Source organism: Ornithorhynchus anatinus, chromosome 14, assembly GCF_004115215.2.
Source record: "Ornithorhynchus anatinus isolate Pmale09 chromosome 14, mOrnAna1.pri.v4, whole genome shotgun sequence".
Taxonomy (NCBI): domain Eukaryota; kingdom Metazoa; phylum Chordata; class Mammalia; order Monotremata; family Ornithorhynchidae; genus Ornithorhynchus; species Ornithorhynchus anatinus.
In genome coordinates, this window is record NC_041741.1 from 50,353,086 (window position 1) to 50,614,699 (window position 261,614).

The following is a 261,614-nucleotide window of genomic DNA, read 5'->3' on the forward strand; positions in this document are numbered from 1 at the left end:
GAATGAATGAATGAATGAATGAATGAATGAATGAATGAACGAACGAATGAACGAACAAACGAACAAATGAACCAATGTCCAACAGAAAGCAAGTCTTCCAAACCCACAGAATAAGAAGCTCAGTGTTGCCGACTTGTACATTCCAAGCGCTTAGTACAGTGCTCTGCACATAGTAAGTGCTCAATAAATATTATTGAATGAATGAATGAATGAATGAATGGAAAGAGACCAGGCTTGGCAGTCAGAGGTCATGGGTTCTAATCCCGGCTCTGCCACTTGTCAGCTGTGTGACCTTGGGCAAGTCACTTCACTTCTCTGGGCCTCAGTTCCCTCATCTATAAAATGGGGATGAAGACTGGGAGCCCCACAAGGGACAACCTGATTAGCTTGTATCTACCACAGCGCTTAGAACGGTGCCTGGCACATAGTAAACAGTTAACAAATACCAACATTATTATAAAGCCGACAGCGTGTTTTCCGCAGAGTAACAAAGATGGGTCGGAACGCGTTCCTCACGCATCCCAGCCCGGATCTGCTGAAATGAGCTCCGATCAGCCTGGCCTTCCGGGAGGCCCAGAACCCTCGGGAAAAATAGCAGTCTTAATCACCGGCAAGGTGCGCGGTGTCATTTCCAGCCATTTCCAACACCTCTGGAGCTAAGGCAGAGCTGCCAGTATCATCGCACGCTCATTAATTGGTGTCATTAACAGGTTTTTGGGTTTGTTTTTTTTTCAATTTTCTTGTAGGACAAGCAGAAGCACTTCCTTGCAAGTGAATTCTTGCAAGCAAGATGAGTCTGAAGTAGGGAAAAAGAATCTCTGGTGCCCTTCGAAAGATTAGGTACTGGCCAACCGATGCGCGTTTCTCGCCCTCGGGCTGACCGCAAAGTCCAATTAGGGCAAGGATTGCATTTTACACATCTTCTGAGGGTTCCCAAGTCCTCGGAACTAACTGTGCTCTGTGATGGCTGAACACTCGTGACAATCCGAAAGGCGGGGATCTTGTCTACGTATTCTTTCTTTTCAGGGTACCCGTGAAGCACTTACCAGGCGTCGAGCACTGTTCTAAGCACTGGGGTAAACACAAGGCTCTCAGTTTGGACACCGTCCCTGTCTCACGTCGGGCTCGTCATTGTCTAAGTTGGAGGGAGGAGGATTTAATCCCCATTTTACCGATGAGATAACCAGGGCCCGGAGAAGTGACTTGCCCACGGTCACATGGTAAGCAAGCAGCAGGGTCGGGATTAGAACCCAGGACCGTGCTCTTTCCAGTAGGCCATGCTGATCCTTCTACCGTACAACACCGTGGTTAGTACAGAGCTCTGCACCCACTAAGTGCTCAAAAATTTTCATCAGCTGATTGGTGGATGATTTGTCTGCTTATCACCCTGGGCAACTCACTTCACTTCTCTGTGCCTCACTAACCTCATCTGTAAAACTCATTCAATCAGACTTACTGAGGGCTAACTGGGTGCAGAGCACTGTACTAAGCACAGAGAGGCAGCTTGGCTCAGTGGAAAGAGCATAGATTTAGGAGCCAGAGGTCATGGGTTCTAATCCCAGCTCCACCACCTGTCAGCTGTGTGACTTTGGGCAAATCACTTCACTTCTCGGTGCCTCAGTTACCTCATCTGTAAAACGGGGTTTAAGACTGTGAGCCTCACGTGGGACAACCCGATTACCCTGTATCTACCCCAGCGCCTAGAACAGTGCTCGGCACACAGTAAGCGCTTAACAAATACCAACATTATTATTATTACTTGGAAGAGTGCGATTCATGCTGTGGGCAGGGAATGTGTCTGTTAATGTCTTAGTACAGTGCTTTGCACACAGTAAGTGCTCAATAAATACGACAATGAATGAACATGCCAAGCACTGAGCTAAATGTTGCAGTAGATACAAGACGACCAGAGAGAACTTTTTTTTTTTAATGGTATTTTTTAGGTGCTTACTCTGTGCCTGGCACTGTACTAAGCACACTGTGGTAGGTACAAGCTACTCAGGTTGGACACAGTCCCTGTCCCACACTGGACTCACGGTCAATCCCTATTTTCCCGATGAGGTAACCGAGGCCCAGAGAAGTGGACCGACTTGCCCAAAGTCACACGGCGAATGCGTGGCGGAGCCGGGAATAGAACCCAGGACGTTCTGACTCCCGGGTCGGGGCTCTAGCCACTAGGCCATGCTGCTTCTCGGGGACTCGGTCGCTGTCTCGCACTGGGGCTCCCGACCTGAGCCAGGCGACGGGTCTCAACTCCATCTTGGAGCTGAGGGAAAAGCCTCCCGTTACCTTGTTTCTCGGAGCGGAGTCCTCAGCGGAGAGTGTCCACTTCTGGGCTGATCCTGTCGATCCTTCCCCTGGGTCAACAATGAAACAGCGGCTGGCCGACCGGCGGACGGCTTAAGAAAACCACGCGACTGCACCGTTTGCACTGTCCGTTTTATTTCACGGTTTCGAAGTTAAACACAAGCTCATAAGCTCTGCTGTAAGAAATTAGATCAGTAAAGAGGAGTTCCCAAACCCATATTAGTTATGCGACAAAGAGGCGTAGCCCCCATTCAGGCTCCAAATTCCCCGTCAGCTTCTTTACACATTTAATTACACTTTTAATCCCTTCGAATCAAATAACGGAGGCCTGGTATTCCCTATATTGGTTTTCTCGTTGGGATCGACGACGCGCGATTTTGATCGGACTGCTTTTCGGACCCAGATATTCGCATTTCAGAACCCGATGTCGACTACGTTTCTTCAGGGACGTCTTAAAAGTCCCGTCCCCGGGGAAGATATGTATAAGGGCCATTGTCTGGAGAGAAAGGGGCAATTTCTATTTAAAGCCAACAGTTTGGTTGGGACGGAAAGGCACCTGAGCCACAAAAACATATTTCCTTTAGAAACTTTTAACTCCCTTGGGTTAAATCAAGGCGTTATAGACTAGTGGAGACGAAGCCACATGTTAACTGGTCTTCAAATTCAAACCACACCGTCTCCAAAGGAAGCGGAGAGCGGTCCTCGAGGGGACGCTGCCTAGCACTACTGACGTACGATATTTTCCTCGTTCGTAGAAAAACGATACGGACTACGTGCGCGCCTCTCCCCGGCGGAAGGTATGCCGTAGAAGACTGGAATTTGGAGCACTCGGTGGGAAGCACGGTCACGGCCTAAGGCGTTTAAAAAAGACGACTCCGTCGCCGCAACTGCAACTTCACGTTCACGGCACCTGACATCCGCGCGTTTCTTCGAGCCGCCTCCTCGTGTGACCTGGAACTCCCGGATCACTTTCTTCATAAAAAAGTTCACTATAAAAAAAGTCACCTTGGCTGCTCTGAGTCTTTTGCTTTCACGTAGAGGGAATCTTTGTTCTTAAAGCCAAGATCTGTCGACAGATGCTCTGGGGGTGACAGCTTCGGTAATAAGAGCCGGTTTCCGTGCATCTGTCAGTCACGGCGTGACATTCCTTGTAAACAGAGAGATCATTTCCGTATTATATTATCATTACCGGACAGAAGACGAATGAGATCGTGGAGACCGGGCCAGGATTTTGAAGTGACTGCGGATTCTCCCTCTTGCGGCCACAAACACTCCGGCCTCTCCGGTCCCCGGACTTCCGACCCGAATATCGATCCCTGTCGTCGGCCCAGACGAGGAGATGAAATGCGGTTAGGCTGCGGGTGGTGTTTCCCGTCTGTTTTGCGGGACGTGTTCAGAGTTGTCTTTTGGGGGATGGATCATGACGTCTTAGGGACGGAGAATGGCGTATCTCATTCTCCCCGCCGCCGGAGTCTTGTCCGGACATTGGGAGACTCCAAAAGAGAGGAGAGAAGGAAGACCCGCAAAATGCAGCTAGTCGAAGCTCAGGACGGAGAGACCGCGGTGGGGCCATCCCTCCGACAGCATCGCGGAAGTGACCCCCACGACACCCCGGGAAAATCTGCCCTAAAGAGATGGCCCCCTTAAACCGTAGAGGGCCGGTTCTTCCAGCATCCCTCGGGGCCAAGCTAAGGTATTAAGCCAAGAGCCCAGGTACGTGCGTCGGCTCCGAGAATAGATAGCGCAGAGTCGAATAAGAGGGAGGGAGATCATGATTCTTTGCAAGACTTTGATTTCTAGCTTGGCTTAGATTTTTTTAAAAAGAGGTGGGGGTGGGGGGCACCTAAGTGGGTTCCGCCCCCGGTCCGGGAAGCCCGGTGGAATACGCAGTAATCTGTGGCCTTTCTGAGAAAGCAATTCTGTCACAGAGTCCTTCGGGAAGAGGCTGTGGAAGTCACGTAGTAGGCTTCTCCTCCAACACCAGAGAGCAGACCGGGACCTTGCTGGCCATCGTCGGGCGGGGAGGGGGGTCTCGGTTCCTTCTCCCAACCGCTGGAAATGGAAAAACGGGGCCACGGCAGGGAAGGATGGAGTCGGGACTTGAACCGTGAGGCCCCTGAGAGACAGCACGTTCGCCCAGCCACTTGGATGAATTCTATCCCCCCGACCGTTACACCGTCTTCTACGAAGGAAAGCTTCGCGCCTCTCGTTTTGAGGCACCTCCCACAGGGTGGCCAAGGCAGCCCCGGCTATTTATCATGGGAGCCTAGAGCTTCTTTTCAGCCGTCGATCTGATTCTCAGCCCCATTGGAGAAGCAGACTTCCCAGGTTGGGAACGGGGAACAAAAACCGGTTCTGAAGAGCCGGGGTCCCGTCCCGCCTCCCTCCCTCGGCTGGCCGTGACGCCGCTGCCCTTAGAGAGCGTTTTCTTCCCGGACGAAGGATTGAAGGACCCCGTCGGCTCTCGGGGGGGGGGGGGGGGGGAAGGTTTGGCCCCGGAGTCGTCACCCCGCGCAGAGAAACAGGCTCTCCCCCCGGCCCCGGGTGTGGAAGACGAGGAAGGCGAGACTTTGCTCTTAAGTTAAAGGCGAACTGTGGAGTCCCTGCCGGCTGCCCGGAGCCCGTCCGGCTTCCTCGGAGGGCCCCCCAAGGGACAGGCCTGAGGGGATTTTTGGTAGGGGCCGAGAGGTGGGGGCTCCCGACGGCGGGCGAAGACGGAGACTCCGGGGCCGAGGAGGTCCGACCGGAGCTCCGGAGCCTCCGACGGCGTCACTTCTTATAGTGATTGGGCGCGTCGGCGAAAGCGAACTTGAGTTTGTAGGCTTCGGCGAGGAGGAGGCTCACGTCTTCGTTCCCCCAGGACATTGTGGGCAGGTTCTGGAGAAAGATCAGCAGCTCCTGGAAAACAAGAGGGTCGCACTTTGAAGAAGGGCCTGACTGATGATCGGTTCCAAACTGGGCCGGGTGCAGCTGTTCCAAGACGCACGCGTCCGTTCGTTCACTCATTCATTCAGTCGTACTTACTGAGCGCTTACTGTGTGCAGAACACTGTACTAAGAGCTTGGAAATACAATACAGCAAATACACATCTCATTAGGACGTTGAGAAGCAGCGGGGCCTAATGGCTAGAGCCCGGGCCCGAGAGCCAGAAGATCTGGGTTCTAATCCCGGCTCCACCACTAGCCTGCTGTGTGACCTTGGGCGGGCCACTTCACTTCTTTGGGAATCAGTTCCCTCATCTGCAGAATGGGGATTCAAAACCTATTCTCCCCCCTAGTCTGCAAGTCCCATGTGGGATCTGATGATCTTTCACCTACCCCGGCGCCCTGTACAGTGCTCGATAATTCAATACCTGTTCTCCCCAGCTTATTTAATGGTATTAGTTAAGCGCTTACTTCGTGCCGGGCACTTTACTAAACGCTGGGGTAGATAGGCGATAATCAGGCTGGACACGGTCCATGTCCCACAAGGGGCTCAGGGTTTTCATCCCCATTTTACAGATGAGGAAACTGAGGCATAGAGCAGCAAAGTGACCTGCCCAGGGTCCAACAGAAGGCAAGCGGTAGAGCCGAAATTAGAACCCAAGTCCTCCTGACTCCCAGGCCGAGCAACGGTGGGGCTTTGGGGATGAGACGGGGGACGGGGAGCCTGACAAGCTGAGTTTACTACATGACCCTCCGTATCCCCATCTATCACGCCAACGACTCCAAAAGGGACAACCCGCCACGGGGAACTTGAAATCACGGCGCCGAATAGCATCGTTCCGTTCGCTTTTCCCTTCTGAATATTCTCAAGTCACTCCTAAATCCCCGGGACTCACAAAGCTTTGGCTTTGGATGTCAGAGTATCAACATCTGCTAATCAATATTTAACAGATAACTCGATAGGTCTATTTAAAAGCTACTAAAATTAGTTTACAAATTGCAAAAGAGCCAGGACGAATAAATTAATACTGACAGAGATAAAAGACTCATTTGCCTGCTATTATTATTCTCTTCCCTTAATAGGAAAGGGATGAAACAAGGACCGGGGAGTCTGAGCATGAATAAGGGAACCAGGTTAATTAGTTTAATTTACTTCGCCGTCCACAGTCAGACTTTTAATTTGGGCGGTTTGGCTAGAAAACCGAATGAGGCCCATCACTCATCGAGGAATACCCTCCATCTGCCTTTATGAAGAGTGCTTTGGTGCTAAATTGCTAAGGGATGCATCTTGAACTGGTTGCGGGAGGCTCAAGGAGGATGATCTTTCCACTAGGTAGAAATAATGAATTTACAGGGAAGCAACACCGCGTGGTGGACAGAGCCCGGGCCTGGGAGTCAGAAAGTCCTGGGTTCTAATCCCACCTCAGCCACTGGTCTGTTGTGTGACCTTGGGCATGTCCCTTCACTATTCCGGGGCCTCAGCGACCTCATCTGGAAAATGGGGATCGGGACTGTGAGCCCCACGTGGGACCGAAACTGTCCAACCTGATTTGCTTCTATAATGATGTTGGTATTTGTTAAGCGCTTACTATGTGCAGAGCACTGTTCTAAGCGCTGGGGGAGATACAGGGTAAGCAGGTCGTCCCACGTGAGGCTCACAGTTAATCCCCATTTTACAGATGAGGGAACTGAGGCACAGAGAAGTGAAGTGACTCGCCCACAGTCACACAGCTGACAAGTGGCAGAGCCGGGAGTCAAACTCATGACCTCTGACTCCGAAGCCCAGGCTCTTTCCACTGAGCCACGCTGCTTCCCAATCCATCCCAGCTCTTAGTATGCTGCCTGGCACATAGTAAATGCTTAACGGATACCATAATTATTATTATCATTATTACTGTTATTTATTCTGGACCATTTCTGGATCATGTAGGAGCAGCATGGCTTAGTGGAAAGAGCCCGGAAGGAGTCACAGGTCGTTGGTTCTAATCCCAGCTCCGCCACTTAATAATAATAATCATGATAATAACGATGATGTTGGTATGTGCAGAGCACTGCTCTAAGCGCTGGCGTAGATAGAGGGTAATTCGGTTGTCCCACGTGAGGCTCACAGTCTTTCACAGTCTTTTACATCCCCATTTTACAGATGAGGTAACTGAGGCACAGAGAAGTGAAGTGACTTGCCCACAGTCGCACAGTTGACAAGTGGCAGATCCGGGATTCGAACCCATGACCTCTGTCTTAACAGCTGTTTGACTCTGGGCAAGTCACTTAACTTCTCTGCACCTCAGTTTCCTCATCTGGAAAATGTGGATTAAGACTGTGAGCCCACGTGGGACAACCTGATTACCCTTGTATCTACCCCTGCGTTGAGAACAGTGCTTGGCACGTAGTAAGCGCTTAACAAACACCATCATCATCCTCATTTCGAGATTTCAGCAGGTTCCCGAGGAGGGGCTTACACACAGGAAGAGCTCGATAACTGCGACTGAATGAAGTAGACGGGGGAAATGAAATCCCGGCTGAGATTCAATTACTGCAAAAATAGATTTGATGTACTCTGCTGGCAGGCCATCCAGGGCTAGGGGATGGATGATGATCTGTTTCTAATAGGGAGACTGTAGTAAAACAACCATCTCGAGTACTTATGCTTTCTCAGAAAGGTCAGAAACTACTGTAGCGGAACGCAATCGTCTCGCGGATACTTCCGGAATAATGAGCGAATCTGCCGTCTTTAAAGGCCTCCGGCGGGGAAACTCATCCCTTTGAAGTCTTTGCTTTCCAAAACGGAAGATGAAGCTCTTCTCGGCGTCCCCCGTTAGCAGTGGAACGTTCTCCCTGTAGCTCCTAGAAGCCCCGACCTTCCGCTGAATGGCCCTCCTCCTCCCTCCCTCCCTTGGAAGTCTTTGATCCGCCATTTAAAGACAGCTGGATCCCGTGGGACTGTTGGAGTCCGCCGGTCCCGGATTTCCCTGGACCACCCAGCAGCATTTCTGGAGAGGAAGCTTGGGAGTCAGAAGGATCTGGCTCCGCCACCTGTCTGCTGGGTGACCTCGGACAAGTCGCTTTACTTCTCTGTGCCTCAGTTACCTCATCTGTAAAATGGGGATTCTGACCGAGCCCCCAGTGGGACAACCTGATTACCTTGTACCGGCGCTCAGAACGGTGCTTGGCGCACAATAAGCGCTTAACAAATATCACAATTATTATTATAACGACAGTTACGGTATCTGTTAAACGCTGACAATGTGCCAGGCTCCGTACTAAGCGCTGACGACAATCAGGTCGGTCACAGTCCCTGTTCCTCACAGGGCTCCCGGTCAAGGTATTAGAGGCGGGGAAGCTGAGTGACAATTAAAAGAAATAAAAGAGGAAGACACGTTTCTGGAGAGGGCGTCCCCCCAGGGGCGGGTGACGGGGTTCGAGGCGGCGGTGGACGAGATCGACTTTTAGCCTATCTCGAGTCCGGAAAATGAGCCTCCCCTCAAGCTCTGACAGTTCTAGTGGGCGTGAGGCATGACCTTTCCCGTCCGTAGTCAGTCTCATCCCTTCTGTGGATCCGCTGCAGTCTCGGGTCTCTTGCTCCTCTGGCTGAAAGGTCACAAGGTGTGATAGAAAGGTTAAAAAGAAGATAAATAAGAGTGAACTTTTCACGGGCCATTTTCTGGCTGGGATCTCCGTAACTCCGTCCGAGGCTCCAGAGCCGAGGACGACCTGGGTAGATTTGGCCCGGACGAGGGGGGTGCCAGAAAATCAAGCCGATGGCGGTGGAAGGGGAGAGGGGGAGAACTCTGGTGGGGTAGATATGAAGATACAAACAGTGGATCTCAGAACACAGTGCTCAGCACCTAAAAAGCACCGAACAAATATTAATAATAAATAATTGTGGTATTTGTTAAGCACTTACTATCTGCCAGGCACCGTATTAAGCGCTGGTGTGGATGCAAGCAGATCGGGTTGGACACGGTCCCTGACCCGCATGGGGCTCACAGTCTCAATTCCCATTTTACAGATCAGGTAACTGAGGCCCAGAGAAGTGAAGTGACTTGCCCAAAGCCACAGAGCAGAAAAGTGGCGGCTCCTGGGAGACTGATCAATCCATCCATCGCATTTAAGGAGCGCTTCCTGTATGCAGAGCACTGTACTGAGGGGTTCAGGAGAGGATGTCATAACAGAGTTGGTAGACAAGTTCTCTGCCCACAAGGAGCTTCCTGTCTAGAAGAGAGCAGGATGCAAGGAAAAGAAAGGGAAAGTCCCTGCCCAGTGAAGCTCACGGATTCCCGCATCCGAGACCCAGAAAGGTCTCCGAGAGTTCACGCGGTCCATCCCCTTGTCTGCGGGCAGGCCATCACCGAAGACATCAAGATTCCCTTCCGAGTTCCACACCTTTCAAATGAACCGGATTCCTAATCAAGTCCTGTTTGGTGACCCCCGAATGAACACTGGACTCAGACTTCTTAGTAGATGCCTCTCGGCAGAAAAAGAGTAGTAATAATAATAATAGCATTTGTGAAGCACTTACTATGCGTCAAGGTCTGTTCTAAGCACTGGGGTAGATACAAGATGATCAGGATGGGCACAATCCCTGTCCCACATGGGGCTCGCGCTCTTCATCCCCATTTTCCAGATGAGGTGACTGAGGCCCAAAGAAGCGAAGCGACTTGCCCGAGGTCACCCAGCCGACGAGTGGCGGGGCCCGGATTAGAACCCAGGTCCTTCAGACCCCCAGGCCCGGGCTCTGGACGACTTCCAATCTCAGGTCCAGAACCTGGCCGGGAAAAGGATGACTTGGGCCAGTAGGAGAAATAGAGAGAGGAGGAGCTCACAGCCTACGAGGTCAATTTGTTTCGTTCAGCCCCGGAGGGGGTGGTCTTTAAGAACACTCTGTGGATGGGTTTGCGGCTCCTGTTTTCCTGAGAACTAATGGCTGGCATCCATCATCGTTAAACACGCTCATTAAGGGCCGGCATGGGGGGGTGACCCCGGGTCGGTGCGCCTAAAAGACCGGTCTCCGAATGGCCACCTGTTGAAAGCGGGAGACTGAGGAGACTGGCTTCTAATCCCAACTGGACTAGTGGCCCGCTGGGTGACCTTGGGCGAGTCACTCACCTTCTCTGGGCCCCAGTTTGCTCACCTGTAAAAGGGAGATTAAGTCTCCCGACCCCTCAGATGGTGAACGCCGGTGGGACAGGGACTGTGTCTGACCTCTGCTGATTTTATTCCTTTCCCCAACATGGTCCTTGACAGGAACTAAGAAGTTTGTCCCTCTCGCCGTCGACCCCTTTCTCATGTCCTCCCCCTAGCAGGGAACTCCCTCCCCCTCCACATAAGCTCCGAGAAGCACCGTGGCTTAGTTGGATAAAGCCTGGGCCCGGGAGTCAGAAGGTCAGGGGTTCTAATCCCGACTCCGTCACTTGTCTACTGTGTGGCCTTGGGCAAGACACTTCACTTCTCTGGGCCTCAGTTATCTCATCTGGAAAATGGGAATGAAGACTGTGAGCACTATGCGGGCTAGGGGCTGTGTCCAACCCGATTCACTTGTATTCACCCCAGTGCTTAGTACAGTGCCTGATGATGATGATGATGTTGGTATTTGTTGAGCGCTTACTATGTGCAGAGCACTGTTCTAAGCGCTGGGGTAAACATAGGGGAATCAGGTTGTCCCACGTGGGGCTCACAGTCTTAATCCCCATTTTACAGATGAGGGAACTGAGGCACAGAGAAGTTAAGTGACTCGCCCACAGTCACACAGCTGACAAGTGGCAGAGCTGGGATTCGAACTCATGAGCCCTGACTCCAAAGCCCGTGCTCTTTCCACTGCGCCACGCTGCTTCTCGTTCTCTGCCTGGAACATAGTAAGTGCTTAAAAAGTACTATTATTATTATTATATGCCGGACTACCACTCTCACCACCTTCAAAACAATACTAAGGTCACAGCTCCTCCAAGAGACTTCCCCGATGAAGTCCTCTTTTCCCCGGCTCCCTCTCCCTTCTGCGTCGTCTATGTAATTCGACCTGTGACCTTTGGAATTTTGATATTCACCCCACCCCCATCCCCTCAGCACTCAAATATCATGTAACTTTATTTTTCAGGATTAGAACCCAGGGCCTCTGTCATCCAAGCCCAGGCTCTTTCCACTAAGCCACGCTGCTTCTATTCCATCTTTCTATCTACAGCTTTCCACCTACAACTCGCCGTCTACAATCCGTTCCGGACGGCTTGTTCATAAATTCAACCAAATCCCTCTTGGACGCAATTCCTTCAGCCCGCGCAGCTTCCTGGGAGAATCGATTGCATCTGCTCCCGATATCTGTGGAATCATTTTTGTCTGTCTGACTTCCCCGGAGAGCGTAAGCTCCTTGGAGGTGGAGAACATGCGCCTTGCGTCTGGTGACCTCTCCCCTCAGTGGGGACGAGGGGACATCCACTAAAGCGTGGGAGTGATGGGTTCGACAACTCCAAAATGAAATGCTCGGGAGCCATATGGAATGGGAATCCCATGGGAAGTTCTGCAGGTTGAAAATATCCAAAGGTTGAAAGAGGGGTTCGGATACATTCGTGGATGACGGGTGGGTAGGGTTTTTTTTGGCTTTGTTTTTTAATCTGTTATGGGTTAGTACTATACTTAGCACTTCTTAGACGCTCAATTAAGTACCACGATTACTGACAGATTACTCTCCCCGCCTTCAAAGCCTCACTGAAGGCATATCTCCTCCAAGAAGCCTTCCCTAAGCCCTCCTTCCCTCTCCTCCCACTCCCATCACCCTGACTCACTCCCTTTATTTATCCCCCCTCCTAGCCCCACAGCATTCATTCATTTATTCAATCGTATTTATTGAGTGCTTATTGCGTGCACAGCACTGTACTAAGCGCTTGAGAAGTACAATTCAGAAGCAAATAGAGACAATCCCTGCCCACAACGGGTTCACAGTCTAGAAGATGGGCTCACACACTTATGTCCATCTCTATCACATTTATTCACGTCTGCCTCCCCTTCTAGAATATAAACTCACTGTGGGAAGGGAACCTGTCTGTGCTATTGTTATAGTGTACTCTCCAAAGCGCTTAGTACAGTGCTCTACACTGTAAGCGCTCAATAAATACGACTGACTACCACCAAATGATGGGCAACACAGCCGAGACAGGGAGGGTGAAATGGCCGAGAACATTTTTGTCCTGGCATACGGGACTGACTGAAGTTATGGGCCCTCTCAGGGTGGCACCTGGAGTTTCAAGTCCTCTATTCATTCATTCAATAGTATTTACTGAGCGCTTACTATGTTCAGAGCACTGTACTAAGCGCTTGGAATATACAAATAGGCAACAGATAGAGACAGCCCCTGCCCAGTGACGGGCTTATAGTCTAATCGGGGGAGACAGACGGACAAAAACAATACTAATAGTATTAACATGTGTGGAGCTAATGATAATAATAGTGTTAGCAGCTAATGATGATAATAATAATAATAATAATAATAAAGTCCTCTACCAGTCTCGACTATGGGAGGGAGAGAGAAGCAGAGGCCTACGGGCTACCATTCCATTCCTAGCCTGGCCAGCGGCTAGCGAGCGGCAGGCCATCTGCTACAAGTCAAAACTCACCCGTGCTGGGCAACAGCGGCACGGGAGAGAGTCGAGGGCGGAGACTCGACTTTACTGCGCGGAAGGCGGCGATGGTAAATCACTTCCGGATTTTTACCAAGAAAACTGTATGGATCCACTACCAGAACGATTGCGGATGGAGAACGGGGCCTTCTGGGAGAGATGGGTCCGTGGTGTCGCTCTGGGTCGGAAACGACTCACGGCAGAGGACAAGACAAGAAGTTATTGGATGGGGGTCGGGGGAGCGAGGAAGAGAGTTTGGAAAGGGGAGGATTGAGGAGGAGTGGAGGAAGGGGCGGAGGAGGAAGGTGGAATAAGAGGCCTCTTGGGAAACAGAAAAGGATTCAGTAGCCGAGTAATTAAGAAGTTAACTTAAAACAATTATGGGCTCTCTGCGTCTGAAATATGAACAGGGTTATTATAAATTCGGAATACAGGGGAAAATAAGTAACATGAGTCATGCACGCGAGAAGGAGCGGTGACTACTAGGAAACCGGAGCCGGGATTTGGGAACCACCGTGAAAAGATATGGCACTTAGGACAAAATTGTGTTTTTGGAAATGAATTGCTGCAGGCAATACCCTCTGTATTCTATGGCTCAGAAACAACGTTCATGGGGCAGAATAGACGTAATGGTCTCTCGACAAATCCCAGACTCCATATTTATCTAATTGTGAGCTCGACGAAGACGGGCTTGTGGGAGCTCCCCAAGCCTGTGCCTGTATCCAATCCCAGTTTTGCCACTTGTCTGTTGTGTGGCCTTGGGAAAGTCACTTCACTTCTCTATTTGTGTGGCTGTCACGTTAGGGGACTTTCAGAAACCCTGGCCGACAACATTTTAAAATTCCCCAGCCAATAATGATAATCGGAGAAGCAGTGGCCGAATGGATAGAGCCCGGGCCTGGGAGTCAGAAGGTCCTGGGTAATAACCCCGGCTCCGCCACTTGTCTGCTGGGTGACCTGGGGCAAGTTATTTCAATTCTCTGTGCCAGAGTTCCCTCATCTGCAAAATGGGGATGAAGACCGTGAGCCCCATTTGGGACAGGGACTGTGTCCAACCTGATTAGCTTGGATCTTCCCCAGTGCTTACTACAGTGTCTGGCATGCAGGAAGCACTTAACAAATTCCATAAAAGAAATTATAACACGTCTTGAGAGCTCATTCTGGGCTTAGAGCTGGGGCTGGCTAGGAGGCAGTCTGAGAGAAATGAAAGAGGCCCCTCCTGCCCCCTGGCACCCTACCCTCCAGTAAATTAAATGATGAGTGGTCTATCATTTGAGGTAATCTTCTATTTACTAATTAGTTTGGTATGGTATTTGTTAAGCGCCTACCATTTGCCACATATTTTTCAAAACGCTGGGGAGATATAAGCTAAATCAGTTGGACACAGTCCCTGTCCCGCAAAGGGCTCATTGTCTTAACTCCCATTTTACAGATGAGGGAACTGAGGCCCAGAAAACTGAAGTGACCAGCTCAAGGTCACAGAGCAGACAAGTGGTGGAACCCGGATTAGAACCCAGGTCCCCCGACTCCCAGACCCGGACTCTTTCCACTAGGCCGCGCGGCTTCGTCCCCTGGGGTCAACCATCCGAACGGACTAGGTGCCCGTGAAGACGGGGGGTGGATTTTCTACATAAACAAGTAAACTCTCTCCCGCCGGGCAGCCCGGCCCCCTCTGTAATTAGCCTGTCTCTCCCAGCTCCGGGCCTCCAAATGAGATTTTTTCAAGACTCCGGCTGGTCCCCCGTGGAAGCCAGAGGGAATCAATCAAAGCTGACGGGCCCCAGAAGGGAGGCGCTGGAGCTGAACCATTGGTGGTGCCATGAAATTGAAACTCCAAATGAAACTTTAATGGCTGCGAAATTGGGTGAATCTCCCCCAAGGTTCCCCGAGGCCGCAGCTGCTTCTCCGCCCTCCTGCCGGCGACGAGCCCTGGGATGTCTCTGCCCGCTTTCTGGCAGATTCCCGAGTATCCCTCCTCTCTACCCCTTTGCCCAAAGTGGTCATGATTCTCGCAATCGCCATTTGCTCACCCCCGCAGCCTACCGGGCTCGACTCAGCCCTCCTTCCCTCTCCTCCCACTCCCTTCTGCGTCACCCCGACTGGCTTCCCTCATTCATCCCCTCTCCCCACCCCACCCCACTTATGTCCATATCCGCACTTTATTTCTATTCATTTCTGTCCCCCGCACCCCACCTCCTAGACCGTAAGCTCACTGTGAGCAGGGAATGTTTCCATTGCATTGTTCTACTGTACTCGAAAAGAAATCTGCAGGTAAGTCGCTGAAGAGTAGTTGGAAAGAAGGTGCTCAAACTTGTACTCTCCTCTGTACTTTCACAGAATACGTGGACTTTCACAGAGTAAATGGAAATGGGCAAGAACAACAATTTTTTAGTTTTAAGACCAGAAAAATGCTGGCTGGATCTGCACATTTATTCATTCGATCATATTTATTGAGCGCTTATTGTGTGCAGAGCACTGTTCTAAGCTCTTGGGAGAGTATAACAATTTACAGACACATTCCCTGCCCACAGCAAGTCTAAATAAAGGGGAGGATAGGGTAATTTTACATACCAACATTTTAGACTGTAAGCTTGTGGGTAGGGAATGAGTGTGTTAGGATGTTATATTGTACTCTCCCAAGTGCTTAATACAGTGCTCTGCGCACAATAAGCGTTCAATAAATACAATGGATTGACTGCTATGCACACAGTAAGCCCTCAGTAAATAAGACTGACTGACAGAGAAAGCCGCTCTCAGGAGTTTGGCAAATTTCGTCTAACAGCCGCAGAGTCACCTTTCTCCCAGCCCCTTTGTGTCCCCCTCGGAAAGGGGGGAGGGAGGGTCGCAAAAGGTCACCTAGCCAGGCCCTGACCCAAATGCTAACGAGCAACCATTAAATGATAGAAAAAGGAGTTGTGGATGAATGCTACTCCGAGGTGCGGAGGTGAGGTGTGGGACTGAACACTGATGACTACTTATAAACCACTTCGGATGATGAAATGCACCCAGCCTGTCAACCAATCGCTCTGATTGCCTCTCCCTCTTTCACCTGGGCCTTTCCTTCAGTCTTTTCCTCCACGGCTCCTCTCTTTTTCTGTTTTTTTAATAACGGTATCTGTTCAGCGCTTCACACGTGCCAGGCCCCGTACTAAGCGCTGGTGTAGATACAAACTGATCGGGTTGGACACAGCCCCTGTCCCACCGGGGCTCCCGGTCTTAATCTCCATTTTGTGTCTGGTATATTGTCAGAGTGTAATTTCCCAAGTGCTCAGTACCCAGTAAGTGCTCAATAAAAATGACTGACCGATCGATCTGATCAGCACATAGTTCTTTCGCTCCAATTCCTTTTAGCAACAAGGCCTCTCCTAATCGGATGAGCAGCCAGTCCTCTCCTGAGGACAATCAGGAGAGGATCCTAGGTGTGAGACGGTCACCCGGTCTTTTGATATCCAACATATCCAGCAGAGAAGCAGCTTGGCCTTGGGAATAGAGCATGGGCCCGGGAGCCAAAATGACCTGGGTTCTAATAATACCAGCACCTCCACTTGTCTTCTGTGTGACCTTGGGCCAATCACTTCACTTCTCTGGGCCTCAGGTCCTTCATCTGAAAAATGGGGATTAAGACGGTGAGCCCCATGTGGGACAGGGATTAGGTGCTACCTGACTAGCTTGCGTCTACCCTGTGCTTAATTCGGTGCCTGGCCCATAGTAAGCGCTTAACAAATACCATAACATAAAAGGACACTAGAGTTAGGAGACCAATCCCTGCCCTCAAGAAACAGTCTACCGTGTGCAGAGCTCAGTACTGAGCGCTTGGGAGACTGCAATAGAGTGTATAGGCATGATTTACAGTCTACTTTATGGAGAGTTCTGAACTGAGCGCTTGGGAGAGTACAATGGCTCAGTGGAAAGAGCCTGGGCTTGGGAGTCAGAGGTCAGGGGTTCGACTCCCGGCTCTGCCACTTGTCAGCTGTGTGATTGTGGGCGAGTCACTTCACTTCTCTGTGCCTCAGTTACCTCATCTGTAAAATGGGGATTAACTGTGAGCCTCACGTGGGACGACCTGATTACCCTGTATCTACCCCAGCGCTTAGAACAGTGCTCTGCACATAGTAAGCGCTTAACAAATACCAACATTATTATTATTATTATTACAATATAACATCGTAACCAACTCATTCTGTTCGGGAGCTCTCAAACTTGGGAGAGGAAAGTAGAGTTATTAGACACGATCCCCTCCTCAAAGGAATTCAGATTCTACAGTGTGCAAAGTCCTGCATTGAGAGTGTAGGAGAGGACAATAGAATTAGTACACAAAATTCCTTCTCGCAATGAGCTTACGGTCTACTGTGTACAGAGCTGTGTACTGAGCTCCTGGGAGACTGCACTGTACTAAGACATGACCCCTGCCTTCAAGGAGCTTACATTCCAGCCGGACAGATGGACAGATTTTAAGACAGCGGATAAAAAGAAAACAACGGAAGGATCCGTAGGGGAAGACCATCACAGAGCAGGGACGACGACTGTGTTTGGCCTGAACGATCTGCATCTCACCAGAAGAAAACTTACAGGGTGGCGGGGAGGGGCCTTCCTGCCCACCCCCGTCACCTGAGGTCTTTCTTCTGTTTCTTACAGCTGTCCTGGGCATTGACAACAGCCAATCTGCCCCACTGGCATTCCGGGAAGAGGTTTTAGAAACCGATTTGTGCATGACCAAATGAGAAAACAATGAACGGTCTAATTCTGTTTTGTTTTTACTGTCTGGCTGGTGCAGTGACAACTGGGTTGTGAGAAAATGAAATCTATACTCCGTGGCATTTACTGAACCATCAGGGGCGTCCGTGTGTCGCGATGGCGGGGAGTGGGGAGGAGAAGAAAGAGAAAACGAATCTCCCTCCATCCTCCCGCCTCCAGGAGTGGCGGGTGTCAATCCGGCCCATTATGTGTCTTATTTTCAAAGAGGTTTTGTTTTCCATCCGTTCTCCTGTCAGCGGCTCCGATTCATTCAGTCTTACTGTGTGCAAAGCACTGTACTAAGCGCTTGGGAGAATACGATATGACAACTGACACATTCCTTCCCACAATAAGCTCACAGTCTAGAGGGGGAGATGGACATTAATAGAAATAAATAGATATATACACAGATATGCTGTGGGGATGGGAGGGAGGATGAATGAAAGAGCAAGAGCGGTGCAGAAGGGACTGGGAGAAAAGGAGAGGAGGGCTCAGTCAGGGAAGGCTCCTTGGAGGAGATGTGCCTTCTGATGGAATTTGGTAGACGAGCGAGGGGGCTCAGTGATTTGCCCCTTCCCTGGGCCAATAATTGGCACCATTATTGGGTGTTTTGGGCCGCAGAAACTGAGGGAGGGAGGAAGCAGTTCTCTCTGGCTAGTTGGGCCTCAGGTGAAAGCTGTGAATTACCGGCACCGACCAAGCCTGCTGCTCCATTTGGCTGGGCCAACCGCTTCTATTACTCAGGAAACTAAGCTTTATTCTTTTCTTTTTTTTTCTCACCACCTCCCTTGGGCTTCTGTTAAACTTCCCCAACTGGTTAGTACTGAGCCCTGTAACCAGTGAATGCTCAATACATAGCATCAATGCTAAAACTTGAGCAGTCCAAACATTCCATTATCATAATAGAGCCTATACCATCTCTCTCCCACTCCGAGGGTACCTGGCTGATTTCCTACTACAATCCAGCACGTTCACTTTGTTCCTCTAATGCCGACCTACTCACTGTACCTCCATTTCGTCTATCTCACCGCCGACCTCTCGCCCCATGTCCCGCCTCTGGCCTGGAACTCCCTCCCCCTTCATATCCGACTGACCATCGCTTTTCCCACCTTCGAAACCTTATTAAAATCCCATCTCCTCCAAGAGGCCTTCCCCGATTAAACCCTCTCTGCCCCCACTCCCTCTCCCTTCCGCGTCACTCATGAACTTGGATCTGTCCCCTTTAAGCACTTCATATTCACCCCACCCTCAGCCCCACAGCATTTATTTACATATCTGACCACAATTTATTTTAAAGTCTGTCTCCCCTTCTAGTCTGTAAGCTTTCTCCGGGCAGAGAACAGGTCTACCAACTCTCCTAAGTGCTTAGTATAGTGTTCTGCACACAGTGAGCGCTCAATAAATACCACTGGTTGATTGATTGACTGGTTAAAAGCTTTGAACAGTAGATTTGAGGCCAGGGAACATATCTTGAATTACTGTGGTACTTTCTCAAGAGGTCTGCACTGCGTGTATCGTATTCACGGGGAGTATAATACATACCGTTGCTATAACGACAGCTACAAACACTTGCAGAGGGAAACTAAATCAATCAATAAACCAATCAATGGTATTTTTGAACGCTTACTATGTGCTTTACTAAGAGCTTGGGAGAGTACAACAGAATTAGCAGACCTGTTCCATAAATACCCATAACAAGCTTACAGTCTAGAGGGGAAGATAATTACAGGCAACCTGCTCCATCTCAACTGTGCTGCAGTCAATAATAATAATATTATGCTAGATTATATCATATATATAATATATAACAGAATAGGATTGACCTCAGCACAAGAGCCACAAGGAGGACCTTATTTCTCAAGCCATGCCTAATAATAATAATGGCATTTTCTAAATGGTGCTTTCTAAATCCTAAACACTAGGGTAGGAAAAGGGTTATGAGATTGGATGCAGTTCCTACCCACAAAGGGCTCGCACTCATTGTTATTCCCCTTTAAAGATGAGGAAACAGGCCTAGAGAGGTTAAGTGACTTGGCCAAAGTCACACGGTAGGGATGCAAACTCGGGTCTTCTGGCTCCTTGCAACGTGAAGTGACTTGTCCAAGTTCACAAAGCAGACACGTGGCAGAGTTGGGATTAGAACTCAGGTCCTTCAGACTCTATCCACCAAGCCAAGCTGCTTCTCTTCTTCCTAATCGTGAGTGGTGACCAATCCAAGTCACAGTGGGCTTTCATTATGCCCCGTTCCAGGCTCTTTTCACTAGGCCACATTGTCGCCCCAAAATATTTAAGACCATGAGCCCCACATGGAACACAGATGATGTCCAACTTGATTATCCTGTATCTACTCCAGGACAGTGTCTGGCACATATTAAGCGCTTAACAAATACTATAAAAACACTAAACAAACAAACCACCTCTTCCTCCCCAAGGATCCCAACACAACTGGATTTTCCATTATGGGCCTCGTGGTTTAATCTCCATAACTTCGCCTTCCGGAAGCAATTAACTTGAGAGCGGCGAAGAGTCCTCGGCATTGATCCACTTCCCCCCTCAAAGAAAGCTGTGGCATTTGTTCCGGAGAGCACCTCGTTAGGCTTTGACAAATCAGACCGATTGCTAGCTCGAAGGTTGCCGCAGAGGACGTGGGATTTTCGATTCAGACCTTGAAAACCAGCACCGCTTTCCAATCTGAAGACACTGGGCCAGAGTCCTGAGGAAAGAGACTTTGGGGGTGTCTGCCAATTTTGAGGGAATCTTCCCTCCTCTGGGGCCTTTCAGAGGCCTCATTTAGACCGAGCCACTGCTGTTCTGTGAGGAGATTTGGCCCGACACCGGAAATTTCCCAGAGGCGGCTGCCGCGGCGGATCTTCAGCTCAAGCCCCGGCGGCATTTAACGTGGTCGACGACAGTGGGGAGTGAAAAGCCTCCGGGGATTTGGAATGGCCACCACTCACGATCAGGAGGAAGAAGAGCAGCGTGGCCTAGTGAATAGAGCCCGGGCCTGGGAGTCAGAAGGACCTGAGTTCTAATCTCGGCTCCGCCACGAGTCTGCTGAGAGACCTTGGACGAGTCACTTCACTTCTTTGCACCTAAGTTACCTCATCTGTAGAATGGGGATTGAGACTGTGAGCCCCACGTTCAAAGTGGACTGAGCCCAACCTGATTATCTCGTATCTACCTTTAGTACTGTACCTGGAACTTAGTAAGCACTTACTAAATACCATAAAAAAAATAAAAGAAGGATGTGACAAGAGGGTGTACGAGGTGGCAAAGGTGGAGCAGTGAGGCAGGGACTCAGACAAGATGGCAGGTGGGGGACATGGGGACAGACAGGATGGCTCGGTAGGTCAAACTCTTTTTTTTGTTTTGTTTTGTTTTAAATGATATCTGTGAAGTGTTTCCTAAGTGCCAGCCACTGTACTAAGCAGTCGATCAGGTTGGACACAGTCTGTGTCCCTCTCGAAGCTCACAGTTTTAATCCCCAGTTTACAGATGAGGGAACTGAGGCACAGAGAATGACTTGCCCAAGGTCACACTGCAGACAAGTGGCAGAGCTGGGATTAGAACCCAGATCCTCTGCCTCTGAGGCCTGGGCTCAATCCACTAGGCCACGTGCTTCTCATATTTGTGGCATACTTTCTGGGTGTGGGAGGGGAGGAAGGAGTGGCAGAGAGGAGAGTGAAGGACAGAGAGAGAGGTTCTACATTGCTCTTGCTCCCTTTAATCGCCCCTCCCTCAGCCATCAGCACTTACGTCCATATCCGTCATTTATTTATATTAATATCTGCCTCTCCCTCTAGACTGTAAGCTCATTGTAGGCAGGGAACTCTATTATACTGCTCTATTGTACTCTCCCAAGCATTTAGTACAGTGCTCTGCACACAGTAAGCTCTCAATAGATTGATTGAGAGAGAGAGAGAGAGAGAGAGAGAGAGAGAGAAAGAGAGAGATGGTTAGAAATTTTTACTGGCCAAAGCCCCAACTCCTCTCGAATGACTGACGTTCTTTGCAACACCACTGCTTTTGTCCCACAGCCTGCTTTTCATACCCCGCCTCCATCAGAGAATAACCCCGGGCCTCAACCGTCACCTGAGAGAGAGAGCCGGGGCCCTTTCTGAAAAAGCGGAGTTCCCAAAATAATAATAATAATAATAATAACAATAGTGATGGTATTTGTTAAGCGCTTACTATGTGCCGAGCACTGTTCTAAGCACTAGGGGAGATACAAGGTTGCCTGGATCCACTCCAGCGCTTAGTACAGTGCCCGGCACACGGTAAGCACTTAACACATAGCACAGTTGTTATTATTTAGCAGCGGGGATCAGCAAGTGGTCGGCTTTCTCGGCTGCTTCTCCACTGTCGCCGGAGCGGGGAAGAGTGAATGAGACGGGATTAAATTTGGAGGCCTTTCAGTTTTTCAGTTCTGTTTTCCTTCTTCTCTGGGTTTAGAAAGTAGCCGGGCTTTCCCGCCGCCGTCTTGTGCTTAAGAGCTGCCGTGCCCCTGCCCGCTTCATTCATTCGATCGTATTTATTGAGTGCTGACCGCGTGCAGAGCACTGTACTAAGCGCTTGGGAGAGGACAATAGAAGAATAAGCAGGCACATTCATACGCACGATAAGTGCTCAATTAATAGGACCGCATGAATTCATTCATTCATTCATTCAATAGTATTTATTGAGCGCTTACTATGTGCAGAGCACTGTACTAAGCGCTTGGAATGTACAAATCAGTAACAGAAAGAGACAGTCCCTGCCCTCTGAATGAATGTAGCTTGGATCTACCCCAGTTTTTAGTTCAGTGCCTGGGCACATAAATAAACGCTTAACAAATACCATAAAAAAAAGAAATCACTCACACCGAAAATAAATTTAGGCTCATCAAAGGTCTCCCACTTCTGCCTAGGCGTGCTATTCAAGTTTCAGTAGCCTTTTAATTTATCCACCTATTCGGCTATCACCAAACTGAACATGTAGGGTTACTGAATTCCAGTCAGAGGCCAGAGTGAATACCTAGGGAATATTTCCCTGATTATAACCCAGAAACAAGGACCTCACGTACCAATCCCACACTTTTGTTATTGAAATGATGTTCTTTAGGCGCATTGAAGACTATGCAAATACCATTCAACTACTTCTTCCTAACCGAAGGGGTCGGACAATTGCATTTTAGAGTGGCATTTAAAATGCAAACTTCTTACAGGAGCCTATTCAGAACAGATTATCTATGCTCGCATTCTGTTTGCTGGCTGACGCCACTAAAACCTAGCTTGTAAATTCTTTATTGATAGGGCATTTTTTTGTTCTTGAACTGAGAGTTGGAGGCCACTGCGAAACACTTTGGACTTTAAATTTATGGCCTCCGTTAAGAAAGGAGTTTTATTCTTTCAGGTGTGAATCACCTGAAAGGGAAGGGATGTGGGCCGTGGGGAAAGAGCTCAGGCCTGGGAATCAGGAGGACCTGGGTTCTAATCCCGACCCCGCCACTTATCTGCTGGGCGACCTGGGGCAAGTCATTTGACTTCCCCGGGCCTCAGTGACCTCATCTGTAAAATGGGGATTAAGACTGTGAGCCCCACGTGGGACGGGCTTTCATCTCCTCCAGCACTTAGTACGGAGCCTGGCACATAGTAAGTGCTTAAACAACATCATTTTTTCCAAAAAAGCACAAACCCAGGTTCTCATCCTGGCTCTGCCAGTCACCTGCCCCGTGACCTTGGTCAAGTCACTTCTCTGGGTCTCAGTTGCCTCACCTGATCTCCATGCCTGTTCTCTTTCCTACTTAGACTGAAGGCAGGGGGCCAATCTGATCCGACGATCTCTTATCTACTGCAGCGTTTAGTACAGTGCCTGGACAGATTAAGTGCTTAACCAACATCGCAATTATCATTATTATTATTAGGTTAAAGTTACCCACCAATCACAAAACTCCTTAGGGTAGGGGGAACTAGGAAGGACAGTTATTCAAGGGCACAGCCTCTAGGTCCAACCAGATCATCTTCTATCGACTGCATGCTTAGTACAGTGTTCGGCACAGAGTATGCTTAACAAATACCTGAATTATCAACATTATTATTATTAGGCTAATTACACTCATAATTATTATCATTAGACAAAGAGAAGCAGCACGGCGTAGTGGACAGATCTCGGGCTTGGAAGGTCTTGGGTTCTAATCCCGGCTCTGCCACTTGTCTGATGTGTGGCCTTGGGCAAGTCACTTCACTTCTCTGGGCCTCAATTCCCTCATCTGTAAAATGGGGATTGAGACTGTGAGCCTCGCTTGGGACAGGGGTTGTGTCCAACCAGATTTGGTTGTATCCACCCTAAGGCTTAGTACTGTGCCTGGCACACAGTAAGTGCTTTAACGAGAAGCAGTGTGGCTCAGTGGAAAGAGCATGGGCTTTGAAGTCAGGGCTCATGAGTTCGAATCCCAGCTCTGCCACTTGTCGGCTGTGTGACTGTGGGCAAGTCACTTAACTTCTCTGTGCCTCAGTTCCCTCATCTGTAAAATGGGGATTAAGACTGTGAGCCCCACGTGGGACAACCTGATTCCCCTATGTCTACCCCAGCGCTTAGAACAGTGCTCGGCACATAGTAAGCGCTTAACAAATACCAACATTATTAACATTATTATTAACAAAAACTGCGATTATCATTATTATTATTATTACTGTTATAATAATAATAATGGCATTTGTCAAGCGCTTACTATGTGCAGAGCACTGTTCTAAGCGCTGGGGTGGATGCAGGGTAATCAAGTTGTCCCATGTGAGGCTCACAGTCTTAATCCCCATTTTACAGATGAGGGAATAATAATAATGTTGGCATTTGTTAAGCGCTTACTTTGTGCAGAGCACTGTTTTAAGCGCTGGGGAGATACAGGGGAATCAGGTTGTCCCACGTGGGGCTCCCAGTCTTAATCCCCATTTTACAGATGAGGGAACTGAGGCACAGAGAGGTGAAGTGACTTGCCCACAGTCACACAGTTGACAAGTGGCAGATCCCGAATTCGAACCCATGACCTCTGACTTCCAAGCCGGGACTCTTTCCACAGAGCCACGCTAATACGTTTCCCTACCAATCACAAAACTCCCTAGGGTTGGGGGGAGTTAGGGAGAGGAACCATCGAAGGGCACTACCTTCAGCCTTTCTCGTGGAAGCCCGCTTGGACACGATCCCAACCGGACCCAGAGTCCTCTGAGGTCGACGTCTGCCCCTAGGCCGCGGTAGCGGTTTTCGACTCAGCTGGAACCGGTCCGGACAGGTGATGGCGGGGCACCTTGGGGAAATAAAAAACCCAAGGGCCAGGAAAAGGCCATTCCACTCCGCTGAGGCAATTAGAAGAAAGGCGTAGATGGAGTCGGGAGGGGCTGGGGAAGGCCCAGGCAGCAAGAATATGTCATTGGCCCCCCGTCTGTCGGCGGAGAAACCAGAAAGAGGACCCTTGAGGTTCACGCTCAAAGCCACAGGCCGGACTAATGGGGTCGATGTAATCGCATTGGCCACGGGCTGTTGGGGAATACGCGTGGAGCCGCATAAAGCACTGAGCCCGACGACCCGGGGAGCGGTGGGGGTTAACGGGCATTGCTTTTTGTTTTTTTATTTACAGGATTAAAAATGGGGTTGGACTTCGACTGCGGTAAATAATAATAATGATGACGATGATGATGGTATCTGTGAAGGCCTTACTATGTGCCAGGCACAGTACTGAGCTCTGGAGTGGATGCAAGCAAATCGAGTTAGACGCAGTTCCTGTCCCACGTGGGGCTCACAGTCTCAATCCCCATTTTCCAGATGAGGTTACTGAGGCCCAGAGAAGTGAAGGTCACACAGCAGACAAGTGGCAGAGCCGGGATCAGAACGCAGGTCATTCACTCAATCTTATTTATTGAGCGCTTACTGTGTGCAGAGCACTGTATTGAGCACTTGGGAGAGTACAATACAGCAACGAAAAGTCATTCTGACTCCCAGGTCCGGGCTCTTTCCACTAGACTACACTGCTTCCCCATCCAACCCTGCCTTGTACTGCATACTAACAGAAGCATTTTCAAAAAAACTATGATAGTAATAATAGTAATAATAATAATGGCATTTGCTAAACACTTACTATGTACCAAGAACTGCACTAAGTGCTAGGAGAGATACAAGATCATCAGGTTCCACTTGGGGCTCACAGTCTAAGTAGGATGGAGATGGGTACTGAGCCCCCATTTTGCAGAGGAGAGAACTGAGGCCCAGAGAAATGAAGTGACTCACCTGAGGTCACACAGCAGATAAATGGCGGGGGCAGCATTAGAACCCAGGTCCTCTGACTCCCAAAGGCCTGGGCTCTTTCCGCTAGGCCCCGCTGAATCCCTGGATGGGGGGGATGATTAGAAAAATTGAGGGATCAGGAGAGGCACCCGCAAAAATATTCTGAAGCTCCCTGACCCTTCCCAGAGACAGCCCAAGGATCCCGGGATCTCATGGCTTTGATCGTAACAACTGAGTGCCTCAGTCAGTCGATCGTATTTCTTGAGCGCTGAGTACAGAGCACTGTACTAAGCACTTGGTGGGTATGATATGACCATAGAAAAGACGTACTCCCTGCCCACAATATAACAATAGAAGAGATGTATTTCATGCCCTCGACAAGCTTACAGGCTAGAGGGGGAGACAGACATTAAAATAAATAACTCAGCCGGATAAACATCAAAAGGGTAGGACCAACACCGGATGACTATTTCCGAGGTTACCGAGGCCCATTAAAGAACAAATCGAGTATTCGATCCTCCTTTCTGTTCACTAGACGTCTCAGCAAGAAGTGAACATTTAATGGAGAAGCAGCGTGATCTAGTGGATAGAGCACAGGCCTGGGAGTCCTGGGAAGGCCACAGGTTCTAATCCCGGATCCGCCACTTCTCCGCTGTGTGGCCTTGGCCAAGTCACTTTACTTCTCCGGGCCTCAGCTACCTCATCTGGAAAATGGGGATTAAGACTGAGCGCCCCACATGGGACAGGGATTGGGTCCAACGCCATTTGCTTGTGTCCTCCCCAGGGCTTAGAACGGTTCCTGGCACAAAGTAAGAGCTTAACAGATACCATAATAATATTATTACGCAAGCAAACCGACACCAGACAGCAGCCGGGCCTATTGAATCAGTCCAGGGCATTTACTGAGCGCTTACTGTGTGCAGAGTGCTGTACTAAGCGTGGCTCAGTGGAAAGAGCCCGGGCTTGGGAGTCAGAGGTCTATGGGTTTGAATCCCTGCTCTGCCACTTGTCAGCTGTGGGACTGTGGGCAAGTCACTTCACTTCTCTGTGCCTCAGTTCCCTCATCTGTAAAATGGGGATTAACTGCGAGCCTCACATGGGACAACCTGATTTCCCTGTGTCTATCCCAGCGCTTAGAACAGTGCTCTGCGCATAGTAAGCGCTTAACAAATACCAACATTATTATTACTAAGCGCTTGGGAGAGTACAATACAAAAGAGTTGGCAGACACATTCCCTGGTCTCAATGAGGTTAGGGTCTAGAGGGATAGAGGCTCTAGAGAGAGTTGTTTCATCTCCCTGGAACTCAGTCAACTCATCTGTGAAATGGAGAGAAGATACGTATTCTTCCCCTCCCTCTTAGCTTATGAGCCCCCGAGAGGGACGGCAACCGGCCAGTCCAATCACCCGGCACCTATCCCAGTGCTTAGCAGAGTGCTCTGCAGAGAGTAAGCGTTTAATCGGTACGACCGTTTCTCCGGAGAGAGGCAGAGACGAAAACTCCGGGTCACCCACCCACGCGGAATTCGATACCCTCTCCATGGGGAAGGAGGAGGAAGAGGGCAGCGTTCTGCCTATTACTCAATATAACACGGAGCCCAGAATTCGAGAAACTTTCACTGTGACTGCTTCGAGAGCCGCCAAGGTGATTATTTCTAAAAGTGTGTTTGTAAATCTGAGGAGAAACGCAATTACCGGGAAATGCTCACTGTAAACACCACAGAAGATGGTCGTCTTCTATTGCATAACTATTTCTGGGATGACCGGTTTCTATTAGATGTCTTTTTCATTCTCGGATTATTTTTTAATGGGAAAAAAAAACCCAAATCCTTAGGAAATATGAGCCTTAGGACCTACAAGGACATATCGAATTACCTTTAAGCCTATTAAGCCAGACACAATCCCTGTACGTATTACCACCTGGAAATACTGTCAAATCTAATCTGAAATTATCCCCGCTCTAGTAGTGAAACGCTTTAAAGAATACAGGGACATTTTCAGCTCCAGGAAATTAAAGGCGGCTTGTTTACCAGCTAGTATTACACACAGAGCTAATTTTCCTTAAAACCTCGAACCAATGAATTTAGCACAGAGCTTCAAGGTCAGTCCCTGAGGCTAATGGGTAATTTGGATTTCCACACCAGATCTGTTTTCGCTCTCTCTCGAAGAGGAGATGGTTGAAAGTGACTTGACAGTGAGACATTTTAATGAGACTCAAGAGTTAATTACATCTCTTCTGAGGACGGTTAGGCTCACTTCGAGAAGTTTATCCACCTGAGCTATCAGATGCTATTAATGGGATGGTAATGGTCTATCAATTAATGATTTCGAAGGGCCTAGTACATCTTTCATTCGTGGCAATTTTAATTCATGGAAAATAAACGGATGCAGTGGGAGAAAAACGCTCCTCAAAGAGAAAAAAAAAAAACCATCCAAATCCCCACTCTATTTGTGCTTAACGTTATGTGTGTTAACTCCCAGAACGGCTCTGACCAAACACTTTTAACAATTGTAGCAAAGAGAAAAACGTGTGTTTGCCTACTAGGAGGAAACCGGAGAAGAGTACTTTAAGGCAATTGACATTTTTCCTCACATCAAAACTTCATCTTCATGCTGGTAGAGAGGCAAGGCGAAATCTAATGCAATTTTCAACCGAAGGCATTTTCTTTTAAGGTGAAGAAGCAATCAAGAAATGAAATTCTGCATAAAGACTTAATTCAGTTCTCTTGGGCCCAGGTGTATAGGAGATAAGTTCAGCTTTTCTTCTTGCCATCAGATAAATGAATATCGATATATCGGCAGTCACAAAAATGAAATTATCCCATTTGAAGCATGATTCCCAGGCATCAGGATTACAATGAGCACGCTAGGCCGTGGTCTTAAAATTCATTATTCCCTTATCTTGGTTTCCTAGAACCTTTTGTATTTTATTTTTCAACTTTAAGAGACATATGGGAGTTCGGTCAAAATAGTTTTAGATAATGCATTTTCTTACAGAATAAAAGGGTCCTCATCTCCTAACCCGTAGCCAAAATGTATATTCAACAAAAGAACAATAAGTGTTCTTTTTTCTGAGTGTTTACTGTGTGCCCAGCACTGTGTTAAGCACTTGGGAAATCACAGTATATTAGAGTGGGAAGACAGAAGCTTAAAGTCAACAGAACAATTCTTAACAGTCCCTGTCCCACGCGGGGCTCTCAGTCTCAATCCCCAGTTTAAAAGAGAGGGAACTGTGGCACAGAGAAGTGAAGTGACTTGCCCAAGGTCACTTAACTCACGTGACTCTCAAGGGGAGCAGTATCGTTTAGTGGAAAGTGCACTAGTTCTAAGTCAGGAGGACAACCCCCACCCCCAGTTTCTAGTCCCAGCTCTGCCACTGTCCGGCCCGGTTTTCCGCATCTGTAAAATGGGCAGAACACTACCTGCCTCTTCCTCAAAAGGATGTTCTGATGTTTTCCTGTCCTCACCCCAGCACTCAGTTCAGTGCCCTACACACATTAAGCGCTCACTAAATACGCCGGATTGCTCGACTGATGATCCCATGAGAAAACTGCCGCGAAAGGGCTTTGGAAAAATCAAAAATGCTCAACAAATTCAATCTGTCACTATTGACTCTCTTCATCGCCTGTGTGTCTCTCTGCCTCATCAAACATCTCTAACCTAGAGTCGCCCCGAATCTACATAAACACGAATCAATCGATGAATCTTTTTTTAATGGTATTTGTTAAGTGCTTACTATGTGTCAAACACTGTTCTAAGCGCTGGGGTAAGTACGAGTTAATTAAGTTGGCCACCACCCCTGTCCTGCATGGGGCTCCCAGTTGAAGCAGGAGGGAGAACTGAGACCCAGAGAGGTTAAATGACCTGCCCAAGGTCACGCAGCAAGCCCCTGGAGGAGGCCGGATTAGAACCTGGGTCCTCTGCCTTCCGAGCCCGGGCTCTCTTGATTCTCTTGACTGAACGCTTACTGTGTGCAGAGCACTGTACTAAGCGCTCGGGAGAGAACCACACAACAATACAACAGACTCCTTCCCTTCCCACCTCTAGCTTACTCATTCAGGAAAGAGGGGAGGAAAGCAAAGAGACGACAGAACGATGAGGGTGCCTTACAGAAACAGAACACAGACGACAAACTCGCAGACGGGAAGGGAGAGGTGAACGGAAATTTAAATTCTTCTCCACCCAGAAACAACGGATTCACAACCCTGAGTTCAAGATTCCTACAGGCAGCGTCGACTCTGACTGAAAGGCAACTGATCCGTTCGCATTCCCGTTAATAAGCGTGTGATAATGAAGTGCTTTCACAGATGCTTCTGAATTAATTTTCCCCATCGCTGGAAACCTAGGTGAGTCGATGGCCGACATGGAGGGTGTGTGCCCGACCCAATTAACAACCACTCCCCTCCGCTCTAATTCCTTCTACTGTTCAGCGCCGGAGCTCACGGGGCCCCGTTTTACAACTCTTCTCTAGAGAGGAATGAGCAGCCGTGTATGATCCAGCGCTTACTAACATGCCAAGTCCGGGGGTAGAAAGGAGATCACGTCCTGCCTCTGGCCTGGAACGCCCTCCCTCCTCAAATCTGACAGACAGTGACTCTCCCCCAGATCGAAACCTTATTGAAGGCCCATCTCCTCCAAGAGGCCTTCCCTGACTTAGCCCTCCTCTCCTCTTCTCCCTCTTTCTTCGGCGTTGTCCGGACTGGCTCCCTTTATTCATCCCCCTCTCCCAGCCCCACAACACTTATGTCCATTATCTATTTATTTATTTCTATTAATGTCCGTCTCCCCCACCCTCCCCACCCTCTAGACTGTGTGACTGTGAGCAAGTCACTTAACTTCTCTGTGCCTCAGTTCCCTCATCTGTAAAATGGGGGTTAAGACTGTGAGCCCCACGTGGGACAACCTGATTCCCCTGTGTCTACCCCAGCGCTTAGAACGGTGCTCTGCACATAGCAAGCGCTTAACAAATACCAACATTATTATTATTATTAGATTGTAAGCTCTAGAGGGCAGGGTATGATGATGGCATTTCTTAAGCCCTTACTATATGCCAAGCACTGTTCTAAGCTTTGGGGTAGATACAAGATCATCAGGTTGTCCCACGTGGGGCTCACAGTCTTCATCCCCCTTTTCCAGATGAGGTCACTGAGGCACAGAGAAGTTAAGTGACTCGCCCAAAGTCACACAGCTGATAAGTGGCGGAGCTGGGATTAGAACCCACGACCTGTGACTCCCAAACCCATGCTCTTTCCACTAAGCCATGCTGCTCCCCTACGGTCCTCTCCCAAGCGCTTAGTACAGGGCTCTGCATACAGTAAGCGCTCAATAAATACGACTGAAGGAATGAACGAGATCGTCAGGTCAGACCCTGACCCTGTCCCGCATGGGGCTCACGCCCAAGGTAGGAAGGAGAACAGGTACTGAGTCCCCGCTTGACAGATAAGGGGACTGCGGGGCAGAGAAGTTAAATGACTTGCCCGAGGTGACACAGCAGTTAAGTGGCAGAGGCGGGATTAGAACCCAGATCCTCCGCCTCCCAGGCCCTGGCTCTTCCCGCTAGGCAACGCTAAGCGATTCCTGCTCGGTCCTCCAGGGCCCTGCACATTCTGGGAACCCCAGCTCTGTGCCGTTTCGGCCTCGTAGCCGATCTCCCCTCTCGGGGCCAACGGATTTTCGGCGGAGCGGAGACTGTGCGGATATCATCCGTCAAACGGCCCCAGAGCGGAGCGGAGACCGAGATTGGATTTTCGGGGCAATAGAGGTCTTTGTATCCCTTCTGATTACACAGCTCTCAGAATAAACAAATGAAAGAAGGGAATTTATCTTAACCGCATTATTGCTGCGGCAGAAACTGCAGAGAGAAGTAATATTTTCTTGGGGACCACAAAGCACTGTCATGCCGAATGAGGTAATCTTGGATTTACCGCCTTGGTCTGCACCCCTAGAAGGCCCCCTCGGTCACCTCAAAGTGGCTCCATTTATTCCGTCCCTGTCTCGGGAAACTTTGCGGCCTGGCAAAATTAAGGGCGACGCACAGAAATGACGACGACGTTAATAATAATGACACTGGTATTCGTAAGGCGCTTACTGTGAGCCAGGCACCGTACTAAGCACCGGGGTGGAGACGAGCAAATCGGGTTGGACACGGTCCCTGTCCCACATGGGGCTCGCGCTCTTCATCCCCATTTTACAGATGAGGTAACTGAGGCGCAGAGAAGTGACCTACCCATGGTCACCCAGCGGACGCAGAATTAGAACCCGTGACCTTCTGACTCCCGGGCCCGGGCTGTGCCTCAGTTCCTTCAACTGTAAAATGGGGATTAACTGTGAGCCTCACAGGGGACAAGCCGATTACCCTGTATCTACCCCCGTGCTTAGTACAGTGCTCTGCACATAGTAAGTGCTTAACGAATACCAACATTATTATTATTATTATTATTAACCAGTAAGGAGAACCCGATGATCTTTAACGTAGAACGTTTTAGGTTCAAATCCTTGGGGTCCAAACTCTTCCGCTGCCCCTTGGCATCCGAACGGACTGATCCGTCTCGGGTTCTGGGTCTTGGTGTGTGGGGCATATCTGCAGGGAGGGATTATTTTCATTTTCAAAGAGGACGCGTCCGCTGCTGATGGCGCGGTCCTGCGCAGGCCTCCTCGGCTGACTCTCCAGCCTGACGATCGCTGCCTACGCTGATTTCTCCATTTGTGACAACACCGATCCGCAATCGACAGAACTGGCTGCCCTTTGGGTGTAGAACTTACAGTCTGTGGCCTAGTGAGAAGCAGGGTGGCTCAGTGGAAAGAGCCCGGGCTCGGGAGTCAGGGGTCATGGGTTCGAATCCCGGCTCCGCCGCCTGTCAGCTGTGTGACTGTGGGCAAGTCACTTCACTGGGCCTCAGTTACCTCAGCTGTAAAAATGGGGATTAAAAAATGCGAGCCCCACTTGGGACAATCTGATTACCCTGTATCTATCCCAGCACTTAGAACAGTGCTCGGCACATAGCAAGCGCTTAACAAACGCCATAATTTTATAAAAGTGCACCGCGATCCAGAGGCGGGAGGCCTGGTGCTCGAATCTATCATTTGAAGGTATTGAGCGCTGGCTGTGCGCAGAGCATTGGGCTAAGCGCTTAGGAAAGGCCGATATAACAGGGTTAGTAGGCACATTCCCTACCCACAGAGAGTTAATTCATTCATTCAATTCATTCAATAGTATTTATTGAGCGTTTACTATGTGCAGAGCACTGTACTAAGCGCTTGGAATGGCCAAATCGGTAACAGATAGAGACGGTCCCTGCCCTTTGACGGGCTTACGGTCTAATCGGGGGAGACGGACAGATAAGAACGATAGCAATAAATAGAATAAATAGAATAGAATAAATAGAATCAAGTTTAGAGTCTACGGGGGGGAATCTGCAGTGATCCTCCCCGTAGCCATTTTCTAGTTCTGCTCTCGGAACAGACCTCTCCAACCCACAATCCAAGCCTTTCCCAGAAGCCCGAGAAGGAAATTGCAGAAGGCCAATCCACGATTCCCTCAAGGGCCCAGAACGATACTTCAGACGCCCTTTAGCTGTTCTTCCTCTGAAGGGATTGACAGCACTGGTGTTTTGCTAAATTGCTAAACGGCTCAAGACAGTTAGAATCCAGGCAAGGGCAAACACATTGGGTTGAACATTTTTTGACCACAATCGACCTCCCAAATCAAAGAGGATTACCTCGGAAGTCCCCGAGAGCGTGAACTTTCCCGGCAGGCACAGCGGGAGAGAAGGATGCGCAGAAGCAGCGTGGCCCAGTGGACCGAACCCGGCCCTGGGAGGCTGAAGGTTGTGGGTTCTAATCCCGGCTCCACCGCTTGTCCGCTGGGAGACCTGAGGCCAGTCAACTTCTCCGGGTTTAAGTTAGCTCATCCATAAAATGGGAATGAGACTGTGAGCCCCAGGTGGGACGGGGACTGGTTCCAACCTGATTAGCTTGTAGCTACCCCAGTGCTTAGTACAGTGCCTGGCACATAGTAAGCGCTTAACGAATACCATTTAAAAAAAAAAACGGGAGCCTTAAGAGGAACAGAGAAAGGGACCGATAATTGTCTAATACAGAGAAGCAGCGTGGCTTAGTGGAAAGAGCCCGGGCTTGGGAGTCAGAGGTCGTGGGTTCTAATCCCAGCTCTGCCACTTGTCAGCTGTGTGACTTTGGGCAAGTCACTTCACTTCCCCGTGCCTCAGTTAAAACGGGGATTAAGACTGTGAGACCCATTTGGGACAACCTGATAAACTTGTATCTACCCCAGCGCTTAGATCAGTCCTTGGCACATAGTAAGCACTTAGCAAATACCATCATCATCATTATTATTACTATAATTATTATTATTCATACACCCCAAAGCCACCCAGAAAATGCACTGGTTGCATTTAGCACTTAGGACAGTGCTCTGCACACAATAAGCACTCAATAAATACGATTAAATGAATTAGTAAACACGATTCCTGCCCTCAAGGAGCTCCAGTCGACTGTGAGCAGAGCACTGTACTGAACACTTGAGAGAGTACAATAATAATGATGATGATGGTATTTGTTAAGCACTTACTATGTGCCAAGCAGTGGGGTAGACACAATACAAAAGTTAGTAGACATGATCCCTGTCCTCAAGGAGCTTATGGTCTTCTGTGAGCAGAGAACTGTACTGAGTGTTTGGGAGAATACAATACAATAGAGTTAGTAGAGCTGATCCCTCCCTTAGGGAGCTAGCAGTCTGCTGTGTGAAAGCACTTTTTTTTTGGTTAAGCGCTTATTATGTGACCAGCACTGTAATAAGCGCTGGGGTAGATACAAGGTAATCATGTTGGACACAGTCTATGTCTCACATGGGGCTCACAATCTTAAGCCCCATTTTGCAGATGAGGCAACTGAGGCCCAGAGAAGTGAAGTGACTTGCCTAAGAGCACACAGTAGACAAGAGGCAAAGCAAGGGATTAGAACCCAGGGCCATCTGACTCCCGGTCCAGGTTCTAGCCCCAAGGCCGCGCTGCTTGTATATTTGAGAGACTACAATATTGCAGATAGGATATTGCCCTGAAGAAGCACAGAACAAGGTAAGCAGGGCTCAAAATAATTATGGAAGCAAAGCATTTGTGGCGGAAAGAGTTCTAGTGTCCTAAATTGGTCACCCAATTCCATAAGGAGAAACAAAATCCCCCAATCCCCCTATTCTCCTAAAGGTAGGCACAGAAAGTTAATGGCTGAGAAATTCATGAAAGGAACACAAAAGGAAAAGAAAGGAAAGGAAAAGAAAGGAAGGGATGGGAAAGGGAAAGGGAAAGGGAAAGGGAAGGGAAGGGGAAAGGAAAAGGGAAGGGAAGGGAAAAGGGAAAGGGAAAGGAAAAGGGAAAAGGAAAAGGAAAAGGAAGGGAAGGAGTTAAGGTTCTTTGGAGATGTTCTGATAGCAGTCAACAGAGACACCGCACACACCTTTTCCTGAGACTATAAATATGTTTCATAACTATATCACTTACTTGCATGAATTAGCAAGTGCTTCAGCAGTACAGGATACAAAAGAAATGTTCGCCATTTTCAACTGACATCCAAGAAGGCAATTTTCCCCATCCCGATAGCGAGGGTGGGCTCGGACAGGAAGCTCCGATAGGATCGGGGCTGAGGCGGGTTCGGACTGAATCTCTTTCAGCTTCTAACTAACTGTATTCATTTGCTATTTACTGAGTGCTTACTGTGTGCAGAGCAACTGTAAGTGCCTGGGAAAGCAGCAGCCTGGTGTAGTGGCAAAAGCATGGGCCTGGGAGTCAAAGGACGTGGGTTCTGATCCTACAACTCCGCCGTTTGTCTCTGTGGGGCCTTGGGTAAATCACTTCTCCGTGCCTCGGTTGCCTCATCTGTAAAATGGGGATTAAGACCGTGAGCCCTATGTTGGGTATGGGCTGTTTCCAACCTGATGATCTTGTATTTATCCCAGGATTTAGTTCAGTGCCTGGCACGTGCTAAGTGCTTAACAAATACCTTAATAACAATAATAATAATAATTATTATGTCACTCCACTTCTCCGGGCCTCAGTTTTCTCAACTGTAAACTGGAGATTCAATCCCTGTTCTCCCTCCTACTTAGATGGTGAGCCCCATGTAGGACAGGGTCTGTGTCCGACCTAATTAACATGTACCCATCCCAGTGCACAGCGCAATATTTGACCCACAGTAAGCGCTTCTTCATGTCTGTCTCCCCCTCTAGACTTTCAGCTCGTTACGGGCAGGGAACGGATCTGCCAATTCTATTGTACTGCACTCACCCAAGCTCTTAGTACAGTGCTCCGCACACAGTGAGCGCTCAATAAATACGACTGAATGAATGCATACACGAACTATATTAAGACTTCCAAAAGAGAAGGAAATGCAAGGCCAGAAACATGCGACATTAGGAAAATGCAAGGAAAGTCTCCCAGTCTTGGAGGGGAATCTCATCCAATCTCACCGGAACACGAATCAATCGGGGGACTTGGGTGAGACTCCATTTTACCCTCCGAACGAAGTCATTTCCTTGCCTTTTTCACAGTAGTAGCTTGAGACAGATGGTTAGTAGGGCATGCAGAGGGGCACCAATAACTAGTCTCCCAGAAGGAGCTGAGGATGTGGGACAGTTCTCCGGTTGGCTTTTCCACTCCCGTAGGTTCATTCCCACCACCCGGAGAGACTGCGAGTGCAGCCGTTAATGACGGACAGCTAATTAACCCAGCGAGGCGGAAAGCACAACTCCCTCCGTAAAATGTACTGTGCGGCCTCTCCCAAATACGGGAACCTAGAACGGACCCTTCGACCCTCTCCAGAAAGGAATCCTTCGAGCCGGAGCATTGTAATAATAATAACTGATCATTAATAATAATAAATAATAATAATAATGGCATTTGGTAAGCGCTTACTATGTGCCAAGCACTGTTCTAAGAACTAGGGTAGATACAAGGTAATGAGGTTGTCCCATGTGGGGCTCACAGTCTTCATCCTCATTTTATATATATACATATATATATATATGGCGGTATTTGTTAAGCGCTTACTATGTGCAGAGCACTGTTCTAAGCGCTGGGGGGATACAGGATGATCAGGTTGTCCCACGTGAGGCTCACAGTTTTAATCCCCATTTTACAGATGAGGGAACTGAGGCCCAGAGAAGTGAAGTGACTTGCCCAAAGTCACCCAGCTGACAAGTGGCGGAGATGGGATTAGAACCCACAACCTCTGACTCCCAAGCCGGGCTCTTTCCACTAAGCCACGCTGCTTCTTATTTCAATCTTACTATGTGTCAAGCATTGCTCTGAGCGCTGAGGTAAATACGCGGTAATCAGGTTGGACACAGTCCCCGTCTCCATGGGGCTCACACTCTTAATCCCCATTTTCCAGATGAGGGAACTGAGGTCCAGGGAAGTGAAATGACTTGCTCAAGGTCACACAGCAGACAGGTGGCGGAGCCGGAACTTGGGGAACGCAGGTCGTCGGGCCCCAAGTGTGGGCGCGGCACGAACCCGGAGGACGGAGTACGGCGCTCGGACCTGGGGGAGCTGTGCTGGAAACACGCATCATGATTTTGCCGACACGCTCTGTCCGCCCAAATCCCCAATCTCCCGATCCCCCAAACCGGTGGCAAGATGCCTGTTTGGAGAATCGGGAGGTCCCGGTTCGGCCTGTTTTTAAATAGCATCAGTTAAGCGCTTACTATGCTCCAGGCACTGTACTGAGCGCTGGAGTAGATCTAAGCTGATCAGATTGGACACAGTCTACGTGCCGCATGTGGCTCACACTCTTAATTCCCATTTTACAGCTGACGTAACTGAGACATATAAAATAAAGTGACCTGCCAAAGTTCGCACAATAGAGAAGTGCTTAGCATAGTGCTCTGCACACAGTAAGCGATCAATAAATACGACCGAATGAATGAAAGTGGTGGAGCCGGAATTAGAACCCAAGTCTTCTGACTCGCAGGCCCGGGCTCTTTCCACCAGGCCACGCTGCTTCTCACGAGGTTACCGGCAAATGTGGCCAACCTGATTATCTTGTACCCAGCGCTGAGGGTACAGGTCCAAAAAAATTAAAAAGTTGAGTCCCAGAGAAGTGAACTGACCCACCCAAGGTCACACAGTGGACGAGCGGCAGAGGAGGGATTAGAAGTCGGGTCGTCTGCCTCCCGAACCCGGGCTCTATCCACTAGGCCACGCTGCTTCCAGAGTCACGTCCTCCGTGTCTGCTCTCCGCCCTGAAGGCTTGGGACGAGGGACCCTCCCTGCTACGCCTGGTGTGGACCCCACTAACTGGTCGGGATTTGGGGTGCAGGGTTGAAAAGCGATTTTCCATTCAGAGCAGTGCAGGACGGACCTGGGGGCTGGCTCATCTCCCAGACTGGAAGCTCCCTGTGGGCAGGGAATGTGTTCGTTTATTGCTGCATTAGTGCTCAGTACAGTGCTCTGCCCTCAATAAATCACTCGATAAATACAACTGAATGAATGGCTGATCAGACTGATAGTTGGTCTACCAACTCCACTGAATTATCTTCTCTCAAGCGCTCAGCACAGCGCTCCGCACGCAGGAAGCGCACGGTATACACCATCGGGTGATGCTTTTTGCCCCTCATCCCCTTCCCTGAAGTTGGGAGAGGTTGGAGGCGGGAGGAAGAGTGGAGGGGAGAGAGGGAGAGAGCAGAGAGAATCGGGGGGAAAGGGGAAGAAATGCAGTCAGTCCTTCTAAGGATGCAGAAATACTCAGATTCGGCTGATTTCCTTCTCTGCACGTGACAGAAAGAAATGGGAAATAAATGCGTTTCGAGGGGAGAAGAAAAGATTTTGGGATCTAATTATGCCGCGAAATATCCTGCCTCAGCATTTTCTGCTACATTTGGTCTCTGAACAGCAAATCTCCTTTCAAATGGAAGTGTGATCATTCCCAAATCTTATAGGCGTTGTACCTTAAGTCTCATGTTGAGATGAAGGTACCGGTTCCTTTTCCTTGATTAGAGAAGCAATGTGGTCTAGTGGATAGAGCCCAGGCCTGGCAGGCGGGGGAACTAGGTGCTAACTCCAGCTCTATCACTTGCCCGGCAACAAACTTCCAGTTTAGAGAAGCCGACAGTCTAGAGCGCAGAGCACTGGACTGAACGCTGGCAAGAGTAAAATACGGCACAGAAGACCCACCCGATTCTTGTCCACAAATCAATCAATCAATTGTACTCACTGAGTACTTTACTTTAGAGAACACTGTACTAACCGTTTGGGAGAGTACTATACGACCAGAGTTGTTAAACACGTTCCCTGCCCACAGTGAGATTGCAGTCTAAGCTCGGAGGAAGACATTTTCCGAAGTGAGAGTTACGCGTTACGAGGAGGACTTCCTATCGGTTAATTATCGGTTAATCAATTACGCCTGCCAAAGCGAGACCGATTGCTTTCCCTCCTCTTTCCGATCTCTTTCACTTATCGTGATGTAAAACCGGGGTGACCGCTTTGCTTTCCCGTGGCGACGCTTTATCCCGAGGCTCAAAAGAAAAAAATGATTCTGTTCCTATGGAAATAGCATTCGGCGAGAAATTATTTCCCCGGGGGCAAATTCCGATGGCGTGGGCTTTTACAGCTATTTTTCTCTAACCTCCTCTCGGTGAAAACTTGGGTTTCCGCCTGACTTTATTTTACTTGACTTCCACTGACTCTGAATCGCTCTCCTACAGATATCACAATTGCAAATGTAATTCTCCGACGTTCGGTTCAACGCCTTGCGCCCCTTATTTAATTTCTGTTTTCTCCTTTGATTTCCTTTCCCATTTAGTACAATTTTGCACTGCACATTTCTGGTGTTCATAACATGATTTCTAACCAACCCACATAGTATCGAAGCACTAATTGCATTCTGTAGCTTGAGGGGGGAGGACACGAAGAAAATCAATACTATTATTTCACCGTTCCTCCCCTTTTCATTTGCTCATTTCATGCGGTATTCCCCAGCTATGTCTCCTTCTTATCTTGTTTTCCCTCTTATTAGCCACGTCTCCTGTTCCGTCCTTTATCTTTAGTTTAGCTAAGGCGACTCTGTGCTAGGTTTGGCTTGTATCTCTAATAGACCGAACAGAGGAGACCCTTTAATTAAAACACCGCTGCCTCTCCATCAAAACGGGGACTACCTTGGCTTTCCTCGTGAAGAGTCATTGTTAAAAAGCCATGTCACCGAAGAGCTGACTTCTTTTCACTCGTGTCCCCCCGCTGTCCCCCACCAATCCCCCGTAAAGTCGGTGTGCTACGGTTGAGAAGCAGCATAACGTAGTGGCTAGAGCCCGGGCCTGGGAGTCAGAAGGCCCTGGGTTCTAATCCCGGCTCTGCCCCTCGATGGCTCTGCGACCTCTGACTCCCAAGCCCGTGCTCTTTCCACTAAGCCACGCTGTTATTAAAAGCACTGCGGTGACCGTTTCAAACAGTGGGAGATCATCAAAAATCAATCAACGGTACTTGAGACGAGAGCTTACAGTGCGCAGAGCATCGTACTAAGCGTTTGGGAGAGGACAGCATAACAGACGCATTCCCTGCCGTGATAAGCTTCCACTCTGCGGCTGATCACGGGCCACCTCGCTTCCCGAACTCGACCTCGGTCCCCGCCCGTCCGGAGACATCCAATCTCCCCCTTCCCCCAGAGACGCCGTCGCTTACCTGGAAATCTCTCTCTTCCAGGATCTTTTCCCTCCACCTCATGAGGAAAGCTGCACAGACGTACAAGTGGAAATGCGAAAACCCCTCTGGTTCAGACTGAAGAAAACCAAAAGAAAAGAAGGGGAAGAGAAGCGGTTAAATTCACCCGAGTTACGAGTTTCAACTCAAAGACCACCCCCCCCCCGGTATCTCTTGGGCATTCAATCAATCCATCGAAATGAAGCTCCAACTCTGTGCCAAACACCGGACTAAGGAGGCGGGAGAGAGCCCCGGAAACAAATGTCCCTGCCCTCGAGGAGTTTCCGATCCGACGGAGAAGACGTGCACGAGGATATTTAGCGAAAGGGCGAGCTGGGAGGAGAGAGCTAACCCGGGAAGACGCGGGAGTCTGGAAGATGAAATAGATGAATAAATAAGCGAAAGTATGTTTACCCATTGGGAACTTAAACACCGGAGATAAATGTGCCTGTCCGCGCTTTATTCACCTTAAGTCGCTGTTTAAATGTCTCAATGAAGTGTCTTCCGATAAATACCACTTCCCTTTGGAATTCCCTCCTTATTTACCTCAATCCCGGCCTTTAAGAACCGATCGTGGAGAAGCTTGGATAGGAGGTTTCTGGTGTGAACTTGGGGAAATTTGGGGAATCCTGAGAGAGGGCGGAACGGGCACGGGATTGTGGGTTGCCCTACCTAGGTACCGGCCGAGTCCTTCGGTTTCCAGAGGGAAAACTCCGGACTAAGGCACTTCTGCAGATGACTTCTTCAACCCAAATGTTCAACCCATTCCGTGCCAGGAAAATCCTCAATCTGGTCCCGCCCCGGACTCCTATTCGATTTGGCGGCTGCTTGAGAATCTTGGTGATAAACAGCGCCAAACCCCCAGATACCGGGATTGATGTTTTCCTGTAATGGATCGATCGATCGATCGTCCTGTGTGAAGAGAGCACCGGACTAAGACCTTGGGAGCGTACAATGTAAGAATATAACACACGTTCCTTGCCCACAGTGGGCTTAGACTCTAGAGGGGGAGGCCGACGTGAGGAGAAATAAATCCATTACGGAGATGTAAGTAAGCACTGTGGGGTTGAGGGAGCGGTGATTAAAGGGAGCCGATCAGGGTGACGCAGAAAGGAGGGGGAGAAGAGGAAATGAGGGCTTAGTCGGGGAAGGCTTCTTGGAGGAGATGGGCCTTCGATAAGGCTTTGAAGGCGGGCAGAGTGACTGTCTCTCCATCTGCCCTTCCCCTGGCAGCACTGTGGCCTAGTGGATAGAGCCCAGACCTAGGAGTCAGGAGGCCTGGGTTACAAATCCCGGTTCCGCTACTTACTTAACGACAATATGGTAACAGTGGTGTTGGTATCTATTGGGTGCTTACTACGTGCCGAGCACCGTAGTAAGTGCTAGGATAAATACAAGACAATCAGGTCCCATGTGGGGCTCACAGTCTAAGTAGGAGGGAGAACAGGTATTGAATTCCCATTCTGCAGCTGAGGAAACTGACGCCCAGAGAAGTTAAGTGACTTGCCCAAGGTCGCACAGGAAGTCCTCTGACTCCGGGGCCCGGGCTCTTCTGTTAAGCGCTTACTATGTGCCAAGCACTGTTCTAAGCGCTGGGGTAGAAACAAGGTCATCAGGTTGCCTCACGTGAGGCTCACGGTCTTAAATCCCCATCTTCCAGGTGAGGTAACTGAGGCACACCTCACAGCTTCTCACTAGGCTACGCTGCTTAACACATACTTGCTCTGTTACCTGTGACCTTGGGCAAATCACTTCAGTTTTCTGTGCTTCAGTTTCCTCCTCTACAAATGGGGATTAAATACCTGTTGTCCCAACCTAACAGGGATTAATGGTCAAATACGGGGCGAGTTCTATCAAGAAAGTTTATCTTAATGGGAATCACGTGTCTGGACATTTAAGGAAGCAGCAGGGCCTAGTGGATGGAGTATGGGCCCGGGAGTCAGAGGACGTGGGTTCTAATCTGGGATCCCCATTTGCCTCCTGCCTGACCTTGGGCGAGTCACTTTGCTTTTCTGTGACTCGGTTCCCTCGCCTTCAAAATGCGGATTCAATACCTGCACTCTCCCAAGCACCTGGGGACAGTGTTTTGCACACAGGAAGCGCTCAATAAATACAACTGAATGAATGAATACTTCAGACTACGAGCCCCACGTGGGGCCTGATGATCAGGTATCTACCGCAGCATTGAGTACAGTCCTCGGCACACAGCAAGTGCTCGACGGATACCATCATAACAGACACAACGGCTCGGGCCTGGGAGTCAGGAGGCCATGGGTTCTACTACCGGCTCTGCCGCTTATCTGCGGTATGGCCTTGGCCAAGTCATTTCACTTATCTGGGTCTCATTTACCTCATCTGTAAAATGGGGATTAAAACTGTGAGCCTTATGGGGGACGGGGACTGTGTCCAACCCAATTTGCTTGCATCCACCCCAACCCTTAGACCAATGCCTGGCACGTAGTAAGCGCTTCACTGATATGATCGTTATTATTATTATTATGGATCTCACACACACCCCCCCCTCCATTTAATGTATTTCTTGCATGCTTTGGGAATTATGAAGCAATGCTTTAGTTGTAGAAAATCTAGCCATCAGCACAAGCCTCCCCATCACCCGCCTTTCGCTTCTGCAATCTCCGCCTCCTCCCCGCTTCCCACGTCGCTCAGCTACAACAAACCGAGTCACTGCCTTTCGCCAAACCCACTCGGTTTTGACCTGGGAGACGGCGTTTCCATGGAAACCCAGGACGACTCAACAGAACCCACGACCGTCGGCAACGCCTGGACCGGGTCGTGTCTTTGGCCCACCCAGCCTCCGGCAAGGGGCACCTGGATGTCCTCATACCAATCAATAGATGGCATTTATTACCACTTGAATCTCTCGATGGTATTTACTGAGCACTTACTGTGTGCAGACCTTACTAATTCATTCACTCGATCATACTCATTGAACGTTTATTGTGTGCAAAGCCCTGTACTAAGCGCTGGGGAGAGTACAACAACAAACCGACACGTCTGCTCTCCATAACGAGCTTCCAGTCTAGCCACAGAAAGAAACAATATGATTATAGTCCTCCAGACTGTAAACTAGAGTCAGCTAAGCCTCAGACTTAGACTTGGGGCTTAGACTCAGCTAAACCCTCTTTTCCCCCCGTTTCCTTCTGCTCCTCCCCCTCTCCCTTCCCCTCCCTTCCCTTTCCCTCCCCTAACCACCTCAGCCCCTCAGCACCTCAGCACTGTGCTCGTCCGCTCAACTGTATATATTTTCATTATCCTATTTATTTTGCTAATGAGATGTACATCGCCTTGATTCTATTTATTTGCTATTGTTTTAATGAGATGTTCATCCCCTCGATTCTATTTATCGCCACTGTTCTCGTCTGTCCGTCTCCCCCGATTAGACCGTAAGCCCGTCAGAGGGCAGGGACTGTATCTGTTACCGATTTGTACGTTCCAAGTGCTTAGTACAGTGCTCTGCACATAGTAAGCGCTCAATAAATACTATTGAATGAATGAATTAATAAGCTTGTTGTGGGCAGGGAAAGTGTCTGTTTACTGTTATATGGTACTCCCCCAAGCACTTAGCACAGTGCTCTGCACACAGTAAGGGCCCGATAAATACCACTGAATATCCCTGAAGGGCTTAAGATGGCGGTAGCTGGCATGACAAGAGAAAAGGAGTGAACAGTTTAGCTAACTTTACTTTAGACCACTTCAGTATTAACTTGTCTTCCCGGGTAATTACGAAAGCAGAGCGGCTTGGACTGACTCCCTGACCATAGCTTTATCAGGACCGGGCCCTACTGAGAAATACATTACCCAATTGCTTCAGGGATCATTCCGTGAATTCCACTGCATTACCGGAGGTGGACCATTAAGTCAGAGGAAATTCCCCCGGGCTGGGCCAAGACTGGACCGTCCATTATTTTTACAAATGTTCCCGACTAAATCAGATCACGGTCGAGCGGAGCCCAGGCTGGGAGTCGGAAGGATCTAGGTTCTAATCCCAGTAAACGGACACATTCTGATGAGCTAATGGGCAGGGATCGTATCTACTAACTCCGTGACATTGAACTCTCCCCCGAGCTTAGTACGGTGCTCTCCTCTCTCAAGCGCTTAGTACAGTGCTCTGCACCCAGTAAGCGCTCAATAAAAACGATCGAGTGACTGCTCTGCACGCAGTAAGTGCTCAATAAATACCATCGATCAATTGACGAATTAAAGCAATGAGAGTAAATAATGAGGCAGTGTGGCCGGCTGACCAAAGCACGGACCCGGCGGTCGAGGGACCCGCTTGATAATCCCGACTCTGCTTCTGCTGGGTGAAACCAAGCCCATCAGTCAACATCTCTGGGCCTCGGTTTTTTCATCTATAAAGTGGGGTTAAGCTAGCTCCTTTACCTTCCTCTAAACTGCGAGCCCTGTGGGTTGGCAAGCACGATTCCCACCCTGAAGGAGCATACATTCTAGTGGGGGGAGACAGACATTCAAATAAATGATAAGAATAATAATTCTGGTATTTGTTGAGTGCTTACTATGTGCCAGGCACTGTATGAAGAGCTGGCACTGTACTAAGCGCTAAATCACAGATATGGGAAGCGGCAGAGTCCAAGGTAGTGAGGTTGAGGGTGGGGTGAATATACTCCCAATTTCCCCATTTCCTCCTGCCCTCCCCAAGTCCCCGAACCTCCAAGGACGATCCTTGGGGTTTAACGGCAGAGGGGACGAAAGAGTCGACTTCACAAGCATCCCTCCGAGCTGCGGATTCTATCTGCTCCAATTCCCGGTGGTTTTTTTGTGTGGTTTTTTTTTAATGGTCAAACAAGACTGCAGCATCTATCTCCCGGGGTGGAAACAGGAGGATGGGGAGGGAGCATCATGGACCCATCCGACTTCCCCGGAATAACAGGGAACCTTTCCCGAGCCCGCAGTGAGACCGAGTAACCCCCTTTCACCCGGGGAAATATTCGTTTTCAGATGTCCCATCCGGGCCGCCGTCCCGCACAGCGTGGCTCAGTGGAAAGAGCACGGGCTTTGGAGTCGGGGCTCGTGAGTTCGAATCCCAGCTCTGCCACTTGTCGGCTGTGTGACTGTGGGCAAGTCACTTAACTTCTCCGTGCCTCAGTTCCCTCATCTGTAAAATGGGGATTAAGACTGTGAGCCCCACGTGGGACAACCCGATTCCCCTACGTCTACCCCAGCGCTTAGAACAGTGCTCGGCACATAGTAAGCGCTTAACAAATACCAACATTATTATTATTATTATTATTAAGTGACACGAAATCGCATGTCCCCTTTGTCACCCAAACTACACCCGCATCCAGAGATGGACGGCCCCCATAGTCGACTCGGACCGAGCTCCATGGGACCGTCCTAGCGGCTCTGGAAGCGGAGCTGAGCGGGCAGACCCGTCTAAGCTTTCCACCCGGCAGTGCTCGGCATCCCAACCGGTGTCCCCGTGAACAGGGAGAGAAAGCACGGGAGCCGAGAGCTGGCTAAAATCACGTCCGGACGGTCACCTTCACGTAAGGGCTTCCGACGACCTTGCCGGGGATAAGTTCGGCTCCGGGTCTCGGAATCTCGGGGCGGTCTGTCAGCATCAATAAAAATCACGCCGCTAGTGAACGTCGCCAACTTGACCTTCCTCTTCTCCCCCCACCCCTCTGACGACATCTCCTCCCTTACGGCAAGAGGCAGAGACGTCCTCGGTCCTGGCCACGGCTCCAATGCCGGAGATTCTCCCATCGGAGCATGAGCCTTGGCAGGACCCATCCCACCGGCTGCGAAAGGATGGGGATGGGCCACGACCGTGCATCCTCTAAAGCGATCTCTCATTTTTGCCTCAGGGTCGGTATGGCTTGGGAGAGGGTTTATTATGACTTTTTTTCTTGCGGTAGGTAAGCGCTTACTAGAAGCTGGGCTCCCCCTCAGAGTTGCACCTAGATAATTTCCAGTCCTCTACCAGTCTCGACTACGGGAGGGAGAGTCAAGCAGAGGCCTGTCCATTCCACTCCTAGCTTGGCCAGTGGCTAGCGAGCGGAAGGCCATCCGCTACAAGTCAAAATTCACCCTTGCTGGGCAGCAGAGGCACAGGAGAGGGTCGAGGGCGGAGACTCGAGTTTACTGCACGGAAAGCGGCGATGGTAAACCACTTCTGGATTTTTACCAAGAAAACTCTCTGGATCCACTACCAGAACGATGGCAGATGGAGAGCGGGGCCTTCTGGAAGAGATGTCTCCATGGTGTCGCTACGGGTCGGAAACGACTCGAAGGCGTACGACAAGACAAGAGGCTGGGCACTGTACCAATCAATCAATCAAACGTATTTACTCAGCGCTTACTACTAATAATACTAATAGTATTGGTATTTGTTAAGCACTTACTATGTGCAGAGCACTGTTCTAAGCACTGGGGTAGATACAAGGTTATCAGGTTGTCCCACTTGGGGCTCACAGTTAATCCCCATTTTACAGATGAGGTCACTGAGGCTCAGAGAAGTTGTGACTTGCCCACAGTCACACAGCTGACAAGTGGTAATTGTGGTATTTGTTGCGTGCTTACCATGAGCCAGGCACTGTACTAAGCGCTAAGGTGGATACAGGCTAACCGGGTTGGACACAGTCCCTGTCCCATGTGGGGCTCACAGTCCAAATCCCCATTTTACAGCTGAGGGAACAGAGGCCCAGAGAAGTGAAGGGACTTGCCCAAGATTCATTCATTCATTCAATCAATCGTATTTATTAAGCACCTACTGTGTGCAGAGCACTGTACTAAGCGCTTGGGAAAGTATAATACAACAAGAAACAGTGACATTCCCTGCTAACAGTGAGCTCACAGTCTGTGGGGAGTGGATGGGGATCACACAGCAGACAAGTAACAAAGCTGGGATTAGAACTCAGGTCCTTCTGACTCCCTGGCCTTGGCTCTTCAATAATTTGTGTTTTTTGTTAGGTGCTTAATATGAGCCAGTCACGGGTCTAATTGCTGGGGTAGATGCAAGCACATCAAGTTGGACACAGTCCCTGTCCCATGTGGGGCTCACAATCGCACTCCCCATTTTCAAGCTGAGGTGATTGAGGCCCAGAGAAGTGAAATGACTTGCCCAGGCTCACTCAGCAGACAAACGGTGGAGCCGGGATTAGAACCATGACCTTCTGACTCCCAAGCCCGTGCTCTATCCACTACACCATGCTGCTTTTCTCTCTATCCACTAGGCCACACTGCTTACTGGGCGCAGAGTACTATATTGAACACCTGAAAGAGTACGACATGACAATATAACAGACGCGCTCCCTGCCCACGTCGAACTTACGGGCTAGAGGAGGCACTGGGGTCGATCCAAGCTAATCAGGTTGGACACAGTCCCCGTCCCACGTGGGGCTCACGGTCTGCATCCCCATTTTACAGATCGGGGTCAGAAAATGAAGTGACTTGTCCAAGGTCGCCCAGCGGACACGTGGCGGAGCCGGGACTATTTTAAGCCGCCCGGACCAGTGGACTTCATGGCATTTCAGCTCAGTCGAGGAAGTTCCCAGCCAATTAACAAGAAACACATACGGCTGTGGGCCTGACTTTGCTTTTCTTCCCGGCGAGAAATGACATCAGCCCAATTAAATTAAAACCTCAATCCTTTATACCGACCACAAGAACCAGATGGGTTAGAAAGCCAAGGGATAGGAAGGGCGGGGGAAATTTCTTATAAAAGAGAGGTGATTTTCCACCAATGGGATTCATAGGGTTTTCTGCAGCATTTTCTTGCTCCGCTGTCAGCGACTCATCGGTAAAGATGGTGACTCTATTTGTACTCTCTTTTCTGTACTCTCTCCGGTGCTCAGTACAGTGCTCTGCCCATAGGAAACTGTGAGTTCTTCAAGGGTAGGGATCGTGTCTACTGACTCTATCGTACTCTTCCCAAGTGCTTCCCTAGTGCTTAGTACAGTGCCTGGCACATAGTAAGCACTTAACAAATACCATTTAAAAAAAAAAGTGCTCAGCTCACAGTAGCCTGGAAGCTCCCTGAATACAGTAATTGTGTCTACTAAATCTATTGGACTCTCCAAAGTGCTTAGTGCAGTGCTCTGCACACAGCAGAATGCAAGCTCCTTGAGGGAAAGAAGTGTACCTACTATCTCTATTGTGTTTTCCTACGCATTTCTTACGTTTTTCCCCCCAAAAGTGCTCAATAAATACTACTGATTGATCTACATTGTATCTATTTATTTCCAATATTTCCCCTACCCATCAACTACGAAATTGGCCGTGTCCCCATCGTGCACTTCAATCCTCACCTCTGCCTCACAATACTAATAACGATATTTGTTAAGCCCTCATTGAGTGCCAACCACTGCAACAAGCACCGGGGTGGATAAGAGCAAATCGGGTTGGATGTGGTCCCTGTCCCACATGGGGCTCACAGTCTCAATCCCCACTTTCCAGATGAGATAACTGAGGTACAGAGAAGTAAAGCGACTTGCCCAAGGTCACAAAGCGGACAAGTGGTGGAGCCGGGATTAGAACCCATGACTTTCTGATTCCCAGACCCAGACTGTTTCCACTACGCCATGCTGCTTCTCCATACGTATGAAATACAGTACAGTGCTCTGCACACAGTAAGCGCTCAATAAATACGATTGAATGAATGAAAACAGTCATAATACTCTACTATTTCCCCACATCTGTAATCTATTCTAATATCTGTCCCCCCCTCCTCCTGCAGACTGTAGGCTCCTGGCAGGCAGGGATCACATTTACTAACTCTGTTGCATTGTACTCTCCTAAGAACTGAATATAGCGCTCTGTCCACCAGTAAGTACTCAATAAATACCACCGATTGATTGGTTTATTGAATCCCAAAATAACATGAACTGTGCTCATCGAACTACTGCAACTAAAGGTCCTCGTTCTGCTTTTCAGGGAAAGAAAAAAATCAATCGATCAACCCGCCGCTCTTTCGTCTCCACCCAAACTGCTCCCACATTAATCCAAGAATTTATCCTATGCCGCCTGGATTAATAATGTCGGTATTTGTTAAGCACTTACTATGTGCAGAGCACTGTTCTAAGCACTGGGGGAGATACGGGGTAATCAGGTTGTCCCACGTGAGGCTCACAGTCTTAATTCTCATTTTACAGATGAGGTACCTGAGGCACAGAGAAGTTAAATGACCTGCCCACAGTCACAAAACTGACAGGTGGCAGAGCCGGGATTCGAATCCATGACCTCTGGCTTCCAAGCCCGGGCTCCTTCCACTGAACCACGCTGCTTCTCTAATGCATCAGCCTCCTGGTTGACCTCCCAGTCTCCCGTCTCTCCCCACTCCAGTCCATACTTCACTCTGCTGCCCGGATCATTTTTCCACCAAAACGTTCAGGCCAGGTTTTCCCACTCCTCGTGAACCTCCATCCACTTCCGCATAGAACAGAAACCGCTTACTCTCGGCTTTAGAGCCGTCCATCGCCTTGCCCCCTCCTACCTCACCTCGCCACTCTCTTCCTACATCCCAGCCCACACGTTTCACACCTCTAATGCCAACCTACTCACTGTACTTCCATCTTGTCTATCTCACCGCCAACCTCTCGACCAAGCCCTGCCTCCGCCCTCCCTCTTCATAACCGACAGACAAATACTCTCCCCCGCTTCAAAGCCTTACTGAAGGCGCATCTACTCCAAGGAGCCTCACCCGACTATAACCTCTTTTCCTTTTCTCCCACTCCCTTCCGCGTCGTCCTGACTTCCTCCCTTTATTCACTCTCGCCGCCCCCCGCGGCTCTTATGTCCGAATCTGTCATTTATTTGTTTCTATTAATCCCTCTAGACTGTCAGCTCGATGTGGGCAAGGAATGTGTCTGTAATATTGTTGCGTTGTCCTCTCCCAAGCACTTAATACTGCGCTCCGCACACAGTAAGCGCTCAGTAATTATGGCCGACTGATTGATAGCTCCTAATTAAAACCCCAGATTCAGATCTGCCCCTCCCCAAAGAGGAGGCTGAGACTCAGTCTGAGGATCTACTGGACCCCCGGGACATCAAATATTTAAAAAGTTCATTCACTCCAGAAGCTTAAAAACCTCCCACCCTTGAGGTTCTTCAATATTTAATAGAAACGCCACCTTCGTAGACTAGTTTCTGAGTGCGATGTGCTCCTTAAAAATTCCTCTTTCGAGAGCCGGGGGCGGTATTCCAAACTTATTTCAGGGACGCCCAGGATTTTAGATTTTCATCTGCTTATTAGCGGTGAAGAGCATTAACCACGGAGCCGCCCGCTGGGGACCGCGTTAGGAATGTCCCTCAGTCGCTTTCCCCGGAACGATTTACAGTCCGTCATTTTTACGGGAACGGTGAACCGGAGGTGCGACCGGGGAGTGACGGGATGTCTCGTCGTGGCAGCTTGGGGGAAGGGAAGGTAGCAGGCTGGGCCCGCATCCCCCACCCGGTGTCGGCCCCGGAGGGTCCGTCGCTTCGGCCTAAGAATCCCCTTCTGCCCCCTGCGCGGTGACCGATTCTCCCTTCTTTACTTTATGGTACTGTAAAGCGCTTGCTGTGTGCCGGGCGCTGTACTGAACGCTGGGGGAGAGCCAAGCTAATCAGGTTGGACAGAATCCCTGTCCCGAATGGGGCTCACGGACCTCACCCCCATTTTACTGATGAAATCTGCATATTTCAGATGACATCCCCATATAAATACCTGTTCTCCTTCCTGTTTAGACCGCGAGCCCCTGCGGGACAGGGTGTGGGTCCGACCGAATTACCCGGTACCCACTCCGGCGGTCAGAACAGTGTTTGCCGCATAGTGAGTGCTTCACCGATACCATAAAAAAAGTGACGGAAGGAGTAGAAAAGAAAGGCAGGGAAAAGGCCCCCTTACGTATTGCCACTCGTCCACACTGCGGCATCGACAACCTCATCATAAATACACTGATGATTACAATAATCATAGCAAGTGCGACGCTCGTTACGTGCTTATTATGTGATAAGCTCTATGCTAAACACTGGGATGAAGCCAAGATCATCAGGTTGAACCTGACTCCCTGTCCCACATAGGGCTCACAATTATTATTCCCTTGCCAAGTCCACGTAGCGCAACCCGGTGGACAGAGCCCCAGCCTGGGAGGCAGGACCTGGGTTCTAATCCCAGCCTCTCCCCCTTGTCGGCTGTGTGACCTCGAACAAGTCACTTCACCTCTCTGTGCCTCAGTCACCTCATCTGTAAAACGGGGACTGACACTGTGAGCCCCACTGGGGACAAGGGACTGTGTCCAACTGAATTTGCGTGTACCCACCCCAGCCCTTAATACAGTGCTTGGCACAAAGTAAGCGCTTAACAAATACCATCATCATAATTATTATTAACTGCTTAACAAATACCATTAAAGAAAAAGAGTCCACGGAGCAGTCGCCCAGCAAATCACGACGCACGAGAGTTGGAACGTGCGTTTTGACACCGTGTTCGAAGTTGTGGACCAACCACACCCGGGCTACGCGCTCTGGACTCCAGCGGCTCGTAAACCAGCCAAACGCGGGTGGACCAACATCATTGCCACGACGCCAGATGATAAACACGGAGACCCATCGTTGATCTCGGCTTCGAGCGGGAAGAGATGGATGGAGGAATCGTATTTACTTTCTGGCTAAGGCATTTAAATAAGAAAGAGACTTATTTATTGTCCGCCCACCTGCTTTATGACTTTTTTTCCTCCGTTTCCCTAGAACCTCGACCGAGATGAGTTATAGGAGATTGTTAAGGGCTACCGGATTGTTCAAGTATCTCCAAGACTGATGGGAAGCATTTGGTTTGGGTGAATGACAACGGGAAACTCCCCTCTGCTTTATCTGCTGTATCGTCTGTAAAAGGGGGATGACGACGGGGAGCCCAACGTGGGGCAACCTGGTAACTCTGTATCTACCCCAGCGCTTAGAACAGTGCTCGGCACAGAGTAAGCACTTAACAGATACCATTATTATTATTATTACTTAACCCCTGACTCCCTACTCAGATTTTTCTCATTCTCATTTGCCTGGAAATTGGAATATTATCTCCGGGAGATAGAGAGAAGCTGGTGTGGAGCGGAAGGGGTTTGGTTTGGAGGTACAGTTAGGACAGCGGGGTGGATAATACGTGGGCTGAAGGAGCCCTAATCTTGGAAGGACTGAGTCCTTCAAGGAAATTCAGATTTTTCCATTATAATCGGGATTATATGTGTTAAACACTTACTGTGTGCCAAATCCTTTTCTAAGCGCCGGAGTAGATACAAGTTAATCAGGCTGGACCCAAACCCTGTCCCACCTGGGGCTCGCAGTCCAAGTAGGAGGGAAAACAGGTATTGAATCTCCATTGTACACTTGAGGAAACTGAGGCTCGGAGAAGTGAAGTGACTTTCCCAAGGTCACACAGCAAGCAATCGGCAGAGCCGGGATTGGAACCCGGGTCCTCTGACTCCCAAGCCCGCGCTCTGTCCACTGAGCCACGAGCCTCATGTGGGACAAGGAACTGTTCCCAACCTGCTTAGCTTGTATCTACTCCAGCATTTAGAACAGTAGACACATAGTAAGCACTTAACAAATACCAACATTATTACGATTATTACTTCCCCCGGGGATCGAGTTCCCAGATCCTGGAGAATCACCAAGGGCAAAACATGGCCATTGTTTTCCTTAGGGTATTGGTTAAGCCAAGAAATCCGCCGAAGACTGATGTTCGGAAGACTTGCTACGAAGAGCCTGGAAAAAGTCATGAAATGTGCTGACGTTACTACGGCCACAAAAATACAAACTGTCAACTCTACGGTGTTTCCAGTGACAACGTATGGATCCGAAAGCTGGACGGTGAAAAACCAGGCTAGAAAGAACATCGATTCTTTTGAAATGTGGTGTCGGAGACGGCTTTTGTGAATACCGTGGACGGCCCGAAAGACAAACAAATGGATTTTTGAGCAAATGAAACCAGAGTGGTCTTTGGAAGGCTAAATGACTCGACTTCGATTAGCATACTTTGGACACGTAATCAGGAGGACTAATTCTCCGGAGAAGACACGAATGCTAGGAAAAGTGCAGGGAAAACGTGGACGTTCTCCCTACCTTCAAAGTCTTACTGAAGGCCCATCTCCTCCAAGAGGCCTTCCCTGAATAACCCTCCTTCCCTCTTCTTCCACTCCCTTCTGCGTCACCCTGACTCGTTCCCTTTATGCATCCCTCCGCCCGGCCCCACCGCGCTTATGTCCATATCTTTCATTGATTTATTTATATAAATGTCATTCTCCCCCTCTAAACTGAAAACTCGCTGTGGGCAGGGAATTAGTGTCTACTGCTATACCGTACTCGCCCAAGCGCTCAGTACAGTGCTCTGCACATGCTAGGTGCTCAATAAATACGACCGACTCACTGACTTAGAAAACGAGCTTACCGGCCTAGAGTCATTGAGACTGGGTCTTTAACACCGACAGGAGACTGAACGTTCCTTGAGGGCTACCCACTCTGTTGCACCGTAGTCCCCCGAGCGCTTAGTACAGCGCTCACAGCTAGCGCTCAATAAAGACCATGGATTGACCTGACTGATTGATCCATGGCGCCGGGTATCGCTTCACGGCGATACGGTAACCGTCCTTCGATTCCAAAGCTCCAAGAGTGTCGCTTGGAAACCCAATGCGATGCAGGGATTTACTCCAAATGATCCTTTAAAAAAGCATCCCGGCATTCTTTTTTAATCCACCCATCGCTACACTCCGTCGTGTGGGTTATTCTAACATTGCAGAAGACACCGGCCCCTGTTAGCGGTACAATGCCACGAGGCAAAAATGTATCAGCTTTTAGGAATAGAAAAACAAATCACACGGGGAAAACAAGAAAAAAAACCAAAACACACGCGCACACACAAAAAGGTAGTTATTAACCACCGGGACAAAAAAATTAGACCACATCGCCTCCAGTGAAACGCTCTTTTTAAAAACGCCCAGGCACAAATAAATAATATGTCTAATTATATATTAAACTAATCCTCTCCTTCACCTTTTGAATTTCTAAACTCCTTACCTCGTGTATCATTTTAATTATTTTTCCAGTTCCTTCCCAGAGAAGCTGGATGATGGGGAATTAATTAATGGACACAATAAAGAAACTGCCAGCATTGTTTCAAAACAATTAGAGTGCTGGCCTCATTTGCATGGCTCCTTTTATTCTAAACAATCGCACTGCTGAGATTTCGGGCCTGGAATTGTGAGCTCATTAAAAAGGACACAATCCTATCCATTGCCACAGATATTCATCAATTATCACATTTTACTGCAACACGGAGCCATGAATAGGCAGCCACTGGAGTTTCGGGTCTCAGAGCACCCGAGATAGCACGGATATTTAGACACTCCATTGTGCCCGGGGTTGAAAGGATTTCTAGGTCAGTTAAGGTTGCGGGGAGAGGGAGACAACGAGGCGGGAGAGAGCGGGATTATTCACGGAAGGGCAACTTCAAGTCCGCGTCATCGCGACCTCCGCCCGTCGCAGACTCTAGACCGGAAGCTTGTTGTGGGCAGGAAACGTGTCTACCGACTCTGCTGTGCAGTACTCTCCCGAGCGCTTGGCACAGCGCTCCGTACTCAGTAAGCGCTCACTGAATACCGTCGATAGACTGGAAGCTTGTTTGTTTCCGCCAGGCGCTGTACGGAGCGCGGGGGTGGATAAAAGTTAAGCGTGTTGGACACGGTCCCTGTCCCACACGAAGCTCACGATCTTAATCCCCATTTTACAGATGAGGAAACTGAGGCATAGAGAAGCGAAGTGACTGGCCCATGGTCACTTAGCAGACAAATGATGGAGCCAGGATTAGAACCCAGGTCCTTTTGACTCCCAGGCCCGTGCTCTAGCCAGAAGCAGCGTGGCTCAGTGGAAAGAGCACGGGCTTTGGAGCCAGAGGTCATGGGTTCGAATCCCAGCTCGGCCACTTGTCGGCTGTGTGACTTTGGGCAAGTCACTTAACTTCTCGGTGCCTCAGTTCCCTCATCTGTAAAATGGGGATTAAGACCGTGAGCCCCACGTGGGACAACCTGATTCCCCTGTGTCTACCCCAGCGCTTAGAACAGTGCTCGGCACATAGTAAGCTCTTAACAAATACCAACATTATTATTATTATTATTATTAAACTATGGACAGGGAAAAGTGTGCTCCAACTCTGTAGTACTGAACTCTCCCAAGCGCTGAATAGAGCGCTCTGCACACAGTCAGTGCTCCATAGATACCATTCATTCAATAGTATTTATTGAGCGCTTACTATGTGCAGAGCACTGTACTAAGCGCTTGGAATGAACAAGTCGGCAACAGATAGAGACGGTCCCTGCCGTTTGACGGGCTCACGGTCTAATCGGGGGAGACGGACGGACGGACGAGAACGATGGCGATAAATAGAGTCGAGGGGAAGAACATCTCGTAAAAACAATGGCAATCAAATAGAATCAAGGCGATGTACATTTCATTAACAAAATGATTACCACTGATTGACTGATATGCCAGCACTGGAAGTGAGTTCCAAAATCGAGTCCCCCGTGGGCCACGGGTTCTCCCGATTTGAGAGAATCGGAGGCAGGAGGTGGTAGCTGACGCGATGGAATGCCCTGCAGGACGGTTCCGGCTCTTGCTCTTCCTCCTCGTCCTCCTCCTCTTTTTTCTGACAGTCCCGATTCTCCCTCAACGTTGTGCTCATGCCCTGCAGGAGGGCTCTGGCTCCTCCTCCTCCTCCTCCAGCCCCGATTCTTCCCACTGTTGTGCTTACGCCTAACCCGATTTGCCTGTATCCACCCCAGCGCTTAGTACAGCGCCCGGTATGGCGTACGCACGTAACAAAGACCACAGTTATGATTATTATGCCCCAAAGGAGGGCTCTAGCACCTCCTCCTTTTCCGACAGCCCCGATTCTCCCCTGACGGTGCGTTTCTGAGTCGGGCCCTTAAAGAGGGGGATTCGGAGATCTCCCATCACGTCATTCCCCTTGATGGAGGTGAAACAATTCAACTGGTGGGAAACGGCAGGAAAGAGCTCGGTCAATTATCGCGTAAACCCGAGGCCGCTGAGCGATCTCGCCAAGGACTGCGTCCCAGGCCGCCGGGAGATCAATACCCGCTAACTGTGGTGGATGAGGATTGACGGGTAGCGTTCTTTGCTGGATGGACTGATTACCGCCCCCCGCGCCCCCCCAGCCCACCACCTTCTGCCGCCTGAATGACAATCTCAGACCAGTGCCGATTTTCTCTCCAGCTGCTCTCATCACTTTCCGCAGCTGGCTCGGGGAGCCAGCGAGGCCTCGTGGGAGGAGCCGCGGCCCAGAAGGCTGTGCCGCTCGCCTCCTGGGTGGCCTTGGCCAAGCCATTTAGCCGCCCCGTGCCTCATTCATTCATTCAGTCGTATTTACTGAGCGCTTACTGCGTGCAGAGCACTGTACTGGGCGTTTGGTTTCCCCATCTGTACAACGGGGATGATAATTCCTGAACTCTACCTTGCAGAGACGTGGCGGGGAACAGAATGCAATAATAATGATAACTGTGGCATTTGTTAGGCACTTACTACGTGCCAGACACTGTACTAAGCACCGGGGTGGATGCGAGCCAGTCGGTTCGGACACAGTCCCTGGCCCACCCGGGGCTCACAGTCTTAATCCCCACTTTATAGATGAGGGGACTGACGCTCAGAGAAGCGAAGTGACTTGCCCAAGGTCACACAGCAGACAAGCGGCAGAGCCGGGATTAGAACCCGTGACCTTCTGAATCCCAAGCCCGGGCTCTATCCACTACGCCATGCTGCTCGTCTTGGGCTAGAACACAAGAGTCAACCGGGTATATGAAAAATTAAAATTTAAAAAAAAAGGCACGTGGGCTCTTTGACAAAATCCCTGCCGTGCTAATTCTCAGAATTATCCACTTGGAGGGCCCACTTCATGGAACAGCTCACAAACACTTCCTTTGATTCCTTAAATAACCTCCGTTCGCCGGCTAATCTACCCGCCGCTCAAGCACCTACGCACCTCGTCCTGCGGAATGGAAAGGACGCTCGGGTACTTGAAAACAATCTGACGTGTACTCCGGGGAGATGTCTCCGGCGCGGGAACGTGCTCATCGAACGGGTTTATGCCGGATGCCGTTTTCCCAAAAACCGTCACGAGTGGAGAGAGAAGGGCTATCCAGCGGGAACGAATCCGGTTAGAGACCCAGGGTTAGGACAACCTGACACGTGGGGAAATGGAATCCGGCGATCGGAAGAGCCCGCCCGCCTGCTCTCCCGGGGAGGAAGCGCTTCCTCAACTTGGAGACGTTTCCCGGGAGGAAATAATGATGGTGTTTGTTGATTGCTTCCTCTGTGGCAGGAGCTGGATTACCGAGAGGGAGAGGCAGGTGGGTGGTGAGGTGCCCCCGAGACTGGGAAAATGCTCAGCACCGAGCTTGGTTTCTTCATTCGTTCATTCAATAGTATTTATTGAGCGCTTACTATGTGCAGAGCACTGTACTAAACGCTTGGAATGGCCAAATCGGTAACAGATAGAGACGGTCCCTGCCCTTCGAGGGGCTTACGGTCTAATCGGGGGAGACGGACGGACGAGAACAATGGCAATAAATAGAATCGAGGGGATGAACATCTCATTAAAACAATAGCAAATAAATAGAATCAAGGCGATGTACATTTCATTAACAAAATAATCTTCCTGGGGTGTTGACGCTATCTCTCAGGTCTCTTCTCCCCTCTCTGCTCCTCCTGCCCCTCAGGCCCACCACTCATCTACTAATAAAAATCATAATAATTATGGCATTTGTTCAGCACTTTATTCCACGTACCGTACTAAGCGCTGGGGTGGATATAAGGCAAATCGGATTGGACACAGTCCCTGCCCCGCAAAGGGCTCACAGTCTTCATCCCTATTTTACAGAATTTTAAACAAATCGGTTTATTTATGGCACTGCCCACCCGCGGCAGTTGGCTTTCCTCAATGAAGAGGAGGACGCTTCTCCTCAAAGTACAGTGCTTAGAAAGAAAATCTCCCATCGGATGAAACCGATCCGATTAAGCCCTATAATCCTTTCTGACATCAAACAAACTACGGCAGAACAACAGAATCTGCACCGCCGTTCAATAAGGGATTTCAATTTTCCTAATCTTGTGTTTACCAAAACACAAGTGGGTTTCACGCCGAAAATCTCATTCTAAACACAATAATAATCATAATGTCGGAGGAGGCGGTGGAAACCCAGGCCGCTTAGGATCGCCTACAAATCAATGCGAGGTGATTTGAGGAGCTGCTTGTGGAGAAAGAGGGCCCAAGTTATTCCCCTTCAAGCCAGCAGTCAAAATTGAGTGCTGGCCTGAAATTGGCTCTCCCTCTGTGAGGAAACACCTGCCCTGAGCCAGAAGGAAGCGGGTTCTAATCCCGGCTCCACTATTTGTCCTACTGCGTGACCTCGGGCAAGTCATTTCACTTCTCTGGGCCTCAGTTCCCTCATCTGTAAAATAGGGATTGAGGCTGTGAGCCCCGTGTGCGACAGGGACTGTGTCTGACCCAATTCGCTTGCACCGACCTCAGCGCGTAGTCCAGTGTCAGGCACATTGCGGGCACTTAACAAATCCCACAATTATTGTTTTTTCATTATTATTATCATCAATATCTCCAGGTGCTCAGTACAGTGCTTAAACCCCGTGAAGGCACAGATCATGACTACTAACCGTTGTACTCTCCCAAGCACTCAGTACAGTGCTCTGCATGGAGAAGTGCTCAATAAATACTATTGTTTGACTGGGGTTGCCGAATTTGTTTGCCAAATCTATGCAGGGGCCTCTCCCTGCTGCCATTTATTGGCAAATGCAAAAATTTGGGGGTTTTAATGCCACACGAATAGTTAGAAATTGGAAAACGAAGTGTTCACCTGGGGGATTTTATCCTTCCTTTGGTCTAAGGGTGCGTTACAAGCAAGCCCAGGGCATCATCAGTGACCCTCCCATTTCGGGAAGCGCAATAATCCTTAAAAAGCAAAACAAAGCTGCCAAAAGTTTGGGACTTTCTTGTCTTGCGCCACACTAATCAACAATTATTATTCTGCACGCTAAAAGGTCAGACTGGGATTATTATAAAGGCATTTGCATGTGAATATCTCTTCTTTAATATTCAAGAAATGAAAGCCATGTCAATGTGGCTTTTAATCGTTTAGCCTTAATTCATATTTAGATATTTATTTGGGACCATTTGCGTTGCTAAGGTTAATGGAAAACAAACTGGGATGTCATTTTGGAACCATGGTTCAGGTTTAAATATGGAGATTACTTTCAAGACCGTTTATGAAATGAAGGCGGCCTGAATTCTAGAAGCAATCCACGAGGGGAAAGAGGTTTTTGCAAAGAAGTCACCGGCTTCTCTGCTCATTTGGAACATGGGCAGTGCCTTATTGAAGGGACACCTCCTCCAAGAGGTCTTCCCTGACTAAGCCCTCCTTTCCTCGCCTCCCACTCCCTTCTACATCGCCCTGACTTGCTCCTTTGGTTCTTCCCCCCTCCCAGCCCCACAGCACTCATGTCCACATCTGTCATTTCTTGATGCCTGTCTCCCCCACATCTAGTCTGTAAACTCATTGGGGGCAAGGAATATATCTGATTATTGTTGTATTGTACTCTCCCGTGTGTCGGTAAAGTGTTCTGCACACAATAAGCGCTCAATAAATAAGACCGAATGACCGAATGAATTCCTAGGCCAGATTAATGGTCTATCCAGCCCGGGACTATGTTTCCGACAGCAGTCTATCGTATTTCTGGAGCGCTTACCGGGAGTACTGTACTAAGCGTTCGGGAGAGGACAATATAAAGTAGTCGCTGTACACGTTCCCTGTCCACTAGGAGTTCACAGTCTAGAAGGGGAGACAGACATTAAAATAAAGAAATAATAGGTACTTAAATCATTCATTCATTAATCATATTTATTGAGCGCTTACTATGTGCAGAGCAGTGTACTAAGCGCTTCGAGAGTACGATTCGGCAACACGTAAGTGCAATGGTGCTCGGGGTGGGGGGGATAAAGGGTATAAATCCAAGTGTGAGGGTGAAAGAGAAGGAGTGGGAGAGAGGAAATGAGGGCTTCGTTGGCGAAGACCTCTTGGAGGAGAAGTGCTTTTAAGAACCCGGGTTCTAATCCCGCTCTGTCACCTTTGTTCCTTATGACCTTGGGCCAGTCACTTAACTTCTCTGTACCTCATGTTACCTATTATTCTATTTATTTTATTAACGATGTGTGTATATCTGTAATTCTATTTATCCATTTCGATGCCACTGATGCCTGTCTACTTGCTCTGTTTTGTTGTCTGGCTTCCCCTTCTAGACCGTTAGACCGTGAGCCCGTTGTTGGGTAGGGATGGTCTCTATAAGTTGCCGAATTGTACTTTCCAAACGCTTGGTACAGTGCTCTGCACACAGTAAGTGCTCAGTGAATACGACTGAAATACGACTGCGTGAATGAACGAGTACCGTATTATTCAATTGTATTTTCACTCAGTGGTATTTATTAAACACTTACTTACTGTGTGCAGAGAACTATACTAAGTGCCTGTCTCCACCCTGGCGCTTAGAACGGTGCCTGAGAAATAGTAAATGCTTCACAGACACCATAAAAAATCCCACTCTGATAATAATCACGTACTTTTTAAGCGCTTATTACGTGTCAAGCACCGTTCCAAGCACTGGGGTGGATACGAGTTAGTCGGTTTGGACACAGTCCCTGTCCCACGTGGGACTCACACCATTATACAGACGAGGTCACTGAGGTCCCGAGAAGTGAAGTGACCCACCCAAGGTCACAAAGCAGGCAAGGGGCGGCGCCGGGATCAGAACCCGGCGGTGACGGGGCGGCCGGTGGCGACGGACCCGCTGGAGCCGTGCCGCCCGGGCCGCTTGGAGAACAGAGGCGGGTTTCATCGCCGTTGCTCTCCCCTCTCCGTCCGAGCCACAGAAAGGGCTTTCTTCCCGATGCGGTTGCTAGGCAGCGTCGGGATTCAGGCATCACGCGTCCGCCGACTCCGGTCCAATGGGATGACGCCCGCTGGGGGTTTGGACCACGGGGCCTCGGCGGCCCATCTTCCGCTTTCAGAGTAACTTGGGCGGGTTTTGTTCGCCTTCTGCGGTCGGTCCGTTAGGGTCTGAATGCCAAAAAAGCATCCGGGGGCCCCCGCTAGGAGATATCTCACTCCCCTCTCGGAAACCGGACTTCTAATGAACCTCGGAGCTCGGCTGTCTGCTAATGAGGGCGCCGGGCGGGGAGAAGTCGGGGAGAGCGGGGGAGGGAAGGTGGGAAGCCGTGAATCACCGGCTTTAGAGGAGCTGTCGGCCCTCGGCCCAAGAGTGGCGCAGGGAAAAAGGGTTTGGATTGAAATCTGGGAGAGAGCAAATCTACGAGACGTTAAAGAGCGGTGGGAGGGTCTTTCTCCCGACGACGTCTGCGAAAACCCAGTCCTCATCCGCGAAACCGCAATACGACCCGAGCTGGCGGACAGAGCCGGGCAAACGGGGGGTTGGGTTTTCGTTGTTCTTTTTTTTCTTTTGCGGCAAATCTCCTTTTCTTTTTAATCCGCCGGCGAGCTCAACCCCTCTGAATATTCTCATTTTTAAATCCTTTTTGCTTTGACAGTGATCTATGCGTGCCTCTTTTCTGGAGGCGGGAAGGCCCGAAGAGCTTACTCCTTCAAATCTTAATGGGCTTACGGAGAAGTCTGTTGTAAGAAGGGATGCTTCCCCGGTCTTATTAGAGGACCGCAATCAATCCGCTTGGACGGTCCCGGACACCGCTGGGGAGGGGGCGGGTGCTGCCCCCGGAGATGCCGAACCGGCCGGCAGCGGAGCCCTGGCTCCTCCGTGTGGACGGAAGCCGGGAGGGGCTCCCGGCCAGGAAAATCCAGCAGGCCGAGCCCGCTTTCCCCGGGAGGTGGATCGACCCCGGGCTGGGACGCGGGGAGGTCACCTGAACTGCCCGATCTCTCTCTCCTCTGCCTCAGTCTCACATTTCCTCCAGCATATTGGTTTGGAGGGTGATTCTCCCTTCAGAGGCGAGAGGTCGAGCCCATCGCTTGGGGGAAGCATCACGGTGTAATGGATAGAGCCCGGGCCCGGGAGGCACAAGGTCATGGATTCCAATCCCGGCTCCGCCACTTGTCTGCTGTGTGACCTTGGGCAAGTCACTTCACTTCGCTGGGCCTCGGTGACCTCATCTGCTAAATGGAGGTTAAGGTTGGGAGCCTGATGCGGGACAGGGATTGTGTCCAACCCGATTCCACCCCAGCGTTTAGGACGACGCCTACCCCATAGTAAGCACAGGACAAATACCATAATTATTATTCAGGACCATCTCTACCTGGATGTCCCGACGACACCTCACACTTAACACGTCCAAAAGAGAACTCCTCATCTTCCCTCCCAAACCCCGTCCTCCCGTCACCTTCCCATCCACGTGGACAGCACCACCGTCTTCCCTTTCTCACAACCCCCTCTTAATGGCTTTCTCCCAGCCTAGACTGTAAGCTCGTTGAGGGCACGGAATGTGACAGCTTCATGTTATACTGCACTCGCCCAAGCGCTTAGTACAGCGCCCTGCACGCAGTAAGCTCAATCAGTCCGATCGAATGAATGAACCTCAGAATTATCCTCGACGCCCCTCTCCCCTTCGACCCCCAGATCCAATGTGTCGCCAAATCCTGTCGGTTCTACCTTCTCAACATCACCTTTCCTCTCCAACCAAATTGCTATTACGCTGATCCAAGCGATCATCCTCTCCCGCCTGGATTACTGCATCAGCCTCCCCGCTGACCTCCCTGCCTCCCGCCTCTCCCCGCTCCACAATCCCGTCGCTAAATCTTGCCGTTTCGACTTCCGCAACTTCGCTAAGATCCACCCCTTCCTCTCCGTCCAAACTGCTATCATTTATCCTAACCGTCCTCGATTACTTCACCAGCCTCCTTGCTGACCCGCCTACCTTCCTCTCCCCGCTCCAGCCCACACGTCACTCCGACGCCCAAATCATTTTGCTACAGAAATTTTCAGTTCATGTTTCCCCACTCCTTAAGAACCTCCGGCGGGTGCCCATCCGCCGCCACATCAAACAGAGCCTCCTTACTGTCGGCTTTAAAAGCACTCAATCGATCGGTTCTCTCCCTCTTACCTTACCTCGCTGATTGGCTGCTACGACCCAGCCCACTCGCTCCGCTCTCCTAACACCAATCTACTCACTCTACCTCGATCACATCTATGTCACCGCCAACCCCTTGCCTCCATCCTCCCTCTAGCCTGGAACTCCCTGCCCTTTCCTATTCAACAGACGACCTCTCTCCCTCTTCAAAGCCTAATTAGAATTCTATCTCCTCCAAGAGGCCTTCCACAACTAAGCCTTCATCCCCCCTACTCCATCTCCCTTCTGCGTCGCCTCTGCGCTTGGTTCTGTACCCTTGAAATGCTTTTCATTCACCTCCCGGTGCCTATCTACGTATCTGTAATTTATTTTAATGCTTGTCTCCCGCTCTAGACCGTAAGATCCTTGTGGGAAGGGATCGTGTTTACAACTCTACTGTACTGTCCTCTCCCAAGTGCTTAATAATGAGATACAGCGTGGCTCGGTGGAAAGAGCCCAGACTTGGGAGTCAGAGGTCATGGGATCTAATCCCGGGTCCACCGCTTATCAGCTGTGTGACTTTGGGCGAGTCACGTCACTTCTCGGTGCCTCAGTTACCTCATTTGTAAAATGGGGATGAAGACTGCGAGCCCCACGTGGGACAACCTGATCACCTCGTATCTCCCTCGGTGCTTAGAACAGTGCTTGGCACATAGTAAGCGCTAAACAAGTACCATCGTCATTAATACAGTGCTCTGCACACAGTAAGCGCTCGCGCTGGCTTTATTACTATTAATATGATGATGATGATGATGATGATGATGATGATGATGGTATCTGTTATCATATTTATTGAGCGCTTACTGTGCACTCAGTAACGGTGAATGTGCCTTTTCAGTGCAGATCAAATACTAAGCACTTGGAAAAGGACAATAATTAGCAGACAGGATCCTTCCCTCGAGGAGCTTCCATTCCACTGTGGGCAGAGCACTGTACTGAGCCCTCGGGAGACTACAATAGAGTTAGTAGACCTGATCCCTGCCCCCAAAGAGCTTTCAGACTACCGTGTGCAGAGCACTTTACTGAGTCCTTGGGAGAGTCCAATGGAGTTATTAGACAGGATTCCTACCATCCAGGTGTTTACAGTCTACTGGGTGCAAAGTGTAGTTCTGAGCACTTTGGAGTGTAGGATAGAGTAAGTAGACAGGGTCCCTGACCACAAGAGTTCAATCTACTGTGTGCAGAGCCCTGTAATAATAATAATAATAATAATAATGTTGGTATTTGTTAAGCTCTTACTAGGTGCAGAGCACTGTTCTAAGCACTGGGGTAGATACAGGGTCATCAGGTTGTCCCCCGTGAGGCTCACAGTTAACCCCCATTTTACAGATGAGGTAACGGAGGCACAGAGAAGTTAAATGACTTTCCCACAGTCACACAGCTGACAACTGAGCAACTGGGGGAGAATATTAGAATTCGTAGACATGATGCCCGCCTTCCAAGAGCTTTCGGTCTACTGTTTGCAGATCACTGTACTGAATGCTTGGGAGAGTCCAACAGAGGCAGGAATTTAGTTTCTTAGGAGGGAGCTTTTGCTCTGGTGGTTGCGAATATGACAATCCCCTATTTATTTGAAAACATACAAGTGATTTTTTTTTTACGGCATTTGTTAAGCACTTACCATGTGCCAGGTATTGATCTAAGCACTGAGAAAGATAGAAGTTAATCAGGTTGGACAAGGGTCCTTGACCCACATGGGGCTCACAATCTTCATCTCCATCTTACAGATAAAGGAACTGAGGCACGGAGAAGTGACTTGCCCAAGGTCACACAGCAGACAGACGGTGGAGCCGGTACTAGAACCCAGGTCCCTCTGACTCCCAGGCCCGTCCTCTATCCACTAAGCCACGCTGCTTCCCACGTTTACATCCCAATTATGGATGGAAAACTCTCTCTCTGTAGAAAATGGTCTCCCACAAGATTCCCATAATCCAAGACCAGGCAGCCGTGCTTACTGTCACTGAGTTTTTCCTCAGTGACCTCGAGAGGTCACAGGCGGCATTTCTAGCCAATATTGGAAGAGCGGCGCTTGAGGAACTCAAATGAAAAACGCTCGGAAGAACAATGGAGGCTTTGCTATTTCAAGATTTTTGTTATCCTTAGGGACCCCTCGAGATATTGAGGTAATCCTATTACCTTGGAATCAAACCCTATTCCTTGCGATATCCTCCCTGGACACTGCTCGGGCTTGGGCGAAGGTGGAGAAATATCCCCATTCCCAAATGCTAAGTCGGAAAATTCGTGCCAGATGAATCGATAACAGGGTGCCCTGTTTTTTCCACCTGACTCCCATACCCGCTACCCGGACCAGCTGCTTCCGACGTCTAACTCATTCGATCGTATTTGTTGGGCACTTACTGTGTGCAGAGCACTGTATTAAGCACTTAGCACTGTACTAACTCCTCAAACCCCCCAGCTCGCAGATTATCTCCTGCCCCTAATGAACTGGTCACGTCCTTGACTGAGAAAATGAAATCCATCAGGCGTGATCTCCTTAAAATCTCTGCTCCTCTCCAGGCCCTCCCTCCTCTTGCGCTCTCTTCGACTCTCCCGGTTTTCCCAATAGCAGCTCACGGAGATATCTCCCACCTCCTCTCAAAACCTACCCCATCGACCTGCTCCTCTGACCCCTTCGCTTCAAAGCGTATCAAACAGCTTCCCCCCTCCTTCCTCCCCCTCCCAGATTGCCCCCTTCAATGGTTCACCTTCCAATGGCCTATTCCCCGCTGCTTTCAACCACGCTCACGTCTCCCTTATCCTAAAAATAACCCCAAACCTCCCCTTGACTTCACAGGCTCCCTCCAGTTATCGTCCCATCTCATTCATTCATTCAATAGTATTTATTAAGCGCTTACTATGTACAGAGCACTGGACTAAGCGCTTGGAATGTACAAATCGGTAACAGATAGAGACGGTCCCTGCCCTTTGACGGGCTTACGGTCTAATCTCCCTCCTTCCATTCCTCTCCAAACTCCTTGAGAGATTAGAAGGACCGTGACCTAGTGGCTAAAGCCTGGGTCCGAGAGTCAGAAGGACCTGGATTCTAATCCCGGTTCTGCCACCTTGTCTGTGTGACTTTGGGTAAGTCATTTCACTTCTAAGGGCCTCAGTTCCCTCATTTGTAAAATGGGGAGTTAGACTGTGAACCCTATGTGGGACAGGGACTGTGTCCAACCCGACTACCTTGTATCTACCCTAGTGCTTAGTACAGTGCCTGTCCATAACAAGTGCTTAACCGACACCACGAATATTATTATTATTATTGCTCATTCATTCAATCGTATTTGTTGAGCGCTTACTGTGTGCGAAGCATTGTTCTAAGTGCTTGGGAGACAATAAAACAACAAGCAGACACATTCCCTGACCACAACCAACTCACAGTCTACAGGGAGAGACAGACAGTAATAAATACATATATAAATAAATAACAGATACATGCATATGTTCTGTAGGGCTGGGAGGGAGGATGAATGAAGGGAGCAAGTCAGAGCGATGCAAAAGGGAGAGGGAGAAGAGGAGAGGAGGGTGCAGTCAGGGAAGGCTTCTTGGAGGAGGTGGGCCTTCAATAAGGCTTTGAAGTGGGGGAGAGTACTTGTCTGTCTGACATGAGGAGGTTGGGTGATCTGAGCCAGAGGTAGGACGTGGGCGAGAGGTCAGCGGCGAGACAGATAAGATCGAGGTACGGAGACAATGTTAGCATCAGAGGGGCAAAGTGTGCGGGCTGGGTTGGAGTAATCAGGTGAGGTAGGAGGGCAAGGTGATTGACTGCTTCAAAGCCAATGGTGAGGAGTTATTAAAAATAGCGATAATATTGATTATAATTATTAACAATCATTTATAATGTCACCATTATTATCCCTGCTGCCTCCACTTCCTCCCATCCAATTCTCTCCTTCACCCCTCCAACTGGCTTCCCGCCCGCTTCGCTCCACACAAACCACCCTCTCTAACGTCACCGAGGCCCTTCTCTTGCCAAATTCATTCATTCATTCAACAGTATTTATTGAGCGCTTACTATGTTCAGAGCACCGTACTAAGCGCTTGGACTGTACAATTCGGCAACAGATAGAGACAATCCCTGCCCAATGACGGGCTCGCAGTCTAATCGGGGGAGGCAGGCAGACAAAAACAATAGCAATAAATAGCCAAATCCAACGGCTTCCGCGCCATCCCAACCCTCTTCGACCTCTCAGCTGCCTTCGACGCTGAGGACCGCCCCCCTTTCTCTCCGAAGCGTTCGTCAACCTCGGTGTCACTGACGCGTGGGTGGAGCGAACAGCCAGTGCTTCAAAAGCGACGTCCGGGAACGGGCCGGAGGAAGGCTAATTGGATGGGACCCGTTGGCTTTCGGTGATTGTTTTTAAGCCACACGAAACAGGTAAGCGTTGACTCAATGGCCCAGAAAATGATCTCTCCTCATTTGCCGGGTGCATTTCCAACTACCCTCTAATGGGTTAAAGAGGCCGAAAAACGCGCCGACCGCAGAGTTCGAGGCCGATAAACACTCTAGTTTAGAGGAGAGTGATAACCAACTGTCCAGGCGATGATTACCAGGCATTTTCTTTGCCAAAGGGTCCAATACAATTTCATGGTTACTTGGCTCTGTGAAATAGCCAGGCCCGCCCGTCCCCGCCCCCATCCCGGTTTGGAAGTTATGAAAACGCTAGTGCTGCTGGTTCCGAAATGAGGCTGCGGAAGCAATCACTCCAATGCGTGACAGCCTCTCGGCGCACGCAAATTAGCCTAATAAGCACCTCGGCATCGGGCTTCGAGTCCTACTGTCCATTAAACCGCTTCAAAGCCCTCAATCACCTTGCCCCCTCCTACCTCACCTCGCTGCTCTCCTACTCCAACCCGGCCCGCACACTCCGCTCCTCTAATGCCAACCAACTCACTGTCCTTCCATCTCGCCTACCTCGCCGTCGACCTCTCGCTCACGTCCCGTCTCTGGCCTGGAACGCCCTCCCTCCTCGCATCCAACAGACAGTGACTCTCTCCCCCTTCAAAGCCTTATCGAAGGCCCATCTCCTCCAAGAGGCCTTCTCACGCTAAGCCCTCCTTTCCTCTTCTCCCACTCCCTTCCGCGCCGCCCTGACTCGCTCCCTCCAGGTCCCAGCCCCAAAGCACTTCTTTCCAAATCTGGAATTTATCGATCAATTGTATTTATTGAATACACTGTTCTAATACTCTAATTAGAATTAGTAGACACGTTCAAGGGCACCGTGGGAACAGGCGGGCACCGCGGCGCGCGTCTCCCCTCGAGGCAGAGCTAGGTCCGTCCCACCCTCCGCAGAGGGAGCGGAACGGCCCCGGCCGGCGGCCGGCCGCAGGGGTGGCCGGGTCCCGCCTCCATCCTCCCCTCTGGATGCTGCCTCCTTCCAGAAGTCCCACCCCGGAACCGTCCGAGACCGAGTTCCGCCTCGAGGAGCCCCGAGACCCCACGCCGTCCGGAGAGAGGCCCGAGACGGGTCGCGGAGTCACCGCCCGCCCCGCCTACCCGTCCCCGGGCGGCCGGGGGAAGGAAGGGGGCCACCGGCTCTCACCTGGTAGGTGTCCCAAAGGCGGATCGTGCACTGGAGCGGGAGTTCCCTCATCAGCAGGTTGTTCATCCACCGGAAGGCGAACTGCAGGTATCTCACCTCGTGCCGATCCAGGTGTCGATGGATGGGCTCTGGGGGAGGGACAGAGACGGGGCTCATCAGTATTTAACCTGAATCCACACTCTCGCACCGCAAGGCGGCAAAGTGCGGTGTGGCTCAATGACTGGAACGCGGGCCTAGGAGACGGAAGGATGGCTCGACCCGGCTCAGTCCCGACGCCGACCCTGGATCCGGAGCCTTTATTCCACCCATCCCCCTACTAGGCTGGAAGCTCGTCGTGGGCAGGGAATGTGTTTATCGTTACACTGTACTCTCCCAAGGGCTTAGGACGGTGCTCTGCCCACAGGAAGCTCTCAATACACGCGACTGACCGGCTAATCGGCTGGGGTACAGACATGTTAATCAGGTTGAACGCAGTCCACGTCCCACAGCGTTCGTTGCGTGTGGACATGTCTGTCCGCCTCGTTAGAATCTGAGCTCTTTCAGTGCAAGGAACGCGACCTATGCTCCTGAACCGAGCATTTGAACCAAGCGTTCGGTACAGTGCGGGACTGGAGGCTGAATCCCATCAGCAGCACGGCATTGTAGATAGAGCACGGGCCTGGTTGTCAGAAGGTCATGGGTTCTAATCCACCACGTGTCTGCTGTATGGCCTTGGGCAAGTCACTTCGCTGTGCCTCAGTTACCTCTTCTGTCAAATGGGGATTGAGACTGAGAGCCCCACGTAGGACAGGGACCGAGTCCATCCTGATTAACTTGGATCTACCATTCATCCGTTCAGTCGTACGTAGTGAGCGCTTACGGTCTGCAGAGCACTGTGCTAAGCGCTTGGGAAGCACAATTCAGCAACGAACAGAGACAATCCCTGCCCAAATCGGACTCGAGGTCTAGAAGGGAGGAGACAGACATCAAAACAAGTAAAACGGCATCAGTGGCATCATTATAAATAAATAGAACTGTAGATATATATACACATCATTAATAAAAATAAATAGAATTGTCATTATAAATAAGTACATTTATACACAAGTGCTGTGGGGCAGGGAGGAGGGTAGAGCAAAGGGGGCGAGTCGGGGCGATGGGGAGGGGAGGGGAAGCAGCAAGGGGGCTCAGTCTGGGAAGGCTTCCTGGAGGAGGAGAGCTTTCAGTGGGGCTTCGAAGGAGGGAAGTGTGTTAGTCTGGCGGATTTGAGGTGGGAGGGCGTTCCGAGCCAGAGGAAGGACGTGGGCCGGGGGTCGACGGCGGCACAGGAGAGAATGAGGCCCAGTGAGAAGGTCAGTACCAGAGGAGCGGAGCGTGCAGGCTGGGATGTAGAAGGAGAGAAGGGAGGTGAGGTAAGACGGTCTACCACAGTGCTCGGCCCACAGTATGAGCTTAACGAATGGCATTAAAAAAAAATATCGCTTACTGCGATTTCCCCTGCTAGACCGAAAGCTCCTTGGGGGAAGGGAGAGCGTTCTAACTCTACTGACTTCTCCCTGGGGCTCAGTTCAGGGCTCAATAAATACTCCCGAATGATGGATACTTGTTCTGCCAACCTCAGACTTTTTTATGGGTTGTTTTTATGGAATTTGTTAAGCGCTTACTATCGGACGCGATCCAAGTCCCACAGTGGGCTCACGGTCTTACTCCCTATTTTACAGCTGAAGGCCCAGAGAAATGAAGCGACTTGCCCCGGTCACAAAGCAGAGAGGTGGCAGAGCCGGGACTGGAAGCCAGGTCCTTCTGACTCCTAGGTCCAGGCTCTGTGTGGTGTGAGAGTGGTAATTAAGGTTAAATACTAATGAGCGGGCAGGGTTTTAGACTAAGTGCGCATCGACCATCCAAAATATATATCGGTATTATTGTCCACAGCGTTGACTCTGCCCGGCTATTTAAATCACAAATAAGTTACTTTGAAAATGACAATTCCGGAGATGCAAAGAACTTGCTGAAAACAAATTACTGAAGGAATAAGAGGGCTCCAGTAGTTCTGCATGTCTTTAAAAAATAGTCTCCCCGAAGCCTATTTGTCTCAGAACGGCTCTCCTCTGACTTTCAAATCAAATGACTGCTCCGTTCACTCAACACAGTCAAATTTCAATTTAATTTTTACACTTGGAAATGGAAGGTGTGGTTATTCCTCATCTACCAATGAAGGGTTCATTTAAATGCATCGCCCGGATCAAAAACAGATTGTACGAGAATCCAGCAGTCCACCGACTACAGAAATCAGAACATCCATCACTCTTCTAAATGTATTCGCTTCGGGAAGAAGCCAGAGAACTCCACTTCTACGGACAAAACCTGAAGGGCTGGAGAGTGATCAGTGTGACCGTTCGTTCGCTGGAAGTTCGTTGTGGGCAGGGAACCTTTTGACCAACTCTGTTCTACTGCACAAATTCCTAACCCTAATCTTGTACTCATTCATTCACTCGATCGTGTTTACTGAGCGCTTACTGTACTAAGCGCTTGGGGAGTGCAATTCAGCAACAAATAGAGACAACCCCCGCCCACAACGGGCTCACGGTCTAGAAGGGGGGAGACAGACATCAAAACAAGTACACGGGCATCGGTAGCATCATTATTAATAATTAGAATTATAAATATATACACATCATTAATAAAAAGAAACGGAATTATAAACATGCATACATCTCTATATACATAAGTGCCGAGGGGTGGGGTGGAGGGATGGAGCAAAGGGAGCGTGTCGGGGAACGGGGAGGGGTGGGGGAGCAGAGGAAAAGGGGGCTGTGCTTATCTTGTGGCTACCCCAGCGCTTAGAAGAGTGCCTGGCACATAGTAAGCGCTGAACAGATACCATAATTATTATTAATAATTATTATTATTAACCACGGACATCGGTCAGCTCTCTCCCCACCTACTTCTCCTCATTCAAACGTCTCACATTTTTTTCCACTCAAACCGCCGTGTCCCACATACATCCGGGCCAACGCCTCGCTCACACTCTTTCCTTAGCCTGGAATTCCCTCTCCCCGACTAATAATCACTGTTATTACTTACTACGTGGCAAACACTCTCCTGAGCGCTGGGATAGAGACAGCTTAATAACAACTGTGGTATTTGTTAAGCGCTTACTGTGCGCCAGGTACTGTGGCTGTTGCCAAACTGTACATTCCAAGTGCTTAGTACAGTGCTCTGCACATAGTAAACGCTCAATAAATACTAATGAATGAACGAACGAATGCTGTACTAAATGCTAGATACAAGCAAATTAGTCCCTGTTCAACATGGGGCTCACAGTAGGAGGGAGTAGGAGTTATTTCCCAGTTTACAGATGAGGTAACGGAGCATAGGAAAGTGATGTGACTTGCCCAAGGTCACACAGCGCACATGTGGCGGAGCCAGGATTAGAACCCAGGTCCTCCGGCTCCCAGGCCCGGGCTATTTCCATTAGGCCACGCTATTCCTCACATCCAGCAGATCGCCGCTCCGCTCATCTTCAAAATTCTTCGGAAATCACCTCTCCTCCAGGAGGCCTTCCGTGATTAATCTCTCATCTCCACCATCCGCCCCTTCTGTACCTCTCTGAAATTTTTTTGATTTAGATTAACGCTTGACTTCTACTAACTGTGTTCTGTAGTTTTTCTCCTGCTCCCATTTTACATATACAGTTCAGGTCTGCCTGTCTCCTCTGTAGGGCTGTAAGTTCCTCAGGGTACGAATTCTGCCTCTTACTCGCATTATATTCTCCGAGTCGCCTAGTACAGCACTCCAAATGAATGAATGGCTATGGTCCTTCCTACCGAAGGCATAAATTATGCCTCAATTAGTTCCTTTGGAAATCAGAAATGAAGAATGATTAACTAGGCCAGCCGGCAGTACTTTTAATATTCCTAATGAATTTCTGTTGGAAGCAGCGCGGCCTCGGGGAAAGAGCCCGGGCCTGGGAGTCAGAGGGACCTGCGTAGTTATCCCGGCTCCGCCACCTGTCTGCTGTGTGACCTTGGGCAAGTCACTTAACTTCTCCGTGCCTCAGTGACCTCATCTGTAAAATGAGGATTGAGACTGTGAGCCCCACATGGGACAACCGGATTACCTTGTATCTACCCCAGTGCTTAGAACAGTGCTTGGCACCTAGTAAGCGCTTAACAAATACCATAATTATTATTGTTATTATCTCGTATCTACCCTAGTGTTTGGCACATAATAAGTGCTAAACAAATGACACTGAAAAAATGCCTCCATTCTAAAAGCTTCCAACTGCTAAATTCGAAGCATTTCTTGCGATTCACACGTGGTCAGGGTCCCTCCGAATGAGACCGTCCCCCGCTATTTAGACCGTGAGCCCCAAGAGGGACAGGGACCGTGTCCGACCCGATTAACTTGGCTCTACGCCAGCGCTCAGAACCCCGCTTGACCCATAGTGAGCGCTTAACGCCATTAAAAAAAAATACCATTTACAAAAAAAAAAGCCCCCCATTCTAAAAAGTGTTGATCAATGGACTGTTAAATTCCAAGCATTTCTTGCAATTCATATATATCGGAGCAATAAATGCCTGTGCAGAAAAGATTCATTCGTCCCACTTTCTAAGTAATTGTGAACAGATGCTCTTTCACTGATAAAGGGAATTTGGTTCCAATAATTCTAAATTTAAACTTTTCCATTTCACTGGATAGAAGCAGGCCCATATAATGAAGGAGCTGGCAGATGTAATTATTGTCATCTTTCAGGCTTAAAATATTTTTCATAAAACACTCATCCGGCAGTTGAGTATAATTTTATTATCATAAAGCCACAAGAAATGACGGTTCTTATTTCAAAATTCGGAAGGAACAAGTTTGATATTTGTTTAACACGTTTCTCAGCACTTTCAACAACCTCTCCGCAGATTGAAAATTCCGCTGAAACAGGCTGTCTCCTTGATTAAAAATAAAAATAAATTATGCAGACACACTGGGTCCCATAGATTTATGCGACAAAGTAACAAGAATGTATCAAATTGACTGAGCGGATAAAAGCGGGTACTAGTTATTCAGAGCACATCCGCTATTTATATTTATTTGCTCTAAGAGTTAGCAAAACGACTCATATTTAGATGCCTTACAAAGGGTGCCATTTTCCACCCCGTCCACAAATTAGGAGAGAGAAGACCGAGGCACGGTGGTCCCGGATGGAGACGAATGATCTCACGGTGCCCTCGGACGGGCAGAATCTCCCCTCCGAGGCCGCCCCCGCTCCCGATGCATCTCGGGAAAGCCCCGTGCGCTTTCGATTTCTCGGAGTTGTTCCCCCCGCCTGCTGGAAATCGGGACACCGCCTGAAATCCCACATCCCCGACAGCGGGAGGATCAGTTCTACCGGCCCCTCGGTGGCTGAGAAGCAGCATGGCCTCGTGGATAGAGTTCGGGCCCGGGAGTCAGAAGGACCTGGATTCTTATCCCGGCTCCGCCGCCTGTCCGCTGTGGGGCTTTAAAGACCCGGGTCTTATCGGACGATCGTACAGACGGCCTTTTCATCGCTCAAGGAGATACTGCCGTTCACTGCTGACGATAAATTCACGTGAGATACATACCTTCCTCCGACCCTTCACCTTGAGCTACGCGAGGTGAAATCGCCCTCGCTCCGCAAAGGCCGGCACAGAGCCCCAGACCCCATCGAGCCAACGGTTTTCCGTTGTCCTTTCGGCTACGCCAGAGGGGGAGCCGACTAATCCAAGATGGGGGTCCGGATTCCCGATGCCCTCCTTGGCCCTCCCAACGCGGGACTCTACTCTAGCCACCGTAGCCCCCTTCTAGACTGGACCTCCTCTAGATCCCCTTTAGACTGGAGCTCCTTTGAGCCCCTCTGGACAGTAGCTCCTCCAAGTCCTCAAGCAGGCAAGGGCAGAGGCAAGGGGGAGGTGAAAGAGGAAGAGTGGGAAAAGACAGGGAGAGAGGGGGAGGACAGATGGGGAGGTGGAAGCAGGGCCTGGAGGGGTTGACTTTACTCTTCAGACCGAGGCAAAGCACTGTACTGAGCACTTGGGAGAGTACAATATAACAACAAACAGACCCATTCCTGTCCACAACCAACTCACAGTCTAGAGGGGGAGACGGACATTAATATAAATAGATTACAGATCTATACAGATAGATACATATGTGCTGTGGGGATGGGAGGGAGGATGAATGAAGGAGCAAGAGCGGCGCAGGAGTGGGAGAAAAGGAGAGGAGGGCTTAGTCAGGGAAGGTTTCTTGGAGGAGATTCGTCCATCCATTCAGTCGTATTTATAATAATAACGTTGGTATTTGTTAAGCGCTTACTATGTGCCGAGCACTGTTCTAAGCGCTGGGGTAGATACGGGGTGATCGGGTTGTCCCACGTGGGGCTCACGGTTTTAATCCCCATTTTACAGATGAGGTAACTGAGGCACAGAGAAGTTAAGTGACTTGCCTTGAGCACTGTACTAAGGAGATGCGCCTTCAGTGAGGTTCTGAAGTGGGGAAGAGCAATTATCTGTCGGCTCCGAGGAGGGAGGGCGTTCCAGGCCAGAGGCGGGATGTGGGCGAGAGGTCGGCGGAGAGACGGACGAGATGGAGGGACAGTGAGAAGGCTGGCGTCAGAGGAACGGGGTGTGTGGGCTGGGTTGTAGGAGCCGAGTAGCTAGGTGAGGTAGGAGGGGACAAGGTGATTAAGTGCTTTAAAGCCAACGGTGAGGAGGGATGGGGAGTCTCCAGCTGCTCGGGGAAGACAGGGACGATGATAAGAATAATCCTGGGAGCCTAATGCCGAGTCGAATTACCTGTAAGGTTAAATGCTCTCAGGACTTTTGGGCCTTAACCTTATCCGGGCACCGATCTCCTCGGACTGAAAAAAGTCTCGGGCTGGAGTGGTGGCGGAGGGGAAGTCGGGGGTTGGGCCTGTTGCAAATGGCTGCCCCGGGCTGAGGAGGGAAATAGCTAGCTTCCACCTCCCCGTCTCTCCTCCCCCTCTCTCCCTGTCTTTTCCCACTCTTCCTCTTTCACTCCCCCCTTGCCTCTGCCCTTGCCTGCTTGAGGACTTGGAGGAGCTCCTGTCCAGAGGGGCTCAAAGGAGCTCCAGTCTAAAGGGGATCTAGAGGAGGTCCAGTCTAGAAGGGGGCTACGGTGGCTAGAGTAGAGTCCCGCGTTGGGCCCTTGCCTCCGCCCTTGCCTGCTTGAGGACTTGGAGGAGCTCCTGTCCAGAGGGGCTCAAAGGAGCTCCAGTCTAAAGGGGATCTAGAGGAGGTCCAGTCTAGAAGGGGGCTACGGTGGCTAGAGTAGAGTCCCGCGTTGGGAGGGCCAAGGAGGGCACCAGGAAGCCAGAGGAGCTGCTTCTCCCCAGGTCTGGGACTCGGAGGTCTAAGGGGAACAGGAAACAAAATCCCCTGAACCCCGGAAGCCTAAATTTCAATCGCCTTTCCCGTATCCTTGAGGAAGGACGGGCCCCAGGCTCCCCGAGAAAGCCGATCCCTCCGTGCCGCCCGGGCAGGCCACAGAGAAGGGGTCGCCCTTCCCGACATCTCTGGCGACACGCATCCGAAAGCAAAGAGAAAACGGACGGGTCCACGGATGGGTGCAGACAGACAGCGGGACAGGTACGGACAGACGCAGACATGGAGGCGACGCTGCTGAACAAGTGGGTGTGCTGGAGAGGCTAGGGGCCCCCTTGGTGAGGAAGCGGGAATGAATGACCTCACAGAGGCTGAGGTGCCGAGGGGCCCACTTGGCGTGGAAGTGGGAATGAATCACAGAGGCTGAGGGGCCCGGGTGGCATAGAAGCGGATCCTGAATGACGGCACAGAGGTTGGGGGGCCGAGGGGCCCACTTGGCGTGGAAGTGGGAATGAATGACATGACGGAAGCTGAGATGCTGAGGGCCCGGTTGGCACGGGAGCAGGAATGAATGACGTCCCAGAGGCCGAGAGTCCCGGTTAGCATCGCGGTGGATCCTGAAAGACATCACAGAGGCTGAGGTGCTGAGGGGTCCTCTTGGAGTGGAAGTGGGAACCAACTGACATCACAGAGGCTAAGGGGCCCAGGCGGTGAAGAAGCAGATGCTAAATGACATCACAGAGGCTGAGGTGCTGAGGGGGCCACTTGGCGGGGAAGCAAGAATGAATGACGTCACAGAGGGGCCCGGTTGGCAAGGAAACGGGAACGATTGACATCACAGAGGCCGAGGCGCTAAGGGGCCCAGCTGGCGTGGAAGCGGCTCCGGGATGACATCCCGGAGGCTGAGGTGCCCGGCCCGTCTGGCGGCGGGCTATGATTGACGGCACCGAGGTCGAGGTTCCCAGCTGGCGTGACGGTGGGTTACGAACGACATCTCAGAGGCTGAGGTGCTGAGGTTCTTGGTTTGCCTCGCCACGGGCCACGAATGACACCCCAGAAGCTGAGTTCTTAGGTGACGCGGCAACGGGGTTATGATAGCCCCGGGGCTGAGGGGGGAGAGACCTACAGCCCAAAGGCCACACGAGGACTTCGGTTCAGACTCCAGACCGACCTCCGTACTCGCACTTCCATCTCATCGACTGCAGGGCGAGGTTCGGGTCTTTCGGTGAATCCCGTTTTAATCCCCGCTGCCTACTCTGGACATAACGTACCGCCGGTGATGGGGAAGGTAGAGAGGGTTTTCCAGCTTCATCTCCGTTCAAACGGGAAGTTCTACCCTACTGTGCACCTCTGAGAGCTGAGCCGGCCCCCCTCCCCCCTCCCTGGATTCTTGGCACTGCGGGAAGCTCACGCCTCCCCGTTTATGGAAGAAAGAAAGAGAATAATTCTGCCCTCTGCCCCCCCATCCTTTATCTTCAAATGAAGCTTCTGCCATCGGAGAGAGGAGTCGGGTGGCTTCTGGTGGAGAATGACAGTAGGGCAGAGCGAGAGGGAGGCGAGGGTGGGACAGGAGGTTTCGCTGCCGGGACTGAATCTCGATACCCCCGAGGCATTCTAAATGATAATACTAATGATTATGGTATTTGTTATTAACAATAATAATAATGGTGATGATGGTGGTATTTGTTAAGCGCTCACTATGTGCCAAGCACCGTTCTAAGCGCTGGGGTAGATATAAGGTAATCAGGTTGTCCCACGGGGCGCTCACAGTCTTCATCCCCATTTTATAGATGAGGTAGCTGAGGCACAGAGAAGTGACTTGCCCAGAGTCACCCAGCTGACAATTGGCAGAGCCGGGATTAGAACCCATGACCTCTGACTCCTAAGCCCACGCTCTTGAGCAGCTCAGGAGCACCGCCCCCCAGGGTTCTTCAGTTCATTCATTCATTTTCTTCATTCGATCCTATTTATTGAGCGCTCACTGTGTGCAGAGCACTGTACTAAGCGCTCGGGAGAATAAACAGACTCATTCCCTGCCCACAGCGAGCTTACAGAGCTTACTATGTGCCAGACACTATTCCATCTATCTATCTATCTTAGATATAAGATCATCGGGTTGGATGGAGATTGTGTCCGATAGGTCATGGGTTCTAATCCCGGCTCCGTGTCGCTTGTCTGCTGGGTGACCTTGGGCGAGTCACTTCACTTCTCTGGGCCTCGGTTATCTCATTTTTAAAATGGGGATTGAGACTCCGAGCCCCACGTGGGACAGGGATTATATCTAACTCACTTGTATTCACCCCAGGGCTTAGTACGTGCCTGGCACCTAGTAAGCGCTCAACAAATACCATCATCATCATCAACAAATACCACCATGGCCATGTCTTCTGGGCAAGAATGACGAAGGTGTGGGCTACGAGAAGCGGCAACATCACAATTAAAAGGAAGGAATAAAGAGAGGGAAGTGGAGCTCACCCTCTATTTCTTTCCATCAGTCACCGAGAGGGCTAAATAATGGCATGAATTATTTACTCTGAGCTTTGTACCAATTAAGAGAACAGAGGAAAACAAGTGTCTTCTTCAAACAGCTCTTGGCAATAGCGAAGTTACTCCGTGCTGTTCATCTGTACCCTCTGGGCATTTGGTATTCACCCCACTCTCAGCCCCTTAGAACCTCTGTATACATCTGTATAAATTACTAATTTATATTAATATGTGTTCCCCCCTCTAGACTGTACGCTCTTTTGGGGACAGGGAACCTGTCTACCGACTCTCTTATATGGTACTCTCCCAAGTGTATTGCACACAGCAAGCGCTCAATGAATACAACTGATTGACTGATTGAGAGAATAAAGCCTACACGTCCCAGCTCTTCACCAAAACTCCCCAGCAAGAAAAAAATGATTCTATCTTTGCCCTTCTTAAAGCTCGCCTCCTCCAAGAGGCCTTCCCACACTGAGCTCCCCCTTTTCCCTCTGCTCCCCCTCCACCCCCGCTTCACCTCTCCTCAGCTAAGCCCTCTCTTCCCCCCCTTTCCCTCTGCTCCTCCCCCTCTCCCTTCCCCTCCCCTCAGCACTGTACTCGTCCGCTCGACTGTATATTTCTTCATTACCCTATTTATTTTGTTAATGAGATGTACATCACCTTGATTCTATTTATTTGCTATTGTTTTAATGAGATGTTCATCCCCTCGATTCTATTTGTTGCTATTGTTTTTGTCCGTCTCCCCCGATTAGACCGCGAGCCCGTCAAAGGGCAGGGACTGTCTCTATCTGTTACCGATTTGTCGATTCCAGGCGCTTAGTACAGTGCTCCGCACATAGTAAGAGCTCAATAAATACTACTGAATGAATGAATGGTCAATAATTTGGGTCTGCCTGTCCCCCGGGGGTTCATTACCATTATAAATACCATTATTATTAGGGAGGTTGTGTCAGAGAGATAAGATAAATCATGGAAATGCAGTGAAGCCGCAGGGCCCACGTAGAGAGAGCCCAGATCTGGGAGACAGAAGGACCTGGGTCCTAATGCCGGCTCTGCCATTTGCTGTGTGACCCTGTCAAGTCACTTCACTTCTCTGGGTCTCAGTTACCTCATCTGTAAAACGGGGATTACGTTTGGGAGCCCCACGTAGGACAGGGACCGTGTCCAACCCGATTCGCTTGCATCTACCCCGGCACTAATAACAGTCCCCAATTATTATTATACGCCCCCAGTTATAATTACAAAGGGCTGTACAAATGTCTGCTATATCATCATCATTTGGGTGAGCCTCCAAGATCAGGAAGTGGGTCTCTAACAGCTGACATTTCTATGTTCTTCTCTTCCGAATAAGCACGAGGGTAAGGCGGGAAGGAAGCAGGAGATTGAAACTCTGGCATTATTTCCAGTCGACCTAACTTCATATATTTGACTAAACTGCAATTACACGTATCTGTGACCAATTATCATCTGTAGATGTCGAAAACGCAATACCTATATCATCCCAAATGTTGGGATCAGCTTTTTCGATACCTAATGAGGACGCAGACTATGAGAAAGAATGAGCCTTGCCATTTCCCAATGTCACCCACTGAATGTTCCTAACCGCTGGGCTTCACTGTTGATTTATTCCTCGGTTTCCGACTGCTTACCTTGTAACCGTAATCAAAATATTTTTCATTTGAGTAGTAATAAAGCTGAATTCAGTTTACCGGCTTTAACTGAATTCCGTCTCGAAAGGGAGCGTAAATTTTCGGTTTCCAGTGCAGTCGAGACAGCTGTCAGAGGATTTCATTAAAAGCACATTTAACGGGAAGGCGAACGTTCACAAGAGAGAAAATGCGGAGGCAGAGAAAGCAACTCAATGGAAAGCAGGATTGGGGGGTTAAACATAATTCTATAAAGCACTTTTCTACTTTGTTGCACTAGAAAATAGGAGACCTCCCTCTAACGACACCAACAAACACGGCCGGCAATGACTCACGGCCGCAAGAAGCAGCTTGGCCTAGTAGGAAGACCACCGGCCTGGGAGCCGGGCCATCTGGCTGCTCATTCCAGCTGTGTGACTTCAGGCAAGTCACTTCACTTCTCTGTGCCCCAGTTTCCTCACTTGTAAAAGGAGGATTCGGTACCCGCTCTCCCTCCCGGTGAAGCTGTGACTCCTGTATGGGACGGGGACGCCGACCTGATTCTCTAGTAATAACGACGATGACATTTGTTAAGTGCTTACTAGGTGCCGAGCACTGTTCTAAACGCTGGGGGGATACAAGGTAATCGGCTGTCCCACGTGGGATTCACAGCCTTAATCCCCATTTTCCAGATGAGGTAACCGAGGCACAGAGAGGTTAAGTGGCTTGCCCAGAGTCACACAGCGGACAGGTGGCGGAGCCGGGATTACGGCCCGTGACCTCTGACTCCCAAGCCCAAAAGTGACGGTATTTGGTAAGTGCTTACTATGTGCTAAGCACTAGTTAACCTAGTGCTGGCACTTAGCTATCACCGTTAATATAATCATGGGATGACGGTCAATCAAATCATCGATCAACTGTATGTATTGAGCGCTTAATGTGTGCAGGGCACTGTACTAAGCACTCGGGAAAGGACGGTCCGTGGACTAATGGATAGAGCAGGGGCCTGGGAGTCAGAAAGAGCCGGGTCCTAATCCCGACTCCACCGCTTGTCTGCTTCTGTGACCTTCGGTGAGTCACTTCACTTCTCCGGGCCTCAGTTCCCTCCTCTTTAAAATGGGGATTAAGACTAGGGCAGGAACTGTGTCCAGCCCAATTTGCTTGCCTCCACCCCAGCGCTTAGTACAGTGCCTGGCACATAAGTAAGCACTCAGCAAATACACCATCGAGTCGTTTCCAATTCATAGCGACTCCATGGATATACTTTCTCTAGAACGTCCTGTCCCCTGCCACAAACCGCAACCTAAGCTTTGTTATCAGTGTTGTGGTCTCTAACCATCTAGCTGTTATCATTATTATCATTATTATCAGAAGTGAAAGACACATTCCCTGCTCACAAGGAGCTTACAGTCTAGAAAATCCAATTTTATCTCCTCCAGGTTCCAGATTCTCCCACTGTTCCTCAATGGAAAGAGCACGGGCTTGGGAGCCAGAGGTCATGGGTTCGAATTCCGGCTCTGCCGCTCGTCGGCTGTGTGACTGTGGGCAAGTCACTTCACTTCTCTGTGCCTCAGTTACCTCATCTGTAAAATGGGAAGTAAGACCGTGAGCCTCGTGTGGGACAACCCGATTCCCCTGTGTCTACCCCAGCGCTTAGAACAGTGCTCTGCGCACAGTAAGCGCTTAACAAACACCAACATTATTATTATTAATTAGCCCCTCTGGTGGGGTGGAGAAGGGCAGAGGGGGAGGGGGGACAAAAACCAGTCAGTATAGCTCATTTTCCGACGATTTCTTTGGGGGAACGCTGAAACAAACAGGTCAAAGTCGGCCATTTGCACTATCTGTGACAACCCACCGATGGAGTTGTCAGTCGGCCTAGTAGAGGCGTACACTCGAGTGCTTAGTTCAGTGTTCTCCGCATGGTAGGCGCTCAGGAAATAGCACTGATTGACTGATACACCCAGGGAAGCGGCGTGGCCTAGTGGAAAGAGCGTGGGCCTGGGAGTCGGAGGACCCGGATTCTGATCCCGCCCCTGCCCCTCGTCTGCCGTGTGACCTTGGGCAGTCACTTCTCTGTGCCTCCGTCTGCTCATTTAGAAAATGGGGATTAAGACTGGGAGCCCCGTGTGGGGCAGGGATTGTGTCCCACTAATTACCTCGCATCTAAGCCAGTGCTTAGAACAGTGCCTTTGCACAGGAAGCGCTTAATGAACACCACTTTAAAAAAAAGCAAAAAAAACCCAAAACAGTTCTCTTATAACTCAGTGACTGCTTTCTTGAGAAGCTCCATTTTAAGGAAAATTTGTACTGTGACGATAACAGTTTTTGTCGAGTGCCTGTTCTGTGCAGACCACACTGTACTGAGAGCTGCGGGGAATACAAAATAAGCAAAAATTCAGGCACCTCATTGTGCCTCCCCAGCAGTCAATACACTGCCTGGTGCACACTAAGCATCAATAAGTACTATTAGCACAGTAGTAAACCTCATAATGATCATGGTCATTTCATCTGTCAAAGGAGGATTAAGACTGCGAGCCCCACCTGGGCCATGAACTGTGTCCAAACTGATTAGGCTGTATCTTTCCTAGTGCTTAGTACAGTGCCTGGCACACAGTAAGCCCTTAACGTGAATAATTAATATAAAAACAAAACTCCAAAGCACTGTTAAAATCCAAGCTCCCTGTACAACAGGAAACTTGTCTCCTGCTACTGTTGAAGAGTGTATCAAACCCAGCTGTGTGACTGTGGGCAGGTCACTTCTCTGGGGCTCAGTTCCCTCATCTGTAAAATGGGGATGGAGACTGTGAGCCTCACGTGGGGCAATCTGATGACCCTGTATCTCCCCCAGCGCTCAGAACAGTGCTCTGCACATAGTAAGCGCTTAACAAATACCAACATTATTATTATTAGGAAGCACGCAATAAATATCATTCCTACTACTTCCAATCCACCCATCAATGGTATTTATCGAGCGCTTACCGTGGGCAAAGCACTGTACTGAGCACTTGGGAGAGTACGAGACAACAGGTATTGGTAGACTTGCTCCCTGCCCACAAGAAGCCCTGGAACGCCCTTCCCTCTTCACATCCGACCGACAATTCCCCACCTTCAAAGCCTTATTGAAGGCCCATCTCCTCCAAGAAGCCTTCCCTGACTGATCCCTCAATTCCTCTTCTCCCAATCCCTTCTACGTCACCTTGACTTGCTCCCTTTATTCAGCTCCCGCCTAGACCTACAGCACCTCTGTCCATTTATTGATCTATATTAATGTCTGCCTCCCCCTCTGGACTCTAAGCTCGTTGTGGGCGGGGAATGTGTCTATTCTATTGTTATATTACACTCTCCCAAGCACCTAGCATAGTGCTCTGCCCACGGGAAGCGCTCAATAAATACCACTCATTGATGGATCGGAAGCAGTAGGAATGGCATTTATTGCTTGCTTCCTGGGTGACATGGACTCTTCAGTCTTAAGCATTTACTAGGTGCCAGGCCCTGCACTGAGCGCTGGGGTTGGTAAAACTAAATCGAGTTCATTCAGTAGTATTTATTAAGCGCTTACTATGTGCAGAGCACTGTACTAAGCGCTTGAAATGCACAAATCGGTAACAGATAGACAGTCCCTGCCCTTTGACGGGCTTACGGTCTAATCGGGTTGGACGTAGTCCTTGTCCCACGTGGGACTCACAGTCTCAATCGCCATTTTACAGATGTGGTAATTGAGGCACAGAGAAGTGACGTGATGTGCCCAGGATCACACGGCAGACGAGTGGTGGAGCCGGGATTAGGATGATCGTAATACTTTAGAATATAGAATACTAATAATAATAATGAGGGTATTTGTTAAGCTCTTACTCTGTGCCAAGCACTGAGGGAGACACAAGGTCACCAGGTCGTCCCTCGTGGGGCTCAAAGCCTTAATCCCCATTTTACAGATGAGGTAACTGAGGCACAGAGAAGTGAAGTGACTTGCCCAAAGTCACACAGCTGATTAGTGGCGGAGCCGGGATCAGAACCCTCGACCTCCGACTCCCCTCCCAAGCACTTAGTACACTGCCCTGCACACAGAAAGCGCTCAGTATATACGACCGACTGATGGACTGATCGAAAGCACCGTCCGTCTAACCAGCCCGGGAAGTGTGGAATTTTTCGTTTGGACTTTCCTCGCGACTGAATAAAATTGCATCTTTGAATATCAGTGAACCCGTGGCGGCTTCAGCCCCTAAGCCTTCTACGTTAGCAAGGGAAAACTCAGTGGTATTTTCACTGGATTTTTTTTTTTTTCTTTCTTGGAACCGTATTTCTAAACTCCTCGAACCTCATTAATGACATGAAAAACAATCCACGGCTGATCTCGGGAACCTTCCTCTGGATGCTGAGGTTCATTCCTCATTCTAAATCAAGTGCTCTTTCAGAAAAATCATTAGCGAGATCGAATTCATAATAAGGATTGATCAACCCCAGTGGTTTCACTGTAAATCACTAAATGAACAGCCCCAAACATGATTTAACCATGATAAAAAGTCGAATCACTGAAGCTTATTCATCTCGTGTCCTAAGCCCTTGAACACTAACAAGAAACCTTTCAATGAGAAACAGATTAGTCCCCTCCTCCGATCCAAATTAGCATTTATTAGGTTGACAACAGTTACTGCACGACCGGCCTTAACAAATTCCAAATTAAAATGAAAGATACCTGACCTCGCCCTTCATAAACATTCCCGAGGAAGATTTTCTGCTTATTCTGATGATAAAAATCGAAAGGAAATTGAAGACTTTGAAATTTCCAAAAAAAAAAATGTAATCATTTCGAACGATAGCACCGGGACCCTGGCGTTTGGGTTACGTGCGTGACGTGACGCCTCAGCAAAGCGTGCCTCTTATTAATAATAATAATAATGACGATGGCAGTATTTGTTAAGCGCTTACTATGTGCCAGGCATTGTACTAAGCGCTAGGGTGGATAGAAGCAAATCGAGTTGGACACGGTCCCTGTCCCATGCGGGACTCACAGTCTCGATCCCCATTTTACAGAGGAGTTAACTGAGGTCTAGAGAAGTGAAGTGGTTTGCCCAAGGCCACAAAGCAGGCAAGTGGTGGAGCCGGGATTAGAATCCATAACCTTCTGACTCCAGGCCCGTGCTCTGGCTGGGAGAGCCCGGGGGCAGTAGGATCTGGATAGATTAGTCCTGAAATAGATCATGGAAAATAATAATAACAATGCTAACAGTGGAATTTGGTAAACGCCTACCCTGTGCAAACACTGACCTAAGCGCTGGGCTTGATACAAGATACTCATATCGGACCTGGATCCCATCCTAATCTAAGATGGGGGGAAGGACAGCCATTTTATACCCACGTTACAGATGAGGAAACTGGAGCGGCGAGAAGACGAGTGACTCGATTAAGGTCTAACAGCAAACAAGCGGCGAAGCCGAGGCGAGAACCCAGGCCGGCTGACTTCCAACGCCAAACTCCTCGTTGGAAATTGCAATTCCACCACCAGCAACCACGTAATCCCAACGTTCTCCTTCCCAATCAAACCACCCTGGAAAATTCATCTGACTCCTTCCCAAACTGTGCTTTTAGAAGCCAGTAGCCCCGATGACGATTTCAGCCAGTCAGTAGGGAACGTGCGAACGTGCCTAGCTGCCCTGTCGGGAGAATAATAATAATAGTGGTATTTGTCAAGCGCTTACTACGTGCCAAGCACTGTTCTAAGCGCTGGGGGAGATACAAGGTGATCAGGTCGTCCCACGTGGGGCTCCCCGTCTTCATCCCCATTTTCCAAATGAGGGGACTGAGGCCCACAGAAGTGAAGTGACTGGCCCAAAGTCACACCGCTGACAAGCGGCAGAGCCGGGATTAGAACCCATGACCTCTGACTCCCAAGCCCGGGCTCTTTCCACTGAGCCGCGCCGCTTCTCTGATACACAACCCCAAGTTCTTGGACGGTGCCCTGCACGCAGTGAGCGCTGGATGGGCAACTGAAGGTGGCCCATTCCAGTGGTTGCCCATCCACCTCAACATCAAATAAAAACATCTCACCGTTGGCTTTAAAGCCCCCCATCTCCTTGCCCTTTCCTCCCTCACCTCGCTACTCTCCTACGACAACCCAACCCGCACGCTCTGCTCCTCTAATGCCAACCTTCTCACTCTTCCTCCGTCTCGTCCGTCTGGCCGCCGACCTCTCGCCCGCGTCCTGGGAAGCAGCGTGGCTTCGGAGACGGAGGCCATGGGTTCGACCCCCGGCTCTGCCGCTTGTCAGCTGGGTGACCGTGGGCGGGTCACTTCACTTCTCTGTGCCTCAGTTACCTCATCTGTAAAATGGGGATTAACTCTGAGCCTCACGTGGGACGACCTGATTACCCTGTATCTCACCCAGCGCTTACAACAGTGCTCGGCACATAGTAAGCGCTTAACAGATACCAACATTATTATTATTATTATTATTATCGTCCTGCCTCTGGCCTGGAACGCCCTCCTTCCTCATATCCGACAGACGATCCCTCTCCCCACATTGAAGGTGCATCTCCTTCAAGAAGCCTTTCCCTGACTAAGCCCTCATTTCCTCTTCTCCCAGCCCTTCTACGTCCCCCTTGCACTTAGTATATCGCACTCCCCCAAGTGCTCGGTACAGTGTTCCGCACACAGTAAGTGCTCAATAAATAGGATTGAATGACTGAATTTTCCCCCTTCGTTCACCCCTCTCTTGGCACACCAAATATGTCCCTATCCCCGATTTCTTTATTAATCTTAATATCTGTTGCCCCCTCTAGACTGCAAGCTCATTGTGGACAGGGAACGTGTCTTCCAACTCAGTTATACTGTTATATTGCACTTTCCCAAGTGCTTAGTTCAGTGCTCTGCACATGGCAAGTGCTCAATAAATACAATCGATTGATACTGATGATCCCGTATCTCCCCCAGTGCTTAGAACAGCGCTCTGCACACAGTAAGCGCTTAACAAATACCAAATTATTCACAGAGGGCTACCGCCCAGGCCGAGTCCTCTAGGAAACGATAAGAGAAGCAGCACGGCTTAGTGCCCAGAGCACAGAAAGACCTGGCTTCTAATCCCGGCTCCACCACTTGTCTGCCGTGTGACCTCGGGCAAGTCACTTCACTTCTCTGAGCCTCGGTTACTTCATTTGTAAAACGGGGATTAAGAACGGGAGCCCCATGCGGGACAGGGACTGTGGGCCACCTGATTGACCTGCATCTACCCCAGCACTTAAGAGTAGTGCTTGGCACACAGTAACTGCTTAAGAAATACCATTATTATTATTGTTCTTATTAAGAGTATGAAGAGAATTTCTCCCTCCTCTCATCCTCTCCCAACCCTCAAAGCTACTTTCGGTTTTACATCAACTACTCTGCGAAGCCTCAACAGAAGCAAGAAACGCTTGTGAAACGGCACGTGGAAAAATAAACCGTTCTACGTCTCGACCCGCTCTCTTTAATGCACGTTAACTTTCAGGGCAGAAATTCGTGCGCATTTTCATGGGCCGAAATAATAACGTTTTCAACAGGTCGGTGGTTCCAATTCCTAGACACGGATAAAGCGGCCCGCTGAATGGAAGGGGGAGCCATTAAAGCGGTCGTGGCAAATTGAGTCCAGTGGGATTTCGGTGACGTCGATTAGCAACCGAGTCGGGAGTCGGCTTCTATACGCGCCAAGGATGCAAACCGGAGTTTCTGCCCCGTGAGACGTCACGTTGAGAATTCCCAGCACACGCCCTCCTATATTCACCCGCCACCTGCTATTTTAAAAGCGGCTTTTATTGACCCGGCCCTGAATGCTTTCGCTAACTCTATTTATTCTTGACTCTATTTATTTTGACTCTATCTTGACTCTTGACTGTCTTGACTATTTATTTTGACTCTATCTTGACTCTATTTATTGCCACTGTACTTGTCTGCCCGTCTCCCCCGATTAGACCGTAAGCCCGTCACTGGGGGGGCAGGGATTGTCTCTATCTGTTGCCGACTTGTACGTTCCAAGCGCTTAGTACGGTGCTCTGCACATAGTAAGCGCTCAATAAATACTACCGAATGAATGAACTAACGGCACCCTGTGTCCGTCCCGTTTCTATCAATCCTTCAGTCGTATTTATTGGGCGCTGTACTAAGCGTTCGGGGGAGTACGGAATAAAAGTCGGTAGAAACGCTCTCTGCCCACAGTGATCTTACGGTCCAGATGGGGAGACGGACACTAATTTCAATGAATGAATAACGGATATGGACATTAATGCCGTGGGGTTGAGCGAGGGGTGAATAAAGGGTGCAGATCTAAGGGCAAGGGGGAAGCGGAAGGGAGTGGGAGAAGGGGAAAGGAAGGCCTAGTCAGGAAAGGCCTCCTGGAGGAGATGTGACTTCAGTAAGGCTTGAAAGGTGGGGAGTGATCGGCTGTCGGGTGTGAAGAGGGAGGACGTCCCCGGCCAGAGGCAGGACTCGGGCGAGAGGTCGGCGGCGAGACAGACGGGGAGGCTGGCGTCAAAGGAGCGAAGGGTGCGGGCTGGGGTGGAGTAGAAGAGCAGCGAGGTAAATGTAGGAGGGGGCAGGGCGATCGACTGCTTCTCGCTCCGGTAAAGTTCCGTCGGTTAATTTAACAAACCATCAGGAGAATATACCTAGAATGGGCCGGCATTATCTCTTGACTTTCAGTTAATTAAACCCCGCTCCACCAATATGACAGTCAGCACTTCACGGAGGGGATTATTCTACGGATGAAGACGCCAGGTATTTCCAAAGCCGCCTGCTAAAACGTGAACGCGTCGCTGAAAATCACCCCCGGCCCGGGCGGTGCCTCATCGCCGATATTAAAAGATGTTCTTTGCGGAGCGGGAAATTAATTGGAATCTGTAGGGAAATTATTCGGGCATCCTCGGCAGCGAAAGGACACACAACAGCTCGGGTTGTGGTGGCGTAAGATGAGCGGAAACAACTGCTGCGGAATCCCAAGTCTTGCCAGGCGTGATGCCCGGGGAAAGTTGGCTTTTTTTTTTCCTTAGCGGTATCTGTTGTGCGCTTACCGTGCGCCAGGCACTCGTGTGAGTTCTGCGGTGGACACCAGCTAATCGGGTTATCCCACGTAGGGCTCACCGTCTTAACCTCGTCCCTGGACCGTCAGCTCGTTGCGGGCAGTGAACGTGTCTGTCCGATTGCCGTAGTGCACTCTCCCAAGCCCTCTGCACACAGTAGGCGCTCCATAAATACCATCAACTGCTAGACTGATTGATCGATCCCCATTTTACAGATGAGGGAACTGAGGGCCAGAGAAGGGAGGTGAGTGGACAGGGAATGTATCTGTTCGACTGCCACGGCGTGCTCGCCCAAGCCCTCAGTACAGTGCTCTGCACACGGTAACTGCTCAATAAATACGACTGATTGACTGCTCGATTCACCCCCATTTTACAGATGAAGGAACTGAGGCTCAGAGAAGTCAACAGAGCCGGTAGGGAATGTGTCTGTCAAATCTGTTGCATTTTCTTCTCCCAACCCCTTAGTACAGTGCTCTGCACACGGTAAGTGCTCAGTAAGTACAATTCATTGATTGATTAACCGAGGTCACAGAGCAGACAAGCGGCAGAGCCGGGATCGGGAGCCAGGTCCTTCTGACCGCCAGGCCCGGGCTTACGGTCCAGAGGGGGAGACGGACGTTAATAGCAATAAATAATGAACAGATGTGGACACGAGTGCTGCGGGACTGGGAGGAGGCTGAATAAAGGGAGTAAGTCAGGGTGACGCAGAAGGGAGTGGGAGGAGAGGAAAGGAGAGCTGAGTCAGGGAAGCCTCCCTGGAGGAGGGGAGCCTCCGATGAGGATTTAAAGGCGGGGAGGACGGTGATCCGTCGGATAGGAGGGAGAGCATTCCGGGTCGGTCGCCCGTGGCCGGAGCCCGGAACGCCGTGGGCGACGGGGGCGGCGCGAGGCCTTACCATCGATCCGGCTCACCAGCTCTTCCAGCATCCTCACCTTCATCTGGATCCCGGGCTGGGCGAACGTGTAGTTGTCCTACGAAATAATCACGCGTGAAAAGACGGTAAACAAGGAGAGGTGGCGGCGGGGCGACCCGCGGCCGGGGTCTTCTGGCGGCCCGGCCAGGCCGAAGAAGGAACCACTCCGGCCGAGAAGCAGCGTGGCTTAGTGGCAAGATCCCGGCCTTCGGAGTCGGAGACCGTGGGTTCAAATCTCAGCTCCGCCACTTGTCGGCTGTGTGACTTTGGGCAAGTCACTTCACTTCTCTGGGCCTCGGTGACCTCATCTGCAAAATGGGGACTAAGACTGTGAGGCCCACGTGAGGCCACCTGATAACCTCGTATCTACCCCAGCGCTCAGAACAGTGCTCGGCACACAGTAAGCGCTTAACAAATACCGTCATTATTATTATCATTATTATTATGCTCACCGGACTAGACGGGCCAGGAAGGAAAGGGAGATTTGGCTTGTTGGAAATGAAAGAGCCAAGACGCAGAGCTTCCTTTCCACCCCAACCTCCCGCCAAATGCGATGAAATCATTCGTTAACAGTGCCATCAAAAACACTGGCAGCGCATCAGAAACCAATCTATCCACCTCGGCCCCCAACCCCACGGCACTTACATCCATGTGATAATAATAATAATGGTATCTGTTAAGCGCTTAGTATGTGCCAGGCACTAAGTGCTGGGGTGGACACAAGCAAATTGGGTTGGATCCAGTCCCTGTCCCACATGGGGCTCACCGTCTCAATCCGCATCTTCCCGATGAGGGAACCGAGGACCAGAGAAGTGAAGTGACTTGCCCGAGGTCACACAGCAGACTGTGGAGGAGCCGGGATTAGAACCCATGACCTTCTGACTCCCAGGCATGTGCTCTGTTCACTACCCCAGGCTGCTTCACTCTGCTTCTGCCTTCCTTTCCCATCATCTCTGCACTTCGATCTGTGACCTTTGGACGTTTGATATTCACCCCACCCCCAAACCCGCAGCATTTATACACTTATCTTGAAATTATTTACTATAAACGACTTATTCATCCCCGCCACTGACCGTCTCCCCTTCTAGACCGTACGCCCGTTACGGGCCGGGAACGCTCTGGCCGGGAAGTGCCCTGCGCGTAGTATGTGCTCGATAAATACGACTGATCGATCGATCTGTAATCTATTTCCTTCTATTAACATCTGGCTCGCCCTCTAGACTCTATGCTTAGTGTGGGCAGGGAACGTGGCTCCCAACTCTGTCATAACGGACTCTCCCAAGCACTCAGTACAGTGCTCTGCACGCAGGAAGCACTCAGTAAATACCACTTATGGACTGCACTGGACCATCGCCTCGGGTGACTGGATCCACACACTTAGCGTTGCGTTTCACAGCGGATTTTCACCTTCCGATGGATTACACAAGGCAGCGCTCTGCTGTTGTCACCGCCAGACTGCAAGCTCTTCGAAGGCAGGGGTCACACGCGACTTCTGTCATACCCTCCCAAGAACTTAGTATTTGCGCAATCAATGGCATTTACTGAGCGCTTACTGTCCGCAGAGCACTGAACTGAGCGCTTGGGAGAGCACAATAAATACGACAGCGTTGGTCGACACGTTCTCTCCCTGCAAGGCGCTAACAGTCCAGAGGATCAAATGGGCAGGTTGCAGAGTCTAAGGGGGAGGGAGAACACTAATTTTATTCCCATTTTACAGATGAGGAGGCTAAGACCGAGTTTAATGACTCGCCCGAGGTCACACGACGGGCAAGAAGTGGAGCTGGGGCAAGAATCCCGGTTTTCTGACTCCCGATCCTGGGCTCTTGCCAGGAAGCCACCCTGACACCCCTAAATGATGGAATGGCATACGAGTGTGCGTGGAATTCCAGCCACTGACCGCTGCATTACAACTTCTTGTTTTCAAGTGCTTGACCCTGAAATCTCGATTTAAATCATCTGAAACCTCTCCTTCCCCGGTTCATGCTCTAAAAAGATAACCACGTCCAAGCGCACAGAACAGATTAAAATCAAATTGGAAAAACAAAATAAGCTCAACAATGCTAAGCCCTCCTTCCCTTTCCGCCGTTTCAGCTGACACTCCAGAGAGGTCACGAAATATCTTTCGAAGCTATTAGAAAATCTTAGCCTTTTTATTCTGAGCCTTGAGCACTGATCAGCACCGCTGAGCTTAGAAGAAGGCAAACCCACTCAACGTATTTTAGAAAAGACCCTTCTGTCGACAGAAGTCATGGATGATTGAGAGATGTTTCATGGGAGGGGAAAAAAAAAATCCATAACCGGGAGAAACGGTGGAGAAAACACGAGATTATTCCCCAGGGGCGGTTAGCAGAGAGGTGACGTTACTAACCAATCAAAAATCAAAAGTATTTATTGAGCTCCTACTGTGAACTGGGCACTGAACTGAATGTTTGGGAGAATACAGCAGAATGGGTAAACCCGATCCTTGCCGATGAGGAATCTATAATCTTGCAGTTAGTCAATCATATTTATTGAGCGCTTACTACATACTAAGCATCTGGGAGAGTACAATACGACAATAAATAGAAACATTCCCTTGGCCACAATAAGCTTACAGTCTAGAGGGGGAGACAAACACTGATATAACTAAATAAACTGCAGATCGGGATGTAAGTGCTGTGGGGCTGGGACGGGGGATGAATGAAGGGAGCAAGTCAGGGCGCCGCAGAAGGGAGTGGGAGAAGAGGAAAGGAGGGCGCAGTCAGGGAAGGCCTCTTGGAGGAGAGGGGCCTTCGGGAAGGCTTTGAAGGCCGGGGGGAGGTCTGAAGGAAAGGAGAGAGTGAAACAAATTCCCACAAAATCATCTCACTTGAAGAGCGCCATGGATGGCTCAAATGAGCCCCTCAACCGAAGAGAAGAGCGGAGGAGAATGCCATCTACCAGCGCCAGCTGAGCTCTACCTAACCCTTGCTATCGTTTTTGTCCGTCCGTCTCCCCCGATCAGACCGTAAGCCGGTCAATGGGCGGGGACTGTATCTGTTGCCGATCTGTACATTCCAAGCGCTTAGTACAGTGTTCTGCACATAGTAAGCGCTCAATAAATACTACCGAATGAACGAATAGCCCAGGTGACTTATTTCAGTTGGCCAGAAGCAGTTTAGCCGCACGCGTACCACACCTCCAAAAATCATTTTCCTCCAAATTCCCCTGCACGTGGAAAGGCTGGCAGGGGTCCGCCTCTTAGCTTTGGAGCCCCTCTTTAAACGTAAGGTTTGACGGATTCAACCTCCTCGCCGCGCCTCGATCTCGTCTAGTTCGCCGCCGCCGTCTCACCCACGTCCTGCCTCTGGCCTGGAACGCCCTCTCCCTCCTCAGCTCCCACAGACAATGACCCTCCCCCTGTTCGAAGCCTTAGCGAAGGTCCATCTCCTCCAAGAAGCCTTCCCTGACTCAGCCCTCCTTTCCCCTTCTCCCACTCCCTTCTGCCTCACCCTGACTTGCTCCCTTTATTCATCACCCCCCTCCCCCAAGGCCCACAGCACTTAAGTCCATATCTGCCATTGATTTATTTATATTAAGGTCTGTCTCCCTTTCTAGACTGTAAGCTTATTGTGGCCGAGGGAATGCTGCTGTTTATTGTTGTACCGTACTCTCCCAGATGCTTAGTATCTGCCTGGGGCCATACACTGTATTCAATGCCTGCTCGGGCTCGCACGCTATACTGAGCACCTGCCCAGGGCCGCACAGTGTACCCACCTCCTCACCGTCCCCCGTTCTCGCCCATCCCGCCGTCGACCCCTGGCCCACGTCCTCCCGCGGTCCCGGTACGCCCTCCCTCCTCGCCTCCGCCAAACTCATCCTCTTCCCCTCTTCGAGCTCCCCTCCTCCGAGAGGCCTTCCCAGACTGAGCTTCCCCGTTTCCCTCTGCTCCCTCTGCTCCCCGACTAGCCCCCCTTCACCTCCCCTCAGCTAAGCCCTCTTTTCCCCCCTTTCCCTCTGCTCCTCCCCATCTCCCTTCCCCTCCCCTCGGCACTGTGCTCGTCCGCTCAATTGTATATATTTTTATCTCCCTATTTATTTTGTTAATGAGATGTGCATCAGCTTGATTCTATTTATTGCTATTGTTTTAATGAGCTGTACATCCTCTCGATTCTATTTATTGCTATCGTTCTTGTCTGTCCGTCTCCCCCGATTAGACTGTAAGCCCATCAGGGGGCCGGGACCGTCTCTATCTGCTGCCGATCTGTCCATTCCAAGTGCTTAGTACAGTGCTCTGCACATAGTAAGCGCTCAATAAATACTATTGAATGAATGAATGAATCGCCTGCCAAGATCACCCAGATCACTGATCACTGGAGGGCACGGGGGGGAGCCGCAAGTCGTTGGGAGAGTGAGTCCAAGAGAAATCCTCAACCGGTCTCACTTCCAGCTCTGATTTCCTCCTTCCCGCCGTTCCAAGAATCAGCGTGGCCTAGTGGATAGAGCCCGGTTCTGGGAGTCAGAAGGTTATGGGTTCTAATCCCAGCTCTTCCACTTGTCTGCTGTGAGACCTTGGGCAAATCACTTCACTTCTCTGGGCCTCAGTTCCCTCATCAGTCGAATGGGGATGAAGCCTGTTGAGCCCCACGTGGGACAGAGACTGTGTCCAACTTGATTAGCTGGTATCTACCCCAGCACTTAGTACGGTGCCTGGCACACGGTAAGTGCTTAACGGATATCCCGAAAAAGGGAAAAGGGAGCTCGTAGTCTCGACGGAGGGAGCTTATTGCCTAGAGAGGACAGTTAATAGAACCGGACGATCGCGGCGTCGGTTTACCTGAATTCCATCGAGCAGCTTGCTCATGCACCAGTAACTGTCGGCTTCAATGTCACGCAGCGCTTCCTCGGGCAGGCTGGAGATATCCAAAGTCTCCACCTCTTCCGCTTCTGCTGGGGAGAGAGAGGAGAGGACGGACAGTGGGCTGTGAAACCGGGGGCAGGAGCAACCAACCGAGCTGAAAAACTCAAAGGGGAAAACCACCCGCCATCCCTCCCGGCCTGTGAGAGAGACAAGACCACTTGGACCCGGGGCAACCGGGTCATCGCCTTTCTCCACACGGTGGTCGGGGGGGGGGGGGGGGGGGGGCCGCCGCTGTGGAAAACCCGTGGAGAACGCACCACGGAAGAGAAAGTGCCTGTCCTGGCTCTCGAGGCCTCTGATAATAATCACAATGACCGCATCTGTGAAACGCTTACTCTGAGCCAGGCACTGCGCTGAGCGCTAGGGTGGATACAAGCAAATCGGGCTGGACGCCATCCCTGCCCCCGGTGGGGCTCACGGTCTCAATCCCCATTTTCCAGATGAGGGAACCGAGGCCCAGAGAAGTGAAGTGACTCGTCCAAGGCCTCACAGCAGACGAGTGGCCCCGGGGCCCTTCTTCCTCCGGGGCCCGGGCTCTGTCCGGGACACCATGCCGCTTCTCTGCATTGGTTTGGACTGGATTCCCCGCAATGTTCAAAGGTTGGGCCACGGACCTCTTCCGGCCACTTGTGGTGGGGGAGCGGAACTGTACTGTCCAAGCGCTTAGTGGAGTGCTCTGCGCACAGTAGGCGCTCAGTAAATACGAATGGATGAATGAATGAATGGATGGATGGATGGATGGATGAATGAATGAATGACCTTGAGCCTATTAACGTTTAGCGACTAAGCTAACCTGCCCCCTAGTGGCCCGAGTGAGGAACTGCTCCTCCCAAAGTCCCCGACTTTGGATCCAACAATTAAGACTTAAGAAAAACGAGAATTCAAGTTTAGCAACGATGAAAGATTCGATGTACTCTAAAAATGATCTGGAATAGGTTTTCCCTCAGTAGACTAAAAAAAAAAACCTACACATATGCCCACTCTGCAACAGAAAATACCTCGCCACCCTTTCCCGTTTTAGGTTTTCCGGAACCGTGCTCTGACATGACTGGGGGATTCCGCACCGCTTCGTTATTCCAGGGTTGGAGAATGGGCGACGTGGCCCAACGGTAAAGGTTAATGTGGCTAGGGAGACCCACAGCGTTTTTCTTCAAAATACCTGTGGCACACACTGAGCCGAGTTACAACATCCTGTGGGGGACGGGAATCGCTACGCTTCTCGAGAAGCAGCGAGGCCCATTGGGTAATGATGATCGTGGCATCTGTTACGCGCCTACTATGGGCAGAGCACTGTTCTAAGCGCTGGGAAGGATACAAGGTGATCAGATTGTCCCACGTGGGGCTCACAGTTTCAATCCCCATTTCACAGATGAGGTAACTGAGGCACAGAGAAGTGAAGTGACTTGCCTGAAGTCACCCAGCCCACAAGCGGCAGAGCTGGGATATGAACCCATGACCTCTGACTCCCAAGCCCGGGCTCCTTCCACAGAGCCACGCTGCTTCTCTTAGCGTGGCTAGAGCACGGACCTGGAAGTCAGAGGACCTGGGTTCTAATCCCAACTCTGCCGCTTGTCTCCTGGGTGACACTGGGCCAGTCATTTCCCTTCTCCGTGCCTCAATTCCTTCATGTGCAAAATGGGGACCTGTTCTCCTTCCTACTTCAGATAATAATACTAATGTCGGTATTTGTTAAGCGCTTACTATGTGCAGAGCACTGTTCTAAGCGCTGGGGGAGATACAGGGTAAGCAGGCTGTCCCGTGTGAGACTCACAGTCTTAATCCCCATTTTACAGATGAGGTCACTGAGGCACAGAGAAGTGAAGTGACTTGCCCACAGTCCCACAGCTGACCAGTGGTGGAGCCGGAATTCGAACCCATGGCCTCTGACTCCCAAGCCCGGGCTCCTTCCACTGAGCCAGGCTTAAGCCCCACGTGGGACCTGATGATCTGGTAATTTGCCCAGAGTTTAGTACAGTGCTTGACACAAAGGAAGCAACTAATAAATAGTGTGACCATCACTGTCATTATTATAATCACTGTTATTATCACAATATAGCCGCACAGGGCATTATCTTTCAGCACAATTCTGAGTCAGAGGGACCTGGGTTCTAATCTCAACTCCACCACTTGTCTGCTCTGTCGCCTTGAAAGCACAGAAAATAATGTTGGTATCTGTCAAGCGCTTACTATGTGCAGAGCACTGTTCTAAGCGCTGGGGTAGATACAGGATAATCAGGTCGTCCCACGTGAGGCTCACAGTTAATCCCCATTTTACAGACGAGGGAACTGAGGCCCAGAGAAGTGAAGTGACTCGCCCACAGTCACACAGCTGACAAGTGGCGGAGCCGGGATTCGAACCCATGACCGCTGACTCCCAAGCCCGGACTCTTTCCACTGAGCCACGCTGCTTCTCCAAAGTAAGATCGTACTTAGATCTCCAAAGTAAGTAGAAAGAAAGATCGACGCAACCCAGTCGGATGAAAAGCAGCACGGCTTAGTGGAAAGAGCACGGGCTTGGGAGTCAGAGTTCATGGGTTCTAATCCCGGCTCCGCTACTTGTCAGCTGAGTGACTTGGGGCACATCACTTAACTTCTCTTGTGCCTCAGTTACCTCATCTGTAAAATGGGGATCAAGATTGAGCCCCACTTGGGACAACCGGAAAACATACCTATCCCAGCGTTAGGACACCGCTTGGCATACAGTCAGCACTTAATAAATACCATCGTTATTATTATTATTCCCTGTGCCTCAGTTACCTCACCCGTAAAATGGGGATTAAGACTGTGAGCCCCATGCAGGGACTCTGTCCAACCGTGTATCTCCCCCAGAGCTTAGTACGTGCCCGGGGCCTAGTAAGTGCTTAACAAATAGCGTTAAAAAAGGAAGGGAGAACAATGATTTCCCTGGGAAAGAGAGGCTTCCATAGGTACATTTTATTTTCTTTCAGGTCTCCCTTGTTGGTTTGCCAAAGTGAGGATGATGTGAGGAAAACCAATTCCCTTTACTGTACTTGCAAACCGGGGAAATTTCACTGCTGATGAGGTGAAGTCACTGTCAAGTAAAAAATAAGAGTTTAGAATGAAAATCTGCAGAAATGTTCCCTCCGTGGGCAGGGAAAAGGAAGGCCAAGAATCATTCTATTTCCAAGAGGAACGGAAACACCGAGAGATCACTAAGTGGTATTTACTGAGAGCTGATTCTGTGCAGAGCATCAGTGTGAGCAGCATTGGGAGGACGCCACAGAGCTGGCAGACGGGATCCCCTCTCTCGAGGAACTTACGCTTCACTGGGCCCAGACCACTGTGCTGAGCGCTCGGGCGGCCACGCCGGAGTTGAGAGACACCATCCTCGCCGCAGGAGAGCTAAACTACTGCAAATCGGTACGGTCTTCTCAATCGGCAAGTCGGATACGAGCGTGCAGGCAGCTGGACCAGAAGCAGAGTCACCCCGTGGAAAGAGGCCAGGCCCGGGAGTCAGAGGACGTGGGTTCTAATCTCAGCTCTGCCACTGGTCTGCTGTGTGACCTGGGGCTAGTCGCCTCCCCGCGCCTCAGTTCCCTCACCCGCACGAGGTTTCTACCGCGCATCTCGGCGGGCCGGGGAAGCGAGAGCTCGGTCGGCGCTGATCCTTTCGGGACGCGGTGCTTGGCTTTCATTTCCCGTCAGAATGTCCGCTCAAACTCTTCATTCCCGCCGTCGGGGCTAAGCTTTCGGGTCGTGGTGGCTCTGAAACCTATTTACATATTCTGTCTCCCCGCTGACCTTCCTTTGTGAATTGGTCGCCGGTGACAAGCCGGGGTACTGAAGACAGTCTCGCTAGAACATTTCCACGACGCAGCGACCCTGGGGTAGATCCGTCCGTTTGCGACTCGGATTGGTTTAGGTTAAGAGACGTTGAAGGGGGTTACTTTGTCTTTGGTTCCCATCTTCACCTTCGCTTATCTACATCTGCTCGCATTTTCTTCTCTTTATATCTTATTTATCTCCAAAGAACGCCACTGACCGGTCCTTTCCATTCTCTCGGCATTCTCTTAGAAATATGATCGAACGGAAAAGAAAAGGGGAGAAATCCCGGAGACCCAGGGGTTCTAATCCCAGCTCCGCCATTCGACCTCGGGCGAGGCTCCGAGCCTTAGTTTCCTCAGCTCTCTCTACCGCTTATCAATCAATCCGTGGAATTTATCGAGCACGTACCACGTGCAGAGCACTGTACGATGCACTTGGGAGAGGACAACGCGACAGAATCAGCAGACACATTCCCTGCACCCAGTGAGTTTTCAGTTTAGACGGGGAGAGGGACTCTGATATGAATAAATAACTTTAAAGATCTGTACATAAATGCTGCGGGTTGGGTGACCATGAGAGAAGCGGCGCGGCTCAGTGGAAAGAGCCCGGGCTTGGGAGTCAGAGGTCATGGGTTCGAATCCCGGCCCTGCCACTCGTCAGCTGGGTGACTGTGGGCGAGTCACTGCGCTTCTCTGGGCCTCAGTGACCTCATCTGTAAAATGGGGATTAACCGTGAGCCTCACGTGGGACGACCCGATGACCCTGTATCTACCCCAGCGCTTAGAACGGGGCTCTGCACGTAGTAAGCGCCTAACAAATACCAACATTATTATGTCCAAAGGTCACGGAGCACATAGAGGACGCAGAAGGGAGAGGGAGCCGGGAAAAGAGGGCTTAATCGGGGATTAATAATAAGAATGGTGGTATTCGTTCAGCGCTTACTACCTGCCGAGCACCGTTCTAAGCGCTGGGGTCGATACAAGGTCATCAGGCTGTCCCGCGTGGGGCTCACGGTCTTCATCCCTATTTTACAGATGAGGTAACCGGGGCTCGGAGAAGCGAAGTGACTGGCCCAAGGTCACACAGCAGACAAGTGGCGGAGCCGGGATCAGAACCCACGTCCTCTGACTCCCAAGCCCGGGCTCCTGCCACGAGGCCAAGGCCCCCTGGAGGAGATGAGACCTCAACGATGCTCTGAGGGTGGAGAGGGCAGTGATCTGGCGTCTACAGAGAGGGAGAGCGAGTCTCAAGAAATGGGAAAGGGGTCGGCGGTGAGACAAACTTAGATTAACTGTAAGCCTGTTGGGGGCAGGGAATGTGACTGTTCGCTGCCGTACTGTACTCTCCCAAGCGCTTAATACAGTACTCTGCACTCGGTAAGCGCTCAATAAGCACGACTGAATGAATGGAGGAAATCGGGGCCCAGTGAGTAAGCTGGGGCTAAAGGGCGGAGTCGTCCGTGTGCCGTAGTAGGAGAACAGTGAGGTGATTTGGAAGGGGCTGCTGACTGAAGGCTTTAAAGCCCCACCCCGAACCCTGAGGAGGACATGGATCTTCTCATGATAATAACAGATGACGGCATTTGTTACCCGCTCACCGTGTGCCGAGCGCCTTTCTAAACGCCGGGCTAGCATCAAGGTGATGAGGTTGTCCCACGTGGGGCTCACGGTCTTAATTCCCATTTTACAGAGGAGGCAACTGAGGCACAGGCTGATCGGTGGCGGAGCCGGGATTAGAACCCACGGCCTCTGACTCCCAGGCCCGTGCTCCCTCCTCTAAGCCGTGCGGCTCTTCATCCGACTGGGTTGCGTCGATCTTACTTCCTATGCTTGGCACACGGTAAACACCTGGATTACTAATATTATCGTCATTCTAATCCCGGATCTGCCATCCGCTCTGATACCACGGGCAAGTCACTGACCTTATCTGGGCCTCAGTTTCCTCATCTGCAAAATGGGGCTTCAGTACCTGTGCTCCCTCCTGCTTACCCTGCGAGTCCCACATGGGACAGGGACTATGTCTGACCTGACCTGATTAACTTGTATCTGCCCCAACGCTTAGTACAGTCGTGACACCTAGTGAGCGCTTAACGGGAACTATAATAATAATAATGACAATGGCATTTTTTAAGCGCTTACTACGTGCCAGGCACTGTAGTAAGCGCTGGGGTGGATACAAGCAAACGGAGTTGGACACGGTCCCTGTCCCGTGCGGAGCTTAGGGTCTCGACCCCCATTTTACGAGTGAGATGTCTGAGGCTCAGAGAAGTGAAGTGACTTACCCAAGGTCACCCAGCAGGCCAGTGACATAGGCGGGAGTCCATCCTGAACATCTCGATTCTATTTATGGCCATCGCTCCCGTCCGTCCGTCTCCCCCGATTAGACCGTGAGCCCGTCAAAGGGCGGGGACCGTCTGTAAACTATCTGTTACCGATCCGTACAGTCCAAGCGCTCAGTACGGTGCTCTGCGCACAGTAAGCGCTCAATAAATACTATTGAATGAATGAATCTTCGAAAAGCAGTTTCTGAAGGCTACCGTTTGGCAGTGTCAGGGTAAGCACAGAGAACGGGTCTGTTAATTCCTTTGTATTGTGCTCTCCCAAGCGCTTAGCACGGCGTTCGGGGCATAGGAAGTGCTCCGTAAATACCACCGGTCGAGGAAACAAAGTGAATCGGCGAGAGCATCTCGCTGTTTGAAGAAATGGCCCTTCTCGTCCACAGAAGAAACTCAATAGTCTCGAGATTCAGGGTGAATCAGAGCTTTCTCCCCCTCCCGCCCCCATCTCACTAACCGCAGAAACACTCGAGTAATCAGGTCAACGTCAATGACGGAAGGGCTTTCTTGAAACGATTTTTTCGATCACTCTCTCCTTTTTGAGGGCCTTTAAAGGAAGCGGACGGCCTCACACTAATCCACTGGAGAAGTGGGAAACGAAAGCCTTCCATAGGAAAGTATTTGTACCACACGACTCCACGTGAAAATTGGAATTTTGCACTGGGAAACTGTGGTATTGTCACCAAAGCAACGGGGAAGGGGTTGGAAAGGGCCTCTTCCGGGGTGTGATCTGCCATCGGCGGCGGCGCTTAGAACAGCGCCTGGCGCCTAGTAAGCGCTTGACAGATACCATCATTATTATCGTCATCATCACCACCACCTACGGTATGTACTGAGCACTTACTATGTGCAAAGCACTTTACTAAGCGCTTGGGGAGGGTCCGACACAAGGGGACTTGGCAGACTCCTTTCCTGCCCACGATGAGCTTGCAGCCTAAAAGGGAAATTAGAGAAAACTCTGATACCGATTACTGTCCCTGATCATTTCTAAGACGGAAAGAAGGGCATAATGTTCAAGTCTATTCACCGTTCCCCACTTGGGTTGCCAAGCCGTTTATGAGTGACCTTGACTCGGACACGTGGAAGACGTGACCCAGTGGAGAGAGCCGGGGCCTGGGTTCCGATCCCGACTCAGCCACGTGCCTGTGGGGTGACCTTGGGCAGGTCGCTTGACTTCTCTGTGCCTCAGTCGCCTCGTCTGTCAAACTGGGATTAAGTCGGTGAGCCCCACATGGGACAGGGACTGTGTCCAACCCGATTAGCTTGGATCTGCCCCAGCGCTTAGAACAGTACCTGGCACATAGTAAGCGCCTAGCAAAAACCAATGATAAAAATTATAATAAATAGAGGGCTCCCTCCAATGATAGACCACTCATCAATTAATTTAACAGAGGGGGGGAGAGGGTAAAAAAAAAAAAAAGAGAGACGCTGCCTGGGAAGAAGTGGATCACAGTGAATGCTTCAAACAATAAGAACATAATAATTATAATAATGACATTTATTAAGCGCTTACTATGTGCCAAGCACCCTACTAGGTGCGGGGGTGGATACAAACGAATCGGGCTGGACGCGGTCCCTGTCTGACATGGGCTTCGCAGTCTCCATCCCCATTTTCCAGATGAGGTAACTGAGGCACAGAGGAAGTGAAGTGACTTACCCCCGAAGTCACACAGTGGACAAGTGGCGGAGCTGGGATTAGAACTCAAGACTTTCTGACTCCCAGACCCGGGGCTCCATCCACTACGCCAGCCTGATTCTGCAGTAGCAGCCAGACAGATATGCCAAAGGAACCTGGAGACGTCTATCTGAAGAGATGAAAATGTTCTTAGCCTGTAAATGGAGGAAATTTCCTTGGAGAGCATAATAATGTTGGTATTTTTTGTTAAGCGCTTACTATGTGCAGAGCACTGTTCTAAACACTGGCGCAGATAGAGGCTCATCAGGTCGTCCCACGTGAGGCTCGCAGCCTTAGTCCCCATTTTCCAGATGAGGTAACTGAGGTTCAGAGAAGTGAAGTGACTTGCCCACAGTGTGACAAGTGGCAGAGTCGGCATTCGAACCCATGACCTCTGACTCCCAAGCCCGGGCTCTTTCCGCTGAGCCACGCTGCTCGTCCGACCCATTACGCTCCACTTGGCCCTGTTCCCTCCTCGCAAGAAAACCACCCGGGATGGTTCTCTGGCCTCTGACCCTTGCCATTCTGTTTGCGTCGGTGGGATCTACTGAGCACTTATTACGTATTTGTATTTGGTGTTTGTTAAGCGCTTCCTATGCGCAGAGCACTGTTCTAAGCGCCGGGGGTAGATACAGGGTCATCAGGTCGTCCCACGTGAGGCTCACGGTCTTAATCCCCATTTGACGGACGAGGTCACCGAGGCACAGAGAAGCGAAGCGACTCGCCCACAGTCACACAGCCGACAGGCGGCGGAGCCGGGATTCGAACCCATGACCTCTGACTCCCAAGCCCGGGCTCTTTCCACTGAGCCGCGCTGCAGGACAGCACCATACCGGGCTCCCGGGAGAGCACAGTACAATCGAGTCGGCAGGCTCGTCCCCTGCCCGCAACGAGCCTCCGGTCCTCGAATCCCCCCAGCCAAAGCCCCCCCCCCGAGCCCCCCGGCCCCCGGGAGCCGCTTCACGAATGATCTCCGCCTCCTCCAGGTGGCGGAAACGTGGGTGGGCGGGAACCGACGACACTAAAGCGGCCCGGAGGGAAGTAGACGAAGCCCCTTTTCGGAAATAGAATTCGTTTCCAAAACTGGCGACGGAGAAACGCCGCTTTATTTTGCCTCCCCGCGGAGGTTCCCGGGAGAAGGGGGAGACGTCGGACCGTCGTCTCCTCTGTGAAGGGTCCCTGTCTCACCGAGGTGAATCAAACGCGCGTCAAACGCGGCGTGGGCTTTCAAGGATTTCCGCGTGGATAAGCAGCGGGAGAGCGCGCGTCTTCCCCGTCAGTAGCTCGGCGGAAGACTCCCGTAAGAAAATGTCCCAATTATATCTCCGAGCGAAGCACCTTTTTCGAAAACAAAATGGAATCCGTCACACCGCCAGGCTCCGCACTAAGCACTGGGGAAGATACAGAGTTATAACGTCCTCTCCGAGCGCTCGCTGCGGTGCTTTGCAGACCCTAAGCGCTCAGTAAATACAACTGAATGAATGAATACAAGCTAATCAGGTTGGACACAGTCCCCCTCCCACGCGAGGCTCACAGTCTTAATCTCCATTTTGCAGATGAGGGAACTGAGGCACAGAGAAGGTAAGTGACTCGCCCACAGTCACCCGGCTGACAAGGGGTGGGGCCGGGATTCGAACCCATGACCTCTGACTCGCTGGCCCGGGCCCTTTCCACTGAGCCGCGCTGCCTCTCTGTCTACGGCACGGGCTTCTGCCCTCAGCAATCCCGCCACCCAGTCGACGACCTCTGCTTCCTCTCTGCTGTCTTGCCAAATCCACCGGGCCCGTCCTCCTGCCCGGCGGCAGGAGCCGGCCAAGCGGACGCGTGACGGTGGTATGTGGTAAGCGCTTAGGATGTGGCAGGCACCGCTCTGAGCATTCATTCGTTCATTCATTCATTCATTCATTCAAGAGTATTTACCGAGCGCCTACTACGTGCAGAGCACTGTTCTAAGTGCTTGGAATGGACAATCCGGTAACAGGTAGAGCCAATCCCTGCCCATTAACGGGCGCTCGGTCTAATCGGGGGGGGAGACGGACGGACAGAAACGATAGCAGTAAATAGAATCAAGGTGATGTACATCTCATTAATAAAATAAATAGGATACCAAAAATATATACAATTGAGCGGACGAGCAGAGTGCCGAGGGGAGGGGAAGGGAGAGGGGGAGGGGCGGAGGGGGAGGGGGGGACGAGGGGGCTTAGCGGAGGGGAGGTGAAGGGGGGGGGCGGAGAGGGAGCAGAGGGAGAAGGGGAAGCTCAGTCCGGGAAGGCCTCTCGGAGGAGGTGAGCTGTAAGCAGGGCTTCGGAGAGGGGAAGAGAGCGAGTTTGGCGGAGGCGAGGGGGGAGGGCGTCCCGGGACCGCGGGAGGACGCGGCCCGGGGGTGGACGGCGGGACGGGCGAGACCGGGGGGCGGCGAGGAGGCGGGCGGCGGAGGAGCGGAGCGTGCGGGGTGGCCGGCGGAAAGAGACGAGGGAGGAGAGGCGGGAGGGGGCGAGGGGACGGACGGCCTCGAAGCCCAGGGTGAGGGGTTTCTGTTCGGGGCGGAGGTCGACGGGCGACCGCCGGAGGTTTTCAAGGAGGGGAGTGACGGGCCCAGAGCGTTTCCGCGGGAAGATGAGCCGGGCGGCGGAGGGAAGAACGGACCGGAGCGGGGAGAGACGGGAGGAAGGGAGATGGGCGAGGAGGCCGACCCGGTAGTCCAGCCGGGATATCGCGAGAGCCCGTACCGGTAAGGTGGCCGTTCGGGTGGAGAGGAGAGGGCGGGTCCCGGCGATATTAGGAAGGTGAGACCGGCAGGTCTCGGCGACGGATCGGATGCGTGGGGCGAATGAGAGAGCCACCGAGGTAGCACCGAGGTAGACCCGAGATCCTCAGGTTGGACGCCGTCCCCGTCCCACGTGGGGGTCACAGTCGTCAGCCCCACTTTTCAGCTGAGGGCACCGAGCCACGGAGAAGTGAAGTGACTCAGCCCACGGTCACCCGAGGGGCGGAGGAGGGATCAGAACCCAGGTCCCTTGACTCCCGAGCCCGGGCTCTATCCACTAGGCCACGCCGCTATCCCCCCACGTGGGCGAGGCCCGGGTTTCGTGATCCAGGGCCCCGGATTCGACACCGAGGCAGAACCGAAGCTCTTCCCCGCCCGCCCGCCTACCTCGAAGGGCCCGGGCCCGTCGCCCTCCCTTCCTTAAGAAGCGTCTCGGCGCGGATTCTCTCCGCCGCCCCGTTCCTAATTGAAACCACTCGCTTTTTCGGAACGCTGACGGCGGGCATGTTGGTAGGGGATCTGTTCTCCGGAGTCACGCTAATCCGCGAAGGTGAACCGATCATAAATCAAGCCGTTAAACTGATTTGGTTCCTTTATCTAATTGAGGCAGAAGAGGATTCCGCGGAGGATTCGTTCAACTTCGGATCCAGCCCACCGTCGGCGATCCGCTTGACGATTCGGATCACGGGACTCGGCTGCCAACGGGATCCGTCCGCGCCACGTCCTCCCGTCCCAGGATGCCTCCCGTTCGCCGCGTCGAAAATCCGCGGACCGTTTACGGCGGCACCCGGGGAGCGGGAGGAACTCACGGTCGAGGCGCGAGAACTCGGAAGAAGCACGTTTGATGCTATCTGTGGTCTCCGGCGAGATGCCCAGACGGTAATGGTGGAATGTGTTCGGGACTGTACTAAGCGCTGAGGTAATAATAATAATAATAATGTTGGCATCCGTTAAGCGCTTACTATGTTCAGAGCACTGTTCTAAGCACCGGGGGAGATACGGGGTCATCGGGTCGTCCCGCGTGAGGCTCGCAGTCTTAATCCCCATTTGACAGACGAGGGAACTGAGGCCCAGAGAATGAAGTGACTTGCCCACGGTCACCCAGCTGGCAAGTGGGATTCGAACCCATGACCTCTGACTCCCCAGCCCGGGCTCCCTCCACTGAGCCATGCTGCTTCTCTGTGGTACCAGTGAAGCGCTCACTATGTGCCAAGGACTGTTCTAAGCGCCGCGGGTAGATGCAGCGTGGCTTAGCGCAAAGAGCCCGGGCTCGGGAATCAGAGGTCCTGGGTTCTAATTCTGCCTCCGCCACCTGTCAGCTGGGTGACTCTGAGCAAGTCACTTCCCTTCTCTGTCGCCTCGGTGACCTCATCTGGAGAATGGGGACGAAGACCGTGAGCCCGACGTGGGACAACCCGATGACCCCGCATCTACCCCAGTGCTTAGCACGGTGCTCCGCACGTGGTTAGCGCCTAACGAACACCATCTCTATCGTTATTAGGACAGGTTAATCAGGACGGACACCATCCCTGTCCTCACGGGGTTCAAACTCAATCCCCACTTTCCAGATGAGGGAACTAAGGCCCAGAGACGTGAAGTGATTTGCCCAAGGTGACACGGCAGAGACGTGGCAGAGCCGGGACTGGAACCCAGGTCCTTCTGATGGCCGGGCCCGGGCCCTACCCACTGAACCACACTGCGTCGGAAAGAGCCCGGGCTCGGGAGTCCGAGGTCACGGGTTCGAATCCCGGCTCCGCCACTTGGCAGCCGCGTGACCGTGGGCGAGTCGCTTCACTTCTCTGTGCCTCAGCGACCTCGACTGTAAAAGGGGGATGAACCGTGAGCCCCACGTGGGACCACCCGATGACCCCGCATCTCCCCCGGCGCTTAGCACGGTGCTCTGCACATAGTAAGCGTTTAACAAACACCAACATTATTATTACCGTTAATCTTATTAAGTGCCTACTACGTGCCAGGCACTGTACTGAGCACTGGGGTGGATACAACTAAATCTGGCTGGACCCGGGTCCTTGTCCCACACAGAGCTCACAGTCTTAATCTCCATCTGACAGATGAGGTCACCGAAGCCCACGGAAGTGAAGTAATATTCGTATCCGTTAAGCGCTCACTACGTGCCGAGCACCGTTCTAAGCGCCGGGGGAGATAACGGGGTCATCGGGTGGTCCCACGCGAGGCTCACGGTTAATCCCCATTTTACAGATGAGGGAACCGAGGCCCAGAGAAGCCAAGCGACTCGCCCACGGTCACACGGCTGACGGGTGGCGGAGCCGGGAGCCGAACCCATGACCCCCGACTCCCGAGCCCGGGCTCTTTCCACCGAGCCAGGCTGCTTCCCCGGGTAAGTCACGTGACTTACCCGGGGTCACCCGGCGGACAGGTGGCGGGGCCGGGATTGGAACCCGGGTCCTCCCGACTCCCAGGCTCGGGCTCTATCCACAAGGCCGCGCTGCCTCTCCTGACTCTATTCTGGTCTCTCCTCTCCTTGATATGCTCGTTGAGGGCGGGGAATCTGTCCGTTTGGTGTTACGCTGGACTCCCTCAAGGGCTCGGTACAGTGCTCCGCACACATTAAGCGCTCGGTAAGTACGACCGACGGACTGACTGAACGTCCAAAGGCCCGAGAGAGGTTTAAAACACCTACCGGCCCGACGTCGGCCGGTATTCCTCACCCCCTAGTTCCCCAAAACACATCGCCGCCCTCCCGCTCGGTCAGTCGGACCCGATCGCGTCCAGCCGAGCCTACGACGGTGCTCCGCCGGGAATCGATACCTCTCGGAGGCGCCCGTTCTCCCTATTATGGCCGGCCGACGCGTCACAGGACGAGGAGAAGAACGAAAGCCGCTTCCCGGGGAAGTATCCAAATTGGGCTGGAAACAAACCCAGAGACGGTATGGGAGCACTCCATCGAAACAGAAATCCGACAGGCATTTCGGACGTTACGACGACGATAAATCACAAAGTAATAGGAAGCAGATGGCGGTTCCATCCCATCTGATCCTTTCGAGCGCCGTTCCGGTCACGGATGATTCCTCCGGTTCCCGACTCTTCGGGATACAGAGAAACGGGAGGGGGGGGGGGGGCGGGGCCCACCCGTCCCCCCTCTCCGAATCCCCCACCCCCCCGGACCCCCCGAATTGGGGATTTGGGACGGATGGGCATCAGGCTCCCTCCTGGGTACCTCCAGAGAGGCCCCGTCAGCTGTGAGCGCTTGGTACAGTGCTCTGCACATAGTAAGCGCTCAATAAATACTACTGAATTGAATGAGTGTGACCGTGGGCAAGTCACTTCGCTTCTCTGTGCCTCAGCGACCTCATCCGTAAAATGGGGATGAAGACCGCGAGCCTCACGTGGGGCGACCTGATGAGCCTCTATCTCCCCCAGAGCTTAGGCCGGAGCTCTGCGCGCAGTAAGCGCTTAGCAAATACCACCATCGTCATTACTAGTGGAAAGAGGCGGGGCTTGGGAGTCAGAGGTGGTGGGTTCTAATCCCGGCCCCGCCCCTCGCCAGCTGGGCGATTTGGGGCAAATCGCTTCGCTTCTCTGGGCCTCAGTTACTTCATCTGGCAAATGGGGATCAAGACCGTGAGCCCCACGGGGGACAAGCTGATTACCTTGTATCCCCCCAGCAATCGGAACAGTGCTTGGCAGAGAGTGAGCGCTTAACGAATACCGTCGTCGTTATCATTTCCTTATGTTGGGCAGTCAGTCACTCCATCGTATTTATTGAGCGCCTACTGCGTACAGGGCACCCTACTAAGCGCTGGGGAGACTACAATAGAAGGGTAGAACAGACACGTTCCCTACCCACGTGGAGCTTACAGTCTACAGCAAAGGGCTCTGGAGTCAGGGGTCATGGGTTCGAATCTCCGCTCTGCCACTCGGCAGCTGTGTGACCGTGGGGGGCGAGTCACTTCACTTCTCTGGGCCTCAGTGACCTCATCTGTAAAATGGGGATGAAGACCGTGAGCCCCACGTGGGACGACCTGATTCCCTTGTGTCTACCCCGGCGCTTAGAACAGTGCTCTGCACACCGTAAGCGCTTAACAAATCCTAACATCATTATTATCATTAGAGGGGGAGTTTTCGGTCATCTCTCTTATGCCGAGAAGCAGCGCGGCCTAGCGGAAAGGGCGCGGGCCGGGGAGTCGGAGGTCCTGGGTTCTAATTCCAGCCCCACCACCTGTCCGCTGCGAGACCCTGGGCAAGTCATTTCACTGGGCCTCAGTGCCGTCATCTGCAAAACGGGAATAAAACAGCCGTCCTCCCTCCTACCTAGGAGACCCAGGAGGGACCCGATTATCTTGTATCTTCGCCAGTGCTTAGCGCCTGACATGGTAAGCGCTTAAAAAAATACCACAATCATTCCGCCTGCCGAAGCCTTATTAGAATCGCATCTGCTCCAAGAGGCCCTCCCTGACGAAACCCTCAGTTCTCCCTCCCTTCCTCTCCCTTCTGCGCCACCCCTGTGCTGGGCGCTGTGCCCTTTGCTCACCCCACTCCCCGCCTCACAGGACTGAGGTACACATCCATCATTTCTTTCTAATGTCCGTCTCCCGCCGTAAGCACGCACCAACTCCAACCAGTCGAATCGACCGAGAAGCCGCGTGGCGCAGCGGCTCCAGCCCGGGCCTGGGAGTCAGAAGGTCGCGGGTTCTAATCTTATCGTCCGCTGGGTGACCTCGGGCAAGTCACTTCACTTCTCTGGGCCTCAGTCACCGCCTCTGTAAAACGGGGATTAAGACCGTGATGATCCTCACGTGGGACAGGGATCATTCATTCATTCATTCAATAGTGTTTATTGAGCGCTTACTATGTGCAGAGCACCGTACTAGGCGCTTGGAACGCGCAAGTCGGCAACAGACGGAGACGGTCCCCGCCCGCTGACGGGCTGACATGTCCAACCTGCTTCGCTCGTACCCACCTCAGCGCTTAGAACGGTGCCCGGCACACGGTAAGCGCTTAATGAATACCGTGATTATTATTATTAATTGTATTTGCCGAGCGCTCGCTACGTGCAGGGCACCGTACTAAGCGCTTGGGAGAGGACGGCAGGACAATAAACAGACACGTTCCCTCCCCGCAACAAACTTACAGGGCTGGGAAGGGGGTCGGGGGAATGAGTAAAGGGAGGAAGTCAGGATGACGCAGAAGGGAGTGGAAGAAGAGGAAAAGAGGGGCCGAGGCAGGGAAGGTTAGTCGGCAAGTCACTTCGCTTCTCGGCGCCTCAGTTTCCCCATCTATAAAACGGGGATCCCATCCCCGTTCTCCCTCCTTCTTAGACTGTGAGCCCCACGAGGGACCCAGTTACCCTGTTTCGACCGCAACGCTTAGTACCATCAGTCCATCCGTCAATCCGTCGCATTTATCGAGTGCACGCTGGGCGCACGGTTCAGTGTTTGGCACGTAGAAAGCTGTTAACGAATACCGCCGTTATTATGCTTATTACAAGCAGGGCAGGAGATGCAACGTGGCTCAACGGAAAGAGCCCGGGCTTGGGAGGCAGAGGTCGCGGGTTCTAAGCCCGGCTCCGCCACCGGTCAGCGGGATGACTTTGGGCACGTCACTTAACTTCTTGGTGGCTCAGTGACCTCATCCGGAAGATGGGGATGAAGACCGTGAGCCCCACGTGGGACAACCCGATAACCCCGTATCTCCCCCGGCGCTTCGAACGGTCCTTGGCACATAGTGAGCGCCTAATAGATACCATCAATATTATTATTATTACTATTGGCATTTAAGTGCTTCCTATGTGCCCGGCACTGTTCTAAGCACTGATTATTATCTAAAATGGATGCCCTCAGCCCATGAATTGGTGTTTGGTTGGGGGGGTGCGTGGGGCGGGGGAATGGAGTGTGTATCTGACGCATCCTATTATCTCCCATTAAAACAACAGTTTGTTCAACTGTGCCCGTTCTGCTGATAATGATCTCCCTTTGGGACCCAGCTGTCAGCCCGAGACAGAGACTCCCGAACTCAATTTCTACAATCCAAGCCACACTGCTGAGAAAGCAGTGACATATTCCAGCTCTCGCGGGCGAACGGTGCTCCTCGGAAGGAAGCGCGATAAAAATCGGAGGAACGAAGAACGAAAAGCCAAGTCTCGCAACGGTACGCAACAAGAGGGAACGAAAGCACCCCAAGGTTCCGTTTCGGTTTTAATTATTGGGGAATAAACCTTTCACATGCTAGCGGGGAGCGCACGTGGGGCCGTCCTTCACCGACAACGGAAGGGGCTGTCGCTCTGGGGTACTGTTTTTCCATAAAATGTGCAGGAATCACCGAAATCAGGAGGCCGCTTGGCTTTGACTTGGAAAATAAGTTGATGAGCCCTCCCCTAATGAAATCTCCTTGAATGTAATCTTAATCAAATAGAGCAGAGTTTACATTTGCGCCCCGGTGTACTAATTAACCCTGCCTTGGATGCGGCAGAGAAGAACGAGCCGCTCTGATCATAAATCAGGCCTTCCTAAGAAATGAAAATAGAAATTCTAAGTACCCTACCACAGAACACCAGACTGAATGCTATTTTAAAGGAACGCAACATCGTACAACCAAACCTTAACGCTATTATAAAATATGCCTCCAAAAGGAGGGGGGGAAAAAATAGCCATCCAACTGCATCTTATTACACAACTATTAAACTTGCTTAATCATCGATCCGATTTAACTGCCGCTGTCAAAGGTCAAAAATAACGCGATTCGGGACTCAGACACCACCGAGACGCCCCTATCAATCAATCGGTGGTATCTGTTGAGAGCTTCCTGTGTGCCGAGCACCGTACTGAGCGCTTGGGAGAGCGCAGTACAAGGGAACCGGTAGACACGTCCCCCTGCCCGCAACGAGCTTCCGGTCTACCGTCGTTCCCAGGGCCGGTCAACCACTTCCCGGGAATTTTCCAGCCTCGTCGGAACGGGAAGCGGGGTGTCCCGGCGGATGGAGCACGGGCCTGGGAGGCAGAACCGGCTCCGCCATTTATCTGCTGCGTGACCTCGGCCGAGTCACTTCACCTCTCCACGACTCGGTTCCTTCATCCGTAAAACGGGGATTAAGGCCGCGAGCCCCACTGTGGGGACAGGGACTGCGTCCGACCCGGTTATCTCGTAGTAATAATAATCTGTGGCGCTTGTTAAGCGCTTGCTACGTGCCAGGCGCTGAACTAAGCGCTGGGGTGGATCCACGCAAATCGGGTCGGACGCGGTCCCCGTCCCACGTGGGGCTCCCGGTCTCAACCCCCATCTCACAGACGAGGGGACCGGGGCCCAGGGAAGTGAAGCGACCTGTCCGAGGCCGCACGGCAGACGAGTGGCAGGGCCGGGATTGGAACCCATGACCTCCTGAGTCCCAGGCTTGGACTCTCTCCGCTCCGCCACGCTGCTCTCAACCCCGGCGCTTCGTACAGTGCCCGGCGCAGAATAAGCACTTGACAGATGCCGGGGAAAATGGGCAGGGGGGCCTCTCCGCTCCCCGCTCGACCCCCGACACGGCCAACGGCTCCCCCGGCTCCCCCGGGGGGGCCGCTTACAGCGGGAGGCTGAGCTCGGGAGGCTGTTCCCGCTACAGAAACCTTCAGATCTGACACGTTTGCTTCCGGCACCGCAAATTCTGTGGGTTGTAAGTCACGGCTATGAATTTTTTACGATTTGGAAAGAGGAGGAGGGAAAAAAAAAAAAATACATCCTCAGCTGTCGCCTAGGGGTTTTGTCTTCGCGGTAGCGGGGCCGCTCACAGATAGTACCGGCTCCTAATGACCGCGTTCGCCCAAGTCTTTCGTACGATTAGCGAAATCCAATACGCTCTGCAGCGCTGGACACCGGAAAGGCTCCCCGCGTCCCGGCCCCTCCCCCCTCCCCCCGCCGGTCCCTTCCCCGCGACGGTCTGTCGTCCACCGATCCCAATTCTGCCTCTTTCGGGTCGTCGGCCAACCCCGGCCACGTGATGATGACTATGGCATCTGTTAAGCGCTCGCGACGTGCGGAGCACCGTTCTAAGCGCTGGGGTGGATGCAGGGTAATCAGATTGTCCCACGTGGGGCTCACATTGTTTAATCCCCATTTTTACGGACGAGGTAACTGAGGCACAGAGAAGTGAAGTGAATTGCCCAAGGTCACACAGCAGGCAAGTGGAGGAGCCGGGATTTGAACCCACGACCTCACGCGTCTTGGTTCTTTGGGGCGGATACCTCGGGCACGTCTCCTCGAGACCGTAAGCTTGTCGTGGGCAGGGAATGTATCTGTTGTTCTACTGGACTCTCCCGAGCGCTTAGTACAGTGCCCTGCACACAGTAAGCGCTCGGTAATTACGGCTGAGTGAAGGAACGAGGGCATCGGTTGAGAGGTCTTTAAACCAAGCTCCGCTGCCCCTCCTCCTACGCGACCCTGGCTCGTAACCTCTTTTGATGGTACTTAAGAATAATAGCGATAACAACGGCACTCGTCAGGCACTCACCGGGTGCCGAGCACCGTTCTAAGCGCTGGGGTAGACAGAGGTTAATCAGATTGGACACCGTCTCCGTTGCGCATGGGGCTCACGCTCTCATCCCCATTTTACAGATGAGGTGACTGAGGCACAGAGAAGATAAATGACTTGCCCGCGGTCACACGGCAGATGGTTGGCAGGGCTGGGTTTACGATCCAGGTCCTTCCGACTCCCAGGTCCGGGCTCCATCCCCTAAGCGTGCTACCTGTCGAGCACTTACTATGTGCCGGGCGCCACACTAAGCCCCGGGGTAGATCCAAGCTAATGGGGTCGGATACGGCCCCTGTCCCACATGGGGCTCCCGGTCTTCATCCTCATTTTACAGGCGAGGGAACTGAGGCCCGGAGAAGTGAAGTGACTGGCCCGAGGTCGCCCGGCAGACGAGCGGAAGCTGAATCCGAACCCAGGTCCTCGTGTCCCGAATAGGCCACGCTGCTCCTCTACCCTTCTGAACCGTCGGGCTGTGATCAGAGGTGCTCTTCACGGCGCAGTGGAAAACGGGCGACGGATTCTTCCCCTCGTCCACCCGGGCCAGGATTCTGTCTCCGTGGCAACGGGATGCTCAGAGAAACCAGCTGCCCTCTGCGAAACCGACGCTTAGGGTTCGGGCCGGACCGGCCCAGGCCCCTAACTCTCCCTTCTGAGAGTGACACTGGTGCTATTTACTGAGCACCTACCGAAGGCGATCTACTGTAGCACGGGCAGGGGAAAGGAAAACAGCAGCACGAGGAGCTTAGCTTAATATTATAATAATAATAATGTTGGTATTTGTTAAGCGCCTACTATGTGCAGAGCACCGTTCTAAGCGCTGGGGTAGATACAGGGTAATCGGGTCGACCCACGTGAGGCTCACGGTCAATTCCCGTTTTACAGACGAGGGAACTGAGGCCCGGAGAAGTGAAGCGACTCGCCCACCGTCAACACAGCTGACAAGTGGCAGAGCCGGGAGTCGAACCCATGACCTCTGACTCCGAAGCCCGGGCTCTTTCCACTGTGCCACGCCGCTTGCAACCTCCGATGGACTGCTCAGCCAAGGCTCTATCCATATCCCTCTTGAACCGGCCGATATTTTCCGTCAGCGTGACGTCCCAGAGGAACGGATGCCCCCCCGTCCAGGCCTCCATCCCTCACCGGAGGCCCAGCCGGTGGGACCTCCCTGTGGGGACAATCACTCATTCATTCGTTCAACAGTATTTATTGAGCGCTTGCTATGTGCAGAGCACTGCACTAAGCGCTTGGAATGGACAAATCGGTAACAGATAGAGACGGTCCCTGCCCTTTGCCGGGCTTACGGTCTGATCGGGGGAGACCGCCAGGCGAGAACGATGGCGATAAACAGAATCGAGGGGACGAACATCTCATTGAAACAATAGCGAATAAATAGAATCAAGGCGATTCTCATTAACAAAATAAATAGGGTAATGGCCACAATCCACGGCCAACTGGAGGAGACCGAGTCCAGCCGAGAGGCAGCGTGGCCTAGAGGGTAGAGCCCGGGCCTGGGCGTCAGAAGGACTCGCGTTCTAACCCTGGCACCACCACCACGTGCCCGCTGGGTGACCTTGGGCCAGTCACTTGACCTGTCCGCGCCTCAGTTCCCGCCTCTGCGGAATGGGGAATAAGACTGTGATCTCCAAGTAGGCCACGGACTGTGCCCAACCCGATTAGCTTCCATCAGTCCTCTGGACCGTGAGCTCGTTGTGGGCAGGGAACGTGCCCGTTACATTGTTACGCTGCACTCTTCCCAGAGCTCAGTACGGTGCTCTGCACACAGTAAGCGCTCACTAAAAACCAATGACTACCCACCCCAGAGCTTAGTACCACGCCTGGCACGTAGTAAGCGCTTAAAAAAATACCATTAAAAACAGCAAGACACGCTCAAGGAGGGTGTTTTTGTCTTCGCTTAACGCCTCTACCAGACACTTAGATGCCCTGCAATTTGAATCTCTGTAACTCTCAGGCTCCGGAGCTCAGAAATGCCCAAGAATCTAGTGAACGCATCCGTCCGCAACAGCTAAGTGATTCAGGGCCGTCTATTTAGACGGTATTTCTTCATGTCGAAAACCCAAAGCCCGACTTGAACGGGCTCTGTCAGCTGTACTACGTGCTCAACACCCGACCGAATTAAGTCTTTCCTTTCCTCTTTGTATCTTATCCTCTCTCGCAAGCACAGGCTGAACGCAATTAAGATCATTCATTATATGGAATTTTCATTCCCTCCCGTGAAAGGAAAATCAGGCTGCGCACTCTCGCCTTGCGAGACACGGGAAACAAATCGGCTCGCGCCGCCTTCTTACGTCGGCTTGACTTTTTGAAAAAATGTCAACGATTACAAGGTGCTTCCACGCTGCGTGTCGATTTAAAGGTATCCAGGCAGGTAATTCCTCTCTCGGGAGAGCACCGAGAGAGTTTCCAGTCCTCTACCAGTCTCGACTGCGGGAGGGAGAGTCAAGTAGACGCCTACTCATTCCATTCCCAGCTTGGACGGCGGCTGGCGAGTGGAAGGGCCATCCGCTACACGTCAAAACTCCCCCGTGCTGGGCGGCGGCGGCACGGGAGAGAGTCGACGGCGGAGACTCAGGTTGACCGCGCGGAAGAAGGCGGTGGCAAACCATTTCAGATTTTTACCAAGAAAAACTCTGTGGATGCGCTACCTGAACGACCGCAGGCGGAGGTGATAATAATAATAATAATGCTGGGATGTGTTAAGCGCTTACTCTGTGCGGAGCACCGTTCTAAGCGCTGGGGTAGCTACAGGGGAATCGGGTCGTCCCTCGTGAGGCTCCCGGTCTTCATCCCCATTTTACGGATGAGGGAACTGAGGCACAGAGAAGTAAAGTGACTTGCCCACGGTCACACAGCTGACAGGTGGCAGAGCCGGCATTCGAACCCATGGCCTCTGACTCCCAAGCCCGGGCTCTTTCCACCGAGCCACGCCGCCTCCCCACGGTGGGCCGTTCTGGGAGAAACGTGTCCATGGAACCGCGACGGGTCGGAGACGACTCGACGGCAGGAGACAAGTCAGGTGAGGGACGGAGAAGAACCACTCTCCGATGACGAGCAGCACATTCTTACGGGCGGCGAACGCGTCCGCCGACTCTGTGGTACGCTGTACTCTCCCAGGTGCTTAGCACGGCGCTCCGCACGCAGCAAGCGCTCAACAGAGACCGCTGATGGAACGACTCATGGAAGATTCACGGACACACGGCTCCCCCGTGAAGCTCCGACACGTAGCGAGGAGCTCGTCCGACGCCGCCTCCTTGGATGCCACGGGGACCGGGGAGAAAGGAGCCTGCCAAAACCCAAGCAGGCAGCTCCCTCGGGAGTACATCTCTCCGCTCATAATTACATTAATTGCAATTAGCTTCCCACTCCTTCATAATTCTTTCCTTTCGACACCTGCGAAGCCCTCTGGCAGACGCTCGGCTCCGCGCCGCTTCCGCCGCCGCCACTCAAATGCCGATTTTCCACCCAGTCATTCGTTTTCAATGACCACCAACGGTACGCAGGGCACCGTACTAAGCGCTTGGGAGAGTAAGACATAACAGACAAACTCCCCGCCCTCCGCGAGCCTATATTCTAAAGGGGGGAGACAGACATTAATGGAAATAAATTAAATCACAGAGCCGTACATAAGGCTGGGAGCGAGGGGTGAAGAAAGGGAGCAAGTCAGGGTGACGCAGAAGGGAGTGGGAGAAGTGGAAAGGCAGTCGGGGAAGGCCTCTTGGAGGAGATGGGCTTTCAATAAGGCTTTGAAGGGGGGAATGTGATGGTCAGATATGAAGAGGGAGGGCGTTCCAGGCCAGAGGCAGGATGTGGGCGAGAGGCCGGCGGCCAAACGGATGAGTTCGAGCTAGAGTGAGAAGGTTGGCATTAGGGGATCGAAGCGTGTGGGTTGGGTTGTAGTCGGAGAGCAGCAAAGTGAGGCAGGAGGGGGCAAGGGGACTGACTGCTTCGAAGCCGTCGGTGAGGAGTCTCTGTTTGATGCAGAGGTGGATGGGCAACCACTGGAAGTTCTTGAGGAGTGGGGAAACACGGCCTGAACGCTCCTGTAGATAATGATCCGGGCAGCAGAGTGAAGTGTGGAACGGAGAGGGGAGAGACGGGGGGCTGAGAGGTCAGCGAGGAGGTCGATGCAGAAATCAAGTCTCAATTAATCACGTAACCAAATAATCACCCACTCCCACGGCTCACTATTCTTTCCCGGCCTGTGGTTCACCAGCCTCGTGGGGAAGACCGCCCCTTCCCCCAATCCATCAATCGATCCGCGATATTTAATGAGCACTTACTGCCTGCGGAGCACGGAACCGAGCACCTGGGAGAGTTCAATACCGCCGAGTCGGTAGATACGTTCCCCGCCCACAGGGAACGGACAGGAGTGACAGCCATCCAATATAAAAAGATAAGTGACGGATGTGGACATAAGAGTTACGGGGCCGAGGGTGGGGTGAATAAAGGGGGCAGATCCAAGCGCCAGGGCGACACGGAGGGGGGAGGAGTAGACCGATCGGCTCTTCATCTGCCCGACGGGATTCGTTGTGCCAACGTCCGAACCCGAAAGAGAGTTCTCTCCGAACGTTCTACCTGTAAATCACCCTGAGCCCGTCTCCCCCGTTAGAGTGGAAGGCTCCTTGGAGGCGAGCCGTGGACCTCGGGCTTCTGTCACCCCCCTCCTCCGGGTTGCCCATCCACCTCCGCGCCCAACGAAAACTCCTCGCCGTTAGGTTTAAAGCCCTCCTTCGCCTCGCCCCTTCCTACCTCACCTCGCTTCTCTCCTTCTCCAACCGGGCCCGCACACTCGGCTCCTCTGGCGCCGCTCACCTTTTCACCGGGCCTCCATCTCGCCCGTCCCGCCGCCGACCCCTGGGCCACGTCCCGCCTCTGGCCTGGAACGTCCTCCCCTCCTCAGATCTGCCAGACGATGACCCTCCTCCCCTCCAGAGCCTCAGTGAAGACACGTCTCCTCCCAGAGGCCTTCCCAGACCGGGCCCCACTTTTCCTCATCTCCTACTCCCTTCTCGGTCGCCCTGATTTGTTCCCTTCGCTCTCCCCGCCTCTCCCAGCCCCACGGCACTTATGAATGTATCTGTAATTTTACTTATCTGTGTTGACGTCTATTTGTACCGATGTCTGTCTCCGCCCCCGCCAGACTGTGAGGTCGTTGTGAGCCGGGATTGTCACTGTTTATTGTTGCGTACCGTATCTTCCCAAGCGCTTGGTACTGTGCTCTGCACAGAGTAAGCGCTTAATAAATACAGTTGAATGAGTTAAATGAATAAGCCGCTAGACTGTAAGCTCCTTGTGGACAGGGAATGAGTCTGTCAGACTGTTTTATCGTATTCTCCCAAACACTTGGGACGGTGCCCTGTGCACAGTAAGCGCTCGGCGAAATCTACCGATCGACGGTAACAGCACTTAAATACCATGAAAAGAATACCGACACATTTCATTTTACCAGATTCATTCGCCCTTCCGCGGATAATCATTCATTCATTCATTCAATCGTATATACTGAGCGCTTACTGTGTGCCGAGCACTGTCACTGAGCGCTTGGAGGGCACAGTTTGGCAACGGAGGCAATCCCTACCCAACGGGCTCACGGTCTAGAAGGGGGGAGACAGACAACAAAAGAAAACAAGTGGACAGGGATCAACGGATAGGTCACGGAAGTGATGGAACTGGGGGAGGTCACCCTCGGATGGGGCGGGGCCGTGCCTCTTTTCCACAGCGAAATTCCGTAAAGCGTATCCCTCTCCCAGAAGGCCTCCGGGGAGCGGGCGGTGGAAGCGTCGGAGCGGGATGCGTGTCACGAGGAGCTTCCCGCCGACGGGTCTCGGTGGATTCGCGAGCCAGGCGGGTGTCAGCCTTTCTTCCGATTGACATGGGCTGTATATATTATACGCGGAAGGATTTGGGGAGCAATTTCGGAATCAGAAGGAGACGTTAAATATGGATGCAGTTTAAATCTGACTCGGAGGAGGCAGCGCTGTGGAGAGGATGGGGTGGGGCGATGGGGCTTGGAAGACCCCCGAAACACTCCCGACCGTGCACCTCCCCGTTGCGGGAGGATGACGACGACGACAACGACGGCAGCGGGGGTATTTATTCAGGGCTGACTACGGGCGCCGTGCTGAGTCAGTCAGTCGATCGTATCTATTGGGCGCTCGCTGTGTGCAGGGCGTTGTACTAGATGCTCGGGAGAGGACGATTTAACGATAGACACGTTCCCTGCCCACAGCGAGCTTACGGTAATAACACCACCAACAATCGGGGTATCTGTTAAGCGTTTGGTCCGCGCCGGGCACCGTACTGAACGCCGGGGTGGATGCAAGCAAATGGGGTTGGACACAGTCCCCGTCCCACGTGGGGCTCACAGTCTCAACCGTTTCACAGATGAGGTACCTGAGGCCCAGAGAAGGAAAGCCACTCGCCGAAGGAAACACCGCAGGCAGGCGGCGGAGCGGCGATTAGAACCCGTGACCTTCCGACTCCCAGGCCCGTGCTCCATCCACTACGCCACAGGGTACGCGCAGTACGTACACGGTCCCTGTCCATCTCCTCCGAGAAGCCTTTCCTGACTTAAATCCTCATTTCCCCGTCTAAACCCTCTCTTCTGCACTGCCTCCGCTCCCCTTAAGCACTGAGCGGGGCCTGACGGATAGAGCCCGGGCCTGGGCGTCAGAAGGACCCGAGTTCCCATCCCGGCTCCGCCCCTTATCTGCTGGGTGCCCTTGGGCAAGTCACTTTACTTCTCCGGGCCTCAGTCACCTCGTCTGTAAAATAGGGACCAAGACCGCGAGCCCCACGTGGAACAGGGACTGGGTCCAACCTGATTAGCTTGTACCTACCCCAGCACACAGTCCAGTGCCTGGCACGTAATGATAATAATGACGTCGGTATCTGTTAAGCGCTTACTATGTGCAGAGCACCGTTCTAAGCGCCGGGGTAGGTACAGGGTAATCGGGTCCTCCCGCGTGAGGCTCGCGGTTCATCCCCACTTTACAGATGAGGTAACCGAGGCCCAGAGAAGCGAAGCGACTCGCCCACGGTCCCACGGCTGACGGGCGGCAGAGCCGGGAGTCGAACCCATGACCTCTGACTCCGAAGCCCGGGCTCTTTCCACCGGGCCACGCTGCTTCCCCAAGCGTAGTAAGCGCTTAGTAAATGCCACCTTAAAAAAAGAACCACCTTCCCCGAGCCCCCAACCCTTGCGTACACATCCGCCTAATTTATCTTAACGTCTGTCTCCCCCTCTAATCTTTACTCCCCGTGGGCAGGTATCGTGTCTACCAACTGTTACGTAGCGTGCCCTCCCAAGCACTTAACACAGTGCTCTGCGCACGACAGGCAATCGATAACAAAGCTTAGACGAAGGCTATAATCTCTGGCAGGGGCAAAAAAGAAGAGCGTCTAATGAATTCTATTTTCAGACCGGTCAACTCTCCCAGCTAACTTTCTGCTCTGTTGGGTCTAGACTTCCATTCGCTCGCAATTCCCTATTTAGCATTTCCTTTCTCCTTCGTAAGACTGCCCGGCGGGCTGACAGGTCCTGTCCCCGATCAGACGGAGCGGTCCTTAATTACCAGAACCTGGCTTTGGGCTCTGCCCGCTCAGCTGTCCGAAGACGCTGTCTGGAAGCAGAGGGCAACGAATCGGCAAAATGCGTCACCTCTGGACACGACGCCCGCTCTCGGGGACCCGGGGAGGAGGCTTACGTTTTCTCTTCGGGGTCTTGGTCAAGCGCTTGCTGTGTGCCAGGCGCCGTTCTAAGCGCTGGGGTAGATTCAGATCATCGGGCTGCCCCACGTGGGGCTCACAACCTCAATCCCTGCTCGGCCGCTTGTCAGCTGTGTGCCCGCGGGCGGGTCACTTCACTTCTCTGTGCCTCAGTACCCTCATCTGTGAAATGGGGATTAAGACCGTGAGCCTCACGTGGGACGACCCGATGACCCCGTACCTCCCCCGGCGCTTAGAACGACGGTGCTCGGCACATAGTGAGCGCTCGACGAATACCGACGTCATTATCGTTATTGTTATCAATCCCGATTTTACGGACGAGGGAACCGAGGCCCGGAGAAGTGGAGCGACCCGCCCGGTGTCACGCGGCAGACAAGCGGCTTAGTACGATGCTCTGCACACAGCAGGCGCTCAACAAATACGGCCGAATGAAGTGGCGGAGCCGGGCTCAGAACCCGGATCCTTTTGACTCCCGGGCTCCGGGTTGAACGGGGAGATTTTGAAAATAAAAAAAGGCTCTGAATATACGAAAATGTAGCTCTACTTTCCTCGGTGACCTGATGCCCCCTTTTAATGTGGAAGAGAATGAAATACGAATGGGGAGTCAAGGGATAATCGACAGACAGAGAGGCAGAATCAATCAATAGCATTGACTGAGGGCCTCCCGTTTCAAGGGCTTGGGAGAGAACAGTGAACTTAGTCGACGTGATTTTTTTTTTTTTTTTTGCCCTTGAGGAGCATACAATTCAGTAGGGGGTGGGGACCGAAAAGTGCACTTACAGCAAGTAAGAACAGGAGGACGGATACGTACGGAAAAGTCAGCGAGCGCTGAAATAGTAAAGAAGCAGCGCTGCCTGGCGGAAAGGGCATGGGCTGGGAGTCGGGGACCTGGGTTCTAATCCCGGATCCGCCATCGTCTGCTGTGGGGCCTCGGGTGAGTCTCAACTTCTCTGGGCCTCAGTCTCCTCATCTGTAAAATGGGGTTCGATGACTGTCCTCCCTCCTAGACTATAAGCCTGGGACGGGGACTGTGCCTGATGGGCTGAATAATAAGGTCGGTATCTGTTAAGCGCTTACTACGTGCAGAGCACCGTTCTAAGCGCCGGGGGAGATACAGGGTAATCGGGTCGTCCCGCGTGAGGCTCACGGTTCACCCCCATTTTACAGATGAGGTCACCGAGGCCCAGAGAAGCGAAGCGACTCGCCCACGGTCCCACGGCTGACGGGCGGCAGAGCCGGGGGTCGAACCCATGACCCCTGCCTCCGAAGCCCGGGCTCTTTCCACCGAGCCACGCTGCTTCCCCACCTCCTCTAGACCGGAAGCCGGTTGTGGGCAGGGAATGTGTCCGTTTATTGCTCTGTCGTCCTCTCCCAAGCGCTAGTACAGTGCTCGGCACACAGTAAGCGCTCGATAAATACCCCCGAAGGAATCTACCCCAGTGCTCAGTACCGTGCTTGGCACGCACACAGCGAATACCACGGTCGTCACCGTTAGCGGTACTAATAATGACGACGGTCTTCGTTACGCGCTTACCATGTGCCAGGCGCTGTAGTAAGCGCTGGGGAGGATCCGCGCGAATAGTCAAGTTGGACGACAGTCCCTGTCCCACGTGGAGCTCACAGTCTCAATCCGTCTTCCAGATGAGGTGACTGAGGCCCAGAGAATTCATTCATTCATTCATTCATTCATTCACTCAATAGTATTTATCGAGCGCTTACAAAGTGCAGAGCGCTGTACTCAGCGCTCGGAACGTACAATTCGGCAACAGGCAGAGACAATCCCGGCCCGGTGACGGGCTCACAGTCTAAACGGGAAGTGGAGTGACTTGCCGAAGGTCACAGATTAGATTAGATCTAATCCCGGAGTAGAACCCACGTCCTTCTGACTCCTACACCCGTGATCTATCACTCCGCCACGCTGCTTTCACTAAGAGGGTTTAAGCCAAACTCTACCCGAGCTCTAAAGACGGATGTGAAGGCACAAGAAGAGAGCGGGGGCCGAAGTGCTGGGGTGCGATTTGGGATGGTATGATCCGGGGAGAAGGTGGCCGGTGTGCCAGGCCAGACGGGGAACACCTGCTGAATGGCCTTTTTCAAATATCCAAGGCAAAGCTCCTTGCTAATTAAGCCTCCGGGCCCTCTACCGACCCAACGATCCTTCTAGAGAGCAAACATCAGTTTCTCCACCCGAAGATAAACTCTCTGCCCAGGTTCCGCCGGAGGAGCGGAAGCGCGCGATGCGCATCCGGCTTTCCCTGGGAGAAACCGGAATCCCGGTGGCTTCATCCCCCCCCCCCCCCCCCCCCCGCTGAAATGATACTGACCTCATCTGTACAGTGGGGATGAAGACTGTGAGCCCCACGTGGGGCAACCTGATTACCCTGTATCTACCCCCACGCTTAGAACAGTGCTCTGCACATAGTAAGCGCTCACCAGATACCGAAATTATTATAGCGGCGTCTGTTAAGGATGATGACTGTGGGATCCGTGCTTACTCTGTGCCAGGCACCGAACTGGGCGCTGGGGTAAGATACAAGGTGGTCTGGACACGGTCCCTGTCCCACATGAGGCTCACGGTCTCGACCCCCACTTTACAGCTGAGGGAAATGAGGCCCAGAGAAGTGGAGTGACCTGCCCACGGTCACACGGCAGGCAAGTGGCAGAGCCGGGATCAAAACCCAGGTCCACCGTTTCCCAGGCACGTGTTCTTTCCCTACCACCGGCTTTAAAGCAGTCAGTCCCCTGGCCTCCTCCTACCTCACCTCACCGCTCTCCTACTCCAACCCAGCCGGCGCACGTCGCTCTCAGAGCGTCAACCTACTCACTGTACCTCCACCTCCCCTGCCTCACCGCCGACCGCTCGCCCAGGTCCTGCGTCCGGCCCGGAACGCCCTCCCTCTTCCTATCGACAGACGACGTCTCTCCCTCGCGTCGACGCCTTACTGAGGGCACACCTCCTCCGGGAGGCCTTCCCCGACTTAGCCCTCCTTTGCCTCCCCTCACTCCTTTCTGCGTCGCCCCCATTGGCTCCCTCCATTTATCGCCTCCCCCCAGCCCCCCGGCACTTACGTCCCTATCTGATTTTTGTTTCTCTCTGTTAATGTCGGTCTCCCACTCTAGTCTGTAAGCTCGCTGTGGGCGGCGAATGTGCCCGTTCCACTGGTCACGTCGTACTCTCCCAAGCGCTCGGGACAGAGCTCTGCACACGGTAAGCGCTCGATAAATACCATCGACCGACTGGCACTGGGCCGCGCCGCTTCCACGTGCCGAGTACCGTACTAAGCGCCTTGACGATCAGGTCCCACGCGGGGCTCCCAGCTAAGCAGGAGGGAGAACGGCCACCGAAGTCCCACGCTCAACCGCCAACGGGACAAAGGGAAGAGGATCTTCCCCACGAGACCCCCGGGGAGAACCGAATGAGGCCGGATTTGAAATCCGGCTCGGCCTAGGAAGGAACGAACGGCAATCATAACATCGTTTTGTATTTTCCCAAGACCTCTCATCTGAGGATTTCAAAGAGCTTCACGAAAGGGCCCGGCCTTAACGAGACGGGAGGTGCCAACGTTCCAATCTGGCAAATTATATCGGAGCGCCTGAGACGGAGGAGCGTTTGGGCTGCGCCCAAATCACCCGGAGTGTCAGAAGTAACGTTTTAAAGGGACGGGACGGAGAGGAAAATGGAACTGTCAACCTTGAACGTTTCGATGACCCCCCTCGCCTCGAACGGCTAGATCGCTTTCCTGGCCGACGCGCTTCGAGAGGCCCCATTTCCTGCTACCCTCTCGACATCTCGAGAGACGGAAGGGGGACCAGAAATTCTCCCTGACTCATCCCCAACTCTGTCATCGCGCCATCCCGGCGGCCGCCGGGCACCCCACGTCCATCGGGAAGCGTTACCGGACTGCTCGCTCGTCTTTTCCTGCACGCGGAACATCCTTCTCCCATCTCTAAGGGTGTCCGCTTACACCCAGGCTGAAAGCAGCGTGGCTTAGTGGAAAGAGCCCGAGGTCGTGGGTTCTAATCCTGCCTCCGCCACTTGTCAGATGAGTGACTCTGGGCAAGTCACTTCACTTCTCTGTGCCTCGGTCACCTCATCCGTAAAACGGAGATTAAGACCGTGAGCCCCCGTGGGACAACCCGCTGACCTTGTATCTCCCACAGCGCTCACAACGATGCTTGGCACGTAGTAAGCGCTTAACGAATACCAACATCGTTATGCTATTGATGCTTGTCTACTTGATTTGTTGTCTGTGTCGTCCCCGTCCCCCCACCCCGTCCCCCGTCCCCCGCCCCCGCCTTCTAGACTGTGAGTCCGTTGCTGGGCAGGGACTGTCTCTATTTGTTGTCGAATTGCGCTTTCCAAGCGCTCGGTACAGCGCTCTGCACGCAGTCGGCGCTCAAAAATACAACCGAACGACTGAATGAATGAATCCCGCCTTCGCTGCCTGTCTGCTGGGTGGGACTCTGGGCAAGTCACTTCACTTCTCTGAGCCTCCGGTACCGCGTCTGTGAAATGGGGACGAAGACTTCGGGCCCCTTGAGGGAAACGGATTGGGTTCATTTTCATTCACTCGGTAGTATTTATTGAGCGCTTACTATGTGCAGAGCACTGTACTAAGCACTTGGAATGGACAGTTCAGCAACAGAGACAATCCCTGCCCAATGACCGGCTCACGGGGTTCTACCTGACTAGCCTGTATCTACCCCAGCGCTCAGATCTCTGCCGGGCACATAGTAAGCACCTAATAAATACCAGGATTACGAGCATTAGAGTGCTTGGCACAAATGCCACCATTACTATAATGCTCAGATGGAAAATACCTTATATTTTTATTTTCAATTCCTTGAACACGGTCGGCAGCAGCACGGCGTGAGAGCAATTCGAGGTTCGACACACAAAAGCAGCTCAGCGCGTGCCGGAGCCAAAAAACGACAACGCACCGGCGCTGATGTCTGGGGGAGACTGTCTGTCTTCTTACCCTGCCGGAACCCAGAGAAGACCACATTTGAATTCAGTGTAAACAAAGCTGGCTGCCCCCTTTCGAAAGCTCCCTTTTATCGGGGTAGGGATCGCCTCGGCTTCCTCTGCCGCCATTTAGAGACGGCAGCACGGCGGAGTGGCTAGAGCCCGGGCCTGGGAGTCGGGAGGTCACGGGTTCGTATTCCGGCTCCACCGCTTGTCTGCTGTGAGGCCTTGGCCGAGTCACTTCACTTCTCTGGCCCTCAGTTCCCTCATCTGTCAAATGGGGATTGAGACCGTGAGCCCCACATGGGCCAGGGACGGCGTCCATCCCGATCTGCTCGCATCCAGCCCGGCGCTTCTTATGGCGGCTGGCAAAATACCGTAATTACCATTATTATTTTAACTGGAGTTGGCCAGTTTTACTAATTCCATCGCACTGTCCTCTCCCAAGCACTTAGTCCAATGCTCTGCACAGAGCAAGCAGTCAGTAAATACCACTAATCGCTCGAATTCACCTTTCGTTAATGAAGACCCGTCTGCTTCTCTTTTCCTGACTCGCGCCTCTGCTTTTTCTGACTTTTCCCAGCTCGCTTCTTCGAGGGCAGAGGGCCCGAACTGAATCGGCCACAGGGACTCGGTCGTCAGACTCCCGGGAACAGCGGCAACGCCGACGGCTCGTCGGGCGAGACGCCGAGCGAAACCACCGGGTCTCGGATGACCCAAATCCTTGATCGTTTTCTAAGGCGTGCCCGGCCGGCGTTTGACGGAGCTGCGGGAAGGGTCGCGGGAAGGGCGTCGGGGCAGCAGGCTTTCGTTTTTTTTAAATGTTGTCTGTCGAGCACTTATTAAGTGCCAGGCGCCGTTCTAAATTCCGGGGGAGATCCTAGTTAATCGGGTTGGACGCGGGCCCCGTCCCACGGGGGGCTCACAGTCCCCATCCCCATTTTACACATGAGGCCGCCGAGGCCCAGAGAAGGTGAAGTGACTTGTCCCAGGTCCCACAGCAGACAAGTGGCAGAGCCGGGATTAGAACCCAGGTCCTCTGACTCCCAGGCCCGGGCTCTATTAGGCCACGCTGCTTCTCTACTTGGACCAATCGCTGGGCCCCTCCCGCTTCGGATCCTCTTAAGACCGTGAGCCCCACGTGGGACGGAGATTGTGTCCAACCCCATTTGCTCCTATCTACCCTAGCACTCAGTACAATGCCTGGCGCACAGTAAGCACTTAAATACCACAGTCATGATTATTATCATCATTATTATTATTATTATTATTAAATCACATTGATCGTCCCTCCCCTTCCCCTCCACCCCACTCCCCACCGCCCAATGCTGCCGAGGACACGGAGGACAAACAGGGCGGAGAGGGAGGGGTCCACCGTGGGGGCGTTCCGGCCCTCCGCTCCCCGCGATCCCGCCGAGGATTAGCCTCCGAGGGCTCTCGGGCTCCCATCCGAGGCCCTGTCATCCCCCGCCCCCCCCCCAAGAGGACGCCCTTGGTTTTTTGGCTCCGTGCGCCGTTTCAGATGCGTCTTGCTGCTCCCGAGAGCCACTTCGCGACCCGCCTGGGGAGCGGAAGATTTCGTTAAGGCTTATTAAAACCGCTCTGCCCCCGGGAGCGACACCGCAGGAAATACGCTTCCGGCTGGATCAGCCCCGTGAGCTGTGGGGGTCTCCTTCGGGGTCGGCCCGGGTTCCCCGCCACACCGTTTGCTCCAGGAAGAGAGGAACGAAGGAAGAACGGGTGGAAACGACGGGTTCCCGGCGGGGGGAACGGGCAATCAATCAAAAAATCGACGGTACCGACCGAGCGACTGCTCGGGGCGGAGCTCGGTTCTCAGAGCTCGGGAGACTACGACACGCCGGAGTCCGCAGACACGATCCCTGCCTGCAACGAGCTTACGGTCCACGGGGGGAGACGGACATTAATAGCAATCATTTATATTATTGAAAAATACGCGGAGGCAGAGGCAGAGGAGGAGCCTTCGACACCGTAAGCCCGTCGTGGGCAGGAACCGTCCGTCTCCATCGCTGAATTGTATTTTCCAAGCGCGCAGTACGGTGCTCCGCACAGAGTAAGCGCTCGAGAGGACTGAACGAACGCGTGAGCCCGTGGAAGAAAGAAGGGGAGGGGAAAGAAAAGAGGAGAGGAGACGGAGAGGAGAGAGAGGAGGAGAATGAGGAGAGGACGGTGCCGGGGAAGCTGAGGTCGGATAACGTCTCCCGGGGAAGGGGGCGGTCGACGGTGTCGAAGGCAGCCCAGGAGTCGAGGAGGATGAGGACGGGGCAGAGGCTGTCGGATTCGGCGAGAAGGTCATCGGCGACCTTAGCGAGGGCCGTTTCCACGGAGCGAACGGGGCGGGAGCCAGAGCGGAGGGCATCGTGTCGGAGGAAAGGACGTGGAGACAGAAATAACACTTTATAACTAGGAAGCGTATCAAGTGCCCACGGGGTGTCGAGCTTGGGCCCCACGCTGGGTGCAAACAGGAGAATCTGACCGGACGTTGTCCGTGTCCTACCCGGGTCTCGAAATCTAAGAGGGACCGAGGGAGAGCGAGCATCTCACCCTCATGTTACGGAAGATTAGATTAGGAGCCTCCTGAGGGGCTGGGGCCAGGTCTAATTCCTTTCTGGGTATTCCCTCCCAGCGCTCGGTACAATGCTAGGCAGACACGGAGTAAGCACTTCATCACAATAACGTCGGTATCCGTTAAGCGCTTACTCTGTGCAGAGCACCGTTCTGAGCGCCGGGGGAGATACGGGGTGATCGGGTCGTCCCGCGTGAGGCTCACGGACCCCATCCCCCTTTTCCAGATGAGGGAACCGAGGCCCAGAGAAGCGAAGCGACTCGCCCGCGGTCACACGGCCGACGAGCGGCGGAGCCGGGATGCGAACCCATGACCTCCGACTCCCGAGCCCGGGCTCTTCCCACTGAGCCACGGAAAGAGCCCGGGCTCGGGAGCCTTAGGTCCCGGGTTTGAATAATTACGACCGTCAACCCCGGGAGACCTGCCCCAAGCCCCCCAGGAGGCCAGCGGCGATCGCTCAATCCTCTCTACTGAGCGCCCACTGTGTGCAGAGCACCGTACTGAGCGCTTGGGAGAGGACAACACAACAGACTTGTCCGTCACGTTCTCTGCCCGTAACAGAGCGAGCAACGTCCACCGGACGGCGGGACGGGACGGGACGGGACGTGGTGGGGAGGGAGGAGATCCTTGGTTCAGCTGCCAGGGAACAGAACACGGTGCCAGTCTGGGGGGTTTCCTGTGGTATTTGTTAAGAGCTTAGTACGTGCCGGGCGCCGTTCTAAGAGGTGGGGTAGATACGGGTTTGTCAGGTTGGACGCCGTCCCCGTCCCACCTGGGGCTCACAGATGAGCCCCATTTTACGGATGAGGCGACCGAGGCCCGGAGAGGCGGAGTGACCTGCCCAGGGTCACCCAGCAGACAGGGGAGCGGTGGCAGGATTAGAACCCGGGGCCTCCGACTGCCAGCCCGGGGCTCTAGCCGCCGGGCCGCGTGGCTCCCGGCTAGGGCGGCGAGCGCTCGGTACGGTGGCTCAGTGGAAAGAGCCCGGGCCTGGGAGCCGGAGGTCATGGGTTCGAATCCCGGCTCCGCCACTCGCCGGCCGTGGGACCGTGGGCGAGTCCCTTCGCTTCTCCGGGCCTCGGTTCCCTCATCTGTAAAATGGGGAGTAAGACCGTGAGCCTCACGTGGGACGACCCGATGACCCCGTATCTCCCCCGGCGCTTAGAACGGCGCTCTGCACATAGTTGAGAAGCAGCGTGGCTCAGTGGAAAGAGCGCGGGCTTTGGAGTCGGAGGTCATGGGTTCGAATCCCGGCTCGGCCACTCGTCAACTGTGCGACCGTGGGCGAGTCACTTCGCCTCTCGGTGCCTCAGTGACCTCCTCTGTAAAATGGGCATTGAGACCGTGGGCCCCACGTGGGGCGACCCGATTCCCCTGCGTCTCCCCCGGCGCTTAGAACGGTGCTCTGCACGTAGTAAGCGCTTAACAGATACCGACATCACTATCGGTAGCAGTAGCATTCTTCTTCTTCTTATCCTCACTATGTGCCAGGCACCGTTCGGAGCCCTGGGGTAGAGACAAGCTGATCGGGGTTGGACGCAATCCCTGCCCCCCGTGGGGCTCACGGTCTTCATCCCCACTTTACAGAGGAGGTCACTGAGGCCCAGAGAAGCGAAGTGCCTCGCCTACGGTCACACAGCAGACAAGGGGCAGAGCCGGCCTCGAACCCAGGTCCTCTGACTCCCAGGTCCGGGCTCTGGCCACTAGGCCACGTTGCCTCCCAACTCTCTTCCGCGCGCCGCCCTGACCCGCTCCCTCCATTCAGTCCCCCTCCCGGCCCCAGGGCACTTGACGTCCGGATCCGTCATTTATCTCTTTCCGTTCACGTCCGTCTCCGCCTCCACCGCCCTTAGGTCCATTTATTTACTTGTATCCCCGTCTTGACCGTGAGCTCGCCGTGGGCAGGGAAGGTGTCTGTTCTACCGTTCTCTCCCAGGCTCTCAGTATGAGGCTCTGCGCACGGCAAGCGCTCGGCAAATGCAGCCGACTGACTGTCCCGAGCGCTCGGTCCGCAGTAAGCGCTCAAAAGGTACCGCCGGCGGACTGATCGACGAACCCGCCCCGGATATTTCCGCCACAGCGCCTTAACCGCCGCTCCGAGTCTGGCCACGGAAGTCGGGGGGTAAAGTAGTTAAGACAAACTTATTTACCACATCGATTAAATGGTCTATTTAACATGGAATATCAATTCTCTAATCACCTCTCGGGTTGAACCTCTTCTTTCAATTAACGGCTCTGGAGTCGACCAGCGGAGAGCCCACTGTTCTAGGATCGTTAAGAACATTTTCATTATCCGTCAAATGAGGGAGTGAGAAGCAGAAACTGCTAGCACCCTCAGGAATGGGCCTCTGCCCCACTTAAGAGATGATTAGGGAGCGAGCGGCGGCGTTCCTCGTTAGTTGCTAAGCAACGGAAAGACCTCCTACGGGACGAGAAACGGACAGGCAGGGAGAGGCGGGACGGAGAAGGCCGGAGGAAGGGAGGCCCGGCATCCGCTCGCCGGTGACCCGCCCTCCGTTAAATCCCGTCGACCCCGGGGAGTCGGAAGGGAGACTGAAGCTAGAAACGAAAAGACCACGGCTCCAGGGAGAAAAGGACGACGACGACAGAACCGCGCGCGCGACAGGACGCGAAACACCACGATGAAGTCGGGCGGCTCGCGAGGGTCAAAATCGGGTTGAGCGACACCGCGGCGGGAAAGGTAGCGGAGGGTAGAGTGCCACGTCTTTCTTCCGAAAAACCAAAACGGACCCTCGTTCTAATCCCCGGCAAGTCGGTCGAAACCCGGTGACTCTCCAAAGTCCACTCAAAATAGGCAGACGCCTCCGGCGCGGCCGACGGAGACTTGAAAACCATCACGGGAACGCAATCTAAAATGGCCCGCTCACCGGGTCGGCCCATCGTGCCCTGACCTAAGCAGAGCGGGTGGCCACGCCTACGGAAACCCGGCGGTTACCGCTTCGGCGGTTCGAACGGCGAAAGGAACACGAGCGCCGGACTCTGAGGACTGGAAATCGCTCGGGGGTCAGAAGCCTCTTCGGGAAAATCTCTCCGGCTCCCGATGCGCGGGGAGGGGGATTTCTCCGGGTCTGACCGGTCGATCGCATCCGTCCATCAGTCGGTGGGATTTTTCCGAGCGCTTTCCGCGTGCGGGGCACCGTACTAAGCGTCTGGGAGAGGACGATGTAACAGGGTTGGCAGTCACGGTCCCGGCTCACGACGCGCTTACGGTCCAGAGGGGGATAGTCTGAGGTTCCTCGGGAGGGTCCGAGCTTTCGTTTATAAGATTGTCCGTGGCGTATTCATCGATCCAGAGTGGCCCAGACTTGGAGGGGAAGCTGGGGAGAGGTCGGGGTGAAATCTCCTCTCCACACACCCGCACCCACAGATTAACTGACGGGCATCGGACGTGCTGTGAGGGCACAAGATGTTCGCTTTGCTACTGGCATATCTCCGAGGGCCCAGGATACCAGGGTGCTTCCTTTCCCTCTGTCTTTTCTTTCTTTCTCTCCTTCCTCCCGCTTGGCCCAAGCGTGCGCGCGTGCGTGTAGGAGAGGACGTGTTGACCAACTGTGTGGTACCGTCCTTGCCCAGGCGCTCAGTAAATCCCACCGATGGAGTGATATACCACTGACGGACCGGCTGGCAGGGAGAGTTCATCCAAGTCACTCCTCCGGGGGAAGAGAAGGCTCGTCTTCTAGTCCCAAAAGTAGGCTAGGTTCATTCGTTCACTCACGAGTATTTATTGAGCGCTTACTACGTGCGGAACACTGTACTCGGCGCTTGGAATATACAAATCGGTAACAGACGGTCCCCGCCCCCTGACGGTGGCCCCGAGTGACTTTTCCGCCCCGGAAGGTCATTCTTCCTGAATTTCAAACCTCGCCATCCGGTTACCTCGATCTGTTCCTGCCGACAGAGGGGCACGGTGTAAGCTGCTCCTGGAGATCTAGACCGTAAACTCATCGAGGGCGGGGAATGTGCCCAGGGACTCTGCTATACTGTACTCGCCCAAGCGCTCAGTACAGTGCTCTGCACACAGCAAACGCTCCAACTGACTGATTGACAGCGGCCCGCATGCTGAGCCCAGCGGGAACTCCAGAGCGAGACCGGTTGGATGCCCTTAACGTGGGCTACGTGTTTAAGGACAGGATGACAGTGATGATAATGGCGGCATTTCTTAAGCGCTCGCTCCGTGCCAGACCTGGGTGGATACAAGCAAATCCTAAGCAGGGGGTGTCTCTCTCCACTGCCGGGCTGTACTTCCCGGGCGCCTAGTAACAACGATGACGATGGTATCCGTTAAGCGCTTACCACGTGCCGGGCGCCATTCTAGGCGATGGGGCAGATAATGACCAGGTGATCAGGTTGTCCCACGTGGGGCTCCCAATCTACATCCCCATTTGCCAGATGAGGTGACCGAGGCACAGAGAAGTGAAAGGACCGGCCCAAAGTCACCCAGCGGACGGGCGGCGGAGCCGGGATCGGAAGCCACGACCTCTGACTCCCAAGCCCGGGCTCTTTCCACTGAGCACTCCGCACAGAGTGAGCGCTCAATAAATAGGACTGAATGAATGAATGAAATCCGGTTGGACACCGTCCCCGTCCCTCGCGGGGCTCCCGGTCTCAAGCCCCATTTTACAGACGAGAGACCGTCGGGAATCACCACTCAACAGGCGACGGGTAACGCGAGAAACTCCACCCGGTCTGAACGAACAGACTATTCCAAGTGTCCGACACGGCTGACGGCCTGGATGGTTTACCTCCGGCGGCTTCCTTGAACCGCTTTTCCAAGACGGCAAACTCCCCGCAAAACCTGGGGAGGCGAGGGGTGCCGCTGCCCGTTTTTCTCACCTGTGTGCTCGCCCAGGAACACGACGAAGAAAGGGGTGACGAGGTCGTTGATGCCCTGGACGTAGCCACTGGCTGGGTGTCGGATGGCCCAGATGAAGAGAATCCGTTCGAAGATCTGAAACGGGATCGAACAAGGGGTTAAGGGGCACCGTCCTTTCGGCCCGCTACACCGCGGCAGGGAATCGGCGTGGCTTAGCGGGAAGAGCCCGGGCCTGGGAGTCGGAGGTCGCGGGTTCTGGTCCCGGCTCCGCCGCTTGTCTGCTGCGTGACCTTGGGCAAGTCGCTCAACTCCTCTGGGCCTCAGTGACCTCATCTGTAAAACGGGGATTAAAGACTGTGAGCCCCACGTGGGACAAGCCGATCACCCTGTATCTGCCCCAGCGCTCGGAACGGTGCTCAACAAATATCGTAATTATCATCATCATCAGCGGGCAGAGCACGGACCCGGGAGGCAGAAGGACCTGGGTTCCAAACCCGGCTCCGCCACCGGTCTGCCGCGTGACCTCGGCCGAGTCGCTTCACTTCTCTGGGCCTCGGCTCCCTCGCCCGTAAAACGGGGGTGAAGACCGCGAGCCCCGCACGGTACATGAATCGCCTCCCAGCTGATTAGCTTGCATCTAGCCCGGCGCTTAGCACGGGGACCGGCGAATGGCAGGCACGTAACAAATACCGGTTTGAAAAAGGGAAAAAAAGGGATTCAAGCCGGAGACAGGAGCGAAGCGAGACAGCCCGACGGCGTGCCCGTCTCGCTCCAGGTATCGTAGAGACGTCGGGTTCGACGAGAGCCGGGTCCGGATTTCTCTTTCGTGACCGGTATTAAAGAACGCCGCGGGCATATTCTTTCCGTTTCGACAATCCACCAAACCGTGAGCGATTCTGGCCGGAACGGTTCCGGCGTCATAACGTCCGTCTGCGTCGCCGCTGCAGCGGGGGGGTCTCCGCCGGCTTCCGCCGAAAGCCCGGACCGCCCGCCACCCCCCTCGTGCGAACTCATCAGAGGGCCATCGGAGATGGGAATTGCAATGTTCCCGCCGGCTCGATCTCGCGTCCCAGTAGCGTCGAAACGGACTCCCGCCGAAAAGGGTTTTCCATCGTAACGGCGACGGGATGGCGCCCCTTCGGCGTTCGAGTGGAATCGTTCTGCCGTTTTAATTTCTCCGCGATGACGTCCCCGGAGATTCTCGTCGACGCGGGGGACTGCGAATGAAGCGATCCCCGAGCTTTCGCTTTCCCAAAATTAGAAGTCCTTAAAAGCCGAGCAGGGTCTACGCCATCTTTTTTTTTTCCAAGTAGGCCCTTTGACGACGACGGCCGTGGTTATTTATTAAGCTCTCGCCGTAGGCCCACCACTGCGTTAAGCCCCGGGGTCGTTACAGGATACCGAGACCAGACGCGGTCCCCTGTCCGTCCTGGGACTCACGGGGGGGAGGGAGGACGGAGATGGGATCTCCATTGCAACGGATGAGGAAACTGAGGGCCGGAGAAGGCGAGTCGCCCGAGGTCACGCAGCAGGCAAGTGCGAAGCCAGAGGGGGAACCCGGGCATCCTGACTTCCGGCCCCGCGCCCCGTCCGCTCGGCTGGGCCGTTTACCCTTTCGAAGCAAGACTCCGGGAAGCTCCGACCGGCTCCGGATTAAGGCCCCGTCTTGTTTTCGGTTACCGCTCGGTGGAGTGTGACACCACCCAGACATCTGTTCCTCGGGCTTCTGCGCACAAAGTGGCGAAAGCCTTCTCCCACCCTCTGAAAGCTTAACAGAGACCATCTCCGACGTAAATCCGGCTCTCGCTAAGAAGAAGATTCTCGGCAGAGAATTTTACAGTCGCCCAATTCATCCGATCGTATTCGTCGAGCGCTTACTGCCTGCAGGGCACCGTACTGAGCGCTTGGAAAGTACGGTTCGGCAGCAGAGTGGAGACCATCCCTTCCCAAAGGGCAATCCCTCCGAGATCATCAAGAATCCACCACGTAACGCTTTCCGAGAGCCTTCCCATCGAGCCATCGGGCGTATTTACTGAGAGCTCGCTTACTCTGCGCACAGCGCCGTGTACTAAGCGCTTGGGAGAGTACGCCAGAACTGAGTTGGGAGACGTGATCCCGGCCCTCGGTGGCTTAATAATAATAATAATAATAATAATAATAATAACGCTGATATCTGTTAAGCGCTTACTGTGCGCCCAGCACCCTTCTAAGCGCTGGGGTAGATGCAGGGTGATCGGGTTGTCCCACGTGGGGCTCACCGCCTTCATCCCCATTTAACAGATGAGGTCACTGAGGCCCAGAGAAGCGAAGTGACCTGCCCGAGGCCACACAGCCGACAAGCGGCGGAGCCGGGATTGGAACCCATGACCTCTGACTCCCGAGCCCGGGCTCTTTCCACCGAGCCACACGCTGCTTCCTCACACAGTCCGCTACACCGTATTAAGCGCTTGAGACGGCGCGAAATCCCGAGGATCTTACCATCTAACAAGGAGGCAGACGCAATAACTATAGGTTATATACTAATGTAACCCGGCGTTTAGAAGAGTGCTTCGCACACAGTAAGCGCTTAACAAATGTCATCATCATCGCAATTATTATTATAATTGTTATCTGTATTACCGTCTGCCTCCTCCTTTAGACCGTAAGCTCCCCGTGGGCAACCGTGTCTACGACTCGGTCGCACTGTACTCTTCGAAGCGCTCGGTACGGTGCTCTGCAGGCAGTACGTGCTCTACAAACACCAGGCGCTGTAATAATAACGCTGGCGTCCGTTAAGCGCTCACTACGTGCGGAGCGCCGTTCTAAGCGCCGGGGGAGATACGGGGTCATCGGGTCGTCCCACAGTGAGGCTCACGGTCTTAATCCCCATTTGACAGATGAGGGAACCGAGGCCCGGAGAAGCGAAGCGACTCGCCCGCGGTCCCACGGCTGCCGGGTGGGAGAGCCGGGAGTCGAACCCATGACCTCTGACTCCGAAGCCCAGGCTCTTTCCACTAATAATGGTGGTATCTGGTAAGCGCTTACTACGTGCAGAGCACCGTTCTGGGGGAGATACGGGGCCATCAGGTGGTCCCGCGTGAGCCTCACGGTCTTCCTCCCCATTTTCCAGATGAGGGAACGGAGGCCCGGAGAAGCGAAGCGACTCGCCCGCGGTCACACGGCTGACGAGCGGCAGAGCTGGGATTTGAACCCGTGACCTCTGACTCCCGAGCCCGTGATCTCTCCACCGAGCCGCGCTGCTTCCCTGAGCGCCATAATCAGGTGGGACCCAAGGGCTCGCAATCCGAAGAGGAGGGAGAACGGGTACCGAATCCCCTCTTCACGGACGAGGGGACGGGGGCCCAGAGAAGTCGGGTGACTTGCCCGAGGCCCCGCGGCCAGAGAACGGCGGAGCCGGGGGTAGAACCCAGGTGGTCCGACTCCCGGGTCCGGGCTCCCTCCTCTGAGCCGCGCCCTGTCCGAGGAGCCAAGAAGACCAATGCCCCGTTAGGAGAATTTAAAATCTAAACTATTAGAAAACGTAAATAATCCTGGGGCGCTAGATGAGAGAATTCAGCTGGGGGGGGGGGGCGGGAAGAGAAGAGAAGCCCAAAAAAAAAAAAAAAACCCAAAGAAGAAAGACGCGAGTCACGGAACGTTGACGTGCATTTAAATAAATGCGCTGTCTGAGGAAGCGCCGATGTCATCTGCCGGAAGATAATAAAGGGAAAAGACTCTCAGAGATGAAATGTGCTTAATGAACACGCAGAATGATCCGAAACAGCTCTCACGACGAACCCCTGAGCGTTATTAGCTATTAAGAGTTCCGTTCCAACGCAAGAGATCCTTGCCGTTAGTGGATTCCCGCGAAGTTCTCCGCACGTGGACCGATGCGAAGGGGCTCTTTCGGAACCCCATTTCCACGAAACGATAATCAGAGGGCGGGTTGGGAGGGGCAGAGCCCACCCGCGCCCCCGAAGCGTTAAGGCCCGTCGACGCTTCCTCCGCCTCGCTACGCCCGGCTTCGAGAAGGGAAAGCTCGGCGGGGAGAAGATGCTGCGCCTCAACGCGATGAGAGGCGGCGAGACCCAGCGGCCGGAGCCCGGGTCCGGGAGTCAGAGGGACCCGGGTTCCGACCCCGGCTCCGCCGCTCGGCCGCCGGGTGGCCCCGGGGAGGACGGTTCGTCTCTCCGGGCCTGGGTTACCTCGTCTGTAAAACGGGGATGCAGACCGTCGGCCCCCTGTGGGACGGGGACCGGGTTCGATCCGATCAGCCTGGATCTACCCCGGCGCTCAGTACAGGGCCTGGCGCTATAAAAATAAAAAAGAAAGTTTCCTTACTGCATCCCGGTACATTATTATCATCACCATCCCAAAACCGATCCAAACCCCTCTTTCCTGTAAAAAAAAAAAAAAAAAAAACAAACACCTCCGTTGCATCTTCTCCCGGTCGAGTTGACAGCCCAGGACGGCTTTCCCTCTTAACCCCTAGATCTACGCGAATCGATCGATCCTGTCCTTTGAGCGCTTACTGTGTGCGGAGCGCTGTATTCAGCGCTTGGGAGAGTGCGATGCGCGGGACGACCCGATGACCTCGTATCTCCCCCGGCGTTCAGAACAGCGCCCGGCACGTAGTGAGCGCTTAACAGACACTATCGTCGTTACCGTTATCACTGATAGAGCCGTTCCCCGCCCGCAACGGGCTTACGGTCCAGAACCGACGTCCCACGGTAAGACGCCGGCGGGTTCGCCTTGAGAAATGAGCAGGTCACAACCATCCGCGGCTACACAACTCCCCCGTGCGCCCCGATTTTCACGGCCCGCCCCGGTCCCCGTTCCGAACGGGCGCCCGCAACCCCCGCCTGGCGACGGATGCTCGAGGCCCCCATTCCGGCCGCGCTTCCGTTCGCCGCCACCTTTCATTCATTCGATAGCATCTGCTGAGCGCTTACTAAGCGCAGAGCACTGTACCAAGCGCTTGGAAGGGACAGCGCGGCAACAGATGGAGACGATCCCTGCCCACCGAAGGGCCCGCGGTCACCCGCCATCTCTGAATCGTCCCCGATCCCCCGCCCGACGCGGTGCTCGGGGACGGCGATCCCGACCGCCCCCCGGCTGCGGCGCACCGGCCCAACCGCTTAGCACGATGCTCTGCGCGGAGTCGGCGGCTCGGTGACGCCTCCCAGAATGCACCTGCCCATCACCTGCTCCCCTAAACGGTTCTTGCCAAAAGGATTCCCTTCCTCTTCGGTCTCTTTTCCGACTTCCACTTGAAAAATCCGACTTGAACGTCGACGCGGGCTCCTTTCGAATTCCTCGATTCGCCTCGGGAACGGACCCTCCGAGAGTCCGCAAAGGCCTCTGTTTCCTGAAACGGACACCCTCGTAATCTCCCAGACGGAACAGGAGGCGCCGCTCAACGTTCGAAGCCGCCGCGGACTATCGTCCCGGGGATCGGCGCGACGAGAGACGCACCCCGCAGATAACGCCGGGATGGAGGTCGGCCCCTAGCGGAAACGGGTGCTTTTGGAGAGGGGGAGAAAAATCTTTATAACTCAAACGTCTGCAGCTTTATAGAAAGGATCTCTTCCCTGTGAACGACGGCACCCGTTAAACGTGACCGAAACAAAAACTGACGACGGTCCCGGCATCCAGAGAAAAAGGAATAAATCAACTCCACGGCATCCGCGTTCAAGTGCGAGAAACCCACTGAACGCCGTAAAGAGACCGCCCGTCTAATGTTTACATCATAATTAATAACAGAGCGCCCTCTTCTTACGAGTAACGATTTGTCCGGTTTGGAATTCACACTCGAAGCCCTGCAGGTTTTACAGGACGAGATCGAGCCACCGATCCTACTTCCTGAGCGCTCGCTGAGCGCAGGGCGCCGTACTAAGCGTTTAGGACACCGCACCTTAACGGAGTCGGCAGACCCGTTCCCCGCCCACGGTGAGCTCACGGCCCAGGGCGTGAGGGGAGATCTCATTAGTTTTAGAATTCCTAACCGCGGAGGGAAAAGAGTCCCTTCCTAAAGTCTCTGTTCCCACAGAACGCAGTCTTTCCAACGACGGCATTTCCCGAGCACCCACAGCACGCGCCGGGAGGCGGCGCGGTGCAGCGGGTGGTCCGGGAGTCGGAAGGTCCTGGGTTCCAATCCCAGCTGCGCCACTTCTCTGCGGCGTGACCCCGGGCCAGTCGCTTCACCTCTCCGGGCCTCGGCTCCCTCACGGGCAGAACGGGGACTGAGACCGTGAGCCCCTCGTGGGACAGGGACCGCGTCCGACCCGATCTGCTTGTGGTGATATCGATGGTGTCCGTCGGGCGCCTGCTTCGAGCCGGGCGCGGTGACCACCCCGGCCCCCGGTGCAGGGTCTTCCGCCTAGCGAGCGCTGAACAAATACCACGGTCTTTATTAATAATAATGTCGGTATTTGTTCCGCGCTTACTCTGCGCACAGCCCCGTTCTAAGCGCCGGGGGAGATCCAGGGTCATCGGGTCGTCCCACGTGAGGCTCACGGTCTTCATCCCCATTTGACAGACGAGGTCACTGAGGCACAGAGAAGTGAAGTGACCTGCCCACGGTCACATAGCTGACAAGCGGCAGAGCCGGAATTCAAACCCACGACCGGTCGGTCTCACCTTCCTAATATCGCCGGGACCCGCCCTCTCCTCTCCACCCGAACGGCCACCTTACCGGTACGGGCTCTCGCGATATCCCGGCTGGACTACCGGGTCGGCCTCCTCGCCCATCTCCCTTCCTCCCGTCTCTCCCCGCTCCGGTCCGTTCTTCCCTCCGCCGCCCGGCTCATCTTCCCGCGGAAACGCTCTGGGCCCGTCACTCCCCTCCTTGAAAACCTCCGGCGGTCGCCCGTCGACCTCCGCCCCGAACAGAAACCCCTCACCCTGGGCTTCGAGGCCGTCCGTCCCCTCGCCCCCTCCCGCCTCTCCTCCCTCGTCTCTTTCCGCCGGCCACCCCGCACGCTCCGCTCCTCCGCCGCCCGCCTCCTCGCCGCCCCCCGGTCTCGCCCGTCCCGCCGTCCACCCCCGGGCCGCGTCCTCCCGCGGTCCCGGGACGCCCTCCCCCCTCGCCTCCGCCAAACTCGCTCTCTTCCCCTCTCCGAAGCCCTGCTTACAGCTCACCTCCTCCGAGAGGCCTTCCCGCACTGAGCGTCCCCTTCTCCCTCTGCTCCCTCTACCCCCCCCCCCACCTCTCCGCGGCTACACCCTCTTCTCCCCCCTCCCCCTCCGCCCCTCCCCCTCCCCCGTCCCCTCCCCTCGGCGCCGTACCCGTCCGCTCGACCGCCTAGGTCTCCGTCACCCTATTTATTTTGTCAACGAGATGGACGTCGCCTCGATTCTATTTGTCTGCTGTCGTCGTCGCGAGACGTTCTTCCCCTCGATTCCACCCGCCGCCATCGTCCTCGTCCGTCCGTCTCCCCCCGATGAGACCGTGAGCCCGTCTCTATCCGTTGCCGACCTGTCCGTTCCAAGCGCTCGGTCCGGTGCTCTGCACGTAGTAGGCGCTCGATAAATACTATTGGATGAATGACCTCCGGCTCCCAAGACCGGGCCCTTTCCACCGAGCCACGCTGCTTCTCTTATTAGGGACCGGACATCAGGGAGAGTCCGAAGCAAGGCGATTTCTGCCCCCCCAGGGGCTTAAGCTCCAGCTGGGGAGAGAGAGGAGCACTGTGATTTATTTCCACGTTCGGCTCCCCTGCTAAAATGCCGGCTCCTCGCGAGCACGGCTTCCGCCCACTCCGCTGTCCCCTCCCGAGCGCTTACTCAGCAGAGCCCCCCCCGCCCAGAGTAAGCCCGCAAGCCGTCGACCGATCGGGGGGGTACCTACTGAACGCTTACGAGGCGCAGGGCGCCGTTCTAAGCGACGGGGAGGGTGGAGGAGCCCTGCGGCCTCGTGGGAAGGGTGCGGGCTTGGGAGTCGGCCGCCGCGGGCTCCGATCACGTAGTCGGCACCCGCTGAGCGCTTGGGACCGTAGGATATCACCATAAATAGACACGTCCTCTACCCGCAAGCCTAGAGTTTAGTAAGGATGATAAGGATGGTATTCGTTCAGCGCTTACTACGCGCCGAGCACCGTCCAAAGCGCCGGGGGTAGATACGAGGTGTTCAGGTTGTCCCACGTGGGGCTCGCGGTGTCTTCGTCGCCATTTTCCGGACGAGGTCACCGAGGCCCGGGGAGGTAAAGTGGCTGGCCCCGAGTCACACGGCCGACGAGCGGCGTCCGTCCGTCCGTTCATTCCGTACTGTTTATTGAGCGCTTACCACGCGCAGAGCACCGCATTGGGCGGTTGGAACGTGCGATTCGGCAACAGACGGTGACCGTCCCTGCCCGACGACGGGCTGACGGTCCAGTCGGGGGAGACGGACGGACAAAAGCAACGTCATCGCGACAGACAGAATCGAGGGGACGGACGCCTCGTTAACGAGCCGAATAGGGTCGTAAAAATACGCAGAGCCGGGATCAGAACCCACGGCCTCCGGCTCCCGAGCCGGGGCACATCCCACATTGAGCCACGCTGCTTTTCCAGCAGCGCTCTCGCACGGAGGTGCTCGACGAATACCACCGACTAATCACCAAACGTTCAGAAAAGCGCTCGGCTCGGAGTCGGCGCGCCCCGTTTTTCCGCTTCTTTCTCTACGGTAGTTTTCGAGCGCTTACGGTGTGCCAGGCACTGTTCCGTCTAAGAGCGGGGGTAGATCCAGGCTAATCAAGTTGGACCCGGTCCCCGCCTCCCCTGGGGCTCACGCTCTTAATCCCCGTTTTCCAGATGAGGGAACGGAGGCCCGGAGAGGCCAAGCGACTTGCCCCCCGGGCGCACGGCGGACGGGGGGGGGGGGGGGCGGGGGGGCGGGACCCGAACCCAGGTCCTTTCGCCCGCCGGCCCCCGGGGCCCCGTCGACGAGGCGGCGCCGCTTCCCATTGGACCGAAACGTCTGCACGGCCCCCTCCGTTCGCGGCCAGCCGGAGCCGGAAGAGTCTTAGCCGCCAGAACTCAAAACCCCCCCTTCGTTCCGGGCCGTCCGTCAAACCCGACTGGGCCGAGCTACCCTGATCGAAGAAGGCGGAATACACACTACCGCCAGAGGATTCATGCGGTCGGATTTATTGAGCGCCTACTGCGTGCAGGGCACCGTACCGGGCGCTCGGAAAGCGCGACTGGGCAACGAGCGGAGACAACCCCTGCCCAGAGCGGGCTCACGGGCCAGGAGAACCAGTCCGGTCGATAATAACGTCGGTATCCGTTGGGCGCCTAGTACGCGCAGAGCGCCGTTCTGAGCGCTGGGGGAGACGCGGGGTCACCGGGTCGTCCCACGTGAGGCTCCCGGTTAATCCCCACCTTACAGCCGAGGGAACCGAGGCCCCGGTGGAGTGACCCGCCCCCGGTCACCCAGGGAGCCGGCATTCGAACCCACGACCTCTGACTCCCACGCCCGGGCTCCCTCCCCCGAGCCACGCCGCTTCTTTTCAGTCAGTGAGAGAGGGCAGTGATAGAACGTCTCTGAAACGGTCACCGGGTAAACGGAGGCGAGTCCCTCGAGAAATCCATCCGTCGTCACGCGTCCGTGTTCGTCGAGCGCCTCCCGTGCGCAGGGCACCGCGGCGAGCGCTCGGGAGGGTGCGACACAACCATAAAGAGCGACGATCTTACCTCGGTGACCTTCGCCTGAAGAATCAGTGCTTCGGGGCTCGTGCGTGGGATATCGATGTGGATCTAGAGGTTGGGAAGAGAGAATGAACACGTTTCAGGGGAGCGAGCGAAGGTCACCGAAATCCCATCCTATAAGAACCATCGTCTTCGATCCTCTTTCCTTTAGAGCGTCTGGGAGACGCCTTCCGCGCGTGCGGCGTGTAGGTGCGGGTCGGCCGGGCCGGACGCGGTCCCCGTCCAACGCGGGGGTTCCGATCCCGCCCCCGCCGCCCGTCTGCTGTGTGACTTTGGGCGAGTCGCCTCGCTCCCCGGGCCTCGCCCGCCTCATCTGTGAAACGGGGGCCGAGACCGTAAGCTCCACGTGGGACAGTCCCGATTACCCTGCACATTGACCCCGGCACCCGGACGCGGCGCGGCTCCGTGGGAGGAGCCCGGGCCTGGGAGTCGGAGGTCGCGGGTTCGGATCCCGGCTCCGCCACCCGTCGGCCGCGGGACCGTGGGCGAGTCGCTTCGCTGCTCCGGGCCTCGGCTCCCTCGTCTGTCAAACGGGGATGAGGACCGCGAGCCCCACGTGGGACGACCCCGTTCCCTCGTGTCTACCCCAGCGCTCAGAACGGGGCTCCGCACGTAGTAAGCGCTCAACGAGTACCGACGTCATCGTCATCATCATCATCAGAAGAGTGCTCGGCCCGCAGCAGGCGCTTAACAGACACCCTCATCATCATCATCATCATCATCATCATCATCACAGGGGATCAGGGACCGTGTCCGACGCGGTTCGCTCGCATCCACCCCAGCGCTTAGTACGGCGCCGGCCACGCAGCGGGCGCTTTCCAGATACGACGGTCGTCGTCACGTTTGCCAGCACTTCCATCGATCACGGGTCTTTACTGAGTGCTTACCACATGCAGGGCGCCGTGAGAATAATAACAACGCCGGCATCTGCTGAGCGCTCACCAGGCGCAGGGCACCCTTCGGAGGCTGTCCCTCGTGGGGCTCCCGGTCTCCGTCCCCGTTTCCCAGACGAGGGAACCGAGGCCCGGAGAAGCGAAGCGACGCGCCCCCGGGCCCGCGGCCGGCGGGGCCGGCATTCGAACCCAGGACCTCGGACCCCCGAGGCCGGGCTCTTGCCACCGAGCCCCGCCGCTCCCGCACCGTACTACGTGTCGCGCTTGGGAGAGGGCAATCCAACAGAATCGGCGGACGGGTTCCCTGCCCGCAACCGGCTCCCACCCCGCGGTTCGCCGACAGATACTATCGCTTCTACCGGAGGGGCAGGGTGGCTGGGTGGAAAGAGCCCGGGCTTTGGAGTCAGCGGTCACGGGTTCCGATCCGGCCTCCGCGCCGCTTCACTCTTTCATTCGTTTGCATTTATGGAGCCCTTACCGCGAGCAGAGCGCTTCTAAGCGTCTGGAACGGGCACTCGGGCAACAGGCGGAGACGAGCCGCTCATTCCTTCACTCAACGGTATTTACCGAGCGCTCGCTTACCGCGTGCGGAGCACCGTACTGAGCGCTTGGAACGGACAGTTCGGCGACAGACAGAGACGGCCCCCGCCCGTCGACGGGCTTACAGCAGAAAAGGGAGAGACAGGCAACAAAACGAGTCGTCGGGCCCGGGTACCGTCAAGGTAAACGGAATCACATACGACGACGACGACGACGACGGTATCCGTCAGGCGCCTGCTGCGCGCAAAGCACCGTTCTAAGCGCTGGGGGGATCGGGTTGTCCCGCGGGGGGCTGACGGTCTTAATCCCCATTTTACAGACGAGGGGACCGAGGCACCGTGAGGTGAAGCGACTTGCCCCAAGTCACAGAGCTGCCAAGCGGCGGGGCCGGGATCGGAACCCGCCGCCTCTGGCTCCCAGGCCCGGGCTCTTTCCACTGAGCCGCCCTGCCTCTCTGGTAGAAGTGATGACGATTCGTTCAGTAGCATCTACTGAGCGCTTACCGTGTGCAGGGCACCGTACTGAACGCTTGGAACGGACAGAACGGTAACGGCCAGAGACGGTCCCCGCCCTCTGACGGGCTCACGGTCTAGGATAAGCGATACGCGCGCATCGTCAATAAAACGGACCGATAGATAACATATACAGATATACACCTGTCAGCCGCGCGACTGTGGGCAAGTCACTTAAGTTCTCTGGTCCTCGGTTTTCTCACCCGCAAAACGGGGACGAAGACCGTGAGCCCCACGCGGGACGACCTGATTCCCCGGCATCGACCCCGCGCTTAGAACAGCGCGTGACACGTAGCGAGCACTAACGAGTGTCACCGTCGTCAGAGAAGCGGCGCGGCTCAGTGGAAAGAGGCCGGGCTCGGGAGCCGGGGGTCACGGGTTCGAGTCCCGGCTCCGCCGCTCGTCGGCCGCGTGACCGCGGGCGAGTCGCTTCGCTTCTCTGGGCCTCGGTCTCCCTCATCTGGAAAAGGGGGATGGGGTCCGCGAGCCTCCCGCGGGACGACCCGCCGACCCCGTATCTCCCCCGGCGCTCGGAACGGTGCTCTGCACCCGGTAAGCGCTTAACCGATACCGACGTTACCGTTATCATTATCCTTATTATTGTTACCACTGAACTCTGGGAGAGGGACGGTTCTACATTCCGAATCCTAGTCCGAATTCCTGAACTCCCCTCTAAGGCCCCGAGTCGACCAGCTGACATCCCAGAGGACGGACCCGATGACCTCTCTTCTCACCGGTGTCTCCTCTCTCGGGTTTCCAGCGCCCGCTCGGCCCGCCGGCCGGTGAGCTCCTGCAAGGCGGGGATCGAGCGGCTCCCCGTTACCGCGTCCTCCCGAGCGCTTGGCCCAGTGCCCGGCGCAGACTGGGCGCTCAGTAAATCCCACAGGTTGATCAAATGCAGGGAGCACTTGGACCTATTCCCCTCTCTTCACCCCTCCCTCGGCCCCGGAGCGCTTAACGTACACGTCCGTAATTCACTTCCCTCCGGACCGTAAGCTCGTTGTGGATCAGAACCCACAACCTCTGCCTCCCCAGAAGCAGCGCGGCTCAGCGGAGAGAGCCCGGGCTCGGGGGTCGGAGGTCACGGGTGCGACTCCCGCCCCCGCCACCCGGCAGCCGCGTGACCGTGGGCGGGTCGCTTCGCTTCGCCGGGCCTCGGTTCCCTCATCTGTCAAACGGGGATTGGCCGCGAGCCCAAGTGGGACGACCCGACGACCCCGTGTCTCCCCCGGCGCCCGGGACGGTGCTCTGCACGCAGTGAGCCGCTTGACGGACGCCCGCGGTTATCGTTATCATTGACTCCGTCGCACCGTAACCCTCCCACGCACCTAGCACAGCGCTCCGCACGGCGTCAGTGCTCGACGCTTGCCACCGCTTGAATGCTAAACGATAAAACGTCCCACACGGTTGCATTCAGACGGCTCCGTCCACGGCGGCGACCCAGCCGACGCTAACTGCGACGCGAAGAGTCCGAGATGCTTTCATCTTCCCTCCGCTCTTAGTTTCAAAGTCCTCAAAGGACCGTCTCGGGCTTCACCCTCACTTTCATCTCAGTCGGCTCGGAGCGGCAGAATGATTCGAAAACCCTCACCGCGCTACCTCCGAGCCCCCTTTCCCCGTTCTCCTTATCCGAGCGGAGTTCGCTGGGTGAAAAGCCGGCCCGCCGCTCTAGCGGCCTCACATCGGTTGCGCTCGATTAGCGGGGGTGTCGGCCTCGGGCTGTTCGGTGACACGATCCGTGGCGATTAGGAAAGATTGATTTTTTTTTTTAGCCCCGACACGGAGAGCAGTTCGGGATCATCGACAGCAGACGAGCTTTCGGTCGGACGCCGCCTTTTCGTTCGGGGTTGATTTCGCGGGGGGTGGTTAACGGTACTTGTCGAGCGCTTACTTCGCGTCGGGCGCCGTTCAAAGTTGGTATCCGTTAAGCGCTTACTACGTGCAGGGCAACAGCAATAATAACGTTGGTATCCGTTAAGCGCTCACTACGTGCCGAGCGCCGTTCCGAGCGCCGGGGGAGTCGCGGGGGAATCGGGTCGTCCCCCGTGGGGCTCCCGGTCCCCGTCCCCATTAGACAGGCGAGGCGACCGAGGCACGGAGAAGTTCGGTAAGGACGCTGGTATCCGTTAAGCGCTCACTACGTGCCGAGCGCCGTTCCGAGCGCCGGGGGGGGACGCGGGGGAATCGGGTCGCCCCCCCCGTGGGGCTCCCGGTCTTCGGCCCCATTTTACAGATGAGGTCGCTGAGGCCCAGAGAAGCGAAGCGACTCGCCCCCGGTCACACAGCTGACGGGCGGCGGAGCTGGGATTCGAACTCATGACCCCCCGACTCCAAAGCCCGTGCTCTTCTCCGCCGGGCCGGGCCGCTTCGAGTACTCGTTAGGCACTGACTCCGTGTCCAGCGCCGTTCTAAGTGCTGGCACGGATCGTCGGTCGGTCGTATTTATTCAGTGCTCACTGTGAGCGCTGTGCTGAGGAGAGTAGAAGCAGCGTGGCTCAGTGCAAAGGGCTCTGGGACTCGGTTAACTCACCTGTAAAATGGGGATCGAAAGCGTGAGCCCCACGTGGGACTGCCGGATCACCCCGCGTCCCCCCCCCCCCGCCCCCCCCAACGCTCGGAACGGTGCTTTGCACACAGTAAGCGCTTAAGAGATCCCACCGTTACTATCCCTGTTACAACCGGACGCATCCCCTGCCGCCGCCGAGACCGGGTCGGACACGGCCCCCGTCCCACGTGGAAGTCTCCCCCTCCGGGCTGCAGTGACGACGAGCGCCTCTGTCGAGAGCTCACCGGGTGCCAGGCGCCGTACCGAGCGCCGGGGTGGCTACGGGGAAATCCCGTTGGACCCGGTCCCCGTCCCGCGTGGGGCTCACGGTCTCAGTCCCCATCTTACAGATGAGGGAACTGAGGGCCCGGAGAAGCGAGGGGACTCGCCCGAGGTCCCGCAGCGGACGAGCGGCAGAGCCGGGATCGGAACCCGTGACCGTCGGAGTCCCGGGCCCGGGCTTCGTCCAGCTACGCCGTGATGCTCCCGTCCGCTCGCCGTGGACGGGGAACGTGTCTGTTACGTTGTCGGACTGTACTCTCCCACGAGGTCAGTACAGGGGCAGCGCGGCTCAGTGGAAAGGGCCCGGGCTCGGGAGTCGCGGGTCACGGGTTCGGACCCCGGCTCTGCCGCCTGTCGGCCGGGTGACCGCGGGCGGGTCGCTCCGCGTCTCCGGGCGGGCCTCAGTCACCGCGTCTGGAAAACGGGCATGAAGACCGTGAGCCTCCCGTGGGACGAGCCGACGGCCCCGCGTCTCCCCCGGCGCTTAGGACGGTGCTCCGCAGGCGGCGGGCGCGTAACCAATACCGACGTCACTGTCGTTACGCTTCCGTCGGCCCGCCCTGGACGGGGAACGTGTCTGTTATACCGTTGTCCCGTGCTCTCCCAAGGGTTTGGTACAGTGCTCTGCTCGTAGTGAGCGCTCAATAAATAGACCGTAGGCCCGTCAAAGGGCAGGGACCGTCTCTATCTGTTACCGGCCCGTCCGTTCCAAGCGCTCAGTACAGTGCTCTGCACGTGGCGAGCGCTCGACAGATACCGGTGACTGGATGGAGGAATACAAGCGACTCATCGGGACGGCGGTTACCTCCGCCCCTCGGGGGGGAGGAGGCCGGAGAGGAGAGCGCTTAGGACGGCGCTATGCACACGGTGAGCGCCCGATCGATCCGACCGAATGAAAGAGATACCCAAAAATGAGTCTTTTCAGGGGGAGAAAAAAGACGAGAAAGAAACCTCTCCGAACCCCTCTCCTAAACGAGTAGCCACGGGCAAAATATTCATCGGCGGTTTATAGGACGGATCTACCCCTGCCGAACGCGCTTCCGTCTCCGACGAACAGGCCCATCCGCCGAAATACACATCCTCCCCGAGAAGACGGCTCCGACCGAGCCCAAATCTGGACTCGAGCCTGACCCTGGCTACGGGTCAAGGGATACATTTCGTATGTATTTTTTCTGTTTTAAACTCATCCGCCCCTCCGCGGTTCGGGGGGGGGGGGGGGGGGGCCGGCGGGGGAAGGCGAGGAGCGTCGACCCGGTTCGACGCGGCAGAAACCCCTTCGGTTCCGTCCGGGCGGGATCCTCGCCGCGGATGCGGGCGCGGGGACCTGGGCCCCCCGCGGCCCGCCAGCGCCGGGGGGGAGACCGTCCCGCGGGTCGGAGGCGGAGGACGCCTCGACCCCCGGCACCTGGCCGTCTCGCTTCAGGCGGCGGGGTCCGAGACCCCGCCCGCCCCCGGGGCCGGAGGCCGAACAGACGTATTTCCGACGGATACCGTCGTCGGGGGGGGGGGGGGGGCGGGAGCGCGCCGCGTCGCCCGCGCGGAGACGCGCCGCGGATTCGACCGCTTAAAGATAATCAGTGACGTGCCATTCTAAATACCTTCTAAATCACGTACGGAGCTACCCGCCGACGCCCCGGACGCGTCGGGAATTTTAGGTTCCGTCTCCCCGCGGCCGTACCCGCCATCTGTCCGCTCTATCCGGGGAACCCTGGCCGCGTCTGCCGCCCGCCGACCCCGACGACGAACCGACAGACGGACCGCGGCGTCCGCGTCTCCCCGGATGACTCCCTCCGGCGGACCGAGTCGTCCGGGGCCGCCCCGGGGGGGGGCGGATTAACCGGTCCGGGCTCCACGGAGCCCCCGAGGTCTTTCTCGGCGCCGGGAGAGCTCGGTCCCCCGGGGCCGTTGATCCCGAGAACCCACGGACTCTCCCTCTCTCTCTCCCCCTCGCCGGCGCCTCCGAAAAATCTCCCCGGAAATACGGAAATGAAAGCGGCCGTGATCGTCCCGTACGTAGCGGGAAGAGGAGCCGGGAGTCGGGAGGACCTGAGTTCTAATCCCGGCTCCGCCGCCGGCCCGCTGCGTGACCCCGGACAAGTCCCGTCACCTCTCCGGGCCTCGGTTCCTTCGTCTGTGAAACGGGGGTCGCGACGGGGGCAACCCGGCCGGCTTGGGCAATGACAGTGGCGACGCTCCCCGGGAAGCGCTCGCTACGCGCCAAGCGCCGTTCTGAGCGGCGGGGTAGGCACGGGGTCAGCGGGTCGTCCCACGTGGGGCTCACGGTCTTCGTCCCCATTTTACAGACCAGGTCGCTGAAGCGCCGAGAAGCGAGGCGCCCGAAGTCACGCAGCCTCTAAGTGGCGGAGTCGGGGTGAGGACCCACGACCTCCGATTCCCGGGCCCGGGCTCCTTCCACTGCTTCTCTGTTCAGTACGGAGCCTGGCTCGCAGAAAGCTCTTAACAGATACCATTTTTCTAAAACCGGCCTCCTCTGTGGCTCGGTTCCCTCAACCGAAAATTAAGACCCCCCCCCGAGCCCCACGGGGGACAGGGACCGCGTCCGACGCTACCGACCCAGATCTTCCCCGGGGGCCCGGTACGCTGACTCGGAGCACTGAGTCCGCCGCTCCGCTCGCGGTCAGCGCTCGCCGAATATAATTAAGTCACCGACCGGCCCGCAGTAAGCCCTTGATAAGCACCACGCTAAAAGAAGAGTGAAATAAAATAAACGATAATAATAATAATGATGACGTCGGTATCTGTCAAGCACTCGCTACGTGCGGGGCACCGCCGTAAGCGCCGGGGGAGATACGGGGTCACTCATTCATTCGCTCGACAGCACCCACTGAGCGCTTACTGTGCGCAGAGCACCGTACCGAGCGCTGGGAACGGACGAGCCGGCAGCGGACGGAGACGGTCCCCGCCGTCCGACGGGCTCACGGCCCGATCGGGGGAGACGGGCGGACGAGGACGACGGCGATAAACAGAGCCGAGGGGAGGAACGTCTCGTGAAAACAACGGCGACTAAACGGAACCGAGGCGACGCACGATCCGTTAACAGGGTCATCAGGTGGTCCCACGGGAGGCTCACGGTCAATCCCCGTTTTCCGGATGAGGGAACCGAGGCCCAGAGAAGCGGAGCGACTCGCCCACGGTCCCGCGGCTGGCGGGCGGCGGGGCCGGGCTCCGGCCCCGCGACCTCCGACTCCCGAGCCCGGGCTCCTCCCGCCGAGCCGCGCCGCCTCGCGACCGTCCCCCCGGGCCCCGGGCCGCCGGGCCGCGCCGCCTCCCGACGGGACGCCGCCGGGAGCCGCGTCCCCGGCCCACCTGTCTGTACGTGTCCCGGTGGGTCTCGTCGTTCCTGGAGTCGTAGTACTGTTCGACGAAGGCGAAGTATTCCTTCTGCTTCCTCTGGAGGGTCCCTCTCCTTCGCTCCACGTTGGCCGGCAGGTAGCCCTGCGCAGAACGAGGGGGAGGGGAGGGTGGACGGGCGCCCGCTACGTGCGGAGCGCCGGGCCGACGGGCCGGGGGGAGACGGCGGCAGTAATGGCGACGGTGTCTCTTAAGCGCCTGCTACCTCCCGAGCGCCGCTCTAGGCGCCGGGGTGGATACGGGGCGGGCGGGTGGTCCCGCGTTGGGGCTCGCGGCCTCTCGTTCCTTCGGTGGTATTTATCGAGCGCCCGCCACGTGCGGAGCGCCGTTCTAAGCGCCGGGGGAGAGACGGGGTCATCGGGTCGTCCCGCGTGAGGCTCGCGGTTGATCCCCGTCTTCCGGACGAGGTCACCGAGGCGCGGCGAAGCGACTCGCCCGCGGTCACCCGGCCGAGGCGTGGCGGGGCCGGGACCCGAACCCGCGACCTCCGCGACCGGGCCACGCTGCTTCTCCGGTCGATGGATCGGTCGGTCGATCGATCGCGATCCACCGAGCGCGTGCCGCACCCACTGCTCGGGAGAGTCCAGTAAGGCGGGGTGGGTAGAAAGGGCGACTCATCGGTTCGACTGCAGGGTCGCGGCCTGGCGGAAAGAGCCCGGGCCTGGGGGTCGGACGTCGCGCGTTCGAATCCCGGCTCCGCCGCTCGTCAGCTGGGCGACGGCGGGCGAGTCACTTCTCTGGGCCTCAGTCCCCTCATCTGGGAAACGGGGACTGAGGCCGCGAGCCTCACGTGGGACCGCCCGATGACCCCGGATCTCCCCCGGCGCTCAGAACGGCGCTCCGCGCGCAGGACCGACGTCATCGTCGTCATCAGACGACGGGGGACGGACGGCAGAACGGGCGTCGACACGAAGAAGATTAGAGATACGCGCATACAGCGCGGTGGGGGGACGGGGACGGGGACGGGGGGGGGGGGGGAGAGCGAAGGGAGGGAGTCGGGGCGACGCGGGGGGGGGGGAGGGGGGGGGGGCTAAGTCTGGGAAGGCCCCTCGGAGGAGGCGCGCCTCCGGTAGGGCTCGGAACTGGGGCCGACCTGGGGAGGGAGGGCGTCCCGGGCCGGAGGGGGGACGCAGGCCGGGGTCGGGGACGCGTCTAATGACGACGACGTCGGCATCCGTTGAGCGCTCACTACGTGCCGAGCGCCGGGGGAGACGCGGGGGAGTCGGGCCGTCCCCCGGGGGGCTCACGGTCCTCGTCCCCGGCCGGCAGACGAGGGAACCGAGGCCCGGGGGAGCGGAGCGACTCGCCCACGGTCCCGCGGCCGACGGGCGGCGGGGCCGGGAGTCGAACCCGCGACCTCCGACTCCGAAGGCCGGGCTCTCTCCGCCGAGCCGCGCTGCTCCTCGAGCAGTCCGCCGACTACGTCTTCCGGCTCTCTCGTACCACGCTCTCCCCGGGGCTTGCTACGGGCGCTCCGCGTACGGTGAGCGCTCGGTAAATACCGTCGACTAACGGTCATCTGTAATCTCCTCTACTCTCCGCCTCCCCCTCCAGTCGCCAAGCTCCCCGCGGGCTGGGAACGGGTCCGCTAACTCTGCCGCGCCGCTCTCTCCCGGGCGCTCGGTACGGCGTCGTGCGCGTAGTAAGCGCTCGGCAAACGCCACCGACGGATTCGCTGAAAGACTGCGAGCTCGCTGCGGGCGGGGACCGGGTCGGATAGCCCCGTCGTACTCCCGGGTGCTCGGTACGGTGCCCCGCACGCAGGGAGTGCCCGATAAACGCCAGCGACGAGGATGATCTCCAGACGCTAGGCCCGCGCGGGCGGGGAGCGGGTCCGTCTATCGTCGCGCCGTCCTCTCCCGGGCTCTCGGTACGGCGCTCCGCACGGCAGGCGCTCAGTGAACACAACCGAACGGATCATCTCTTCCCATCGAGTCCGCCAGCTCAACCCCTCCCGGGGTCGCCTGAACGTCGGGCCGGCCGGCGTTACCGTGGGCGAGTCGCTTCGCTCCTCCGGGCCTCGGTTCCCTCGTCTGTAAAATGGGGATTAACCGGGAGCCTCACGCGGGACGACCCGACGACCCCGTTATCTCCCCCGGCGCTCAGAACGGTGCTCCGCACGCAGTAAGCGCTTGACGGATACCGGCGTTACCGCCATTAACGCGCCGGAAGAACGATCGATCGACATCCCCCCGCGAACGTCGCCTCTGCGTCTCGGCTCCGGACCGGCCGCCCGCCCGGACCCCGGAGGTCGGGCCCGCTTAGGACTCCCGGGGCTCCGGAAAAAAGAGGGGGCCGTCTGAGCCGTCCCCCGGAGAAATCCGACGCCCCTTCACGGCTCCGCTCGTCTTCCGAGGACGACTCCCGGGGGCCGAACGTCCGGAGCGTGAGCGTCCCGTCCCCCCCCCCCCCCCTTTCTCTGTACACGTTAAGGAACCGAAACAAAGCAAAGGGGAAAGGGAGAGAGCCGCGACCGTCGTGAATCGTCGCTTCTACTCGTCTCCCGGCCGTCTCGTCAGAGCGAGCTCGAAAGCGAGCGAAGGACGGCGGGGGCCGGCCGGGGGGAGAGCGTCGGCGGCGCCGAACCTAAGGGTCTCCGTCGGCGGGCGAGAGAGAGGCCGTAAACGTCTGGGTCGCCGCCGACGGGCCATAAGTCAGACGGAACGGCGGGTGGCGACGGGTGGGATCTGCCCGACGATCGAAAGAAAAGGCGGCAACTTACCGAGAGGAGCTTCCACGCGACGGGGCGGACCGGCCTGGGGATCCCGGACCAGCTCAGCTTCCGTAATTCGTCTGCGGGCGGACAAGAGGGGAGGGAGAGCGGGCGTGACCGAAGGAAGACCAGAGAAAAAATAAATAACCATCGCGACCACCGCAGCAATCCCCGTCATCATCGGGACACCCGTCGAGCGCCTACTGTCTAGCGAGCGTCGTCCGGAGCGCCGGGGTAGCCGCGGGTTAATGACGACGGTCACGGCGACGGCACCCGACAAGCGCTCGCTAGGCGCCGAGCCCCGTTCCGACTGCCGGGGTGGGTCCGGAGTCGGGAGGCGGTCCCACGTGGGGCTCCGGGTCTACAATCCCCATTTCGCAGACGAGGTCGCTGAGGCCCGGAGAAGCGACCGGCCCGAGGTCACAGAGCCGGCGCGTGGCGGAGCCGCGATCGGGACTGGCGACCTCTGACCCCCAGCCCCCGTGCCCCTCCCGCCGACCGCGTGCCAGGCGCCGTACTGAGCGCCGGGGTGGATCCGGGCAAATCGGGGTGGAGCCGGACCCCGTCCCACGTGGGGCTCACGGTCTCATTCCCCATTTCAGAGACGAAAGGGACCGAGGGCCGGAGAAGGGACGCGACTCGGCCGAGGGCACGGGGCAGACGCGTGACGGAGCCGGGATTCATTCGTCCGACGGCATTTATCGAGCGCTTGCCGTGTGCGCGGCACCGTCCTGAGCGCCTGGAATGGACAGTTCGGCAACAGACAGAGACGGTCCCCGCCCGGCGAGGGGCTCGCAGTCCAGTCGAAACAGCGATGGCATTCGTTAGGCGCCTCCTACGCGCCGAGCACTGTTCTGAGCGCTGGGGGGGGATACAAAGCCATCAGGTTGAGCCAATGGGGCTCACGGTCTCAGTCCCCATTTTCCAGATGAGGTCGCTGAGGCCCGGAGAAGTGAAGGGACTCGCCCGCAGTCACACAGCTGACGAGCGGCGGAGCCGGGATCGGAACCCGTGAGCTCCGACTCCCAAGCCCGGGCTCCTCGCCCCGAGCCGCGCCGCTTCTCTGGTATTGCTACTACCTATTTCCTTTCGGTATTTCTTAAGCGCCTGGTACGTGGCAAGCGCCTGACCGGAGAAGCGGCGCGGCTCAGCGGAGAGAGCCCGGGCTCGGGAGTCGGAGGTCACGGGTTCCGATCCCGGCTCCGCCGCTCGGCGGCCGTGGGACCGTGGCCGAGTCGCTCCGCTTCTCTGCGCCCCGGTTCCCTCATCTGTCAAATGGGGACGAAGACCGCGAGCCTCGCGTGGGGCGACCCGACGAGCCCGGGTCCCCGCCGGCGCTCGGGACGGTGCCCTGCACGTAGTGAGCGCTTAAATACCCACGTCGTCGTCGGCGTCGTCATCACTAAGCCCCGGGGTAGATACGGGTGAATCGGGGCAAACCCATTCCCCGTCCCAGAGCGGGCTCCCGGGCTCGGCGGGAGAGGGAACGGGTATCGACCCCGCCCCCCCGCCCCCCCCCCCCCCCCCCAATTCGTCAGCCGGAGAAACCGAGGCCCGGAGAGGTGAAGCGACCGCGCCAGGGCCTCGCGGCCGGCGCGGGGCGGGATGGGGATCGGAACCCGGGTCCTCGGGCTCCCGGGCACCGCCCCCTCCCCGCCGGGAAGCGGCCCGGGCCGGGCACCTCCATCTCGGACGGCACCGGGCCGGCGGTCGGGCCCGGACTTCCCGGACCTCGACTCTCCGGCCCCGACGCGCCCCCGCGGATCGCGGCCGCGGGCCGACGGCCCCGGCCGATTCCGCCGACCGCCCGTGATTCGTTTCTCTTTTGTCGATTTCTAAACGTTCTCCGCTCCCGCTGCGACAGAAGCAATTATCTTTCCCCGGACTTTTTACGAATCCCACGTCAGCTCCTTTTCCAAACGCCTGACGGCCAACGGTCAATACCGCAAACAAGAGAAATGCTTAAAGAGGAGGGCTCGCTTACATAAGCGCCCCGAACGCAGAGCCCCGATATCTGATCGTTTTCGAATCGGCGGAAGCCCGATTCGGGTACGGGCGCCGTAACCGGCGCCGGCCCTCCGCCGCCTCCGGATCTCCGCTCGACTCCGTGGCCGAGAGGCCCCCGGAGCGCTCGGTCCGGCGCCCCGCACACGGCGGGCGCTCGGGACGTCCGGCTGAACGGAGCGGCGCGGCGCGGCGAGCCCGGGCTCGGGAGTCGGAGGTCGCGGGTTCCGATCCCGACTCCGCCGCTCGACGGCTGGGCGACTTGGGGCGGGTCGCTCCACTTGTCGGTGCCTCGGTCGCCTCATCTGTAAAACGGGGATTAACCGCGAGCCTCACGTGGACCGACCCGATCGCCCCGTATCTCCCCCGGAACGGCGCTCGGCACACAGCGAGCGCTGAACGAATACCGCCGTGATTCCCGTTAACGAGACGGGCGGGGGAGAAACCGAGCCCCGGGTCGAAGGGCCAGGTTTCCGAGAGAGAAGCGGCGCGGTCTAGCGGAAAGAGCCCGGGCCCGGGAGCCGGAGGACCTGGGTTCTGATCCCGGCTCCCCCCTCCCCGCCGCGTGACCCCGGCCCGGTCACTTCGCCTCCCCGCGCCTCCGTTCCCCTTCCGCGAAATGGAAACCCGATCCCCGCCGTCACTGTCGTGTCACCGCGCTCGGGGAGACGTCGCGCACGACCCCTTTTCCTCTGCTCCCGCTCCCCGTCGCCCCGACTCGCTCCCCCTACTCGCCTCCCCCGGATCACAGCCCTTGCGTACGTACGTACGCGTTTACTGTCGTCCTTCTGTTTATTTTTTATCAACGGCGCGTAAACAGCGACCGTTATTTTTACTTACCGTTCGCTCGTCACGAGGTCCGTCTCCCCGCTCCCAGACCGGGAGCCCGCCGCGGGCAGGGACCGTCTCCGTCGGTCGCCGAACCGTGCTCTCCCAGGCGCTCGGCACGGCGCCGGGCGCACGGCGGGCGCTCGGTAAACACGACCGAACGAACGAATGTCGGAGCGATGCTTCGGATCGGGTCGATCGAATCTCTCGAGCACCGTACTAAGCGCTCGGGAGGGCGCAGCCCAACAGACGCGTTCTCCGCCCGCGGCGAGCTCACGGCCTCCGCCGCCGGGCTGCCGCGGGACCTCGGGGAAGTCGCTTCGCGTCTCGGGGCCTCAGTCACCTCATCTGGGAAACGGGGACGGAGGCCGGGAGCCCCAGGCGGGACGGCGGCTGGGTCCAAACCGATCTGCGTGCGCAGTGACGACGCGACAGGCACGGTGCTAAGCGCTGGGGTGGAGTCGAGCCGATCGGGTCGGACCCGGTCCCTGTCATTCGTTCATTCGATAGCCTCTGTCGGGCGCTCGCTACGAGCAGGGCACCGTACCAAGCGCTCGGAGCGGACGGGTCGGCCACAGGGTCCCCGCCCCCCGACGGGCCCGCGGTCCGATCGGGGGAGACGGACGGACGAGAACGACGGCGACGGACAGGATCGAGGGGATGGACGTCTCATCAGAACGACGGCAAATACCGCTAAAAAAGACCATAATCACGACACGGCGATGATAATGCAAACCGTAGCGAGCGAATGATAATCGCAAATGACGAAAACGGTACAACAGCCGCCCACGTGGGGCTCGCCGTCTCGCTCGTCGGGCAGCGACGGTCTCTGTCCGTCGCCGAATCGTACGTTCCGAGCGCTCGGTCCGGTGCTCTGCACGTAGCAGGCGCTCGAGAGATACCGTCGGACGAATGAATTTGACAGGTGAGGCAGACGGAGGTACAGAGAAGTGAAGCGCCTTGCCCGAGGTCACACGGTAGACGAGCGGCAGAGCCGCGATTAGAGACCCACGACGTTCCGACTGCCGGTCCGTCGCTCCGTCCACCACGTGAGGCCGCTCGAGTCGAGCCCGGTGCTTAGCACGGTGCCCGGCACGCAGCAGGCGCTTAACGAATACCACGCTTATCGTCGTCGTCGTCATCATCATTGTCATTATTGCTGTTACCTACGCGAAACGGCATTTCCGAAGCCTCCCACCCGGCCCCCCGCCTGGCACCGGGACCCGCCCACGGGGCCGGGACAGCTCTCCCGGTCCAGTCCGCCGAGCACGCCGCCCCCGCCCCGCGGCCCACGTAATCCATCACGGTATTTCCTGAGCGCCTGCTCCGTGCCGGGCACCGTACCAAGCGCGGGGCCGGAGGTGAGCCGATCGGAGCCGGTCCCCGTCTCGCAGAGGGCTCGCCGTCTCCATCCCCATTTTCCAGGTGAGGGGACCGAGGCCCAGAGAAGCGAAGCCACTTGCCCAAGGTCACCCCGCCGCTCATCCGCCGCGTGACCGTCACCTAACTTCTCTGGGCCCCAGTTCCCTCACCTGTCAAATGGGGATGAAGACCGTGAGCCTCAAGCGGGACGACCTCATTCCCCCGTATCTCCCCCAGCGCTCGGAACAGTGCCCCGCACCTAGCAAGCGCTTAACGAATGACAACGTTACGATTATTACGCCGGGCGGGGGAGTCCAGGGGGTCGACGGGGGGGGGGGGGGGGGGGGGGGGTTGGGCGCCGGGGGGGGGTTCCCTCTCTCTCGGCGGCTTTGCCCGGTGTCCCAAACCCCCTCTCCCTCTCGTGGGAACCTGGACCCCGGCGTGGGCACCTCGCTCGGGCAAAGCGGATTTTTCCAGGCGCAAGGTGAAAGACCACGGAAGAAGCGACGCGGCCTAGGGGCTAGAGCCCGGGCCCGGGCGTCGGGAGGACCCGGGTTCCCGTCCCGGCTTCGCCCCGTCTCCTCTGTGTGACCGTGGGCAAGTCGCTTCGCTCCCCCGGGCCTCGGCCGCCTCGCCCGTACAGAGAAGACCGCGAGACGGGGACCGCGTCCGACCCGATCGGCCGGGATCTATTCATTCGCGTCTGTTCACGGCTCTCTCCCCCTCCGGACCGCGGGCCCGTCGAGGGCGGGGCAGGCGCCTGTTGGTTGCCGTCCTGCCCTCTCCCGAGCGCTTACTACGGCGTCCGGCACGCGGTCGGCGCTCGACAGACACGACCGAATCGACGAATGGACCTATCGACCCCGGCGCTACGGATACGGTGCCCGGCACGTACCGAGCGCTTAAACGGCATCAACGCACAACGACCGGATCGATCCATCGATGAGAACGTCCGGCTGGAAAAGGGACCCGAACTCCGCCGGCGGCCATCGCGGCCGTCCAACGAGAAGACGACGAGGGAAGACGGCCGGCTTGACGAACAGCATTTCGTCCGGCCTGCCGTGACTCGCGGCTCCTCCCCCTCGGCGCGATAACCCGATCGCCCGATGTCTGCGAAAATGATACTGACCTCGCGACTCCGGGTCGCTCGGCGCCGGAAGCCGCTTCCCTGTGGACGTCCTGCGTTGGAAATTACGGGACCGGACGTTCTACGACCGTATCCCGCTTACAGATAGGATCGTTCGGAGCATCCGGCGAACTAAACGGTGAAATGATTTTGGGCTCGCGCGATCCAATCGGATGCAAAATATCGCCTTCGAGACCGAACTTGAAATCGGCTGGGGAAATGGTCTATGCCCCAGATTTATAATTATTGGCTACCCCTTTTTCTCTGAGCGGGATTCAGAGACCTCGTCAAAGCTTTTTTTCCTCATTTTCCCTGACATCAGTTCCTCTTAACCGGCTCTGACTGTCCAATCCTTTTTCCTCAAGCACAGAGCAGTGCAAAATAGAAGACCCGAGCGACAGGACGGCCCACTTCGAACGGCGAAGCAACCTGACCGTTCCACGGCAACCTGACCGTCGCGACGGCGGAGCGGAAGACGGAGAAGAAAATCTCAGCCGGAGGATGTAGAATTCTTTCCCCCGAAGACCGCGATCGAAGCGGAGAGCTCTCTCTGCGGGACAAAAATCCCACTCGATCCGTTCCACCCGGTCGGGCCGGGTCGGCCCATCCACGGCCGGGACCCTCCCAGCCGAACAGGAGTCATTCATCCGTTCGCTCCATCGTATTTACTGAGCGCTCACCGCGCGCAGAGCGCTGTACTGAGCGCTCGGAGAGTACATTTCGGCACCGCGGTGACCTCCCCCGTCGGCCGGCCCCGGGTTTCAGATCTAGAGAATCTGGGCCTTCCCTAAACACCCCGCGGCTCCGTTGCTGTCGACGGAGAGAGGTACCTCACTGACTCCGTTGAGCGTTTCCTTTCGTTATCATCATCCCTTCATTCGTTCAATCGCATTTACTGAGCGCTTACTGCGTGCGGGGCGCTGTACTAAGCGCTCGGAAAGTACAACTGGGCAACGAACGGAGACGGCCCCTACCCGGCGACGGGCTCACGGTCTAGAAGGGGGGAGACGCGCAAGGAAGCAGAGCCGCACAAGTAGACGGGCACGAATGAACATCGATGTAAATAAACCGAATTATAGATACGGGCGCATCGTCAATAAAATAAATAGAATAATTAAATACGTAGCGTGGCGGAGCCAGTCCCTACCCGACAACGGGCTCACGGTCCAGGAGGGGGAGACGCGACGAAACGGAACCCGGAGACAGGCACCGACGGCATCGAAACAGATGAACGGAATCATATACGCGTCACTCGAGGGAAGCAGCGCGGCTCAGTGGAAAGAGGCCGGGCTCGGGAGTCGGAGGTCACGGGCTCGACTCCCGGCTCTGCCACTCCTCAGCCGGGTGACCGTGGGCGAGTCGCTTCGCTTCTCTGTGCCTCGGTTCCCGATGACCCCGTATCTCCCCCGGCCGCTCAGGACGGTGCTCTGCACGTAGTAAGCGCTTAACGGATACCAACGTTATCATTATTATTCTAGGCACAGGGAGGTGGCGGGGGGGGGGGGGGGCGCGGGCAGGGTAATCACGTCGTCCCGCGCGAGGCCCACGGTCTTAATCCCCGTTTTACAGCCGAGGGAACTGAGGCCCAGAGACGCGAAGTGACTCGCCCCAAGTCACACGGCTGATGGGCGGCGGGGGCCGGGATTAGAACCCACGACCTCTGACTCCCGGGCCCGGGCTCTTTCCGCACCCCACGGGCCACGGGACTAGGTTTTTCCAACCCGGGGCCCCAGGGGACGAGCGGGCCGGGGCACAGGGCACGGAGGGGGACTCCATTTCGGAGATCCGCCACTCGATCTGGAACCCGGAAATGATTCTTTCACCGGAGACGAACAGACCGGCCCCCCCTCCCCTCCCTCCCCCCCGCCCCCGGCCGTCTCATTTCGCGGTTCTCAGAGAAAAAGGATTTAAAGAAGCCGAGGACTACGGTCAAGTACCGAGTTCTCCGTAAACCCTGTTCTTCTAGGGGGCTTCCTGTAATCTCCAGTCACGAAACGTTTAATCGCTGGATTAGCGAAACCTCAGTAACGCGCCTCCCGTTAAGGCCGAACGGCCGGCTGCTCCTGGAGAAGGCGCGGGCTAAAACCGCGAAGCGGCGCGGCGCGGCGGAAGGGGCCCGGGCTTGGGAGGCGGAGGTCACGGGTTCGAACGCCGGCTCCGCCGCCTGTCAGCCGTGCGACCGCGGGCGAGTCGCTTCGCTTCTCGGGGCCTCGGTGACCTCGTCCGGAAAACGGGGATCGACCGTGGGCCTCCCGTGGGCCGACCCGACGGCCCCGTACCTCCCCCGGCGCTCGGCACGGTGCTCGGCGCGTAGCGAGCGCTTAACGGATACCGACGTCATTACGGACTGCCCGTCTTAACCCGGGCCGCCGTAAACTTTCACCCTCCGAGTATCTTTCACGGGAGCTCGGGGGACATCCCCTCGATTCCGTCCATCGCCGTCGTCCTCGTCCGTCCGCCTTCCCCCGACGAGACCGTGAGCCCGTCGGAGGGCGGGGACCGTCCCCGCCCGTCGCCGGTCTGTCCGTTCCGGGCGCTCGGTACGGCGCTCCGCACACAGTGGGCGCTCGACAAATACCGCCGAATGAACGGATGAACGATCCCCGCCCGGCGGCGGGAACGCCGCCGATGACGACGGGGAGGGAGGCCGGAAGGCTCCTCCGATCCTTTCGTCGACGGAGCCCATCCCGCTCGGCGCCTCGGTTTCCTCTCCCGCTCTCTCCCTCTCTCTCGGGCCGCGAACGCCGTGAGGGACGGGGACCGCGTCCCAACGGGTCTTCTCAGATCCGCCCCGGCACTCGCCGCAGAACCCGCCACGTGGGAAGCGCCTACGAGACACCACAGTGACGGGAAGCGGCGGGGCCCGGTGGGTAGAGCCCGAGTCTGGGAGCCAGGGGATCCGGGCGCGTTCGGTCGTACTCGCCGAGCGCTCGCCGCGCGCGGGGCACCGTACCGGGTGGCCGTAACCCCAGCTCTACCGCTCGCCCGCTCTGTGATCAGATCACGGGAGGAGCAGGCGTGGCTCGGCGGAAAGGGCCCGGGCTTGGGAGTCGGAGGCCACGGGTTCGAATCCCGGCCCCGCCCCTCGGCAGCCGGGTGACCGCGGGCGGGCCGCTTCGCTCCGCCGGGCCTCGGTGACCTCGTCCGGAAAACGGGGATCGGCCGGGAGCCTCACGTGGGACGGCCCGACGGCCCCGTGCCTACCCCGGCGCTTAGAACGGCGCTCGGCACACGGCAGGCGCCTAACAGATAACATCGTCATCGGCGTTATCATCACCGTGAGCGAGTCGCTTCCCTTCTTCACGTCTGTCTCCTCAATCGCGAAATAAGGATTTAACACCCGCTCTTCCCACTTGACCGGGTAGGAGGTTTAACGTGATTAACACGTAGCCGCCCCGGTGCTCGGCACGGCGTCTGACCCATAACAGGCGCCTGGACACCGTCAGAGTAAAAACGAGAAACGAGGTCGTCACGACCGCACAATACCGTCCCGGGCCGTGACGTTCGGCGCGGCCCCGCCCGCCGGGATAGCAAACGAGCCCTTACGGAAATCACGCCGGCTCTCTTTAAAACGGCACTCGCCGTGCGCCGGACTTCGAACCGGGCACCGGGGTGAGACGCGGGATGATCGGATTGGACACGGTCCCCGTCCCACGCGGGACGCACACCTGTGAGCCCGTCGTCGGGCAGGGATCGTCTCCATCTAGCGCCGGAACGTACGCCCCGAGCGCCCGGTACGCTTCACCCGTTCAACAGTACGTACCGAGCGCTTACCGGGCGCAGAGCACCGGACCGGGCGCTTGGGACGGACGGATCGGCGACGGGCAGAGACGGTCCCGGCCCTCTGACGGGCTCACGGCCCCATCGGGGGAGACGGACGGACGGGAACGATGGCGATACGCTCCGCGCACGGTAAGCGCTCGCCGAACACGGCGGACCGAAGGAACGAGTCCCCCTCTTCCGGACGAGGTAACCGAGGCCCAGAGTAGCCAAGTGACTTCACCTCTCCTCGATGCACCTACTTCTGCTAACGTCCGTCTCCCCCTGCGGACCGTACGCTCGCCGTGGGCCGGGAACGGGTCCGTTTCCCGCCGTACCGTACCCTCCCGGCCGCCCAGTACGGCGCTCTGCCCGCAGAGAGCGCTCGACCAGTACGGATCCGTTCGACGGCATCTACCGAGCGCTTGCCGCGCGCGGTACTAAGCGCTTGGAACGGCCAATTCGGCCACAGACAGGGACCGCCCCCGCCCGACCACCGGCCGACCTGACCGGGGGGCATCGGGCGGACGCGCGGCGGAGCCGGGATCATGAGTAACGACGTCGGTATCCGTTAGGCGCCGCTCCGAGCGCCGGGGGGGGGGGGGGACACGGGGCGATCGGGTCGTCCCCCGTGGGGCTGGCGGTCTTCATCCCCATCTTCCAGACGAGGGAACCGAGGCCCAGAGAGGCGACTCGCCCGCAGTCCCACAGCTGACGAGGGGCGGAGGCGGGATCCGAGCCCACGACCCCCGAGCCGCCGCCGCTCGACCGGCGCCGCCGTCGTCGGGGGGGAGAGAACGGCTCGCCCGCGTCCGACCCGGGAACCGCCTCAAACCGACGGGGGCCGCTCCGGCCCGGACTGATCCGCCATCTCTTCCGTAAAGAACGCGTCGCCCCTTCCACGTACCGCCGACCAGACGGCTGTCTCGAAGGCACTCTGCCTCTTAAATATAAATGTAAAAAAATCCCACCCCGGCAGACGCCCCCGACCCGGATCACGTTTCGGCCGGGGGGGGGGGGGGAGGGGGCGGCTTTTTGAGCGCCACCTGGCCACACGCGGAAGCGTAGCTATCGCGCGTCCCCGGCAGACGGTCCTCCGCGTCGGGCGGCCCGTCGGAAGCAAGGCGCCGGAGCGATCGCGCCGGCATCCGGCCGCCCGGCGGGGAGAGCGTCTCTGTACCGGAAGCTCGCCGCGGGCAGGGAAGGCGTCTGTCACCCCTCCCGGGCGCCTAGCACGGCGCTCTGCGCACGGGAAGCGCTTAGGGGTGGCAGCTCTCACCGCCCCTCTCACGACGGGACTCGCGAAGCGCTTACCACGTGCCGGCCGCCGCTCGGAGCGCCGGGACGGCTACACGTCCGTCGGGTCGGACCCGGTCCCCGGCCCGCGTGGGGCTCCCGGCCTCGGTCCCCGTCCTCCGGATGGGGGAGCGGAGGAGCGAAGCGACCGGCCCGGGGTCTCGCGGCGGACGCGCGGCGCTCGACGCGCGCGACCCGTCGACCGAGCGGGGGCGGGGGACCCGGGTTCTAGCCCCGCCCTGTCGCCGACCCGCCGTGCCACCTCGGGTCGGTCGCTTCGCCCTCCTGGGACCCGGCCTCCTCTCGCGGGAATCGAGGATCCCCTCTCGGCTCCCCCTCCCGTCAGGCGCCCGAGGGCCGCCCTCCCTGTCGGGCGACGGCGACGAGCGTGGCACCCGGCGAGCGCTCGCTCCGTGCCGGGCACCGCGTCCGAAGCGCGGGGGTCGACGTCGGCTGTCCCGCGTCGGGCTCCCGGTCTCCATCCCCACGTGACGGGCGAGGGGACCGAGGCCCCCGGAGAAGCCAAGTGACTCGCCCGAGAGCGCGCGGCGGACCCGAGGCTAGAACCCGGGTCCCTCTGACTCCCGGGATCCGCCAGGCCGCGTACGTTCCCCCGGCGGCGCGGCTCAGCGGGAGGAGCCCGGGCTTGGGAGTCGGAGGCCGTGGGTCCGGATCCCGGCTCCGCCGCCCGTCAGCCGTGGGACCGCGGGCGCGTCGCTTCGCTTCTCCGGGCCCCGGTTCCCTCATCCGGAAAACGGGGATGAAGACCGCGGGCCCCACGGGGGGACGACCCGACTCCCCCGCGTCTACCCCGGCGCCCCGCACGTGGTAAGCGCTTAACGGACGCCAACGTTATCGTTCTCATCATTAAGTCGGCCCAGCAGAACGGCAGCCCGGGGAACCGCCCCGACCCCCTCCTTCCGGATCATTCTGCCCTCGCTTTCCGATCGACAAGGAGCCCGATATTTCGAGCACGATCGCGTCGCGGAGCTCGCCGCATTTCCGCCCGGGCGCCATCCGTTCGGCGGCGCCGAAACCGTCACTTCGCCGAGACCGCCGCGCGTCGTGACGCGAAGAGCCCGGCTTGCGCGGACAACCGAACGACAGATACGGCGAACTGGATCTCTGAGCCACGGGCTCCTGCGGCGTAGGTTCCCCGAGTGATCTAACGGAACGGGGACGGAAGACTCTGTCCGGCGCCGGACCCGTGGATCCGCAGCTCCCCCGACGGCACCCAAGGGAAACCTTCCGCGGGGGAAGCGGGGAGAAGATATTTAACGAAGGGTTCGATATCACTACGGTGACCCCGGCAGAATGAGTCATAACTCCGTTAGGCGCTTCACTGAATTCTTTTCCAAGCAAACACCGCCCTTAATCTCCTCGACGGAACAAAAGACTTATTCCGAACACCCAACGGGCAGAAAACTAAACAGCGAGGCGGACGCGACGCCGGGAAAGGGCGCGGATTTCCACAAGGCGTAGGGGAAGGGATAAGACAGAGTCAATCCCGTCGGCCGGAGGAGGTGAAAATCCCAACGGGTTTTTTTTCCGCCGTCGTCCTTGGCGGGTTTTTTTTCCCGAGAGGGAGAATCGGAGTCGCGGAGAACGCGATCGCTCGCTCTCCGCTGTCGGGCAGCGGTTCGGTCTGTGGCATTTACGGAGCGCTCCACTACGCGCGGGGCGCCGGGGGAGAGGACGGCGCACAAGATGGCGCCTTCCCCGCCTACAACGAAATATCGATCCAAGAGACGCTATTTCTCTCACGAGGGCACACGCTCGCGGGATCTACCGAGTACCGCCAGGGCGTCGAGCACCGTGCTGAGCCTCGGGAGCGTAGGAGCGACCCAGCGGAAACGCCCCCGCCTCCCGGGCGCTCACGGCCCCGCGGGGAAAACGGGTGCTGAGGAAATTCGCAGACGCGAGGAAGGCGGGATAGGGAAGCCGCGCGGCTAAGCGGACAGAGGCCGGGCCCGGGGGTCAGGAGGACCCGGGTTCTAATCCCGCCCCCACCGAACGTCTGCCGGGTCACCTGGGGCGAGTCGCTTTGCTTCCCCGGGCCTCCGTCGCCTCGGCCGCTCGACGGGGACGAAGCCCGTGGGAGCCGCGGGGGGACGCGGACCGCGTCCGACCTCCTCGGCTGACATGACGGCGTCGGCATCCGTCGAGCGCTTGCTACGCGCGGAGCACCGTTCCGAGCGCCGGGGGGAGGTGCGGGGTCGGCGGGTCGACGGACGAGGTCACCGAGGCCCAGTGAAGCGACTCGCCCACAGTCACCCAGCTGACAAGGGGCGGATGCGGGATTCGCAGCCGGGACCTCTGACTCCCGGGCCCGGGCTCTTCCCGCTGAGCCACGCCGCTTCCCTGATATCTACGCCAGCGCTTCCCACGGCGCCCGGCGCAGAGGAAGCGCCTAACGGATGCCGCGGATTCGAAGGGGGAAGAGGGGCACAGACACGAGTTGGTGCCCGTGATTATCACTAGTGAAACAGACGAATATTCCGATAACAGTCTCTGTTAAGCACCAGGGTGGAGACCGGCAAATCGGGTTGGACACGGCCCCGGTCCCCGCGACCGTGGGCAAGTCACCTACCCCCTCTGGGCCTCGGTTCCCTCATCTGGAAGACGGGGCCGAAGACCGTGAGCCTCACGTGGGGCGACCCGACGACCCCGCACCTCGGGACCGGCGCTCCGCGCGTGGTAAGCGCTCACCCAGTTACCGACCCGAGTAGGTCGGCTGAGAAGGTCGGCCGCGGCCCGCGTGGCCCTCCGGGTCCCCATCCCCATTCCCCAGACGGGGGAACCGAGGCCCGGAAAAGCCAAGCGACCCGTCCGGGTCGCCTCCCGACCCCCGGGCCTGGGCTCCGTCGACTCCGCCGCGCTCCTTCCGGAGGCGGGCGGGGGACCCGCCGAGGCGAGACGGGAGGCCGGGAACGGGGAAGCGGGTCGGCGCCACCCGGGTGTCGGAGCGGCGGTCGGCCGGGTGCACGGGGGGGGAGGGGACGTATTCGTTCCCAGACGCTCCGGGGCGCCCGCCCGCCCGCCCGCCGGAAAACCGCCGCGTCGAGAGCCGAGCGTCCCGCGGACGGCGCGGCGGAGGGAGACGTCGACATCTCCGCGAACGCGACCGCTCGCCGGAAACGACGTCGACTGCGCGGGACTCAGGGGAGACCCGCCCGCAGTTCAGTTCATTCGACGAACGCGGGCCCGAGGATCCGGGTCCCGATCCCGGCTCCTCCGCCCGCCCGCCCGCCCGCCCGCCCGCGACGGCGCTCGGCGCACGGCGGGCGCTCCCCCGATACCGCCGACCCAATGACCCGCTCTACACGCGGTCGGATCCCGTCGGTGGGCGGGGACCGTCCCCGTCTGTTGCCGATCCGTCCGTCCCAAGCGCTCGGTACAGCGCTCCGCGCACAGTAAGCGCTCGACGGATACTATTGAGGGAACGAACGGGTCCCGGTGAATCCCGCCGGTCGATGGATCGCCTGAACCGCGAGCCCAGCGTGGGACGGGGACCGCGTCGACCCCATTCTTGAGGGGCGGCGTGGCTCGGCGGACAGAGCCCCGGGTTAGGAGTCGGAGGTCACGGGTCCGGATCCCGGCTCCGCCACCCGTCGGCCTCGTGACTCCGGGCGGGTCGCTTCACCTCCCGGTGCCTCGGTTCCCTCCTCCGTAAAACGGGGGACGGGGACCGCGAGCGTCACGTGGGACGACCACTGATTGTCCTCTATCTACCCCGGCGCCTAGAACGGCGCTCTGCACGTAGCGAGCGCTTAACGGATACCGACGTTATCCTCCGGCGTCCGCCCCGGCGCCCAGCCCGGTGCCCGGCACAGCGGAGGTCCTCAACGGACGCCGCGATCCTTCCCGGTCACCCGTTGGTTCCATCGCGTTCATCGAGCGCCTCTCAGCGGAAAGAACCCGGGCTTGGGAGTCAGCGGTGACGGGTTCGAATCCCGGCCCCGCCCCTTGTCAGCTGCGTGACCGCGGGCGGGTCACTTCGCTTCTCCGTGCCTCGGCTCCCTCATCCGTAAAACGGGGATGAAGACCGCGAGCCTCACGGGGGACGACCCGATGGCCCCGGATCCGCCCCAGCGCTCAGAACGGCGCTCTGCACGTGGTGAGCGCTTAACAGACACCAACGTTGTTACCGTGCGCAGAGCACCGCACCGAGCGCTTGGGAGAGCACGCTGTCACTATGAACGGACGCGTTCCCCTCCCGTCCCCTTACCCCATCCCCTCAGCGGCCCCTTCTGGAGTTCGGCCTCCTCTCCGCCGCTCGATCTCATCCGTCTCGCCGCTGACCTCTCCCGCCCGTCCGGCCTCCGGCCCGGGACGCCCTCCCTCCTCGGATCCGACGGACGACGACTCTCCCCGCTTTCCGAGCCTCGGCGAGGGCCCGCCTCCTCCGGGAGGCCTTCCGGGGCTGAGCCCTCCTCTCCTCCCCTCCCGCTCCCCCCTCCCGGCCCCACGCCGCTTATGTCCAAACCCGTCATTTATTGATTTCTACTCGTGCCCGTCTCCATCTCGAGACTTCGGGGGGCGGGGGGGGGGGCGGGGGGGCGATGATAATAGCGATGATAACAATCGTGGTATTCGGTAAAGCGCTTACCACGTGCCCGGAACCGCTCTAGGCGCCGGGGTGGACGTGAGCAGGTCGGGTCGGTCGCGGTCCCCGTCCCACATGGGGCTCGCGGCCCCGATCCCCGTTTTCCGGATGAGGGGACCGAGGCCCAGAGAATCACGACGTCGGTACCCGTCGGGCGCCGGCCACGTGCCGGGCACCGTTCCGAGCGCCGGGGGAGGCGCGGGGTCGTCGGGTCGTCCCACGCGAGGCTCACGGTTTTACGGATGAGGCCACTGAGGCGCAGAGAAGCGAAGTGACTCTCCCACGGTCACACGGCTGACGAGCGGCGGGGCCGGCACCCGAACCCGCGACCTCCGACCCCCAAGCCCGGGCTCCCTCCGCCGAGCCGCGCCGCTTCGGAGAAACCGAGTGACTCGCGCAAGGTCCCGCGGCGGACGGGCGGCGGAGCCGGGACCGGAACCCGCGACCCCCCCGACCCCGTCCGCTGCGCCTCCGAGCTCCGAGGCGAGAGCGGGGACCCCCCCCCCCGCATCCCGGAGGCCTCCGCGGCGCGCCGGGCTCCTTCCCGCCGGAAACGTCCGGCGATGACCCACCGTCCTTCGAGACCCGGCAACCCTTCGTGACCCGGGCTCTGCCGGAGCGATCGATGCCTTTCACCTCCAAATCGATGGCGAAAGGGCACCCTCCCGGGATCTCCTTTAAGAAGGCATGGGAGGTCTCTGGTCTTCGGGATTTATCGGCGGACCGTTCCCATTGATTTCCGTTGTATTTACCCCCTCCCCTCCCCGTCGGGCCCGGACGGCCCTAAGTCGGAGATCGTAAACCCGTTCCCCCGTCGGTAAACACCAGTGAAACGCGGAGAGGAATCTGACCCGGATACCGATTGTCTCTTCCAATCGGAGGCTGGGGTGGCGGGGCGGCGACCTCCCTCAGATGACTCCGGGGACCCAGATCTCGTAACCTCCCGAGGGGAGGGGACGAAGACTAGGGGAAGCTACGCCGGGAAGAAGCTTCCGATCGCCAAGACGCATTCGCCCCTCGACCGTTCTGACGTTTCCGGCTCCTCGGAGACTCAGGCGACGGTTTAGGAAAAGAAAATACGCCCCAACGGAGACAAGCGGGAAAAGGATTCCCCGGAAGGAGACGACCGACTCGTCTCCCCCACCGCCCGAGAAGGTCCCGGGGGGGGGGAAGCAAAGACCCTCCACCGAACCGTCCTCCTCCACCTCGGGTGTCGGAGAGGCCGGCGCCTCGATGACTCGGTCTTCCGTAAATCACGCGGGGAGGATCTCCGAAACGAGCTTCTCCTCCGCCCTCGCGGGCGTGGGATCGATCTGCCGGGCCCGGGAGCCGGACGCGCTTCTCGCCGCCCAGTGAGTCGGGTCCTCGGCATCCCCGCCCCCAACCGGGGTCGTCGTCATCACCACCGCGGTATTCGCGAAGCGCCGACCACGCGCCGAGCCGCGATCCGAGCGCCCCGGGGCGGACTCGGGGTCGTCGGGCTGCTCCCCGCGAACCCCGGAACCATTCGCTTTCAACGCCGGCATCCGTCGAGCGCTCACCAGGCGCGGGGCGCCGTTCGAAGCGCCGGGGGAGACCCGGGGCCGTCAGGTCGGCCCGCGGGAGGCTCACGGTCTTAATCCCCGTCTGACGGACGAGGTCTGAGGTCTGAGGTGAAGCGACTCGCCCGCGGTCCGCCGGCCGGCAGGCGGCGGAGCCGGGATTCGAACCCACGGCCTCCGACCCCCAAGCCCGGGCTCTCCCCGCCGAGCCGCGCCGCTCCTCTAACGTCCGGAAGGTGCCGAGAGGTATTTAAAGAGGGAGCAGCCGGAGAAGAACTTCAGGGGAGGGCCGTCTCCGGTCGGAGGTGGGTGTCTTCTTTTTAACGCGGGCCTTCCGTGACGCGTTCAGAATTCGCCTTCGAAACCGGGAGGAAGGTGGGTCCTCCGGTCGCTTCCGCCCCGCGAATCCGCAAGACGGGAAGAAAGGTTCGGTTTTCAGCCCGGGCCTGGCAGTCGGAAGGACCCGGGTGCCGATCCCGGCCCCGCCCCACGTCCGCCGCCTGACCCCCGGGCGGGTCGCTCCGCCTCCCCGGGCTTCGGGTCCCTCGGCTGGAGAACGGGGATCAAGAGCGTCAGCCCCCCGGGGGACGGGGACCGGGTCCCACCCCGATCGGCGATAACGTCGCTATTGGTCGAGCGCTTCCCGCGTGCAGAGGGAGCGCCGTCCCAAGCGCCGGGGGGAGACGCGGGGGGACGAGGCCGTCCCACGCGAGGCTCCCGGTCTCCGTCCCCGTTTTACGGAGAAGTGAAGTGACCCGCCCGCGGCCGCGGGCCGACGAGGGGCGGAGTCGGGACTCGGACCCACGCCCTCTGACTCCCAGGCCCGGGCCCTTCCCACCGAGCCGCGCCGCGCCCACCCCAGCACCCGGCTCAGCGCCTGACCCGCCGTGACCGCTTAACAAGTACCGCGATCACGGCCGTCGTTCCAGAAGCGGCTCTCCCCTCCCGAGAATCCCGCCGGCCGCTACGGAGAACGGCGGGGTGGGGATCGGAACCCGGGACCCGACCGCCGGGCCCGCGCCCTCCCCGCCGGGCCGCGCCGCTCCCCCTCCGGCCGGGGCCGTCGATACGGGGCAGAGGTCGGCGCGGCCGAGCCGGGGGCGCGCGCCCACCCGACCCCCGGAGACCGGGGAAGAGAGGGTGAATCGCAACAACTGGATGGAACCGTCGATCCGTCGCACGGGAGAGTCCGACAGATCGGAGCTGCCGGACGAGCTCCCCGCCCGCGAGGAGCTGCCGGGCCAGAGGTCCGTTCCTCCGCGCGAACGCATCGAGCGCCTACCGCGCGCGGGGCGCCGTACCGCGCGCCCGGGGGAGTCCGACAGAGTTGCCGGACGAGCTCCCCGCCCGCGAGGGGCTGCCGGTCCAGAGGTCTCCTATTCATTCGTGCGTACTTACTGAGCGCTTGCCTGCCGCGCGCCGAGCACGGCGCTGAGCTCCCGCGAGTCCAACCCGACGGAGTTGCCGGACAAGCTCCCCGCCCACGAGGAGCCTCCGATCCAGAGGCCTCCGATTTATCCGTGCGCATTTACCGGGCACTTGCCGGGCGCTCGGGAGAGGACGGGGGAACGACGAGCCGGGGGACGTAGGGGTCACCGGGGAGGAAGGGGAGGCCCGTTCCCCCGGGGGGGGGGGGCCGGGGGCGGACCGACAGATGGCCGACCCGGAGAGAGCCGCCCGGCGCCCGGCGGTCCGGAGAAGCCGCCCGGCGGGGCCGCGGGCCGTCTACTTCTCCGAGGTCGACGGGGACCAGGTGAGCACGGGATGAACACCGGCAGTCGGGCGACGACGTCCGTCTCCGCCCCCCGGCCCCGGGTACGGTTCGGCCCCGCCCGCGACGACTTTCCGGTCTACAGGGGGAGGGGGCCGGCGCCCGGCGGAGAGAGCGCGGGCTCGGGAGCCGGCGGTCACGGGTTCCAATCCCGGCTCCGCCGCTAGCCGGCCGTGTGACCTCGGGCGGGCCGCCTCGCTCCTCCGTGCCTCGGTCACCTCGTCTGACAGAGGGGATGAAGACCGCGAGCCCCGCGTGGGACGGCCCGATCGGCCGGCGTCCCCCGGCGCTTCGAACGGCGCTCGGCGCGCCGCGGGCGCTCGACGGACCCCGCCGTTTCCCTACGGCTATACCGGGGCCGACCTCCCCCGCCTAGACCGCGAACCCGTCGTGGGGTCCTGCGTCCCCCGAGCGCTTCTCACGGTGCTCTGCACGCGGCGAGCGCTCGATGAATACGACAGATGGGATGCCGCCGTACTGGACTCTCCCGGGCGCTCGGTACGGCGTCCCGCCCCCGGAGAGCCCTCGACGGACCCCGCCGATCGACGCCGACGCCGAAGGGTGCCCTCCCCGCGGTCGAGGAGCTCCCGCTCGACCGGGAGAGGCGAGAGGGCGTCGCCGAAAGCCCCCGCCCGCCCCCCAGGGGAGGCGGCCGGTCGGCGGACGAGACGCGCCGAGACGAGCGGCGGTATCCCGCGCGGAGCGGCGCCCGGGCGGCCCCGGCCGCCCTACGACACGTCGGTGACCTAAGAGAAGCGTCCCACGCCGAGACGACGAACCCCGGGGCGCGCGGGACCGCGGGGGCCGACGGGGCGGAAAACGACCCGGACGGCCGGGCAGCGCGGAGAGGCCGACGCCGGGCGGGACCCGCGGCGGGGCCGGGAAGAGCCCGTCGCGGGAGAGCGGGAAGCCGGCGGGCGGCGGCTTCCCCTCCCTCCGCCGGTCTACCCGCACCGACGGCCGGCTCCCCCTCCGGACCGTGAGCGCGGCGCGGGCGGGGAACGTCGCCGCCGACTCGGCCGCCCCGTACTCTCCCGAGAGCTCGGCGCGGTCCTCTGCACGCGGGGAGCGCTCGGAGAATACCGTCGACCCGGGGGGGGGGGGCGGGATTCGGAAGCGCCGGATCGACCCCGACCCGCGGCGCCCCCCGGGACGCCGCGTCAGTCGTCGTCGACGGCATTCGGCGAGCGCTTCCGGCGGGCGGAGCGCCGTACCGGGCTCTCAGTTACTCAGTCGTATTTGCTGGGCGCCGACCGCGGGCAGAGCGCCGTACCGAGCGCTTCACCCTTTCGCCGCCGGCGGCATCCGCTCAGCGCTTGCTACGCGCGGAGCGGCGTTCTGAGTGCCGGGGTAGACGCGGGGCGGTCGGGTCGTCCCGCGCGGGGCTCACGGTCCTCGTCCCCCTTGCACGGACGAGGGAACCGAGGCACGGAGAAGCGACGCGACCCGCCCGCGGTCGCGCGGCGGGCCCGGGACTCGGACCCGTGGGCTCTGACTCCGAAGGCCGGGCTCTTTCCGCTGAGCCACGCCGCCTCTCTGACTTAACCTCTCTGTGCCTCGGTTACCTCGTCCGTAAAAATGGGGGACCGAGACCGGGAGCCCCGCGTGGGACGACCCGATCCCCTCGCATCTCCCCCAGCGCCCGGCACGTAGCGAGCGCTTAACCGACACCGGGACCGTCGGGGTCAGGGGTCACGGGTTCGGATCCCGGCCCCGCCGCCCGCCGGCCGCGTGACCGCGGGCGAGTCGCTTCGCTTCCCCGTGCCCCGGCTCCCTCGTCCGTGAAAGGGGGACGAGGACCGTGAGCCCCGCGTCTCCCCCGGCGCTCAGAACGGCGCCCCGCGCGTAGCAAGCGCTTAACGGGTACCGACATCGCCGTTACCGTTATTAAGCGGCTTGCCCGGCAGACGGGCGGCGGAGCCGGGATCCGGATGCACGACCCCCGACGCCCCAAATCCTAGCAATCTCCCGCGGCCGGGTCACCCTCCGATCCGACGCGCCCGGGCCCCTCGTCGACGGCCCGGTCCGCCCCCCGACGCGGAGGACCCCGGCGACGGGCGAATCTCCGGCCCTTCGAAAACCCGTCGGAACGCCGCAGGCCGCCCGGGGGGGAGACGGAGGCGGGACGAGGGCGACATCCGGCTACCCCGGAGGGCGGAGGATCGTCGGTCCTGACCGGACCGGGGCCGGAAGCCCGCCCGTCCCGAGAGGCTCCCCCCCCCCCCTCGCCGGATCCCGCCGAGCGCCTCCCGAGGCCCGGCGGGAGAAGCTCGGGTTTGGGAGTCCGGGGCCGTGGGTTCGAATGCCGCCTCCGCCGCCGAGCGGCCGTGTGACCTCGGGCGGGTCACCGAACCCCTCTACGCCTCAGTGACCTCATCCGTCCAAACGGGGATCGGGACCGCGAGCCCCTCGTGGGACAACCCGATGATCCCGTCCCCCTCCCCGGGGCTCGGCACGGCGCCCGGCACGCGGTGGATACTTCGAAGACGCCCCCGTCGTTACGTATTACGGGAGCGGCGCGGCGGAAGGAGCCCCGGCCCGGGAGCCGGAGGTCGCGGGTTCGGATCCCGGCCCGGCCGCCCGTCGGCCGGGCGACCGCGGGCGAGTCGCTCCGCTCCCCTGGGCCTCGGCTCCCCCGTCCGTCAAACGGGGGCGGAGACCGCGAGCCCCGCGGGGGACCGCCCGCCGACCCCGGACCCCGCCCCCCCCCCCGGCGCTCAGGGCGGCGCTCTGCACGCGGCGAGCGCTTGACAAGCACCCACGTCGTCACGACCGTCGCCAGTCTCCGCGCCTCCGGAGCCTTCCCGGGGGCCCGTCTCCTCCGAGAGGCCCTCCCCGACCGCGCCCTCCTCTCCTCCTCTCCCGCTCCCTCCCGCGGCGCCCCGATTCGCTCCCTTTACCCCCCGCCCCCCCGGCCCCGCGGCGCGGATGCCGCTCTCCGCCCCCCACCCGTTTATGTCGCCGTCCGTCCCCCCGCCTAGACCGCGGGCCCGTCGCGGGCGGGGGAGGCGTCCGACCACCCCGCTCCGTCACGTCGTCCTCTCCCCAAGAGTCGGGCGCGGCGCCCCGCGGACAGGAAGCGCTCGATAAACGGCACTCGCTGACCGGGCGAACGGACGCGCGCTCCGCGCCCGGGACCGGGCGGCTCCCCCGGGGGACGGGCAGGGTGTCCCCGGCCGGTCCATCGGACCCCCCCCGGGCGCTTACCGCGCGCGGAGCGCCGTGCTGCCTTATGACGTGGCTCGGCGGAGAGAGGCCGGGCCTGGGAGTCGGATGGCCCGGGTTCGAACCCCGGCCACCCGTCGGCCGCGCGACCCCGGGCGCGTCGCCTCGCTGCTCCGTGCCTCCGCCCCTCGTCCGTAAAACGGGGATCCGCCGCGAGCCTCACGCGGGACCACCCGACGGCCCCGGATCTACCCCGGGGCTCGGGACGGTGCCCCGCGCACGGCGGGCGCTTCACGGATACCAACGTCGTCACCGCTACGCCCTCGGGAGAGGACGACAGAACGGATCCGCCCCCTGCCCGCCACGGGCCGACGGCCCGGGGGGGGGGGGGAGAGAGAGAAATAATAAACAAATGGCGGATACGGACGTCGGCGCCGCGGGGCCGGGGCCGGGGCCGGGGGGCGAAGAGAGGGAGCGGGAGGCGAGGACGGGAGGGACGAGACGGGCCCCCCACGGGGCCGCGAGGCGGGGACGGTCGCCGTCCGCGGGACGTGAGGAGGGAGGACGTCCCGGGCCGGAGGTCGGCGGCGGGATGGAGGCGCGGAGGCGAGGTCGGCCTCCGCGGCCCGCACCCCGGCGACGCGCCCGCCCCGTGCCCCGCGCCGTCCCCCCCCCGCCCGCGCCCGGGCCGACGGCCGAGGGAGCCGACGAGCGGCCGGCGCTTACCGAGGTCGGTGTTGGGTCCGGCGAGGAGCCGCTGAAACTTGTCCAGGCGGAAGGCCTCCCTGTCGCTCGGGGCCGGGGGGCCGGGCGGGGCCGCGGGGCCGCGGGGCGGCGGGGCCGAGGGCGTCGGGGGCAGGGACCGCGACCTCTGCGGGGGGACGCTCTCCCTCGCGCCACCTGCGAGGGGACACGGGAGGGGCCGCTCAGCCCGCCGGCCTCGGGCCCGCGGACCGCCCGGCCCTCCGCCCGCCTCCCCCCGCGTTTACGCTTCCATTCCCCTACTTATCTTATCAACGGGACGTACGGCCCCTCGCCTCTACTTACCGCCACCCCGTCCGCCCGCCTCCCCCGATCGGACCGCGAGCCCGTCGACGGGCGGGGACCGTCCCTGCCTGTCGCCGAGCCGTCCGTTCCGAGGCTCGGCGCGGTGCCCTGCACGTCGCGAGCGCTCGACGAATCTCCGACGGGGTCCGTCTCCACTGACGTCCGTCTCCCCCGCTCTAGCCGGGGCCCACGCCGGGCCGGGACCGCCGCTCTCTATCGCCGCGCCGCGTTTCCCCGAGCGCTCGGTGACGGTGAGGACGACGGCGTCCGTTAAGCGCTCACCGCGTGCCACACGCGCCGTTCTGAGCGCCGGGCGGGGGGGGGGACCGCCGTGGGGTTCGCCATCTTCATCCCCGTTTCCCAGATGAGGTCGCCGAGGCCCGGGGGGGGGGGGGCCGAGCGACCTGCCCGGGGTCACGCCGCTGACAGGCGGCGGAGGCGGGATCGGAACCCGCGGCCTCCGACCCCCAAGCCCGGGCCCCTTCCTCCGAGCCACGCCGCTTCTCCGAAGGGCTCGGAACACGGGGGGCGCTCAACGGACACGGCCGGACGGACGGAAGGACTCCGCCGCGCCGCACTCGCCCACGCGCTCCACGGTCAGTCGGCCCATCGCGTTCCTACCGAGCGCCGACCGCGCGCAGGATGCCGTAGCGAGCGCTTCGGAGAGCATCCGCCGATGGCACAGCGGAGCCAGAACGGCGCTCGGCACACGGCAGGCGCTCAACGGACACCGACGTCGGCGTCGTTAGAGTCGGGAGCCGGGTTCCCCGCCCACGGCGAGCTCGCCGCGCAGAGGGGGAGACGGACGCGAACGGAAGGAGGTGAAGCGGCAGGGACGGACGTTACGGGAGGCGGCGCGGCGGAAAGAGCCCGGGCTCCGGAGTCGGAGGTCACGGGTCCGACCCCCGGCTCCGCCGCTCGGCGGCCGCGGGCCCGCGGACGGGTCGCTTGGCTTCTCCGCGCCTCGGTGCCCTCGACCGCGAAACGGGGATCGACCGCGAGCCCCGGGCGGGCCGACCCGACGGCCCCCGCGTCTCCCCCGGCGCGCGGCGGGCGCTCGACGGACACCGACGGCGTTGTCGCGGCGAGGGCCGCGAGGCCGGGAGGCGGGGGCGACGCTCACGAGGGGCGAGGCGCCGGAGCGAGCGCCGGGGCGGACGGCGGCGGACGGGGCCGGCCACAGTCCCCGTCCCCCGCGGGGCTCCCGCTCTCCATCCCCGTCTTCCGGATGAGGGGACCCAGGCCCGGAGGGGCGGGGCCGCCCGCCCGGGCCGCGGCGGCGGGGCCGGGGGAGCGGGTCGGGGAGGCGGCGACGGGGAGATGAGGCTCAGGGAGGCGGCGCGGCGCGGCGGCGAGGGCCCGGCCTCCGGAGTCGGAGGCCGCGGGCTCGCATCCCGGCTCCGCCGCGCGGCGGCCGGGCGCCCCGTGGGCGGGCCGCCTCCCCGTGCCTCGGTCCCCTCGTCCGTAGGACGGGGACGCAGACCGCGGGCCCCGCGCGGGGCGAGCCGATCCCCGGCGCCCCGCACGCGGCGGGCGCCCGGCGGATCCCGACGTCGCCGTCCTCGGTCCGGCGGGGGGCTCCGGGCGCTCGCCGGACGCCCCCGAGGGAGCGGGGGTCGGGGGCGGCCGCCCCCCTACCTGCGGGGTGGGGCCCGGGGCCTTCGCCGGCGGGGGCCGGGGGCCCGGGGGGCCGCGGGGGGTCCTCCCGCCGCCGGCGCCGCTCCTGCCGGAGGCTGTGGTCGCGCAGGACCCGCCGGGCCGTCTCCATCACCACCCGGGAACCGAGGCTCTCGGCGGCCACGGCGAGGAGCTCGTCCTCGTCGTCGCCCACGGCCCACGCGTCGCTCGTCTCGCTCTCAAACTCCTGGAAGCTGCCGGCTCTCTTCGGCTTGGCCGGGGGCGCCGGGGGCCCGGGCTTCGCCGACCTGTCGCGGGAGAACCGCCGGACGCGTCGCCCTCGGGCCGCGGGGGGACCCGCCCCGGCCGGGGCCCCGGGGGACCTCCGGGGGCCGGGCCGCGCGGGAGGGGACGGCCGCCTCCCCCGGGGGCCCGCCCCGCCCGGAGGGGCCCGCCCGGGACTCGGTCTCCCCCGCCCCGACCCCCCCCCGGAGAGGCCACGGGGGAGGATCCACTCCACCCGCGCGTCGGCCCGGCGCTCGGCCCGGGGCGGGGGCCCGACGCGCCGCGGGCGGCGGCGTCATTTTCGATCGTTATCATCTGGCCCGCCTCCCCGGAAAGACCCACCGAGGGGAGGCCGGGCCGGGCCAGGCCACCAGCTGCGCGGACACCCCGGAGAAGAGGGGCCGGCCCGCACCACCCCGGCCGCGACGTGCCCCGCAGAGGGGAGTCCGGCCTATCCCCCGTCCCGAGAGCCCAGAGACGGGAGGCTAGTCCACGCGCCCCTCCCCGCGGGACATCCCACGGCGGGGAGGCCGGTCCGTCCCGCCCACCCGCCCCCAGAAGCGGCGGGCTCGGCGGGAGAGAGCCCGGGCTTGGGGGTCGGAGGCCGCGGGCTCGAATCCCGGCCCGGCCGCCCGTCGGCCGGGCGACCCGGGGGCGGGTCGCTTCACCCCCCGGGGCCCCGGTCCCCTCGCCCGCCCGATGGGGATCGAGACCGCGAGCCTCGCGTGGGACCGCCCGGTGACCCCGTGTCTCCCCCGGCGCTCGGCACGGTGCTCCGCACGTAGGAGGCGCGTGACAGATCATCACCGTCATCCCACGGGACCGCCGAGGGGAGGCCGAGCGGGCCGCGCCCGGGTCGACCGGGGGGCGCGGGGGCGGGGGCGCGGCCGGGGGCGGCCGGCGGAGGGGGAGCGGACCCAGGGGCCCCGAGCCCCGCGCCGGTCCGGGGGCCGGGGGGGGGGCGGGGGGGGCGGGTCCGCCACCGAGAGGCCCCCGGCGCCGTCCCCTCCCTCCCGCCGCGGGCCCGAGCCGGCCGCCCCCTCCGCCGCCCCGCCGAACTTACGTGCCGGGCGACGGCGGATCCAGAGGAGGGTGCTGGGCTCCGTACACATGTCGGATGCTGAGCGAGAGAGAGGGAGAGAGAGAGAGACGGGAAATCAGCCTCGGGTCCAAATACCCGGACCGGCCGGGCCCGCCTCCTCCGGGAAGCCCTCCCGGGCCGCTCGCCCGGGGCGCCCTCGCCCGCGCGGGTACAGTTCGTTGGGTCGGACGCGGTCCCCGTCCCGCCTGGGCCTCCCGCTCTCGGGCCCCGCCTTATTCATCCGACAGCATTTATCGCGCGCCCACCACGCGCAGGGCGCCGTACCGGGCGCTTGGAACGAACAGGTCCCCGCCGTCCGACGGGCTCACGGTCTGATCGGGGGAGGATCCGCCTTAAAGACGAGGTCGCTGAGGTAACAGTCGGAAGTGACCCCGTCCGTCCGTCCATTCGAGAGCGCCTATCGAGCGCTTACCGGAACGACGTGGGCATCCGCTGAGCGCTCGCTACGTGCCGAGCGCCGCTCCGACCGCCGGGGGAGACGCGGGGGAGTCGGGCCGTCCCCCGTGGGGCTCACGGTCCTCGTCCCCGTCCGACAGACGAGGGAACCGGGGCCCGGAGGAGCGGAGCGACTCGCCCGGGGGCACGCGGCCGACGGGCGGCGGGGCCGGCCTCCGAACCCGCGATCTCCGACCCCGAAGCCCGGGCCCCCTCCGCCGCGCCGCGCCGCTTCTCTACTACGTGCACGGCACCGGACCGGGCGCCCGGGACGGGCAGTCGGGCGGCAGGTAACGGCCCGAAGACGGTTTTACGGTCTAATCGGGGGAGACGGACGGACGAGAACAAGACGACGTGATCCCGACAAACGGGATCGAGGGGACGCGCGCCCCGTTAACGAAACCGACAGGGTAATAGACGACAGATCCAAACGAGCAGGGTGTCGAGGGGGAAGGGGGAGGGGGAGGAGGGGGCCTGGCCGGGGGGAGGCGAAGGGGGGGCGGAGAGGGAGAGCAGGGGGCCGAGGGGAAGGGCGGGGTGGGAAGGCCTCCCGGAGGAGGGGAGCGCTCGGCGGGGCTTCGGAGAGGGGAAGAGAGTGGGTCCGGCCGAGGTGAGGAGGGAGGGCGTGCTCCGGGCCGGCGGGAGGACGTGGGGCAGGGGACGGGAGAGGAGCGGAGCGGAGCGGAGCGGAGCGTGAGGGCCGGGCCGGAGAAGGAGAGAAGGGAGGTGAGGTAGGAGGGGGCCGGGGCACGGACGGCCCGGAAGCCCACAGGGTGAAGCGTCCGATTCCTGCGAAGGTCGCCGGCCCCCACGGGCCCCAGCCCTCTGGATTCCCGGACTCCGCGAGCCCCCGACCCCCCGGCCCTTGGATCGCCCAGCCCCTCCGATCCCCGGGTGCCCCGACGCCCCGGATCCTCGGACACCCCTCCCCGCGACCCTCGGGCCTCCTGCGCCTCCGGGCCCCCCGGATCCCCCGAACCGCAGCCCCCGGATCCCCGAGCCCCGGACCCTCAGATGCCCGGGACCCCCCCCGGATCTCTGGGCCCCCGCATCCCCCGACCCTCAGATCCCCGGGACCCCTGAACCCCAGACCCCCCGGATCCCCGGGACCCCTGAACCCCAGACCCCCCCAGATCCCCGGGAGCCCCGAACCCCAGAGCCCCAGGACCCCCCAGATCCCCGGGACCCCTGAACCCCAGACCCCCCAGATCCCCGGGAGCCCCGAACCCCAGAGCCCCAGGACCCCCCAGATCCCCGGGACCCCTAAACCCCAGACCCCCCAGATCCCCGGGACCCCTGAACCCCAGACCCTCAGATCCCCGGGACCCCTGAACCCCAGACCCCCCAGATCCCCGGGACCCCTGAACCCCAGACCCCCCAGATCCCCGGGAGCCCCGAACCCCAGAGCCCCAGGACCCCCCAGATCCCCGGGACCCCTGAACCCCAGACCCCCCAGATCCCCGGGACCCCTGAACCCCAGACCCTCAGATCCCCGGGACCCCTGAACCCCAGACCCTCAGATCCCCGGGCCCCCAGACCCCCGGATCCCCGGGACCCCCCCCAGAGCCCCGGGACCCCTGAACCCCAGACCCTCAGATCCTTCCCCCGATTAGACCGTAAGCCCGTCGATGGGCAGGGACGGTCTCTATCCGTTGCCGAACTGTCCATTCCAAGCGCTTGGTCCAGGGCTCTGCACCCAGTAAGCGCTCAATAAATACTATTAAACGAACGAATGGACCTCCGGACCCCCCCCCCCCAGGCCCCCGAAGCCCAGACCCTCCGAGAAGCAGCCCGGCCCGGCGGCAAGAGCCCGGGCCGGGGGGGGGGGGGGGGGGGGTCAGAGGTCATGGGTTCGAATCCCGGCTCTGCCCCTCGCCAGCCGGGTGACCGCGGGCGAGTCCCTCCACTTCTCTGGGCCTCAGTGACCCCACCCGTCAAATGGGGATGAAGCCTGGAGCCTGCCGCCCCCGGATCTCCCCCAGCGCTTAGCGCAGGGCTCTGCGCCTAGTAAGCGCTTACCAACCAAATACCAACATCGTTACGATCATTCCCCCCCCCGGGCGGCCCGCGCCGACCTGCCCGGGACCCTGGAGCTGCTCCGCTTCCAGAACTGCTTCCTGCCGCCGTCGCTGGACATGGTCCTTCCTCCTCATCCCGAGCCGAGCCGAGCCGGACCGAGCCGAACCGGGCCGGGCCGAGCCGAGCCGAGCCGAACCGAGCCGAACCCCCGCCGGCCTAGGCCGGGCCGGCTCCGCCGCCAGCCGCAGCCGCCATCTTTGCGGCCGCCGAACGAGCGCGGCGCCCATTGGCCGACGGCGGCCGGGCCCCGCCGCCTCGACCAATCGCAAGTGCCCTTCCTCCCGACGGACTCCGGGCCCCGCTCCCCCGACCAATCGCAAGTGCCCTTCCTCCCGACGGCCGCCTGACACCGCCACCGACTTCTGTGGGCCCGAGGAGACGGCCCCGAGTCCCCGGGGGCGGGGCCGAGCGCAGCCGAAGGGCCGAGGGGAGGGGCCGAGGGGCAGAGCCGAGCAGAGCCGAAGGGACGACGGGCAGAGCCGAGCAGAGCCGAGCAGAGCCGAGCAGAGCCGAAGGGCCGAGGACGAGGAGGAGGAGGAGGACCTGAAGGGGGCGGGGCAGAGAGGGGCGGAGGGAGAAAAATACAGCTTTGCGCCCAGTAATGATGACAATAATAATAATGCCATTTGTTATTAATAATAATGATAATAATGTTGCTATGTGTTAAGCGCTTACTATGCGCAGAGCAGTGTTCTAAGCGCCGGGGGAGATACAGGGTCATCGGGTTGCCCCCCGCGGGGCTCACGGTCTTCATCCCCATTTTCCAGATGAGGGAACCGAGGCACAGACAAGTGAAGTGACTCGCCCACGGTCACCCAGCTGACGAGTGGCCGAGCTGGGATTTGAACCCATGACCTCTGACTCGAAAGAAAGAAAGGTGAATAAATACAATTGATTGACTGAAACACGACCTTTCGAAGCAGACCTTTATTTCTTCCAGCAACGCAACGTCCAGGCCTGTCGGCGGCGGTATTTATTGAGCTCCTGCTTTGCGTGCGAAGCTCTCTGTTAGACACTTGAGAGAGGTCACCAGAAGCCAAAGGACACTGGCCTTGCCCTCCACAAGATTCTAATCGGACGCAGGCAGGGTGCGCAAAGTCCACGCAGAAAATGAGAAAGCACGACGGGAGAAACAACAGCGTAGCAGAGATGGGCGGATGGGCGGCCATGTCAGGGTAAAGCACCCGAGTGATTAACTGCACAACAGACTGTATAATGATAACGGCACCCGTTGAGCTCTTGCTACGTGCCAAGCTCTGTTCCAAACGCCGGGGTAGACGTCTGCAAGGTAATCGGGTTGGGAACGGTCCCGCTCCCACGTGGGGCTCACAGTCTTCATCCCCATTTTACTAAAGAGGTAACTGAGGCCCAGAGAGGCTAAGCGCCTCGCCCGAGGTCGCGTAGCAGACGGGTGGCGGAGCCGGGATCGGAACCCGGGTCTTTCCGACTCCCGGGCCCGGGCTCTGTCCACTGAGCCACGCTGCGGAGGTATAAATACGGGACCCTTAAGGGAAGCTGATGGTTTGACGAGATTTAAGGCGCGGAGGGTTAATCGGGAACACTGTCCAAGGGGAAATCGGGTAGTCGGCCCGTAGGCCCGCGGTTATGAGGTGTTCATTCGTTCAGTCGCATTTATCGAGCGCTTACTACGTGCGGAGCGCCGTACTGTTGGAAAGTACAATTTGGCGGCAGATAGAGACCATCCCTACCCGACAACAGGGTCACAGCCTACAGGGGCGGAGACGGACGAGAAAATAATAATAAGATTCGTTAAGCGCTTACCGTGTGCAGAGCACCGTTCTAAGCGCCGGGGGAGATGCAGGGGAAGCAGGTCGCCCCACGGGAGGCTCGCAGTTAATCCCCATTTCACAGATGAGATAACTGAGGCAGAGAGAGGTGAAGCGACTTGCCCAAAGAGAAGTGGCGGAGCTGGGATTCGAACTCATGCCCTCTGACTCCCAAGCCCGGGCTCTTTCCACTGCGCCGTGCCGCTTCACGTCCGACAGGCGATCGGTCTCCTCCCCTGCCAAACCTCTTTGAAGGCCCGTCTCCTCCGAGAGGGCCTTCCCCGACTAAACCCTCCTTTCCTCTTCCCCCGCCCCCTCCCGCGTCACCCTGACTCGCTCCCTTTATTCATCCCCCCCCCCCCCGCCCCCCCCCAGCCTTCGGCACTTACGTCCACATCCGTATCTATATTTATTCAGGTTAACGTCCGTCTCTCCCTCTAGACTGTAAGCTCGCCGCGGGCGGGGAACGTGTCTGTCGTATCGTCATAGCGCACTCTCCCGAGTGCTCAGCTCAGAGCTCTGCGCACAGGAAGCAGTCAATTAATAAGACTGACGCGGTCAACTCCGTTAGGCGTCTGTTGGAAAATATCCCTTCGTTCAGTAGTATGTATTGAGCGCTTACTAGGTGCGGAGCACTGTACCGGGCGCTCGGAATGGACAAATCGGTAACGGGGACGGTCCCTGCCCTTTGACGGGCTTACGGCCTAATCGGCGTGAAGCAGCGCGGCTCAGTGGAAAGAGCCCGGGCTTCGGCGTCACGGGTCATGGGTTCGGCTCCCGGCTCCGCCGCTCGTCAGCTGGGTGACCGTGGGCGAGTCGCTTCGCTTCTCTGGGCCTCAGTGACCTCATCTGTAAAATGGGGGTTTAACTGTGAGCCTCAGGTGGGACGACCTGATTACCGGAACAGCGCTCTGCACGTAGTAAGCGCTTAACAGATACCAACATTATTATTATTATTATTACTATTAATCGGGGGAGACGGACAGACGGGAACAGTAGCAATAAATAGAATCAAGGGGATGAACATCTCATTGAAACAACAGCAAATAAATAGAATCGAGGCGATGGGCATCTCATCAATAAAATAAATAGGACGATGAAGCTATAGACAGTTGAGCGGACGAGTACGGTGCTGAGGGGATGGGACGGGAGAGGGGGAGGAGCGGAGGGAGAGGGGGGAGAAGAGGGAAAGAAAAGAGAACTAAGAACTGGAAGCTTTTGGAGACGGTCATCCAGGCCCGGCTCCTCCTGCCGAGAATGGTGATAAGGAAGCGAAAGGGGTCCCCTCTCCTAGAAAGAGGAAAGGTTTCCTTTCGAATTCCTTTTTTTCCTTTGAGTCTTCTCATTTCACTTTAAGGCTCAATAGGGAAGAGAGAGGTTTTCTCTGGTCGAGTCCTACATCGGGGCCAGGACCTTTTGGGAACCGCTACTTAGTTTAGCATCAGTCCTCCCTTCCGCCAGAACCACAGACGAGGTCGGTGCCCTTAACAATAAGAAGAATGTTGGTATTTAAGCGCTTACTATGTGCAGAGCACTGTTCTAAGCGCCGGGGTGGATACGGGGCCATCGGGTGGTCCCACGTGAGGCTCACGGTTAATCCCCATTTTTACAGATGAGGTCACCGAGGCACAGAGAAGCCCAGCGACTCGCCCACGGTCACCCAGCTGCCGAGCGGCGGAGCCGGGATTCGAACCCGTGACCTCTGACTCCCAAGCCCGGGCTCTTTCCACTAAGCCACGCTGCTTCCCCTTAGCACGGCGCTCTGCAACCAGTGGGCGTCCAATCCATCAGTGGTATTTATTAAGCATCGACTGTAATAATAATAATAATAATAATAACAGTAAAATAAAAACTACGGTATTTGTTGAGCGCTTACTGTGTGTCAGACACTGTACTAAGCGCCGGGGTGGAGACAAGCCAACTGAGTTCACTCACTTCATAGTATTTATTGAGCACTTACTACATGCAGAGCAACTTCTCTGGGCCTCAGTTCCCTCAGCTGTAAAATGGGGCTGAAGACCGTGAGCCCCACGTGGGACAACCTGATTCCCCCGTGTCTCCCCCAGCGCTTAGAACGGTGCTCTGCACATCGGAAGCGCTTAGCGGATACCAACATTATTATCGTTATCATCATCATCACTGTACTAAGCACTCGGAATGTACAATTCGGCCCCAGATTGAACACAGTCCCCGTCCCACACGGGGCTCAGTGTCTTAATCCCCATTTTATGGAGGAGGAAACTGAGGCACAGAGAAATGAAGCGACTTCCCCAGAGAAGTGACTTCCACTTCCCAGAGCAGTGAAGGCCACACAGCATCCAGATTCATTCATTCAGCCCTATTTACTGAGCGCTTACCGTGCGCAGGGCAAGACGGAGACTATGTCCGGACCACCGTCCTGTACTAGCCGCTCGGGAGAGGACAGTACAGCGGAGTTGGTCGACGCCTTCCCTGCCCACGTCGAGCTTAAGGTCTAGACGGAGAGGCAGCCATTGATGTGAATGAATCATTTATAACGTACGGTAATTATGGTGGTATTCGTTAAGCGCCTACCGTGTGCCGAGCACCGTTCTAAGCGCTGGGGTAGGTACGGGGTCATCGGGTCGTCCCACGTGAGGCTCACGATCTTAATCCCCGTGTTCCAGATGAGGTCACCGAGGCACAGAGAAGTCAAGTGACTCGCCCACGGTCGCACGGCCGACAAGTGGCGGAGCAGGGATTCGAACCCGTGACCTCTGACTCCCCAAGCCCGGGCTTTTTCCGCCGAGCCACGAATCTGAAGCTACGTACGCAGGTGCCGTGGGGTTGGGGGTGGAGCGGATAGCAAATGGCCAAATGTCACAAGATCCGTGAGCACCGTCGACGCAGAAGGGAGAGCGAGCCGAGGGCTTGGTCGGGGAGGGCCTCGTGGAGGATAATAATAATCGTCGTATCCGTTAAGCACTTACTACGTGCCAGGCGCCGTACTGAGCGCTCTCCCAAATATCCGATCCAGTCGTGGCTCAGTGGAAAGAGCCCGGGCTGGGGAGTCAGGGGTCAGGGGTCCGGATCCCGGCTCCACCACCCGTCAGCTGTGCGACTGTGGGCGAGTCACTTCGCTTCTCGGGGCCTCAGGGACCTCATCTGTAAAATGGGGATGAAGACTGTGAGCCTCACGCGGGACAACCCGATCACCCCGTGTCTCCCCCGGCGCCTAGGACGGTGCTCCGCACACAGTAACCGCTTAACGGATACCAACATCACTGTTGCAGTGACTAGGCAAGTGAGGCGGTGGAAACGTATGGCGAACTCTTCTCTGTACTGAGATGATGTGAGGGACCTCAGGTTGAGTCCAAAGGATGAGGAATTGTTTTCCAAATTCCAGCCATCCTTCCCCGGGAACCCGGGATGGAATGCTAGGATCCAGTCAGTTTTTATTCGGTTTTTCTTTTCGCTCACGGATTTTTGCTGCCACATGGTGGTAGAAGAAATGAAACCCTTTCTTTCCCCAGAAAAACCCTGATTTTGGGTACCGCCTCGGCGCTAAGGCCTCTGGGTAAAATGGTGTTGACTGAACGCTCACTGTGCGCAGAGCACCGTCCTAAGCGCTCAAAGAGTTCACTACGACCGAGTTGGTAGACCCAGTCCCCGCCGACAAGGCCCTGGTCCAGTGGATAGAGCCCGGGGTCTGGGAGTCAGAAGGTCACGGCTCCAAATCCCGACTCCGCCACTCGGCCGCTGCGTGACCTCGGGCGGGTCGCTTCGCTTCTCTGGGCCTCAGTTCCCTCATCTGTCAAATGGGGATCGAGACTGTGGGCCCCACCCGATTGGCTTATATTCATCCCAGCGTTTAGGACAGTGCCTGGCACGTAGTAAGCGCTTAACAATCACCATAAGCGTTGTTATTCATTCTACAGTATTTATGGAGCGCTTACTACGTGCAGAGCACTGTGCTATTATCATCATTAAGGCGCTGACCATTTAGAGGGGAAGAAGGCACCCAGTACAGTATCCTGCATTTTATGGGTGCCCCCTAGACCCTGTGGGTGCCTCCTGCCTAACGTCAATTGATTCCTCCTCATTCTTCTGGCATCACGGGGCAGGGATCGTCTCTGTCTGTTGCCGAATCGTCCATTCCAAGCGCTTAGTACAGTGCTCCGCACATGGTAAGCGCTCAATAAACACTACTGAATGAATTCTTCTCCACCGTCCAGATGGGATCTGGAAAGCCTTCTGGGAGAGAGGCACCGTGGCAATCCAAGGCCCGATTAAGCGGTTACCCCGAAGAAATCGATACCTCCAAGTGCCCTTCTGCTCCTCCGTCCTCCTCGGGAAGCGGCTGCCGGAGAGTTTCAGGAAACACGGAGACGGCGGGAAAGCCAGAAGTGCTTCCGAGTGCGTTCCGAGCGTTCCTCCGAGAAGATCCAAGGATATGCTTCAATCCTGAGAAGCGAGGATGGGGAGGAGTCTGGGTCGGCCGGCTTCTTGGAGGAGAAGCCGCCCGTTACGGCATCCTCCGTGCCCCCCCCCCCCCGGCCACTTCCTTCCAGCCTGAACGCCGATAGATCCCTCCTCGCTCTCTTCCCCCATCCAGCTGGAGTCGAATGCGTAAATCCCTCCGCAACAGAGGCTTTAAATAATCTCTAATCCTGCCCTCCCTTTTGACGGTTATCCGGAGGGAATTGGTGGAATTGCTTTGGCAGTCAGATGCTTCCTTTACCTCCGACGTAGTTTACTGTCACCCCCGTTAGACTCTAAGCTCCTTGAAGGCAGGGATTGTGTCCATCAGTTGCTCCCGGTAGCGGGCGGCGGGGCCCAGTGGAAAGAGCGAGGGCCTGGGAATCGGAGGACGTGAGTTCCGATCCCGGCCCCACCACGCGTCACCCGTCCGACCTGGGGCAAGTCGCTTCACCTCTCGGTGCCTCGGTTCCCTCGTCCGTAAAATGGGGGCGAAGACAGTGAGCCCCATGGGGGGCAGGGACCGCGTCCCCCCCTGCTCACCTCGTACCCACCCCGGCGCTTAGAACGGTGCCTGGCAGCACTTAGTAAGCGCTTAACGGATACCATCCTTATCGGTGGTGTTCCCTTTACTGAAGAAGGGCAGGTGGGCCGGTTGTCTACAGCTGGTGCTTGTACAGCGTTTCTGACAAGCTCCATTAACTTTCTCACCCATTGTTGAGAGAGAGTTATGGCGTGTTTGGTGGACACACTGATTATGTAGATATTTAGGGAATCAATCTGTTTATCATGCTGAAATACCCGTGATATTCATCATGATGCTTATCATGCTGAAATGTAAAGAATGATGGATTCGCCTAATGGCTGACGGACCATTTTCTCCCTCAGACCCCGGGAGACCTGGCCCAAACCATCCAAGAGGGAGGGAGAACAGGTGTTTCGTCGCCATTTTACAGTTGAGGAACAGAGGCACGGAGAAGTTTAGTGACTTGCCCAAGGTCACCCAGCAGACTGCGACTAGAACTCAGGTCCTTCTGACTCCCACTCTATCCACTAGGCCACACTGCTTCAGCGCGGCTCAGTGGAAAGAGCCTGGGCTTTGGAGGCAGAGGTCACGGCTTCGACTCCCGGCTCATTTCGCTTCTCGGTGCCTCAGTTACCTCGTCTGTAAAATGGGGATTAACTGCGAGCCTCACGTGGGACGACCCGATTACCCTGTATCCACCCCAGCGCTTAGAACAGTGCTCTGCACATAGTAAGCGCTTAACGAATACCAACGTTATTATTATTAACATTATTATTAACTGCAACTGCAAGCTCCTTGAGGGCAGGGATTGTATCTATGCCCTCTAGCTACTCTTCTAAGCGCTCAGTACAGTGCTCTGCACGCAGGAGATTGTAAACTCCTTGTGGGTGGGCGGGGGGGGGGGGGTGACGAATAAAGGAAGCAAGTCAGGGGGACACAGAAGGGAGGGGGAGAAGAGGGAATGAGGCCCGAATCAGGGAAGAGATGGGCCTTCGGTAAGGCTCGGAAGGTGGGGAGAGGGATCGTCTGTCGGATGTGAGGGAGGAGGGCGTTCCAGGCCAGAGGCAGGACGTGGGCGAGAGGTCGGTGGCGAGATGGATGAGACGGAGGAAGAGGGAGAAGGTTGGCATTAGAGGAGCAAAGCATGCGAACGGGGTAGGAGAACAGCGAGTCGAGATAGGAGGGCACAGGGCGATGAGCTCCTTTAAAGCCGACGGTGAGGAGTTTCTCTTTGACGCAGAGCTTCGGGGAGATCCTGCTGTCTTCCATTCTCCCCACATTTCCCCCCATAGGAGCCTTAATCCCGCTGACGATTTGTTTCGGTGCTCGGCACTGACCGCCCGTCGAGACTTCCGTGTTGGAAATCTCCTCGGCATCGGGTTCCGACGGAAAGAGTCTGAGTCTGGGGGTCGGGTCAACCTGACCAGTTCCACCTTTACCAAGCGCCGGGGTAGAGAGAAGTTAATCGGGTCAGACGCGGTCCCTGTCCTAAGCGGGGCTCGCGGTCTGAATCCCCATTTTACCGATGAGGAAACTGAGGCACAGGGAAGTGATGTGGCTTGCCCAAGGTCACACAGCAGACAAGTGGCAGAGCCAGGACTGGAACCCAGGTCCTTCTGACTGCCAGGCCCGGGCTCCAGTCAAAGGCCGGGCTGTTTTTGGGGAGTCGGAGGACCTGGGTTCTAACCCGGATCCCCCACTTGCTTCTAGACCGTGAGCCCGTTTTGGTCAGGGAATGCGTCTGTCATTGTATCGTGCCCTCCCAAGCGTTTACTGCGGTGTTGTGCACACAGTAAGCGCTCAGTAAATACGACTGAATGAATAAATGAACAATAAACTGGTACCTCTCCGACCCACAACGAGCTTCCAGTCTAGGTGGGGGAGACAGACATTAATACAAATAAAGACACGACAGATATGGGCATAAAGGCTGTGGGGCTGGGAGGGGGGAGGAACGAAGCGGCCCAGAGAAGGGAGGTGCCGAGACAGAACGTTTCCTCATCTGTGAAACGGACAGTCACACCCTCCTCAACCTCTCTGGCGTAGACAATAGTAACCGCGACTGTGAGCACTCACTATGTGCCGAGCACTGTTCTAAGCCCCGGGGTAGATACGAGGTGGTCCCACGTAGGGTTCACGGTCTTCATCCCCATTTTACAGACGAGGTCACTGAGGTTCAGAGAGGTGAAGTGGCTTGCCCCAGGCCACACTGCAGACGAGTGATGGAGCCGGGATTAGAACCCACGTCCGGTCTAGAGGGGGAGACGGACATTAACATACATGCACGCATTGATCTATGTGTGTAATAAGCACATGCATCGATCAGTAAATGACAGCTTTGGACCTAATGCTGTGGAGCCGGGAGGGGGTGATGAATGAAGGGAGCGAGTCAGAGCGACGCAGAAGAGAGTGGGAGAAGAGGAGAGGAGGGCTTAGTCAGGGAAGGCTTCTTGGAGGAGAGCTACCGTACTCTCATTCGTTCATTCAGTCGTATTTATTGAGCGCTTACTGTAGGCAGAGCGCTGTACTAAGCACCCGGGAAAGTACAATACGGCAATAGAGAGAGACAACGGGGTACGAGAGCGTCTGCTCCTCAGATCCCTCTTTAATCCTCCAAGTGTTTTTGCCCAGTTTTCCCCAGATCGATATCGACCTCCCCGGAGAGAAGCTCTTCCTTAATTTTGGGGTTAGTATTACTAATGTAAAGAAATCATCAAAACACTTAAAAATCGGTGGGGTGGGGGTTAGTGGGTGAGCCCTGTGGAAGAATTTAGGGGAATGTCGAACTAGTCAAGAGAAGATAAAGTTGAAGGGAGACTGAGTTTTTGTAACCCTGACCTCGGTAACAGCGGGGACGATAATAATAATAATGATGTTGGTATTTGTTAAGCGCTTACTATGTGCAGAGCACGGTTCTAAGCGCTGGGGTAGACACAGGGGAATCCACAACCACCATCCCCACTGGTTTTTCCCTTTAATATTCTACAGTAAGCGCTAGGTGCCAGGCACCGTACTAAACGCTGGGGTAGACACAAGCTAACTAATCAGATCGGACTCGATCCGGGTGTTCGATAAGCGCTTACTAGGTGCGGAGCACCGTTCTAAGCGCTGGGGTAGACACAGGGTGGTCAGATTGTCCCACGTGGGGCTCACAGTTTTTTAATCCCCATTTTTACCGACGAGGGAACTGAGGCCCAGAGAAGCGAAGCGACTCGCCCACAGTCCCACAGCTGACAAGCGGCGGAGCCGGGATCCGAACCCGTGACCTCTGGCTCCCCAGCCCGGGCTCTTTCCACTGAGCTACGCTGCTTCCTTGGATAAAGACCGTGCTCCCCACGTGGGACAACCTGATGGCCTCGTATCCTCCCCAGGGCTTAGAACAGTGCTTTGCCCATAGTAAGCGCTTAACAAATGCCATCATCACTATCATTATTATAAATATTATCGAACGAATGAATGGAGGCATCGATCTGCGGGTAGGAGGGGCCCATTTTTAGCACCCTCCCGCTCCGTAAAAGAGGCCGGAAGGGAGGAGGAGGAGGGGACGAGGGGATGCCCGGGTCCTATTCCGTGTCCCTGGGGAAGGGGCCCAAGATCCCTCCCGGGAGCAACCCAAACTGGGTTACGGAATCCAGCCCGTCTCCAACGCCGTTCTAAGCGCTGGGCCAGACACAGGTCGATCGGGTTGGCTACAGTCCCTGCCCCACCCGGGGCTCCCGGTCCTCATCCCCATCTTCCAGATGAGGGAACTGAGGCCCAGAGAAGTGAAGTGTCTTGCTCAAGGTCACCCGGCAGACCCGCGGCAGAGCCGGGAGCCCAACCCAGGTCCTCTGACTTCCAGGCCCGGGCTCTACCCGCTAGGCCGCACCCCCCCCCCCCCCCCCCCCCAAAAGCCGCACGGAGCGGGACGCGCTTTTCCATCCGAACCGTTACCTAATCGCTTCTTCTTCACTGGGCTTTTTGGATTTCTTGGCAGTCTCTCCTCGGACGGGGATGACCTCGGGAAGGGGCTCCTCGACAGCTGGGTCTTCGTTGCCCATGAGGGCCGCTTTGCTCCAGAGCGTTCAGTGCAGTGCTCTGCACACAGTAAACGCTCAGTGAATACGACCGAACGAGTGAATGACTGACCGAATGAGTGACTGACTGAGTGAATGACTGACAGTGAATAACTGACTGAGTGGCTGAGTGACTGAGTGAATGACTGACTGAGTGAGTGACTGACTGAGTGAGGGAATGATTGACAGTGAGGGAGGGAGGGAATGACTGACAGTGAGTGAGTGACTGGCTGAGTGAGGGAGGGAGGGAATGATTGACAGTGAGTGAGGGAATGAGGGAGGGAATGACTGACAGTGAGTGAGGGAGGGAATGATTGACAGTGAGTGAGGGAATGAGGGAGGGAGTGACTGACAGGGAGTGAGAGAGGGAGGGAACGACTGACAGTAAGGGAGTGACTGACTGGTTGAGTGAGGGGGGGAGGGAGGGAATGACTGACAGGGAGGGAGAGAGGGAGGGAAGGAATGACTGACAGGGAGGGAGGGAGGGAGGGAAGGAATGACTGACAGGGAGGGAATGACTGACAGGGAGGGAGGGAATGAGGGGGGGATTGACTGACAGGGAGGGAGGGAGGGAAGGAGGGAATGACTGACAGGGAGGGAGGGAGAGAAGGTCCCGGCGCGTGGCCGGCTCGGGTCCCCGGGTCCCCGGGTCCCCGGGTCCCCGGGTCCCCGGGCGGGGCCGCTGGGGGTCCGGGGCGATTTGCATACGCGGTGACGTCAGGCTCGGCGTGCCGCCGCCCCCCCCCTCCTCCCCCTTCCCCCTTGTGCTCCTGGGCCTGGGCGGCCTCGGGGCTGCCCGTCCTGCTCCCGCCCCCGGCCCCCCGAGCCCCCCGAGCCCCCCGAGCCCCCCGAGCCCCCCGAGCCCCCGGCGGGGATGGAGGAGGGGGGTCCCGTCTCGGGGGCGCTGTGGGGGCGGCGGCGGCGGCGGCCGTGCGCCGTGCGGCTGGAGCGGGCCGGGGGGCGGCTGGCCTGGAGGGACGCCGCCGCCCCCCCCGCCGCCCCCCCCGCCGCCCCCCCCGCCGCCGCCCCCCCCGGCCCCCCCGGCCCCGGACGCCGCCCGCCGCCCCGGGACACCCACCGTGAGTCACCCCCCGAACCCCCACCCTCCCCGGCCCCCCACGCGCACCCCGTCTTCCTCCCCATCCTCTTCCCCCCCTCGTCCCCCTCCCCATCCTCTTCCCCCCCTCGTCCCCCTCCCCACCCTCACCCCATCCTCACCCCATCACCGTCCCCGTCCCCCTCCCCGCCTCTGCCCCCTCCCCGAGCCGACCCCTTCCTTCCCCCCGCGCCGACCCCATCCTCCTCCCCTCCCTCCTCCCCACGCACGCCGACCCCATCCTCCTCCCTCCCCCCTCCCCTTCCCCACACCGTCCCTCTCATCCCCCCTCCACTGATCCCATCCTCCTCCCCGCTCTGACCCTGCGGTCTTGGCCGCACTGACCCCATCCTTATCCCCACGCCGACCCCATTCTCCTCCCTGGCCCCGTCCTCCCCACCCCCTACACCCTCCTCCCCGCACTGACCCCGTCCTCCTCCCCGCACTGACCCCGTCCTCCTCCCCGCACTGACCCCTTCCTCTTCCCCGCACTGACCCCTTCCTCCTCCCCGCACTGACCCCGTCCTCCTCCCCGTACTGACCCCGTCCTCCTCCCCGCACTGACCCCGTCCTCCTCCCCGCACTGACCCCGTCCTCCTCCCCGCACTGACCCCGTCCTCCTCCCCGCACTGACCCCGTCCTCCTCCCCGCACTGACCCCGTCCTCCTCCCCGCACTGACCCCTTCCTCCTCCCCGCACTGACCCCTTCCTCCTCCCCGCACTGACCCCTTCCTCTTCCCCGCACTGACCCCTTCCTCTTCCCCGCACTGACCCCGTCCTCCTCCCCGCACTGACCCCGTCCTCCTCCCCGCACTGACCCCGTCCTCCTCCCCGCACTGACCCCGTCCTCCTCCCCGCACTGACCCCGTCCTCCTCCCCGCACTGACCCCTTCCTCCTCCCCGCACTGACCCCGTCCTCCTCCCCGTACTGACCCCTTCCTCCTCCCCGCACTGACCCCGTCCTCCTCCCCGCACTGACCCCGTCCTCCTCCCCGCACTGACCCCGTCCTCCTCCGCTCGCCGACCCCGTCCTCCTCCCCGCACTGTCCCCGTCGTCCTCCTCACGCGGACCCCATCCCGCTCCCCGCCCTGTCCCTGTCTCCCTCCTCCCCGCACGGGCCCCATCCTCCTCCAGACGCTTTCTCCGTCCTCCCCCCGCCCTGTCACCGTCCCCTTCCACCGGGCCTGGCCCTCCTACCCTCCCTCCGTCCCCCACCCCCTCGATGCACTTCTCCGCTCCGCCCTGCCCCCGGATCTCTGGACATCTCCGTCCCTTTTGGCTTGTCTCTGTCCCGCCGGGTCCGGCCGTCCAAGGGTCCGGTGCGTCAGAACCTGTTGCCGCTTGATTCCCCTGCCCCGGTTGGCCGTATTCTAGTTGTTTCCACCTGTCTGTGCCCTCCGCCCCCTATCCTCGCCCACCCCCCCGTCCCTACCCAGGCCCCGCCGAGGGTCGGCCCCTCCCGGGCCGGCCGAGCCCCGGGACGGCACGCGGTTCTAGCGCCGAACTGAAAGGCCCCCTCTGTGTCCACCCGATTTTGCACCCACCAAAGCCTCCCGAGTCCTGGGATCTGAAAGCCCGCGAAGGCCTGCATCTCGCCTTCTCCGGGGACCCGGGAGGGTGCGGAGAAGGCGGCGGGGGAGAGGGACCCGGGAGGCCGCGGAGGTGTCCGGAGAGCTTCCTTCCCTCCCTCCTGGGGCCCACATCCCATCCAGGGCCTCATTTCCTCTCCTCCGCTTGTTATCGTCCGTCTCTTTCGGACAGAAAATCCTGCGTCTCTGTGTCACCCGACGGAGCTTGTTTCTTTTGTTGACAACTTTCTCAGTTGTCCCCAGCAACCTTTGGCTAGTTACTGGTTAACCCTGACTTGCCTTGAGAAAGATCAGGACCGAGATCTGGTGGGCGGCGAAATTAAGTTGCATGGTGCCTTTTTTTTTTTTGCCTTTCATCGGGCTATAAGGAAAGAACAGAATCTCTCTCGTATGTTTCCCGGGTATTTGATTAAATCCTGGGGGCGTGCCACACCACCCACTCCCGTCCTTCCCCCCTTCCTCTCTTCTCCTTCTTTATCCTCAGCGGGGCCTCGTCTGAGAAGCGGTGACGTTTATCGGCGCGGTGCCCGACCTCGATGCTTGCGAGGTTCAGGATAAAGAAGCGTCGGGTCCCCCGTCCGCGGAGAGCTTCCGTTCTCACGGGAGAGGCAGACGCGGCTATTTAGCGCTCGATCGATCCGTCGGTCGTGTCCGTTTACCGCGTGCGGGGCGCTCTGTCGAGCGCTCGGGAGAGCACGTCACAACGGCGTAACGGACACGTGCCCTGCCCGCAGTGAGCTTACAGTCCGGAGGGGGAGACGGACGGTAACGGGAATGAATTACGGATATGGACGTTAGCGCCGTGAGGCTGGCGACGCAGGAGGGAGTGGGAAAAGAGGAAATGAGGGCTTGGTCGGGGAAGGCCTCTCGGAGGAGATGGGCCTTCGGCGAGGCTCGGAAGGTGGTGAGTAATCGGTCGTCCGGCGGATGCGAAGGGGGAGGGCGTTTCGGGCCAGAGACGGGACGTGGGCGAGAGGTCAGCGGCGAGATGGACGAGACCGAGATACGGGGAGTAGGTTGACGTCAGAGGAGCGGAGTGTGCGGTCCGGGTTCCAAATAAAGAATTGAATATCCGTCTGCTCGTTGGGTCCGTGTCGTCCTCTCCCGGAGGCTCAGTACACTGCTCCGCACGTAGCGAACGCTCAGTGAATGCCGTCGATGGCGACGTGTTCACGGAAGTGCTCGGGAGCCTGGAAATAAGTTCCTACAGGCTAGAGTTGATGAAGGGACAGGATTTCTCTGGGCACTGGGAAAAGCGTGTTGGAGTTGAGGGGATTTTAGGAGGGCTTTGAATGTGGGAGAGCTGGCGGGGGGGGGGGGGGGGCGCGTTCTGTCCGATTTTTGGGTGGACAGCCAAGAGCGAGGGGCTGGATGTGGGAGAGGGTCTGCATCGTTATTTCTGTTCATGCCTGTCTCCCCCTCTAGACCTTAAGCTCACTGTGGCGGGGGGGAATGTGTCCGTTTATACTCTCCCCAGCGCTCGGTCCGGTGCTCCGCACGCAGAAAGCGCTCGATGAATGCGAATGAATGAATGAATGAGTGTATCTGTGAAGCCCACTCCCAGATCTGGGCCCCTTCCCTCCACCCGGCTGCAAAGGTAACTTGGAAACAGACGGGCTCAGTTACTCACTTGCTTTCTCTCACCTTCGTACTCATCCCCCTCTCTCTGCCCTCCCTTCAGCAATGATGATGATAAAAAATGTGGTATTTAAGGGCTTACTAGGTGTCCGGCGCGTGGTGCGGCAGAGAGCGCACGGGTCTGGGAGTCAGGAGGTCATGCTTTCTAATCCCAGCGCCGCTACTTGTCGGCTGTGTGGCCTTGGGCGAGTCACTTAACTTCCCTGTGCCTCAGTCGCCTCATCTGCATAACGGAGATTAAGACCGTGAGCCCCGTGTGGGACGGGGACGTCGTCCATCCCGATTTGCTTCTGTCCACCCCGGCGCTTAGGACAGTGCCTGGCACACAGTGAGCACTTGACAAATGACGTGATGATTATTGCTAAGCGCTGAGATAGATGCAAGAGAAGCAGCGTGGCGAAAGAGCCCGGGCTTGGGAGTCAGAGGTCAAGGGTTCTAATCCCGGCTCCACCACCTGTCAGCTGTGTGACTTTGGGCGAGCCACTTAACTTCTCTGATCCTCAGTTCCCTCATCTGTAAAACGGGGATGAAGACTGTGAGCCCCCCGTGAGACAACCTGATCACCTCGAATCCCCCCGGCGCTTAGAACGGTGCTTTGTACGTAGTAAGCGCGTGACAAATGCCATCGTTATTATTATTATTAATAATCGAATCCCACGTGGGGCTCACCTTCTAAGTGGCAAGGAGAACGTGTACGGAATCTCCGTTTGGCAGAGGAGGGAGCCGAGGCCCCCGAGAAGTGAAGTGACTTGCCCGAGGTCACCCAGCAGACAAGCGGAGGGTGGGTCAGAAGGCCTGAGAGTCAGAAGGACCCGGGTTCTAATCCCAGCTCCGCTCACTGCCCTGAGACCCTGGGCAGATCGCGCCGAGGAGCAGCGTGGCTCAGTGGAAAGAGCCCAGGCTTGTGGGTTCTAATCCCGGCTCCGCCACCCGTCAGCCGTTTGACTTGGGGCGAGCCACTTCCGCTCAGTTCCCTCATCTGTCAAATGGGGTTGGAGACCGTGAGCCCCACGTGGGACGACCTGATGACCTCGTATCTCCCTCAGCGCTTAGAACGGTGCTCGGCACCTAGTGAGCGCTTAACAAATGCCGACATTGTTATTATTATTATTATTTCACTTCTCTGCACCTCGGTTATCTCATCTGCAAAATGAGGGTTAAGACTGTGAGCCCCAGGTGGGACCCCGCCAAGTTCAACCCGATCATCTTGGGTCTCCCCCACTGCTTAGTAAAGTGCCTGGCACATAGTAAGTACTTAATGAATACCATTTTTTAAGAGTTACATTTCGGGGTGTGAAAAACAAAAGTAACTGTAAATGTGGGCTCCCAATCTGAGGGCGCATTATACAGTGCTTTTAGCAATTCAGACTACTAGACCTGTCGAGGCTTGTCGTGAGATTTTCCGCTTTTGAAACGAAGCCCTGAAAACACAGACTAAGCTTTCAATAAACAGCCTCGATGGATGAATGAGAAATGAGTAGGAATTAGAAATGACTTTTGCTTCCTTTCTGAACTGAGAGTCGTTTGCCCGGTCGATCCCCCTGTTGATTCTAGAGGGGTTGCTCCTCTTTCGCAACGTTTTACTGCCCCTAGCAGTGAGCAGGGCCCGGGGGGAAAGAGCGTGGGGCTGGGAATCGGGAGACCTAGGTTTTAATAATGATGATAATATAATAATAACAGTAATGATGGCATTTGGTAAGCGTTTACTCCGCGCCAAGCACCCTCCTAATCCCGGTTCCGCCATTGGCCAATGGAGTGACCTTGTTCTGTGCCTCGGTTTCTTGGCTTGTAAAACGGAGGTGATGGGCAGTCGGGCATAATGGAACGAGCGTGGCTCTGGGAATCGGAAGACTTAAGGAAATAGGCACCAGGATGTCATTTCTTAATCACAGAAAGCCGTTGGTGACTTCCCAGTCCCTTCTAGATCTGAGTACTTTCTACTTCTCTTAACATTGAAGAGCTGCAACGTGGCCCGGGAGGCAGGACCTGGGTTCTAATCCCGGCTCCGCCGCTTCTCAGCTCCGTGACTTTGGGCAGGAGAAGCAGCGTGGCTCAGTGGAAAGAGCACGGGCTTTGGAGTCGGGGCTCATGAGTTCGAATCCCAGCTCTGCCACTTGTCGGCTGTGTGACTGTGGGCAAGTCACTTAACTTCTCCGTGCCCCAGTTCCCTCATCTGTAAAGTGGGGATTAAGACTGTGAGCCCCACGTGGGACAACCTGATCCCCCTGTGTCTACCCCAGCGCTTAGAACGGTGCTCGGCACATAGTAAGCGCTTAACAAATACCAACATTATTATTATTATTAAGTCACTTACCTTCTCTGCTCCTCAGTTACCTCATCTGTAAAATGGGGATTAAAACCGTGAGCCCCACGTGGGACAGCCTGATTACCTCGTATCTACCCCAACGCTTCGAACGGCGCTTGGCACGTAGTAAGCGCTTAACAGATACCAGCATCATCAAGTCACTTCACTTCTCTGGGCCTCAGTTTCTTCTTAGAGAGGCAGCGTGGCTCGGTGGAGAGAGCACGGGCTTTGGAGTCGGAGGTCGTGAGGTCGAATCCCGGCCCTGCCGCTCGTCAGCTGTGTGACTGTGGGCGAGTCACTTCACTTCTCTGGGCCTCAGTCACCTCATCTGTAAAATGGGGGTGAAGACCGTGAGCCCCACGTGGGACGACCCGATTCCCCTGTGTCTACCCCAGAGCTTAGAACGGTGCTCTGCACATAGTAAGCGCTTAACAGATACCGACATTATTATTATTATTATTATCATCATTCATCCGTAAACAGCTGCGAGCCCCATGCGGGATGGGCTGTGTCCGACCTCGTTACCTTGTACCTACCCCAGCGCATAGCGAGCGTGGCTCGGTGGAAAGAGCCCGGGCTTTGGAGTCAGAGGTCATGGGTTCGAATCCAGGCCCTGCCGCTCGTCAGCTGTGTGACTCTGGGCGAGTCACTTCACTTCTCCGGGCCTCGGTTCCCTCATCTGTAAAATGGGGATGAAGACCGTGAGCCCCACGTGGGACGACCCGATTCCCCTGTGTCTACCCCGGCGCTTAGAACGGTGCTCTGCACATAGTAAGCGCTTAACAGATACCGACATTATTATTATTATTATTATCATTACATAATAAAGGTTTAAGAAATACCATTAAAAAGAATAGTTTTCTCCCCAAACCGGTAGGGGATTTTTGCATTCAGTTCAGGCAAAGGGTAGGTGTCTTGTTGAAATAAATGTGATCTGGAGAACGGGTGCGGCCATTTCTTTGGAAACGCCGTGTTATCTCTTCGGACCCGGTTTGCCGTATCATTTCTTCAAAAAGAAGTATCGGCCTAGGTGTTCCCGGAGACCTGAGGAGAGTTTTATAAATTGGAAAAAATGCACTGTAAATGACTGACTACCAAATTAAAGTGTCATCTGTCAGAAGGAGCGTGGAGTCCTTGGGAAAGGAAGTAGTAAGGAATAGGTGTGTGTGTTTGTCGTGGAGGGCCAGAGAGAAAGAAACCAGACCTGGCAAGTGTTCTGTTCCTAAAAACATTTTAACAAAGGCTGTTTGAGTAAAACAGGAGCATCTAAAGTTTTAATAACAGTAATAATGCTGCTGCTGCTGATGATGGTGTGTGTTGAGCGCTTACTATGTGCAAAGCACTGTTCTAGGTGCTGGGGAGGATACAAGGTGATCAGGTTGTCCCACGTGTTACAGATGAGGTAACTGAGGCACAGAGAAGTGACGTGACTTGCCCAAAGTCACGCAGCGGACAAGTGGCGGTGCCGGCATTTGAACCCATGACCTCTGACTCCCAAGGCCGTGCTCTTTGCGCGGAGCCGCGCCGTTTCTCAACGGACGTTTATTCTAAGCAAGCTAGAATCCCTAATTTTTTTAAAGGTATTCTTCTTTCTTCGTGGTATTTGTTAAACGTTTATCATAGGATGATGATGGTGTATGTTAAGGGCTTACTATGTGCCAGGCACTGTACTAAGCGCTGGGGCACTGTATTAAGGAGCACCTTACTAAGTGCTGGAGTACATACAAGCTAATCCGGGTTAGACCCGATCCTGGTCCCGCGTGGGGCTCACGGTCTTCATCCCCATTTTACAAATGAGGTAACTGAGGCGTAGAGAAGTGACTTGCCCCAGGTCGCACAGTAGACAGACAGCGGAGCCGGGATTAGAACCCAAGTTTCTTCTGACTCCCAGGCCCGGGCTCCATCCACCGGGCCGCGCTCCTTCCCGCTGGGCCACTCGCTTTTCCTCGTGTTCGTCTTTCCGGTCTCTCTTTCCTCCGACGGTGTAAATTATTCGGAACCGTGTCTCCTCGAGGGTGGGGATCGTGTCTCCTCCCGCCGTGGACCTCTCCCAAGCGCCGGCGACAGCGCTCTGCCCCCGGTAGGCGTTCGGTAAACAGCGCCGATTGATTGGCTGCCCTGACTTCTCCGTCACCGTCGACGGCTCCACCGTCCTTCCCGTCTCAGAGACCGGTCACCCTGGCGTTCCCCTCGTCTCGTCTCTCTTTCGTATATTCGACCTGGCGAGAGATCCCGTCGGTTCCACCTTCAGCACGTCTCCGGAATCCGGCCCCTCCTCCCCATCCGGACCGCTTCCGCGCCGCTGCGAGCACTCGCCACTCCCCACCCGGGCGACTGCGTCGGCCGCTTGGCCGACCTCCCGGCCTCCCGCCTCTCCCCTCGCCGGTCTTTACTTCGCCCTGCCGCCCGGATCGTTTTTCTACAGAGACGTCCGGTCCGGTCCGCGTCTCCCCACTCCTCAAGACCTCCGGCGGTCGCCCGCCCGCCCGCCCACCTCCACGTCCAAGAGGGACCCCTCGCCGCCGGCTTTAAAGCCGTCGACGGGCTCGCCCCCCTCCCACCTCGCCGCACGGATCTCCCGCTACGGCTCGGCCCGCCCGTTTTGCTCCTCCGACCCCGCTTGCTCCCTGAACCTCGATCTTGTCTATCTCCCTTCCCCACGTCTCCCCCTCTGACCTGGAGCTCCGTGTCCGACGTGTCCCCCTTCGTGTCCCCCTTCGTGTCCGACGACAGACCGCCCCTCTCCCCGCCTTCGAAGGCTCATTCGTCTGCTCGTGACGGGCAGGGAGCGTGCCTGCTAATTCCGCCCGTTTGTACGCTCCCAAACGCTCGGCACAGTGATCCGCACACAGTAAGCGCCCAGTAAATACCGGTGACAGACGGATCGATTAAAATCTCATCTCTTCCAAACTCTCAGGCCGGGTCAGTTGGCGAAAACCCCCCCAAGGCCCAGTGACCGAATGGAAAGACCGAAGCCGGCGGGTCGGGGGGGGGAGACGGAGGCGGACGGGCCGTGATGAAGCAGCGTGGCTCAGTGGAAAGAGCCCCGGGCTTGGGAGTCGGAGGTCATGGGTTCGAATCCCGGCTCCGCCGCTTGCCAGCTGTGTGACTGTGGGCGAGTCACTTCTCTGTGCCTCAGTTTCCTCATCTGTCCAATGGGGATGAAGACTGTGAGCCTCACGAGGCACAATCTGATCACCCTGTATCTCCCCCAGCGCTTAGAACAGTGCTCTGCACGTAGTAAGCGCCTAACAAATACCAACGTTATTATTAGTATTATCCCCCCACTCCCTCTCCCTCCTGCGTCACCCCGACACCCGGATCTGTCCGCTTCGTTCACCTCAGCCCCACAGAACTTACATCCGTATTCGTAATCTATTTAAGTCTCTTCCCCTTTTGGACCGCAGGCCCCCCGCGGGCAGAGGACGTGCGTGCCGACTCCGTCGTCTAGTCCTCGGCCCAAGCCCTCGGTACCCTGGAGGCGTTCAGTCCGTGGTTCCGATCGATGGATCGACCGGGAGGCGCGGGAGTCTTCTCCGCGGAGTTCCTAGTTGAAACGTGAACTCGATACAAAGTTAATATTCATTTTTCTGCTTTGGATTATAGTAATCGGCGGAGCCGATTACATTACCGTGATGATTACAATTTCACTACCCGACTTAATGACTAACTAGGCGGCTAGTTCCCGTACGGTGCCTGGCAGAGCCACGGCATTTCGGATCTCACGTCTTAAAAATATTTGACGATACGAATTTAATGATAGTGATCTCAATTCATGAGTCGGGCATAATTTTAATCAAAGGAAGGCTTGAAAATGAAACTGCCTTTGGGTAAAATATCAGAGAGGGAGCCGAACACCTGGAGTTACTCTTCGTCTTTAATTTCCTTCCCCGAACTTTGTGGCTTTGGATTCTAGGCCTTTTTTTTTTCTTTTTTTTTTCCCCAGAAGGCTGATGTTCCAAAGAAAAGTTTCGCCAGCCCTACCGTCTCAGGGCGAGAGGAAAGGAGGGGATTTTGACCTTTTCTCTGAGGAACTCCAAAGTGTCTTCCGGCGGCAGGGAGTCGCCCGGTTTTTCCCTGTAGGGAAGCGAGTGGATCGAGGGGGCCGAGGTCACCCGGCCAGCTCGTGGGTGAGCGGGGATTAGAGTCTAAGGGTCCCGACGTCCACCCGGGGGTCTGCTGAGCTGCCCCTCTGGGCTGTCACCCCCGTTTGTCTGGCAAAACGAGAGCGGTGGGAGAGCTCCCCCAGCTCCCGTCCTGCGGAAAGTTCCCGTCCTCAAAAGCAGAGGCTCCCTTCGTCCAAGACCCTGGGGAGAGCGCATTCCATTTTGGAAAGCTGACCGAGGAAGGGGGTTCCACCTAGTTTATCCAATCCGCTGGTTTTAAAGCGTGCCCTTTCTCCCCACCGGTCTTCATCTTTCCGACTGCTCTTGAAATAATAATAATAATAATGATAGTATTTGTTGTGTACTTCCTGTGTGCCAGGAACCGTTCAAAGAGCTGGGTTGGAGACAAGGAAATCGGGTTGGACACAATCCCTGTAGCACATGGGGCTCACAGTGTCTTAATCCCCATTTGACAGATGAGGTAACTGAGGCACAGAAGAGTTAAGTGACTTGCCCAAGGCCCCACAGCAGACAAGTGGCGGAGTCGGGATTAGAACCCAGGTCCTTCTGACTCCCAGGCCCGGGCTCTATCCGCTAGGCCACGCTGCTTCTCACTAATGGTGGCGTTAAGCGCTTACTATGTGCCGGGCACTGTTCTCGGCACCGGGGAAGATAAACGCCAATCGGGTTGGACGCAGTCCCCGTCCCGCACGGGGTTCGCCTTCTTAATCCCCGTTTTCCGGATGAGGGCGCCGAGGCACGGAGAAGTTGAGCGGTTTGCCCGAGATGACACGGCGGACGGGTGGCGGGGCCGGGATTAGAACTCAGGTCCTTGTGACGCCCGGGCCCGGGCTCTGTCACTGCTCCTCCGTGAGGCCTTCCCCGATTAAACCCTCGCCTCCCTTACACCCTCCCCTCTGCGTCGACCGCGCGCTCGGCCGCAGGTCCATCGGGAACCTCGATACTCACACTAACCCGGCAGCTCTTCCGACCGTCTCCTCCTACGCAATTCTATTTCCCCCATCCTTACCCTGTTTTAAAGTCCGTCTCCCCCCCGTAGACCACAGGCTCCTCGTGGGCAGGGAAAACGTCTGCCGTTCTCCTTTCCCAAGTGCCTCCTACATAGTGGTGCGCGCTGTAAGCCTCCGATCAGCACCCCCGATGGATTGAATGATCTCCCTGCGACCTTTCTTCAGTTAGCTAATGGAAGTCGGTTTCTCCTGCCCGTGTCTCGAAACAACAGAGCGTTAAGATTCGGAGGATAGATTGGACGGATCGGATTCATCTCGGCCTTGGAAAAGAACGTCTCGGCCTCTCCCGGTGTTTCATGGAACAAACGACCACGTGTCCAAGGGCAGGCGTCGCTCCGTGCCGGGCAGGATGTCCATTCGGTTCTAGAAGGCTCAGACGGAACGTCCTACGGAAATCCGGAGAAAAACCACCGTCGCTCGGGGCGTAGAACCGAAATCGCTCTTCCCCCACCTCGGAAACGTGGAGACCTTGGCCCCGGCCCTGGCCTTTCAGTCGTTGACCTGCCGGGTGGATAAATTGTTCTAAGCCAGACGCTCGTTGTGGGAGGTTTTCACGGGATTTCTGCTCGGTCGCCGTTAGTCGACAACACCACCGTCCTTTTATTTCGGGTCGCTGTAGAGACAGAGGCCTAGGGGAGACCTTTTTTTCTCCTCTATCTCTAGGTGAAAGTACGGTATAAGTGCTAATCCTTAAATAAAGCCCGTTATCTGAAAATAAATATTTTCCTCCTGTCTGCCAAACAGTAAAAGCTACCTGGTGAAAGTTTCGAGCAGACTTGGGCAGTTTTAGAAATAAGGCCCCTGGCCTTTTTATTTTTAAGCTCTAAGCAATGACACACCCACCTGAGCCGCGGAACTTTTCCGTGTTCTTATATTTGAACGTTGTAGGAATAACCTGGGAGCGATAACCTATCAGAATCCCGTCGTTCCTGGAAGCTTCCGGCTGCCTCCTATCAATTAAAAACAAAAAAGCCATCATCTGGGGCTCACCCGTCAAAAGAGTACGTATGGAGCCCAGGCCCGAGAGTCAGAAGGACCCGGGTTCCGATCCCGGCTCCGCCGCTTGGCTGCTGCGTGACCTTGGGTAAGTCACTTCACTTCCCTGGGCCTCGGTTCCCTCCTCTGTAAAATGAGGATCGAGACTGGGAGCCCTATGTAGGACAGAGACTGCGCCCGACCTGATTATCTTGTATCTACGCCAGCGGTTAGAACATTACCTGGCGTTAACCTGGCCGCTTAGAGAAGCAGCGTGGCTCAGTGGCAAGAGCCCGGGCTTGGGAGTCGGAGGTCATGGGTTCGAATCCCGGCTCTGCCACTCGTCAGCCGTGTGACTGTGGGCGGGTCGCTTCACTTCTCCGGGCCTCAGTTCCCTCATCTGTGAAATGGGGATGAAGACCGGGAGCCCCACGTGGGACGACCCGATTCCCCTGTATCTACCCCAGAGCTTAGAACGGTGCTCTGCACATAGTAAGCGCTTAACAGATGCCAACATCATCATTATTATTATATAGTGAGCACATTCATTCATTCAATAGTATTTTTTTTGAGCGCTCACTGTGTGCAGAGCACTGTACTAAGCGCTTGGAAAGCACAGTTGGGCAACAGATGGAGACGATCCCAACCCGACAACGGGCTCACAGTCTAGAAGGGGGAAGACACACAAGAAAGCAAAGCCAAACAAGTAGACGGGCATCAATAACATCAATGATGATAATGTTGGCATTTAAGCGCTTACTACGTGCAGAGCACCGTTCTGAGCGCTGGGGTAGACAACAAGGGAATCGGGTCGTCCCGCGTGGGGCTCACCGCCTTTATCCCCGTTTTACAGATGAGGGAACTGAGGCACAGCGAAGCGAAGTGACTCGCCCGCGGTCAGACAGCTGACAGGTGGCGGAGCCGGGATTCGAACCCATGACCTCCGACTCCCGAGCCCGTGCTCTTGCCACTGAGCCACGCCGCTTCTCAATATAAATTCAATATAAATACATAGATTATATAAATATAATTCAATATAAATAAAGAGAACTATAGATAGATACGCACTAATAAACGAAATAGAAAAATACGTACGTAATAAACACTGTGATCATCATTATTACACGGTGCAGACGTTTACGACCCACCCTGCCCTTCCACCCGCATCTCCCGTCACGTCTGTCATCTCCTCCCCGGGCGAAGAGCGGAGGAGAGCAGGTGTACGAGTGGGGAGCAGGGTCTCCCTGGCAGCCTCCATTTCCCGTCCGTCGCCCGACGCGTGGAGACGACGAGCGCGGCCTCCGCCCGGGGCGGCCTTCCTGCCGGCGAGATGCCAGACGGATGACTCGGGGCTTCTTGTCCGGATGCGGAAAACATCCGTCATCCGAGGGAGCGTCGGGGGCGGGAATCCGTCGAGGGGACTTCAAAAATCGGGACTACGGACTTGGAAAAGGTAAACGGCCCTGAGCTCGGCGGGTGTCGGATGAGAGCCCTTGAGAAATCAAGTCCAAGATCTTCCGGCTTCACTTACCTGCAGAGCACTTCACGGCGTCACGCTCGCCATTCCCAGAACCCAGAGAGGTGCCCGGCCTTCCGGCCGCCGGCGATGGTCTCGAGGGACGTCCTCGTCGTGGAGGCATCCTACCTTCCGCGGTCGCCGGCGGAGAGCTGGAAGAGAGGTTTCCGGTCGGCTTTCGGGCCGAGCGCGCGTCGGGCGCTTAGGACCGTGGCTCTCCGCGCGATCGATTGAGTGATCCAATTGCTCGACCCGATGGAGGTCTTCCGTCTGGAATCTGGATCGATTCAATCTAGAGAATCGATCTAGAGAAGATTCAATCTAGGGAAGCGGCGTGGCTCCGCGGAAGGGGCACGGGCTTGGGAGTCGGAGGTCATGGGTTCGAATCCCTGCTCCGCTGTGTGACTGTGGGCGAGTCGCTTAACTTCTCTGCGCCTCAGTGACCTCATCTGTAAAATGGCGATGAAGACTGTGAGCCTCACGTGGGACAACCTGATTACCCTGTACCTTCCCCAGCGCTTAGAACAGTGCTCTGCACATAGTAAGCGCTTAACAAATACCGACGTTATTATTATTAAAGCCCGTTTGGGACTTTAGACTTTCTTTTTCAGTTTGGGTCAGGGGGCCTTTTTTTTTTTTTTCCTCTTTACTTTGTGGCATCTCAGATCTGAAATGCCCTGTGTCTCTCTTCTGGGGAGGATGTTTGGGGGCGATGTGAGAGGAGTAGGATCGTTTCATCAGGGTTTGGGTAACGTCACGGCCAAGAGGGCTTTGGGGAAGGGACGTTTATTAGAGAAAAAGAGATGTTTAGTAGCCTAGAGGCAGTAGAGGGCCAGGAGAAGCTCGTTCCCGTGTCTCAGTGGATCGTCCTTACCCCCCCCCCCCCCCCCCCCCCGCCATCTTGAATAAAACGATCGGCCCCGTCTTGAATAAAAATGACCTCGGGGGGATCTGGGAATGGGAGACGGGTTGGCGGGGGGGGGAAGTCTTGAATAATCACAGCGCTTGCTTTCGTTATGTGCGTCATCACAGCCCGCGTCGGAACAAAAGGCTCCGACTGTATTAGAGATCGAGGCCTCGTAAGGGTTTGGGACGAATTGCTCGAAGATCTATCAAAATGATGCTTTATTATACCTAACATGCTGGTAATGCTACATGATGATGAGCTTCTGGCCTTGGAGAATTGCGTTTACAGCTTTTTTATTTGCTTGCATTTCATTGTCAGTTTTGTAATAAATTGAGTGTGGCCGAACACATTTTCATTTTTCCTTTAGAAGCCATATATCTGACTGATGCACTCTCTGCTCATTGCACTTTGCGTATAATGGAATGCAAATGCAGCCTCCTGCGTTCCTTTGCCAGTGCAGGAGAAGCAGAGACATTTTATCCTTTCATAAATGTCAGCATTCGAAATGTTTCTCTGCGGCTCCGGACAGGAAGTGCCCTCAAGGCGAAGTAATAAAATAAATAGACGGCTCCGATGCCGCCTGGCCGGGATACCGCCGCCTTTGTTTAAAACTTTTATTTTTAGTCAGTTTTATCCAGTCCACGGGAATGACATCTCATTCATTCATTCATTCAGTAGTATTTATTGAGCGCTTACTATGTGCGGAGCACTGTACTAAGCGCTCGGGATGAACAAGTCGGCAACAGACAGAGACGGTCCCTGCCGTCTGACGGGCTCACGGTCTAATCGGGGGAGACGGACAGACGAGAACGATGGCGATAAACAGCGTCGAGGGGAAGAACATCTCGTAAAAACAATGGCATTTCCACCCGGCGGCGTTCCGGCCCCGAATCGGGATGCCGGTGACGCCAAAAGAGGAGAGAACCTCGCTTTTGTTTTTGTGTGTGTGTGTGGGGGTGGTTTGGTTTTTCCAGAAAGCCCAATCACATCATTTTGCAGAAGGATCTGTCGTCTGTCGAGCCACTGAACTGGGTGAATACAGGCTACGCATCCGGGGCCTTTCACTTGAGAAGGAGAAATGCCTTAGGCACCGAAAAGAGAATCATTCTCCTCCTCCGTGATAGAGTGTCATTCCCGGAGAGTTCAGACCCTTCCCGGGTCATACCCTCATTTGGAGATTTGCATCCCTCAGCGAACGAATAAACACCAACAAAGGGATCCTTCTTCCCGAGGGGAGAGAAACCATCCGTCAGATGCCCGCGCGCTGTCCGAAACTTAAGAACCGGCGTAAGGCAGACCGGCGTCGGCCGTTGAATTTTCCTTCCGTTAGCCCAGCCTTGTCATTTTCATTTTCCTCGCGGATCCTCTCCACTGAATAGACCCCTTTCTCGTTCTCATTCTTTACGATTTGTCGGAGAAAACCTTCCGAGAGGGTCTTTGGAAAAGGGACGTGAGGAAGGGGCCCTAAGCATTGGGCAAGATTAAAAAGAGGCGATGGTGTTCGTCAAGCACTTACCGTGTCCCAGGCACTGTACTGAACGCCGGGGTGGATACAAGCAAATTTTGTATCTATTGCCGTCGTTCCCGTCCGTCCGTCTCCCCCGATCAGACCGTAAGCCCGTCAGACGGCAGGGACCGTCTCTATCTGTTGCCGACTTGTTCATCCCGAGCGCTTGGTCCGGTGCTCTGCACATGGTAAGCGCTCAGTGAATACTCTTGAATGAAGCAGATCGAGTTGGACCCGGTCCCCGTCCCCTGTGGGGCTCACGGGCTCAGTCGCCACTTTACAGATGAGGTAACTGAGGCACGTAGAAGACAGGTGGCGGAGCGGGATTAAAACCCGTGGCCTTCGGGCTCGCGGGCCCGTGCTCCATCCTCTACGCCACGCCGCTTCTCTACCAAGCCTCTTAGTGGGGGACGGATCTCTGTGCGACCGCAAATGGCTTTGGGCTGGCTCCTCTTTGGGGTGCCTGTGGATTTTTTTCAGAACGCACCCTGTTCCCCTGCCCGCTGAAAACCGACCGCTCGGTAAAACGGTGCTCCGAATACCGAGCCTGCTCGGGAAGGGTCGTGTCCGGCGCTCTGCCAACAGAGACCGCTCGGCGTTTATCGCCAACGGGCCTCCGTAGCAAAGGAAGTAGGGGTGATAGAGAAGCCAATTCTCTTAACCGTCTTCATTTCCCAAAGAGATGTTTTTAGCAGCCTTGGAAGTAGGCCGCACGTTTCTAATCCCTCTGCGGAAATATGGCTGTATTTTTTTCCGATGGGCATTCTTTGAAGAAAAACGCATTCCGCGGAGAAGGCTTGCACGCCCCCCCCCCCTCCCCCCTCCCCCCCCCCCGGAAGGTATTGCTTCCGCTCGGGAATATTTGATTTCCTTCCAGTAGAGCCAGCTCAGAGGAGGGCTCTGGTTTCCCAGCTGAATGCGCTGTGAACCACCCAAGGGACTAGTCCCCCTCGCCACGTGCCCCTGGAATCCCGGCTCCACCACTTGTCTGCTGTGTGACCTTGGGCAAGTCACTTCCCTTCCTCTGTGCCTCAGTTCCCTCGTCTGTAAAACGGGGATTAAGAGCGTGAGCCCCATGCGGGACCGGGATTGTGTCGCCAACCTGATTAGCTTGTATCTAACGGTGCTTGGCATGTAGTAAGTGCTTTACAAGTACCATCGTTATTATTATTACTATTATTATCCTCATCCCCTACTGGACAGTATATTCCTTTTGCCTCCTCTCTCTGTCTCTCTCTCTTTTCCCCGTCTCTCCCGCTCCCCTTCTCTTTCCCCTCCCTTCCCTCTTTCTCCCCCTCTCTCCCCCCCTCATTTCCATTTCTCGTTTAGAGAAGCAGCGTGGCTCAGTGGAAAGAGCCCGGGCTTGGGAGTCAGAGGTCACGGGTCCAAATCCCGGCCCAGCCACTCGTCAGCTGGGTGACTTTGGGCAAGTCACTTAACCTCTCTGTGCCTCAGTGACCTCATCTGTGAAATGGGGATGAAGACTGTGAGCCCCAGGAGGGACAACCTGATCACCTTGTATCCTCCCCAGCGCTTAGAACAGGGCTTCGCACATAGTAAGCGCTTAACAAATGCCGTTGTTCTCATTATTTCCCGGATATCTGCCACAAGCTGCCCGAGGCCTTCTTGCACTTGCTACCCGGAAGTAGCGTGGCTCAGTGGAAAGGGCGCGGGCTTTGGAGTCAGAGGTCATAAGTTCGAATCCCGGCTCTGCCACTTGTCAGCTGTGTGACCGTGAGCGAGTCGCTTCACTTCTCTGTGCCTCAGTGACCTCATCTGGAAAATGGGGATGAAGACCGGGAGCCCCACGTGGGACGACCTGATTCCCCCGTGTCCGCCCCAGCGCTTAGAACGGTGCTCGGCACATAGTAAGCGCTTAACAAATGCCGACATTATTATTATTATTATTATTATTATTATTATTATTAAGTAATGGTAAATGCTGCCTACCAGCCTGAACTACCCCAGTGGACCGGGTAGCGTGCCGTACACCGTGCCGCGCACTGTGCCCCGCATCGGGACTTAGCACTTGCATCCGCACACGGTCCCCGTTGGGGCCGGCGCGGGCATCTTGGGGGTGTCGGCCACGCGTGACGTTCCCAAGCGACACCCCGATTCCTCGACTCGATCCTGAAGTCTTTCATTTCCCGCCCAGCTGCATTTGCACGTCCGAGGCGAAACCCCCCAGTGTGAGGAGTTTTCGGGAGCAGACAAATGGCTCGATAAGATCTACGGAAATATCTCCGCGTCTAAGTGGCATTTTAATAGGATGTACAATTCTAGGCTTATTATTGTTTACTTGCCTTTATAATTGAACTGATAAGAGTTTATCCAAAATAGTAAGCGCACAATCTGAAACAGCCATCCCCCAACCGACGGGATGCATTTTTTTCTTTTAATAAAGACCGGAGAGTAGAATTGTATCCTCTCATTTTCTTTTAGAATTGATGAAGCGTTACCTTATATATCTTAACGAATATTTCTGGAAATTCAGAAGTCAAATGTCCTTGAAGAATAAAATAAACACTTGAGATAGCTTATTTTAAAGCCTTAGGAGCTGGCTCTGTTTGGGAAATTAATCGGTGGCATTTATTGAGCGCCTGTTGTGTGCAGAGCACTAAACTGAGAGCTTGGGAGAACACGGTACAATAGAGTAAGTGAAGATGATGATGGGGGTATCTGTTAAGCGCTTACTACGCGCCAAGCGCTGTTCTTGGGGGAGAGACGAGGTTATCGGGTTGCCCCGCCTGCGGCTCACAGTCTTAATCCCCATTTTACGGACGAGGTGGCCGAGGCCCAGAGAAGTGAAGTGACTTGCCCCAAGTCACCCGGCTGACAGGTGGCGGAGCCGGGATTGGAATCCACGACCTCTGACTCCCAAGCCCGGGCTCTTTCCATTAAGCCACGATGCTTCTCTAAGTAGGTAGGGAGGGGCTTACAGTCTGGTGGGAGAATGGGAGAAATAGAAAACTGTAGACAGGAGCAGATTAAAAAAGAGGCGGGGAGATAGGTTTTACTTGACCTGTGGTCACCCTCGGGCAACCGTTTGAACTCTTCCGGGTCAGTCAGTCATACTTACGGAACGCTTACCGCGTGCAGAGCACTGTAGCATTCTCACTCTGGGCTTCGAGGCCGTCCGTCCCCTCGCCCCCTCCCGCCTCTCCTCCCTCGTCTCTTTCCGCCGGCCACCCCGCACGCTCCGCTCCTCCGCCGCCCGCCTCCTCGCCGCCCCCCGGTCTCGCCCGTCCCGCCGTCCACCCCCGGGCCGCGTCCTCCCGCGGTCCCGGGACGCCCTCCCCCCTCGCCTCCGCCAAACTCGCTCTCTTCCCCTCTCCGAAACCCTACTTACAGCTCACCTCCTCCGAGAGGCCTTCCCGCACTGAGCTCCCCTTCTCCCTCTGCTCCCTCTACCCCCCCCCCACCTCTCCGCGGCTAAACCCTCTTCTCCCCCCCTCCGTCCGCCCCTCCCCCTCCCCCGTCCCCTCCCCTCGGCGCCGTACCCGTCCGCTCGACCGCCTAGGTCTCCGTCACCCTATTTATTTTGTCAACGAGATGGACGTCGCCTCGATTCTATTTATCTGCTGTCGTCGTCGCGAGACGTTCTTCCCCTCGATTCCACCCGCCGCCATCGTCCTCGTCCGTCCGTCTCCCCCGATGAGACCGTGAGCCCGTCGGAGGGCGGGGACCGTCTCTAGCTGTTGCCGACCTGTCCGTTCCAAGCGCTCGGTCCGGTGCTCTGCACGTAGTAGGCGCTCGATAAATACTATTGAATGAATGAATGAATTGTAGTAAGCACTTGGGAGAGGACAACAGAATTAGCAGGCGTGTTCCCTGCCCATAACGAGGTAGAAGTCTAGAGATGAACTTACAGTCCAGATTATCTGTCGGACAGTGACTTCCCACTCCAAAGCCTTATCGAAGGCCCATCTCCTCCAAGGGGTCTTCCCCGAATGAGCCCCGCTTTCCTCTTCTCCCACTCCCTTCTGCGTCGCCGTGACTTGCTTTCTTTATTCATCCCCCCTCCCAGCCCCGTCGGACTTATGTCCCTATCTGTCGTGTATTTATTTGTATTCACGTTCCTCTCCCCGTCTAGACTGTAAACTCGTCGCGGGCAGGGAAGGTGTCGGTTTATGGTTATATTTCACTCTCCCAATATATGGTTATATTGTGCTCTACACGCAGGGAGCGTTGGATAGATACACGTGACTGACCGACTAGATACAGGAGAAGTGCGGGAAGGAGGATGGAGAGCATTTGAAAAGATCAGGAGGTCGAGGGTCGGTTTCTGGCGGTGTTGAATTTGCCCGTTTCTAGCTTAGCGGTCGTTCGGTGGGTCGTGGAGGATGCCTCTGAAGAAGGGGGTCAGGAAGAGACATTTGAGTGAGCGGGATTTGGATGGAGAGAGGGCGGCTTGCTCAGGACCGGAGGACGGAATGCCAGTCCGCATGAAAAGGCGGAACTCCGGCATCCGGGTTCAAAAATCGGCCTCCCGACCCCGGGGACCGGCCCCGGGTGTAAATTCGCCGAGCCCGTCGGATGTGTGCGATGACAGCCGACGGGGCCGTTACCGGTTGCGTTTTTAGGACGGCTTCGATGTCGTTACTGAGATTAAAGCGTGGAGTGCGCCGGAGCGTGCGTTTAATCTTTCCGTTTCCCGGGAGATGAAAAGCGACGTTCCCGAATTACAGCCCCCTCCGCCGCGATTTTGGTAAACCCGCCCCCGTTAACGTAGACTTTCTGTGTGATTCTGATCTCTTCGCAGGCGGTTATTCGGTGCCTGTTTCTGAGATTATCGCCGTAGAAGAAACAGAAATTGACGAGAAGAGACATAACAGCGGAAAATGGCAAAAAATGGCAAAGCCTCACGCTTTCACAGGTAATTCTTCTCCGATCTTCCCTCGGAACGTTATATTAGCTACGTACTGCCTTGTAAAACCCATCCAGGTGCTATTAAAAGGGAACTCGGAGGCAGGAGCGGGCCACCTTTTTTCGAAGAATTCAGCACGCTCGGATCCACCTTTTGGGAAAAGTTCCCAATGTGAGAATTGGGAATTCTCTCGTCAGGAAGCCGGCCACCTCTGAATCAACTCCGCCGTCTACCTGACGGGAGAGACCTCTCTCCCGGCGGGCAGCTCGACGTCCAGCTGAAGCCGAAGGCCCGAGAGACCCCGTCTCTCGGCCTAAACCCCGCGGCCTAGTGTGGAGAGCCTGGGTCCGGAGGTCAGAGGATTTGGGTTCTAATCCCGGCTCCGCCACACGTCTGCCGTGTGACCTTGGGCAGATCACTTCTCCGAGCCTCAGTCACCTCATTTGTAAAATGGGGACCGAAACTGTGAGCCCCAGGTGGGACGGGGACCGTGTCGGTCCCGATTACCTCGTATCGACCCCAGTGCGTAGAACAGTGCTTAGCACACAGCAGGCACTTAACAGTCACCATGATTATTATGCGGGAAGCATCCAACGAGCCCGAGGACAGTGAGAACCCGACTTGAAGAAAGACACAGAGAGATGACCGGGCTTTCTGTCCACTTGCCGTGGCTAGGGTGTCATGGCATAGTGAATAGAGCCCGGGCCTGGCAGTCAGAAGGTCACGGGTTCTAATCCTGGCTCCGCCACTTGTCTGCTGTGTGACCTTGGGCGAGCCACTTCACTTCTCTGGGCCTCAGTGACCTCATCTGTGAAATGGGGATTGAGACTGTGAGCCCCACATGGGACAACCTGACTACCCTATATCTCCCCCAGTGCTTGGAACAGTGCCTGGCACATAGTAAGCGCTTAACTGAGACCATAATTATCCAGCGCTTTGAACAGTGTCCAGCGCTTAGAACAGTGCTTGGCACGTAGTAAGCGCTTAACAAATACTATCATAACGTGAGACCTCACGGAGGGTGATTATGGTGGCCGAAGGTTGACAAGGTCAAACGCGGAACCTGCCTTGGAGACCGAGAAGATGAAACGCCTGCACGGTGTAGGTCCGGCCACGGACGTCTCAGACGGGAAAAACACGCTCCCGGGCCCCGTTGGAGATTTCCGCTTGTTAGTCCGGCGACCGAATGGAACGTGATGACTAAATCCACAATGATCGCGGGTCGAGCTCTGGGGAATAGAGGTCAGTTTAGACGGGAGCTTAGACTCCAGCCCCAGACTGGAGTTGAATAATAACGGTGATAATAATAACGACGGCATTTGTTCAGTGCTTCCTACGGGTCAAACACTGTTCTGAGCGCCGGGGGAGATACAAGCTGCTCCGGTTGGACACGGTCCCTGTCCCTCACGGAGCTCACGGTCTTAATCCCCATTTTACAGATGAGGGAACTGAGGCCCGGAGAAGTGAAATTACTTGCCCAAGGTCACACAGCAGACAAGAGGCAGAGCCGGGATTAGAACCCACGCCCTTCTGACTCCCAGGCCCATACTCTGTCCGCAAGGCCATGCCGCTTGAAATTGGGAGCGTGAGGCTGCGAAGGGAGGAAAACCTCAGGGGACAGACAGACCTCCTGGTTTCCTGGGGTGAGGGTCTCGGTAGGGAACCCCCTCCCGCCCCGGGTTCACAGCGAGAGCGAACTGGATTCCGGGTGGATTTAATAGCGATGATGGTATTTGTCAAGCACTTACTTTGTGCCAGGCGCTGTTCTGAGTGCTGGGATATAGATAAGAGATGATCAGGTCGGACGCAGTTCCTCTTCCGCACGGGGCTCACCATCTTAACCCTCATTTTGCAGACGAGGGAACCGAGGCCCGGCCGAGGGAAGTGACTTGCCCAGGGTCACACAGCAAACACAGGGCGGAGCCGGGATTAAAGCCCAGCTCCTTCTGACTCCCAGGTCCGCCGTCTGCCCACTAAGCCCCGCTGGTTCACGTAGCCGCTTGCGTTGGGCAGATTTCCTCCACCGGTAGCCGTGGAGAGGATGAGTCCATTCCCTGCCAAACGGCATTTCCCCCTCCTTCGCCAAAAGGTCCCCAGTTGTTTCTTTCCTACAGCGGTCCGCGACCCCCAACCCCGAAACTCTCCGGGCGGTGTAGCCCAGTGGGCCGGGAACGGTTACTAACGGCAACGTGTGTCCGCTTGTGTAGTGTACTACGTGAAGAGAGCCCGGCACCACCACTGGCGGTGTGGACGAGTGACGTTCTGGTGCAGCGAGGAGCAGCTGTGTAACCGGTGGCTGCAGGCCCTCCGAGAATCGCTCGAGAAGCTGAGTAAGTTCTGCTCCTCTGGGCTCGTTTCCGGAAAAACCGGGTCATGGGGTCTGATGGCTTTGTTACACTTCTTTTTTTAAAAAAAAAAAAATAGTATTTTTTATGTATCCGCTAAACGCTCTGTCCGCCCATCTCGTGGGTCTTGTACTGTCCCGGGAGTCTAGTGCAGTCTTTGTCTTACGGTATCTGTTGAACGTTTACTACGTTCCAGGCGCTGAGGTAGATCCAGGCTGATGGGGTTGGACCCGGTCCGCGTCCCACGGGGGGGCTCGCGGTCTTAATCCCCATTTTCCAGATGAGGGAACTGAGGCCCGGAGGAGTGAAACGACTTGCCCGAGGTCCCACAGCAGACAGGTGGCGGAGCCGGGATGAGAACCCAGGTCCTTCTGGCTCCCGGGCCCCGCTCTTCTCCGCTAGGCCCCGCTGCTTCTCCTTGTGTGACTCGGCCAGGCGTTTTCTCCACGAGGCTGAACCCGGGACTGAACGCGTCCTTCCTTTCCCGGAGGCGGCCCGGGCCCGCCGGCTGTCCTCTTGTGGCCAGTCCCTCTGACCCCCGTTAGGACGGCGTCGGCGGCCTGACGGTCCCTTCGCTCCGTCTGATCCGAAAATCCTTTCATTCATTCATTGTCATATTTACTGAGCGCTAACTGTGTGCAGAGCACCGTACTAAACGCTTGGGAGCGGGCAATAAAACAACAGATGGACACAGTCCCTGCCCCAGATGATCTCACAGTCTAGGGGGAGACAGGCCTTCGTATACTAAATGAATAAAATAAATGACAGATAGAGACACAAGTTCTGTGGGGCTGGGAGGGAGGATAGTAATGTTGGTGTCCGTTAAGCGTTTACTATGTGCAGAGCACCGTTCTAAGCGCTGGGGTAGATACAGGGTCATCGGGTCGTCCCACGGGAGGCTCACGGTTAATCCCCATTTTACAGACGAGGTAACTGAGGCCCAGAGAAGCGAAGCGACTCGCCCGCAGTCACACAGCTGACGAGTGGCAGAACCGGGAATCGAACCCATGACCTCTGACTCCGCAGCCCGGGCTCTTTCCACCGAGCCGTGGAGCGGGAGAGGAGAGGAGGGCTTAATCGGGGAAGGCTTCCTGGAGAAGACGTGCCTTCGATACGGCTTGGAAGTGGGGGAGGGCAATTGTCCGATAAGGGGAGGGAGGGCGTTCCAGGCCGGAGGTAGGATGTGGACGAGAGGTCGGCGGCGGGACAGACGAGACGGAGGCCCGGCGAGAAGGTTGGCGTTAGAGGAAGAAAGCGGTTGGAGCGGGAGAGTAGTGTGGTGAGGTAGGAGGGGGCAAGGGGATGGAGGGCTTTAAAGCCGAAGGTGAGGAGTTTTCGTTCGATGCGGAGGTCCTCTACAGGGTTTCGTCGAGACAGAGATTTAAGGGCGACCAATCAATCAGTCGCGTATATTGAGCGCTTACAGGGTGCCGAGCACTGTATTAAGTGCTTCAAGGCTGGAGAGCGGGAGGTAGCCAGTCTCTAAACTTGTGAGCTCGTTACGGGCTAGGAACGTGTCCACCAAATCAGGCGTATTGTCCTCTCCCAAACGCTCAGCCCAGTGCTCTGCGTAGAGTAGGTGCTCAATCAGTACCATCGATCGATCGATTCCAGGTGGTTATTTTCCAAGGAAGTCAGTCAGTCATATTTACTGAGCGCTTCCCGTGTACTAAGCACTTGGGTGAGTACGGTATAACAACGTAACAGATACATTCCCCGCCCACGATGGGTTTACAGTCCAGAGGGAGAGACGGACATTAATAAACAATTAAATTACGGATCTGGACGTAAGTGCCGGAGAGGATGAAGATGAAGCTTCCCTTTGGATTCTCCTTCCTGGCCCCTTTTTAATCGGGCCGCTCTCCTTGTCCGCCCCCACCGGAACCCCCCCCCCAAAATCAAACGGTCGGCGAACGTGGATCTCTGATGTTGGACAGTATTCTAGCATTCTTAGGTTTAAGTTGGTCTAAAAGGGAGAGTGAAATTTCCTCCTGGGTCTACCAGTCAATGTGACCTTCTCTTCACCGGTAGAAAATATATCACCGGCAGCAGTTGAAAACCAATTAGCAAAAACTCATCAGCAAAATGTTTCCAAAGGCAGTCGAAGATCTACCGATGATGGCAGGGAGCGGTTGTTTTTCAGCGGCCCGAAGCAGTTGCCATTTAGATTCCTCGGCTCCGCCGCTGGCTCGGAACGCCTCGGAAAGGAAGGTTATCGATGGCTTGTCGGGTTAAAGATGTTCAAAGAGAGCTTGGATTCCCCAGATGACGACATCGGAACGGATTTCGGGGGTCAGACTGATTCACGAGCCGAGACAGAAGCTTGTAGCCGGAGTTGGGGAAAGAAAAGACACGATTCTGGGGCACGTAGTAAGCGCTTAACAAATGCCATTTTTAATAAAAAAAAAGATCTGGGCGAGAACCTCGCTCTACTCTCAGCTCGGAGCGGGCCTTTATTGTGTTGTTGTATCGCCCTCTCCCAAACGCTCAGTACGGCGCTCTGCACTCGGGAAGCGCTCGGTCGATACCACTGATTCACCGGCTGGCCGATTGTAGAACCGGGCTCGGTTTCGAGGTGCGCGCCCAAGGCGAAACATGAGGAACTTGAAATGGGCCTGGAGGAGAGCTAGAGGATCAAACTAGAGGCTTTCTGGACAATGATAATAGGAATCATTGTGGTATTTGTTAAGCACTTACTTTGTGCCAGACACTGTGCTAAGTGATGGGGTGGATACAAGTAAATCGGGTTGGTTACGGTCCCTGTCCCACCTGGGGTTTGCAGTCTTAATCCCCATTTTACAGATGAGGTAACCGAGGGCCAGGGAAGTGAAGTGACTTGTCCGAGGACACCCAGCAGACAGGTTCATTCATTCATTCAATAGTATTTACTGAGCGCTTACTATGTGCAGAGCACCGTGCTAAGCGCTTGGGATGAACAAGTCGGCAACAGATAGAGACGGTCCCTGCCGTTTGACGGGCTTACGGTCTAATCGGGGGAGGTGGCGGAGGCAGGATTAGAACCCAGATCCTTTTGACGCCCGGGCCCACGCTCTAACCATTAGGCAATGCTGCTTCTGAAAGCAGACTATTCCAGAAAGATGGTTAAGAAGGACCATTCCGGTTCCTTGTAAAGGCCCTTTCCAGATCTTCATTTCACTCTTCATTCTTCCCGCTAGCCGGTGGTGTCACTGTTTGTTTTATCTTTAATGTTTCTTTCCCAGGTCCTTTTCTCTTACTTCAAAAGCGCAATTTTAGGGTTGGGAGCGCTTTGGCCCTGGGCTGGGATTTCCCGCAGTAGCTAGACAAGCTGCGTAGAGGATGATGCCTGAAAATATTCATTCATTCATTCATTCATTCATTCGATAGTATTTATTGAGCGCTTACTATGTGCAGAGCACCGTACTAAGCGCTCGGGATGAACAGGTCGGCAACAGATAGAGACGGTCCCTGCCGTTTGACGGGCTTACGGTCTAATCGGGGGAGATGGACGGACAACAGGCAACATAGGCAACAGACAACTTTCTGCCATTCTGTGTTTACAGAAGCAAGAGCTCTGCATTGTTTGGGGAAAAAATGGGTAGGCCTCCCCTGAAAAAGCCACATCCAGTTGAGCTATTTTGCTTAAAAAAAAAATTCTAGGGGGTTTGTGTTTTAACACCTTTTCAACCGCTTCCATCCTGTAGCAACTCGGCCGAAACACCTACTTGTGTACATCAACCCCTTTGGAGGAAAGCAACAGGCGAAGCGAATCTATGAGCAGAAAGTGGCTCCACTCTTCAGCCTGGCGTCCGTCTCCGCCGACGTCATCGGTGAGTCACACCGCGGTCGTCGCTCCGGGCGCTCGCCGGAGGAAATCCACAGTCCTCCCTAAGGACGCTCAATAGCCGGGCCCAGAATTCAGTCCGGGAAAGCAGAATGGACAGGAATCACCTCAGCGGGGGAACCTCGTCACTTCATTCAATACTTCGATAGTCCTATAATAGTACCATTAAGAATTGTAATGCTTCAGGTCCTCCCTGACTGAGGAAACCCGCCCGTACGGTTCCGCGGAAAGCGGAAGGAGGCAGAATTGGCCGTCAGGGTGGCTGGTTAAGTTGGCAGCCGGGAGTGGTGAGGCATCTCTTCTCCCGGAAGATCTTTAAGAAAGAACCGAGGTGCTCACGTCTGTCCGAAGGCAGGGGGCTGGCTGGAATGACCGCTGCCTCGAGGCCCCCCCCCCAACACCCTCTATCTTCACGAGTCTCCAATTCTAATCCTTGCATTTTTCAAGAAAACTGGGACCCCGAGTCACATGAGAGAGAAGAGGGTTTGATTGTATTTCGAGTCTTAGAAGCGTGCACGAGATAAAAGAAATTTTTCAGAGTGAGAAAAACTAAGCCCGAGGTAGAAAACGCGTTAAACTCTAAGCCTCACTCTAAAGAAGATAAACACTCACTTTTGAAAAGAATGTATTTTGTACCCTACGGTTACGGCAAAGAAAAGGAGAGGACCCACCCCTCTTCCCTTCCAACCCACAATTGGAGCCTGTACTGGGAACCTAAAGAATAAGCCTGTCCCCGTCCCCGCCCGACGGACACCTCCCCACCCGCTCTCCCGCTGACAGCCCCCTCTCTCTTCCTTTACCTCCAGCTTCTTCCTAACAGGCTAATGTGCTTTATAGATGCTACGGATGAGGTTTTCAAACGACCCCCGCAGTCGTGGCCTACATATTTACGTACACTTTCTCAGGAGAACAAGGAGACTGAGGGTTGTGTGGCCCTGTGTGTGTAAGGGTTGTGGATGCAATCATGTCTTAGTGCTAAGCTTGCTGAAGAGTACCTCACTCTCTTAGGCATTATAAACGTTCACGATCAGATCTGTGGCTTCCCAGCTGAGTTTTTTTTTCCTTTAGTCTGTGCCCCAATATCAAGTAAAATAACGTTTTACGGGCTTTCATTTCATAGAAAGACCGAACCGATAATTGAAATAGTAAGATAGTAAGCGATGTCTTTGTTCTCTGCAGTCACTGAGCACGCTAATCATGCCAAGGACAGTTTACTGGAGATTAATATTGAGAAATACGATGGGTAAGTGATTTCATTCCCGCTAACGAACAAACACTTTGTCCCCCTTGCCTGCGCCGAATCCTATCCGAGGAGTATTTGAACCAAACCAGAGGGGTTTGGGAAATCTCCCTGACTTTGGCTTGAAGACTAAGGTTTCCACAGCTCTCGCTGTGGTGGATGGCCTTCATTTCTTGGACCCCCCCCCCCGCCAAAGACCTCTGGTCAATTCCCCTCACAGTTTATGCCACAGCAGGATGGTGCCCGATGGGGAGGTTGATATTGCAGTGGGGCTGTAAAGGGTTCGGGTTTCATTATCAATCAATCAGTGGTATTTAGCAAATGCTTATTGGGTGCAAAGCACTGTCCTGGCATGGGCCAGAACCCGACATGGGAGTCAGTAGACACGTTCCCTGCTCGTGAACAGCTTCTGAATAGCTGAAATGCCACTAAAAACCAGTGGTTGCGTGACAGACCGTATCGTATTGAAGTATCTAAAATTAATGAGTCCAATCACCTAAGATTGCTCGAAAAATATTGAGGTAAAATAAGGGATGATGACCCCCCAATCTTCCGTATCTCCCATAAATTTATGGTGACAAGCTTTTAGTCGAGCTTTCTTTCCAGGTCTGAAGTCTTCAAGAGTTTCACCTGCTAATCAATTCGACTTGCCTCTTTTTGATTTAAACGGTCGGTCAGAGGTGCCGGTGCTGCGTATATAGACCGTGCGATTCTTTGAGCGAAACCTTCTTTATAAAGCCTCCTCCTCATCCAGTTGCCACTGGGGAAAGGACAATGTCCCGTCCGCTGAGATTTCAGACCCGAATCTGCTAGGGTAACATTTTGGAATACTCTGAGATGTCAGCGAGGCTAGGCAGCGCGTCAGGAATGAAGCGCGTAGGGCAGAAGAAATGCTTGTTGGGAGGATGGTACCACCGAAATTTTTGACGTTGTTGTGGGACAGTTGGGACGAATGAGATTTTTTAAACCGAGGTAGGCCCGGTTTGTAATCTCTAGCCCTCATCGCCTGTTGGTCAAGCACCGATCAGGGCCGAATTTGGTCCCGAGAGCACCCATTTCCAATGGGCAAGTGTAACGAAAGGTTCTGCCTGGCCAGGAGTGGCGGGCACAGGGTGACGCCAGCCATCTCCCTCCGCTCCTGCCCGCCATTGCCCGCAGGCCAGGGGCACGGACAGGCCCGGGGAGGCCTCTGTGATGGGGCAGAGCGGAAGGGGATGCTGTCCGTGCTCCACCTCAGCTCCCGGTGGCAAGACCCTGGGCCCAGAGGAAGTTCTGCTTCTCCCCCAGAGTCACAACCCCCAACTGAATCCCAACCCGACCCAGGCCAAACGACCGCCCCCCCCCCCCCCCCCAGCCCCGTCCACCTAAGCCGCTCTCGGGTCCCCTGGAGCTCGGGAAGGCGGGGAGGGGGTTTAGGGTTGGAGTGGCTGCCGGATCCCCACTTGAAACCGAATGACGACCGAGCGGACGGCCTTGGGGTGACGCGTTCTCCGTGCCCTCTCTGACAGGATCGTGTGCGTCGGTGGGGATGGGATGTTCAGTGAAGTGATGCATGGCCTCATCGGAAGAACCCAGAAGGATTCTGGGATCGATCAGAATAATCCCCGAGCGTCGCTAGTCCGGTGTAATCTAAGGATCGGCATCATCCCGGCAGGTAAGAGGACAAAAGGCGGGCTTTTCTCGATCACGGTTTCTAGCCCGGGACCCACGGCGGGAATTCCACGGTGAAATTATGTGAGCGGAGACGCTCACGAGCGTAGTCTTAGCGTCTCAAGCGATATCGCCGTTGGTTTCCCCTGAGGTCTCCTCTTCCGCTGTGGAGAGAGAAGTACTTTATGTCAGGTGGTTTTCAGTACCGTTCAGGTAACAAGTGAATGTCGTCTGTGGGCAGGGATTGGTTTAGATGTGGGATTGGGAGATTTACCGCTTCCTACTCTGTCGGGAGTTGACCACCGGCAAAGCCCTCCTAAAATCCCATCTCCTCCAAGAGGCCTTCCCTAATTCCCAGTAATAATTACGGTACTTGTTGAGCGCTTACTGTGTGCCAAGCACTGTTGTAAGCGCTGGGGTACGTACAGATTAACCAGGTTGGACACGTTCCCTGTCCCACACGGGGTTCACATGCTTAATCCCCATTTTACAGATGAGGTAACTGAGGCCTAGAGAAGTGAAGCGACTCGCCCCAGGTCACGCAGCAGACACGTGGCGGAGCCGGGATTAGAAGCCGGGTCCTTCCGACTCCCAGGCCCGGGTTTTAGCCACTACGCCGGGCCCCCCCCCCCCCCTCCTTCTCCATCACCCTTCCCTTTGGATCTGGCCTTTAAGGCCTTGATTTTCACCCTAAGGACTTATTTTAACGTCCGTCTCCGCACTGAGAAGCAGCGTGGCGCAGTGGAAAGAGCATGGGCTTTGGAGTCAGGGCTCATGAGTTCGAATCCCAGCTCTGCCACTTGTCAGCTGTGTGACTGTGGGCAAGTCACTTAACTTCTCCGTGCCTCAGTTCCCTCATCTGTAAAATGGGGATTAAGACTGTGAGCCCCACGTGGGACGACCTGATTCCCCTGTGTCTACCCCAGCGCTTAGAACAGTGCTCTGCACATAGTAAGCGCTTAACAAATACCAACATCATCATCATCATCACTTTAGACCGTAAGCTCGTTGTGGGCAGGGAACGTGTCTACCAACTGTGTTGTACCGGACCCTCCCTCCGCTCTGCACTCAGAGAGTGCTCAGTAAATACCATCGATCGGTTGATTGACTGGCTCTCCGAGTCCGTTCCCTACTGCTCCCTGCCCTCTCCGAGTCGGCCCTTCTGTACGGTGACTGTCTCGGGCCACCTTCCAGCCTGGCCTAGCGGGCTAGAGCCAGGCCTCGGGGATCGGAAGGACCTGGGTTCTAATCCCGGCTCCACCCCGGGTCTGCTGCGTGATCTCGGGCAAGGCACTTCACTTCTCTCTGCCCCTGCTACCTCACCTGTAAAATGGGGTTGAAGACCGTGAGCCCAGTGTGGGACAGGGACCGTGTGCGACGCGGTTACCTCGTATCTACCCCAGCGCTTAGTACAGTGCCTGGCACATCGTAAGCTCTTAACGGATACCACCATTATCAGCGTGGCTCAGTGGAAGGTGCCCGGGCTTGGGAGTCAGAGGTCATAGGGTCGAATCCCGGCTCTGCCGCTTGTCAGCTGTGTGACTGTGGGCCAGTCACTTCACTTCTCTGGGCCTCAGTTACCTCATCTGTAAAATGGGGATTAACTGTGAGTCTCACGTGGGACGACCCGATTCCCCTGTGTCTACCCCAGCGCTTAGAACAGTGCTCTGCACGTAGTAAGCGCTTAACAAATACAGAGAAGCAGTGTGGCTCAGTGGAAAGAGCAGGGGCTTTGGAGTCAGAAGTCGTGGGTTCGAATCCCCGTTCTGCCACTTGTCAGCTGTGTGACTATGGGCGAGTCACTTAACTTCTCTGTGCCTCAGTTACCTCATCTGTAAAAATGGGGATAAAGACTGTGAGCCCCACGCGGGACGACCTGATTACCCTGTATCTACCCCAGCGCTTAGAACGGTGCTGTGCACATAGTAAGCGCTTAACAAATACCAACATTATTATTATCATTATTATCATCATCCCTGCACCCCCATCGGCCCGCGGGCGGCTGCCGTTCCTTCCGCAGTTCACGTCCTCCTCGTACGGTGTGGATCTCTGTGGGGAAGGACGGTCGGCTCTCCTCCGCCGCCCCCGCTCTCTTTCAGAGGAGGGGCACCGGTGCCTCCAGACCTCTCCGGGGCGAAGAGCCGGTCCGACCAGGTTGCGTGCTCAGGTGGTGACACCCGGGGCAGCTCTCCGGTGGCACGACGCGGTGGCGAGAGTCAAGGGAGAAGCGGCGTGGCTCGGTGGAAAGAGCCCGGGCTTGGGCGTCTAATCCCTCTAATTAATTTTCTAATCCCTCCTCTGCCGCTTGTCAGCTGTGTGACTCTGGGCAAGCCACTTAACTCCTCTGTGCATCCGTTCCCTCATCTGTAAAATGGGGGTGAAGCCAGTGAGCCCCACGTTGGATGCCCTGATTACTCTGTATCTACCCCAGTGCTTAGAACAGTGCTTGGCACATAGTAAGCGCTTAGCAAATGCCATCATCACCATCATCATCAAGGACGACCACCCCAAGGGGGAGGAGGTGGTGCTTACGAGGAGGCCGTTCAAATGCTCCACCCGGCTGCACCCCTGGCTTTTGACGTACTTTCTGGAGATGCGGTTTGTCACGTGGCTCCCCGAGCGTATTTCCGTACCGCCGCCCCGGGCCCCGCTGTCTTCCTACTTGGACCGTCCCCGCCGGATGACGGGAGTCGGCCTCCTGCCATGGGCGGGACGAGTGGAGGCCCGCGGTCCCTCTCCCCCCGGATCTCCCCCCAGCCGCCTCAGGGGAACGAGCTGGCGAAACAAACCCTCGCCGTGAAGAGAAGTTGGAGGTCAAACGGAGCCCTTTCAAAGGAAGTCGTTTGAGTCCCGGGGCTCGTTCGACAGTTGAACCGTTGGGACTCGCGCAGCCGGGCGTCTTCTCGAGAGCCCGGTGAGAACGACACTTGGCAGAGGCCCTGGAGAGACCCGGGGGCAGCGGGAAGAGAACCGTCTAGACTCCCCAGTGACCGGAAGTGGTCCCGTGGAAAGACGATGATGAAAGATATCAAAAGCTCACGTTCTCACCAAGGATGCTTTGCATCTGACGTCTCCCACACGGCCCCGCCATACGAAACTCTCCCTTACCTCAGGAGAAAGAAAAATGTGTGTGTGAGAGAGGCATAAACTCAGTGATCCATCATTTTCCTACCGCGTCTTCGTCTGTATCCTTTCGCCTGTCCTCTTGGGACATTCCTCCCCGGGCAACACTTGCGGCACCTACGTTTCCTCCCCGTCCCCCTCCACACACACACACACACACACACACACACACACACCGTATTGTTTTTGCCGGTCACTCTTATCTCTCCCACATCTTCGCAAGGAGAGATTCCATCCCCCTCGACCCGACCTTTTCCCTCCTCCACCTCTGCAAAGGTCAGCAAGTCCCCGGGTAGCTCAGTGAAAAGCGGGGAAGGAGAGGGGGAAATGAGGAGCGGAGGCATTGCTGTTTACAGGTCCAAAGGGTTATATCTGTTGTCCGCCTGAAGGAAGAGCGTGAAGTTAGCAGAAACGAAGGCGACGTCTGCAGAACCGTGAGGGCCTCCGAGCAGGGAGGGAGCTGTTTGCAGAACAGAGAGAGCGCCCGACGGCTTGGAGAGGGAGCGTACCTTAGCCCACGCTGGGGTGGTCAGACGGAAGGTAAAACTCTCCTAAATTTCTTAGAAAATAGATAAAAATATATATCTGTTCTGCCCTTTTAGCCATCGGGTTCTCATAAGTGGAGTCGTTTCAGAGTGGGAAAGTTAAAGCTCTCTCCAAGTCTGGACTTCTAAAATTCCACATGGTGCTCAGGGAATGAAAAAAGGCCAAAAGCGTATTTCACGAACACGGGCGCGGTGTTAATCTCTCCTCATCAGGATACGCTTTTTTGGAGGGAAGGGATTGTGCCATTTACAAGAATCATACCGCCTTGGATTTGTAGATTGTTTTTATTCCTCCACAGTTGTCGGACCTTACACCCTCTATGTCTCTGTGGGGGGAAGGACACGCCTCCCTCCCTCACCTGTTAGTATCCCCATTATAAAGATGGGGAACCTGAGGTGAAGTGGCTTTCCCAAGGTCACCTAGCAGGCCAAGGGCAAAACTGAGTCTAGCTCCCAAGACTCCTACACTGCCTTCCCCCATTCCCTTCTGCGTCGCCCTGACTTGCTCCCTTTATTCATCCCCCCCTCCCAGGCCCACACCACTAATGTCCATAGCTGTCATTTATTCATTTCTATTCATTCTGTCTCCCTCTCTAGACTGTAGGCTCACTGTGAGCAGGAAATGTGTCTGCTACGTTGTTAAAGAGCACGGGGCTGGGAGTCAGAAGGTCACGGGTTCTAATCCCGGCTCTGCCGCTTGTCCGCCGTGTGATCTTGGGCAAATCACTTCGCTTCTCGGTTCTTTGTTCCCTCATCTGTAATGGTGATAGTAATAATAGTACTTCTCAAGTGCTTACTCTGTGCCATGCCCTGTTCTAAGTACTGGGGTCGATACAAGTTAGTCAGGTTGGACACAGTCCCTGTCCCGCACGGGACTCACGGTCCCCATTTTACAGATGAGGGAACCGAAGCCCAGAGAAGCGAAGTGACTTGCCCAAGGTCACCCAGCGGACAAGCAGCAGTGCCGGGATCGGAACCCACGTCCTCTGACTCCCAGGCCCGGGCTCTTTCCAGTAGGCCACGCTGCATCTCACGCTCAGACTCGTTCTGATGATAATCAGATATCAGTAAATCTATCAGAAGCCGCGGGGGGGTGGGAGGGATGATGAAAAGCTCGATTTCCTAAAGTCACCGCCTGTTTGCTTCGTAAATGATCAGCTTCTCCTCCACCTCCTGTGACCCGAGCAACTGTTTTAACAGATTAATTTGTTTGTCGATTCCGAAGTTCCCCCTCCTGGGCCAACAGGTCCAAGGGGTTCATTTCCATTCCCGAGGACCTTCGCCAGATGGTTTCTTCTCCAAAATTTACTTGTTGAAATTTAAGCCTGATATTGGAACTGCATTATTAATAAGAATAATAATAATGGTATTTGTTAAGTACTTACCGTGTGCCACGTACTGTACTAAGCACTGGGGTAGAGAGAAGACAATCAGGTCCCACATGGGGCTTACGGTCCAAGTAGGAGGGAGAACAGGTATTGAATCCCCATTTTGCAGATGAGGGAACTGAGGCCCAGAGACGTGACTTGCCCAAGGTCACACGGCAGACGGGTGGCGGAGCCGGGATCAGAACGCACGTCCTCTGACTCCCAGGCCCGGGATCTTACCCCTAGCCCCACCGTGATGAGCTCGAGGGTGGCGATCTTTTCCGGCGGAGGGACAGTGCCCGTCCTTCCCGAGCCCGCTGCCCTCTTTCACCTGGGAGGGAAGGTCTGCTTTTCACGAGTTCCGTCTGGATCCCGTTCCTGTAACAAGAGCTGGGCTGGGGGGTGGAGGGGGAAGGATATCAGAGCCGGGGGGCCGTTCCCGATCACCCGAGGCGCCGTCTCTCACCCGTCTCTCTTTTTCAACCCACACATTCAGTCTGACACTGAATCCTGTCTGTTCTACCTCCACAACGTCGCCAAGATCCGCCCTCGCCTCTCCATCCGAACTGTTACCGCGCCGATCCAAGCACTTACCCTATCCCACCTTGACTACTGCATCTGCCTCCTCACTGCCCTCCCCGCCTCCTGCCTCTCCAGTCCATACTTCATTCTGCCACACAGATCATTTTTCTAATATCTCCCCACTCCTCAAGAACCTCAAGCGGTTGCCCATCCACCTCCGCATCAGAGAGAAACTCCTCGCCGTCGGCTTTAAAGTCCTCAGTCAGCTCGTCCCCTCCTACCGCGCCTCACTCTTCGCCTAGTAGAGCCCAGCCAGCACACGGCGCTCCTCTGGCTCCAGCTTCCTCACTGTGCCTCCGTCTCATCTCTCTCGCCTCTCCCACCTTCTCCCCCCAACCTGGACCCTCCCTCCCCTTCCACACCTTCAAAGCCATATGAAGGTCACATCACCTCCAAGAGGCCTTCCCTGATTCAGCCCCCTTTTCCCCGGTTCCCTCTCTTTCATTCATTCATTCATTGCCGTATTTACTGAGCGCTTACTGTGTGCGGAGCACTATATTAAACGCTTGGGAGAGCACAACAATGAACAGACACGTTCCCTGCCCACGGCGAGCTGACGGTCTAAAGACTGGTAGTCACCTATGCACGGGGCATTTGATATTTGCCCCGCCCTCAGCTCCACAGCACTTACACCCATGTCGTTAAATTATGTATTCAAGATTATTTATATCAAGGCCTGCCTCCCCCTCTAGACTGTCAGCTCGTTGTGGGGAGGGAATGTGTCTCTTGTATCATCCTCTCCCCAGCACTTAGGACAGTGCTGTGCACACAGTAAGCGCTCAATAAATACCATTGTCGGTAAAAAAAAAAAAAGTGGGAATTTCACTTCCCCTCTGCCTCGGCGAGGCCCTGCGGGAACCCAGCCTTTCTTTTGAATGCGAGCATTTTTAAGTGGAACTCAAGCCGCGGGGATCGCGATCTCGTAAAATGGATCTGCCTTCTCACCGAAAGAGAGGTGAGGCTAGGCAGCTCGACGGGGCCCGTGGTTTTTTTTATATGTCGAGAGGGTGGCGATGGCATGAAAGGAGGCTTGTCTGCGTGAGACGCTCCCCGAGCCAGAACCAAGCGGCAAACACGTCGCGGAAACGCCGGCGCCTGAATCCTTCGGGCGGTCGAGGCCGGCGGCTCCGACGCCTTCCCCTTTTATGCCTCGGGTCTGAGATCTGTGTGCCCAGAGCCGGCGAGCGACCGAGTCACCCTGGGCCAGGGGAATGGGTGAGAAGCAGCGTGGCCTGGTGGAGAGAGCCGAGGCCTGGGAATCGGGAGGACCTGGGTTCTAATCCCGGCTCCGCCACTTGCCCGGCCCCGGCACTTCGCTGGGTTCACTTTAGCCTCGCCCGGTGTATGCGTGTGCGTGTGCGAATTTAGCCCAGAGTCAGCCGAAACTCTAGCGCTTGAGTTTGAGGTGCTTCAGCTGGTATTCAGGGAGGTTTCTAGCCCAAGTTCTGCGGCGCTGGAGGACCGATCGGAAAGCAGCTGGACATTCGTTTCTCTGCCCAGCGCAGGGCCGTTCTTCAGATCTTGCTCATCCCTCTCCCCGGCTTCAGACCCTCGGCTTAGTCCGTGGTCCGAGTTGGGAAGGGGTCCCGAAAAATAGCCGAGTCAGAGACGGTCTCCCGCCGTCCGGTCTGACGGCTGCGGGGTGTGATCCGGGGCTGTCACGGACCCGGCCCGGGGCTCCCTTGCGAGAAGAGGCCGCCGGAGGGTCATTTCGCCTCTGCTCCTTCACCTCACCTGAACGGCAAAAGAATCCCAAAAGTGTGTTCCGGCCTACTTGGCGAGGGTGGGGTGGTCGGGGAGGGCGCCCCTCGGCCCGCACCCCCTTGCCCTTCCTCTCTGTCGACACCAACAACAGCCACTCGTTGTCCCCGGCCTCTCTCGGGCCCGGTGACCGCTCACGTCTCCGTCTGCTTGGCTGGCAGCATCCGGTCGCTCCTCCCGGCGGCCTTCCCTTCGCTTCCCGGGGAGAAGGATAAGCCACCGGGGACGGTCGTTCACCCCCAGTTCCAGCGCCGGGGTATTTTTAGCCGAGTGCCGGCCAGGCCCGTTTCCTTCAGAGCCCTTCGAGCTTCAGGAGCTTCGTGTCCGCCACCCGGTCCGATCGAGCGTGCTCCGTGGGAAGCCACGGTCCAGTGCCCCCGCCTGCCGCCCGTCCCCTGTCGCGATCCATCCGTTCCGCCGGCGCCTCCTGTCCAGGTCCATCACGTCCACCCGGCCGCTCGGCGGACCCCGCCCGGAGGCGAGCCAGCCCCCGGCGCGGCTCTCGGGCGGCCAGGGTCTGTGCCAACCCGACGGGGCCGGTACGGGAGGCCGGATAGATGATCCTGTGAATACGTGGGTTGGGAGAAAGCGTCCTAGCCGGACTCGCCCGCGGCTTATGCTGACCCCAGGACTGGGTCTTTTATGGTATTTGTTAAATACTCTGTGCCAGGCACCGTACTAAGCGCTGGGGTAGATTATCAGGTTGGACACCATCCCTGATCTCACGTGGGCCTCACAGTCTTCATCCCCGTTTTAATCTCCAGAACCAGTGTGGCTTGGTAGATAGAGCACCGGCCCAGGAGTCAGAAGGGGCTGGGTTCTAATCCCAGTTCCACCCCTTGTCTGCTGTGTGACCTTGGGCAAGTCACTTCACTTCTCTGGGCTTCAGTTCCCTCATCCGTAAAATGGGGATTAAGACCGTGAGCTCCGTGTGGGACGGGGACTGGGTCCAACCCGAATAACTTGTATCTACCCCAGTACTTAGACCGGTGCTTAGCACAGAGACAACACCCGAAAAGTACTGTTGTTATTACAGATGAGGGAACTAAGGCACCGAGAAGCGACTTGCCCGAGGCCGTACAGCAGACAAGTGGTAGAGCTGGGATTAGAACCCAGGTCCTTTTGATTCCCGGGCCCTTACTCTCTCCATCAGGCCACACCGCCTTGCTTCCCTGAGACCTGCGGGAGGTGCCGGGGAGATGCTGGACGGCACCCCACCCTCCGGGTCCCTGCGGCCCCGGCCCCCGGGCCCGCCCCATGCTGGACCGGCAGGCCCGGTCACCCTCCGTGGGAAGGAATCGGGTCCCCCCGGGACACGCCGGAGAAACCGGAAGAACTGCACCGCCTGCCCCGGGGCAGACCGTCCTCGGGGAACGGCCGCGGGTCGGAACCCGGCTCCCTTTCTCCCCCGGCCCCCCGGTTCGCGTCAGTGCCCCGAAGCCTGGCCATTTAGCCTTGAAAGATTCGACTCCAGAAGGATCCGGAGGGAGCTTAGAGCACAGTTTGATTTCTCCCGACGCTCGGGCGAGCTGTTAGGTAATGATAAACACTTCTTTCTTCATTCTTCGAGCTCGTTCCCGAGCTTCTAATTATTAAAAGAATCGTATCTTTATAGACGTGATGCATAATCTGCCCAGATCGCTACTTCCCCGGGGCTTCTGATTAAATTGGGGGCAATTTAGATACCCGATTGCCTTTCAAAGGATGGGGGGAAACAGAAGTTAAAAGAAGGGTCAGGCAGCCGCGGTAAAGCGAAAGGAAGATGTTTAAATAAATAAAAGTACTCAATCACGGGTATCGCTAAAGTGAACCGACACCCGCTATTCCAGAATTCGTTCCCTCCCGAGTTTCCATAGTGCCCTGTCACGTGTAGATGAAATATGGGCCCGGGAGTCAGAAGGATCTGGGTTCTAGTCCCGGCTCTGCCGCTTGCCTGCTGTGTGACCTTGGGCCAGTCACTTCACTTCTCTGGACCTCAGTTCCCTCATCTAGGAATTGGGGCTTAAGACTTTGAGCCCCATGTGGGACAGGGACTGGGTCCAACCGGAGAAACTTGTAACTACCCCTGTGCTTAGAACAGTCCCTGGTACATAGTGAGTGCTTAACAAATGCTGCGGTTATCATCATTATCATTATTATTATTGTTGTTGTTGTCCTTACCCATTTTGAAAGGAGGCCGCCGAGAGAGGAGAGATCCCCCTCACGTTTGCTAGTGACCGTCACGGATTTTCCTGCGGTCTGGTTCGGACGTCCGCCTGGTTTCCCCGGGGCCCGGAGGCAGAACTCCTTCCCTTCCGCTCAAGTGTGTGTTTCTGTTGGTTTTGTATTTGAGGCCTCTTTGAACCGAGTCCGTCGCCAAAGCCCCCAGAGCCGAGGGCTAAGATTGAAAGGCAGAGAGCTTAAAGGGTAGAGCGAAGCAGCAGACGCCCCACGTCGAGCTAAGGCCAGCGTCTTCCGCCGGGACGTGAAGATGGAAAAACGGGGGCGCCGGCGGCCCCGGGGGGCGGGAGTCTCCGAGAGGCCGCCTTTTGGGAGCCGTCGATGAGAGGGCTTCCCCGGGCCTCGGCGACGACGGGTGGGCGGGTGGGAAAGAACGGGGCGGGGGGGCAGGGGTGCCCTCGGGGTTTTGAGGTTGTAGAAGACTGGACGTTTAAAGGGATAGAGAATTCCCAGGGATCACAGAGCACTGTACTAAGTACTTATCACAGAGTAGGCACTTAACGAATACCATAAAATAAAGACCAAAATATGACGGAGTTGGTAGACACATTCCCCGCCGACCTCGAGCTTACGGTCTAAAGGACAAGCCGCGGTCCGATCGCAGGAGCTGACGGGATTTCCACTGGGGACCCCTATTGCATCCGCAGCGGCTCCTGAAGATCATCAGTGCCTTGCGGGCAGGGAACGTGTCTACCAGCTCTGTTGTACTGTGCTCTCCTAAGCGCTCAGCGTGAAATAAACGCTCAGGAAATGCCACCGACCGACGTATTGGTCCTCGCCTGGGAGGCAGAGCTGAGATCCCACTGGGCCGGGGGGGAGGTTCTGCTCCTCCCTCCGAAAGACGGCGCAGCCAGGTAAGGAGGCAGCCAAAACCAGACGAGACGGAGGAAGAATAGCATTTCCGTTTCAGGGTCATCAATCGATCGTATTCATTGAGCGTCCCCTGGGTGCCGTGCACGATACCGAGCGCTTGGGACAGTACGGTGTGAGTCCATAGGCGTGTTCCCTGCCCACAACGAGCTGACGGTCTAGAGGGGGAGACAGACGTTAATGTGAATAAGTGAATGACAGGATAGGGATGAAAGTGCTGTGGGGTGAGGGAGGGGTGAATCGTGGATGCAAAGGTGATCCAGAAGGGAGCAGAAGAAGAAAAAAGGAGGGCTTAGTCGGGGAAGTCCTCTCGGGTGGGGGGAGAGATGTCTGTTGGAAATAAAGTGGGAGGGCGTCCCAGGCCCGAGGCGGGGAAGAAGCCTTTCCCTCTGGTCTGACTGAGCTCAATCCATCAGTGGTGTTTATTGAGCGCTTACCATGTGCAAAGCACCGTACCGAGCGCTTGGCAGAGCCCAACCCGGTTGAGTTGGTAGACGTGCTCCCTGCCCCCAAGGAGAGATGGCTTGAGCCCCTTCATCTCGGAGCCGCGGTGGCTCGGCATTCTAGGCCGAGCTTCCAAATGGTTCCCGACGGGTTGTGTGACACGCTGTGAGATTTGCGAATTAGCCTGAAGGCTTTGCACGTCCTCGTCCCTTAATATACGTACATACGTATAGACATATATATTAGATGTCGGCTTACCGAGCTCTGGAGAGTTTCTCTTCGATACCGTCTTTCCGAAATTAAAAACAGCCGCAGATCCGGGCAGGGATGGGCACATTATTGGCCTTCGGGCTCCCTCTTTTGCCAGCCCGGATCCTAGAACGGTTTTCTTTTTTGGGTCGCAATAAGCCTAAAGCAGAGAGGAGCCACGATACAAGGCAGGCCCGTCCGTAACGTTCCCGTGGTTGCGGATATTCCGCATCAAAATGAATCAGGGTATCTCCGTTCTGCGATGTGAGAATTAATTATCTGAGTCGGGTCACTTTTCTGCTACCACTATAAAGGGAACAGATATTTTTAATCCGGTCTCGGTCTTCGGGGTCATCGTGAAACGGGTCATCTGGGTTGGTGTCCGACGCGCATCGGGAATGGACACGGCGTGCCGGGAAAAGCCCGGGGCAAAGGCTTCGGTCGTCCCCCGGGGCCCCTCAGAGGTGTCTCTTCATTTTCTTTCGCCCTTCTGCCGGAGAAATATCTTCCCCGTAGAAACGAACACAGACCCTTGGCTAAAATCATTCAGTAGAGCCTACCGAGAAGCAGTGCAGCCTAGCGGATAGAGGCCGGGCCTGGGAGTCAGAAGGACCTGGGTTCTAATTCCGGCTCCGCCGTTTGTCCGCCGTGTGACCTTGGGCAGATCACTTCATTGGGCCTCAGTTACCTCAGCTGGAAAATGAGGATTAAGACTGAGCGGTGAGTGGGATAGGGCTTGTGTCTAACCCGATTAGCTTGTATCTACCCCAGCGCTTAGTACAGTGCCTGGGATGTAGCACTTAACAAATACCAGGATTGTCGTTATTATTAGTATTATCATTATTCTTATATATAAAGTGTCCCCATAAAGGCATTCTCCCATCTGCGGTAATGCATTTTAAGAGAAGCAGCGTGGCTCAGTGGAAAGAGCATGGGCCGGGGAGTCGGAGGTCATGGGTTCAACTCCCAGCTCTGCCGCTTGTCAGCTGTGTGACTTTGGGCAAGTCGCTTCACTTCTCTGGGCCTCAGTTATCTCATCTGTAAAACGGGCGCCAAGACCGTGAGCCCCACGTGGGACGACCTGATCACCTTGTTCCTCCCCAGCGCTTAGAACAGTGCTTTGCACATAGTAAGCGCTTAACAAATGTCATTATTATCATTTTCTTTCACATTTGGCCTGGCGGTGCAAGATTTAGGTGTCTGGACCTCCCCCACCCTGCCCCCGGCCACCACCGCAGAGCCCATTAATTATATTCATTCATTCAATAGTATTTACTGAGCGCTTACTATGTGCAGAGCACTGTACTGAGCGCTTGGAACATACAAATGGGCAACAGGTAGAGTCAGTCCCTGCCCACTGACGGGCTTACAGTCTCATCGATATAAATAAAGTGTTCCCATAAATGCATTCTCCCATCTGTGGTAATGCATTTTAAGAGACGCAGTGTGGCTCAGTGGAAAGAGCATGGGCTGGGGAGTCAGAGGTCATGAGTTCAAATCCCGGCTCTGCCGCTTGTCAGCTGTGTGACTGTGAACAAGTCACTTCACTTTTCTGGGCCTCAGTGACCTCATCTGTAAAATGGGGATTAAGACTGTGAGCCTCACGTGGGACGACCTGATGACCCCGTATCTCCCCCAGCGCTCAGAACGGTGCTCTGCGTATAGTAAGCGCTTAACAAATACCGACATCATCATTATTATTATTACGACCACCAATGGGGGTCGATGAGAAGACACCCCAACAAACATTCCCGAATTCAGAGGCAACCATTAGTTCCCGGGAACGGTCCTGCCCCTTCTCCGGCCGGCGGGAAGAGGGGATACCTCATCCATTTTAGCGGTTACCTTATCTCCAGCCGTTACGGCGGCCTGTTTTTGTGCGGTGGAGGGAGAGGTAATTTCCCAAGTGGGATTATGGATCGCTCACGGGGCTTTCAGTCTGCAGCGCGCAGTTTTATTTGTCTTTCTTCTTGCACGTTTAATAGGGGAAGCACGGAAGAAAGGGGAGTGGGTCCCCAGCTCTTCTTGCAGAATTAGAGGGACAGAAGCAGCGTGGCCCAGTGGCTAGAGCCCGGACCAGGGGGCTAAAAGGACCTGGGTTCTAATCCCAGCCCCATCCCTTGTCTGCTGTGGGACTTTGGGCAAGTCGCTTCTCGTAGCAGCGAGGCACAGAGGATAGAGCACGGGCCCGGGAGTGAGGAAGTCACGGGTTCCATCGTGGGCTCCGCTTCTTGTCTGCCGTGTGACCTCGGGCAAGTCATTTAATTTCTCTGGGCTTCAGTGACTTCATCTGTAAAATGGAGATCGAGACTGTGAGCTCTACATGGGACAGGGACCGTGTCCAACCCGATTTGCTCGCATCCACCCCAGCCTTACCAGTGCCCGGCCCGTAGTAAGCGCTTAACGATAATTATCATAACATCATAATAATATCACTCATGATATTATATCATAGTAATGATTATTCTCTGGGCCTCGGTTCCCTCACCTGTGAAACGGGGATGAAGACTGTGAGCCCCGAGTGGGACAGGGACTGTATCCCACCTGACAGCCTTACATCTCTCCCGGGCACTTAGAACAGTGCCTGGCACAGAGTAAGCCCTTAACGGAACCCATAAAAAAAATATATATATATATATATTGTCATTTCTTGATGAAGAATTTGTTTTTCTCCCTCTGACAGGTTCGACAGACTGTGTTTGCTACGCAACGGTCGGTACCAACGATCCAGTCACGTCGGCATTGCATATTATCGTCGGTAGGTGTCATTCAGTCATTCGATTCTCAGTTCATTGAGTCGTATCTATTGAGCCTCCTCCGCCCCGCGGCGATCCATCCTTTCGTCGTGGTTGGAAAGAGTCATTCGTTCATTCCCTCATTCGATGGTATTTATCGAGCGCTTACTGGGTGCAGAGCGCTGTACTAAGCGCCTGGGAGAGTACGATACAATAAACAGACACATTCCCTGCCCGCAACGAGCTTACGGTCTAGACTGGGGAGACAGACATCCATACAGGTGAATGCAACTACAGACCGCGGAAGCCGATAAACATTTCCGGGAACCTCTTAGAGCAAGTTTGTTAAGCGCTTACTGTGTGCCGAGCGCTGTTCTAAGCGCTGGGGTAGATAAAGGGTAATCAGGTTGTCCCACGTGAGCCTCCCAGTCTTAATCCCCATTTTACAGATGAGGTAATGGAGGCACAGAGAAGTTCAGTGACTCGCCCAAAGTGACACAGCTGACAGGTGGCAGAGCCGGGATTAGAACCCATTACCTCTGACTCCTAAGCCCGGGCTCTTTCCACTGAGCCACGCTATTTTTTTATTAGCTCCTGCCGCCGGGCAGGCAGTCGGTCTGTCGGTCGGTCGTATTTATTGAGCACTTACCGTGTGCAGAGCACTGTACTAAGCGCTTGGGAAAGTACAGTGCAGCAGGTAACAGAGACATTCCCTGCCCACAACGAGCTTTCAATCTAGGGGGACGTGAGCTCCCAGGGTCGTTAAAAGTGCAGCATGGGAGGAAACGGTCAGGTGCGCGGTGGTGGTCTCGGTTTCCCCATTGGCTTCGTTGGATCTACCCAGCGGACTGTTTCCCGTAACAGTCTTGGGATCTACAGCAAGCCCAGAGTTCTCGTGAGAACCCTACCAGTTCTTCACGCCAGTTGGCCTCCTGAGAAACAGACCCCAGATAGGAGGCCCGGGCCTGGAAGTCGGAAGGTCCTGGGTTCTAATCCCGGGTCCGCAGCACCTCTGCTGCGTGACCTTGGGCCGGTCACTTCACTTCTCTGGGCCTCAGTTCCCCCACCTGCAAACTGGGGGTGAAGGCTGTGAGGCCACGTGGGCCGGGGACCGTGTCCAACCCGAATAGCTCGTATCCGCCCCAGCACTTAGAACGGCGCCTGGTTCACAGTGAGCACTTAAACACCACTGTTACATTATCGTCGTCGTTATTAATATATGACGAATGATAACGCTTCCCATTTCGGACCGCGGAAGGCCTGCGTTCCCGCCCCGCCCGCGGAACGTAGTGAGTCCCGAGGCCTGCCGGAGCTTGAAATCTGTCTGCTCTCCACAGGCGACTCCCTGCCCCTGGACGTCTCTTCGGTCCATCACGACGACACGTTTCTGAAGTACTCGGTCTCCCTGCTGGGCTACGGGTTTTATGGGGACATTCTGAGAGACAGCGAGAAGAAGCGGTGGATGGGTCTGATCAGATATGACTTTTCGGGTAACGGGGCCAACGCCGACTCTCCCCTAGGGAAGGGAGGGGAGGGGAGACAGACGGCAGCGGAGGCCGCGGATCTGGGCCGGGTCCGAGGGTCGGCGCCGTCCCGGGCCCGGAGGCCCGTCTCGCCGCCGAGGGGGCCGTCCCGATTCTGACCGGGTCGCCGGGGAAGCAGAGCTTCCCGGAGACTCGCGCCGGGTTGCCGCGCTCCTCTTTGAGGGTGCCGCTTCTCCGAACCCGCCCGTCTTCGGTTAACGCTGCGTCCCGCTCACGCTTCTCGGCTGGGGCTCGGCTCCGGTTTGGAAGGGGTCGGCGATGACGCCTGTCCTCTGGTTCGGAGCAGCGCGGCCTGGCGGAGAGAGAGCCCGGGCCTGGGTTCTGATCCCGGCTCCGCCGCCCGTCTGCTGCGGGATCTTGGGCAGGTCTGCTTGTCTGCTTGTTTTGTTGTCTGTCTCCCCCTTCTAGACTGGGAGCCCGTTGTCGGGTAGGAATTGTCTCTAGAGAAGCAGCTTGGCTCCGTGGAAAGGGCCCGGGCTGGGGAGTGAGAGGTCATGGGTTCTAATCCCGGCCCCGCCACTTGTCAGCTGGGTGACTTTGGGCAGGTCACTTCACATCTCTGGGCCTCAGTTCCCTCATCTGGAAAATGGGGATGAAGACTGTGAGCCCCGTGTGGGACAACCTGGTTACCTTGTATTCCACCCCAGCGCTTAGAACGGTGCTGGGCACATAGTAAGCACTTAAATACCATTATTATTATTAACAGATGCCATCACTGTTATTATTATCTGTTGCCGAATTGTACTCCAAGCGCTTAGTACAGTGCTCTGCACACAGTAAGCGCTCAATAATACGATCGAATGAATAAAAGTCACTTCACTTCTCTGGGCCTCAGTGACCTCATCTGTAAAATGGGGATTAAGACTGTGAACCCCGTGCGGGACGGGAACTGCGTCCACCCTAATCAGGATAATAATGTTGGTATTTGTTAAGCGCTCACTACGTGCAGAGCGCTGTTCTAAGCGCTGGGGTGGACATAGGGGAATCAGGTCATCCCACATCCCACTGTGGGGCTCACAGTCTTAATCCCCATTTTGCAGATGAGGTCACTGAGGCACAGAGAAGTTAAGTGACTCGTCCACAGTCACACAGCTGCCGAGTGGCAGAGCCGGGATTCGAACTCATGACCTCTGACTCCAAAGCCCGTGCTCTTTCCACTGAGCCACGCCGCTTCTCTAGCCCAGTGCTCGGTACACTGCTTGGGACATAGGAAGCCCTTAATAAAACACCATTAAAACAAAGCAGTCACAGAGGCTTTGGGAATAGCCAGCCCCCATCCAAGGGGAAGCTCCCCGTGGGCAGAAAGGTGCCTTCCCCCGTGCTTAGTTCAGTCCACTGAACTTTGTAGGTGCTCAGTCAATACTAACACCACCTATCTGCTGCGTGACCTTGGCCAAGTCACTTCATTTCTCCATGCCCGTTTCCTCGTCTGTAAAACGGGGATGAAGCCTGGGAGTCCTATGGGGGACGAGGGACCGTATCCAACCCCATTATCTTCCATCCCCCCCAGCGCTTACTGCGTTACCCGGCACGTAGTGAGCGCTTAACGAATGCGACCATTATCATCGTCATTCAGATTTCCGAAGGCATTATCCTCTCCCGGAATAACGTCGGTGTTGTCTTTCAGGTCTCAAGACCTTCCTGTCTCATCATTACTACGAGGGCACGGTGTCCTTCCTGCCGGCTCAGCACGCGGTGGGATCTCCCCGAGATAAAAAAGGATGTCACACAGGGTACGTCCCTGACCTCCGGGGTTTCGGGGGGGCCGGGAGATGGAAGGCGCCTTCGTTCACCCCCACCCTCGGCCTCGCCGATCTTACGGCCAACTCTGTCATTTACTCCTGATAATGTCCGCCTCCGGACCGTTTGCTCTCTGAGGGCAGGGACCGTGTCCCCCGACTCTCGTTATTAGTCTCTCCCGAGCGCTCGGTCATTCGTTCAATAGTATTTATTGAGCGCTAACTCTGTGCAGAGCACTGTACTAAGCGCTTGGAATGGACACTTCGGCAACAGATGGAGACCATCCCTGCCCACTGATGGGCTCACAGTCTAATTGCAGTCCAATCCTCTGTACACGGTGAGTGTACACGGTGAGTGCTCACTAAAAACCACTGATTGATTACTGATTACTGATCGATCGGGAAGCAGCGTGGCTCAGTGGAAAGAGCCTGGGCTTCGGAGTCAGAGGTCATGGGTTCGACTGCCGGCTCTGCCCCTCGGCAGCTGCGTGACCGTGGGCGAGTCGCTTCGCTTCTCTGTGCCTCGGTTCCCTCATCTGTAAAATGGGGATTAACCGTGAGCCCCACGTGGGACGACCCGACGACCCCGTATCTCCCCCGGCGCTTAGAACGGTGCTCGGCACATAGTAAGCGCTTAACAAATACCAGCATCGTCATTATTATTATCACAACAATCCAGCCCTCGCCGGCTAAATTAAGGGCTAACCGGCAGCCTGTTAATGTTGTCGGCGGTGACGTTTAAGGACGACCTGTCGAGTGGGAGCTGGACCGATTTTAGGTTGAATCCGGATATCGCCCACCCCAGACATTCCCCCAACCCAGCCACACGCGGCCAGAGATTCACAGTCAAAACCGCGTCTCGAGACGTCCCTGGTTCGGCATGCAACCCTCGTGATTCTGATCAAAGGTGGGAGAGAACAGCTGTGGAGGAGACATGTTAAGGAGATGGATGAAAAGACCTTTTGTAGATGGCGCCCTTTTAGGGGGGGAGTAAACAAACGCTCGGTGGAAGGGTCAGACTTCCGAACTTTATCGAAACCTTAAAAATGGGGCTTTTTAAGAATAAAACTTATGCATCCCATCATGCTGTTTATTTGGGAGTGGAACAGATACGGACCTGCTCCAGGGGAAAAAAAATCAACAAGATTTTTTGTCTTTCAGATGTTTCGTTTGCCGGCAAAGTAAGCAGCAACTGGAAGAGCAGCAGAAAAAAGCGTTGTACGGCTTGGAGAATACAGGTACCGTACAGAGTTTTGGGGGGTGGGGAGGGCCCCAGAAAACTCTAGCCTACTGACTCAGACACGGTCCGGCCAAGCTTTCAGAGAAAAATCCCCACCCGCAGTGAAACGGCCCCACCGCTTGTCTGCTGTGTGATCTTGGGCAAGTCACTTGTAGCTTCTGTGCCTCAGTTACTTCCGTAAAATGGGGATTAAAACGGTGAACCCCATGTGGGACACGGACTGGGTCCGACCTGATTAGACTGTATCCGCCCCAGCGCTTACAACCGGGCCTGGTAACCTAGTGAGCGCTTAATGAATAGCATTAAAAAAAAAAGGAAACGACCAGCTGGGCTCACTGGTTTGGTTTTGTGGTGCCTTCACCTTATCCCCAGCTAGAGGTCTGGTCAGACGCCTCTGTGGGACGGACCCGTGAGGTTTGATTCTGTGGTGTGTTCACCTTACCCTCATCCAGTCGGAGGTCTGGGCAGACCCCTCGGGAGGGCCAACCCGTACGGTTTGGTTCTGTGGCGTGTCCCCGAACCCTCATCCAGTCGGAGGTTCCGGTCGGACCCCTCAGGAGGACGGAACTGTGTGGTTTGATTCCGTGGTGCGTTCCCCTCGCCCTCTTCCGCACACTGCGCTCCTCTACCGCTGACCTTCTCACCGGGCCTCCGTCTCGCCTGTCCCGCCGCCGACCCCTGGCCCACATCCTGCCTCTGGCCTGGAACGCCCGCTCTCCTCAAATCCCACAGACAATTACCTTCCCTCCCTTCAAAGCCTTATTGAATAATAATAATAATTATGGTATTTGTTAAGCGCTATGTGCCAAGCACTGTTCTAAGCGGTGGAAACAAGCAAATCGGGTTGGACACGGTCCCCGTCCCGCGTGGGGCTCACCGTCTCAATCCCATTTTCCAGATGAGGTAAGTGAGGCCCAGAGAAGTGAAGCGACTGTCCAAGGTCGCAGAACGGATGAGCGGAGGAGCTGGGATTAGAACCCGTGACCTTCTGACTCCCAGGCCCGGGCTCTGGCCACTACGTCATGCTGCTTCCCCCGCCCCAGGGCGAGCGCAGTTCGTCTGACCGGGGCAAGTACAGAGCTCGAGCTGAAGGGTCGGGGCCAGAGGAGGGGTGTGTTTAGTCCCACGTGTAGTTCGCCGGTGCTTTTCCTTCCTCGGGCCTCGACGTCCTCGACGGATCGGGAGCCGGGGCAGCCCCGGAGGCCGAAACGGTCGGGTTTTCGCCTTGCAGAGGAAGCCGAAGAGTGGAAGGTGGTCCGGGGGAAGTTTCTGGCCATCAACGCGGCCAACATGAGCTGCGCTTGCCCCCGGAGCCGGAAGGGCCTCTCCCCGGCCGCTCACCTGGCCGACGGCTCCGCGGATCTCATCCTGGTCCGGAAGTGCTCCCGCTTCAACTTCCTGCGTTACCTTCTGCGGCACACCAACCGGGACGACCAGGTAAGGGGCCGGAGGGCCGGGAGGTAGGGAAGGAGGTGGGGCTTTCCGGGAGACGGGGCCCAAGCCAGCCGTCGACGGTATTTATCGAGCGCTCACTGCGAAGCGCTGAGCAGCGGCAGAGCGGAGACTAGCTGGGACCCGGCTTTCTATCACCAGACCGTGCCGCGTCCATAAATGCTAACCTTCAAGCCGGGGTAAATAACAGTAATAATCGTACTGTTCCTTAAGCGCTTGTGATAGGTAGGTACAGGTTAATCGGGCCGGACACGGTCCCTGGCCCACCCGGCGCTCACGGTCTAAAGGCAAGGAAGGGCGGGTATTGAACCCCCCATTTTCCAGATGAGGAAAGAGAGGCCCAGAGAATAAGAATGAAAATAATCTGACCCCCAAGCCCCGGCTTTTTCCATTGAGCCACGCTGCTTCTCCCAATTTTGTAAAGCGCTTACCGTGTGCCAAGCACTGTTCTCAGCACTGGGATAGATACGAGGTTAACAGGTCGTCCCCAGCAGGACTCACGGTCTTCATCCCCGTTTTAAAGATGAGGTAACTGAGGCACAGAGAAGTGAAGTGACTGCCCAAAGTCACACAGCTGACAAGTGGCAGATCAGGATTAGCACTCACAACCTCTGACTCCCAAGCCTGTGCTCTTTCCACTGAGCCATGCTGCTTCTCTCTCTCTCCTCAGAAACCTGCGGGACTTTCCCCCCATCCTTCTTAGCAAGAAACATCTGCCTCTGGGCTCCAGGACGCTCCGTCCGTTCACCTCTCCCTATCCCCTCCTCTTCCCCCTACTTTCTAAAATCCACCTTCTCTAGAGCGTAGGCTCGTCGTGGGCAGGAGATGTGTCTCACCGACTCTGTTGCATTGTACTCTCCTAAGTGCTTAGGATAGTGCTCTGCACATAGGAAGTGCTCCGTTGATTGATTAACTGACCTCCAATCTGGGCTTCGTTCTAATTCTCTCTCACTAGCCTCTTACCGCCCACCTTCCCACCCGGAATTCCCTCCCCCTTCATATCCAGCGGACCTCAGATCCTCGTCTCCGAAGCCCTCCCGAAATCCCACCTCCTCCAGGAAGCTTTCCTAGATTCATTTGTCTTCATCCCCCCCCCCCCGACCCGGCACCTAGCGAATAGAGTCCGGGCCCGGGAGTCGGAAGGACCTGGGTTCTAACCCCAACTCCGCCACTCGTCCGCTGGGTGACCTTGGACAGGTCACTTCACTCCTCTGGGTCTCAGTTCCCTCATCTGTGAAAGGGGGATGAAGACCGTGAGCCCCCTGTGGGACAGGGACTGTGTCCCCCCGATTACCCGGGATCTACCCCAGCGCTTCGAACAGTGCTTAACAGATGCCATCATTATTGTCATTATTACTTACCGGTTCCCACGCTCTGCTATCTAAGCAGTTCTTCCTCCTCCGGAAGTGACTTCGTCCGTCCCCTGAAGCAGCGTGGCTTAGTGGAAGGAGCCCGGGCTTGGGAGTCAGGGGTCGTGGGTTCTAATCCCAGCTCCGCCACTCGTCGGCTGCGTGACCTCGGGCGGGTCACTTAACTTCTCGGTGCCTCAGTCACCTCATCTGTAAAAACGGGGATTAAAAAATGTGAGCCCCACGAGGGACAATCTGATTACCCCGTATCTCCCCCAGCGCTTAGAACAGTGCTCTGTACACAGTAAGCGCTGAACAAATACCATAATCATTATTAGAGCGTAAGCTCTCACCCTCCCCGGCATCCGGGATGGGGCTCTCGCACCCAGAAAGCGCTGCGTAAATCCCGTCGGGAGCCTGAGCTCAAGAGCGGAACGGCCGTCGCTTGGGCCACCGGTCGGAGAACGGGAGGGACGGCGGGCCGGTGAAAGCGCCCCGCGCTCCCGGGAGGGGCACCTCCGTCCCAACCCAGGGGCCGGATCGAGCCGGATCGGGTCCCCCGGGGAAGCCAGCTGGCGGCGCGGGCGACTTGGGGGCCGGGCCCCTCGGCCACCGTTGGGCAGCCACCCCCTCCCTCTTCTGCGGGCAGTTTGACTTCACGTTTGTGGAGGTCTACCGCGTCAGGAAGTTCCGGTTCGCGTCGAAGCATTCAGAAGAGGAGGACGCGGCCGGCCGGCCCGGCGGGCCCAAGCCCCCGGGCCCCGCGTGCGGGGACCACCCCGCCCCCTGCTGCTGCGGCCGCTGCGGACCCCTGGGCGGCAGCACCTGGAACTGCGACGGGGAGATCCTCAACAGCTCCGCCATCGAGGTCAGGTGGGTCTCGCCCCCGGCGGCGGCCGGCCGGCGGCGGTCGTTGCCGACGCGCAGTCCGGCAAGCCGGGAACGGGGCCGGCGCCCCGTCTGCTTCTCTTTGATTTCGATGCCCGGCTGGGCCTTCGCAGAACCGTCCTCCGGAATCCCGCGCCCGAGGTCCGGCCTCCCACCGGCCTCGGCTGACGCGCTCGAGGCGTGGGCGCCGCTAGGAGACGAGGGAGTCGGGGACGCCGCCTCATCCGGCGCTTTAAAGCCGACGGAGAGGAGCTTCTGTCTGATGCGGGCCTGGATGGGCGGCCTTTGGAGGGTCTTGAGGAGCGGGGAGACGTGGGCCGGACGTCTCTGTAGAAGAGTGATCCGGGCAGCGGGGTGAAGTAGGGACTGGAGTGGGGAGAGACGGGAGGGGGGGGAGGTCGAGGAGGAGGCAGATCCAGTCGTCGAGGCGGGATAGGACGAGCGCGCGGATCGGCTTGGCAGCGGTTTGGGTGGAGAGGAAAGGGCGGAGCGTTGTGGAGGTTGAACTGACAGGATCCGGTGACAGACCGAATGTTAAATAGCCGCTCTCCCACCCCAAGGCCGGGAGCTTCATGGGGGACGAGGACCAGGTCTGGACCCGCCCGACTGTCCCTTACGTCGACCGGCCCGTACCAGATACCAGGATTACCTGGGGTTCAATGCGATCTCTGGGTTTCAGGGTTCACTGCCAGTTGCTGCGCCTCTTTGCCAGAGGAATCGAGGAGAAGCCCAGACGGGAAGAGCGGAGCTGAGGAGCGTCACCGGGGTCGCCCGCCGCCTCGCTAGCGCCCATCTCCACGTCACCTTTAGGAAAAAAAAAAATCCGTCGGACAGAGTAGGCTGACGTCCATTTGACATTCGGAGTTTATTTTTGATAGCTATATTTTAATTTTAGAAGGAAAAAAAGTCCCCGTACGTCAACCGTGCATGTATGTCTTCAGCCTTTGGACTTTGGTCCGAATCCTCCGCTTGTATTTCAGGATAATTCATTCCCCACACCCGCGTGGGTCACCCAAGAGACCGCGCCCGACCTTCCCCGCTTGCCGAAGGCCCAACTCGGTGGGAGTGCTGCGGTCACAACGGTGACGACGACAACTGTAGCCGCTCGGCCTGCAAATGAAGGCTAGTCCTTCTGGCTGGGAAGACTCTTGCTCCCAGGACTTGCTCACCTGGCTCTGCCTCCTTTCGTGGAGGGATCCCAAGATCACGTTCTCCTCCCTTTTCGTTTTCGATCCACCCTCCCCGTCCTGCGCCACGCAACTTTCCGGCGCCTCCGACCGCTCGGTCCAGGCCTCCGCATCCAGGAAGCGCTCGGTCGGTTGGGCCGACCGATTCACCCTGGCTCTGGACTGCTCAGCGTCACACCACCAGCTGAACGGGGAGTGTCTCCGTCGCTTTGACGTCGCCCCTTCCCCCGTGTCGGCTGCCCGTGCCTCTCAGAACGGAGCGTCCCCCAGCCGCTAACAAGGCCCGCGACAGTTTCCGGCTCGGGAAAGATGGCTCCCGAGAGAGTAGCTCTCGGAGGCAGAAACACAGGCAGAGAAAGTGGATTGTCAAGCCAGAATGCTTCTCGCTTGCTTTTCGTCTTTTCCGATTAGACGTAGAGCACGGCGTTGAGGCGGGGGTTGCTCTGTCTAGCTCCAGAGTGAGTTATTTTCATGTGGGATAAAGTGTGGGAAGGGGCTGGCCCTCCAAAGGTCACCGGGAGTTATTTCCCGTCAACGCTACTGATTGCAGAAGAGGAGTATCCTCTACCGCAGGGCAGAGCTTCTCCCCTTCAATGTCGCGTTGTCCCGTGACATTCTGACCGCCGAACGGTCCCTTTCACGAGTTCTGTTCCTCCTCCCTCCACCCCCGCTTGCAGGTCCGCGAAGTGCCGGCTTCGTGCCGTCATCCTGTGAGACGGGCGTGTGTGTGAAGGGATGTCTGTGACCCCGGGCCTGATTCCTCCTCTACCGCAGAAGCCCTCGAAAAGGCAGTTAATCAGAGGAAGCCGATTTCTTCCACCGAGGCCGCCGTCGTCTCGAGTTCCGTTGTCCTTGCCAAGCCGTCGTTCTGGGGTTCGTACTTCTGCGGTAGGCATGGGCAACGTAGTCTCGTTTCGGATAGGACGCTACGCAGCTTAGGATCTCCGTGTGAGCCTAGAGAGAACGCGAACGGAATTCGTGCGGTCTGATCCTCTCCCCGAATGCTTACCGGATGGAGTTTCCAAAGGAGTCACCGCAACACATCCTTGACATAGAAATATATACATACATGTGTATATACATGTATATTTTGGGACTTACTCAGCCCTTAGTATTCCGCAGTCCAGATTCATCCCGCGGTCCACGCCCGACCTCACGGGAGCTCCCTCCGCCTCCTCGGGGGGCTGCGGCCGCCCGGGGCCGACGGACGGCGGTCCGGCCGAAGCCCGGGGGAAACCCAGCAGGCGCCGGGAACGGTCGAGCGTCGACTGACCGACGAATGGAAAAGACCGGGTGCGGAGCCCGGCCCGGGGGGAGCCGGGAGATGCCCCGCGGCCTTGACCCCGTTGGGCTCGAGGAGCTTTCCAACCCGACAGCGGCGGAGCAGAGGACGAGGGCGGGTTTCTCCGGAACCTCCACGTTCCCCCTCCCGCCCCGGCCTGCCCGACCCGAGGTCGAGCACAGAGGGGATCGTGCCTCGGGAATGGCGGGAGTGGAAGGATCTTCCCTTCTGTCCCTCTCCCCTCCGACCTGCTGCTGCTGTCCAAAGGCCACCTCCCCTGCTGCGGCTAAACGGTCCGGCTAGCAGCTGGCCGAGGGGAGCCCCCACACCCGCGACCCCCTGCGACAGATCCCACCCCCCAGCGCCCCCGATCCCGCGGAGAGGGAGAGGAGGTGCTCTTAGAGAAGGAGAGCCCAGCGAGGAGGCCAGTGGGAGCGGAGGGTGTCCGGGCCGGCCCGCCCCGGGGAACGGCAGCTCGAATGGATGGTGGAGAGAGGGAGAGTCAACGAGTAGAAGGCGGCGACGGTGTAGTTGGATCCATTTTCTTTGTAGATCACGCAGACAGAAGAATTAAGCGACGATTATGCTTCTGTGATGTGGTCTGGCTACTCCGATTAAGGAAAAACAAAAAAGCTCTCTGCCCGCTTCTGTCTTAATTAAAAACAATTATGCACACGTTCCTTAAATACAGTCTCGGGATGGAAGTTAATGGATGGAAAAATGTAAGTTTAATTTTCTTTCTAATCTTGCGGGTTTCAAGATTAGGAAATGGTATATTTGATGTCCAGATGCATTTGGGAGAACTTCAAAACAATAAATTAACGTTGGACACAGTGGGACCGTGTTGACGTCACTGGGCCTTCCCGGGCACAGGGGGTGACCTCTCCTCCTTCCGCCCCCACCAAGCTTTCCGCCCTGGGATCCAGCTGCTGGGATCCGGTTGTTGGGGAGTGGAAGAGAATGTCCTCAAAATGGGGAGAGACGGCATCCGGGAAAACATTCCACATCCCTGCTCGCTTCCTCCCATTTACGCCCTCCCCCGTCCTCCGTGATACGCGTTTCCAGCTGGGACTCTGAGTCGGGCCAGGAAGACCGAGCCAACGAGCCAAAGGGTCCGGCTGTCGGGGTCAGCCCTTCCCCGATCTCCCAGACGAACCCCGTCTTCTAGACCGTGAGCCCGTTGCGGCCAGGGATCGTCTCTCTCTGTTGCTGAATTGTACTTCCCGAGGCCTCAGTGCTCTCCACACAGTAAGCATAATAAATACAATTGAACTGTACTTCCCGAGGGCTTAGTACAGTGCTCTGCACACAGTAAGCATAATAAATACAGTTCAGTGAATGAGTGAACGCCGGTGTTTCCATCAGAAAAAGTACCCACTGGCCCCTTTCCTCTCCTCACCCCCATAATAATAATATAAATAATGGTATTTTTTAAATGCTCGCTTCGTGTGAAGCACTGTTTTAACCACTGGGACAGATCCATGTTAATCAGGTTGGGCACAGTCCTTCTGCTTTTAGTGTAAGGGGGAGAGAAAAATGGGACTGAATCCCCATTTTACCGACGAGGACACAGAGGCCCAGAGAAGTGAAGTGATTTGCCCCAGGTCACACAGCAGGCAAGTGGCAGAGCCAGGATTAGAACTCGGGCCCTTCTGACTCCCAGGCCCGCGCCCTTTCCACTAGGCCTCGCTGCTTCTGTTGGATGGAGGTGGCCTCGTTACCTTCGGTCAGTGCTCCCTGAAGGCAGAGGGCCGGACAGGGTGCCCGGCGGGGGCTGACCACCGTGCGGGGGCCCCTACCTTCCGTTGGTGCCTTCCTCCAGGCGGGTGGGGGACCGACGGTCACTCGGCGGGTGGGTGGGTCTCCCGGTCAGCGCCGCCGTCCGTCCTGGGTGAGCAGCTGACCGTGCGGCACGCTCTCTTCTGTGTGACCTGTGCGTCGGCGTGCCGGCCGCCGTCTCGGGCTCCGGAGGGAGAGGAGTCCCCTTGGCCCCAGAGGTCGGGCCCGGCCCGGCCGAGCCCCCCGACCCGTCGGCCCGTGTCTCCGCTCGCCGTGCCGGCCGGGAGACCCGGGAAGCGAGGCGGATGTTCGGTGCCGACGTGCGGGCGAGATTCTGCCGCGGCCGGAAGTGTCCGGCGGTCTCCTGACGGGTTCCTGGGAGGCGGGAAAGATGGCGTTTAATTAGCGAGAGGAATGGACGCACCCGGCCCCGACCAAGAGGGTTTCCCCGGCCTGCGCTCTTCCGCCACAGATCGGGGCTCGGTCTCGTCGCCGGAGGCCACGGGGACGGACGCCTCTACTCTGGCCTGAATTCTGCCGACTGACGCGTGGCTCTCTCCGTCTGCCGGCCACAAGCCCCTCCGCAACGGGGCCAGGGCTTTCACCCCCAGTGGGTGGCCCCAAGTCCCGGGGCCCGGGCCTCGCCCCGGTGAGGTCCCCGCCGCCGCCCGGGGCGTGTTTTGGCTGAGCTTGAATCCAGCCGGTCTTTCCCCTCCCGGCCGGGGGCCCGGGCCCGCCTTCGACCCCAGAATCCATATTACCTTTACCTCGCCTCGTTCCCGACCTTGCAGGATCGTGTTTCCCATGTGCCTGAGTCCTTTGGAATTTGATCTCCGCAGGAGCTTAACGTGCAACTTCGGAAAGCGCACACACCCCACCGCCCTCTCGCACTCTCCCCAGGTGCAGGAGATAGCTGGGGGGGAAGAGGAACAGCTAAAAACGGGGGGTCCAAGTCTCCCAACTCTCCAGAGCAATGAAACAACAGTTATATAACACATAATACGTCGGTATTTGTTGAGCGCTTACTATGTGCCGAGCATTGTTCTAAGCGCTGGGGTAGACGCAGGGTCATCAGGTCGTCCCACGTGAGGCTCACAGTCTTAATCCCCAATTTACAGATGAGGTAACTGAGGCCCAGAGAGGTGAAGTGACTTGCCCACAGTCACACAGCCGACAGGTGGCAGAGCTGGGATTCGAACTCACGACCTCTGACTCCAAAGCCCGGGCTCTTTCCACTGAGCCACGCTGAACAGTTCACACACCAGGGACACCAGAAACATGCCGACCACTTTTCTAACAAAGATCAACCGACGGTATTTGAGCGCTCGCTGTGTGCGGAGCACTGTACTAAGCGCTTGGGAGGGTATAATACAGTCGAGTTGGTAGACACCATACCTCTGCCCTCGAGGGACTTAAATTCAAACTCCTCGCCTAACCCCCCAAACCCCATCTCTCCTCCTAAACTTTCCCTTTGAGCACCTAGTGAGTGCGGGGCACTTGCCTAGGCTCTTGGTGTAGGAACCCTAAAAGCAGAAGCTCGGGGCCCTGCCCTCCAGGAGCTGGCAATCTAGAGGGGGAGATTATTTTTGAAGATGCAGTCAAACGCCCTCTCCGGATCGTACCCTACCTGTGAGGGGAATGGCAGGGCCAGAACTGTGGAAATTAGTCGGGGAAGGCCTCCGGGGGAAAGGAGAAGAAAGAAGAAGAGAAAGGAGGAGGAGGAGGACACAGAGAAAGGAGGAGGAGGCGGCTATGGATGCTTGCGTCGACACGCCAAGGGATCCAACTGACTGGCTTCTCCACCACATACGCGATGTTTCTCTGCGGCGGATCTCGGTGATCTCGGAAACATATTTCCAATCCTGAAAGAGTTGTTTGGAACAGCAGTTTAGGAGCAGAAAAGCACACTCTCGTCGGGCAGGGTGATCCAGAAATGGATGAAAAATAACAGCGGACAGGCACAGCGCATCACCGCGCGCTAAACACGGAGAGCCGGGAGGCACCCAACGCCGGGCCCGGGGCCCCTCGGGCAGACAAGAGGGGCAGCCACTCCATCATTCGCCCCGCGAGACCGGGCGCCCTGAGAACCGCGAACGGGATGACCCGGGGCCAGAGTTTAAATACTCCGGGAAGTTTAACCGCCTCCGCGTCGAACGGAAACTCCTCACCACCGGATTTAAAGCCGTCATATCCCTCGCCCCCCTCCTACCTCACCTCCCTACTCTCCTACTCCAACCCAGCCCGCACGCTTGGCTCCTCTAATGCCGACCTCTTCACTGTCCCTCGATCTCATCTCTCTGACCGCTGACCTCTCATCCGGGTTCTGCTTCTGGCCCGGCAAGCCCTCCCTTTTCGTATCTGACAGACGGTGACTCTCCCCGCTTGGTGTGGTCTGAGGTGACGACTGCCCGTAGCCCGACCTCAGAGGAAGGAGCGGAAGCCGGGACGTCCGTCCAACCGCCGGGGAGGGAAATCCCGGCCACCGACGGCCCACGGCTTCCTCACCGGGACGAGGGTTCGGGGCCCGGCCCCCCGGCCGACAGCCGGGACTTCTCGGTCCCGGTCGTCGGGGATGGATCGGGCGGCGGTTAGGCCGGCACCCGGTCGCTGAGGGGACGTACAGGCCGGATTTGGCCGAGGGGGCCCAACCTGATGGCTACCGGGCAGCGTCCTCACAGGTGGTCCCGTCCCAATCCCGGGCCACGCGGGAGGACGCCTAAGACCAACAGATCCGAACGGTGCCAGAAGGTGCCGGGATCGACCCCTCCGAGGCCGACATTGCTTAGTGGGGGTGGGGGTACGTGTCTGCCCCCAAGACAGCCTCAGCCAGGGTACGAGACACACACAGACGAGAAGCAGCGTGGCTAGAGCCCAGATCTGGGAGTCAGAAGGCCCCGGGTTCTAATCCCGGCTCCGCCGCTCGTCTACCGGGTGATCTTGGTCAAGTCACTTCACTTCCCTGAGTCAGTTTCCTCGTCTGCAAAATGGGGACGAAGACTGTGAGACCTTCTAGGGACAGGGACCGTGTCCAGCCTGATTAGTTTGGATCTACCCCGACGCTTAGTACAGTGTCTGGCACACAGTAAGCATTTAACAAAAAGTCAAATTATTGGGTTGGGTTGGGTTGGGAGGCCAGCCAAGGGGGAGGCCCTCGGAACCGGAGCCAAGCGATAACGCTGCCCACTGGACCTCTCATCCCCCGTCGCGCTTGACATTTCGACCGCTCTTTAGAGCTCGCGACAGAGGACGGAAGTGAACAGTCGACTCTCTTCTTCCCCGAATACTGCGTCTTGGGTCGAAAAGGTCTTCCCTTGGGAAAAAAAATTAAAAATCCAAAAAACTGAGCTACCCCGGGACCAAACTCAAAAGGGCCTGCTGACACGGCAAAGAAATGTCACCAGGTTCTCCCCCCCGGGAAAATGGAGTCCAAAAGGGGATTTGGAGAGCATTTTACAAGGGACGCCTGAGCCAACGATAAATGATTTCTCCACCCTGTCAAGAGCAGAGGGCCGGCTAGGGGATGAGCAAGGCCGCTTAATGATCCACTGAGCATCTGAGTGTGTGCCGAGCGCCGTACCGAGCTGCCGAGAGGCATACGATGCGCGGAGGAGACACGAGCCGTGACCGCAAGGGGCTTACCTTCTCGAGACCGCGACGTAAAAGGCGACGGAGAGGAGATACGGGGGAGCCCAACAATCGCTTGAACTCCGTCGTCCCGGCGGAACGGGCTCCCGTGCTCAAACTCTGGGGCTGATGGCAGCTGGGCTCAAACCCGCTGACCACCCGGGATGCCGTCGGCCAGACGGGAAGGCCGGAGGTCCAGAACGTGTGACCTTTTTTAAAAACGGCAATCGTTAAGCACTTGCTGCGTGTCGGGCAGTGCTAATCAAGGCTAATCGGATCGGACACGGGCCCTGTCCCACAGTGGGGCTCGCGGTCCGAATCCCCATTCTCCAGATGAGGTACCCGAGGCCCAGAGAAGTGCCTCGCCCGAGGTCACAGGGCGGACGGGTGGCAGAGTCGCGATTAGAACCCAGGTCCTTCTGACTCCCGGGCCCGGCTCTAGCCCCTAAGCCGCGCTGCTTCCCCGTCCCCCCAGCGGTCACGGTGTCCGAGGGCCGGGCGTCGACCCGGATCGCTCGAGCCGGGGCCTCCTCGGCTCCACTTCTCCCGCCCGCCGGGGAGACGGTGACCCGTCCGGCCGTCCACCCGTCCGGCCGGCGTGTCGCTTGGAGGCGTCTCCCTGGGTCTCTCGGAGAAGGAACCCGCCCCCCCTCCCCCGGTTCCTGGAGCAGCCCCGGGAGCTCTGTGAAATTTGCTCAGACAATCCCTCTAGGTAGTCAATCTCGTAAAAGCGGCGATATTACAAAGTAAATACAAGGGAGCTGTTTGTTTAAGGTTATTACTGTGACCGACGGGGTAGTAAAACAATCTTCCTCCTGACAGGAGACATCGTCCCCCTTCCACGGTCCAATTCCAACTTCCTCCTCACCTCTGGGTCTCCGGCTCTTCCCGCGCTTCTCTACTTTCTTTCCTTTTCTTTACTCTGCCTCATTCCTTCTCTCTCTGCCTTTCTCCTGTCTTCCTCATCTCCTCTCTCTCCGTCGTCATAATAATGTTGGCATTTGTTAAGCGCTTACTATATACAGAGCGCTGTTCTAAACGCTGGGGTAGATACAGGGTGATCAGGTTGTCCCACGTGAGGCTCACGGTCTTCATCCCCATTTTACAGATGAGGGAACCGAGGCCCGGAAAAGTGAAGTGGCTCGCCCACAGTCACACAGCTGACAAGCGGCGGAGTCGGAATTTGAACCCATGACCTCCGACTCCCAAGCCCGGGCTCTTTCCGCTGAGCCACGCTGCTTGATCACGGCCCGTCCGCCTCCGTCTCCCTCCCGGCCCGCCGGCTTCGGTCTTTCCATTCGGTCACTGGGCCTTTGGGGGGTTTTCGCCAACTGACCCGACCTGGAAGTTTGGGTGACCGGGGGCCAACCCAGATAGAAAAGCAGCGTGGCTCAGTGGTAAGAGCCCGGGTTTGGGATCAGAGGTCATGGGTTCTGATCCCGGCTCTGCCACTCGTCGGCCGGGTGACTTTGGGCAAGTCACTTCACTTCTCTGGGCCTCGGTTCCCTCATCTGGAAAATGGGGATGAAGACTGTGAGCCCCACGTGGGACAACCTGATTACCTCGTATCCTCCCCTAGCGCTTAGAACGATGCTTGGCATACAGTAAGCGCTTAACAAATACCATTATTATTATTATTATTATTATTATTATTATATGGGGACATTCCGCTCCCCTCCCGGCTGAAATGACTCCAGAAACCGAAGCCCGTCACCCCGCTCTGATTAATCTAATTCCGGCCCCGCCGCTCGTCAGCTGTGTGACCGTGGCCAAGTCACTTAACTTCTCTGGGCCTCGGTGACCTCATCTGGAAAATGGGAATGAAGACTGTGAGCCTCCCGTGGGACGACCCCATGACCCTGTATCCACCCCAGCGCTTAGAACAGTGCCCTGCACATAGTAAGCGCTTAACGAACACCAACATTATTATTATTATTATTATCACTCTTACGGTTAATGGATGGGGGGTCTGTGGGCGGGCGGTTGGCATCGGGCCGGGCTCAGCCAAGCCCGGCCGTGCCCGCGCCGACCCTCATTCGGTCAGTCATTCAGTCGTATTTCCTGAGCGCGGAGCACTGTACTAAGCGCTTAGAATATACATCTTGGCACCAGATAGGGACGATCCCTGCCCAACGACAACGACCTTCCTTCCTCCCACCGGCTCTCCCTGGCCCAACGGTGCCCCGAGGGGACGCGGGCTCACTCCTTCGATTCAGTCGTAGCTGTGTGACTGTGGGCGAGTCACTTTACTTCTCTGGGCCTCAGTTCCCTCATCTGTAAAATGGGGATTAACTGTGAGCCTCCCGTGGGACGACCCGATGACCCTGTATCTCCCCCAGCGCTTAGAACAGTGCTCTGCACGTAGTAAGCGCTTAACAAATGCCAACATTGTTATTATTATTAAGCTCAGTGGAAAGAGGCCGGGCTTGGGAGTCAGAGGTCATGGGTTCGAATCCCGGCTCTGCCACTCGTCAGCTGTGGGACTGTGGGCAAGTCACTTCACTTCTCTGGGCCTCAGTGACCTCATGGGGGAAAATGGGGATTACCTGTGAGCCTCACGTGGAGCCACCTGATGACCCTGTATCTGCCCCAGCGCTTAGAACGGTGCTCTGCACATAGTAAGCGCTTAACAAATGCCAACATTATTATTAAGCGCTTACTGTGTGCGGAGCGCTGTGCTGAGCGTCCCCTGGCCTCCGGGGGCGGGGCTCCATCGGCGGCCCTTTGCCGCCCTCCAGCGGGCGGACGCCGTAACGCAGGCCGGCGGCGGTGCCTGTTGCCGGGGCGGCCGGCAGGGGGCGCGGCCTCAGGGGGCGCCCGCGCATGCGCCCCCCCGCTCCGGGACGAGCCCCGCCGCGCGCATGCGCGCGCCCCCTCCCCTCCAATATTCATTCATTCATTCCGTCATTCATTCAATCGTTTTTCTGGAGCGCTGACTGTGCGCAGAGCACTCTCCCAAGCGCTTGCAAAGTCCAGGGGGGCAACAGAAAGAGACAATCCCGTCTGTCTCCCCCTCCTAGACCGGGAGCCCGTTGTTGGGGAGGGACTGTCTCTGTTGCAGAATGGGACCTTCCAAGCGCTTAGTCCAGTGCTGTGCACACAATAAGCGCCCAATAAATAGGATTGAAGAATGAATCCCTGCTCAACGACGGGCTCCCGGTCTTATTGAGCGCTTACTGTCAGCAGAGCACTGTAGTAAGCGCTAGGGAACCATAATTCCCAAGGCCACCTGCCTGATAAGCCCTGTGTGGGCAGGGGTGGTCTCTATTGCTGAATTGGACTTTCCCAAGCGCTTAGTGCAGTGCTCAGCACACAGGAAGCGCTCATTAGATTAGAGAAATTAAATCAGAGAAGCAGCGAGGCTTAGTGGCAAGAATCCGGGCTTGGGAGTTTTAATGCCGCCTCTGCCACTCGTCTGCTGTGTGACCTTGGGCAACCCACTTCACTGGGCCTCAGTTACCTCATCTGTAAAATGGGGATGACCTGTGAGCCCCAGGTGGGACAACCTGATGACCCCGTATCTACCCCAGCGCTTGGAACAGTGCTCTGCACATAGTAAGTGCTTAACAAATACCAACATTATTATTATTATTCTCTGGGCCTCAGTGACCTCAGCTGGAAAATAGGGATGAAGACCGTGAGCCCCACGTGGGACAACTTGACGACCTCGTATCTCCCCCAGCGCTTAGAACGGTGCTCGGCACATAGTGAGCGCTTAACAGATACCATAATTGCTATTATTATTATTAAATTCGAATGAATGGAGTTCAGCAACGAAGAGAGACAATCCCCGCCCACCCCGGCTAAAAACGACGACGACGTCTGTTAAGCGCTTTGGGTGCAGGCAGGGCGGCAGAGGCTCTCCGGCCTCGGTCGGGCCGTTTGTTTTTATTGCGCAGGAGCACCTGGGTTTGGAACAAAGGAGCCCCCGAAAGGGACCGCCCCGAGGACCCAGGTGGGCCTCTGAGCCCCCAAAACACCCAGGCTCCTCGGCCACCCCTCCCCAATCATTCATTCGTACTCATCGAGCACTTACTGGGTGCAGAGCACTGTATGAAGCGCTTGGGAAGTACAATTCAGTAATAATAATACTCACCTTCTCACCGTCCCCCGTTCTCGCCTATCCCACCGTCGACCCCCCGGGCCTCGTCCTCCAGGGGTCCCGGAAGGCCCTCCCTCCTCACCTCCGCCAAACTCACTCTCTTCCCCTCTTCAAAGCCCTACCGAGAGCTCCCCTCCTCCGGGAGGCCTTCCCACCCTGACCTTCCCCTTTGCCCTCTGCTCCCTCTCTGCCCCCCCTTCACCTCCCCCCTTTTTCCCCCCTTTCCCTCCGCTCCTCCCCCTCTCCCTTCCCCTCCCCTCAGCACTCTGCTCATTTGTATATAGCTTTATTACCCTATTTATTTTGTTAGAGATGTTCACCCCCTTGAGTCTACCTATTGCTATTGTTTTTGTCCCTCCGTCTCCCCCGATTAGACCGTAAACCCGTCAGTGGGCGGGGACCGTCTCTATCTGTTGCCTAATTGTCCATTCCAAGCGCTCAGTACAGTGCTCTGCACGTAGTAAGCGCTCAATAAATACTATCGAATGAATGAATGAATGAATAATAATAATTATGATATTCGTTAAGCACTTACTATGTGCCAAGCACTTTTCTAAGCGCTGGGGTAGATACAAGGTAATGAGGTGGTCCCCCGTGGGGCTCACCGACTCAATCCCCATTTGACAGATGAGGTCACCGAGGCCCAGAGAAGCCAAGTGGCTCGCCCAAGGTCACACAGCAGACGAGTGGCGGAGTCGGCATTAGAACCTGCGTCCTCCGACTCCCAAGCCCGGGTTCTCCCCCCCTAAGCCCTGTCAACACCGGACTTATCCTCTACCACTCCTCCACCAAACTCTTCTCGACATCACTACCTCCAGGAGGGCTTCCTAGATCGATTTGCTATTATCATTATCATTAGCTCCACACGTGTTAATACTGTTAGTATTGTTTTTGTCCGTCCGTCTCCCCCGATTAGACCGTAAACCCGTCAGAGGGCAGGGACGGTCTCTATCTGTTGCCGATTTGCACGTTCCAAGCGCTTAGTACAGTGCTCTGCACATAGTAAGCGCTCAATAAATACTATTGAATGCATTTGCTCTCTGACACCCACACACCCACCCTCTCCCCCTCAACTGCCTTATGCCCTAATTTCATTATAATAATAATAATTAATAATAATCCTGGTATTTGTTAAGCGCTTACTGGGTGCCAGGCACGGCACTAAGCGCCGGGGGGGTGGATGTTTTGTTTTGTGTTGTTCTGTTGTCTGTCTCCCCCGTTTAGACTGTGAGCCGTTGCAGGGATTGTCTCTGTTGTCGAATTGAACGTTCCAAGCGCTTAGTACAATGCTCGGCACATAGTAAGCGCCCAGTAAATACCATTGAATGAAAGAATAGAAGCAAATGGGGTTGGACCCAAGCCCCGTCCCACGTGGGGCTCGCAGTCTTTAACCGCTTAGTTTATAATAATGATGTTCGTATTTGTCAAGCGCTTACTACGTGCAGAGCACTGTTCTAAGCGCTGGGGGAGATACAGGGTCATCGGGTCGTCCCGCGGGAGGCTCACAGTTAATCCCCATTTTACAGATGAGGGAACTGAGGCCCAGAGAAGCTAAGTGACGCGCCCACAGTCACCCAGCTGACGAGTGGCAGAGTCGGGATTCGAACCCGTGACCTCTGACTCCCAAGCCCGGGCTCTTGCCACCGAGCCACGATCCACCTGGTCTTGGTCTCCAACCCACTGGGCCGCTCGGTCGATTATTATCCATCCCAGATTATACTGGGGCAAAGGAACGGTGACTTCCCTAAGGGGCTCCTGCTCCCCATATCCAGTACAGTGCTCTGCACCTAGAAGGGGCTCCGTCAAGGTACTCTACACCCAAGCAAACGCTACTGGGTTCCACTCCCAACGGGTGCCTGGTAGTGCTCCAGTGCTTAGAACAGCGCTTTGCGCATAGTGAATGCTCAACAAATGCCATCATTATTACAGTGCTCTGCAAACAATAGATGCCTGGTACAGTGCTCTGTACACAGCAGGTGCATGGTACAGTGCTCTCCACACAAGAGAGACCCAGTACAGTGCTCTCCACACAAAAGAGACCCAGTACAGTGCTCTCCACACAGAGAAACCCAGCACAGTGCTCTCCACACGAGAGACCCAGTACAGTGCTCTCCACACGAAAGAGACCCAGTACAGTGCTCTCCACACAGAGAAACCCAGTATAGTGCTCTCCACACGAGAGACCCAGTACAGTGCTCTCCACACGAGAGACCCAGAACGGTGCCCTCCACACAAGAGAGACCCAGTACAGTGCTCTCCACACAAGAGAGACCCAGTCCAATACTCTCCGCAAAAGAGACCCAGTACAGTGCTCTCCACGCAAGAGAGACCCAGTACAGTGCTCTCCACACGAGAGACCCAGTACGGTGCTCTCCACACGAGAGACCCAGAACGGTGCTCTCCATGCAAGAGCGACCCAGTACAGTGCTCTCCAAGCAAGAGAGACCCAGTACAGTGCTCTCCACACAAGAGAGACCCACTACAGTGCTCTCCATGCAAAAGAGACCCAGGAAAGTGCTCTCCACATGAGAGACCCAGTACTGTGCTCTCCACACAAGAGAGACCCACTACAATGCTCTCCGCAAAAGAGACCCAGTACAGTGCTCTCCACACAAGAGAGACCCAGTACAGTGCTCTCAACACGAGAGACCCAGTACAGTGCTCTCCACGCAAAAGAGACCCAGGAAAGTGCTCTCCACGTGAGAGACCCAGTACAGTGCTCTCCACACAAAAGAGACCCAAAAGTGCTCTCCACACGAAAGAGACCCAGTACAGTGCTCTCCACACAAGAGAGACCCAGTACAGTGCTCTCCACGCAAGAGAGACCCAGTACAGTGCTCTGCACACAACAGACACACAGTCCAGTTTTACTCCCAGTAAGTGTCCAAGATAGGTATTGAAGG

General features: G+C 56.2%; 2 protein-coding genes across 4 annotated transcripts; one reads left to right on the plus strand and one right to left on the minus strand.

The window, feature by feature from the left end:
- Positions 1–2,421: 2,421 nt before the first annotated feature.
- Positions 2,422–183,362, minus strand: TBC1D22A (TBC1 domain family member 22A). The gene is made up of 13 exons (XM_039914009.1): positions 183,225–183,362; positions 180,676–180,732; positions 179,349–179,635; positions 177,390–177,626; positions 155,215–155,285; positions 152,448–152,576; positions 144,334–144,396; positions 134,703–134,817; positions 95,418–95,527; positions 90,605–90,680; positions 69,222–69,349; positions 40,503–40,598; positions 2,422–5,205 (listed from the first exon to the last, which is right to left on the minus strand). The coding sequence occupies exons 1-13, from the start codon at positions 183,284–183,286 to the stop codon at positions 5,077–5,079; spliced, it is 1,560 nt and encodes a 519-aa protein (XP_039769943.1). The 5' UTR covers positions 183,287–183,362; the 3' UTR covers positions 2,422–5,076.
- Positions 183,363–197,570: 14,208 nt separating this feature from the next.
- CERK (ceramide kinase) lies at positions 197,571–250,042 on the plus strand. 3 transcript variants are annotated; one of them, XM_007672507.2, is made up of 13 exons: positions 197,571–197,623; positions 215,467–215,580; positions 217,779–217,901; positions 221,600–221,725; positions 222,919–222,982; positions 224,488–224,633; positions 238,474–238,548; positions 239,863–240,015; positions 241,697–241,802; positions 242,970–243,046; positions 244,280–244,485; positions 246,499–246,722; positions 247,417–250,042. In XM_007672507.2, exons 1-13 carry the CDS (start codon positions 197,596–197,598, stop codon positions 247,487–247,489), a joined length of 1,515 nt encoding a protein of 504 aa, XP_007670697.1. In that variant the 5' UTR covers positions 197,571–197,595; the 3' UTR covers positions 247,490–250,042. The 3 variants fall into 3 exon arrangements, with proteins under 3 accessions (XP_007670697.1, XP_039769983.1, XP_028934851.1); XM_039914049.1 differs by having other exon boundaries at positions 239,863–239,991; XM_029079018.1 differs by lacking the exon at positions 239,863–240,015.
- Positions 250,043–261,614: the final 11,572 nt, after the last annotated feature.

Coding starts and splice junctions, on each gene's coding strand:
- TBC1D22A (XM_039914009.1), bottom strand. CDS start 183,286: ATGTCCAGCGACGGCGGCAGGAAGCAGTTCTGGAAGCGGAGCAGCTCC. Junction 155,286..177,389: donor CGGACCCAACACCGACCTCG/GTAAGCGCCGGC, acceptor GTCCGCCCGCAG/ACGAATTACGGAAGCTGAGC. Junction 5,206..40,502: donor TGGAAGAGAGAGATTTCCAG/GTAAGCGACGGC, acceptor CTTGTTTTCCAG/GAGCTGCTGATCTTTCTCCA.
- CERK (XM_007672507.2), top strand. CDS start 197,596: ATGGGCCTTCGGCGAGGCTCGGAAGGTG. Junction 238,549..239,862: donor GGCATTGCATATTATCGTCG/GTAGGTGTCATT, acceptor TGCTCTCCACAG/GCGACTCCCTGCCCCTGGAC. Junction 244,486..246,498: donor ACACCAACCGGGACGACCAG/GTAAGGGGCCGG, acceptor TTCTGCGGGCAG/TTTGACTTCACGTTTGTGGA.